Here is a 288358-nt window from a genome sequence, read left to right on the forward strand (position 1 = left end):
TTCTATTTTGGTAGCACTCCCATGTGCTGGTCATGCCAGGTATGTCTGCACATGATGCTTAGCTTTAGCTCCCCTTAGCATGGGCACCGTGCTCCCCTCTAGGTGTGGGACAGAGCTGTTGTTAAAATCTGGCTGGTGTTAGAGCCCTCTTTGCCTGAAGCCTGTCCTGAATATTTTTGTGGCCATACAGACTGAAAGGAATGTGGGGCAGAGATCAAGTAAAATGAGCTTTTGTATCAGGCAGTCTATAGTCAGACGGGTCTTCAATCCCATAAGATCAAAAGCATCAAATTTCATTCTGGATAAAGGACTTGGTGATCCTCTTTGGAAAAAAATCAGAAAAAATGGATTATAGTAGTACTCCTAGCTCTGCACATGGCCAATACGCAGAGATTGCTAAGAGCCATAAAGATCTGTAATTACATTTGTATGGATTAGACTAATCCATGAACTTGTAACCCATGGGACCTAGCTGTGTAGGGCTGGAGAAAAACAGCATTATCAGACACTGGTTTGTGATGCGCTAGTACATGTGTTGGGGCTTTTTTCTTAACCCCAGTAAGACTTCTCTAGCAAGGTACCGCTGCCTGCCAATAGCTCAGGTTCTGGTTGATATTGTGACTATTTTTCTCAGTCTTTTGGGGAGTGTAGCTTCAGTCATACATTTGGGAGGCAGGGAACCTCCACCACCTCTTAAACTTGCCTTAAGGGACAGCATAATCAGGGGTTTATTTAAAGGTAATCCAGGAAATTACTTATGTGCTGTTACTTTCTTACTGTGCTATTGATTATGAAAATGCAAGCAATCTTAAAATCACAGATCCAGATCACTGTTCACATTGTTCACCTTTGAGAATAAACTCAACTCATTTTCATCTGTTTGATTTCTGATATTTGTCTTTCTCTAGTGCTTAATGCTGCAATATCAGGGATCCAGTCGCTACAGGGGATGGCTCAGTTCAGGCTGCTCACTTGTATTTCACTGTTTGAATCCTAGGTCTCCCTCTTAGCTCTGGCAATTGCTCAGATGTCCCTGACATCACCCTTTAAAAAGTTTTATCTGGCATAGTTTGCTAATGCCTCTGCTGCAGCAGAGGAAACAGGGTTCCATACGCTTGTCCAAGCCTTTTAAGACCTAGGGAAGCCACTAAGGAATGTGACTACTCAAATATTCAGCTTCCAAAGGAGGTTGTGGCCAAGCTGGAAAACCCTATGCATCATTAAATAGGACTGAAAGATAAATATAAAAATTATCAAAATCAAGGGACCAAGGCATGGGTTAGAGTAACTGACCTCTTCCATTAAGCTATTGAGCATCCCCCATACCTACTGAAATGGGGGATTCTGGACTGGATTGCGATGTGAACATCTAACACCTGTAGTATTGAATGCTTTGTGTCTAACTGGGGAATAGCAGTGAGATTTCACCATTAGCTTGGTATTTCTCTGGACTAGGTTTTGTATTACAGAGTTTGCATCACTAATGTGTATTAAAGCCAACCTGGAGAGGTCACTTTCCTGTGGGTTTTGTGACCATAAAATGTTGGACTCTGGATCTGTTCAAAGTGCTTTCTTTAAAGATGTACAAAAATAGCATTTGTAGGAATCTAGGAGGAGGAAATGCATAAAACACATCTTCCAGCTACAGGGTACAGGGAAATAGCCATACAGTCGTGGAGGGGGACCAGGTCTCACAAAGGCCATTTGGGGACAGCAACAGCTGAAACTCTGAACTCCAGTGTCCCTAGGAATTGCTAACCTCATGCGAATCTGCTTCCTGGCACATAAAGCACATTAATGTAAAAAATGTTTCACCATGTGATGCTGCCATCTGCTATGGGGTGGAAGTATTTCCACAGTGGGTAACAAAGCAGTTTCAGCAAGCTTCCTGGGTTCCTCTGAAAACTTGGATGGGCCTTCAGTACCCTCACCGGGCTACTCAAAGGTCCTTTGTGAGGCCAAAAGGCACAGGCCAGCCCTTGAGATGCTGGGAAGCAAGCCTGGGAGGGCACTGGAGGGCACCCAGCTGCATGCCTGTGCCATCAGGTGGCCCTGCTGGGTGGAAAAGCCCGTTGTTTCTTCTCCAGCTTACTGCCAGTGCTGGGGAACCAGCTTCCCGTGGGGCTGCTGGGCCATGGGGGTGGTGTTCCCGCGTAATGGCAACTCTTCCTGGTTCTGAATATGTGGAATGCTGGGGGCTGGGTGGGTACCGGTCTGTCATTCCTGGCTTGCTCTAAGATAGTCGGGAGAGATATTAGCCTCCTTATCAACTCTTAGAGGTGCTTTCTCAAAATAAAACATTCCCTCAGTTTTAATCATGTAGTACAGTTGCATCACAGTTATATGGGATAGTGTCTGGTTTGAAGTCAATATTGTCCACCACTGACCAGAGAGTTATGAGGAAGTACTGAAACTTCATCAGGTCATCTGCAAGCTGGAAATAGAGAGGAGAAAATACGGCCTTGAGGCTGAGGATGGGGAGAAGGTAAGGAGAAATTTTATACTCATGCAGAACATTTGATATTTAAAACATTTTTAGCATTTAGCATTTGCATTTATAGCATTTGCATAGGCATTATAGCATTTGCAGAGTCAACTGATATCTGTGGTTCAAAATGGCATGGAAAATACTGCTTTGCCAGCACCCCTGGGAATGTGCATCCTGTTCCCTAGTTCAGTGGGGCTTGATAGAGCTGTTACTCATTCTCCACAGACCATTTGGTGCTGCCACCCATGATATGGCCACTGACTCAGAGCAGGCTCATAGGCCCTGTGACTCTTGCAGAATTACTTTAAAATTGGTTAAGCATCATGCAGTAAATATACTTACACAGATATGGACATGCCAGAATTTTCATAAAAAACATGTCAGAGGTGTTAAAGTGTGATCTGGTGAAACAGAATAATTCAGCCTAAGTGCTATGTGCTTGTCACACGAACGTCTCCTTAAGGCATGCAGTAGAGTTTGGAGGGAGGTTGGCAGAGGAGACAGCTCTCCCGGCTTGGCAGCTTGGGCCCCTCATGCCATGCGGGCTGCAGGAACACATGTCAAGTCTCTCGCGCACTCGGGAGCAAGCGAGGACATGAGAGCTAATGTGCCGCGCTCTGGCTACCCTCCGCCCAGCCCAGCAGAGGAACAACAAATTGCCTGCATAATGGAGAAGGCGCTGTGGAGACAGCTGCTTCTTATATCCCATCCTGCCTGCGGCTGTTGACTAAGCAGATGAGTACTTGCCAGTCCAAAGGGTATACTGAGATTCTGGAAAGATGCCAGTTTACTCCCATGTCTCTGTGTGACATGGTAGAGCAGGAGGGAAACGAGGCCTGGGATGTGCTAGTGGGATGATTTCTGAGGTGGATGTGGCCTTTCCTTTTTTGTCATGGAGGTGTGCAAAACAGGGCAAATTACAACGCATCAGGTAGTGCCATCGAGCGCTGTGCAGCCCCAGCTGCTGGATTCAGCCCAGTCTGCAGCTCCCTCAGCACAGGAATTGCAGGATTTACATTTTAAATAATGAAACATAGACCTACTTTTACTGACTAATTACTGTGTCAGAATTGGTTAATTAGCCCGTGTCACGATGAAAGCAAGGTCTTGTGTATGCAGATAGGAATGAGTAGTACCAAAGGGCTGACAGGTGGGGAAGGAGGAAAAGACCCAGCAGAATAATTGGGGACCCTGTGCTTTTCCAAAGCTCTCCTCTAGATAATCCCTGGCCTGATTCATGTGTAAAGCATGGTGTATCCATCTGTGAGCTGCTGTTACTGTCTCTTGGTATCTGTGGGCCTGGGGTGTGGATGTCCCTCTCTTCTCCTCCTAGTATGATGCTGGTGAGAGCTAGTGAGTGAGAGCCAGAGCCCTTCACTCATGCCCCTGGATAGGTGGCACAGAGTTTCTTTGCCACTTTGGTGTAGAGCATTGCTTGGCATCTGCATATTATTCACTCTATTGACCGGGTTGGAAGATATGCAAAGAGTGAGCAAGGCATCTCTACTGTGGGGTGCAGCATGGAAATTAGCAGGAGATGGAGGGGCCATTTGGACAGCAGCTCCCTAGGTCTGTGCAGAGTAGAAAAATGGAGTGGGACCCTTGTTTCTTTTGAATAGCTCCACATTTGGGCACAACTTTTTTTATGTCTTGTTCAATGAGCCTGAGCAAAGCAGGCCATCTGGCTATTTTGTACAGGATTTGCTAGGTCCCTTGAGCTGTGAGGGAGAAAAAAGTCAGTCTTCCTGGTTGTGCATAAGGCACAAGATTTGTTCCACACAAAATAATCTGGCATGGATAATATTACTGCTAACTCCAGGTGTGCTAGGAGATAATGGTCAGACTCCTGACCTCATCTCCTCTCTTCACCAGGAAGGCAGTTTTTATCCATGTTTTCATTAATCCAGACACACACAGCTGGGAACGGGGCATACACCACCTTCCTTATTGTCATGTTGTCATGTTGCTGATGTAGAGTATGTGCTTGTGACTTATGCTCTGGACTAATGTAGGCAGGCATAACTATGAATATGTGACCATCTCTCTCATGAGAGGGCTGCTGAGAAGATGGGTCTACATCCCCCTGTGGCTGCTAATATCTGGTGAGAATGATGGCTAAAGACAGATCCTGCTTAGGAAGGAAAAACACCCTGTTCTTCCCAAGTCAACTTCAGCATTTCATCCCCTCATTGTGGTTAAAAATCAGGACTAAATCTTTCATTTCCCTTTTTTTAAACAGTTATGCAGTATCATTAATCTAAAATAACTCCCATGTTCTCCACAAATGGGACTTTGTTTCAGCCAAGGGGAAAAAATGTTCACAAAATTTTTGGATGAGAGGTGATAAAGAAATCTAAGATATCATTTTCCTTAGCCAGGCAATGATGGTAGTGCTGTTACGTTAAAGGCATGATGGGGTCTGAGGTTTCACAGGCCCTTTGCATAAAGGGATCTGTGAAACAAGCTATACTAAACTGTTCTCTTTGAGGACACCTGCATAACATTTCCAGGCTCATCAGATGAAAAGTGTCAGGCTCATGGAGTAATTTGCAGAAATTCTGCAGTATCAGGGCCGAGTCTGAAAAGCTGTCTTCTATTTATTGTAAAAAGAGCAAGTTCCCATCACCCTCTGAAAGTTTCACATGTGTCTGAGCTGCAAGAGCCACGCTTGTGCTATACTTCTGTAATATCTATCTTCTTGAGCAAAATCTCAGTGACAAATGTTGTTATTCCTGTTTTTTAAAAAGCAAGAAACAGAGGAAGTAAGAGCAGACTTCACTGTTTTAGAGCAGTTTCCAAAGAGAGGGTGACACATGAGGAGCTCTGGCAGAGTTCAGACACTACAGAGATGCAGTGGACTGTGCTGACAGACATGAGAAATCTTTATCTGGTTGATAACCTTAGGTCAAGCTTTCCTTAAGCAGCTCAGCTGTGGCCTTTTGGGGCTGTAACCTGTTCCTTGTGCTTAAATCTCATGTTCTGGTCAGTCCTACTTGTAAAGACGCAATTGCAGAAATGAAATGCATTTACTGGTTAAAATCGCAAGAATCCTATGCGAGTATCTGTCTGATCTCAGCTTTTCCTAACATCTTAAGAGAGTTTGGGAGCCATATCAGTGGTCTGCCTCTTCCCTCAATTTTTGTACAGATATCACTTGTGACTGTCCCAGGAGAACTGTGCGTGATCCTGAACATTGTAGTGTTCCCTTCAGCAAAACCTCTTAAAGGATTACTTTGACTTGTGATTAAAGGTGGCAGGGAATATTTGGCAGATCTAAGACTTTCAACAAAGCAGTGCAATTTCCTTCCTAGGCTTTTTTCCCCCCTCTCTCCTTTTATTTGGTTATTTATGTTTGAAAGCTGTCTGAGTGTCTACCAGGCTTGGAAAGACAGGTTGGTTTTGGTTCAAGACTCAATGTTTATCCAAGGTGGGAGGAGATGTTTTTCCTTTGACTCTCACTGGTATAAATTCCTATAACACTTCACCTGCTAGAGAGTGTATATCTGCCAGGGGAAAAACTGAAGAAGGATGCAAGGTCTCAAGAGGGCATCAGCAGCTGGAAAGACTAGCTGAAAATCAATGCCAGGCCCTCAGCAAGCTGTGAGGCTGCAGGGAGTGGAACTGCCTGCTGGACTCACTGATGTGAGTGGCACTTGCCAAAATTCAATCCACTTCTCTCCCAGCTCAAAAAGTCCTCCAGGATGATGTTGTTCCTCCATGTGAACTGTAGTAAAACAAAGGTTGTCATATCCTTCTCCTTTTACCAAGGGTGGAGGACATTCTACCATCTCTTGGTGAGACTTGATGCTAGTGCAGTAACCTCCCAGCCAAAGGCCAGAGATTGAAGTACTGATGTTTAATATTATTCTTGAGGTTCCTGCTAGAAGAACTTTTGTTCTCTGAATGAAAATTAAGACATATGTAGAGATATACTGAGAGAGTTTTGCAAGAGCCCGTAGTTGAAATTTTGTCACCAAGTCATAAGGAAAGACTCGGCCTCTAACAGATGCTGAATTTTGCAGTTTGTGTAGTCACACAGAGCCTATACCCTTTCCTGTGTCATGTGCTTCATGAGGGATATCTTATGAGCTTCATTCATCTGGATTAGCCCAGTGTTACACAAATCCCTACCTAAATGCAGAAGACCATGATTTTTTTTACCTTGTACCTCAAGCCTCCTTGAAGCACTGTACGTATTTTCAAAATCAATCTAATGTCTCAAGTTAGAAGAGATGTACACCAAAAAAAAGGTTCCAAATGAATAGCCTGGAGCAGGTACCCAGTGCATCACTGCAGGGGGAGTACCCACAGACTGGCCAAGCTACCTGATTGCCAGCTGGTGAGTGTTGAGTTTGGCAGGAATAAAGAGGCACTTACATCTCCTTCCAGCATTAGTGTAGAGAGGCTGACCAGAACGATCAGTGTGGACAGTCTTGCCAACGTGCAATGTTTTTAGAGTAAGGGCATTAGTAAAATGCATCAGGGACTCTGTCTGATTCACTGATGTGCTTAAAAGCCCTGAGGACAGACGACTCTGCCCTTTCTCCTCCCTTCAGTCAGGATAGTGCTGGGCAGCACTATTAAATATTCAAGATACCTGATAGGCAATTCCAAGTTAGGAGAGGTTCGACTGTTTTTCTAAAGTCTTTCAAAAATAACAACTGAGATTAACAATAACTGTGCAAGACTGAGCTATGAATTCTAGCTAAGACTGGTAAAATGAGGTACAGAAAGCCTGTGATCATACAGATGAACTTTGGTAGAGTCAGAAAGAGAACCAGAATATCCTTGACTCTTGAATTTTTCTCTAATCTATCTCAAGGCAGGTGAGTTTGCTTTGCCCTTGCAAAGGTAGGAAAGAAGGTGTGTGAACATATTTTTATAGTGCCAAGCTTAAGCCAATATCCCCACTGAGAGGCTGAGTTCAGGAGCTTGGATCTGCACCATGCTGACAGGGTCACGCAGCTCTTCTTCCTCTCAGGGAGCTGCCAGAACAAGCTTGTGCCTGCCCAAGATGTACTTTCTGCCTCCAGCTTCAACTGGTGGAACTAAACTTTCTTGTCTATCTGGTAGTGTTTTGACAGCCTTTTTTGCAGTGGTAGGGCAGGATAAAGATCTGTAGAAGCTTTGGGCATGCAGTTAGAGTCAAATGGTCCCTCCAGTCCCCCCTCTGTGCCTGGCTGGCCTTGACTTCAATGTAAGGCAGATGTGTATGACACCGAGCTGAAAATAACTTTCTCTGAGCAGACCTCTGGGGACTGTTAATCCCTCATGGGCATGACTGTCTCCTCTGAGCATTGAGCTTGCAGGAGGCTTTGACCCAAAGAAATTGGAGTATGTCCTCTGGACTCTGTGTGTTCCTCCTGGACTGTGGACATGTGTGTGAGTGTGCATGTCTGTATAAGCACACGTGCAGAGCTCGGGGTGAGGACTGACACAGCCAGCCACATCTTGGAGTTGAGGTGCCAGCCCATTGCAGAGCAGAGGATGTTATGCAGAAAGATCAAAGAGGAGAACTGAACTTAAAAAAAAACTAGCAGCGTGAAAAATCCTTGAATTCCATTATGAAGTTTTCACCTTTCTTGCAAATCTGTACACCATTTAGGACATGCGTAAGCCATATGTTAAAGGTGTTAAAGGGATGAATGTGGAGCATACGTGTCTGTTTGGGCCTCTAACTGGGGGTGGCTTGATGGGAGGGAAGGATAAGTACTGTGGGAGCTTCTGAGCATGAGACATCAGGAGGCTTTCATTGAATACTGTCTGCATGCAAGAGTCATGACCATTTTCTTCTATTGATTTAATTCCTAGAGCTAAACCTCACCTCCCATAACAAATAGCCCAGTAACCATAAATAGCTGTACAGGCAAACCCTGATGTCTACCAACATTCTTTGCTAAAGACAAGCAGGCACTGTTACCAATTTATAGGGAAAATGAATAAAGAAATCCCTGATTGATCATCTCCCTGGCCTCAATATATCTTCTGGGAAGAACTTTCTAAAGACCAAGAACTAAGGCTGCAGAAGAGAAGACATTAACCAGGCCTGGTGATTCATTTGTCTTTCAGAAGACAATGTTGTTGCTTCATTTTCTTCCACTATATAAGTTCTTCTTAATTTTAATGGGATTATTAAGCACTGACATTCAAGCAGACCCAATCAATACTACATTTCCAATTCAAGATAATAAGAAACACATGGAAGAATGAAGGAAATAAACCTGGTGATGCCTTAGTGTTCCCATGCCCTAACTAGGGAGTATTAATGTGTTGGGAGAGCTGCTCTATGTAGCTGTCTACCACTCTCAGTGCTAGGGTGAAGTTTCAAGGAGAGTTAGGGGTTCAGTACAGCTGTAGCATGTATTCACTCAAAAAATTTGGGGCACTTGATAAGAAGGCAAAGAAGAAAAGTTTCTCATCAGGATTAATGGAGAGAGACTGGCTTCACTGGCAACAGTTCATTATAGAAAATTAGCACTGAGAAATCATGTATGGCTGTAAGAGACAGGTTGTTCTTTTCACCTTTTCCTTTGTTTAATGAAAACAGCTGGCAATAGATTGATCAAACACCAGCACTCTGAGCCAAGATACACCATGCCTGATTGGTACAGTGCTGGTTGGGTTTCTTTGGTCTCTCTTCCATTGCAGAGGCTGTTTCCACTGTACTGATGTGCAGTGCTGCAAATGGTATGACCGTGCTGCAGGCTGTGGTGTGGTGCAAGTGCTGCTGTGCTGCCTCAGCTCCTCAGCTATCAAATCCCACGTTGGCCTCGCCGTGTCCTGTTTGGCACTGCTCTGTGAAATGTGTCCACATCCCAGTTGAACCTGCCTTTCCCTGGGAGGGAAGAAATCTGGCTTGAAACACCACTGGCAACCACAGCCAGGCTCCCACATTGCTGTGCCTCATGTTTCTGTTTCTGCCCTCTGATCCAGCACTTCCCTGTGTGCATGGCAGTGGTGCAGGTCTGTGGTCACCTATCCCTGGCTCTGAAGTGCTGTCACGGTGGTGCAAACTGGACCCCACATGGCACTTCTTCCCTGCATGTCCAGAGGGCTCTGTTTCAGAGACACTTTCCTGGCCTTCTCCAGTGGGGCTGAATTGATTCAAGTGTCCTGAGTTGGTGATGTGGGGCAGTTTGGGTGGTGATATGAAGGGGGCTGGAGGGAAATGCAAAGGCAAGACAGTATTTTCAGCCTGCCCTTGAAGGCTGAGAAAGCAGTGTGACAGTGCATGGAGGGCTGGGGTACTCCTGCAGCCTGCTGGGGCAACGCAGGCTGGGGGTCTCCTTGCTGCTGTCTATGGGCCATGTGTGTCAGTCAGCATCTTTATATATGCTCCTGCCCACTCAGGCTTCTGAACCAATTTTTAACAGCTTCAATTGTGGCATATCAGGAAAGACTTACGATAAACCCTTCCTTAATGTTCATTTTCTCTTGCTTCTTTCACTTGCCCTTTCGAGTTTTGGTCAAAATCACAAAAGCAGGTAAATAGGCTTTTCTAATATGCAACCACCCAGATGTCCTATCTTCTAACTCTGCCTCTGCAGCTAAAGAACAGTTTACCAAAGCACTTCTGTGGCTTTTTGTTTGTTTTCTAGCCATTAAGGAAAATTCCTATATTTAAGGGTGAAAGCACTGCGACAATTCCCTGGTGACATGCATATAACGTAGGCTGTAAGAACCTGCATTGTGGTGGTTTCTGAATCAAGTGTGTAACATGTAGCATGCATGAAGGCTCATTTTCACACTTTGTGAAAAAAAAAGTCCAAGCTTGCTTTAACTTCAAGAGACTTTCTTGCTTGAATGGTCACTTATGCTCCCTACTAGAAATACGTTTTTTTTTTTTTTTTTTTTTCCCCTTAACATGAATATTTCCTGTTAGTCTTCATATAGTGCATCTCATCATGCAGCTTTCTGCTAGATGAAAGGGCCAGTAGGCAGCAGAAATCTTCCTCAAGTAAATACTTAAGGCCATGAGCAAGTCAGTTCTTGATCTGTAGGTGGCTAAGTTACTTGTATTGAGCTTTGCTGGTCTTTTGTTGTAAGGCATGTTTTTCCTAACCTCCAACCATTCTTGCAGCTCTCTTCCTAAAATCTTGTCCACTTTTACTTTGTGTGGACAGCAGAGTTGGCAGTGCTTGTAAGGTCTTGCTAGTGCTCTGTGCAGATAGTAATGCCATGTTCTTATTCTTGAACATAGGTAAGTGGGTGAAATAGCTTGGTCAACTATTTAGCAGCTGTTCCAGGAAGCCATGTTGAAGCTATTGTAAACACCTGAGTGATAAGAGAGTAAAGTAAGTTGTGATTCAAACTAATTGGATAATAGCTAAGAACAAGTAATTCATTGCTTGCTCTTACTGTATTTGTGGAGGAGAAAGGAAATAATCCCAGTCCTTTAAATTTCAGGTCTCGCCTCATGGAGTATGTATAGGAAGTGGCTTGAAAATACAATGTAAAGCAAAAGCCATAGGAAAAGAGAATTTTAAGTTTCTGGAAGAGTACAGAAACAGTAAGATGGACGGTTGTTTCCCCCCCCCCAGCTAAGAAGTGAAATAGATTGGCTCAGGTGTCGCTAAACCTATCAATGCAATACCGATGCCAAACATATTCCTGGAGAAACTCACATGCACAGATCTGTAACCAGCTCCAGGCGGCTGCTCATGAATCTTGCATTGTGGTTGCTAGCACAAGGAAGACTGCCAGCGGGCACAAAGCAGCTACCTATCTGCTGCATGTAACGGCTGATAAAGCTTCACAACAGTGCTTATGAGCTGAGGCACACGTGTGGAGCAGCAGATTGCAGACAGCCTTGGTTGGTTTTGCTTTCATCAGCTTTGCAATTCCAGCACTGGAAAGCTGGCATCAAACTCTAAGTTTTAGGAGTGGGCTGATACTCTTACAATTTTGTTCCTACTTAGCAAGATAAACCTGAGGGGCTCCTCTTTAGTGTTTCCGATTTTCATTGTCTGAAAAGGAATAACTGTGAGGTTGTTTTCTTCCCTTGGTAAACTGTATTGCCATTGTGCAAAGTTCTTTCAATTTTCCAGTTCTCCTATGTGATCTATCATGTGTCACCTAGCTAGCTATGAGCATGATTACTCTCCTATTAGCATTCTTTCTTGACTTGGTATTCCTGTATTGATACTTATTATCACTATAAACTTTGTTTAACTTTGCAGGCCATTATAGTGATGTATTGACCTTATCTGTGACAGTGCCCCCAACACACACACACACACACACACACACACACACACACACACACACACACACACACACACACACGTTCATACGTCCGTCTCCTTATAGGCGAGGAGCCAAGAAGAGAGTGACTGAATACCAAACATTAAAAACACATACATTTCCTTACCCATACAGCCCCAGATGCTCTTTTCCCAGGCTTCATATATAAGGCTTCATTAGAAATTTGAGAGAAATGCTTTACTGTGGCTGCTGGCTTGGCTGCTTTTTTCAGCATGTGAATGTGAATCTTCTGCATTCTTTTTTTTTTTTTTTTTAATATATCTCCAGAGACTTGTATTATCATCTATCTTCCCTAACAGTGCAGAAAAATATCCACATGTGCACAATATTTTAGAGCTTCTTTGTGGCATATGTTAATCTCTGAGACTAAAAAAAATCTCTTGGTCCCAGTCTCATTTTTAATAGGATAGTAAACTAAGAGGATACTTGAGGATTATTCTAATCCCACCCTGGAGCTCCCTTGAGCACTACCGCAGATCTGGTAGCCATTATATAACTGCCTTCTCCAGCTGCTCTATAAGACATGTGCTTATCTTGATTTAAAAAGTAATGATAGGAAAAGCAAAAGACTGAAATGCCAAAGCTTTAGAAAGACCAGATTAGCTAATTGATTGAGAACAGAAATATTAGACTAGAGCTAAGCACCCTTTGGGGTACTGTTCCCTCTTCGCTCCCTTCCTTGCTCTGGAGAGAGGGAGGGGAGAGAGAGAGGGAGTTTGTTTGTGTGTGTGTGTGTGTGTGTGTGTGTGTGTGTGTGTGTGTGTGTGTGTGTGTGCATGCATATGTGCATGCTTGTATGCATGGATGTGGGTGTGTATTAAATACAGCCAGCTATTCCTCCAGCAGATGCACAACGCTTTGCTTGATGTGAGCTGCTTCCTTGGTACTCTCACAGTTCTCCAATGTTGTTTCAGAAATATCTGTGCACAAAGCCTAGACACCTCTCTTTGCACTCAAACCCCTTGAGGGCTGGCATTTTACACAGGGAGAACACATGTGACATGCAGGAAAGGGGCTTTCTCTGGTGGGATTCATGTTTTTAGGTGGTAGGAGACCAGGCCACCTGAAAGTGACACAATCCTAGTGAGCAAGAGTGACCTTGGTCCTCAGGGCACCTCACAGCTACCTCCAAAAGGGGTGGAAGAGCCTTGTCATTTCATCATGGCACAGACTGGCAGAGGGTGTGCAAAAACATGACTTTACCTTAAACAGTTACTGTGGGCAGTACATAGTCCTACATACTACCCTTACGCTGACCCTTCTCCACAAGCTAGGGAAGAGCTATTCTCACTTAGGCGAGGAACTGCTGGAGGCAGGCAGGCTTCAGTCACACGGGAAGACTAGCTCAGCTGGGGCTTAAGCACAGGTTTTGCACATCTATATAGCTGACATTTCTCTCCCTTCCACACCAGAGATACCTACCTTTTGCTCCAGTTGCCCAAGCATCTTTTTACACTTTCCAGAAGGCATCACAGAACTTCCCAAACAGAGGAATCACTGCTGTCAAGAGCACACTAAGTCATGCATGTGTTTTCTCCCTTCCTTGCCTGCCTCCATTCCCCCTCCGCATCCCAGCATGGAATTTGTAAACTGTACAGAATGCAAAGACAGCTGTTTAGTTAAAAACATCATATTCTTTATTTGAAAGGGCTTTTACTACCGATTAAAAAAAAACAGCTGAGGTGTTATGTGGTATACCCTCTATTTTTTAAGTGTGCTTTTTATTCTGTCTGAGAAAAAGAATGATTATTGGCTCTAACTTCCCACAGCAAATAGTGAAGTTAATGGAATAATAAATTAAAGTAGTAGTAGTCCACAGCATGTACAAAATAAATGTTAATAGATACAAATATGACATAAATGAGGACAGATTCAGTTTCCCTCCTCTTCAGGAGTTCAGTGTCTTATTAAAGTGGTTGCATAAATTGAGTTTTATTAAAATGCATCGGTATTCTGAAGCTGGGAAACATGAAAGCCACACAGGTTTTTAATTGAACTGGAATGTCTTAAAAAAAATCTTGCTAGTGAGAATGAGGGTGCTATTTGCCTGACCTTATGAGGGTTACTATCCCCACTGCTGAATCCTAAGAGCTGCAAGGAGGAAGACTTCACAATTCAGCTGTGGCAGACCCTGGCTCTAAGAACCTACAGTGACCTCCAACTAGTCATCTTAAAGGCACTAGATAATCAAAGGACAAAACTCCATACACTCCTCAGCACATGGGAAGAGAGAGGCTGTGCAATGTTAGTGCACTGTTCATCTCTTTGAGATGTCCTCACGGTGGGCTTGTAGTCCTATAAACGCTCATTGCTGGAAATGCAGTATCTGGACCCTCTATGATGTTAATGCACAAGCAGCTTCCACTGGTCTGAAGGAAACAGCTGTAAGAGAGATCTATTTTGTCAGTGTTTTCTCTTTTTTGTTTATCTGAACTCATGCCAGTTTCTGTGAGCGCTTTGTGGCTGACAGTCATCCCCAGGCAGCTACGTTATATGAGCCCACCCAGGGTTTTCCAGGCTGGAGCTGGTCCTGTGCATGGGGCTGAAGGTCAGCCTGTCACAGAAAACTAGCAGGCTGCCACCTGCTCTCTGTAGCCTGTGACTAACGCTTTTGCTCATCTGTTTGTGGGAATTTTCAGAAAGTGCCAGATCAGCAGCAGGGAGGTAGGTAGCGAACAGGGATCCGTTCAGCAAAGCCTAGAGAAGGAGACCTGTCAAACAAAGAGGCTGCAGAACAGCAAGAGACCTCCATCTGAGACTGGCAATGCGAACCGAGTACTGCAGTCCGTGCAAGGTAATGATCCAAGACTCTTAACCACAACATGGATGCTGATCCATATATTATACAAAGATAAAAGTCACCCATGTTTTGAATTACAGGGTTGTAATTCCATCCTGAAGACCTGATGACTACAGCAACCACTTGAGCTCTGCTCCCTTTGTCTGACAACCATATACTCCTGGATGCAATTATAACTCTGTTGTATGTCTGTCTCAGCTGCCTGGCACTTATTTTCTCCCTATATACTTAACATTGAGGAAGAAGTTTCAACTAGTATTAAAACACACAAGGAAAACAAAAACAATCTTACAGGACTAGTAGCTCAATGAGCTTCCAAATTTGCAAAAACCTTCACAATGTGGCTGTGAAATGAGTAATTGAAGTAGCAGAAACAGTCATTCTAAACGTGTCAGGCAAAAGCAGTATTTAAAAAGTACAGTAAAGAGTTGCAAGTGATTTGCTTCATTTACTGGCTTAAAACAGATAATTAACCAGAGATATATATATTTTTTAATTCTTCTCTGCAACAAATGGCAGAAGCAGAATTTTGTGTGGTATCAGATATACTCTAGTATCCAAGTAAGAGTAGACTATGAATTCTTAATCATTAACTGTTTTGAACACTGATCTAGATGCAGGTTATTTATAGTAGTTGGTCTCAGTTGAACATTGGTTTTATCTCCTATTAAGAAATACATGTTTAAGTATGTGTATGTATACATACGTGTCTATTCCTTCTGACTTTTATAAAGAAGATCAAAGTAATATAATAGTATTAATAAATTTTACAAAGAGATTTAAATGACATTGTTCAAACAATACTTAAATATAAGGAGCACAAATCACCAACATTATTTTAATTTTTGTGTGCTTTATAACCCCTGTAATATCAAAGCAAGTTTATATTAATATCTAAATGAAAATAGTCAAACTACTGCTGTAGGGGCTGCTGTTAGTTACACCTCCACTGTACTCAATACCACTGAGTAATGAGGGCCAAACTTCTGTTAAAAGGACTTGGTTAGCTTGAATTTCATCCTATTGATTTAATTATTGGCAGGAATGTGAAAATATGTTGAGTGTAAGAAAGCTGTTAAAGCCAAAGAAAGAAAAATACTCATATTCTTACAGCTATTTTTCAAGAAATACTAGATGTACCAGCTTTAATGTTATGTTTTTAAATCAGAGAGAAAAATCCATGAGTAAGGAAGACAAATATTGTTTGAGTCTTCTAGGAGAACATTTCACTGACATTAAAAGCAGCTTTGCAGACTCACTTAAAATGTATCAATTTGTAATCTACACGTCTATAGGAGATGCTCTGCTCTGAAAGCTGTTTCTCAATCTGTGCCAAAACATGTGAGGCTGTGTAGAATACTTCTGATGATAGACCTCCAGGCTCTGTTTCTCCATAATTGATTTAGTTATTAGTTATGCAGGGAGAGAAGAGATCCCTGAGGCTTGGTAAAACAGTGTTCAGTTACTAAAAGCAGCCCTTTACGAATTAATGTCATCCTACCAGCTCTTTCTGCTCATTATTCCTTCAAGTCTTGTTTTCCTGGACACCAGCTGTCACAGAGGAAGTCTCCAGCCTTTTCTTCTCCTGCCTCCCTGCCTGGCTGAAGTTGCACCAGCACGGTCTGGAGCGTCTCCTTCACCACCTGGATCTCCCTTTGCAGAGACTGTGCAGGCTTTATTAAGGAATAAATCTATAGGTGATTGGCAGCCCCTTTTCTCTTTCCAACTTATTAAATAAATTGTTGTTCTGCTGCTCACAACAGATGGCCGTAGCTATCTAATCATAGCTTCAAGTTCTTCCAAACTGTTCGGATTAAATATTAATACATTTCTCACACTTGCTTTCAAAAAAAAAGAAAAAAAACAGGCAAATCAAAGTTCTCAAGTAGCATTATTTAGCACTTAAAAAAGGGGAGGGGATGAGGGATACTGCTTGCATACTGTTCTTGTGGGAAGGAGGGAGATGAAGACATTGTACCATGGAAGCAGTGGCACTAGCTGCTATTTCTCTGCTGGACGGAAAGCACACTTCTCCACTGGAGACTCAGGCCCGGGGGGTTCAGACCCCCAGTGCTCCTAGGTGATAGCAATTGGGCACTGGGAGCAGTCTAAGCCATAAGCAAAGTGACTGTATACTGTGAGAAAGCTAGGAAATGTGTGCTAGGAAAGGGGGGGAGGGGGAGAGTGTCTAAGTAAGTAGCAAAATTAGCTTATAATAGAGAAAGTATTTCTGATCTGCTTACCTCCAGAAGGCTTTAATCTTAGCTGAATTATCAGTGTAATTATAGTAGAGACAACAAAAATATAGCAGCAATATAAGGATACACAGTGAATGCTTTGAACAAAAAGCAAAGAGATTAGCAGTAGCAAGGTCTCACTGTTGTGTGCTAAAAGGACTAAGGCCACTTGGAGAACATCTCAAAATTCAGTAAAAACGCTTCATTTGGTTTAGATAGGAGAGTTTTCCACACTTTATTTGCTGTTGTCTAGTTCAGGTTTCCCACAAGGCACTAGGGAAGAAAATAATGGTGAATAGCTCTGCCTCTTAAGAGGTGCTCACCTGCCCCTCTCATCTCTCCCCAGCTCCAAAATGACAGAGGGAAGGTGGTGGCAGCCAGAACAGGAGAGTTGGACAGTGAGCAGACACCTGCAGATGAAGAAAGGACTAGAGATGCATGGAGGTAGTGGCCACTGTTGAGCCATGCACAAGTTTTTAAGTCACAGCTTTTTGTTCTGATGACTAGACCCTCCTGGGAATAAGCACAGTTTATACTACCAGTACATCAACCTTTCTGCTGATAACTTAATCTTACATCAGTGAGACTATCCATCATTGAATCCACGAGCAAGGACTGCATGTAGCTCAATGAGATAAGCAACTTCAGCTTCTCTTCCCTAGCTTACATGGAAAGCAGAGTGAGCCCGAGCTAAGTCAGAGGCTGCTGAGGCTCTAAAACACCTAAGTCTATGTGAAAAAACCCTTGGACCCACCCACAACCTCACTAAGGCCAATGCTCGCTCCAGTACAGGCAAGGCTAAAGGGAAAGGACCCCAAAAGGCAAACACAAACGGATCAAGGGAGAGAAATAAGTTCGTCTACAGCAGTAAGACATAAATAGGATCCAAAATGCATTTCTTCAAGGGAAATGATACAGGCTGAAGCTGAACCAACTCACTTTCAAAAATACAATACAGAGGAAGGATAACGCATGCGGACAGGCTTTCACCTTTATGAAAAGTTGTTTTACCCAGCCACAATGTCAATGCAATGTCAACAGAAAAAGACACCCTTAGGTCATGCAACTGTAAAAAGTGAGCTGCTGCTTTTGAAAAATGGTGACCAGACAAAGCGATGGGAAAGCTATACAACTCACGTCTATTTCAGGCAGTCACATTTACTCCTCTGAAAAGCCTTTAGGCTGCTTTTAATTCTGTTATCACTTCCTCAAGACTTCATCTTTATGTATTTTACATATATTTACTAAAATCTTTTACTCTTAACACTTTTTACCAGCAGTATTCATTCATACTTCTAACTTCTGGACAGCCCTATTAATCTAAAGGGATTCTGATTACTCATAATCAGTAATACTAGTACACACTAAACTTCTATTCTAGGATCTCAAAGCACTTTACAAGGACACATTAATTATGCCTTGCAGCTTCTCTGAAGTAAGAAACATTACTAGCCTCTGATAAGTGATCCTGGCCTGTCTACCACTCTGCAACTTAATCATGAGGTTCTGTTGAAAACCTAACTAGTAAGAGCAAAATATCCTTCAGTTTATGAATACCATGAAGCCTCTGATATTTAATTACATCTGATGTGCAGTCTGTGACTACATGCTGCTGTTTGTAATATCCCAAATGATTACAAAATTCTTTTTAGGTAGAGAGAAAAAGCAAAATTTAAATGTTTTCCTGACAGTGGGTAAGACACCTTGAAGGAAGGAGGAAAATGAAGGAGACAGGGAAGGCGACTCTTAACTGACAGAAAGATGGAGCAACATAAAAGATATCTGAAGAGTATATATACAAGTTTGAATAACCTCATGAATAATACAACAATCTGCTGTACACTAGTAACTTTCAAACTAGCCTTTATGGCTGAGCAAAATATATGGTATTAAGACTGTGCATGGAATCTCTATCCATATACAGAGGTTATGTCTGGATAAAGAGCTTCACCCATTTTAAAAATGAAAAAAATTTAGCTGACTTGCAATGGACACATGCAAATGTCTCCTTATGCTTAAATTCGCTATCCAGAGCTGCAAATGTTGAGCTAATACTGAAGGCAGGAGCCAAAACAAATTTCAACCAGGAACATTTCCTGGTTGTGTTCAGGTGAAAAACTGGTAAAAATCTCTCTTTTTTTGCATAAGCAGAAAAAAATAAAGTACTCTGAGACAGCTTCATACAAACCCGTATTCTGCAACAATGCTGCAGCTCTAATGTTGGCTTGATTTGAAGCTTTTCACATATCTGATTTTCTCACTCTTTAAAAAGAATATGAAGAAGATCTGCAAGCAGTTCATTGTGGAAGGATGTTTGATCCCACATCATGACAAAGCCTGAGATTTACAAAGGGATAAAAGCAGATCTAATGACTGCAGACTTGCTTAATCTTCAAAAAAAAAGGGGGCTATTGGCTCCTCAATCTATCTTCCCTTCTCTTAGCACAGATGTTCGGGGGAAAAAAAGACACAAGGTAGAAATTGCAAACCAGTTACCTTCCAAAAAGAAAGGTTAGAAACTAAGGGTATATTGTAGAACAAAAGGCTTTGGTAGGACAGCCAAGGGCTACCACAGGGCTGAGGTAAGGACCTACGGGATTTTGAAGAATAACAGCAATTTTGGGCACCTGAGGAGGAAATTAAGATTTGAGCAACATAAATTTTCAGAAAGAGTTTTTTTTACCTGGTTAACTATTCTGCTTCTTTTTAACAGCTGAGTATTACAGTGGTTTGACACAGAAGCTCAGCTAGATGTCCCAGTACACAATTGCATGTGAGCTATAATACCTATGTGCCAAAGGAACAGTGAAGAGGCAAAAGGTTTCAGTTTTCACTTGGAATGACCTAGGTTTGGGCTGTTTAGAAGTGTACTCTTGGGAGCAAAGGAAAGACACTGAGCCGGTGCCTACCTCTTTTAAGTAAGGCCTATCTACGTGGTCTCGGCGTGAGAGCACAAAATGGCCCTTTGGAAGTTTCTCTCTTCCTTCTCCTCGTAAAACGCAAGGGCGCCTGTAGGGATGAAGCTGGATTAAGAATCTTCTCTTCCCCCCCTGCTCCATTGCTGTCTCCTCCCTTCACAGCCACAAACATGTTTCTATAAAGTAACATAATTCCCCTCCTCCCAGCAGAAATCACCTCCCCACCAACTACCCAACCAAACCAATCAACCAAACAAAAACCCACCCACCATTTTGAAAAAGGAATCATTTCAGTCATCTGCATATAACAGCGGCCTCCAAAACATCTGTACCAGCACAAAACGGAAGGCAAAGAAACTGTAGTGCATGTGGGTGGAAATGTGTTGACCTACCTTCTTCATGGCAAGAATGCCAAAGGTGGAACCACATTCTCCTAACAGGACACATGCTCGAGGAGCCCACCCTCCTCTCATCCAAAATAAAGACGAAGAGGGCCCATTGCTGCCTATGGCTCTTGTGGGTTTCCAGAATTTCATACAGGTTCATGCAGGGTGAGATTTCTCAGTGAGGTACAGTCAGGGACTAAACTCTACCCTTCTGATTCTGGTGTAAACCTACACTGCTGGGACTTATATGAGAGCCTGCCCTTATGATAAAGGTGAGGGACCTGCAGTGCCTAGTGAATGTTTAGGCACAAAATTCTGTTTTCAGAATAACTGTTTAAAGGACAAGGAATGGAGATTCTGTATGCATTTAAAATAATAGTCCAGCCAGGTTTTCTTTCAACAAAAGCATTTTCACTAGAAGGAACTATTACACACATTCAAATTGTCTATCAAAATGTAACTGCTAATTAAGAACAAAAATGACTGTGAAATTGCAATACAGGCTCCATTTAATTTTATTGGGAAATCCAGGCCTTTACTGTCAGGAAAGTAACACCTCTCATCAGCTCTGCAGACACTAGCAATGAGTCACCTCTCCTCCTTTGGTTTTTCCACTTGATGATGTGGACTGTTTTCATACACTTGCCAATGATTAACCATAGTTGAATGTTTTGTGGGTTTATTTGGTTACACTACACAGAATTTAGCAAATCTGTCAGGGTGCTACAGATGAGCTTTTTTTCCCTGTTGTTTGATGCTTTTTATACAAAAGTACAGTTTAATGTTTGCTGTGGAAAGCTTCAATATTAAATGAGAATCCCAAGTGGGTCTGTGCAAATACTCAGGGCAAAGAAATATCACTACATTTCCCCTTTGTTCAGGTTGCACTGGCAATTATTACTAGCAGCATGGTTGATTCAAGTGTTCTTTGCCATCAAAATGTAGAATGAAAAACAATGACATCTGGGATTTTTCTTCTAATAAAAACTTAATTATTAATCATATCTATGAGACACACTGAACATTGGCAAAATGGCTTGAGAGCATGAGGAAATCATTCTTCTCAATGGGGCCTTTAAAAGCCTTTTAATAATAAGACAATAGGACTAATTATATCTGTGCAGCATCTTGTCAAATCTTTGACCTAATAACTTGTAATATTTCTACGTGGAAGGTAGTTTTGGGGGGTGAAGGGATGGGAAGGTGAGGAGAATGGACAAAAATAACTAGAGTTTGGAAACTTTATACTGCTTTCATTACCATTTCAGATCTTTAAGCCCTTACTCTCTGAGGGTTCTATAGATTTTTAATGAAGACTGCATAATTGCCTAGCATTTGAGATAAGAAATTATTTCATTTAAAACCAAATAAACTAGTGTGCAAATAATAAACCCAACTATTAATCATCGGTTCTTCTACTGAGGCTAAATCTTTGCACCAATCTCAATTCTGGTTCATGTAATATATGCAAGTTACCAGTGAGCCTAAGTTTATTTCGTAGGCACTGAGCAGTTTCTACTTAGAAAGCAATCTATAGGTCTAGAGCACTGTGGTAGCTGCTTTTTTCATTCCTTTTTGAAGTGTAGCACAGTGATTACATATACCAGATGGTAACTTCTTATGCATATTGATCTGGACTACCTTTGAAATAGCAACTGAATGTTAATGAGTGGTAGCTGAATTGCTGAACTGCTTCTCTATATGTCCCTATTTTTTAGATACGATTTCTTGCTTTGTAACTGATGGTCTTACCACGAGGACCGAGATATCAGTGTTGTATTTTGTATTTAGATAACAGGAGTTAAATTTTACTGATACTTTAAATCAGATCTAGACCAGACAACTGTGGCTTAGAATGATATTAATCTACAATTCTTCTCAAATTTCCAATGATTAGATATTTTTAACTAACTCTTGCAGCTTGAACACCTAGAAGGAAACATGCACGGCATATAGAAAATACAAATACTACTATTTTACATTCTTGTAGTGTAAGCACTTTTTCAGTTTATTGCATCTCAGATGGTAGCCAGTAACTATGATCAGATCTGTCATAGTAACTGCTGGGTCTGAATACGAGCTTAAGACCTCTGCAAAGATGGGAACAGAGCCCATAAATCCAACTCTCAGTGTCCTGCTATCCATTAGAGTCATTGACTAAAGTTCATTTGAGAGCAAACATATGTTAAGCGAGGAAGGAAGTAGATATCCTGCCCATACACAAGACATACATGCATATAGCCTGAAAAGCAGGTTTCCCCTGACAGTGTTTGTGAGCGTAACTGCAGGGGAGCATGTATACCGTAAAGAAAGTTCTCAGGACATTGCAAAGTAGTCTATGCTAAACAAGAAAATAATCTTTCTGTGCAATGAAGTTTATCATTCCTGTAAGTTCCAAGAGATCAGTTCTGAGAATAGAGACTTTGCAATACTTGGTAATAGATGCCCATTTAGATAAAACAAGGTCATATCACCACAAGTTCCATCTACTACCCTTTCTAGTTTTGCCTCAGCCCTCTCTAAACTCTCCCCTGCAAGACTATTTCAATCTCTGTTTCAATGTAGGAGGAATTGAATCCTCCTTAGCACAATGGTCACCCTCAACTCATCTTCTGGCATCTGTAAGGGTGATTTCATAATCTCTCCAAACCTGAATTTCTTTGTCTTTCTCCGTTATCCATTTGCCCAACACATCTTCTCCATGAAAGACTAAGCAACTAAGTACTCTCATCTTCCTCTGTCTCACTGGTTCTTAGGCTTTTTTCCCCTTTCTCAGAAAACCAAAATCTCTTTTGTGATAAATTTTTCTATGGAAGTTAGAAATGAAAAAATATTCTGCACTCCTAAATTTCGAAAAATTTCCACAGAGTAGGCCCAACAAATGCCTTTGTAAAGGTTAAGCAATCTTTAACCAGATGCTGAATGACAGATGAAGCACAGAAAGAGATAAGGATACTTTCTAAGACATCTCATCTGGTAATTTACACTGGAGTGTTGGAAGCAAATTAAATTGCAGAGGATGCCACATGATGCATCTGCTGGCCATTTTTTCAAAAGGAACAAAGGCCAAATTAAATGTGACAATATTCACAGTCGGAGTCAATGATGTATCATTTAATTTAGTTAAATCATGTTGGGAAATGGAGATTTATAGATGCTTGTTTCCACGTACTTTTTGGTGCACTAAGTATTTACTTATATGGGCATTACAAACAAAAGGATAGAACAGTAGAATAAAGGCATTTCAATGCCTAATCTCAATTTACAAGGAACCAACTTCTGTTTAAATCAATTAAAGCTGGATCAGGCCACAGTGAAAATGCACCACAGGAAAACTTGCTCTAACAAAAATGTCTACTTCAGCAAGACAATCGATTCTCTTTCTTAATATATTAAACCTACATTAAAAAATTAGTACTCTATGTGAATCTGAAAGGCAAATATTCCACATATATACATACACACATACATACATATATATATATCAAAAAGGATATGAATAACTCCATCATCAACTTTGCAGACTGAAGTTTGCAGTTGATCTTCCAGATGCACCAATTTCTCACTTATTGCTTCACATTTTTCTCCCAGCTCTGCTGCAAATATGAAGAACTCCTACAGGAAGTTGAAAAAGAAAAGAAAGCATGTTTGCTGCTGATTGCACTTTTATCCATGAAGCTTGCAGCAAATAAAGCAGAAAATAAAATATTGGTAAGGGGACATAATGCTTTGCAGTGCTAAAACATGGCCTGAAACCAAATTCCCGTTGAGGCAACCGAAAGCTGTTACTACATGATGATTTGGTGATTTATATGAAATGGAATGAGCTTGTGGTTGCAGTCTGCTTCCCAGCAGAAAAATGTCATGATGTCACCTTCAGCAAAGGATTAAAGGGGTGTGAAGACTGAACTGTTCTCCCTCTTCCATGTCGTCTCACCATAGCAGGGGAGGGAAATCTCATGCTGCCTAAGCCATTTAGGTTCCCAAAATGTCAAGTTGTTTTTTTGTAGATATGACTCACATCTTTAGGCCCTTTAGACACTTCAAGAAGCATCACTTTTGGCATTTCCTATAAACACAAAATGTATTTACTTTTCTGGGGAGAGATGGGGAATCTGGATAGAATAGTTAGAGATTTTGCTCAGCTAGTCAGAAAATAAAGCATCAGATTCTTAATACAAGACAAAACTCTACAATTTATTACTGTGTTGAGTCAAAACAAGTTTAAATTTTCAAAAATTTTTTTCTTAAAATTCAATTTTTTCTAATCCTCAAATTACAAGGGTAATCTGTATCTTGTACTGACTTCCTCTTTGAGAAATGACTCCCAAAAGCAACTAATCAGAGGGAAAAAGGATCAACCAACTTGTGCAGCACAGAGACAAGCCTTTCCTCTCACCGCAAAGCCTCATAGCTCTACCTACAGTGAAAGTTAGGGGATATCGATATGGAAAAGCTTATAGTGCCAGGATGAAGTTCTTTTGGAGCCATGTTGAAACAACGTGAGTCTTTCACCAGCAAGCCAATTCTGGATTTTCTGTAGACCTACTCATCTATATAGCCAGCTACACATGTGGTCATACACCATGTTCAGAAAATGTTTGCTCCTTTAAACAAGAACTTGGGGTCCTAGACCTGCTCTAAGGCTACTTTGCACTGATCTGTAGCTATAATAGCAAATATCAGTAGTTGTTTGAGAGAAATCCTGTATCTATCAAGCCTTTCAAAGACATGGTGCTAATTCTTGCTGGAATGCTGCCCATTGTGAAACAGTCCAATTTGGGTACACACATTGACTGGACTTCTCCATGCCATCCCTACACTTTCAGTTACACAGTGCGCACGAATCAAGTCAAATGTCAGAAGAGCTCTGCTAGCTGGCACATCCTGTTACAGCACGGAGCCTTGACTTTTCTGCCTTCCTCTCTTCTCCCAGCTTCAGTTATTCAGCAGCTCCCAAGGGTAGGCAACCAGCTGGAGCTCCAATCCTGGACTGCTGAGCTGGAGAGTCTGTGCTACAAATACTCGCAGCTTAGAGACAGGGAAAGACAACATGGGAACCAGCTGGTTGAGTCCCTGGCTCAGTGCATGAGACCTCAGTGGCCATCTCTATAGTCAGTATCAATTATCATAACCTAGAGCACAACTTCAGAGAATTTATGGAAGTAAAGTTGGTCCACTGTTTTGAAACATAAGAACAGGAGAGGAAAAGGTATACATTCTCCCTACTGTGACTAGGGATGTCCTTATCTCAAGACTGGGGGACAGAAGATAAAGAACAAGTCTTCCATCCAGCTGCTAAACTGTTATTCAATGCACCAGCAGGACTTCATGTGCTTTTAGGGGGTGGGATAACTGAGGCAATTCATACTAATAGAAAGCTCTTAGAGAATCGCACTGTGCCACACATGCAGAAACAGGTAACAGTAGTCTAAAAGTACTTAGGTCTCTTACTCTAGAAAGAGAAGAGTCAGTAGATCATTAAAACTTACTGCTCTGAAAGCATATATGAAACGATGACCACCTAGGGAAAGCTCCACCTCTGAACTCCGATTTGTCTATAGAAGTTTATTACTGATAAGAGAATTAGATCTTCACATAATCATCATCTCAAACAAGAAAAATAAGACCAAAAATACTTAGTACTATAGGATAGTCGAGCAGTTAATTTAGTAAGAACATTATTTAATTAATGCACAAATTCTTAACTGTAGATTTGCTTTGACAGACAAAAACTATAGATGAAGTTTTCAAATAAGAGTCTCGCTACAGATTATGTACTTAGGCAAAATGAATTAGTCCTGTACAGATCCTGAAGAACTGCTTTTTTATAGTGACACATAAAAGCAGACTCTAGCTCTTACAACATCAATATATTGAATACCAGTCACTGCTTTTATCAAGAACTATTAGCGTGTTAGATTTTGGATCAGATGTGTGCTGTCAAGAAGGATGACATTCCTAGTGTTGGTTTGAAATAATCAGTTATTATAGAGAGCAACTAAAAAACGTGCATGTTAAAGTACTCTCCTGAATACCTGTGTCATTAACTATATTTAAATATGAAAAGCATTATAAAGATAAACATTACAATAGGGCACCCCTTTCCTTTTTGGGATACTGTTGATGGTATGACAGTTCATCCAGATAATCAGTCATTGAAATAGCACTGTAAGGTTCTGCCATAAGAGAGGATCCATTTCCTCTATTTTAAAATTGCCTTCATGTTTCCTTTCTAGTATATGCAAACACAAGGAGTTTAGGCTATGTCTTCACTGAGCATCTAATCTAAGCAATAAGCCCACTGGCTGGATTTGTCTAGTCCTGTTGTGAACATCCACACCATGGATGGTGGAAAGTCTTTCCCCATTCACTGTGCCCTCATTAATGCTCTGTGTGAACTAGTAAGATGCCCAGAGGCAAATCCTTAGCCCTACAACAAACTGAGGAGTCTACAGTCCTTTTCCAAGGAACTGTGGGAGACCTTGTCCATCCTTCTACAAATCCAGGGAAAACTGTGGAAAGACACTGTAGAGAGGGCAAACAGACTGCTAATTATTCCTGTGACCCAGCTTTTATTTCTTCTAAAAGCTATGCTCTGCTTTTACTCTGTTAACATGCACATGCACAAAAAATAAAACCTCTCCAGAAGGCCTGAAACAATAATGCAGAAGTGAGATTTGTGCCTTTCATCATTAGCATGCCAATAACAACATTTTGAATATCAGTAAAACATACAAGGAAAGTAAATACCCTGGCAGAAAAGATTACACAATCTTTTTGGCACGATTATTCCCCTTGGTGAAGGTTTTAACGTCCTATCAGGACTAGAGTGCAACATAGCGGGTTCCTCTTTTTCAGAACAGGATTCTATACATCACCTTAGAAAAAGCTTCTGTTTTTCCACACTTGACAGTCTTGTCACAGCACCCTTCCAGACTTCAGCCTCTTTCCTAAACTTACAACAGACTCTCCACTAACATCCAGAGTTTTTCCCGTTTACAAGAACAAACTCCCTCCCTGCATATGCACATCCCATTTTAACAGCAATTCTCTTGTCTTGCTCCACCTGAATACTACATATCCTTTTCTCTTGATTGTCATTCCTTGGGCTTCCACTGTTCAGTGATCTGGAACCATCCACTGTCTTACAGGATTTCCAATATTTTCCATTTTATCCTAGGCTCAGCTTAAGACTTCCGACCCCTCCAGCCATTTCAATGGCAGAACTTTTCATTCATTTTTCCCACTAGGTTGGCAGTTCAAGCACTAAGTAAGCCTAATGGTATCATCCCCCTAACCCAACTGAACCTGGAAGCAGCTAGATAGATGATTGGTATGAGAAGGAAACTGTCAGCTGCTGCAAATACATGCAAACCACAACACAAGTTTTGGATAAAGTGTCAGTCCTGCAAAAGCCATTGCAATGAGCTGATCATACACCTCACTCTGCTAGCTAGAACAGCAGAGCTGCACAAACAGCACACACTTAAGAAACAACACCATGCTCCATCGATTCAGCAAACCTGCTGAGCTGCTGCTGTTGTGTCAAATTTAGGACATAGTTAAGCATGCACCTCAAATAGCAAGCTACCGACCAGCTGGGACCATCACTGGTTATGGCAAGTCAACCCTGTGACACGAGATAACCTTTTCAGTGCTACTTCAGGACAGAGAAATACGCGCAGAGCTAGAGCAGTACCACCTAGGAAAAGAATCTGCGAGCACTGCCTCTCCTGACCTGGGAATGTATTCAGAAATGATTAATCAAAGTGCCTAATTTGCTTGACAATGACCATAGGTTTTCCCATGAGTCCAAACCATGCAAAACTTAATATTGTACATGCTTTTGCAGTGACTACAAAAATATCCACGTTTTAATGTCTCTTTGCAGGGTATTATCAAGACCTTGTGACATGTGCACCTTTTATGGTAAGTCTCCTCTCAGGGACATGAAGTAAGTAGGTGAATATTACAGCAAGATCAGAACATACAATATATAATCATAAGTGAGAAATGGTTAAGTCATGTGATGAGTGCACTCAGCATTTGCATGTTCCCTTCGGATTCTGGACAAGTCACAGTCTCCTCCTTTGCTTCAGTTTTCCCCTCTTGAGCTAGGGATAATAAATTCTTCCTTTCTCTACATCTATTCCTCAGGAAAAGGTCTAGTTCTTTGTATGCAGACATGTATTGTCAAACACAATGTAGATCTTGGATAAAGCTTGTCAATGCACCATCATAAAATCATTTTTTGGTGACAAAGCTTAAAATTTGGCCATTCAAAAACAGTATAGGAATGGTGATCTACCTTCCTTTCCCTTGGCTTTGCCAAACTTGTTTCTCACTGGTTAGTGGCTTGCTGCAGACTATCAACGTGACACTGCTTGCAACATAAAAAAGCAAGCAAGCCTTTCCAAATAAATGGTTAGGTTTTTTTTTTTCAAGCAAACAAAGTGCGGAAGTTCCAAGATATATTTCACTTGTGTTTCTGGACGTGAGCTTGAAAGGAGTCCCAATCATCTGTAGCAGAAGCTTGTAGAAATTCTCTATTTGTTAACCTCTACAATTAATTCTTCAGTTCAGATTCTCCAGGTGCAGGGTTTGGAGGTTTCCCCTCCAGAAATAAAATATTTAAAAGACAAAAAAGGCCCCTTTGGACTTAGCCCCTCACTGAACTTCAGATGGGTTGGAAAAGCCTGAGAGCAAGAGGTAGCATTTAGATATGCTGGTGGTAAAAGAGACACCAAGTTGCGAGTGGCCTAATTCTAAGGTGCACAGATTCTGAAAACCCCAGATAAAATACAACTACAGCCCTGAAATTCACAGTAGCAGTGCAGCTGGATGACTGCCCTCAACAGTGTATGGCTACCTAATGATCTCATGTTTCACTTTTTTTTTTCCTTTTTAAATAAAATTTTACAGCCAAGTAAAGAAAGGGTCCAACTTAAAACAAAACAAAACAAAACAAACAAGACCTGGGACTTCAGACGAATGCTTGCTTTGTGGCAAAGGCATCTCGTGGTGCTTTGTATCAGTAATAACCTACATTTTGGTGTCCTAGGCATAGGTTCCACCGTGCTGCAGTTTCAGACAAGGACTTTACTGGTGGATTGGTCTTGAATTAAAAGTGCTTAGAAATAAGATTCTATAATTATTACTCATGGGCATCAATTCCATTGTCAATTGAGTATTTAGATTCTCACTTAAAACAAAATGTCCCTTCTACCATACATACAAAAAATATATAGAGTGCATTCTTCCCAAAGTATCACATTTTGAGCACATAATGGAATGTAACAGGAAAAAAAAGTTATAGAAATCCTATTTATTTTGGAAATTAAGATAAAGGAAAAATGAGTCTTAAGAAAAACTTTGCCCAATACAGATCTTTTACAACAATATAGAGAGGAAGGGAGATCTAAAGGAGTCTTCAAAAATCTGATCAAACTTGTCTGGGTCGTCAAACACTTGAAACTCATTTAATCATAACTGTATGGCTATAGCTGCACTGCAGAGTAACTAGACTATCTCTGTAAGGATTGGGGTTATATTCTATTAATCTTAAATACCTAATATGTATTCAGAAGCTTAATTCCTCATTAATACAATATTAATACTGTATGGATAAATTATCTTTGCATCTGCATGACACAGAGCTGCCTTTCTCATTTAAATGAAAAGTCCCTCCATAGTTTAGACAAGCGGTGCCTCTCAGGAACATACTCACATGTGTCATGTGAAAAATACAAGAGGGTCATCATACAGATTATGATTTTAAAGGAAGCATATTTATGCCTTTATGGATCAGAAAGATGGGCTGGTGCAGACAGCTCTAACTTTAGTTTAATATCAGGAACAGCTATATATGAGATTGCAAAAACATACACTGCTTTCAAAAGCATACAGGAAAATTCTGAATATTCAATGAATATACAGCTCCCGCCCCCAGCCCCAGCCCCCTTTCAAAAAACTAAGACAGCCCAGAGAAGTAGATAGGAAAAATTCCCCCTGATGTCTTTCATGCCTATTAACATTACTGGTAACATTTTTATTTGACATTTGTGTATGTAGGCAGAGAAAGCACTGGAAGTGACACACAGACTATTCAGAACAGCTCCTGGTTGGAAATTGGCATTTACACTGCACAACAAGAAGAAAACGGACTCTGCCTCCAGCTCAAAATATTAATAAAATACAACTCATACCATCTTGCAGGTTATGTCAGTGCTGCAAGCAACTTTAACTCTTATGGCAACTTAAGACTTGTTTGGTTATTTCTGCACTAACACCACTTTTAGGAAGCAGCTAGGAGAGACTGAAGTAGTCAGGAGAGCGCTGAGATGCAATATTGCTTTATTGATTTTTGTGTGAACAGGGGATGTAGCTGGCTGGGACTTTTTTTAAAAAAAAATCCTTAAGCAAGTGAAAAGAGATAAAAATAGATGTGATTTGTTATTTTTTAAGCTGGTAACTGAAGAAATTCCTCTGCCTTTTCATACAGAGTAGAAATTCTCATTCTCTCTGAGAGATGCAAGATTCTGATGTGAGAAACATGGAGAGCAGATGATGTGCCAGCTGCCGCACAGCAACAGCACAGCGAAACCAGAGGGGAGGGAAGGGTTTCCACTTTAGTCTTCTGCATTTCATTTTACTCTTTTATAAGTCATTTTAGTCACCTATGAGTGACAGCTCCACTGCAGCACTACTTACGGAAAGTGTTTGATCACTTTTTCCAGTGCAAACACCTTGCGTGCCCTCTTGAATCTAGTTCAGCAATTTTACAAAGAAGAATTAGTATTCTAGTAGCTAGATTAATCTAACTCGATTAGGGATAGTGTTCGGTCATTGTGCTGAGGAGCAGAATTCCCAGATACATCCTTAAAATTTGTTCTCCATACACAAGAACTTTGTAAAAATAAGTTGCCCTACTTCGAACCAGTGACATCATAACCCCAACAAAATGTGCAAAATTAAAGCCATAGAAGACCATCTGCAGAACATCAGAGAGAGATTTTTTCATCTGCACTAAATCCTCCTGCTCCTATAAGAATTAAAATCATTCTAAACAATATAAATAACAGCTACAAAAATTGCCCTTGCAGACAGATACTTCACAAGCACAAGGCCTAGAACAGTGACATGCCATTTGCAGAAGTGCTGAACGCAAACAGACCCCCACCCCTCACACAAGTGAATGGAAATTGTGAGTACCTGAAACTCCAGAAAGTCCAGCCAGGGTATCTTTTAAATCTTTTCTAGAAACAAAGTGCAAACATCCAAATGCTTCTCCTGCTTGAGCAGATGCTTAAGTCACACGCAGGCTGTTTTCACATGCCCTCAGTTAATGACCTACATAGCCACAAAGTGTCCAAAGTACACATGAAGAAAACATTTCTCTGTGCCCTGTGTGTCCCATGCCTAAAATCCCTATGCTGTGTGCAGTCATGGGCAGCTGAGGTGGATGAGGAGGGAAAAATGGCAACTGAAAACAGGCCTGGCATCTTATTCTCCAAAAAGTGTATTATTCATGACCACCACCATCCAGGCATGGCAAGACAGACCAGAAAGCAACCAGGGATCACCAAAGTCCCCTCTGTGACTTGCAATGAGATCAAACACTGCCCTCGACTGATGTCTGCCTACACAGCTCTGAAAAGGCTGTTGGCAGGGTAGCCTGTTCCAGGGCTAACCTGTCCTTGCAGGGAGTAAGCTTTCCTAATTCAAACTGCCCTTGCTGCCAAGAAAGCTGATTACGTTTCATTTTACCCTTACACAGCACACAATGATAACTGATCACTGCTCTCTTAATCGCTACTGATTGAAGACTTGTGATTGAGGACTTTGACTTTCAATCAGACCAAGATTCCTAAACCTTTGATTTCTACTTCCTCTCCTCCTTCACTAGGTCCCCATCTTCCACAGAGCGAGGTGCCTACACGAGAGCAGTACTCCTCTGGAGGCTCTGACATTCTCAGCTAAGCACAGTAACTACCTGTCTTACATTTGACATTCCCATTAATAAGGCTGTAAATGACATTTGCCCTTTTTTGCAACAGGATGAAGGTAATGAATCCCACTCTATTTGTAGCCCACTATAACCCTAGATTCTGCTTTTACAGTATTGTCATCTTAGCTTGCTATTCACCATCTGTATACATAAAACTGTTTTTTTTTTTCTCTAATGTAATTTGCACCTGTCTTTTAATGTATCACATCTTATTGATTTCAGGCTATTCTTTCAATCTACCAAGATCATTTGGAATTCTAATCCTAATTGAAATTATGTTGACTGGCACATATTCTCCTAGTTTATTCCCTTTTTAAAGGCAAATACCAAATCTGCCCTTTACCGATCCCCTGAGACTTCAACCTCCCTCTCGGAGTTCTCAAACAAGCTTGTTAATGGCTTGGAGATTGTTTTTCTTGGCTCTTATGCACTCTAGAATAAATTTCATCAGTCTATCCTGACTTCAGTGCATCTCACTTACCCTAGGATTCTTTGCCATGTTCTTCTCTTGCCACCTTGTAGTGAATATTAACAGCGTTTTATGTATGGACACAGTTTGTTATTATTTCAAAAGACCAAAGCAAAAAAAATACAGAAAAGAAGTATTTTGCACTGTGCTCCCATTTCATTATTTTCTCATTGACGCTCCTTGTTAGAAGACATACGAATGCTTTCTTTCACCTATCCCTTATGTTCAGCTTATCTGTGAACCCACCTGCTGGTTTGCATGTCTTTTGCTTACTGTATCTTAGTGTGCACTGTGGTCCTTCTGCTTTCATTCTTACACTGTGTGCTACTCTTTCAGGCTCACCTTTGGCAACATGTTTTTTTTTCTTTCCTTTTAAAAATTCTTTTGTCCATTAAAGAATCGCTGACACAGATACGTATTTTGTTACTGTGCTTGCTCTTTTCTGAGCCAAAAGAAGATAGTGCTGTACCTTAAACATGATTTCTTCTGGAGGGTGCCAAACATCATCTGCTACTTCCTTCCCCTACAGAGTTCCTCCCGCTATCTTCCTTTTCTCAAAAGCAGGATCAAGATTGTTTCCTGATTACTTTTGCCCTTATCACTTTCCACTTACAGATTGCTAGCTTGTTCTATCAGCCTGCTTATGTGTATCTAGGAGAATGCAGTGCTACAACACGCTCCTCAGCATCTCACATGCAACAATTGAGGCTTAAAGCTTTCCAGATAGCTCTTTGCAACTGTGAGTGACCTCCTCCCCACCGTCACACACTTTTCCCACATTCCCTTTGCTTACACGGATCCCCTTCCCTCTTCTGCACGGATACAACACCACATGGGAGTGTTAAATGACTCATCAAAATCACAGCCTGATGTTGGCAATCCTTCCCCTCATGTATGTTGCATTACAGTTATTGAGGAGTTTCCTTGGATCTATGAAGGAAGGGAGCCTTCCCTTACCTTGCAGCACTCGGGCATCCTGCTGTGCTGTGTGACAGCAGTCTTCCCCTTCTCATCTCTAGTAGACTGAAGATATTCCCTGAGTGCAGACTTCCTAAAATCAGTGTGGACTGCTGCATTGGCTCATTTAATTACACTGGGATAATTCCAGTTCCTGCTGTGGGAGGTTGATGTTATTTATTGACTTGCAAATAAAAATTCACAGTGGGTCCAGACTTGGAAAAGAAACAAAAGCATCAAATTGTTTGCTAGTGTCCAGTTCCTGATGTGCCCTGGAGTCAGCATGGCTGGGTATCATTTACAGGTGGTTCGTAGCATTGTTCATTCCTCTCTCTGGTCCTGAGTCACCCAGCTGCAGCCATCTGGAATGACTAACAGGGTGCTCTCCCGCAGGCAACAGGGAGACTGACAAGAGTGGATTAAGGGACCAGAGCATCAAAGGAACATTCAAGCAAAACCTTGCCATGCTACAGGATGCTGACAGTTTCCTGGAGCTTTTATAGAACTGTCTACAAGTCAGCATCAGTCTAGCTGTGGTAGTGTCATAGAGCTTGGCTTTCTAGCTAGTTTCCATTTCCCTTATTACATTGGCTCTCTCCATTCTCTTTATGCATTTGTTTTCTTGAAACTCCAGAAGGGCAAAGTTCAGTTTCACAGGCAGTGAGAACTCTAGAGATTAAGCTGTTAATGCCCTCAGTGTGGAAGCAGACTTCCGTAACTATCATACCCCTCTGCTTGTCTGCTCTGCTGGGCTTTGGCACCTTCATGAGCTCAGCACTCACATACTCTGGATGTATCCCCTGTTAAGCAAAGGAACAACTTCTTCAGCCAAGAGCTGGGCTCTACCATAGCTTTCAGTGCAGGTCACTGCTACACACAAGCCTGCAGTAGCTCTCTCATTTGCTTTGGTCCAGACCTTGTGAAATTTTTAGTTTCCAGCAGATTCTGCTGTCTTGGCAGCTATCTGTGGTCAGGGGCTTGACACTACCAACACACTCTCACTGTTTTCTCTTTCTGGCAGTAGGGCTTTTTCCTGTCTTTATCATGTGGGACTACCTACTCCTAGACCATGTCATCCTTGGGCACAATCAACTGCACAGTTCTGCTTTAATTCACAGCCAAGTCCATTGGCAAGAAAGGCCATTTGCATTTTCTGGTGACGTTTTTTTGCAAAGTTCACCTTCACTCTCAGGGCTTCCTGTTTTTATTTATGCTGAATTCCTGCACAGCTAAGCGTTCCATCCTAGGCAAGCGCTCATGTCACAGTCTACTGGGGTAGAAGGTCAACAGTCTGAGTTTGGTCTTGTGGTAGATTATCTTTCCTGGAGTGTTCCAGCTGCTCCACAACCTCTGAATTCATTGGTGGGAATCCAAAGAAACACCTCATCCAAATAGCTATCCCAAATTGCAGCACAGTTTTTTTTGTTTTTGTTTTTTTAATTTGCTTGGCTGAGCACTTGTCACTTGTACTTAACAGGCTGCACATATGCTATTATGGGAGGTGAACTGGAGGTTACTTACCCATGTAATTAATTTGCTTGCTGGACACAATGCACTGATCCTAAATTTTCTTAATGCGTAAGTTGCAGCCCAAGGCATACTGATGTAAGAATGGACCATAGTGAATCAGTACAACTCCTTGGTCTGGTACCAATGTACTTACATATATATTACCTAAACTCTCAGTTTGTATGTAGGCAGGAACAACCAGATGTCTCTCATCACTTATTTCATAGGCAACACATCTCAAACTACTCAGTTATCCTAGACTTTGGTCAAAACTTTTTATTTACAAAATTATTGTAAAATGGCAAACATTCAGTATTTTTATTCAGACGAAATTCCTACTGAAATATATTCTTCTGCTGTATGCTTTTATACTTCTCAAAATAAATAAATTCAATGGGATTCAGAAAGGTATTTTTACTGGTATACATGGACACAAGTAAAGCACCATTATGGTGCTACACTGAGGTTGGCTAACTATTACTGGTCCTACATTTCCCAGACATATCATCCTTTTGTTGATTTAGAAGCACTAGCACAGGATTTAACTATAAATTCTCTGAAATCAAAAGCAATTTTGTCATTATCCTCAATGGAAAAGGAGTGGCCCCATAGTTGTGCCTTTTTGTAGCTTTTCTAAATCTTGCACACTAACAGTTTTGCTCTCAATTTTTACCCAAGAGTAATACTACAGAAACAAGTGTCATTAGTTCTAATTCAACTCCAGAAAAGTTTCTACAATACCACCTACAAAACACTTACCTCAGATAAATGACCTTCTGCTCCAAATGAAATATCTTCCAAAACCTGTTAGAGATATGTTATTAAGTATATGGTAGATAAATGTTGTATAAAATTCAGATTTCAATGGACCTTATAAAATCAGTATAGCATATTAAAAAGTTATATAAGCTGAGCAATTACATCATTTTGCTGCACAATGCAACAACATTTCAATTGCCTTTATAATGGAGCAGTGGCAGCCACACAATATTTAAAGCTAAAATTGAAAGCATTTTATTACAAGTTTGACTTTTCGTTTCCTTGTTAAAACCCACAAGGAATAATCTCTCTAAAACTGAAAGACCTACTATGCATTGAGAAAAATTTTTCTACCAGGCTCTTTATGATCTGTATACTGTCCAACAGTCTACAGAAATTTTTTGGCACAAATCCTGCAAGTGATTTTGGGCAGGACAAGTGAAGGACCCCACCGATGTTTTGTACAGGTAACATGCTAACAACAGTCAGATCCTCTCTCAAAACTTGCCTCAGCTGTAAAGCATTTAAGAAATTAGCCAACATTTCACTGATTGGCTGAGAAGCAACCAAAGAAAATCGATGTTAACGTTAGTGGAAAATCATTAGTATTCACCACACTTATAACAATACAGATAATCTTTAAATAAACTTAGATAGGGATATTGCCTTGATAAGGCAATACTTTGTATCATAAGTATGTGTATATATAAAGTGTAAAATCATTATTCTGTCCTAAGATCATTATTACTGAATATTTCAGTAATCCACCAGAAAAGAGTAGATTTCTTTTTTCTTTCTTGGTTAGATTTCTTTTACCTGTAATATTCAATGCATGCTAAGGATTAAATTTACTGAGATCCTAAGATCTCTACGTAAAGATTTAGCATGTTTACCAATAGATGCAGCTAAGGGGCTTCTTAAGGCACGCCAGTAAGTGTGGCTGTACGACAGTGATCTGACCGTTGTATACAAGCCAGCTGCCTGTTGTCACAGGAACCCTTTGCCGCTTGCATTAAGAATACAGAAAACATTCAAACGCTGACTTTCAGTGATGCTTAATGTTGACATTTAAAATGAAGATTAAATTTAAAGTTTCCAAATTATTTTTGAAGCTCTACGAATACAACATTTAATTAAATCTCAAATGGAAGCACAGTTTATTTAGCTTCCTAAAGGCTTTGTCCTTCACACAATGCACATTTGCCTGCTGGATCACAATCTATTTCAATGCACAGTAATAAGTTACAGCCTGCTGACAGAGGCTTTCTTGGTGCCCGCTATCTCTAAATTCTGAAAAAAGTTGTGTCATAGGCTGTGATAACTTCTTTTTAATGACACACATCATATTAAAAAATTATTACTGTTATTCTTTTTCATGATCGTCCTCTTCAAAATCACTTAGAACACTTAAGATCTTTAATACAGTGAATCAAATGAATGCTTTGCAATTATAGAACACCGTTCCAACACCAAAGTGCTTTACAAAAGACTCCCAAACATCTTCCCCAGCTGGTAAAACTGAAGTATGCAGAGGTAAGGAAAAGACAGCAGCCCTTATTCTAACCCCTTCTCTCTGCTTCAGTTATGCGGAAGGAATGAGGAACAATCTACAAAGACTTCTGATGTGACAACTACCAAAAATGCTGACTTACAAAAGGTTACACTAGTGAATTTTCTTTTTTACCTTGTAACTTTAATCACCTCAATTTTCTTGAAATCTAGTAGGTGTTTCTTTCCTTCATAGGGATTAAGAGGGAACACTGCACAGCATGCCAGATAGCAGCAGGAGGAGAAAAAAGGACAGGTCAGAAACTCAAGCTGCAGGTGCACACATACTCATGTTCATTTTGCTACTTGGTGTTAGGGAGGTCCCAGCACACACACATCTCCATATTTATTAGTTATCATTGTTGCTCTTGGTGTTATAAAAAGGTTTTGCTTACACATACATTATCAACAAGCAAAGAATAAAGCAAGATTCCATAAGAAGTAGTGGAACAAGCAGGCGTTAATATCTGAAGAGAGATGAAATGTTACTATATATTTTAGAAATCACCCAGATACATACCTAACTGTAATAATGATCATAACTTCCATCTCACTGACATGTAGCCTGGACAAATTAATTTGGGGTCAATTTACAACCACAGAACATTTCTGGGACAAAAACTAGAACCTATCTTGAATTTCTCAGAGACTAGGGAGAAAGTCAAGCCCATTTAGCTAGCAAAGGACAAACTAGAACTGCACCCATGGGGCACCTTAATTTCAACAAGATAGCCATCACCTAGAAAGTTGAAGCATATATGAAAACCCCAGAATCTCTTACCTACATTAAACCACAAGCAGACTATGACGTGATTAAGGCTAGTAATACTATCTATAACAGTGCTTCAGCATTTTTTTAGATACTAATAAGTTATATGTCATCAAGAAGGGTATAGTTTAATTTTTAAATAATTCTGGTTGTTTCAGGATGATTTTTGCTGGCCTCATTTCATTTAGTTTTGACCAAAAAATTAGCAAGGATGATTCAGCAAGCTGAGCTGCCAAAGTATGCAACTGTCTTCCCACTTTAGATTTTACAAAGGAAACCCAATTTATGGGATTGTTCTGGGATGTCAGTCTACAGCATAAACAAACTGCAAAACAAAGAAAAATCTGTACTATTTTAGGAACTATAGTTATGAAGACTATAAAGTAACTGTTGACAGTTAATAAACCTGTACTCACATATGACAGGAAAATATCTGAACTTTCAAATAATTTATACCTGACATATTTCATGTCTGAGAGTACATTTTATGATCCAGTGAAGATATTTAATTACAACAAAAAACTTAGCTCTTTTGCAAAGTAGTATCTGAGGATCTAAGGATTCTTTCCATTACTCTATTCTGCTTTCTTTTATTCTTCTGTTGTTTCTTAATTTGTTTGTTTTCTAATGAAACCAGGATGGTAAAAGATATGCATGGGAAACTGTATTCATAATATACATCAACAAAACCAATATCCTGTCCACAATAATACTTTGCCAGATATAACGAGATAAATAACTGGAACACTTTATTTCACCATAAAGTAAATCAACTACCTGGCAATGAAAAGCACCTTGAAATCAAGGACATATGTGCACATGTGCTATTATTACCCTCTGCTATTTTGTTTGAAGCTAGTAATTCGATATTCTGTAGATACCGAGGGTGCCACTCTTTCCTCTTCTGCTGCAATGACTAACACCTCTCTCTTGAAATTCCATCATCTAGAACACAGGTAACACAGTCGAAGGGTATGGTCACTCTAGAAACGTGGTAAACATCAAGATATTCCTCTCGCAAGGACACTATAATCTTGTTAAATAATACCAAACCAAGAATTTTGACAAATGTGAGTTCTTCCATTTGGTATGCCTGCTTCCTGATAAATGGCTATAAAATAGTTCACTACAAATGGACATCAGTAAGTTACTTCATGAAAATCACACGAATAGCCAAGTTAGAGACTAAAGGCTGCACTACTGCTTTTTTTTGTTTCTCACAAACATAAAGCTATTTATAAATAAAAAATTACAATACCATATAATAGATCATTTAAATGCTGCAAATCTGGTTCATGCCTCTCACATAAGTCCCTTTACAAATCAAGACATTTTCTTTCTTGTACTACCTTCTCTTCAAAACAAAACAACAACAGGAAGTTCTGATGATTTGCAAGTCTGAAAAATGTCATGTGTTTGTTGTTTTTTTTTTAATATTCCGCCTTGTGATGAACAACAGGGAGACGCTATAGGGAGTGCTATGCTATAGCTCTCCTCTAACAGGTCACTCCGGCTGTCACTCCTACTGAGATCTACCAGTTTTACTAATGAAAGGTGCACTTTTCTGGGTAAAATTTCTACATCCTGACACAGGGGAAAGAACTCCCAAACTCTGCGAGTACAAAAACAAGCTGTCCAACTCTAAATCCAGAACCAGAACACAGTCTATATTTTTCTTTAAGGTTGTAATGGGTTGCAGTTGTCACTGATGCATAACTTAGCCTCAGTAGTCAAAGCTGCAGGCGTCACTGAGCAATTCAGCTGGCAGAAGAAGATTAGTTGAGTAAGTTGTGATAAAATAGAGCTATGTTGTTCAGCCCATTCTATAATTTGGAAAATGAATGAACATTGTTATGTTAAAAAGCTGCTTCTTTTTTTCTTTTAAGTTTGTCAGTCCTAGGAGCGATGTGAGAATAGATGTGAGAATATCTCCACAGGTCCTTCACCGATAGGCATTTTCACGTTCACATTTACACATCAGCTTCTAAATGGATTTTGGCATGTTCTCAAAATCGTGTTTATTCAAGATGCATAGGCCAGATTCTAGGCAAAGTCATTTCTACCACAAAGCCTAAACAAAGAGCTGAAATTAAGGGAATAGTCTCCCTAAGTTCTCCCTATGGAGAGACTGAGGGGAAATGATCAAAAAGGGAAGTTCAAAAGCAGGAGCTTAATAGGGGTGTTGCAAGCGCTGCAAATATGCCTTCCTCTTCCATTAAACCCATGGGGAACCTGGCCTTTGGGTTTCAGGACCTCTCTTCAGAGCCAAAAAGCCATCTCACTTCAGTTACCTAAATGTCATTCTAGGATAACAATGTTGATTTCCACAGAATTGATCCAGATTTGCAGTAGTGAAATGAATCATCTACTGGAGAAACCTCAGAGTGCTACAGAAACAGTCACATAACTCCAAACCCTCCAGTGCTTCTCAGCTGTACTTTTGACAAAGGAGCTCAGCTTTCCATAAGCAACAGAATTATTCATATTGCTTCAGTGGACTCACCAAGAATATCAGGAAAAGATGCCAGCCACAGCTGACTATTACAAATAAAAACACCCGCTATGTGAGTCAGTCTGTAAACTGTTTCTTCCAAGCAAAGGCTGCAAATACTACTGAAGTCCCATTTAAAAACAGAATTTTACTAATAAGAAGGGATTTTACAATAAGGTCAGGCCACTGCCTGCCTTCTGCTAAGTCTCAGTCAGTATAAATGCAAAATTAGGTATCAGTTTTCGATGTAATGCATGGTTCAATGGCTGTTAACACCATGTGCCATTAAGCACACTTTTAATTTTTGTCAACTGAATTCCAAGGTCATCAAACTGACAACTCCTGTTGGAGGGCATTTTTGTCACAATGGTGCTATTGGGTGATACAGCTTTTCAACAGCTTGTTTATCTTGACTGTGCAGTTAAAAGACTATTACGTAGTTGTAAATATTTAAGCAAAGAAGGCATTCCAGAGCAGAACACAAAAACTTAAATGAAATATGTCAAACCCTTTAAGCCTCATGACTTTCTCCTCCTTTTAATATTTGATATATGCTGGAAGGCTGCCAGCATCTGAGCAAGGAAGCCTTTGACCATTTCACTAGGGTAGGAAAACTTACTGTCTCCTCTGTTCAGCTACTATAGATCCAGGCTAACAAGTCAGCAGAACTAACTCAGAGTGAAATTGTTGACAGTGAGATGAGGACCATCTCATAATTTGTGTTAAATACTTAAATAATTGTAAGAGACCCGTTTTTCCTTTAAATCCAGATGTACTTTGTGTATTTATTGCCTGAGTAACTTCCACATTTTAAAAAGACCAGTGAAAGGAAGAAGGGTTGAAAATATTTCTGAGAAGCTAATAAGCTATTTTATTCATGTTCCATATTGGAGGCCGGATGTTAAGTTTATTCTTAACCTGCTCTGTTGACCCGTCACCCAGCTTTAACTCCTCCTCTCAAAATGGAGAACAGTATCACTTAAAATCCAGCTGTAGAGTATTTCAAATACCTCTTTTCGTTCACTGTGCTTGGGGCATGGAACAGTGCCCCACTCTGTGCTCTTTGGAAAATGACCTTCTTTTCCTCTTTCAGAATCAGAAGGGCCATCAGCAGTCATCTCCATCTCATCCATTTGGTTCTCCTCTTCCTCAAAAACACAGCAACTGGTTTCTTTCAGTTTAAACCCTCGGATCAACAGCTGACAGGCCTCCAAGTCAGCTTCCCACACTCTCTGGAGCAGCTGGCTCCCACAGCTGAAATAAAAGCCAAAAGAAAATAAATCTGCAGTTCAAGGAGAATAGTTGCTATTTCAAGTAACTTTTGGAGTGATTGCTTGTGATTAGATAGGAGAATGAAAACAAAAAAAATACACGAACAGCTCAAATATTTTCACAGAGACAACATAAGCTATTTCAAACTGACAACTAGTAAAATGATGGCATTATTACAAAGCAGATGTCATTCAGAAAATCTTTTTGGTAAGATGCTGTTTCCAACTGTACCCCATACACTGGCTACATATGACCTTCTCCTGCTTTAGCTGAAGTCAATGAGTTTTGCACGCAAAACCAGAACTTTCCTCTTTCTATCACATATATAGGTCTGTCATCTCAAAGTACTTTTCCTGAATTTCTTGCAGAAGACAGTGCATTAGCAATCAAACTATTTACTGCATTAAATCAGTCCTAGTTTTCAAAAAATAGATAATATGATTTCTAAATTCCTTGTTTGACTGAAATGTCCATGCTTCAACTCTCGTAAATCAAATTAAACTAGCAGTATTCTTCCTTTCCTTTAGTCTTCTACTTTTTATATATATTCTGAGTGTTTTCCTTATCTCTCTCTGAAGTGCTCTGTTCTTTCCACCTTATTATCCCACTGAGGAAAATCCAAAAGTATTGGGAAATTCAAAATACAAACTTCTTAGTGCTTTTAAGCCACTGATCATGTCTCAGAGATGTCTAAGTATGTTAAAAATATTAGTCCTGAAAACTGTCCACGTAGATATTTTCAGCTGAAGTAAATGAGAATTCTAGGCATAGACAGTTTTTCAGAATAAGACAGTGAATACTAACATCACACTGCTTTTAAGGGATATAGTCACATCTCCATTTAATGCATATTGTCTCTAAGGTACCAAAAGGTTAAGCTGCCTGCTAAGATACAACAGGTCAGTGGCAGAGCCTGGAGTAGCACTCAGAAGTGCTGATTCCCATGGCAATACCAACTTCTAGACAGATTTGCATACTAGTATCTAGTAACTGCAACAGTTTTTCTCTCTCTTCAGATTATATCATTTGCTACATAACAGGATGCAATTATAAGTGACTACAGGAAGGAAAATAACTATTTGATTTTAACTTTTCTGACTAAATTAATACTAGCTTATCTTTTATACTGAACACAAGATAAAGGAGCTGCATTGCTCACAATGCATTCATTAATGTAATAAAGGTACCTTTTTACTCTACAAACACAGGATGCTAAGCTATAAAATTCAGACAGCAATATTTTGAGATTGAGAGCAAAATTAAGCTCCAGAAGCTGAGCTACTTGATCTTAGTCAGCACCACTGCTTATTGAAGGTAAGGTGCAGCATGAGGTCCATAAATTGGACTCCCCCAAGGAGTTCAGAGTATTGCTAATTAGACAGGGAAAAAAAGTATTCACTCCATTAAAATTCTATGTTCCAGCTAGGCAGCACTTATCAAGCTATAAAAATTAAATAACCCCCGCTGTTTCTGTACTTTTCAGTCACATCATCGTGGTTACACAGCCAAAATACTTCCCTGCAGATACACATATGCCCATTTACTTGCTTTTTGCAAAGGTTTGTTTGCATCTATATACATACAGCACGTTAAAAATGCTCAGAAAACATGCTGTAGACCTAAATGATAATCTCCAGTGGATAGCCTGTTTTGGCTGTTCGACTTAATGAAAAGCTCTATGGACAAAACTAGGACAGAGTGATATATGTAGTATTCACAGTGGAGAAGATGAATAGCATATATAAAAGCATAGAGTAGTGCTGTCTGGGCTGCATTTATTCAGCCATGACTCCGCTCTTAGGTCAGTATGCTTTTGACTGTGTCGAAGTTTTACACCTGTTTTAGTAAATTGCAGTTACTGAATGTGCCTCTAATAACTTGCTTCTATTTTAAGGACATCTTCATTTTATCACCATATCAGTAAAACTCTACTACATCTTGAGATAAGATACTAAATATGCATGTTACAACACACTGTGCTGCTGAACTTTTCCACTGAAATCAGTAAATGTACATATACCTGGATATTCTTGGCCTACCTAAGCCCCAGGACTCTGTGTTTTTTAGCTTTAATTTTTAAGTTACTGAGTGCATAGAAACATTTTTGAACTATACTTTTTAAATGAAAATAATTTGAAAGCTGAAAATAACTGACACAGAAACACATACAACTGACACACACAACACATTATACAAATAATTATTAAAACTTTATGTTGTCCCCAATATGCAAAATCTTTACATTTTACATAAAATCAAGCTGAACTGAATTACAGAGTTTGCTTTGTACATGTTCAATCCACACTAAAAGTGCATTTGCAGTCTCTGTGAAGCCAGAAGTAGTATATGGATGCCTATGTTCAACATAGCGAGTTTTTCAGGTATGCACCTTTTCAAAATGATTGGTCAAGATTGGATCAGGTTTTATATTATTCCTAAATGTATATGTATTTTACAATGCATCCAATCTCTAGATTGCCTCTCAACAGATTACTAATAAAATCGTATATGTGGTTATATCTCTCTACACAGTACTAACAAAATGATATATTTGGTAAGCTCAACAAAGGTGCCAGGAGCAATCTGTTGCTCTCCACAACATATCACAAACCATTAACTATGTATTTAGACACAACAACAACAACAAGCATACCTAGCATACCTTAATCACCTAATGATTTCAAACTTCTTAGCACCAGAGTGCTCAAGAGTCCGAAGTTTTGTACAAACACCAACCAAACAAATCACAATGGTCCTTTTCTCAAAAGGACTTTTATTTATGCTTAAAAGAAGCAATGAAAGCTGGATACAGACAGAAATGTAAAAAGAAACACTGACACATCAGTGGACTGAACACAGCACATTAGTTACAGTACAACAGTTTAATTAGCTACATCAGTAATTAATTAGTCTAACCACTGTCAAGTTCACGGAGGTATCACAATGAATGAGAATTTTAAGGATTTGCAAGAGGCCAACAAAATGGTCTGTGGTTGTCTAAGAGCTCCATTCCTCCATACAGAAACCATGTAAGAAAGGCAAAAAATGCTAGTATAGAAATGTAATGAGCAAGTGATGAATACTAAGGTGGTGTTACATCTGGAGATGGAAATCAGCCTTTTGATATCAAAAAAATAAAGACTGAAGAGGTGGGAAAAGGTTGTGCACAGCTTTGGCATTGAGAACGGGTAGTTATGTTTGATGTTACAGAATAGAGGAAATCAATGGAGGAATGCAAAAAGAAAGGTGCAATGGTCAACAACACAAAATTAAAAAAAAAAAGAACGAACATTCATTGTAGTAGCAACAGCACTTTGAATGGATAAGGGCAGGGCAAGATTGCTTTTGTCAAGTCAAGGCCAAGGATGTTGAAGTAACTGAGATGCAAGACTGTCAGAAACTGAATAATTTTTTAGCCAGATGGATGGATAGGACAGGTCTTATCTCAAGGACGCTACACAGAAAGAATTTACAAGAGCAGGCCCAAGCTGACTTGAAGAATGGTTGAGACATCCAGAGCAGCAAAAAAGGAAGCAGCAGGGAGAATTTTGGATTAGGTCAACTTGATGATGATTAAAGAGCTGTCAGAGGAAGAGAATTGCTTATAGACAAGAGGAAATGAATGTGAAATAGAAAAGTATATCTTTAAGTACTCTTCATAAAGTGGCAGTTGAAATTGTATTTGCAGATGCTTTTACCAAATCTCAAGCAGGCAGTGGCAGCCAAGAATAGATTTCCAGGGAACTACACAGGACACCAGAGGTTATAGGAAACTAGAGGATATCTTCAGTCTACATGTAATCCTGGGTCAAATTCATGTGGAAAGTCATATCCAACAAGCATTCTCTCTGTCTTCCTTGCAGTCTAAAGGACGTTGCTCCTCAGGCTTTTCATAAGTTTCCCGGAGATATCAATGAGGGCTCTTTATGCGGCTCTCAGCAGAATAATCTCCACTATTTATAGTGCTAACTGGAACTCTGAGAACAGAACTTTCCTATTGTAGGCTCTGCAGACATACAAAAGGCACATTCAGTTCCTGAACACTACAGCCTAAATGAAAACATGCCCGTGTAAAAACAGCCAAAAGATTTTATATTAAACCTTACCAAACTCTTCCCCTCAAAGTCTCCCCAAAAGCAAACCAGAAGCAATACAAGGAGATGTCACTACTTGTAAATCTCATCATCTCTCATTCTCAGGAATGCGCTTTGGTGAGTGAACTGTTAAAACTGGTTTATTAACACCCTGGGGTCAACACACTGTGTGTTTGTAGAAGATATTGCTTATTTTAAGGACAGCAAAAGGAAATCCCTTTAAGAAGCCACTTCTTGAAAGCCAAGAGAGCAAGGCTGAAGCTAAAAGGCTACATAGTATATATACTATGCTATAAAGGTGCCTATTGGGAAACTACATAAGCAAAAGCTAACTTATGAGGGGAAGTTTAACCACCACCAAAAAGAAGTATCCTAGATAACTTCTTTCTAATAGGTGATCCACACCAAGGCACAGATTCGGGAAAACATGTACTTACCTTTTTCCAGTACCTGGGACATTTGTTCATACACTGCATTCACTGACACTAATGGCAGTTTTCTCCGACAAGAAAGCAACTGAAACACCACAAAAATGGTCTGGCAGAAACAACAGGGATTTTCATTATGACAGTTCAAATGATCAGACAGTTGCAAGGTTTATGGAAAATGGCAATGAGAATAAAAAGACTTTGATTCTCTATATCCCATCCTTTGCTGATGAAGTACAAGCTTTGTTGATCATAACTACAAGCTAAGGAAAGTTTCTCTGCAATTTAGTCACTCACTTCTATTTATAATTTGCTCTGCAGGGAAGTGACTTGCTCTTCTTGCTCTAAGTCTATGTTATATCTACAGCTATGCAGGCAAGGAGGCAACTGAAGGAAAGAAAGTATGGAGCAATACTTAATTGCAGGTGGACTAGAGATAGGAAGACAACCATATTACTTCACTGCTTATAGAAACTCACACCTCTGACTTGGTTTATCATATTAATTCAGTCATGCATTAATGGCTCTGCTTATATTTAACAATTATTTACAACTTCAGGAATAGATTTCCTTTCTCTTCTCTATACTGTAAGATTTCCAGACTGCTTTGTTCTTGATCCTTAATGTTTGTTCTGTCATTCTGGCCCTTTTTAAAGATGCCTATAACCAATCTGTTGAACAAACTAAAGACTTCAGGTTTCTATCTTGTCTATGGGTCACATGAGGATCTAAGGAGGAGGAAGCACATAACCCTGTTTTCCCTGTCTGGTGTTCAGACACAATACTGCTAAGGGAGAAGGTGCAGCTAGGGTTCATGAGATCACAAGTGTCAGCCGGTGAACATAAAAAAAGAGGAGGAAGGAAGGGGCAGGAAAAGGAAGAAAAAAAACTTGGACTCTGTCCAAATGGCAAGACTCTTTTTTCTCTGCCTGCACTCAAGAAAGTTGCCTTTTTAAAACATCTGAAATCAAAACTATGAGGTTTTTTCTTCCTGAAATTTTCTCTAATCCTGTATACCCCTTTTATACACACTAGTCATAGCATCTCAATTTCACAGTTCAATGCCTTGTATTATGTCTCTTCTCTCCATTCTCCTCAGCAGCTGGAAACCTCATGAATTCACTCCATATTGTTTTGATCAGGTGTTTCTCCCCCAGTGCACAAAAGACTTCTTTTTGCTACTGCCTTCTTTCAAAGCTCAGTGAAAGACTTGTTTGCTGTTCAGCACGGTTACTGCACTTCTCCATGTAAAAACAGGACTCACTCCCAGTGGGTTAGGAGACTCCATACTGCTGTCTCAGATAACAACCTGTTCTAACACCTGCCTTAAAGGCTACCTAGAACTCCAAGGCAAGGTGTGAAGTCATGATGTTTCTCTGGCATATGTGATTTTGCTTCTCTGACCTTGCTTTCACTCTTATAAAAGTATGACAGTATCAAACAGACTACCCAGTATAACTCTTCACTGAAAACACTTACCCATCCGTGCAGAAAACAACACATAGCTGACTCCCATTAACCATGATGTTTAATGAGCTACTGAAGAGCATTCTGGCCCAGAACCACCCAAGCCCAGGAAAGCGATCCTCAGAAGCCCCATCTAACTTCCAGACTCCTGCGCTTTTGCCACCAAAAATTTTGTTCTGCGATGCTTTTTCTAATATCTAAGCCTTATGACCCACAGAGGGGTTCTCTGCACCGCCCTATCCAAGAGGCAACTAGCACACCCATACAGGATATGATAGTGCAGCACACAGATATGGCCACTACATGCAACTGGAAGAAGAGGTGATAGCAGTGGCTCTGCTTTCTACAGCATCTCAGGAGCAGAGGCACATGTACAAAGAGGAACAGATTTGAGGAAAGAGGTAAACAGAGTCCCCAGACAAGATCAGCCCTCAGAGTGGTGATTATGGCACTCTGCTCTCCTCTGCTTAGGGACTTGGTAGAGCAGGGTACATGGAGATGTACTAGGCAGAGTACAGGGAGTCACATCTCCTGCACCCTTTTTCAGTGATCTAACCTCTATGCCTTTGCTAGGGAACACCAACACTGCATTCTTTTAAATCACGCTGGGGTTAGGAGCTATCTCTTGGTTTTGTAAGCAAAAAGAGCAGCAACAGTTTGATCCCTTCCTTTCCCACCTCCCCAGATTTCAGAAGGGTCTAAGTGGAGAACCTCAGATAGCAGCAGACACCAAAGCCTTGCACACTGAGGGAAAAGAGGAAGAACATAAACTTTTTAAGATACACTCCTGCCATAAACATTTCCTATTGGCCAGTTCAGTACCCCACTGATGGTACTATTAAATGTCTCAGAATGGGATTTTTTAACAGTGCAGCTACCCAAGGCCCAGTATAAAAACTCTCACAGAATGGAACTGATGGGTAACTACTTCACTTTGGAAGGAAAAATGCCACACTGGAACACACCTACTCAAATGATGCTCAAACTATTTCAGCCTGCTGCTGTCTGCTTCCCAGACCTTGCTTCTTTCAAATCCCTCCTTGCCCCTCTCTGAACTTCCACTCCTTGGAGAGCATTGCTTTCTGCAGGTCTGGCCAGCAGAAACAATCTCCACAAGTCACTACATATCTTCCAGATGAAAACATAACTTTTTCTTCCCTGCCTCTATTTTCTGCTTCTCTATGCTTTTATCTAGGAGTTAACATTGGCATTTTGTGATAACTGTATAAATATATATATGCTTTGAGATAAAGTTTCTATGAAAGAATGTGCACAAAATAAATGTATGTTGTATTATGGAACTAATTTGCTGATTACAGCTAAATTACACAACTTTCATTTATATCTATGATCTATTTGTAAACAATTTTAATTGAAATCTTATCGTCTTGAAAAGGGCTCTAAGATATCAATGTATGTGAAGATGTACATGTATAAAGAAAATAAGCCTTTTTAACTTGAATAAGTGCTTTCCTTTTAATATATTAGTAGTGATATTGAAGGCAAAAACAATATACCATGTCTGTTATATATTTCACAGTGCTACAAAATTAAGGACGGAATTTTTAAATGTGCAAATTGCCAAAGCAGGGTAAACAAAGGCGAGCTGTGAATGCTAGGCAGTTTCCCACTTTGTATTTGTAGCTGAATGACTTCTACCAGCAGCTGAGATACACACTAATGAAAATGCAAGCTTTAGTACCCAAAGCAAGAAGCACTGTGCATTAAGGGGGGAGGGCTGGAAGTGAACCACTGCACAGGATCAACTGCAAGTTGGACCAGTGTTTCTGATCTTCTTCCAGAATTCTACTTTTCTCTTCAGTTCTCTAGATTTTGACTTATGAGCATTATATTTATATTATGTTTTACAGCAATAATGCATTATATTTTACAGCAATAACTGTATGTTAAAAATTGATGAACAGACTTAAGTGGTACCCGCTCCCATAAATTCCACTCTCTCCACAAAAGAAAAACATTAAATATATTGTGTCAAGATATTTCTCCCATGAAGAGTAGTTACATTCCCACATTATTATTTTAAATAAGTCCTTGGCATTTTGCATATGTATATATAAAACATATATCTATAAAATGAGATAACACCATTTATTCTGTAAAATGTATAATCAAGAAAATATGGACAAACGCATTCTATGATGATGGACAGACCATTCTAAGATTCCAAAGGAATTTTCTCAGACCTTTCAGAAGCTAATAGCTTGAATTGACTTTATAAAACACTTCTTATAAATTTCCTTCCCAGTAATACATTCAGAATTTTGCATAAAAAGAGGCTAAAAAGAGTAATATTAATTTTAAAACATTTGACCCTCACAGTGATCTCAGTAAACAGAGAAACATAAATGTCAGACAGTATTTTCTGCCAAATGTTAAAAAAAAAAAATTAAGCCTATCAACTACAGTGATTATCCACACATTCTTCTACCCCGTATAAATATCACCTACTGCATCCATAATATTGAAGGGTTAGAATTTAAACTGAAATCTAAAAATAACCTGGGAAGAATCATGACCTCTCTCCCTCACCAACAGAAGGCGGCAAAACTGATATCAACATCTTAAGGGCAAAACTAAGGCCTTACATTTTATGTGAAATACACATATTTTATAACTGTTCTTTCTTCACTGAAAGGCCTGTTCAAAATGATGAGGAAAAGCAATTTTTCTAGTGCTTAAAACAAATAATGGACATTTGATTAGGGTTATTAAAAAACAAGATACCATACAATACTGAACAATATTTTTGCCGCTTTCTCTTCAATCTGCCAGCTATTTGTTTTATCTGGCACAAAACTTTAATCATGGCCTGTCATTTTGCTATCAATATTCTATGTCACTGTTTTATACTTAAATTATCTCCACGGGAAACACAAAATGACAGACTGCTGCAGTTGATGGTTTTCACTCTGATTCTTAATGCAAGGTGGATGCAGGAATGGAACTGACATGTCAAATGCAGGAAATTAACTGATTTACAAGGGAATAAGGAAGGCACCTTCTAGTAAGAATTTACTATTCAATTTAGTTCCTACATTTACTATACAGTTTATTTTTTACTATATTACCTAATCCGTAATGTAAAAATTTACTGCCTTCTTTCAGGACTATTTACCTCTCTTAAGAAAAGGAACAGAGTAATGGTCCTCTCCCTACTACCCCTACCTCCGATAAAACATCTATTGTAAATAATCTATTCTAAGAGCAAAAAGCTTAACTTTGATAGATGAGTAGAAAGCTACCAGGGGATTCCTCTTATTAAACAGTCCACATAAAGTCAGTTTCTCAACCATAGTTTATCATTCGCCTCATTCATAATCGGATAAAGGAACTCAGTCTGCCTCCTGCTCGCCTTTGGCTCCTGCAATAACAACAAAGCCCCCTAATGTCATTAAGCTGTTGGGTTTTTCTAACTGGATGGGATATGCTGGAATGAGATTTTTTCCATACTAATTAATATCAGATCTCAAATCAGATTTACAGGAGATGCATGGATTAGGCCCTGATTTTGGAAAGCATGCATTTCAGGATCTATACACTCATCAAAGCTCTGCTCAAATGCTTGACCCTCTCTGTAAGTCTAAATACTATCACAAGCTTGGACCTCATAATGGACTTAGCTTCTAGTGACTTCCACTGAAATTGAAGAAATTCAGCAACTTTCAAAGTCACTGCCAGTTCTAGTCCAAGAAAATACATTTGTTTCCACAGGTATGCTACAGGAAGACAACACGGCATTTGCATGGAGGCCACATTCTCAGCTGTCACAACTCAGCACTGTTGCAGTAACAGCTATGTCTATTTATACCAGCAGAAGAGTGTATTCTTATCACAAACCAATTAGGATAATGAGCCTGATCCCTCGTTGTTTATTACATTCTCTGAGCACAAGTGTTATGAAACATACATATGAAACTCCTATGGTGATCATTACGTTTTTTACTCACCTCTGTTCTCCAATATACAAACCCACAGCTTATAATACATTCTCTCTCCAAAAGGGCAACAGATTTAGAATACAAGTGGCAAGTGAATTTGGGAATGTGAATCATGTTGTCTACTGCTGTCTGAGCAGGAATTAAGCATATATAATAACAAAAAAAGAAAAAACAGGACAAAGAAATACCCTTTCAGAAGAGACACAATCAGGAGGAATAATACACTCTCACCATGTAGGAATGTACCTTAAAATCCAACCTTTGTAACCAGGAAGACACACCTAGAAAAAATGAGAAAGTTGGCCAAATACTGATGTCAATAGCAATGCGTTAACAGAAGTCCTCTGAAAAGTTCGAGGGCATGATTTGACCCACTGTACCTGCATGGTCAAAGAAGGTCAAGAGCCAAATCCTGTTTTGGCTTGAAATGAGCAAGAGAAAAAGAGCAGGGTCTACTGATCCTCCCTGATGGGACCCTGTTAGCTACAACAAACCCTGGCTACTCTGCACTGCTGATGACAGCACGCCTGTTAGCTTGCTGGGGGCCTGCATGGGTTCCCAGATTGGCAGAGCACCTTCCCAGCAGTAAGCACATTAAGTAATGAATACTTCCAAATGCTGGTGAGAAAGACTGCCCCAGTTGCATGCAAGATAGAACTATCCTACATCTTCATATGCAGGCTATGCAGGTGGTGATATTTTATTTATTTTCTACTTAATTTAATTTTCATGACACTTGCATCTAAAGGGCTGATCGGGACTTTGTGCAAAGTATTGTCCAAACACAGGATAGGATGATTTAGCAGTACTGCTGGACAGCAAGCAGATGATGTCAGACATCCATCCTCATCTTCCTTGATCTCTCTACGACCATTACTACTGTCGATGACAATTCTCCTTGAGAGAGATGACAAAGCTTATGAGAAATGCACAGACTGGTTTTAAGTCTTGCCTGGAGGCACGCACCCAAAAACAGTAGCAGTAGGAAAATACATTTCCACTTCTGTCTATTCACCTACATGCAGCCTCTGATGGACCTGGTAAGAGAGATTAAGCTTAACTCCATGGATACAGAGGTGACAAAAAGCTTTGTGCATCTCTCCCCTCACATAATCATATTGCCACAATTAAGACAGGGCAAGATTAGCATGAAATCAGCTCACAGAGATAAAGATACCTGGGCAGTACTGGGCAAGGCACAGAGGATGCTGGTGATGGGCAAAAAGAAGTACTTTGAAGTTTTTACAGCCGGCAAGCACTCACAGTTTTTTCAGTAAAAACACAAGACCGGAAGTCCCACAAAAGTCACAGAAACCAGCCTCCTGCTGAAGCAGGCAATTATTTCATACTGTTCTTTATACCAATTAAACTCAGTCCCTAATTTCTAGAGTGCCTACAAGCTGACAATACACTCTCACCTAAAAGCATCTGCAAGTAATGCTAGCACGTCCTGTTGTTCAAGAGTCTCTCATATGCTAGCAGGTGATATAACCTGGCATCAATTACACATATTTTTTCCATTATCTGGATAGGAAGAGGAAACCATTGTCCTTTAGCTTGACAGAACACCTAAAGGTAACTCCTCAGCAGCTATAGCACACAGCAAAAACATCCTGTATTTCCTAAATGAGCTTCCCAGAGATTGCAGAATAATCTCTAAGGTCTTGAACCTTAACATCATCTGAAATGTGGGGACGAAATCAGTGGCTGAACACACTCTTTTTGAAGCACAGTGGACTTCTCTTCCCCACAGCCAAAACATCTTTGCATAGGAAATAGAAGACTATTAAAAACAAATCACCAAGCTCATCACTTCAACTTTCCGTTCATTAACACAAACATACAACAGCATAGACATCTATAAGAAAAAATTCACATAATTCAATCAAATAGAAAGAGATGCGGAAACAGGTAAGAGAACAAGTGAGTGAAAAAATAAAACGGAAAATGTTAGGTCTGCTCCAAAATATGGAAATCTCAGTACATCAAAGCAGCAAAATAATGCAGAATTATTTGTTCTTGATGAGATCAGAGTTTGCGGCAGAAAGGACTATCATGACATTAATGAGTTTCAGCAGACTGTTGAACCGCAGTTTCACAAGCATGACTGAAGCACCAGAAGAATGCAGTGTGAGAAAAGGTATACTGAAAAAGAAAAGATCCTAACAAAATACACAATTACTAACCATCTAGAAAGGCTGTGAACTTTCAGCATGTTTTCTTTTTAAGCAAGAGGCAATACTTTCTGTTTTCAGAAGGGGAGACCCATCCTTGCCCTCTGATGATTTTTGCTATGCTAAGTATAAAATGAATGGAAGACAAAGAGCCTGGAGGGGAAAGAAAAAAAAAAAAAGCCTTTTTTATGAATAAGCAGCAAAATCCTTTGTTATCTAGTCTTTGGCAATGCTGCATTGTAAATCCATCTTAAGAGATGTTAGTTCAGTAACTTGGAAAAAGCCAGGATAAAATCTGAGTTAATATGGACAGAGAATTACTAAATGCTATGTGACTGTGTGCTTTACTTTTTCTAAAGTTTTAAAAGACATTGGCCCCAAATCTGACCTCCTTTTTTATTCTAAAAAGGTCTAGTCTCACAGCTGAGATTAGATTTCAAAAGAATAGAGCTTTCCCCTACTTCTCCTCATAAACCAATACTGTCGTGTACCACTGTTCCCCCACCTAGCACTTAAAAATAAAAAAAAAATAAAATAAAGTAAAAAAAGAGAAATCAATATCTGTGACCCAACATTGCTGAACTGGAAGAACTGCCAAAAAGAAAAAGCTAAATTTGCAATTCTTGTGCTTTTCTCTACTTTTTACTGTTTTCCATAGAAGTTGAACACTCATAAAAAAATGTTCTGAGCACAATATACACCAAATAAATATTGGTGTACTAATAACACTCCAACAGAGCTTAAAGGGGAAAAATAAAAGTGCTAGTGTGTCGCCTTCGCCCAGACAACTGCTGGCTGTGAAAGCCTCTCCCTCGTCCTGCACATTCAGAGAGACAGTTTTGGTTTCCACACTCTGTGGGCCGTAGCTACACTTTCCACATCCAGAAACAAAAAGAACAGCAATGGTTCTCCCCTTTCCTCCAGTCCTAGTTAATCCAGGCTAATCTGTTTTCATGAAGTAATACCATGAAATTTCTGGTGAGGCTATCTGAATATGTTTACTACGAATTTCTAAGGTACTATATGCTGGCAGGATATATTTTCAATATATTTTCAAATACATTGCAAGCGACTGTGAAGACAATAAGGGTGATTAATGAGAATCTGCACTGTGCTCATCCTGTCTGAGATACCTAGAAAAATAATCTGCTGTGTTTTAAGGGTGAGATTAGGTTTTCTGTGAATCAAGTACATTTTTACATTCCTACTATTCAGCATTTTTTCTCTTCAGTAGCACAGAGAGGATGTACACAGAAATCAGTTTGCTAAAGGAATAAATGGGGAAACAAGACAAAGAAGGTGAGAATAAAATTTTAAAAGCAGAAATTTTAAAAGTGGAATAAAAGGGGAGGGAGAAACCAAAATAAAAACAAGAAGGAGAATCAGATCTCTCTGGAAATGCTAACTTCAAGATAGAACGATAAAAAAGGCGGAACAGCAAACAAGAAAGCACATGCATGTTTAAAGCACAGAAGAAAAGAGTAAGAAAGGATACTTAATGTTTTATTCTCTGTTAATTGGATTCACTATCATTAAGTTTTCAAAACTATTCAAAAAAGAGGACACATCTCCTAAATAAGGTTGGGCCAATACAGCAACAGTTAACTATAATTTATTAACTAGCACGCTTATTAGTTTGCAGTTCATTATTCACAACTCCTTTTATTCAAGAATAATTTGCATGAGGGAACTTTCTCTCACTACAATATTATTAATACAAGAGATTACTGGGATAATTAAAAAGCTTCAATATAGTTTCTGAATAGTGAATGAAAGCAACTTCACAAATATGTGCTGGTTTTCCCAAATTTTCCCTCCCCTAAAGAAATTTATTCAAAATACTATTTTTGTTCATAAGTTCCTACATTCTGTGACCAGTAATGTAGCTGAAGTGATGATCCTTCAGTTCATGATATCATAATCTTTCCACAGCAAATAAGTGCAATCAGCTAAGTTTCTGTTTTCAGGATGGAAAAAAGTCTCAGGAAAACATGGGCCTTTAAGAAACAATAATCTTGTTTTCATGACAGTGTCTCTTAAGTAAATTGAAGAATAAGGCAACAGAAACAAAGAGAATGCATCGTTCAGAATGAAGAGAACTGATTCTCCAAAGAAAAGCACTCAATCATCCCCATGTGAGTTTGGTGACGCTGCAATGCTTTTTAAATGCTACTGAAGCCATATTAGTTTCTGCTGTTGTTGCTGTTTGGAGGTTCTGGGGGAACCCAGCAGTAGCATAACACTACACAACGTGTTCAAAACAGGCTGTTTTACTATAAAGAACAGGAAAATACGTTCGGCGCAGAATGCCTTCAGATGTCACAGAAGTGTGTGAATTCCTTTTGATTTTGCAAATCTATCCGATCAGTTATTAACCATATCCACTTTCAGTAGCATTGACTGCTAACCACATTCCAGATTTTCCAATATTTAAGATAGTCACAAAGGACCTAGTCCTGCAGCCCTTTGTTACAAGGGCAGGCAATGATTTTGCTTGAAGACCTGGGCAAAAAACTGCTGTGCGAAATGAAACATTTCTTCTATGTAGGCAATACTACTTAAAAAAAAAAAAAAAAAAAAAAAAAAGTAAAATACAGGTAGGAACAGTGAAAAAATTATAACCAGACAGGAAAGAGCTATCCAGGCACAAGCACACTCAGCCTTTTTAAGGTGCTCTAAGCTTCAAGACCATCAGCAGTATAAAACACTGTCACGTTAACAAGTCCCCTCAATGTGCCATGTTATTGAGAGTATTTATACCCAGCTCTGCTCCCCAAAAATATTTCTGAAACTCAGTATATTATAAAGGAGACGTGGGTACGTGGTATGTACACTAACAGGATGAAAAATGGATGAAGAGAATGACTGCTTTAAGACTGTCATGCAGCTTTATTTTCAAGTAAACTGGGATGTAATCTGGTGGCAATTAATCCTGACTGGTCCTGTTATAATATGGGACCCTCAGAACACTGGCAGTCTTGTCTGAAGGGATGGAGCTCAGTGAAGATGAGACCTTCAGATGTATTAAAAACTATCTGGGAGTACCACAGATTTCCTTTACACAATGCACGTTCCCTTCCCCAGATTTCTTCTGGGCTTCATCAGAGTAAGCAAGCACATGTATCCTTAGAAATAATTCTGCCATTAGCATACAGAATCCAGGACTTACTTTCCCATACTTGCAAAAGGTGAACTTGAAAGTGTGTGCCCTGTCTAACAGCCTGGAAGCAAGCAAGTTTCCCAGATAGTGTGAAACACCTCAGGTATTGTGGCATGACAAATCTCCCATTAACAGCCATTATTCCCACTGCCAGGCAGAGAGTATGAAAGGTAAAGTACCTCCAAGGATGGGGAAGCAAATATATGATCTAAAGAGAAAAGCATAAGAAACGTCCACACTCTTCCCTCACCTCCCACCCATCTATTTGCAACACGGGCAAGGCTGAATGTAATGGGTAGGAGGTAGAAGGAATCTCACTTTCCACACACATCAGTGCCATGAAACTCTTCTTGCTTTAATACAGTGAGTTCGCCATAAGTAAGCTCCAGGGAGCAGCTAGATGGGAGATGCCTGTCATGGTCTAAGAGCAGCAGGACTTCTTTGGCTATACCTGACCCATGGCCAGTTTCATTGCTTCCATATGGTGGTCGCGGCTCTGGGGCAGGCAGCACTCCCCTTATATCACGTTGTATTTTGGTATCTCACTCAGTAAATGCAAAGTTAGTTTCTTCTGACGAGCACAGATTCACTGAAAAAAGCCTAGGCCAGCCATGAAAGCAAACAACTCAGCTAACATACAGACAGGTCTATGAATCCTGGTCTCATGAAGCCATTAAGGCAAATCTGCTTTCTTTTGTTCAAGCTGGACAGTGATGCTAGCCTAGTTAGTTTGCTGGCTGTATCAATCTTTTCCTGCATCAGCAGAAAGCTACCATAAATGCCCCTTTCCAAGCATACAAGGGAGTACTTGCACTCGTTTCTCCATGAAATGATTTCAATGAATTATTTCATTTGTATTTCAGTAAGTAAATTTTCACAGGGGCAAAAAAGAGTTACACTGCAGAGCCAAAGTCTCTAACAACTTCTTAATGCCTCCTTTAACTTCCACAACCCTGCTTTTTTCCTCTGATTATTTTCTATGATAAATGAAATGATTAAGCACCAGCAATCTGAGGCTGCAACGGGGTTATAGTCACATTTGTTCTGAACTAGTAAAAAGTGACATTTGATTGAATACCTTAAAAAAAAAATCACTTACAGATATATGAGATCAGGTGAAATAAGTTTGGGGCTAAGCTTCTGCTTTTTCAGTAAATGCAAGTGCAAGCAAGTTGTCCTAAACACAAAAAATTCCCTTCCTGCTTCATTGCACGATGAGCTATACAAATGAGCACACCTTACATCAGAATAAGACTCTACTACATTTCCTATACTGAGCATCCATGAGGTGACAAAAGCCACCATTAAAATAAAAACAAACATTGTTCAATAGAAAATAAGCCAAGACAAATTGAAGACAGGAATCAATTAAAGAAGAAAAGTTTTGCATGCATTTGCGAAGTTACAACGTGCTGTATCATTAGAAGCTCAAAAATGGCAGAGCACAATCATTGCAATATTACATCTTACTAGCAGGCATATTTATTTCACTGTTTTTGCAGAATAGCACAGAAAATAGCTCAATAGAACAGCTTTGTGTAACTGTCAGCAGTTATTCTTAAAAAATATGATTGCCTCAAAATAATTTCATGATTCCTATCTAGGAATTAGAAAAAGCAACTTAAAAGCCCTGTTCTTGTGATGAATGGAAGTCACAGAATAATCTTTTGAGGCCTGGAGTACAGTACAATCACGCTAAATTCCCCCAGCTCGAGAAATATCATCTTTACATCAGCCAGTACAAAAAAACTGTTTCTGGCAGGAGGCAGTTGTAATAAGGGATTTAGAACCCCTCACCATGCGGGCTAGAAGATATAAAAGAATGCATCATCGCATATAAACTGTCTGCTGCTCACAGTTTTTGGAGCTAATGTTCTCACAGCGGTGTATGACTTGGACCAGCTGGGAAGAAGAAAAGGACTAAATGAGTCTCTAGAAGTACCTAGCATTTTGCCTAACCTGCACTGAACACTACTGCAGCAGAACTACTGGTAAGCAAAATAAAATCAGATCATTTTAAATCAACGGATGAGACTGCATGCTCTCTTAGATGCACAGTTGAAGTCACAGTTTTAGGGAAAGGTGGGCAAGGATGGCATTGCAGTCCAATCTGTGCACTACTGATATACTACCACCAGGTGAAACAGCCCTCAACTCAACTCAAGCAAGTCATGGGTTACACAAAAATTACTGCAGGCTGTATGCCACTCCCAAGCTTGTCTGCACTGCTGTACAAAGGAGGGGAGAAAGCTTTTCAAGGGCCTTACTCAGCAGCTTTAGCACAGCAATTCTCCTCTAGTGGACACTAGGCTTCCTATACAAAGATATACTGGACACTGACAGCTCAAGATGAAATTTTATCCTAACAGATAAGAGTCCGTAGACTGTCAGAGCAAGGCTTTGCATTAAAATGCTTGATAATTGCAAATTTATACCGATAGGCCTGGATACCAGACTGCTCTTCAAAGGCAGTGTCAGAGTTCAAATAGGGCTGTAAGCGGGTACAGGAGACTAAAAAGTTCCAGGTGGATGTAGGAACTTCACCTTACTGTAGGAAATCACAACAGCCTTAAGAAAAGTTTAAAAGCCTAATTATTAAACTAGTGAAGAATCCAGCTCCTTCTGAGGTTTCCGCTGACGCAGGGTTCAGTCTTCCATGACACATCTGGTTCCTACATCCTGAATGTGAGCAAAAGAGTAAGTGATGGTCCCAAGATCTTTGGGTTCTCCTCACATTTTATTTGCTCTGTGTCTCTTTCCCCCTCAAGATGTATTTTCTTTTGGGAAATATTCCTTCATTGCATATCTATCACATCTATAATTAATTATTCAGGCTATGGTTCAGTCATAACTTTCATGTTAATGTGCAACGCCACCCAAAAAATATTTGGTATACCATAAAACCCAGTTGTTAGATGGCAAATGTCATACGATTCAGAACACACAAATAAGAAGTCTTCACATGACACTCTCTTGGAACAATTCTGCCACATTTACTCCATCTGCTTAAGAGTGCAAACTTTCACAGATTATCAGTTTCTAATGAGTTTCACAAGGGCAATGCATTCCAAATATGTTTCTCCGGATACTTAGCAGATGGAAGCTTGAAATATAGAGCATTGTTATCTCACCCTAAATCTGATGAAGCTGATTTGCATCATCAATGATACTTAGTTGGCTTTGGTATAAAAACCTCTCTTCTGTGTTGAATAAAATGGCTTATTTCTCTGCAATACTGCAAGAACATTAGCAGTGTCTCCAAAGGTAAGACTGAACTGAAAGAACCAAATCCTTTTGCTGCATATTTTAGTGATGTAACTGAATTTGCACAGCACTTCATAAGACAACTGTATTTTCTGTGGAACGTTTACTAGCTCCTGCAAGAGCAATGTTCTGAATGAAAATTTTAAAATTCTACCTTGGTCCACACATTTCTTCGGGTTCCTCCAGTTATCAAATACAGTTCTCACACAGATCAATCTTTTTATGCATATGCATTCTCACAAACCCTGTGTGATGGAAGGGAAATAGACTGAAGGTAGGGCAGAGATTTAATGAGATACAGGGGGTATGTGAAAAGTGACAGACGTATTTGCTTACTTTGCATGGCTTTCATTGGTGAGATATGTAAGCTAGCAAATAACTCAGACAATGATGATTTTCATATAGAAATGCATATTTAAAGTTTCTTACCCATTTAAAAGGCAGGTGATTTTATGGATACCTTCAAAATCAGGACAGTATTTATAGACCCTAAGTCTAGACTTAGATTCCCATATTTAAATACCTAAACAAATGGGACTTGACACTCATTCTTCAACACCATTGATTTAAAAAGGTCTTCACAGGTACCCTGCATCTTGCGAAATCTGGCCACTTTTATTTAGGTGCTTAAGTACTGCTTTGGAAGATAACATTTAAGCATGAAATTTCAATCTAAATCTTCTCCTTTTATGGCTTTATAGCACACTTTCCTGTGCTCAGCTTATGACCTTCAACCATTTACAAATAGGCACATGACAAGATCACTTATGGCAGAAGTTGGTAGTTCTTCAAAGTGTTGGATTGTTAAAGCCCCCTTTAGCAATGGTGATGATAAAGGCCCACAGCAGAGTCTCCACATGGAGTGCAAAGAAGTGAGATCAAGAAACACATTTTCTGTGGAAGAACAAGGGTCCCACATGAAGATGCTCAGCTGACTTTCAGTGAGATAGACAGCTATAGTAAACTTCTTCTATGAAGTAATGTTTAAAACACTCAAGTGATGAGCTGAAGTTAGCTGTCTAAGATTCCTTACACTTGATACACTCATACAGACAGATACCTTCACTGAACACAGCTCCATAATCCTAACTCTGACCACTTGTGTATATAATTTGTTTACTAAGTGAGGGAAGCAATTTGCAGCGTTTACAGTGAAAGAGATGGTAGTGGTATTTATAACCTTGAAAAAAAAAAAACAGCTAGTGTTTTATTCTATAAACTCTATGAGTGGTTTAAAGTATATTGGTGAACTGAAATGAGACAGCATGCAGCATAATTAACCATGTTATCTACTTTTTTCCTCTTGATAGATACTGTCCTCAACAGATGTCAATCCATTTTATTTATCCATATATTTTAACAGGACGTTCATCAGTATATTTAATAGGTGGTTAACCCTCCTCTGGGTGAAAATGCTGCATAAAATAGATACTGAATAGATTTCCTTTCTTCTCAATGTATATTTTTCATTTTTCTTTCTTTGGGTGCAAGACTGTTAAAAGAATATAGTTCTTAACCCAAAAGATTAACATCGTGTTAAAGCTAGCTAAAAAAACCCCACATTTTGTAGACTGCAGTCAGAAGTGCTGTAATTGGTTAACAAAAAGGAGGGAGAGAGACGGACAGACATTGACTCCAGGGGATGAGATAGGGGATGGCAAGAGGAATTTATTCCAAATTACACTTTATTTAAGAAAATAAACAAAAAAGGGAGAGGGAGAGAATTTAAAAAACAGATAAAATAGATAAGATTTTTTATCTTTAATCCTCATTAAACCTGCTTTGGTCTGAGTTTTCTCCACTAATTCTTCTTTATGAAAAAGGTGTTAAAAAAACCCTACATTTCTAACACTTCTACCTTATGTTGAAACTATACCTTAAATTGAAGGGTTTTGAATCCATGTTGCTTCCACCTGAAATATTTCCTAGCAAAATGGCATGTTGCATCTAGAGAAAAGTTCCAGAAGTGTATCTGAATTCTTGTTGCTCAGACTTAATCATCCATTGGTTTCAAAGGCATCTATAAAGGTGCATCCATGAGCCAGATGCAAATTTTACCCCTCTCTACACACACACACCTGAACCTTGTTCTCTAAACTTTTCTTAGAGAGTCTTCCTTTAGCTTATGATACATAAGGAGTAAACTGAGCATCTATATGAAAACCAAATAAAAGATAAACTCTCTCTCTAATGTACTTCTCAAAGAGGAAAAAAATGGGCTTTTGCTTACTTTTTTGTGATTACACAAGCAGGTGGAGTTAATTATTTAAAGTCCAAAGGACCTTTAAAAAAACAAAGATTTATAACCACTTCATTCACATAAATATAAAAAGATTTTAAAGGTATCTTATCTTAGAGTGTCCTTCCTGGTAAAAACATTAGAGACTTTCTCTTCCCATTGATATCAAGAGAAATTCTTAGCTTCTAATTACTTGGGATAAACTATTTTTAGAATTGTGCCATTTGTACATATTGAAAAACTGTCATTGGTACTGGACTAAACCTTCCCCATCTGTCAGAGCCTGGCCAGTTCTTGTTTTTTGGGGTTCCCCCCCCCTTTTTTTTCCCCCCCCCCAATATTGCAACAATTTGGAGTGCTAGAATATCCAGACAGTTAGGGACAGAGAAGGTAATAGCAAGCTCAGAAGTTACATGCACTAATATGGCTGCAGCCATGTACACAAACAACTTGGACCACATGTATTTGTGTCCTCAGAAAACGCAGGGAGAACGCTAGCCTCTAAATAGTAAACTTTGAAGCCTGTAGGTCATCTGCAATAGAAAACCCAGACTGAAAAGGGTTGAGGTCTGTATGGCACTAAGAAATGCAACCCTTGCATACAAAAGAAACTGTATTCTAACACCTGATTATTCTTAAATCTGCTGAGGAAAGTTTGAAATGGTCAACTACTGTCTATAAAGAAATGTCTTAACTGCACTTGCTTCCAAAATATGAAATAGTGCCAAAAAGAGGGTTTAACTTTTAATTCGTTCCCAGAAATGATACTTTTCATGGAAGCAGGATGAATAGTAGCATGACGTTCAGCATGCAAATTTCTCTCACAAGTACTAAAACTACATGATGAGGGAAAAGAGCATGCTGCAAGCTCATTAACAACACCCATCAAGACACACAAAAATGTGTTACACTTTAAAATATTGATGCAGAAAAGAAAATTCCAGGTAGACAACCCAAACATTGTATCAAAAGGCATAAATAAATAAAAACAAACCACAACTGCAAATCTGTGCAGAAGAAAAAAAAAGTCTTTAGAGATTCTCCAAGTGTTCAACAGTTAAAGAGAAATTTACTTCATTCTGGGGGCCTGCTATGTCAATTAAACCCACACAACCTAGAAACATCAATACATGTTGCTATATCTTATATTTTAATTTTTAATAAAGTTTTTTTTTAAAAAGAGCAATCCAAAGAAAGCTCTTAATGCATGTCTCATGGATTTGAAACTTCTACAGCTAAGCTGACATAGACATAGAGTTCAAAAGTTATTAAAGGAGGGTGGGTAAGCAGTACTCAAATCTAAAAATCCAGAACCCTCTCTTTACAAACACAATGAAAAACAGTAATAACCAGGTTGTTAACAATACCTGCTGAGAAATAGAGAGTGGTATTGATGTGGGGGTTTAACCCTATCAATACACAAACTCCGATAACAGCCTATGAAAGCTTTTTCTAACATAACTCTTATTTTCTAACATAAATCTGCATATATCTTCTGCAAGCACAAGCCCCCTCTAGAGAAGGTTCTATGGCAACAGCAGAGCAGCATTTGGTAACGACTCTTGCAGGGGCAGCCTGAACCTTACAGACTGATCTAGAGCCCACTTCACACAGCAAGAGGAGTAAATACAAATCCTAGCATTTGTTCAAGAAAGAAATGTATAAAAATACATGTATTCTGCTTTAGGATTAACTTTGTAAAATATCTACATTGTTGCCTTGTTTTTTTATTTGGTGTCCAATCCCCTCAAATGGCATACTTCCAGAACTGTTAAATAGAGGGTCATTACTTGTTTAAGATGCCAAGGATTATGCTAAGAGATTCCTTGGCTCTGTTCTGTGTTGCCCTTTGTGTGGGAATGGAGGAGGGGTGTTTTTTGGTTTTTTTTGTTTTAACCAGCTGCAGCATCCCCAGCAGCTCAGGGCTTCTGGATGTTCAACAGTTCACCCCACAGACGACAGCACTGCAGCTACACGTGGAGCTGTGCACACCTACCACACACACGCTCCCTTCTCGCTGGCTGTCCCTGCAGCTCCCGAGCAGCACCATGCACTGGGGAATCTCCCCCAGCCACTCTTTCCTTCACCTGCACCTACTGGCGGGCTCATTGCAAAGCAGCTGCAATGTGGCCATGAGCAGAGGTCATAACAATAACAACCATGGCATTTCCAACTTTGGGTAGGTTTATGTTCTATAATGATTTTTTTTGTTACAGTAATAGCATATAACATAATAATAACACAGAACAAATCCTGTCACTTTGAACTATTTTTGCTATTATTTCAATTCAAGTTCCAGCACATTTTCTAACTCTCTTCTGCATGCCAATGCTGCATTAAGAAACATTTCTAAGCTTTCAAAGCCTTCCCACAATATGTCATCCTTACCTATGCAGTTTATCCTCCAGCATCTCCATGTATTTTACTGCATTTTCTTTTACACTGGTCACTGCAAGATAAAATTCAAAGTTAGGCAATGGTATAACTGTTTAAGTTTGTAATTTCTTTAAAATCATCTCATCTCTTACACATAGTTTTACAGATATCACTTGAAAATGAGAATTCTATTCTATTATAGAATAGGCATACAATTCTATTCAAATTATAGTGTGGATGTCAACTTTTTCTCTTGAAAGTCTATTGTGTGTGTATTACATTAATATATCTAGCAATCAATGTATCAGCAAATTAACCTCTCAGCTGTGCCAGAAAAATGGTGAGACTAACAAAGGCACAGCTTGTAGAAGTTTCCTCTTGACAAAGAAAGCACAGCAAGGTCCTCCGCTTTGCCTTCAGGAGAAGCTGCAGGTCTAATTTGTCAGTCTATGCACAAGAGCCCTTTAAAGCTTTAAGAAACTTGTACCACCAAAGTGATCAAACTACTTCTGATAGTACTGAAACACTGTGGAATTGGAAAAGTTACCACATAAGAATCTTAATTTTTTTTTTAAACTGCATTTGTAAGGATAGATATATGTCACTACAACTTCTTCGCTCAGAAGAAAATCTAATAGACCACCTATTCAATATAACACAAAATAACAAAGCTGTTCTTTCAGATGATCCTTGGTACTCCATCTTGGGCAAGAATGGAGGGAAAGGTAAGTTCCCTCTGGGAAAATGGAGGATTTAAATAATCATTTCACATTGTGACAAAAATATTTTTTAATTTCCCCTTCCAACAGCTGGTTTCCTACACTAAGTCCAGTAGGACTCTTTATCAGTCACTCCTTTTTACATTCCTGATAACTCATTGCACATCAATCCCATATATGGTTTACTTGAAGATACATTCTACAGAGAATTGCTGTTGCTGTGGGCAAAGCTCGCTGCATGGATCCGATGCCCTGCAAATCTACCCCCACTGTATTAATCTCCTCCCACTATATTCTCTACAATGATTTATCATCTTTTTGTGGAAGATAAGTCAATAAAGGGGCAAACATTTTAATCACCCCAGAAGATGTGCCCACTTGGGAGGAATAGCACTGGTATGTCGAGAGGTTTTAGTGATTGGCATTCACAGTTCTTCGATCCTGAGACAGTAATATACTTATGTAAAGCCTCTGGGTACAACTAACGCATATCAAACATTCCATGTGTACCTCACTTCACCCTTTCATTTCCCCCCCACACCTCCCCCAAAATATAGAACTTCACACACTAGAGCCTAACCTGAAATCCTGGCATTGACTGGATCAGCTGTTCTAAAGTTGCATGCACACTCACACATACATATATATACATATGTACATATGTGTGTGTACATATATATATGTATATGCGCAAGAATTCATTAACTGAAACTGCTTAGGTAATATCATTACCAGTAACCATCAGAGTCAACTTAACATCAACTCTCTGCAGAAGGAGGTGTTCACCTGGTCCCACAATATTCACACAGCTTTCTGAAGCAATTTGCATGCCAATAGCAAACATATGACACATTTTGCAAAGCTGATGAAGGATTACTTTCTTTGCTTGTTTGTTGTAAGAAATAGCTGTAGATTGGCTAAGCAAAAAGTATCTACCCTCATATTCTGGAAAACACTACAGTTTTGTCCACGACATCTTTAATCCAGATTCACTATCAAAACAGGGTTCTGCAACACAACAGCTAATCTCGAGCCAGGAGGATTAGGGAAGGTTTTACTGTGTTATAGACAGTTGCATTCATTTATACATTCACTGTTCCACCTCACTATTAGAAGAGTGCTGGTGAATGTTACACAAAAGGTTATACAAGGATTTTTGCAATGGCACTGGAGACTAAATAAGTTTCTTTAACCCATAGCAGAGTTTTATAACAACTACAAGGCTTAATAAAAGTTCCTGGCTTTATCACCACTCTTTATTCCCTACGCTTCCTGTGGAAATCCAGAGAGCTTGCAAGACTCTAAGTCTTCCTTTAATGACATACTATTGTGTTGTATAAACTAAAACAAGTTTTCCAAAATTCCCTTTCTGTGAACTGGCAACGCATTGACCTGAGGTTCAGCACATACTTTGATAACAAATTGCTTAAAGGTACATGGCTGCAGTACTTTCCATTCTCTTGCCATTGTCGTAATATCCTTGAACATGAGCTGTTACTACTCACAGGCTTATTCTTTCTGATAATAAAATCAGTAGATATTATTAATTTTTGGAGAGGGATGAGAAGAGGTGGAGAATCTGTTTCACACTCACTTTGTTTCTAACTGATATAGTGACTTCTTATGTTACATGAAAGATAAACCTTGCTTTCAATTTCTCCTGCTGTGCTTGTCACTTTTTAATTGGGTATGATCTGATAGAGTAATTCTCGCTTTCACAGTTCAGTCCTGCTCCTACAGGCAATTTTACAATACCCTTGAAACACACAGCTTAATAAATCAGCATTACTCAATGACAAAAAATAATGGACAAGAATACACCACTAGTCAAAAGTAGGTCATTTAAAAGCTAACACTCATTTGGAAATCACCTCACATCACTAAACTGTACTCTCTCCTGCCAAATGTTTTAACTAAATTAAAAGAAATGCGAACTTTGCTTCTAGAAGAGAAAGCTACCCAGCCTAGTTTTGTCTCCTTGCCTTCTTGTGCATGTAATTGAAAGAGCAGTGACCTGGAGATCTTCCTTGAAGGAAAACCCTGCTTAAAAATTCTATGGAGGTTACTTTCTTTGTAACAAATTGCAAACAACTTTGCAACAAGTACACAAATACTTTCAGCCTTTCAGATCATTTATTTGAAATAGAAGACAAGCAACAAATTAGCAGATTTTTGTTCTAATTTAATGAATCTATTCACCATCACTTCAAAGCAAGAACATGTAGACTGAAAGCTGTGCATGCCTTAAAACTAAAGAAGTACTAGAAGACAGACAAAAAATAGTAATAATAATTCATGAGATTTTCTTCTGCATAAACATGCCAAATGGTTTATTTTTATATTTAAGTGAATGGGATTGATTTTTCCATCAGTTCTCTGAGGATTTACATGCTTAGCTTATATTGGCCTTGAGGGGAGTTATTAAAATAAAAAAGTATAAATACTCATGGAAGATCAGACACCAGGGTGCTTGCTAAGATTAAAGATAGACTTTCCCTGTAATGTTTTAATTGAAGAAAAGTGATTCAGCATTTCTTTTATTTTATCATATAATCTTTTTCCTCCTTACTGCTCCAAACAAACCCCAGTCTTACAATCAGTCCTGGTCAGATGGAGCTGAGGATCACCTGTGAACTTCTGTGGTGGCCCTTTTACTTGTTACAGAGCATAAACCTTACATTTTAAAAGTTGCATAAATATCTTCCAATAATTAAACTAGATAGTGTTCTTTTAAAATACTATCTCTGAAAGCAGCCCATAGGTGTAATGCTATTCCTTTTACTTACAACTGTTATTTGAACATGAACATGAAGCTGTATCACCATTTTTATCCTCCAGTCTCAGCCCTCACAAACTGAGCTTTCAAAGGGCTAGACCACATCATATGCTATGCATTCTATGACCAATATTTTTAGAAACTTTGTAAGTCTGAGTATCTGACTTGATATCTGACCTTGAACCCAGTGTCCACAGGCAGCAGAAGCAGAAGCTCTAGATGTGGATGCTTGGCACCTCTGAAGAATAAGTCCTCAAAACAGAGTTAGGTGCCTCAAAAAACTGGCACCCAACATCACAGCCATTTTAAGTGATAGCCTACAGGTCTGTAGTACCCTGCCAGACAAGTGAATAGTCTGATACTTTGTGTCCCAGAGATACAAAGTCTAAAGTCAAATTTTGCCTTTCATTCTAGAAGCTTTTTTTTTTTTTTTTTGGTAAATGTTGATTTCAATTTCACACAGTAAAGAATGATCCATGGCCTAAAACCAAAGGGTGGAATAGCTGAAATGGCTGCTAGCAGATCTGGACCCAGCACAAGAGAATTGCCACTCATTACCTGCTTACAATGCAAGCCTCTAGCCTATACAATTAGTCTCTCTTTTCTGCAACCATTACATTCCTTTTCAAGTACTTAATTAGTTAAGTAAAACAAAACTCACACTAATTCAATGAAATTTTTGCCTGACTTAAGGAACTCAGGTGAGATTTGGCACTAAGACTGATGTAAAAATAATTGCAACTGCATGGACATGGATGGACCTACATGGGTTAACCACAGAAGGCGGAATTGGATGTGAACAAGCTTGACAGATTTCTGTTTTTTAAAAGTGTAAATGATTATTAATGCTAAAATAAAAAGAAAACACATCATTAGTTAAAAGTATCTGATCTTTTCTGTAGTGGAAGATGTGTTGTACTAAACGTGTGAAGTTATGGTCTGAAAAACTGTGGAAAGGCTTCGATATATTTAAAGGTTAACTTGAAAAGCCAGTTAAACTTCAGAGATGACATCTCAGCTCCTCAACTACATGCCAACAAGATTTATCAAAGCACAGTAACATTAACTAGATTTTGGATGACAGAGCAGTATGGAATTTTGCATATTCCAGATAGCAAGGGAAAAACCCAAAGAACAGACAGGAAAATACATGGTTCATGAAAGACATACAAATACTCCAAAAAAGCTGACATTCTGGGACAACTCAATCAACCAAATTCTTTTCTGGTTCACTGATTATCTTCCAATAATGAAGTAAATATTGAGACACATAGTTACAACCTGTCTCTTCCAGTGACTGTGCTTTCTTCTAAGGAATCCACTCATCCTTTAAGCATCATTATCAAGCAGCACAGAACTAGGCTCCAGAAACTGGCATCATCAGAGATGAGGAGGCCAAAATTTAGGAGGACTGTCAATGAGTTGGTTCTATTCCATGAATAGAAAGACTACGAAAAGGTGAATTGTAAAAAGAACATTGGTACCAAACATCTATGATATTAAAGTTCCACATTTCTTCTGCTGGGACTGTATCATGTGAATGCAGCACGGCTGCCCTGTGCAAGGGCTGCTAGGTAGCCTGAATCCCTTTGGATGGAAGAGAGTCTGCAGCAACTGCTGAGGTGGAACCGGGTGACTTGGCAATGTTGATTTTATCGTAGTTGCATCCCACAAGAGGACAGTGGGACTCTCAGGAATCTATTGTCACATGCCACTCTGCTGCTCTTGCAGCTCTCGGAGGGAGGCAGTATGTTGCATCTAGCCCATATGAAGATTTCTGCAGTCACTTTCAGGGTGCTTCTCCGGCCCTAGATGGACCACCCACTGTTCTGACACAGTGGGGCAAATCTTCTGATATGGGAAAACAAAAACAAAAACAAACAAACAAAAAAAAGGATCCAGCTTGAGCACCACTGACATACAATATTTTGCTCACTCTTACCCCAAAAACCTCATGCTACACTACCAGCTTACACTTCATACCCACAGGGGAAGTAGTAATAAAAATACATGAAAAGAAATAAAGAAATGCAAAACTGGCAGAGCACAAGACAGCACATCATTTTCCCCCTTATGCTGCACTGAAACAGGAAAAGGGGAAAAGTACAGAATATACAACTCATCTTCCTTAAGCAGTTCCTTCTGGGGCTGTAGATACAGTAGGGGTCTACTGTTACCTTTTCCTCAAACATGTGGGGACCTCCTGAACAGCAGGAAGAGTACAGTCTAACCTCTGGTCATGCTGGAAGTGGGCGGACACTGTAGTACCAAAGACAACTAGCCTTCTCTCATTAGCAGACCCCAGAAAGGCCACATACCAGCTCATGTGGAGAGATGGCACAGTTTCACACACAGCAGAAGCAGGTAATGAACGGTCTGATTTTTCAGGGAAGGAGCTCCACCTGCTTGTTTCTCTGCCCCCTCAGCTCCCATCTTATTTTCAGCTGGCTCAATTTGCAGGCTTTGCTGCAACTTAATGAATTTTGGGCTGACGCTGACATCCGCAATGAATCAAGTGATACCTTGACTTTGATGTGAAAGATTACAGCCAGACATACATGGATATAGAAACTACTGATTTCAACAGAGAGGCCAGGTCTTGACCTCAGGTTAGATGTTAAGGCAGATAAAAGATACAGGAAATTTCAGCATAAACAGAAGTTTGACAAAGAAATAAAAACCTGAAAAATAGATCTTACAAAGATATCTTACAAAGAGGTGCTTGCAGCTCTGCCTGTACCAACTTATATATCTGTCTTTCTGGGCACAGCATAAAAGGTTTGCAGAGCAGGAAAGAGGGGAGAAAAAAACCACTCTGCATAAAAAGGCACATTTGAAAAACTGACATTCCCAGAAATTACCTCCTGAACCTTCTGCATTGTATGTGGTACTTTTCATCCAAAGAGACAGGTGACCCTTCACATTCAGTGATGATTAAATTGCCTAAATTGAAGGAAATTACCATAGCTTCACATGGATTTTAAGCTTCTTTCAGATTTCTGTAAAATCTAGCAAGCCAGACACATGGTAGTTCTTCCTGTGCTACATGCGGGAGACAGCAGGGGAGAAAAGGCAAAGATATTTCCTAAATACTTTCAGTAAATAATCTGTCTTTAAAAAAGCCAGCTCAAATTTTAACAACTGTTTTATTGTTCAGTATCAAAACAAGTGTACTGCTGCTAAATTAAAGGGACTGTAGGTGAAATATTGGGACAACAGTGACCAGAGCACTAAAGTTACATGACAACAGACTTTCCTTGATATTTTAAGAGGCCATATAAAGTGTAGGGAGGGAGACCAAGGCACAGGGTTATAAAGTGATTAGTGGAAACCACCCACCCACCCAGCCACAGACCTGGGAGTAGCCTCCAGGCCTTCCAACTTAGCTCTGTTCTGCACATACCACCTCTCTGGAAATCACAGGCTTATCACATGTTTGGTTACTTTTTCCACCCCAACTCAAAAACTAGAGATGTTCCATTCAGGGTACACCAAACAGATCTTCAAATTTAATACAGACCTGGAAAAAAACCATTCAGGCCTCTCCATGTGTTTAGCACCAGAGGGCAACCTTCTCGTTTTTGGGAAACCTGAACTCAACTCCAAGTCCAAATTATTCTGCTGCTTTGCATTTCTAACATAAATAAGCCAACTTCTACCAGAAAGGTTTTCTCCATTGCAGACAGGTTTTAAATTGTTTCAAGTGAGTTAAGACATGAGATCGTGCATATTCTTCAGCTTCAGTGTGACTACACGGTGCCCCTTTTGGCATTACGCTGGAGACGGACGCTGAGCAGTATTCTCGAGCGACTGAGGCTTTTGAATTTTCCTACACATAATGTGAGGTTTGAGTTTTACTCTCCCTTCCCATCACAGGGATGGCACCCTCCTAACTGCTTTGCTAGTTTCTCTGTGGCCACTCAGGCCCCTGTTTACCTAGAACATTATATAACCATTTATCAGTGTACCTTAACATTAAAAGTGTCTTGTCCTTTCCAAAAAATATGAGGGAAGTTTCCTTTCATTTTCCCTTCCATTCTCCACTGAGCATTGGGAAGAGAAATGAAGTGAGGGGGACAATCTACCTATATTTTCTTCTCACTTTCTGCTACCTGATTTTTCTCTCTGCCTGAACGTAAGCTATTTCATTCCTTTGCTGACCATCTGTTCAGTCCCCCCGTAAAAACTTCTAAAAACCTCTTTATTTTCTCTCATTTCTCCTTGCAAAGCAGAGGCTGGGTATCCAGCAGAGCCATGTGTCCAGTTCGGCCTCTGTGGATTGTCAGCAGGCACTAGAGTTCATCTGGAAACCGTTACCCAAACTAACAAACAGACTCGACATGTGCACAGGCACCAAAAGAATTAAAACTTGCTACTCGTATTGCCACAGCTTTTTTCCTGAAAGCAAGATTTATTTTAACATTGTTAGATAAAACAAAAGTGCCCGGAATTAACTGTTGATATAACTACTCGAGACAAACAACAGAGAACAATTAGGCTATATTCAGAAGTAAGCTCCATGACAATAACTGAGAACACCTACATACCTAATACCTACATTATGAAAAGACAGAACAATTCAAAAAGTCTTTTTCTCAGGAGACAAAGTAAAAGACAAGTGAAATCTTGATTTAACTTCTGGCCCAACAGGCTACCTCATTGCTAATAGGGATGATCCAGCAGAACACAGGAGGTGTGTCACAGCAGTTAAACAATATCAAGGCTTCTAAAATACACTATAGCTGTTCTGAATTCTTCTCACGATGGCTGTCCTGCTGAACTTAAACATTCAGCATTATGCCTAACAATTTAGACCATGAATTGCAATAAAAAAATGACACTGAATGAGTAACCCACTTTGGCTTTTAAATTTCAGTCATGAAAGAAACATAGTCAGAGATTTTTCTAAATCATTCTAACCCCTCCAGAAATTATCCCCAAACAAGAGGACTTCACAGAATCTCCTGTTAGTCTTAATATTGCTGGTTATCATTTCTCCTGCTAGCTACGTATCAGCTCAACACGTTGGCTAGTAAGGCTATGCAATCTAATGAGAATCCAGGCACCCACACAGAAGCAGTCCACAACCACAGTATAAAATATGTTTTGTATTGCAACAAATATAATTAATCAATGAAAAAAGAATTCGTGTGTAAGACTTTATGGAACAGAATCTCAGCAGAGCAGCACAGCCAAAAACAAACAGGTGGAATTTTCTCCCAAATGCTGCCATGCTGCTACTAAAAGAGATGAAAGGGAGAGATGAGCACAAACTTAAGAGCTTTGAAAAGTGACAAAGAAGAAAAAGCGTGTTAAAAAAAAAGCCAATGTTAAAACTGACAAAGAAAAATGATAAACACTTATCTTCACTCCAGTAGAACAAATGGCTACTAAAACACCAATTCTTCAGATTATTTTAAAGAAAGAACGGTGGAGCTCAAAGGTACATACTGAACGTTAGAAGTAATACAAATTGCAATAGCTATGACAAAAAGGAATATTCAGCATTGCAAGCTATTTTTAACTACCTTGAAATGACATCAAATAAAGCAGTGACTTCCTATACCAACACTTACTTACAAAAGATAACTGTATATAGCACTAACTTGCATTTTTGTACTGCTATTCTTTCCAAGGATCTCAGATGGGTCTTCAAACTACGGAATACCCATGGAAAAGCAGCAATTTCTGTTTTTAAAAAATAGCTGACAATCAGTAGTGATGCAGAGAAAGGGAAAGTTTGTCCTACTTAGCCTGATGCACTGCAGTTTTCAGAAATTCTCTATAAACCACTTGGCCACTGCTGGCTATACTAGGCATGTTTCCTGCAACACAATTACAGAGCTCCTAACACAAAAAAACGTGAAGCAGCCCAGCACAAAGGCTGAGCAGAGCCTGTTCTATACTCATTCCAAGCACAAGGACTAAAGCAGACAGCCTTAATATATCACTTTGCTTAATCCATAATAACCTCCATCCTGACCTCCTTATTCTGGTTGTATGCAACCTGCACAGAACTGCTCATGAGTTTCATGAAGCTCATCAGTTACTATTCAGCTATACTTGACATATTACTGTAAACATAGTTCTTTTGACCATGAACACACTGTCATGCCTAAAAAGCATCTCGGCTACTAACATTTAAAGCTGGAATAGGGATTTACAAAATGCAATTGAGAAAATTACAGAAGTTAAGCAAAACAGATGTAGCTACAAGAATATGAGTACCAAGTGCCCATATCAATTCCAAGCGTCTAAAAAGGCAGAGTCACAGATACAAGTGCACACTGTTAAGTGGGCAGACATTTTTTGAACTGCTTTCAAGACAGGACCACTAATTTAATTGGCTGACTTAAAAATAATGCTTACAGTATAAAATCATTATTAGCTTTGTTATTAACTTCCCAGAGCAAAACTGTAATACACTAGAGCTCTTGAAAGAGACAGTTTTAATATCACTATGTTAAGGTGGTCCCAATGGAGGGATTTCTCATAAGATAAGTACATTTTATAAATGAGTTGTACATATTTTCAACTGCACAATAAACAAGGGATTCTAATGTCATTCCAATGGAAGATAAAACCTGCTACACTGCATTACATTACCATGTAATTTCCTCCTGTGTTAACCTACAAAGTATTCTGTATCTTTTTTCTTGACACCCTTTCCTGTCACTAGAGTCAGAGATAAATTTACACGTTCCTCTCATCAGGATAAACTATAAAATATTTGAGCTGGCTGGTAACCTTTTTGCCAAAAAAGATACTTAATTCATACATTGCTTAGAGAGATGTTGAATACAGCAGCCCTGCTACCAGCTCAACATCTCTTTCTAGATTGAAGCAGACAGTTTCTGCACCAATAGAAAATCTCTTATTTGAATTAAACCAAAGACCTCTGTATAAGAAATGTCCCTAAAACAAGAGAATTAAAGACCTTGCCTTTCACATGGTGTCTCAACATTGCTATATAAGTAGGATGATTGGATTCATTCTTCTAAACAGCATAATGCCTAATGCAGTGGTTTCATATTTTGCTTTTTGCACTGAAAATGCCCATTTCTGATGTAGTTGGCCCTTTTCTTGAATTTTCACCATGATTTTCTTTTTGATACATTTTGTTTGCCATGTTACAAGATCCCATACCCGAGCTGTCTCCCTCTCTGGCTCCTACGTCTACGGAGTCTCTCTCTCTTTCATTTTCTTCTTCTATTCTTCTATTTTTCTTTCCTCATCTGACTTTCAAATTCCTCTTTTCCAGTTCCTGTCAGCTTTCCTCCTTCACTTAACCTGTAAATTATTCATTATCACAGGGAGTTTTATTTCTGATTTTGCTCTTCATACTAAACCTGCAGTGTGTGAGTTCCTGTGAGGAATGAAAACTTCTAATAAAGTCTAATAAGGACTCCCAAGTTGGTAATTTGTGGACACTTTACTGGTCATTCCGGTGATTTTGAAACAACTTCCCAATGGCTGATGTAGACTGCTTCTACGGTAGTTTAATTTAACATGTTCTAATACCAAATGTTCTTTAGGTATAAATTCAGATGCTTGGTTGGTTCCCAAATTATTCAGGACCCAAATTATTTTTCAAGTGATACCTGGAAAGTTTTAACATCTTAAGTTTTAAAAAGATGAACTAGGGGTCCAACCCTGGTAAATTCAACATACTAAACTTCAGGATATCCCAAAACCCACAGTGGCAGCAATGGCAGAAGTCCAGGGCTGCATCAAAATGTAGACAATTAAGATTTTATGCTTCCTCTCTCACTTTTCTCACTAAGGTGTGAGAGCAACAGTAACTCCTGCTTCTCAGCTGGCTACTCTCAGGACAAAATAATTCGCTTTTCAGACAACATACACCTATTTCTCATCTACTCCTTCACGGAAAAGGTGGCAAGGCAGACAAAAGTGTCCCAGGCCACCAGCTGGACCACACCAGTCTTGCACGGTGAGGCCTAGGGAATGAAGTTTTCCACCAGTCCCACAGCCTGAACATGAAGAGCCTTGAGTTTCCTGCTCAGGTATCTAGTCTAGTTATTGGGCTGTTAATGGTATAGGAGAGGCAGTCTGCCCAGCAAGAGATTTTAGCAGTGCCAGAAAGGGAAGTGAATGGCCTCAAGTAGGAAAAAAGTCATAATGATGCGTAGGTTGAAAAGTGATTGCTGGAAGAAATGAGCCCAAGGGGAATTCTACTGCCCTTTGGTCTGAGTTGGTCTGCAACTGATGAGCACGTTGCAGCCCCCTTTCTAGATCACTCATTTCGGGTCTAAGTCCAGTCAAGTGCTACGGAGCACTAGTCTGCACAACACTTTTGCCATTGAGCCGCCTGGCTGCTTGGTTGGTTGGCTGATTGATTGTGATATGTCAATTAAATAGTTAGACTGGATTGCCTGTCCATTTTTTTTAATTGCATTTTAAAGGTTGCCAGAGTGCTTAGAGTTTAATAGAAGTGGACTTGTACCAGTCTCTATGTTTATGTTAACTTGAGGAATATGCAGCAGTTAAGCTGACCTTTAAGGTCTTGCATAGATTTTGCTGCTCGCACCTAAGCAAACTGTAGAAATAAGAAGTGCTCACACAGCAATGGTGCCACAGAGTTAGATTGCAAGAGGCATTTTCAAAGCTGTGTTTGTGCATTTTAGCCTGAAACTTCCCGTAATATCAGTAGGAGTCACACAGCTAAATCCCCAAGCAACACTTTTAGAAGATGACTTATATTTAAAGGGGGATTAGAAGAAAATACTTCTTACACCATTTTCCATGTAACATCATAAGCCTTAGATTCGGAGAAATACAGAATCATTTGGGGGAAATAAATGATTCACTGGGTATCAATTTTTCCATCCAATTAGGTTGGGCAGCTATGCTGAGTGTGTAACACGTACCGATGCTTCACCTCCCTTTCCACAGTGTATATATATTAAACACAAGTTAAGACTTCTGGGTTTTCGACTTTGTTGATTTTACATTCCTTTGGGGATTTAAAATACTATTTTGTTTAATTATTTTTCTCTACTCATCCACAATATTGAATGACAGTAATAATGAGCTCAGAATCATTGTACAAATCCCAGCAGGAACCATTCATAGTTTGTTAATAGGACATTATATTTGCATTACCAAGTTCAGTTCAAAGCACATTGTGTAAATTAGCTCTGAGGGCTACTATCACAAATCTAAAACCAGAATATCAGGTCAATCAGCACAGCTCTAAAGCATATTAGTTTGAGTGAAAACATAAAGGGTATGATTAAAATTCTAGGAAATCCTCTCCCTTTTTGGGCTAACAGCCTCCAGGAGAAGTCTGCTTTTGCCTCTGGGAGAGGCCAGAATATCTCAGCTGACACAGAGCAGCCTGATGCCACTAACCCTGATTGCTGCCAAGCAGTACTGGCCTGTTGTAAAGGGGGAGAAAAATTAACTTTCAGGAGGAGTGGAAATCCTCAGAACTCCATGGAAACACTTTCTTCCCCATCCAAATTAAAAGAACAGGTGCAGGAAAATTTGGAGGATCTGAGAGTTCAGTGCAGAGGATATTTTTTGCATGAAAATGCAATTAACACAGAAAAAGCTATGCAGTTTCTACCACAGAGATAAAACTAGCACAGCCAAGCCCACAGACACAGACCAAAAAATTCACAGTTCGGTAATGATGGAAGGAGACCAGTGACAAATTAGGGCAGGGTATTCCCAGTAATGGGCACACTATGTACTGTAGGATCACTTACCTTTTGGGCAAACAGCACATAAATATATATACACACGCACACATATATATGTGCGTATATATATATATTTATATATACACACACATACATATGTCCAAGAAAAAGAAAAGAATGGGCCAAAAGCGCCAACTAACTGGCCTGGTCAGTTGATCAGTATAAATCCTCTGGTCAACTCAAGTCACTTTTACCAAACCATCAAGTCAACACATTACATGGGCTATACCTGAACCCAGCCAAAGATGGTCTAAAGATTTCTTGGGCAGTTTTGTGGTTAGTTTCTGAAATTTCAGCTAGACCATGGCCATATACACTGCTTATTCTATAAATGCTAACCCATACTACATCTTTAATTCTCTGCAGAAATGTACTCAAAGTAACTGCAAAGAGGCTTGATGACTTAAAAAATTATGTAATCTTAAAAAAAAATTATGGGATGTGAGATTACACAAAAAAAAACGTTCAACAGATGAGTTTCATAGTCCACAGCATAAGAGTGGTCACTCCTTATACACTGAGATGGACATAGCTGTACACAGAGTAGGATTACATTACTAATGTTTATAATTCCTTCCTTTGTACCACATACACAACATTTGGCAACTGTGCAATAGATCTGTAGTTGCAGAACTCACTAACACTTCTGACAAGCCCTGGAAGAAGTGACTGTGATATATGCAGAACCAGCGAGGTAGAAAGGTGTTAAAAAAAGAGAGAGAGACAGAGAGAGAGACAGAGAGAGAGACAGAGAGAGAGACAGAGAGAGAGACAGAGAGAGAGACAGAGAGAGAGACAGAGAGAGAGACAGAGAGAGAGACAGAGAGAGAGACAGAGAGAGAGACAGAGAGAGAGACAGAGAGAGAGACAGAGAGAGAGACAGAGAGAGAGACAGAGAGAGAGACAGAGAGAGAGACAGAGAGAGAGACAGAGACACACCAAGTGTCTCTGTGAAATGCTTCTGGTTCCATGAACATGACCAGCTAAATAGCTGGAACTTCCATAGCTGAAGTGGTACAAAATGGAGGGATTTGTCTGCACGAGACACTCCGCAAGCTTTTGGGGAGAGAACAGCACATAAATACATAATAGACTCCACTCCACCTGCAATGCAAACGGATATGTGAAACAGAAAACAGGCTTTTGGTGAATTATAGATAGTAGGCAAGGATTTATGAATACTCAGCTTGGGAAAAGATATTTTATATGGAGGACAGTAACAAAAGAGAGATCAGAAATTACAGCTAAACTGCAAGAAAATGAATATATTGTCAGAAAACAAAAAAAAAGGCATGTATCAGAAAGTAATCACTATATGAGGCCTACTATCACATGAAACTCAACAATAAAAAAAACAGATAAGCAAGAATGCCCGGAAAAGGAAAAGTTATTTGGTATAATAAGTACTTCTGAACCCAGGTAGAGTTTCACAAATCATTAAACGGCTTATTACATCTGCCTATTCAGCAGCACAGGAAGGCGTAGATTAGCTTTAGAAGGATTAGATTACAAGCACAAATGAATTTGCAGAGGCAGAGAAGCAACATATTACTTCGAGATTCAATAGAAAATTCTGCCTTTAAAGGACCATTGAGCTGAATCTGAATTCTCCACATTTCCTAAGATCAACTCATGAGTTATTTTCTTTATTTCAATTACAGCTGTTTGTTTCAATTTCCTGCTCTTTTTCATCAGATTCTTGATGGCTGATACTTCTTTCATCTAGTTTTATATCCATTAAAGAGGTAGAGAAACCACCCAATATTCTATTCTGCAGAAATAAAAGACTTCGTTATTCTGCATTTCTGTATCCACACAGAAACATCCATTAGAACTTTCTGAATGACATTTACAGACACACAAATATACAGGAACTTGTGTCAGACTTTTCAAGATGTATCCACTGAGGGACAGGACAAAAACAGAGGGGAAAAAAGCTTCTCTCTTTGCTTTTTCTACGTTTCTCATCAGACTGCCAGTCTACTATTTCTTCCGTAATAAAATAGTGGTGTAACCATTATTCTTAATTCTGTATTATTCCAATTTTCACCATTTTTATGACTAAATTACCCAAAGAGAAAGGAGATGTCCAAAGGGGAACCATTCCCTAAGAAAATGCATTTAAGTAGCAGCAATTAAATACTGACATTCTAAAAGGTTGTGAGGCAGAACTGCTTAATAACGATTCATCTCAAATGATCCCAGAGAACCTAGGATTTTTTTAATTGCTTCAGTCTCTGGTCTTCCCGGCAGATATTTAAACAGGGTGCAACACAGCAGTCATCAGCAGGAAGTGAATACTGTTCACTAAAACTGAAAGTGGCATATGTCAGTAAAGAAAAACATAGCTGCCTAAATTTGATTTCTGCCATTACATCCTTGCTCAAAATGCATTCTTGCAGGAAGTTCTGTGACATTAGGACAGCTATGATTCTCTGAAAAACAGTAACAACTTGATATACTCATAATGTCTTTCTTTTAAATTCTGAACAATTGTTCTCCCAGGAAATGTTATGATCTGAAGGAATTACTGCAGCTGAACTGGTCAAATAGACAACAAGAGGCCAGGTATGGTCATTTGAGAAAACTCTGACACCTCAACTCTTACTGCATGGAGTTACCACCTCTTCCTCCTACGTCTCCTAATGATTTCTTAAAATTTACTCTCAACTTTTTGAGGAGCTCTCCTCAAAACATTTTCCATCCTGTCTTTGGCTCCTATCTTCACCTTCCATTTTCTGCTTGGAAAACAGGAATTTCTCGCTTGCGAACTTTAAGGATCAGGAGCCTGCTCAGTAAGGGACACCCCCAGATGCTGGTCACCAGCCTAGTGCTCCACCAGAACAACTTGGCAGGACTGAAGCCCTCCTGCAAGTGAACAGTGCCACCTTCTGATCTGCTCCCACCCGTTCCTGGGGCATGCCAGCCTTGTCCTGGAAGCCAGCCATGCATGTAATGACTTTGCCAGATTCAGATGGCAGGGTAGACCTGCCGAGTTTACACTGTGCAAGGAGTGGGGAGGCTCACAAAATGAGGTAGAATGGAAAGAATCCCTTAGGTTCTTAGGCTTCTGTTGCCCTGCCATAAAAATCACCTTGTATTCTAGTAAGAATTGTCTAGTAAGAATCATTTTTGATTAGCCTGCTCTCTTCTGGCCTCTGAAACTGGTGAACGGGAAAGACTAACCTAGGAAATCACCACAATAAAGATACACTATGAATCACGAATAAACTTGCTAGCCAACAAATTAGTGACCAAGACATTAAATGACATTGGATTTTTTGTATTTGATTCATATTGTTTTGAGATTTCATCAGTGCTGAATGTGTTAATGTAATCTGCTTCCCACCAGGGCGTAGGACATAAAACACTGATATACCTAACCTCATCTATAACAAAAATAAAAGTCATTATTTTACCACTGTCAACTATGTTAAGAACATTTGTTATTTTGACCTAAACTGATCAGGAAACAGACTGTGCAGTTTCAGTGTTTACCTGTAGTGCACCTTTTATTTGCAGTGATTTCCAGAAAAGAAATGCTGCTCTCAAGTACATTTTTATGATGGACTTCAGTTTTCCTTGAGGGCAATTTCATCCTCAGAAAGAGTACAATGATGCAAAGCTTCTTTAGACAGAGGAAAAATATACAGGCATCCTGATAGGCTATAAAACATTTCCACAAACTTCTGCTGGTTTTTTAAGACTCTTAAATTATCTCTGGTGTTGTGGATTGGATAATCATGGCATTCCAGATGTGGAAGAAGGGACCAGATGGACAACAGAAAAAAAAAAGACAAAACTCTTTCACTGTTCAAAAAAGTCTATTTCAGGAAAAATCTTACTAAAAGCATGGAAGTAGCAATGTACTTTGGCTACAACAATGGGAATTCTAGCTGGTGGGAACCACAGCTATTTCAGATCAAGGAGTTTCAGAGAAAAGGCACAGCTTGTATGTCTGGACCATATTCAAGCGTCTTGTAAACATGCTTTGTGCCAGTACAACTGCCGAAACAAAGTGAAGATTCCCATTTTCGTCTGAGACAGCAAGTGGACCAGATGTGTCTTCTGGGAGCAGACAGCAAACTCACTCTGGCTATCATGGCTAGCAGAAAAGCCCTTTGGGGTTATTCCCTGGCAAAAAATCAAACAGTTCTGGGGCTGCTCAACCACTACTCAGCAGCCCCCAGACAAAGGCCGTGTGTGATCTCCTCCACAGCCAGCCAAGGACTGCTTTAATGACCTGTGCAGCTTCCTGCCTTTTAAAGAGCACCTTTCACAGCTGGATCCCAAAAACTGAGGGATGTTCTTCAGGGAGACAGAGCAGTTGTTTCACCATTTTACAGTTACATAAATAAACCCTGAAAGGCCTAGGAAGTGTGTCAGTATTGGCCAAGAGATTTTGAGGCAGAGATGGGAACTGAATCCTAGAGTCCAGCTGCTCAATTCATTGCTTCAAACAGCACACTGCTTCAACATATCCACAACCTAAGCCTGTTAAGCACATTAACAAAATTAAGGCTATTTCTGGTGTTCCATTTCTAAGAGGTGAAACCACATCCCACCCCTCAGCTGTAAAAGACGACACCCTGCATCCTGCCAACATGCACTTCACCTCAGGTGGTTGGCCAAGCCATGGTGTAACTTGAAGCACCACAGTGACTTCAGAAGCTCTATGGGGATACTCTCAATGCCAGAAATGGTCAGTGTTTAGGAAGATTGCCTTCCGGCCTCCTCCATAGAAATATGCTACCTTCCACCAAAAGAGACGAGAGACATGACAACGGTTCCCACAGGGCAGGACACTTTAAGGGGCAAGTCTGCAGGCTGGTTATGCTCGACAAGGTCTGCCAAAGGGGCCTTCACACTCACCTCAAAGCAAGGGTGTAACTTGTAGAGGCCAAGGCGAATAGTTAATAGGCTGGTATATACCACACATACACACTCTCACTCCCTCTTATCCTCTCCGCAGGCCTCCGTCTCGGCCCTTTTTACTTCCATCCATCTTTCTTCAAGAGGCTGTTAAGAAAGGTGTCTCATCTATCTGCAGTTGCAGCCTCAGTATCTGCATGGACTAGCAAGTTCCCTACAGTGTTAGCGGTGGCATGTGCCTTAACCCAGAAACCACATACAGACCGTCTGCAGTGAAGATGGGCCAGCAGAGAAGCACACCTTTGGGGAAGGGGGCATGTCAAGGCAGATCATAGCACAGGGACTGCTGCAGAGAGAGGGGTTAGGAGATACCACAGTGGTTCATTTTGAATCTCAGACACAAAACTGTACAATTTTTGGAAGTGAGGGGGGAAGAGAGCGAGAGAGATCAGCAGATCACATAGCAAAAACAAACTTCCCTTTCTATTCTTCATGGACCCTAAGGTCTCTGCATCTTTGAAAGAATAGCTGATGTAAATAACCTTCAGCAAAATTCTTTTTTAGCTGCATTACTTAATGCCCTTCAAGCTCAACATTACTATCCCTTCACATACTTAAATGGCCCGCACATACAAAGGCCAATCTCAGTGTGAACAGCTGTTGCTGCATCAGCACAACACATCACAGGCAAGTTATTTTCCAGAGGGTATAAAAGGCAGCACCCAAGCCAAGCACAAGTCAAACATTACCTTAACTCAATGTTTTTGTTTAGATTTCTTTCTGCTGCTATCATTTTTCACATTTCCCTTATCATTTTAATGAAAATTGTTTTTTACATAATTGCCTTTGATAAATGTATAAGTTCTCATACTTACTAGAGTATCTAATCAAAAAACTAAAAGGAAACACTCACCCCCCCTTGAAAAACCTCTCTTTCGATCAGCTTTATTTCAGTTGAAATATTTATTGATTTACCATTGAAGCAAAGAGATAAAGAAAAAACAGAACAGCCTAAAGAATCAATGCAACAAAAAAACACAAAAGGGAGAGATCCACCTTAGCAAGCATCTCCACATCTGACTTAACTTTGTAGAAAAACAAAAAAACCCTCAACAAATCTTTTCAAGAACCCACAAACCAAGTTTGAAATTTAGGTTTCAAGCACTTCTACATCATCTAGGTGTGCCACTCCTCATCAAAACAGAAAGAATACCCCATCCTTCCAGAAAAGGCAGGCACACGCTTGGAGAAGCAAAGAATTGCTCCTCCAGAGCAATTAAAGATTACCCAATAACAATGGATTCCGAGTACAACAGCTTTCCAAAGCGCTTGGTGATGTCACTAAAGCTCTGCTTCAAAATACAGACACGTCACCATACTCCATAAAAATAATGTGAGGAACTAGGAGCAAAACTCTGAATTTCTAAGGAAACAAAACCTTTTCATTCCAGGATTTAACAGCACTATCTCATCTTTTCCATGAAGATTGCATCAGATTTGTCTGCAAGAACGTCGGAACAAATTACTGATGGGGTGAGGTATCGCAGATTAAATCAAAGAGTTCAAATAGATAGTGCTCACAGTACTGCCACCGGAGAAAGAAGCAGAAATCTCTTTGCCTCAATCACAGCTCCTTTGTCCACCTGCACAAAACTCCCAGACAGAGCCCGGAAGCCCACTGCTTCCGCTGCTGATGAGCATTCACCACTCACAGTAGGTGACAGACACAAGAAGATGTAACAAGGATGGAGCAAGGGGTCAGAGAGCTGAGCCCCCCTCACCAACAGCCAGACGGAAGGGGAAGCCAAATGCAAAGCGTCATGGTTCTGAGGCTTGACTGAAATGCTCAGAATTAGTTCAAATAAGATAGTAAAGCTGTGGAAATAGTCTTCATGTTTAATGCCCTTAACACTATACTCAAACTGCAAGTAATCGCAGATGGATTTATGATTATAATAATTTTAAGAAGTAGCAAGCCACAATTTTCTTTACTCAATAATACAGTTCTCTGATGAAACTTAAAAATGTATGAGTCTCAGTAGCACTAATCCATTTCTTTGAAAGAACGGCACTATATTATTAATATTACTTTTACTTCATATAGTTTTTTTTTAAATTAAGTAATAAAACACACAATTATTTGCTACATAAGCTCTAGCTACAAAACAAGATAAAATTATGCTAGTGCAGTTCAAGTATAAATTACTTTTCCCATTTAAATGCTTTAGAAACACCCAGGAAAAGCATAAAACAAAGAAAAACTTCCAGGTCAAGTGAGGATAACTTTCTCTCTCTTGTTAATAAACAAGCCTTTTCACATATTGCCTCAGAATATATTTTATCTAGTTAACACAAACAGCTTTGATATGGGAATTGGGACAAAAATCATTGCTAGCTAATCTCTTGATTGTTTTCAACTGAGATAAAATAAGAACTCTAATAGGCAGTTAAAAAAACTGCCTTTTTACTCATAGAAGATGTATCCATTTCTGCCTCAAAATATTCCTGAAGTTACACTTAAGCGAAGAGTATTTGACAAAGCTTGTTAGAGACCATACTAAAAGAAATATTTCTTTTTGCAATATACACTTCTGGCTTTGGAGTACAGGCAGTCACACAGTATCATAGTGGTGATTCAAAAGCAAGGTTACTTCAACTAAGCCTGATTATCCATCAAGGGAAAAAAAAAAAAAGAGTTATCTCTCAATTTTTTTTCTTCCTAATCAGGCCCTTCACTGTTTTGGACACTGTTAACAGACCATTCATCACAGCAGTAGAGGTGCATCAATCTGAATGCATTAAATGCATTCTCTGAGTTCAAATTACCTCCTCTGGATTTGTGCTGCTCCAGACTGGGAACACAGGAAAGAAGTTCCAAAAAGGGAATTTCATATTTCCAACAGGAATACTGCTTAGAATGCATCAGCTGCTGAACAGCAAGTGCTCAGTTCAACATGGATTTCAGTCTGAGAGATGGTACAGCCAGCACAGGCACATCCTACCTGTAATGCAGGAAATCTCCAACCCTCAGGCTTGCTCTAATACCATATGCCCATACAATGTCAGAAGAGTTAAATAGACTTTGGGTGTTAGGGTACAAATGTTAGGATTAGACCAGACAAGCTCCTGTCTGCAACTATGGCAATGGGTATCAAAGACGGCACCTAAGGAATTTCAATTTTCCCTCAGCAATTTTCCCTCATTGTCTGCCAACATCTCCCAGGAACCCACTGTCCCAGCACAGCACCTAACAACAAAAAAAAAAAACAGTGGTCAGAGCCAAACAACACTGACACACAAAGCGGTGCCTCATTCAGAGGGACAGAGAGCCAAACAGAGGAGGAGAGCGGAGAGGCATAAGCAGAGCAACATAGCTGTGGAGAGTTTGTGAGGGTTCACCAGTAGTGAGTGCAGGGGAAAAGCAGGGCAGAAAGGGATCTTGCCAGAAAGAGAACTGAGCTGGTGTGGGATGAGACCAAGCAGAATGATCCAACTACCTGACAGAGCAGAAAGAAAAAGAAAACCGAAGAATAACAGCAGCTTTATTTTTGTGGTCACCGTTGTGACTGCAAATGGCTAGGCCAGCACAGTGCTTTGAATCAGAAGCACAACACTGTGCGCCAAGTTTCTCCAGCCATACCTTTTGGAGATGAAATGGGCTTCATTTTAATGTTGCCCTTTAAAATCTTCAAGGAAATGCTACACTTACACCATGTAAAAAATGGGTGTTCCAGAAATCAAAGACAGAAAAGACTATGACAGGCAGTATCGAGATGAAGTCATCTGTTGTAAAGCATTGCTCCTTGTAAAACGGCACAACTTTATTTTAGAAATATAAATTCAAAGCAAGTATCACAAGAAAATCAAAGAGTTTCTAGTTTGTGGTTTTAGAATCCCCAGAATCCTCTAGTCCGAGACAGGAAACACCCAAATAATTCAGTTTTTTCTTGCTATGTTACAGAAAGTAACAGAAACGGCAATACAGTTTCAGACCATTCACTGTATATAATAAAAATCTAAGTAGAAAGGAAATAAAACAGAATAAAAAAATCCATCAGTGTTAGCATGCAACACCTCAGAGCTAAGCAAAGACCCTGCAATTGGTGATCATACTTGGTAAGAATTGTCTCAGCTCATGAGGGTATAAGGACGCTGGGGAGGTTTTTACCTACACTCTCTACATCTGTTACTCCATTCTTCTGTACCCTAATATTGGCTGAAGGAGTTCTATTTAGTATAAAGTTCAAACTTAATTCTTTATACTAATACAGCCTGTAAATTCTTATGCTTTCACTTTTTTTCCACTTTAAACAGGCAAGAGCAAAGCACTTCTTCCTTATAGTTCTTTCTCTTTAGTTTCTGTTGTGGTATTGCTATCCGAGCTACAAAAGCTGAATTTTCAATAAATTCTAAGGCAAATCTCATTTCTTCTGGAACAGAGCTCTACAGCTCTATAGTTTTAGCCCAGTTATAATAATTATTATGCAAATCTCTTGACTCTGCATGGCTACCCAGCTTAGAACTCATTACAGATTCATTATAAACACAGTTGCTTCATCTTCTCTTTCAGGTATTTTGAAATTTAATAATTACCATGAACCAGGGGACAGTGCTGCAGTATGAACATTATATTCATCACAAAGCTTTTCTGCTGGTGCACAGGATTCTTTCATGCTTAATTTGTTGTTAATCATACTTTAGACTACAGTCACTGCTGTATTTTTTTTTTTTTAAGGAACACTGAAGAAATCTCTTATTACAAAAAACTTGCCTCATCTTCCAAATAATTCCCACTCTGCTCACTCATTTTACCCAAGATACTAAAAAAGACGAGCAAAAATGAATTACTCTTCACAGAGACTAGAGTGTCAGACTATGCTGTTTTTACAGGACATGGAGAAGTTTGGAAGAGACCAACACTCTGAGCTCAAGAGGGATAGGGTGAGATGGCAGCCAGCTTAAAAGGTGGCAGCATTAGAAACTGTGGCAGTCATCTCTCTCATGTGCACAGATGCTGAGGAGAGGGAAGCAACCAATGAGCCAGGACACAGGAGTGACAGGATCAAAAGCAGTACTGCAGCATCGTGTCTCGGTTTATGGAGGTAATAAATGCATACTAAACTAAAGAAACAAGAAGTACCTCCAATGTATTTAAGTCCAAAAGTAAACTGCAAAGACATCTCAAAATTATAAAAAGTTACAGTTTAGGTGCTTTGTTGCTGTTTGAGCCTGGAGATGTTCCAAGTTTCATTAATTTTGAGGTTATTACTCACTAGTATTATTGCAGGCAGCGACAGTGAACTCTCAAAGGTAAATGGGCGTGGGTGATTCAAAGGAATGTTCACAGTAAAATTGGTAACTTGATACCATCTTTAAAAATGGAGGGGATTTTAATTAGGTAAAATTGACAGTGATGAACAACAAAGATGAAAAACAGGTTCCTGCTGTGGACATGAATTCTACTTAACTAATCAATGTAATCAAATACATAAAAAGTCTTCACGCTGGAGCCATTTCCCAGGAGAGGAGCAGAGAGCCTTCCTCTTAACATAAGGGAAACAGCAAAACTGAAAATAGAAAAAAGCATGTGTTACAATTCTTTACTTCATTGTCATTCTGGTAGGCAAAGCTGATGACCGGTTTCAGCTAATGCATGATCTGAACCCCCACAACAGCTTCATCTGTTACGATTCCTTTTGTTGTTCCAGATAAATGAAGAAGATATCACAAAAGGTACCTAAAACCATTCTCACAGCAAACTGGAGGAGAATAAAAGCAACCAAGGCAAGTTCACTGTAAAATGCTGACAGTACCCAAGCTTGGAAATTATATAATGAAATTCTGCAAAATTCCACTGCAAAGCTGTTTTTCTGGCAATACAAATATGCTGAAGACTGGGAAAAAAAAGGAAGGGGGAGGAAAGCAGGATGATTCATTCAGCACTTTTTGTGTGAAAGAAGTGGCCTGTACTTGTTCACATCTATGCCAAGCTGTGCAATGAGGGAGTGAAAGAAAAAAAAACTCTAGAACTCCTGCCTAAGAGCAGCAGAAATAAGGATGAAAATAAAGGATTCAAAAAGAAAAACAAAATACATAAATAAAATATATCAAACAAAATATATAAATACTTTTTCTTTTTTTAATGAAAAAAGGAGGGGATGGGAAGGCCTGCAAAAAATTTGCTTGATGCATGATCTATACATGCTGCAGCAATAAACAATCTAAGAGTACTTCTCTTAGTAACTTAGTGAAGCATGCTTTTGTGTTAACAATTCAATTCTAATCTCCTCCTCCTGCTCTAATTTCCCCAGAGAGATTTGATAACGTAACTTCATCAGGAATATGCAGTTTAGAACAAAAACTAAAAAGGTTACATTAAAAACAAGCTAAAATTTCCATGCGGAGTTGATGTCACTGCTAGATATAAAGCACGAGAAGATTATTGGTACACTTCATATGAAATGATGTAGTAACCTGCTTTTTAGAGTCACTTGATTGCCTGACCACTATAACTGTAAAATACTTACCAGATGTGGCCCACCATTTCATTGAGATCTCTCTGACATCCGAATATGCTTCTCTAAGATATATATTGAGTATTTAAAACTAGTGGCATAAGTCTTCAAGTTACAGTCAAAATAAAGTGTGAAAAAATTCAAGCATGAATTCATCTTCCATTAAATCTAATGCCATACTTCAAAGTTTAACAGGAAATTTGATCCATGTAGAAACAATCCTGCTACAGATTATAATTGCAGCTACTCTTATAAAAGATAATTTTGCAAGTCCTTATTTTTTTTTTCTGAACTAATGGTTTAACTAACTGCAATTAGTCATTTTCTTTCTGAAGCCACCATCCTTCACTTGTATTGACATTTCCACCACAACACTCTTCAGTATCACAGATGATGAGGAATTCAGCAAAGGAATAAGCAGTAGGGATCAGTGAACTTCAACAGAAACATAAGACTTATTTTGCTGCAAATCCCATTTAAGTTATCGAAAATACAGTGCATAGAGTACATTAGTTTTACTCTACCGCTAGAATTATCTCCATGAAGAGTATTTCAAACATTTTCCACGAGGATTCAACGGCTTAAAAAAGGCTGAAGTAGTAAATACAGTGGTTTTTTCCTTTAATAACCTGGTATAAAAAGAGCCAGCAGACCTGCACTGGAAAAATAAAATGCTGATCACAGCTTCCAGAAGGAAGCACTCGATGATACACATGGGAGAGGTCACATTTTAAAGGTGAGATATACTTGAAAGAACACCAGATAACATCATATGGTGAAAAAAGGCAAAAAAAGACCCCAAATAATTTCATTTTTACAAAGAAACACTGCCAGATTCTTTCCATTAAGCATCTTAAAATAAAAATTCTGTTTTTTCCTATGCCTTCTTAGGTGTCATTACTTCCTCAAATCTCTCATCTGAATTCCTTAAATGACAGTTACACACACAGTTTATGATCTTGTTGGGAAAAACTACCAAGGTGTTTCTAAATTCAGATCTATACAATCTTCATAAATTAGCCTAAAGTATTCAAGACATGACTGACCCATGCAAAAGACTTTGACACAATACTAACAACTCTTTCAGATTCAGAAAGCTTGTGGATGACAAGCTTTGTCATCCACAATTGTGTTAACAAGTGACATTTCAGAAGAATGATTTTATAACTATCCCAAGACTTCAAAAGTCCTCATTTCCTAACTACAAGAACATCCTGCTTGCCCAAAGAAATGAGAAAGGAGTGAGAGAATGGACTGATATTAGGAGAGAGGCTAGAAGTTATTCCAGAAAACATAGTGCTTAAAAAAAAAATAAAAAAATAAAAAAATAAAAAATAAAAAAAATCACGCAAAGGCACATGAGTCAAACATAGCAAACAAAGGAATGAAATCCAAGGTTAATATTTTCCACAGGAGGCCTTATTTTCATTTAAGTGATGTAGACACTAAAGAGCCTAACCTCCACTAACAGCCAAAGAGAAACCTGGAGGTGCCAAAATCATTCAGAATACATGACTTGGACTTCCAAATCATAGAGGACTTTTGGAAAGTCATGACCTCATCGCTCAGTCACTAAAGCATGGTTTTATAAGACACTGCATGCTTTTGCAAGACATCCCTAACTGGAACATAACTCTCTTCAGGATAGGAAATGTGGCTGTGGTTAAGATAAACCTCTATCTCTCCCCTTTTCTCTCTGTGATACCACCATCAGAGCTAAATTTTTTGCAGCGCCATTTAACTGGTGTTATTGAGAACATGGGCACTTTAATTACCAAGTGAGGTAAATTACCAAGAGAGGTATGTGCAGTATGTCCTGATATGAAAGTCGTGTGTGTCTTCTGTTAAAATTGTCCTCTTTACATGGGCTGTTTTTCCACATTATAATTTAAATTTTTTTCATGATTTCTGCAGTAATTTGTAGATAGGAGGCTAAAGTAGTCATATAAGAAATACAGTGCTATCTTAGCGAAAATGACAGACAGCACTGAGGTACAGTTGGAAAGAATGGAATAGATTCAAAAGTAATTTACTGGTCCTTTTAACTGTAGGTTTTGATGAAGTTTCAGTAGAGAATAATGGGCAAAGGTTTTGCTTTAAAAACAAACTTGAAAAATATTTTAAAGAAAAAGTTTAAGGGAAACTACTTTTTGTTTCTACTACCTGTCTGTTGTTCTAAAAACATCCAGCTGTTAAGCTGAAAATAATAAAGGGCTAACAAGACTGTAGCCTTGAAGCCTTCCAGCACGCCTTCTGTACAGATAAGTGCTTTGACACAATGCACTACGCTGCCAGGTTTTTCCAACCAAGAGGAGTCAGTTAATACCAAAATATAAAGGACCCAACTAAAACATTTTCATATCTACTAAGCAATAACTTATTCCACAAGGTCTCTGAGGACACAGAATACACCATCCTGATAATTCAGTGGTGGTCTAAACCACTCAACGTGCCTCTGCGTTCACCGACCTTTAAATTCCACAGGCACCTACACAAGTCTAGGTTTAGTATCCCTGTTTTGACAAGAGCATGCTGTTCAACATCTATCTCAGGCATTAGTGTACTCAAAATGTTCCACTGTTCATTAGAGAGGCAAAAAGAGACCAAGAGGAAACACGATTGTGTCATCCTCTTGGTTAGAGAACAAAGAGAACTGTCAGGACACCTGGGCTCCGGGTCCTACCCTGGCAGTCTGCGTACTCCTCAGAAAAGTGAAACCTCTGTCCCTCCAGGTGATAAGGGAAATGAAATTTGCCTATACTCTAAAGGAGAACCAGCCCTGCTTGGGTTTTTGGTGGCAGCGGGGGAAGGAAATCACTTTGTCTTATCTGCAGGAGAAGGCTGCTGGCTATGAATTCCAGATGGAAAGAAACATCTTCCTCGAGTTCTGAGCAACATACCCAAGTTCTAGAGACCTGAGGAGGAGGACACACCTCTGCCTTTAGCTGTCTTACCAGCTAGCTCTAAGCAGTTGCTGCAGATCCCTTTCCAAAGCACTAAATCTCCCTGAGCACTGTGTGGGAATCCCATAGGCTGGACCCAGTATGTCACATTACATGCTGGAGGTCTAGTATCTACAAGTTAGCAATCTGCACTGCAGAACTTAGTTCTTTTAGATCAAGTTCTCAACTACTCTTTAAAGAGCAGTAGGAAAAGCCACGTTAGGTTGTCAATGAGAGACACTAGGAGAGCTGTTGTCTGCCCCACACTATATAGAAAGTCAGACTAAATGATATAACAGTCTCTCCTGGCCTCAGCCCCATGTAGAAGAATCCTTACCTCAGAGAAGCTGAGAGACTAATTAATTTGTGCTTTAAAAAACCTTCAGAAACTTCAACGAATGATGCTACTCTACTTGCAAATCATTTACTCTTCTCTTTAATTTAATTCAGACTCTTTTTCCCTTAGCATATTCAGTGTGTCCCACAGTTGATATGCTGAATAAAGCACAGAAGTAGAACATGCTTTTCAATTCAAGACTGATGATCATGCAAATTCCTTCAACATGATGTTTTTGCATTCTGTATATGCTAGGCTGGCTGGAAAGCTGAAAAATAAACTAAAACTTTGGACTGCATTTTGAATAAAGAAGAGAATTCGGTTAAATGGCATTTGTTTTTGCCCTTTGTTCATTTCTGTTGTTCTCCACGTCCCAAAAGGTTTGCAATGATACCTTCCTAGCCATCTGTTGCAGAAACAAACAAACAGACAAACAAAAAAGGACAAAACTACATGCAACTGTAAGGCTTAATTTCCTTTGATACTAGCAGGAGATCCAAGCTGAAGGCAGAAAGTGTCTTCCTTTTTGACACGCTTCAATTCAGGAGAAAATAAAATGTCCAGATCCTCCTGGCACACATCCTGCTCAACAACGGGATCTGCCTCCAACTGGGCACTCAACCCTGAAGAACAACTACCCCAGGTCCCAGGAACAAGCTATCACAGAAAGGGCTGAACAGGACCACGGCTTACTCGTTTGGGGCCTGGTCAGACAATCTCCTCCAACACCTCTCTGCTGAAGTGAACAGTTCAAAGGCAATTTATCCTGGCAGTTACCCAAGATGACAGGCTTTGCACAGCAATGAAGAGGCCAAAGATACAAATGCCACTGCATTCAGGTTACAAGTGGAAAAGAACTAAAACTATCACGTTGTTCTCTGTGACAGCTTTAATCCAGGATTAAAACTAGAACAAAGCCTGACTTTAAAATCAGTCTTAATCTGCGCTTATATTTTTTTGCTAATTTTCAAAAGAATAAAGTGATTCCCTTTGACTAGCAATCATTAAAACAGGCTCATTGGCAATCAAATCATGCTGTATGTCAAAACATAAGCTGTATGTTCTGCGAGGGCATAACATACACTATTTAAACAACTACAACCTACCAGAGTCTTATTTTCATATTTATTTTATTGGAAAATGGTAAGACAAATTTTCACCATGATATTTTAAAATCTGATATTTATATCAAGCTCATTTGAATGAAAGTGAGTCCTTTTTAAAAGGCACAAAAGGACACTGGAAAACAGTATTGATTAGCTAAATTAATTACTTTTGGTGGGTTGTGTTCTCATGAAGAAAGGCAAATTTATCCAAAACTGTATTTAAAATTGATCAAGCAAAAGCAACATCGCCTCAACTAAGGGAGCAGACATAATCAGTTCTGGGCCTCAAATGCCACCCAAGCAGATCCTGTCTTTCCATATCCAGGTTTTATTTGCAGACTGGAAAAGGGAAAACAAGCTTCTTGCTAGTTTAACTCAATCAATTTCTCGGTGTTCAATAAAACAGCCACTGAACTGAATCAGTCAAATAAACTGAAACAGAAAATGATCTCCCTGCTCCTGTATGAGAGGCAAGAAAGATAAGGCATCGTCAAAAGTCAGGAGTTTCAAACAAACCCAGATCCCAGGTGCTTGGAGTCCAAACCCACCCTCCTGTCACCCTCCCCCCAATCAGCAGCTGCACTTTCCGGCTGAAGTTTTAACTAGACATAGTTCAGTCCTGTTCATGAGAAGTTAAATATGAAAAAAGTACTTAATATAACGAGCTTGGGCCTTCACAGCTACATAATATCAAACCCAATTTCAGATCGTTTCCTTTCCTTTCCAATTTTAAATGTACCCTGATTTATTTATTCCAGGTCTGTAGACGTGGGTCTGCTGCGAGCTCTCACGCTGTGCTGTGCTACAGGCAGCTGCCTGGGGCCTTGGTCCGCAGCACGCAGCGAGGGCTGTGCTTCGCTTCCCCTTCCTTATACCGCTCGCCTGGGATCGCCCAGCTACACAGAGGTGTCCCGTGGCAACAGGCGATTTCAGAGGCCACCCCACATCAAGGCCTAGCCACAGGGCTGCCCAGCTCTGCCATGGGCAACTACTCCAGCACAGAGCCACAGCCACGACTCCCTCAGCGCACCCCCAAAATAACAAGGGTTTTTTGTAGGAGTGCTCTTTCTTAACCCTTTCTCAGTGCCCCATCTCAGATCCAACCCCCCACCCTTTCTGGTGGGAGGATTTATTTATTTATAATCACAAGCAAATAAGGCACACCTACAGAGCACCAGGTCTTCTAGCTGCCACTTCCCCAGGGACACCTCCGCTGCCATTATATCCAATTCAGTGTTAATAAACCATAATGAGTCAGGAGAAATAACTGCTATCCCAACCCTTCCCCCCAGAGAGCGCCAGCAGATGTTAAAAGGAGAGATCAACAGCAGGGCACTGCCAATCACCTCAGTGTTATTTTAACATTAATTTTCTGTTCCGCTTTTAAATTTCACTGTTACAAAGAGGGGATAAAAGAAATAAATCGTCTCTGTGAATACAGTTCACTCATATGGAGGTAAAATCTAGATAATTCCATTCACACTTGCATGGAAAAACATACCTAATACTGCTCTATCACCTGAAATGATACAAAGCCAGTGTAATCTGAATCAACTGGCCTCCTGTTTGCTACACAATCTAGCACAATAAAGCTCAGGGGTTTTCGTCTGCATTTGCAGAAGCACCAGTTCCCAGAGCAGAGAGCTGAAAAAGCCCCTCTTTACTGAGCTCTGCTGCAGACACACACGAAATACTGCGTTCAGTTCTGGACACCTCATTACCAGAAAGATAACACACTAGAGAGAGTTACTAGAGAAGCAACAAAAATGCTAAGTGGTGATTGAAGAGACTGATTACATAAAGACATTAAAAGTTAACTACATAAAGGTCGGCTAAGGAACAACTTTCCTGGGGACACAATAACGGCCCGTAAATATTTGAATGATATACATGCCAGTGAGGAAAATGAATTATTGAGGATGACCCAAACTAGATATAATTAGGAATAACAAGATGAAATTAAGAAAGGTCTGAATCTTAAGAAATAAGCAAGCGTAATAGAAGCCAGGCTTTGAGAAGTCTATTGCCTGGATAACTTAATAGGTCTTTTGTATCTCTGCCTCCTGTAACTCTATGATAATAATGATGGAGCAAAAGAAAGGACTCAAAGTATGAAATCCAATTAATTCTTTGCCAGTAGGCAAACCATCTTATCAGATATTTTGGCTTAGCAATAAGCTTAAGCTTGGCATGATAGATCCTACCTGTCAGTTATTCAGATGTACCTTTTGTAAAGTCTTCAGGGAAGCCAAGAATATTTTTATACTTTCATTAAAACACAGACTACATCCATCTAAGGAGGAAGTTGTATTAAAAAGATCTGTGGCATTTTCAGACTAATCTGTGCATCTGACCAGTGCCACGTTTAGCATTATCTAATCTGTTTTGTGCATCTAACGTAGACTGCAAACCCTCTGGGGCAGAAATCCCATCCTCCTCTTTATATTATACGGTGCTGAGCGTGTTGTCAGTGCTCGACAAATAACAGCTGATTCCACAGAAACACAGAAGTGTATGTTACTACACACTGCGCAGGGCTATTTTCAAGGGATGAACTCTTACATTAGTAACAGATCTAGGAGGCTTCTTATACCTTCCAGTAGAAAAATAACGCCAACTTCTCTCAGGAAGAATTAAAAAAAAAAAAAAAAACCCACACACAAAAGAAAAAAAGCACACAGAAAACCCATCAGAATGCTTAAAGAAAACATCTTTTGTTTGGATACATAAGGAGACTGGCAGACAGCTGTGAGGAGGAGGTTAGAAACGATTCAGAAGAAGAAAATAGAAGAAAGAAGATATTGAGACTAAAATTTAGCACTCGTAAGTGAGAAAAAAAACCCTCATTGAAGATGCATACAGACAACGTGTATGTATCATGACACCATTTTTAAGTGCACATTCAGATATTACTTCTCAAATAATAGCATTAATCACTAGTGGTGCTTTTACAACAATCCACACCAGTGTACTTCCTTTACTTTCCAAGCAAACATTTCATCCAGAATTCACATTATTCATTGACACTAGTTTGGCTTGCATGAAACTCAAGGGTAGAAGCAGGTCCTATCTGAGGAGTCAACAAGTCTGCTCTCCATTTTGCTATCTGCCAAAGTTAGCTTCTGGAAGAGCATATAAGGACATACATAGTTACATACTGATATGTTGCCCTTTAAGGAGTTCTGAATTAAAACATAACAAGCCACAGGTTATTTATAAGATCAGCAGGAGCAAGTTATTGTCAGCAGCTTGCATGGCACACCTGGATACTCTTTCTCTGATAAACTCCTCCTTTTAATATTTAATATCTGAAATGCATATTAACATATTACAGGCTTGTCATGGCTATAAACTCCAGCTTGGAATCACATACCACTCTACACCTATCATCTTGAACATTTGCTTTTGGGCTGAGATGCTGAGGGACAGCACTGCCTGCACTGCTGTTAGATGAACTTTCTTCAGGGGGGCATTGCCAGTGCCAGATGAGATACCAGTGGCCACGGAAGGGACAGGTTTTCAAAGATGTTTTGTTTTTAAATGATTCTAGTTAAACATATGAAGCATCTGTTGTGTACTGCTTTGTGTATGCCAAACAAGGATATTCCAAAAGTAATTTACATTAAAGTAGCACAATGAGGGAGATAAACACTCCAGCCTCATTTACCACATACCTCAAACACTGTGCACATTTACAGAGCTGATAATTTCAGACACATTTTGCACTGTAGCTTCTCTTTCCAAAGATAACATTTGCAAGAGGAATTTAAAAGAAATATATTCAGAAAATTTCATTTCTCTAGCTCAATTCTAATCCTAAAACTTTAATCCTCAAAACTCGGTTAAGTGAAACCCAGGTTTTGATGGAAATCTTAGACTCTTCTGTTAATAGAAATTTATTTTTCCTTTCAAATTTTAATTTTATGTGAGAAGTACACATTCTTTTAAATATTGTAATATTTTACTGAAAAATATATTTTTACTCATTTTTAACTAAACAATTAGTGACCCAAGGTAAAAAAGAAATCTCCGTGTATAAAAAGGTATAGGAAATAATATATAGAAAATGTTCATCTCATTTTTATAATCACTTATGTCATTAAACAGCCTTAATTCCAGTATGAGTCAATGCGACTTTAGCATTTAGGATAAATTACTTCACTGGAAAAGCCAAGTGAAGGGAGACTCTACAGACATATTTATCCTAAGATAGCTGGCTGCCAGCTTCACCATCTAAGGTGTCAAGTAGCACTTCTAGGCACGTACGTTTTTTGAATTCATAAAAATCAGGGCCAAAGAAAACAACATAGAGATTTTGTAACACTGGCAAGGAACAAGTCCTAAATAAAGAAGGATAGCAGAATTTTTGCCATCTCAAGTGATTTTTAATACATGTTAACAGTGTTTGTCCAAAGTTAACTAGAAGACCAATCTACAGCAGTTATGTAGCTGTCAGACAAATCAGAAACCCAGTGGAAGATGAACAACTTCCAACCTTATATTCAGTTCTACTGAACCTAATCGAGTCTTTCATACTGCCATGCAACTGACTCAGGCATTTGGCATAACAACCACTCAGAAAGCAGTCTCAAAAGAAGCACATATCGGTGCTTATAATCAGATCCTTTAATACAATTTGCTTTGTCTCACCTAAGGACCGCAGAGTAGCTGAATAGCTAAATAATTCAGATTTAAAAAGACATCTAAAGCCAGACTTCCAACGTTATTTTAAATATTTACTTGGACTGGCTTTGGGGGATTTCTTTTGCTAACTTTTTTAAATACAAAAACAACAACAACAACAACAAAAAAAAGTGCCTTAAATATACACCAGTTGGGCTGAAGCCAAAACCTTTTAGCATGCCGCTACCACAGGGCTGAGTGAAGGGTGTAAATGCAAAGAATCCCATCAAACAGTATCTTAGATGGGAGCTTCGCTGGAAAGCCCAAACCTGCAAGAGCTCCAATCCAGTATCTTGTTCTCTTCCTTAGAACCCACCAATTCAAGCCCTAAAGATGAAGACCAGCAGCTGAAAGGACAGCATCATACTGGGTTGATTATCGGGGAAAGAAGAGGGGAAAAAAAGGGGGGAATGAGGGAAAAAGAGAGAAACAGAAGTGGTAGGAATTGCTTAAGCTGTTAGGCACCATGGCTGAAGATACAACCCTAAACCTTCTCTGTCTGAAAGCCAATATTATTTTGTTGCTTTCAATTTATGACCTTTTAGAATTAAGCAAAGAAAATGTGCATTGCTCAGGGCCTTCTGTTTTGAAGCTGAAAGGTAAGCATTGCTCCCACAACACTGTAACTGTCCGTGCAAACCAGTGTGCGGCAGCTGCACTTAACATAAACTCCATTTTATCCTGAGTCTAAACCAAACACTACTTGTGGCAGCAGGATGTAGTGACCAGCAGCATGAAGAAAAGAAATGTTGTTTAGCTGTCAAATCCACGTTTTTCCAAAACAGAAGACAATTCAGACAAAAACAGAATAAAACCAATGAGGCCTACGAGGCACCTACACAACTCCCACTAATGCTATCAATACGTCAGCCCCAGAGACCTTCTCCACATGATTTAGCCCTTCTGAGTCCTGAGATATCACCTTACCTTCATGATTAAAGTGACAAAAAGCCAAAAATTACTTAATATCTCAACAGAGTCCTCTGGGCACAACCAATGAATACTAATAAGGATTTTCCACAAGATCTTGCAGCCCTTCAAATTTATCGTGAAGATCAAATCATCTTTTTTAGCTTGAATATAACCTTACAGTTTACTGTCTTCCGTGTATATATTACATTACATGCTAACATAGTTTGTAAGATATATTATTTGTTGAGAATAAACACTGGCCCCTTCATAAACTCCTCCTAACAAGCACTTTTGTCATAAAATCTTTCATGAGGAGAAATCTAATTATATGCTGAATTCCAGAGATCTCTGTAAACAGTTTCACAGCTTTAATCTCATCCGTATCCGACAGCAAAGCAGTAACACAGCTCTTTGAATGACTTTTATAAATCTGAGCACCAAACTACCCCGTTGGTCAAACTACGAATCAGTGCTGTAGCTACGGCAGCTGCTGCTGCAACTGTGCTTTGCGTCACAGCGCTGCGGAATGAAGCACAGCTCAAACTAGGACTGTTACACACTGACCTCTTCACCACGAGTTTTCGCAAGAGACTATCAACTCACAATTTTATCACTTTCTAATGTTTACATGCCATTCATACCCAACTCCTTCACTTCATCCTAATGCTAGAAGTTCCCATCCTCTTCACACAAGTCCCAAAACAAGAGTTAGGGTGGTCACACAGTAACTGAGGGGTGATTTTTTTTCTAAACTTGACTTCCACAAGTCTTTTCAGTTGTGCTCACAAGGCAAAATTAAAAATTATTTGAGACACAGAGGTACAAATCCTGGTTTCTATGATGCTGGCAGAAATTCTGCTGTTTGTAATAGGCCCATTACTACACCCACCGTTTTTTTACTACTCACAGTCAAGTAGGTGGGCATGCTTTTTCCAGGACCCCCATATAATTACACAAATTTGGCTCCATATTTCTATTCCAGTCCAGTCCCACAGTGCATTGGACTTACTAGGCACACATGCATGGACTGCCCAGCAGCGAAGGCCTTGTGGACACACTAGATGAAGTGCATGTGCGCACACACGTCTAGTGAGCCCAAACAGTGCGACCTTTTACAGACAACATATTTCTTTGCACATATATAACCCTTCTGCCTGGAAAAAGCGGACAAGTCCCCACCGTACACAGAGAGCTCTACTCAAAACGAAACAGAAGAGACAAGAAATAGACTTGAGAAGTCCCTTATAAGGCAGAGACTTAAGTAACTCATGACCTATTAATAAATGCGCAGGAAGAGAAGTGAAATTGCCATCTGCAAGGCTTTGGGTTCAAAAGACACACAGGCTCCAGATCCTGCCCACCATTTTGAAATTCTCTTAAATGAAACTTGCAGGCATGATTAAGTGATGATGAATTAACCTAAAAGAACTATGCATATTCTTTTCTTAGTTGTCATTTTAACCATGTATAAAAGGGTGTTCAGAAACCCACACTGACTAAAACTGCCCGCATTTCATCTTATGCCAGGTGTTCTTCTCAGAAGAAAAACAAGAGGGAAGTCAAAAAAAGCAATGTAATGCCACTGCAGGACTAATAGCAGATTTTCCTTACTTCCATACAATAGAACTATTAAAGTGAACTCATAAAAATACAAGTTTTCAAATAAACAGGAAAAAACAACCTCTCAGTAGGGCTGACTAGGAAAGTCTCATCTTCCTCTTATTGCTAAACAAATGGCTCAACTACAGCACTGAAAGGAAAATGGCTATATAACTCAACATAACAAATCATATTCTGAAACAGTAACTTGTCTGCAACATTTGTATTGATTCTCACAGATAATAACATCTCCCCCTGAAAACATATTTCATGTCTTCTTCACTCCATTGATCAGGAGTGTTTTATAAATGTTTCGATCAGCCTGGTGAGGCTTTTAGCTACACATGTGTATCCTGCAATTTTGCTGATCTCCAAAAACATTCAGGTAGCATGTGTTAAGGAAGAAGAAGCCATACTTTCGTTACAGGCAGTTTCACACTTTCGCTAGCTCGCCTAGAACATGCTACACTGGGTTTATCAGCAACAGAGCCAGCTGTTTGCATTTTCTGCAAGAAAGTAACTGTATCAAAAAGAAAATGTTTTCCCAATATATATTTTATGTACGTTTGGCAAATTACTGATATTTTTAAACTCCCTGTTGATATATGCCACTGAGTTCTATGTTAGACTGATGGATAATATATTAAGTCTTACAGACATAGTAAGTCTGGCACTCTGCTAGCATGACATATTGCATACGTATATCAAGGTATCAGTGAGCAATAACATTCATGAAAACTGGAATTGTAAATATAACAGACCTTAAAAGTTTATATTTAAAACAACTAGTCAAAAGACACTTGGGCGCTATTAAAGTCATTAACAATGTATGTCATCTGAATGGACTACAAAGTTGTTAAATCTGACATTTTAAAGTCAAAATCTTCTATGTATGCACCAAGAAATAAGTATTAGTGCTCACAGTTAAAGCACACTCCCTTTTAATTTTACTACTCCAATGAACCTACATCCTGACTTTCAGGGAACAAGTCTAAGACATAATTCAAGTATCATGCTTATAATGCAATGCCAGTTCTCATGTGCTATTTCCATCAAGGTATAATACCATGACAGTTTCAGCCATTACAGTACCTTTTCCTACTCTTAGGAAAATGGACAGTGACCAACAATTCATTTTGTACAGACTTTCTACAATTCAGACATCTTGCCATGAGCGAATCCATCCTGAAGCAAAATGGAAATCAAGATACAGAAGGGCCTATCTTTCATTATCAATTACTTCAAGAATACCATTTTCCTTCTGAAACTAAGCATGGTTATTATTAACCAAATAAAGTCACTCGGCAAGCTCAAATCCCACAAGCAACAAAGGAAAATGGTGTTTCCACCAACCTATCTCAATTAGTAAAAATCATCATAGAGAACTGATTTTATGCACTCAGTGGTTACACAGAAACAAATCTATTAAATGTTCCAGCACTGTCAATGCAGCCCCTTGTTTCTTCCCTGTATTGACATTTGAAGAGATTCATCTTCTATGAAAAAGCACTTTAAGCAGCTCAATCACTCATTACCATACGGACATTTTAAAACTTGGCTTCGTTACATGTCACAACGTCACTGACACTGACCAGGGACAATATGCAGTTTCACATAAGCATTCTTGTATTTCGAAGTTAGTCCCAGTTCTCTCTTATAGTCCAGACAATGCTTAGACTTGCCTGGTCACTGTCTTAAGAAACACAATTCTCTCAAAACATCTGTTTTCAAGTAAAGACACAAGCAGGTGGATCTGGTCACCTCAGGAGGTCTGGTGCACAGGCAAGGAGTGCTGGAGGCTCAGCACCACCTCCCTGCTCCTCCACCACTTCAGGCTGGGAAGAGATCAGTATCCAAGACCAGATCAGTATCCAGATCAAGCCAAGCATGGACCTGTATATGGATATCCTATTTCCCAGACCACTGTCTTTACCATCTGTCCTGCATCCTTTGCCTGAGGAAAAAGCTCGTCAAAAATAAGAAGTCTCAGCAGAACATTTTGTGGGGCTCCAGTGAAACAAGAAACTTTGCAATGTTTTGCAGAAAGTCTTCTAACAAGTTCTACCTATCATATAGTCTGCAACATGGACTTTTCCACTCAAATCGGAGCATCTAAAAGAAAAAATGGCTCAAACTCATTAATACTCCATTTTGTTAACAAAGTAATAGAGGAAGCATAGACTGCCACTACCCCATTATGCAGCAGTAAAAGTAGCACAAAAAATAAGTATAGTATCCTCCCTCTGTGCTCTTATGTTAATTTTAAGAAAGTCTATTATTAGCATGATTAACAAGGTTCAGCTCAGTCATGTCACTTTAAGGGAAGTGAGCATCTTCAACAACACACATAAGGTTGTGAGCATACCTATTTGTGACATTTTTCCACTGAATTATGTAAATTGATCTTTTCCTATTTTGGAATTAACTCTCAGCCTGTAAATGGACTTGAATTAAATTTTGAGTTTGTAAGGCGTCCTCCTTCATCGAAAACAAATCCAGCTCTTTCATACTGCACTATTCCTTTAAAAATATACCAGCAAGAAAAGTGCCGACACAATATCCTCATTTTAAACATTATTTTTTCCTCTGTTAAATCCTCCAGTGTTTTGAGCACAGCACTAAGGTATAATAGAATGTGAATAAGTAATGAAAGATAAAGAAGTGGATTTAAATAAAATATCCCCTATTACCATTCTTAATTCTTATGTATTGTTAAGGCGACAACCATCTGGAATATTATGGCAAGGTGGGTATTCAAGAAGAACCCACACAGAACAAAAACGTAATTTAAAACCAAATAGTAATCTTAAATCAGGTTTTAAGAGGAGGCCTTGCTATCAAGAAAGAATGTAATTGTGTTGATTTATCTTATTTTATTCTGCATTTTGCTGGAATCAAGGCTGGGTGGTGATCTGAAGTTGATAAATAAGATTCTGCAATGACTCTTCTTTTGAAGTTCTCTCACCAGCCCTTCTTACAGTCCCGTAATAATTGTGCATCTTTTGTCTATTGCGGCAACATCGCCCTCTCGTGTTGCAAGGATGGCAAAAGATTTTCTTTTCTCCTGGAAGGCTATTATTACTTTTATTGCAGATTAATTACAGCCTTTCCCCAAGGTCAAAAGGAACATTCAGAGGCAGCATAAAGCATAGTATGTGGAAAACACATACTGTTAAAAGGTTTTTTTTTTTAATGTAAAAATTCGAGATTTTCAGCCTTAATGAGCACAGAGATTGCCACTCACAGTATAAAACCTTAGTTAGGTAAGGCAACCCATTTTTGCAGTAAAATAGTGACCCTTTAGTTCACATGCCAAACAAAATTCAGTAAATAAGAGACCTGTTTTTAATTAAATCATTCCTGAAAATATCTTCTATTGAAAATAATTCTTTCCCAAATGAGACTACTGGCCAATTACACTATGTTACCTGTAATTACATTTATGTGATATTTGTAAAAACATCAAACTTTTAAATGAATCCAATTCAGAAGTAATGGAAACAGCAGTGCAACGTGGCTGTTGAGTGCAAGCAATAAATCATATAAATTGCATAATTACAACTTCCCATGGCTCCAGAGGCAGTTTGCACTAAGAAAAGCAATGAATGACAAAGGGGGATGAGTTTTATAACACTGAGGAGCAGGAAGCTCTGATGTGGTAGTCAGGCCAGAGGGCTAAGGGCATGGTCCCTCCTCCAAAAGATGTTCAACTGCTTACACAGGGCTCAACAGTTCAGCAGCAGAAGGGCTCACAACCTGCCTTGCTCCCACCCTGTGAGTTAGGGGACCCAGAGAGGTGGATTCAAATCCTCACTAGACAAAGGAGAAACTGAACCCAGATCTTCCACACTGAGCTACTGCTCTAACCACTGGACCACTGAACTCCCACCTTTTGTTAATAATTAATAATAATAATAATAATAATAATTTTTACTTGGTTCTGGGGTTTGGTAGGTTTGGTGATTGGTTGGTTTGGGCAAGGAAGGAGATCAAAGCCTTGCTTTTAGCTGAAAGAAACATTTCATATATTCCTAAACCAAGAGCTTCTTCTAATCTACAATATCTTCTTCCAATTTTTATTTGTTTTTGGTGAGAATCGCCTCTCCTCCCCCTGTCCCAATATTAAGTTCTTCTACTGCAACTTATTTTTTTTGTTCTCTCAATTTTCCAGTTCATTAGACAAAATAAATTATTTGCAGGATCCAAATCACAGCCACCCTCTCAGAGCAACGGAGGAACACCCCCTTCCTTTTATCTTCTTCATTACAATTGATTTACCAGCAGTCAAACTGAGCCAAGCCCATACCAGACCCTGCCAGGACAGGGAATTGCTTTGTCCATGATCTCTGATAACCAGGGCCACTGCCTTGGGAAGCTGAGATCAAATTCTATTATTATGTGATGGGAAAGCCCAAGGTAAGCAGCAAAACAAAAAATGGCATAAAGCTTCTTCTGGTGCTTAGTTAAGCTGCCTTGCTCACGATACAGGCTCCAGTGAATGCTATGACAGTGCAACTTAATGTTACTTTCCCTCTGGTACCAAATTATACCTGTTTGCAACCAATTTATGTCCCACACACTTACTCTGGTGTTATACCTGTTTACAGTAAATCAGATTTTCCTGCGACTGTTGAAACAGTAACTCTGAGCAAAGAGGGCAACAAGAACATATTTCAATCTAATTAAATAAATGATGGTGGATTAAGCTCTATTTTAAAGTACACCTTACCAAACCTACAAAAAGGCTGTCATGTCATAAAGGTGAAGGGCAGTTGCCTAAGATGGGAAGAATTAACAAAGGGTTTGGTGTCACTGGCAGACAGCATGCTAAAATAACAAAAATAAGGTATGAAGAAAGCAAGAATCTACAGTAAGAATGGGAAACAAAAGCTAAATGAGTTTTGCCTGTACTAGTGACCTGTGACTGTTGGACACCCAGGTAACTTTCCCTACCTAACCTCTTACTATAGAGTTATTCTTGAACAGCAACTCTTCTATTACTACACTTTTTATCTATTTTATAACATGGAAAGGTCACAATGCTTAGACTCAGACTATTCTCTGATGAATACTCTAGGTATTCAGGCAGAATTCTTCATTAAATAATCATTTTAGGTGGGTTGTTTCCAAAAATGTATCTATTTGCCTTTTTAAAATTCACAGCTAATGTAATTTCCAGAAATATCTTGGGTATACAAGTTTATCACAAGTTCTACTGTTCGGTAGCAAAACACCAGAGAGTAAAGAAAGAATGAAATACTAATTCCAAAGCCAAGTCAACTTGGACTCCCCGATGTTTAACACAGCAGAAATACCCCTCCTATGGGATCACCACACATTGTCATGGGAGCTTAAAACATCATTGTGGGTCAACACGGTCCTTTTTCTACCATGGAATGAGAGAACAGATGGGATGAACTTGCGTAACTATGAGCTTTGGAAAACACAGCTGAATGAAATGTATTTGCAGTGTGGGATGATACAACTAAGTCAAGGTTACCCAGCCTTTAAGCACTACACTGAATAGAGATAATAACAGGCAAAGCAAGGAAAAGAACAGGTTCCTGATAAGAATACTGTACAGCAGCATATTTCCACCAGAAAGCTGCACAGAGAGTTATCTTTAGTCAAGTTATCATGAATGAGAGCAGATCACCTCAAACCAATGGAGAGCAGTATTTTGAGTTAAAGCACTTCATTATAGCATCCATCTATTCTGGTACAGCAAAAGGACCTAGCGATATAAAACACTGCTTACTTGCCTAGCACTCAGAGATGTGTTTCCCATCTCCTTTGACAACTTCAGTTACATTGCTGCTGAGAGGGGATGAGTGAAATATTGCAGTTTAGTCCCTGACAGGTTACACTGCCCAACCATTAAAATATAGCCTACAGACATTTCTTTGGATAGGGAGGAGATGGTACGTCCACAGGAGAAAGAAGCAGAAAGAAGCTTCCCACTTGGCTTATTCTCTTGCACAAAACTCCTAGGCTGGAAAAAATACTTGTCAACAAGCACTGGCCATTTTTAACACAAGCATCTGATTACCAAGTCCACAAATCATTCAACTAGGATGAAGAATCTTTCTGTAACTCAAGTTTGCAGCATGTGGATCACAACAAGGAACCAACCTGTTCTGTTTTTTAAAATAAACTAATGTTAAGCATCAAATGTAAAACGCTCAGGTGATCTGGGGAAAAATACAGGCAACAAAAATAATTAACAGAATAGCAAATGAAGTTAGCAGCAAAAGTCTGTCCATGCAGGTTACTTCAGGAACCATTTGCATCAAAAAAATTATTAGAAATGAAAGAACAGCATAACACATGAAATGAGGTTATTTTGCACAAACAGAAAGCTATATATAGAAAGATTACAGAAAACAAGAAAGGTTTGAACAGAAAAGAGAAAAGATAGAAGTAAAAGGTAAACAAGGGAAAAATACATGTGGATTGGACTTAGAAAAAGCAATGGCTTAAAATGAAAGCAAACACGTAACTAAGACAGGAAGAAAAATTAAGACCAGTTAAGGAAAAAAAATGAACAAGTTGTAAACAACCTAATGCCCGGATTTTAATGGTTAATCTTTTTCCTGCTACAACGATGCACACCATGTATTAAAGATGGAGAAGTAAATGCTGCACAGAAAGCCTAATGCTACAGAAAGGGTATAAAATAAACACAGAAATGCTGAGGAAGTCAGACTCTAGGGTTTCAGTCAGAACTTTTAAAACAACTGCCAAAACCCAAGAGTTTTAAAAGATACAGATTTTCTTAGTTCTTTATATTCCTTTGAAAGACCTAACAGGATTTCTGGTACCCTACTTAGGTGGATGTTACAGAGGCATAACTAATCCATGTACCCTGATGGTTCTCAGCTGCACTTCTGCATTTTAGAGGTGTGATCATGTATTCTAACACAGGGAAGGATCCTGGTGTCTTGGTACTTCAGTCTGCAAATCTGTGAATGTATCTTCCATTTAGACCAGTGAATATTGTTTTTAAAGGATGGGCAGACAGCTTGTAAAATGCTATACGCTTTTAGAGTGTTCTGTGTTTTCCTGCAGTCTCCATTTCCCAAGCCACTCCACTCATATGCTACATAAGTAACCTCAGCAGGGGTCACCAGCAGCAAAATACATGCAGCAAAAGAACGAGATACACCTACATACCCGTGCCTTTGAGGAATTAAACAAGTCAGAGTAGATCTGGACACCGCCACTTTTAAAAAATAAAGAAATCAGCAAGAGAGACAGACAGAGAGACAGACACTGATCTCGGTGAATTGTGCGCTGCCCTGGCAAAGGTGCGCAATTGCGTTCCACGCGAGTAGAAGTGCAAATGAACAGAACCTCAGACTTTTTTCAATAAACTATTGAAGTATAAGAAAACAATTTCATATAGCTTCAGTTGGACAAGAAAATAAATCATGCAAAGATTGAAAAAAGTATCGAGAGCTAGTAAATTGATAACGAAAGCAAAAATGGGGAGGGAAGAGAACTGGGGGGTTAGTGTAGAACACGGTGAATTCTAATAATAAAAATGTTAATAACATTCTGTATTAGGTGTCATTCATCTAGAAAAACACTAAAATAGGAAAAGCTTCTCTAGTTATCTTTATATTGAAAATACAGCTGTTCCAGAACGCAAGTCTAATAGAGGTGATTGCACCTATCCTGGCCATCTGCAAAACATAGACTATAACATTTCTCTGAATTAATTCCTGTTGGAACTAGACAAAAAAAATGAACAATTACTGGGAATTTACAATAACCTTTCCGAACTCTGGCAAAAGTTGATTGTTCTCTCAGTTAAAAGATGAATGATTCATTTCTAATCTAAAGTTGTCAAGCTTCAATTGCTAGCCATTAGAAATGATTATTTATACTTTTGTCTATCACCATAAAGATCTCTTTACTATCAAATTTTGGTCTCTTGAGCAGGCAGTTACAGACTGCCATCAAATGATCTCAGACTTGACTGTTTATTAAGCTGAGCAGAGCAAAACGCCCTGAGCCTTCTATCACCAGGCCTATCTCCCAGTCCTTTAATCTGTCTCATGAGTCCTCTCCAAACTCTTCAATTTTTGAAAGCACTAACTTCATTCCACCATTATAAATGATATTCAGAAAAATATAAGACAGCAAAAAATAAAAATTATCACAAGTGCCGTGTTTCGTCAGCATTAGGGAAATAGTTATTCCCTTACAAGGAAGAAAGGCTTTGCGATAAAAATGGGAAAGACTAGTTTAAATGACAATCTAAGATTTCATTAATCTTTTTCAACTGCTGTCCAAACTAATTTTGTAACCATTGTAACCATTTGTAACCATGTAAACCATCTGTAACCAGTGCAGATACAGTCACATTTCACTGAAATAAGACAAATTCCAGTCAACGGGGAATACTCTTAACTATTTGAACACCATTAACAAAGGTATAATGTTGTCTCCAACTGCCTGTGAGGGGAGAACACAGTTCATACTTGCAACTGGTTTTAACTTGCTTCACTAGCAAAAACTTTTTAGATACATGAGCTTTATTTTCAATTTCTTTTGAGCGATTACACGTACTCTGAATAGGTTGTAGGCAAAATTTTTTTGACTACTGGTAAATTTGATCATCAAACATCTTCAGGCTACAACATCCACATACAAACCACGCCTTTTTAGGCTGATGAAAGAGACTAAGCCAACTACTTATAGAAGCTGTCAGAAGTTCTGCTTGCCCTAGGCAAGCTGCAGAAATAGTTGCATCCCTATCTAGGATATTGTTATTTTTAAGTTTTTTCAAGTTTGTCATTACTTAGAAGGGAAGCAGAAAACACATGGAGGAAAAAGAAGCTAAAGCTACAAATATTTGAACTTGTGCCTTTATAATTCCATCTAACATGCTGAAATGGGCAATACAGAGTTTGGGGATTTCTGTCAGCATCCACAGCTCATTTAAAGGGCATCTTCCCCACTGCAATAATGTCCCCACATCTAAGAACGAGGCCGATCACTTCATAAGCTAATGAATGATGGTATGCTACACTGACATTTACACAACTTTTCTCACAGGTACTGGAAAGAAGGAATAAATTTCATATCAGGATTTAAATATTTTTCTGCTGGGACATGCAACTTTTCATTTTGATCACTAGATGAGAATTAACACCATTCATATACCCACAAGATTGTACATAGGAAACCTGAAAATAAAAGAGCCATACATTTCATTCAGATCATTCTTTTACTGCAATAACAAGAATAAATGTGATAGGTGATTTTGTTTGGAAATGCCACATTATGAATACCCTGACTTGCAAAGAAAATGATTCCTCTCCTAAGTACAGAGAAACAATGTCCTAAAATAAAAAAAACTCATCTTAGGAGTCATAGGGCTGTAAGTTCACTGATCTAAAACTAAATGAATGTTAGCTTTTTGCCTAAAAACTACAAGATAGATACCTCCTTTTTTCTTTCATAGGATAGGCTTGCCAACTGTGAAATGTGCATCATTTTGTGATAAAACAGGAGGATTTTCTAGTTATAAAAGAACTTCTCATCAAGTCATGCTCTTTATGATGTGGACAGCACTTCCACAAGAAGTAGGGCCTGCATCCAAGTAGCTCAGACCAAAAATGGCTTCTGTAGCTTCAATAGAGCAGAAGAGCAGAGGTGAAACCCTAAACTCCGATGAAACTGGAGGCAGACCTCTTAATGACATCAATGGGCCAGAATTTCAGCCTCTGTGCATTTTCAAATTTCTCTTTCAAATAAAACATTCAATATCAAGAATGCAAGATATCTGCAATTCCTGCTGTTTCCTGTAGGACTTAAAATTTTGCAAAGCTTCTGAAAGTCAAGCCCTCAAGTGATGGGGCTGATTGCTTATCTGCTTTTCTCTGGGATGGAGCACAGATGATTTCTTTTCTATACAATACTTTAAAATAAGGGGATTGGAAAGAAATTAATAGAAAAAAATGTTTCTATTACTTTCAATCTAGATATAGGATTGTTTATCTGCACAAAAATACGCATAGTTTCACCCTGCCATTTCCAACTCACATTGCTAATTATATTTCAATACACCCCACTAGGTAAGAGGTATAATCTAGCCAAAAGTGTATAAAGGTTGTAGTCGAAGTCATGCAATGTGTCTTCCAGCTGATAATTCCAACAGGTAATGAACTCTTTAATCTTATGCAGCTTGGTAAACACTCTTTGTTTATCTTTACCCAAGCCTTCAATAGGCACATCAAACCAAATGTATCTCCTGCAAATATGACTGAATCCTCTTTTCAGTTAGAATCATTTAGAGTTTTAATTGCATTCCGCATACTACAATACTTTAATGTAAAGAAATAAATCAGGATTTGAACAGAAGAGAAAAAAAAGATTAAACCCTTTCGAATATTCAATTAAATGTATTTCTTACATTAAAAACTATTTTCTGTGATCTTGGCCTATCAGTTGAAATCTGGCAGATAATCAAAAATAATACTAATCACTCTAGCACCTGCTGTGTATCGACCTCAAGTTCTGTACAATTATTGCTGACAAAATCCCTGATTTTATAGTATAGTCTGCTACCACAATCTCCTGTGTGAAGCAAAGTCCTCAGACCACAGACCTCACAACATAATCACAAAAGCAGCAATCATTATCTTCACTCTTCATATGAAGAAACTGTGGCACAAACCAATCATGAAACATGAACAAATTCTCACCGTTCCCACAGCATTGAGAACAGAAACCAAATTGAAGTATACACGGTTCCAGCTCCTTGCCCTAGACATTAGCAATTCCCTGTTTTTCTGCATTTTACCTCAGTTTATGTCTCCAAGGAGAGAGGGAGGAAGAAAACTCTTGGACGAGGACTTTGGATTCCCGAACATGAGATACAGAGCACTTAACCCCACCCTAGATAATAAGATTTCCTTTATGTCAGAGTCATCAGTTAGGACTTACGGGAAGTACAGAAAAAATAAAAAGCTTAGGGAAAATAAAAAGCAAGAAAGGTACAGCAATTTTCACTGGGGAATAATACAAAGAACAAATAACATTTCTCTTTTGCATTTAAAAAGCTCTACATTTCCGCTTTTGTATCTTAGTAAAAGGTGAGAATTGTGAGAGGTTTTATATTGTAAAGCCTCCTTCAGGATAATGCACGCAGCAGTAAAATAATTTGGTGGATAAAGAGCGGCTATCCTAGAGGGCATTATAATTTCAGAGTTTATCTTCTGTGTTTATCATCAAAATCGCAAGTCCCTCATCTTTGTGCAATATTCGATAAATTTTTTCTGTCACACTAGATCTGGTTATACTTCTGCGTACCTGTGGGTATAAGTCTGTGGCATGCCTGGAAGCCTGCATGATTCAAACAACACTTAAACTACACAGTAGGTAGTCATTTCATTCATTTTAAGTATGTAAGTATTAAGCGAAAAGAAACCATTTGAGGATGATAATGTCCCTATTTCAGAATATGGTAATTACAGAAACTTTCATTCAGCTTGTACCTTTACTATTGTATTTGTGATTACCTTAAAGAAAACCTTAAAACAATAGCAATAAGAAAGAATGAAGCAGAAAGATCAAACTATTCTGCCTCAGACAATCAACAGGAACCAAACCTGGAAAAAAACTGTATTTTATAAGAGTGACATCCTGAATTACATTTAAAAGGAATGCAAGGGGTTCTTTTGCTTAGATGTTCATAATCCTAGATACAGTAATAGAATATTACCATTCAACATCAAATCAAAGATTAAGTTTCATGTCTCCAAAAATTATCAAACTTTTCATTCTGTCGCTTAGGTGAATTTGTCTCAATGTACATAGGTCCAAATCTTTTGATTTAGGCACAAATTACATACATTTATGTCAGCATGGAATTAAGCTTGTATACTGTAACTTGAGAACACTGAGAAAGCTCTTGAATAAAAATTTTTGGGTGGAAATATATTAATGTGCTAAGATTTTGAATCAAAATACATTCTGAAAACACACCTGTAACTTAACTTTTAACTAAAAAGTTAAACAGTAGCTTTATGTTCCGGTTCTGTTTCAGGATAATCCTGTTCTAGCACATGGATGTTACATCAGTGATCAGAAATAATATTTTGTGGCTTGCAGAGTAAAAAAAAACCAAAAAAAAAAAAAACACAAAAAAAACCCCTGTAATGTACAACTGTACAATGCTGTACTATATTCATCTTCAATCTGCAAATATCCTGAACCTGTGGAAGAACAACTGCCTGAATGGCTCCATTGGAGTGATACTTGAAAATGCACTGATAATTCCTTAAATATCCTTATCCATTTCTATGCTTATCCTCAAAAGAAAGTGAATGAGGCAAAGCATCCTAAGAGCATTTGCACATCCATGTGAACTGAAACTACCAAATGATCTCCTCTGTTATCAGATACCATATCACGTTAAATAACAATACCAAAGATTCAAGAAGACAAAATGAAACCACACTGCATGACACTCAATTAAAACCCTAGTTGGGAAATGAACATAACCTAAATAAAGAAACCTGTGAAGGCCAGACCAACTGCTTATTCACTCTTTCAACGAAACTTCAGGTTTTTAATGGGCCAGATATTGCCTTCATACTTGCAATCAGTCAATGTTTCAATATTAAATTGTCAAAGAAATCAGGGCTCATGCTGCAATCCCATCCAGCAGCTCCTGACCAAACACATATGGGCAATATCTATATGAAATGACAAAAGGAAGAGAAATCACAAAACCAATTACCTGGGTGTCTCAGTTTCCTCATCTGTCAGACAGGGATAATAATGTTTACCTTTCTTTGAACATATAAATAATTAGATCCTATCTGTTAAGCAGAACTATGGACCTTGGCAGTTTTGTTGGCCCTCTTCTGAAGCCCCCACCTTCCTCGGGCACCTTCCACCTTTCTCAGTGCCTCTGAGCAGCTTCAGACAGCCACAATTCTATCATTCTGCCAAACGTGGAATTCACACAGTGGCAATACAGAAAAATGGATGCTCTACACCATGAAGAAAAAGAGAGTTTCACAATGAAATAAAACAGAATATATAGTAGCATGAAAGTACTATCCGGACAAACTCAAGAAGTAGCAGCAAACCTTTAAGACAGTTTCCTGGTTGGTAATCACCAGGGCTAATTTAGTGGTAAAGTAGTTTAGAATAGCATATGGGAACCCACTCTATCTGTCAGATGAACAGAAGGCATTTTCCTTTTTTTGTTTTTTTTCTTTCTTTCTTTTCAAATGCTAGCATTCTGGCATCCCAGCATCTCACTTCCTCCAAAACTAACCATACTCATCAAAAAAAACACTATGACAGTATCTCCTCAAAAGACACAACTGCAGAATTGGAATCTAATGCAGACTGATTAAAACTGGTGATATATACTTCCAAATTCATTGCTGTGTTGATTCATATTTATGCTGTTGCAACTCGATCATTTTAAACAGATTTACACAAAAAAGTGGAGTGATGCAGAAACCTAGAATGTAGATGGCAAACCAGGAATTATTTGACACTACACACACAACAAACGTTTAATACCTTCAGTATATAGCTGGCAATAGTATTTCAGAGGTAAAAGAAAAGGTTATGGCATGGTTTAAGAACTTCTTGTTTGTTTGTTTTTGTGCACAGTTGCACATTAAAGGGTGCATGTTGTATGGCAGGGTTGAAAGTTACTTACTGAATTTGGATATCCTCAACTTTCACTATAGCAGAAAGTCTTTCAGTAGCACTTCTCACCACCAGATTAACTGCCATGATTCCAACAGAGCCACTCTGTATTTCTCACAAACTTGCAAAACCTTGATATCTTCACTACTTTTCCTACTTAAAGAGAACATCACCATTTTTTCCTCAAAAGAGGCATCATAAAACTTCAGACCAAGTTCCATTTCTTACACCTGGCACACAACTACCTCTATGACTGCAGAATTAGTACCATGACATTTAAGGAGTTATTACTCTGTTGTGTAATCAGGTTCTACTGCTCTCTACAAAGAACAAGAGTATTGCAAAGGTATATAAAACATTTCAGGAAAGATCACGAACTGTCGGATCCCAGTAGAAAGAAATGGAAGAGAAGCTCACCTTTGAGCATCAGCACAGAAATGCCCTGATCAAAAGACTCCTATAGGTGTCTGTGGGCTTTGAACCAAGCTATTGTGTCAGTTCAAGTTGCATGAATGCTCATTTCATATTCTCTGCATTACAGATATTTGCATCTAATTATACAGAATCACCCAGTTAAATTTAATACTTCCACTGCTTTTATATAAAGTAAACCTCTATCCTTTAAAATGAAAAATCATTAAGTATTTTACATATTAAATGAAAAACACCAAACAGGATGACCTTTATAATCACCATTACGAGAAAGACAATTGTGAGTGACTCAAGACATATGGCAAACTTAATTATGCTAAAACAGATGAATTTCCAGTATTTTCAATTCTGACAAAATTAATTTCTAAAATAAAAATATACTAGACTTTTGGTTGTAGAAAAAGCTTAGCAGAACTTAACTCTTTATAGATTATTAAATTCTTACAGTTTATATTCATCAAAAAGACAACTCTAACACATAAAAAATAAAATACTGTAATAAAAATTATTTAACAGAGATCTTAATCAGAAAACCATTTTAACTTATTTTGTATAGATCTGGGGGGAGAACAGCATGGAATGAAAACCAGCAGTCCAAACCCAATTCTCAAAGCCTGATAACAATTTGAAATACAGGGAAAATCATTAATGAATTCCAAGACTAAAAGAAGTATATGGTTATACTTAACCTGAAATATCCCAAGTGTTACACAAATGCCCACAAAAACTGAGAATCATGCCGACAACCAATGAAACGCAGACAAACATGCAATGTGCGTAACAGCACAACTCAGAGCAAAAGCAGAAATACCAATTTTTCAAATGAACCAGCAAAGAGAGTTCCAGTGAGCAGAATGCAATTACTCATACTGTATTTGGCCAAGGCAATAGAAATGGAGCTCTGCAAGGATGTTTTTTCAGGGTTGTGTTTGGTGTGTGTGTGGGGGGGGGGGGATGCGTTTGTGTGTGTGTGTTTTTGTTGTTGTCGTTTTTTTAACAGGGACCTGGCTTTTACATACTGCTGAGTGCTACTTTGGAGCATCAGTTGAAGGTCAACTCAGAATAAAGACTGACCAGCTGCACTGCCAGTGCCGCTTCCTCCATCACCACCTAGCATTTTATACATTTTGTGAAGGCTAAATAGAGTAAAAGCTAGCTAAATCTGACATGAGCACTGTTAAAAGAGAGATGGTCACAGATGTAAGCAACACACCATTCCATTCCGCCTCTCATTTGAATGACAACCAGCATTTCAGATACTTCTGACATGTGGAACATAATGACCTTGCACAAATTAGAAGTGGACACACAGTGAGACCCAGGACAGCTTCCTCCTCATGGAAGCCCATCTGTTACACGCTGTGTGGTTTTCCTTTAATGATTTATTTAAACAGAAGCAATCAAAAGGTTCATCTTTTCAGTTTAAAATGAGATAATCACTCAGATGTGAGAACTGTGGAAAGAATATGGAAAGCCTATTTCATGCAGAGAAAGACAACATTGAAGAAACATTATAAACACAACCTGGAAATCAGTAAAGAAAAATGTGGAATAATTTTTTGCACAACACAGGCAGATGCTGAATGATATTTTTTGAAATAATTAAGAATGCTAGGGAGTTTTAATAGCTTTTAGACCTTTCCAAAAAGCATTACAAAAATCAAAGTTAGAAAGGAAGATAGTTGCTATATAAAAACTCTCCTATTAATAAAAACAAATATTTAAATTAAAAAAGAAAGGTTTCCCAGTGAGAAACACTTTGCACATACTTCTCTTATGAGACTTCCGATGCTGAATCTGTCAGAATAAAACCATGCCTTTAAAAGGGAATAAAAATACTTTAGAGTAAATGCTCATTAACAGTTAGGTAAATCACATCCTATATAATTGTGTAAGAAACAGAGAACCTGCTTTTCATAAATACTTTGGTACGCAAAGCCAGTATTATTTTAAGCAGCATCCCTAGCAGTTTCTGTTGTCCACATGAATGTTAAGTTTCAGAGAAATTAATTTTATCCTGCATAATGGCCAAATATAGAGCTTTCGAACAATGAGCATAAAAAGACTAGGAAAATTTTTGTTATTCTTCAAAGTGCATTCTGAACAAACTGTACCACACTTCAGTTTTAAGCCGCCAAGCATACTTTTCAAAAAATAAAAAAGTAAATAAAAAACAGACACGGATAGATTTCTCTTCAGGTACAGGACAAATAGCTATGAGATATTCTGTGCAAACATGCAGGGTATGTTCATTGAACAAGAATAAGAAAAACCAAATGTGAAAGCATGCTACATTCATTTCAGAAATGAAAATTCCAGCTTCCTAAGCTACCCCTCTGCTACATCCAATTCATTATTTAATAAATATATCTGTTCATCTCCAGGAAACCTCAGCCACTCTACAAGCAGGCTGGTTAAGAGCTTTAGGACCAACACAAGCAATTTCTAAGGCAATAAAGCTCTCAGTGATGTCAATGAGAGTTCAGCAGTAAAGACTGAAATATCAGCTTCCAAAAAATGGTTATAAAAAGGGTTAATAAGCTGCTTTGATGCACATGATAGCCTTTATTTTATATTTCCTCTAGAAAGTCTTTCAGTATAGAAATTCTACTTACAGTGACTTGGCAAGGTCAACCGAACAATTAGATCACGTAATAGGGCCCCCCTAGTTTTGTGCATACATATACATTACTTACCAGGAGATGTTTTCCCCAAAGCGTGTGTAATAGAGGCAGAAATTGGCTGAGTGCAGCCAGAAAGGGGACTTGGCAAACGAGGCAGACAAACCTGCCCTTCAATATTGGTAATGAGGAAACTGAGACAAGAGGGTAGTTTTCATTTCCAGCCCTAGGTTAGAAATGCCAATCAGTGCAAGCCAGGATTTTTAAGTGCAATCCAGCAGTTTGGCAGACAGGCAAGTAATTAAGTTTCACTTGTCTGGAACAAGGTTTTGGCTGTTCTAGGCTGCAAAGCAATTATCTTCCTCGCCATAACAGAGCCCTTTGACTTCATAAGGCAGGCCTGGTCAACAGCAAAACGCAAGATCTTCAGTGATTTTCTCAGAACCATTATGCCAAAGGCTATAGAAATTCCTGCAGTCTAGAAGAACGCAAAGCTCATCACAAAGTATCACTTAATTTCAAATGTGTTTATTTAAAGTGATTAATTCAACTTGCTAGAGCATCAATCAGGAAACCTGGCTTCACTACCATTTCAAATAAAATTACATGACCTCTCTGCGTCTCCCGTTTTTGTATGTGTGAAACAGCAGTAATAGTAGATCGCTTCTATAAGAGTGCTCTGACACCCTCAAAAGAAAGTTACTATATAGAAGGGCAAATTAGTACTATTCATCCTAAAATACTAATCAATAAGTTACTTTTTGATGCTTCTATTATCCAAAGGGAAAAAATATCTTTGAGCATCTCTAAAAATATGAAAGGATTTTTATCAAGTCTCCTTTGTAGAGAACACTGACAGCTCTCTGCACAGTAAGCCAAGCCTGATTTTTGCACTACATCTGCAATATCTTTTATACTTGGGCAGCTGGCACGAAGTGAGAAAATTCATTAACATGCTAATGATGCATCCTATTTAAAATTCCAGCTCTGATTATTGTGTGATTAAGTCTCTTCCCTTGACGTCTGCTTTCTTATATCGACATTACTGTGAGAAATCAACAATTATTAATGAAGAAAAACCAGGTGACCAATTTATACACAAGAGAGAGACAAACACATACACGCATTTTAGTGTTCCAATTTTTTTGGTTTTTTTTAAAAAAAGGGGGGGTATTTTCAGGCAAACTGGTATTATCTTCAGTTCAACAGCCATTTCAAAATAAGTTTTTTAAGAAGTTCACAGGCACAAGAGATGATGTAGAAATGGCTATGTGTAGAAATACCTACGCAGAAGGTTTTAAGGAGCTATAAGAGAAAATAGGGAGGGCTCCTGAGGTAGGAAAAGTAGAAGATTATTCCCTGGAAACAATATCAAAGCAAGAATGAAAGTGGACAACTGCTCATGGCGTCCAGTCGATCTGATTACCTCTCCAGGAGAAAAATGAAGCATCGCCTTCGTACAGTGAATAACATTTCAACCCACTAACTCATTTAAACTAGCATAAAGCTTCCAAGAAGAGAAGACTTAGGGACTGTTTTCTCTGCATCGCTTCCAGTAACCTTTGTTCAGTCTGTGGCAGACATTTATTTCATAAATAGTAGAGCCAGGTCAAAGTGTGGCAGAGCTCGCCCACAACTCTGCTCGGAGGAGGAATCGCAGGAACATTCCCAGCCCACTTTAGCACATAAATCAACCAGGCTAGCCCAGATCATTTGTGCTGTTTAAGTTAACCCATCTCATTTTGCCTGAAGTGCCCACGCACTCCCTTTTTAACTGTGAGCAGTTAATGGAGGACAGTAACACCCCCAGCTAGCACAGTTAGACGGAGGAAGGATTTCTCTCCCGGGTTGGTAGCTCGAGAGGGAGAAGTCAAACTGAACAATAAGAGTCTGCACAAAGCAATGGTATCCATCGCTCAGGCTAATTTTAGCCGTAGCACAGAGCAGCTGAGCCCTGGCTGCATTACCAGCTCGAGCAGCAGGAGCATTTCAGGAGCGGTCTTGCTGCCAGACCACACTCCTGCAAAATCACGCTGTCACCGAAAGCAGCAGGTCCACACACTCCCTGCCGCAAGCCGCGTGGCTGTGCCACCTCCAGGCAGCCTGGCGGGCGCTCGCGGCAGGCTCGCAAGCCCTGCCGGAGCCAGGCTTCGCACCAGCACAGAGCTGGTGGCTTGCAGGCACCACCGGGCACCGTCACCTTCCCTGAGGCAGAGGAAAAGGCAGACGTGCCCTTTGCAGCAGCAGCAGATTTTACTGGCTTTCACCAACAACAAAACTCAGGGCCTGGCTTCCCCCCTAAGTCCTGCAGTAAGTCAGCTAGCTCCAGCTTAAAAGTATGAGCAACTCCGGGATGCCTGCGTACAGCTTAGCACTAGCCTAGGAGCAAGGCTCTAATTACACTCGGAGCTACTGCCACAGTGAAAAAGAAAAGCCTGCCGAGACCTGAATTCAGAACTGCAAAAGGAAAAAGTAGGAAAAAAGTCCAAAAGTCACAAATAGATTTGTTGCAGATTCCTGGGGAACTGGTTCAACTCTTTGGGACATAGATACGCTAGTTACAATCTCGCTAATGCTGATAACACAAAGGGAAGAAACCTGCTGGGCTGGGCTGCTGCATTTGGACCACTACTGCCAGAGTTAGCCCTGCTACTCCAGCTCAGATCATACCTTTCACAGTGCAGACAAATCCAACACAATTATTTTTGGTTCCTTTAAACAACAGCAGCAGAAATACCTCAGCTCACAGCAGGTACAGCCTTCATATTATCCTTTATGCAAAGAGTCTGCATCATATTTCACTGCTCAACATTTGACAGCTCTCTTTTCACCCTAATATTTCCAGTTTAGGATAATGGCTTCATATACACTAAACTGGCAAAACCCAGCACTAGCGGAGAAAACAGCAGCCCTACTCTCCCTCTCACTGCTGCTGCAAGCCTCATGCTGGACATTCCCTTGAAGAGCACTAGTGTTTGTAGGACCATGTGGGGAACCCATTAGGGAACCGATCCTGATTACAACCAACCTAGGGAAGTACGAAGAGAAGGAAAGGGAGAAAAGGGAGAGAGACAAGAAAAGTGAGCATGAAATAACAGCTTTTAAAAAGCAAATTGGTAAGACAGGAATGTTCAGAGAAACTTATCAAAATGGAGGGAAGGGAGACAGTGGTGTTTGGGTGATACTTCCCATTCACCCAAATCCTCCTTCTTCCTCTTCAAAAATTCCTTTTAAAAAAGAACTTCTACCTTATTCACATGGAAGCTGGTTTTTCATTTTCTCTCTCTCTCTCTTTTTTTTTTTTTTTTTTTTTTTTTTACTGTAAATATATATTAGGATGAACATTAACATCTCGAAAACTCAATTCATTTAAGTTTTCAGTTGCTACAAGTTGCAAACTGCAACAATTGCCCTGGAAAAACAATACCCATTTCCAGTCAGCCCACCACAGACAACAGGGTGCAGCATCCAACAAAATAAAAGACAGCAACAGCTATAGCAAAAACTTCCTCGATCATATACTATCTGTGGCTTAAACTATCCGACAGTAACAAAATTTTATTCCCATTGTTTACGCTCTATTCTCCAAACATAAAAGTACTCTAAAAACAACAACTAGTTCATAAAAGTGGATGTCTCATTTAAGACACAATGTGTTTACTATTTTCCAGAGTGTAACAGAAGGCTTTTTTTTTTTAATTAAATGTGTTGGTGTCAATCTCATGCTAGTGTTCTCAAACCTAAAGGAGTTTCCATTCTTTAAAGAAGAAAATGGTGTAGATTACATGCAAGGAGGGCAGGGATGAGGACAAGGGAAGATCTCAGATTTCAATTTATATATCTCCGATGGGGATGTGCTTAATAGAGTTTTATTTTACACAAGCATAACATTTCTCTTCTAACTCCTACACAATCACAATAAATTTAAAGAACAATCCACTTGGTAAACATCCTGCATTTTGCAATTTATTGTCATAAACTGTAGGACAGTAGAGGTCAGAACAAGATGACACTTCATTGCAGCTACATAAATGCAAAGGAAAAAACAGTCTCTGAAGTGCTACCAGTTCTGTTGCTTCAGCAACAGTCTTATATAGGTTTTGTTTGAAACCCTGCTGAATAAAAATGCAAATGAGAAGTGTTTCCCCCAAAAAATCCAACAAAACTGTGTGTTACAGGATGTTTCACTGTCCTAGAAACAAGGTAGCAACAAAATGGACAGCTCAGGTCAGAGCTCTTTTCCACACCCTTGCAAATCCAAGCAACGAGGAAGCATCACACATTGCAGTTGTGGATCACATTACTTAGGTATTAACGCACATCTTTGAAGAAAATTGTTAAAATTTTTAACCATCTAGTTTCTAACAAAGCAAGTTCTTGTCTAGGAGTATACCTGTATTCTTCTACATATTTTAAAGGATATTATCACTTTAGACATGTTCAGATACCTACGAAACATTTTGTTTCTAAGATAACTCCGCCTATCTACTTGCCTATGAAGAGATTTCATATTCTTTTAAAACTGAGGCACTTTTCTGTCCTCAACCAAACTCTGGCCCACAAGATCACGGAAAAGCAAAGACATTCAAACCCCTAGAGCTTTAATGAATCTCTCAGATTTATACTTAGCTGTTTAGAGGTAACCATAGTAACTGTACATTTGTAATCAGTAAATTAAAAGGCTGAGTAACATTTAAATCAAGCAGCAAGGCCACTTTATCTGCATAACTTCAGGAGGGGGGACATTAGACAGAGAGGACCGGCCTAGTGGCTTTGCTACTTTGTTAATTTGTCTGTAGTCTTCCCCCTAATTGCAGGTCTCCAATTCCGCTATGACACTGCAAACCAAGTACACTGCTTATTGGTATACGCGAGCTGTATTTGTTAAGCTGTTTAAATCCTCCCAGTCATAAACTTAAAGAACCCTTGCCTTCAGAGCCATGCACCCCTTTTCACCTCACACATTTAGAGTTGTTGCATTCAACATCATCTTCTGCTTACACCTAAAAGATTATTTATGTGTATTTCACTGTATGTGAATATATGCAGGGCATCATCATTATTACAACATGGGGCTTAGAAAACCAAGTGTTTGAGAACTGGGCTAAGAGAGATCTCAAAACCAGCATTTTGCCAGGATACTCCTCCTCCTCCTCAGCTTCCCCCTTCCCTGCCAGTGACCAGACAAAGCTGAAGATCATGCACAGCATATTGCTTATCTAGGTCCTGGCCAAACTTTCCTCTGAAAAACGTTTTGTGAAATGCAAGGTGGCTCATCAAACCCAGCAGAATTCTAGATGCCCACAACTGAACAAAAGCTGTAATCACCTGTGAATTACTTACCAAAGGCGGTCTCTCCCTGCTCAAGTTCTTGTTTCAGTCTGCTGTAATCATCTTTAATTCTCTCCAATTTTCGGACATTTCTGGCACTCAACACCAACAGCTCATTGAGAAGTCCTTCCAGCCCCTCCTTCTCAGACGTTAATGATCTTATTTCTTCTGTCAGATCTTTAGCAGTCCCGAAATTACTTCCTGCATGTTCAGGCGGGGCAGGGGGAAGAGGGAGGAAGAGACAATGAAGCAGACATTCATCAGTATGTTCCATACAAAACAAGAGAAATTAAACAACTACACTCTCCAAAAGCAACTTAAAGACCAGATCAGGAAAAAAAGAGACCATTCTGCAGTAAGACTGAACAACTTGCAAGCATCCATTTTATTAACCTACTACAAAAAGACTCACAATTGTAGGAGATTCAAATTCATACATACAGAAATAGTCTTTTTTGTATTGCTACCTTTTACATTTTTTGAGAAAATCTTTTTCCAAGGCCTGCACTGCAGAAAATGTTATAGTGTAATTCATGGATCATTGCGCTGTAATCAGTCAGACCAGCTGCAGGTTTTGGAGGACACCTCAACTCACAGTGTTTTTGAAATAGATGCTATCAATCTGCTAGACTCTAAAATATTTCTCTTTGAACAAAGAAGCACCATGCAGTTCTTCATAACAAGCACCAGAAGGTTGTTCATAAATGACACATTGCATTTCTTAGGTGGCATGCACCCACTAAAAGGAATATCAGAAGAAAATTCTGAGCAAACATTTAAAAGTCACAGCTCTCCACATCTGGCTCTCCCTGAAGCGTGGGACATCAGAGACTGGCAGAATACCTAGGTATTGCCAGCTCACACTGCTCTGGAGTCTGTAAAAATGTTTAGCTCCTTTGGAGATGGAACCAGAGTCCAAAGTTCAATTCCCAACTGGTTTACACCATAGCATATAACATTAGCCACTTAATCTTTCTCGAACACAGTTTCATAAGAACAGAGACAGACATGCTTCCTTGCTTCATAGAGAAGTCTTAGGTATAAATATACTAAAGATGGTGAGGTGCTCAGCTACTAAATCATTTTTAAACAGTAGTAACTATTGTTATGCTACATTTATACAGCTGCACATGTGTCTTTTTTAATGATTCAACTACTTGTTTTAAAAAAAACAAAAATACTATCAACAGAGTACTTATACTGAGAAATCTTTTTCTTGTAGGCTTGTCCGACACAAAACAATATCTCTAGCACAAAAACACAGCTGTAGCATTGTCCTAACTTACGAAAAATTCAGCAGTTTGATCTAGTAAGTAAAAGCATTTAACATTTACAAATTTAGCCTTGATCCAAATATTGATGAGACATGCACCCAGTCACACATACGGGATGCCTCATCGCACTACAAAGTATATGCAATGATTTCAGACTCCTGAAATAACTTTATAATACCAGCATTATTCAGATATTATCTTTTTTTTTCCAAAAATATAGTAAGACGTTGCTTATAGACAACAGATAAATTCAAAAGTTTATTTTAGAAAATTAAGATACATTCCAAAACATCAGATCCACATCAGTTTCCTGAATTGCAGCATTACTTCCCTTTTGCCTGGTTGTCTCAAAAGTGTTGGCCACAAAGTCTTAAAGAGAAATGCCAGGCTGCTGTTCAGTTCCTCCAGGACAGGGGAGCAAGAACTGGATGCAAGTATTTACACTAGTCAGAAGACTGCAAACTGCCTTTAGTCACTGACAGCAGCTCCACTCCTCCACAGTGCAGCAGCAGACGGAAACACTCGGAGCCAATTTTTACTGTCATCCCAAAAGAAAGATGCTGCTGCCAACTCAACCGGGCCATATAGAGGCAAATGTGCCAAAAGGAGATTTCACTTTTCAAAATTTTAGAAAAGACTGTATAAAGTAAGTCAGGTTTAAATATAAAACATTGCTAAGTATGATGGCCTGTGTTTTTTTAATTTAGTCATAAGAGACAGGTGTACTGTCAAGCCAAGCCTTTTTCCTGCTTAAAGGAGCCAAATTCTTTTTCTGTTTTAAGAGTTAAAAACTTCTCTACTTCTCAGCTAAAACCCTATTTGCCAGTTGTAGCCTACAAAGATTAAACAATTGAATACTTACAAATATGCTCTACAAATAAGAGGATGTAATGGTTTTCAAACGCATTTACGTAGGCAAAACAGCGCAAATCTTATCATCTTTGTCATGTGTTTCCAAATGGGTAAAACATGGCAGAAAGATAAGGAAGACAAAAATCCCTGGAAAAATGGCAGATATTCAGATGTTTCTAAGGCAGCAAGACTTACAGTTAAACATTGCACCTTTACTGCACTTGAACTCATCCCAAGCATCAGTGCACAGAATCCTTAATAAAACGTAAGGACAAAACATTCTTCATCAGAAGCTGGAGCCTTCTCTAACACTTCAGAAATCAGCAAGGAGAAAGATATGGTATAATACATGAAAGTTTTATGCATATTGAAGGGATCTTAATTCCCAGAGCGGAAGTTTATATCAAAACTGAGCCTATGAGGAAATTGCATCCAATATATGCCCAAAAGCCAAACCTGCCTGATGTAGATTTCCCTGACAGTAGAAACGTCTGAAAGGCTGCAGTGAAAATTCAGAAGGGCATATACGGATTCATGCACCACCAACTGTCATCACTGAGCTTCCAACCTCAATCACGGCAACTAAAATAACTGTTTCTAAATGCTATAAGAAAGTTGATTTAAAAATTAATATATATAACCTCTAGCTGCTAACATGGCGTCATGTTCTGGGGAGTCTTGGGGGTTTCGTTTGTTTTTTTTGTTAAGAGCCAAAGTTCCTTTGGATACTGCAGAAACATTCTTCAGACATTTGCCAAAATATTTTACTCTGCTAATATTCTGAGACTGTTAAAACTCTTTTCTTTAATGCTAAAATAACGATTTTTTCTAAGTGAACACAGTAACAGGTACTTTATTGAACACTCAGAGATGCATTTTACACAGCTATACCACTAGAGAGAATTCTAGTTGGATGACATTAGATAAATACAATCAGTCCTTTTCTTCCCTAGAAAGTCTAAGTCACCGAAGCAAATAGGACTGGTCCCTTGGAAAATCTGTACAGACAACAATAAAATCAAGCGATAAATATTATAACTCAAAGCTGAGCTTCTGTCCATACCAAGACCTCAGAAAGGTAATAATGGCATTCTATGAAGGGGACAGAACAGTGAAATGTCACTCTTCCCATCCTTCCTCCTGCCTCATAGTGATACTACTGATACACAGTTTCAGCCAATGCATATATGTTCATATAAATAAACACACACAGACTGGTACACCAAATGGGGGAATCTACAACTTCAGAAAATTGTTTATAAGTGTCCATGCTAGAAATTGTTTATAAATGTCCATGCTAGAAGGCCCTACTGGTATCTCAAAGCTGTTCAGTTTAGACTTGAATAAATGCATGGAAATAACGGTCTTTGGAAGAAATAATCAACTCCACTGAGGAAAAAAAAAAGAATAATCATGTGAAATATACTTAGGATTATAATAAAATCTGAAAACACTCACATGAGCCAAACTCATTATATTACAAGTACTGCACTGAAGAGTCATATTGTCCCTTTGCAACTAATCCCAAGTATATGCTGCTCTGAATAGGGTGAATAACACTCTTAAAATACACTGTCTTAAGGAACTGAGTTCGTACACTTAACTTTGAGAGGTTCAACCTTACTGTTATCTCGGAAGACAGCAACAAAAACCCAGTTTAAACTTCAACCTTAATCTTGCCCTCTGGGGCCCTTTCCTCTCTCTCATCCTTAATCCTCCTCTCTCTCCATAGTGCCTGGCACTTCAGCAGCTTTCAGTAGGAGACCAAATGCCCTGTCACATGGACTGCCACAGCAACGTGCTGCAAGAACAAACACTGCCATTAGGGGAAAAAAAGCCTGAATTTGCAGGCAGTAGAATTCAGGATTTGACTTGAGGAGTAGCTAAAGTGTCAAATTCAAAAATTCTGCCTTCTAGGCACCTAAGCTACAAACTGCTGTTTCAACCGAAATTTCACAGCCAACCTGAAATTCTTCTATAAGCTTCACCTGGAGCATAACACATGTGCAGCTCTGGGGGGAAGTCTGCCAGTTGGGGATACACTCATTGAAGCATTTGACAAAACCACAATGGAAGAGAAGTCAGAGCTAGTCTATCTTGACTAAAAACCAGTCCACTTTGCCATTAAAAGGAAACTGCAAATACCAGAGCTCCTATATGGAATGAAATTTTAAAGAAACTAAAATAGCAACACCTAAGGTTTACAGAAAAATGTTAAAAGTATACATGAAGATCACTTAGAAATTCAAAAACTAAGAGGTAAGATTTTTTTCTGGCTTCATATGGATAGTGACATCAGGTAAACTGCAATGGCTTAAAGTGAATGCCAAAAATACCAGCCAAATCAAGCAAAATAAACCACATGGAGCTGAATAAGAAAAATTAACCCAACACACAAAGTAGCTATTTATTTGCTTTTATACAATCTAAAAATAAATAGTGTCTTCATACTAAGTTATTTTTCTCTCTTCCCAGAATTCTTCTAGTAAGGCTGTATACTACAGCTAAATAGTACTATGCACATAAAGTAAATGTTCTTTATATATGGTTACATTTTATTTAAACTCACGTCCATTATAACAGTTCATTGTCAGATTTGCCTGTATCAGGCAGATTGTTGCCCATTTTGTAGCCTCAGACTAACACATCATTGTTTTGATACCATTTGCCAACAACAAATTGACTAAAAATATAGTGTGGAGTCTGTCCCATGTTGTAAAACCCAGCAAATGTGCTATTATTTAAGCTTTGTCAAATATTCCTCTTTCAAAATACAAGACAAAGTCAATTGTCCACAATTTTTTAATGCTAGTTTTTCTCATATTTTTGCCACCAGTTATGTGCACTCCTACTTACCACTTACATTAGAAGCAGCGAGGCATGTCGCATCCCTGCAGAAGCGATGTCCACTATAGCTCAAACAAAGGAGCAATTTTTGCACAACAGTCAAATTTACATACTGGGTATTAGTTTGAATACAGGAATCCACAGAGTGCTTCTTATCTAACTTTATCTATAAACTAATTCTCGAAAGACAAACACTTACTTTAATAATACATAAAAGTGAAAATCTTAGAGGCATTTAAGCCTGGGGCATTGACCTTCATGGGATTTATCAACGGCACTGGAATTAAAGTTTGAAAATCTTCCAACCCATGATTAATGAGAATACAAATTCATTCCAACACCAAAAAAGAACTTGAAGAAAACAAATATAATTCAAACGCTCATACAGAAAAGAGAAAAGCTAAAAATATGACAGAAACACGAGATTTTGGAAGTAGCGCCAGTGTGTTTGCATCTCTGAAGAAACAAACAATAAATGAGGGATATATCTATCATCTCCTAAAATATTTCACAGAACTTCAGAACATTTGAATCAGAATTACTGCTCTTAAGCAACAACACTTGCCAGCACTTTTATGAAGCATAAGGCAACTGAAATGATTTATGTGATCCTGAAAAGGCGAAGTAAGAAGATCCATTTAAAAGAAGCTGAGAGACCCACAGAGACGCATTTGGAGGAGAAATTCTCTTGCACCAGGATTGAATAAGTAGGTACAGGGCAACCCTGGAATCCCCATTTGAGCAACTCAGAAAACAAAATCAATTAAGATAAGGCAGATGGAAAAGGTTCTTGCATGAGTCTTTCAGGAAAGCTTCCCATAGAAAAGCCCTCTAAATTCTGTTTCATGGTCCAAAAAGCAAATGGCTCGTTCTTCAGAAACGCACTTCCAAGCACAGGGTAAGAGTAATTATCAGAAGTATTAACCTGTATCCAGAAAGCAAAGGCATCATAGCACACACAAGGGAAGATTTCCTTTACTCGCTGCTGTTCTCCAAGTTCCAGCCAAGTTTGAACACACACAAATCTCTGAGGCTGGCAGAGGCAGGATCCTTGATCTGTACCCACAACCCATTAAACGCAGGAGAACAGGTGGAGAGCAAACCAGTCACATCTTCCTGACTTGCAAGCTGCAATGTGATGATGCCAGCCTCAACTTAATCCACAACAAACTTTTGGCCACTGTAATAATGTTAAGTCAAGGATCCAAATTCTGTAAACTGCCAGGGCAGCTCAGAAAGATCAGACTCTCTGAGTAGACTATATTTTAATACAAGGTGGTAAAATACCATACACAAATGTAACCTACAGACCAGTTTTGTGAGGTTCAGCTGCCTGTGGCCATAGGCCTAGCCTAGTGCAGGACAGCTGTGTGACTTTGGTTCAGCTTTACTGAAAAAAATTACTGTTGAGCTGTGGTGGAGTGCATAAACTAAAGCCATGCACCATTTAAAAAAAAAAAAAAAAAAAGCAGAAACAAATGCAAAAGCGAAACTGTTAAACCAGTAATAGTGACTCAAAGACTCAAGCAAAAATTGCCAGTGTGAAAAGGCAAAAAAAAACCCTGAAGAAAAAAAAAGGCAGAGAGGTGGAAGACAACAACTCAGCAAAACTGAGACTCAGCCTGTTCTAAAGAGCAATGGTGACTGACAACAGCGTGGCCACCAGAGACTCCTCAAGTGCCTGCACTGGGGGTGATGAGCACAGTAAAGATTAGCCCAGGAGCACATTAGTCCCAGTAATTTACTACATGCATTAGCCAGTAAGTGGTTGTTGCAAGCTGTGTAAAATCCTCCTTCCACATCTCTGCACATGATAAAGGATGCCCTGTGAAAAGTGACTCACAGACTGAAGGGTTACCCAGTTGCACAGATGTGTACACACAGGCTTCCCCGCATCATCATTTCTCCCTGCCTCATACTCCCTGCAGTCACCTTATGCCCTTCAGACTCTTGTTCTCTTATATCTCCTGTATTTCCTTCCTCTGCGTCCACACACTACCACTACCAATGGAAGGGACACAGTGAGGATAGGGTAACAGCACAGATCTGTGATCTTGATGGCTGCATGAAGTCATTACCCCCTTTTTAACAACCAAGAGAGGAAGGAAAGCCAAAGAGGCAACAGAAAGAGAAATAATCATGCCGCCTAGATGTAGGCACCAAAATTGCATGCACTAAAATTCAGAGGTTTGTCACCAAGCTTCCTGGACAGTCTATGGAAATCAGCCTAAAATTTTGAAAAGTGAAATTTCCTTTTGGCACATCAGCTTTGAATCAGCCACTGTGGTGCCTGCCCAAGTCCACAGACTGCACGAGGTGCTAGACCTTTTCTTATATCTCCTCAAGACATCAGGACAGCCTTTTCCACAGGGGAAGAGAGACTTGGAGTCTTTCACAGTTCTCTCCATCTAACATTTCTCCTCAGAGTACAAATCCCTGGAAAAGGAGCTGCCAAAGAGATTTTTCTACCCTGTCTCCCTCCAGGGATAGCAAGTTAGGTAAGCGGGGAGAAAAAGAGTAAGTTACTACATGAGTGAGTGACTGACATAACAGAAGCAATAATTTTCTGCTGTCTAGTCACATATCATGATGGAACTTCAGCTGAAACAAATTATCCTTGAAGCTCACTGAAAGCCAGTGACATCCAGTTACTGGCAGTCCCATTTGGGAATGGCATAAAAAGACAAATAGTATAGGTGTTTGAGGTCTGTGCGATTGTTTAGAACTTGGTTTTTTGTGCGGGAGGGAGGGAGGGCCCTCACAGGCATTAATTATTAAATGAGTTTATAGGTTTGCCAGAAAGTACATCACTTGTAACAATAGAGTGGCAAATTTCACTTCGCAGAGCATAAACTGATCATTGCAGCAACACACCCAGTACACAGCACTGTACGCTGGAGCAGAAAATTATGATATGGGCACAAAGATGAATTCATCTCAATAGCCTTTCAGACATCAGATCCAGACTGCTGCTGGAAGCAAGATCGTGAAGGTGCAGAACCAGTCGTGATATATGTGACAAGACATAGGTCTGCGTCCAATTCACCAACAAAACTAAGCCTTCCTTAGATGGTACACAGAGGCATTGGTATTCTTGCCTCTAAGATTAGCTAAGTTCTCCCCACTACCAAACAGCATTCTCAAAAATGGAAAAGTTACAAAACAGGAGCACCATCGCCTTCCAATGAAAGACAGATGAAAACAAACAGAAAAGCCGTATGTTGGTATCTCCTCCTGACATGCTACACCTTGTCGAGAACCTTATGACCATACCTAATTTGTATAAAACGACAGAACTCAGCAGTGTCATGAAAACAAGATGCCCACATCAGCAGAGCACATGGATGCGTGGCTGATGCATGGCATCAGCTCGTACCGGCATCTTCCAGCCCGACTGCTCTGCCCCCTCCTGAACATACTCATCCCCAACAAGACTACTCGGCACCAGAGCTGGAAGGCTGGTTTTTATGTTACTGTTGCTGTTTTGGGCAATCTAAATTTGCCTTAAATAAACATCAGAGACTAGGCAAAGAGGCAACAGTTCCAACATAAAGTTTTGTGAAAAGACGGTGTTTAATATTTATGCTATGCTATTTATAAACTACACTTCTATGCGGACATAAGAAAAAAAACCCTCCTTGTTGTAGTGCTGGAGATCATCCTTATCATAACATTCCCAAATAGCTCTCATTTGCAGGTACTATATGTATTTAATAAGATAGATATATTCCTAGCTAAAGGATGATGACACAAGATCTCTTACTGTTGTAGATGTTTTTAAGATGGGAAAAAAAATTTTAAACTGTTTATGAATCACCTCATCCTAACTTCTGTGTTTGAATCTAATTTGCATTTGCAAAACTGAATTTTTAAGAACCGCATAAGAAAAGTTAATGACACGCGTCTCTCCGATAACTATGTAATGAATTCTGCCTTTTCATTCGCGTCCGCTTAGCTCCTTGCTAGCCACTGTCTGGATATCTGGTCCTATGCTACTATCCGTTCCCAAGAGGGAAAAAAAAAATAATTCATATAGTTACAGCATACGAAGAAACTGCAAAATATATCCGATATAACCTCTTTTATTCAAATATAGGAAACAGACCAAACAGTGAGGAAAAACCCTTCCATTCCTAAATTATTTTCTCACTAAGCAAAAATGAGAAATGTGCCATTTCTCACAAAGTTATGATTTGGTTTCTTGCAAAATTACCAACAGTAGGTAAATAAATTTTGACAGTTAAATTCACACTTGCACATATATTATAGGCATAGGTAGTATAGAGAAAATATTTTTAATTTTGAAATTATTCTCAACAATTTGCATTTCCTGGCTGGTTGAAGACTATTTGATCTGTAACCTTATTTTTTCCCATAATCTGGTGCTAAATACCTAGGCTACGCTAACAGAAAGAATACAGTATCAGGTATTTTCATGTTCTTCCCATAACTGCCAGCAGAAGTTTTATAGACTTGTTAAGAATTACTGTAAGAAGCAATTGTTATAGTAGTCATACACGCTGGTTTCTAAGCCACCTTAGGGGCTGACCTTAAGGATTTGGGGGGGGTTTTAATAATAAAAAGGAAATTCTACTAGATGCTGACTCAAAAGATGTCATATATAAAAAATATTCATAAATGTGCATGTTAATTTTAACATCTCACACACTCAAGAATACTCTTGTTAGTTAGAATTATCTAGAGCTACTGACTTAAAAACCATAAACAATCTTCTAAGATGCTTCTAATTGCTTGGAGAAAAATTCTGGAGTAGCATCTGAAGAGTATTAACTGAGGTAAAGTTATCAACTGCAATAGGCAAATGCCAGTCTAAGGTAAGAGAGCAGCTGATACTGAGGATCTGAATTGTAACTGCTTAGAGAAGTGTCTCTTGAAGAACCAAGAGTGTGCTTCCCCCCACCCCCGAAACCTCACTAAATATAATTAGTTTACTGTATTTATTCCATCACCTTTGATAATCTGAAGATTCCCAAACCTTTTTTCCTTCTCTCACTTAAATCTTACACTCCTCCTTCCTAGAAAAAAAATGAGAGGAGAAACTTTCATATATGTGAAATGATCTCAAATGCCTTTACCGCATCTTTTATGATAGAGTCTTAAAATCCAACGTATCTTGTTGTTGTTTTATTCTAGATTGATATTCCTTGTATTCTCTTATAAAGTCCATTTCTTGTCCAAGTTAAAATGAACCCAATCCTAACTGGCAGGACTACTAGAATTGTTTAGATTGCATTTATTCGGGGCCTTTTCTCTCAAAAGAAAATTAGATATCTTCTTGCATTTCCTGGTGCAATTAGACCAATACTGTAAATCAGTGTGCATGGAATAGAAAGCACAGTTCAGGTAGAACATTAATGTTGTTTGAAGCTATCCAGGTGGCTATTAAAGGCTGAGGCATATCATGCTTTCCAAATTATCCTCACATGTAAGCTCTGAAAACTAACATATTACTTAAGAACAGTGTTCTTAAGTTTATCTAACTGAACATTTGAGATACATGAACCCAGATGAGTGAGACTCCATTCTAATGCCATTTTTGCTGGAACACTATTCCAGTATCACTTAACTCTTTAACTACTTTCTCAAGGGAAATGTGAGGTTACACAAAAACAATGTCACATACGTTTAGGGGAGAGCAGTTGTTTTAGGTATCCTCTAACAGTTTTTTTTTTCTTTTGATTAAATTATTGGAATGAATGATTCAACTGCTACAGTAAAAAGCAGAAATAACAGAAATTTATTCCTGCCTCATGCTTCCAGACTAAATGGAAACTTCTACTTACCTTTATTCTTCATGTACATTTATATATATGCACATCATTAATACTTATCTTTGAATTTCGTACCACTCCAAGGCTGTCCTTAAATAATTACATATTATCAGACTGAAGATTTCTTCACCTTCTAATGATCTAATACCCAGGCTCTTCATTAACCAAACAGGAGTGATACCTTCTGTTAGATGAATGCCAGTTCAGTGGGTAAATATATGCAATATTGTGCTTAAATCTTGGCTGGTGTTTTAAAAGTTGAAACATATTTCGTAACTATGCCTTATTTAAGAGACATCATTCACTTATGCCTAACACATTAATACACAAGATGCTGAATACGTTAGCCTTCTCTATCCTATTCATTGCTCACTTCGTTTTTCCCTTTTTAAATAACAAACTTATTTTTTTCTCCTTCTTCCTCTTTCCTCATCTGCATTTGCAAAATCTTTTATTCCTGACTTACTTGTTTCCTTGCTAGCTGCAAATCATTCTGCACCTTGGTCTTTCTGATTTTATCACTTCATGCTCTAAGCCTAAACTATTTCCATCTTTTGCAGAATTTCTTTTTGACTTCCAGGTCTTTAGAGTGCTAATTTCTGTGATTATTATATTTCCCTGCATCAAGATAGCTTACTACCCTGCATGTAGCATAAACAAATATCAGCACTGCTTTACTCTTTATGTTAACTAAAAATACTTATTTTTTTTATAACAGGGTAAAGAAAATTACCGTATCCACAATCACCAACTTACCTTTCATCCTCAGTTTTCAACTGTTTCCCTTCATCTACAAAAATCAGATCTAAAACACCTGCTCCCTTGTATATTTTTATATCTTCCCCGCAAATAAAAAAAGTTATTTTCAGCACCTTTCATGAACATGTTTAATGGTCTCCAATTCCCCCTTCCCATCCTGTGACTAGCTGTCTCTTAGAAACACTCATTATTATCAAGTCTTTGCCTTTGGTGCTACTATTAATTGACCCTAAAAGCCTCAAACACGTTCTGTTTCTGATACAGTAGTAAGAAGAGACTGGTCAGGTAATTTCTCTTCACACAAAGACAATAAATTGCACTGCTTCTCATCAGTGTCTGAGCTTCAGAAAAAACATATTTGCATTTTTAATACGCAATGCAATACCTTTTTCCCTGTTTACCCATCCTGAACATGCTGTAATTTTTTAGTAGTTAATGTTACATATCTCAGCTTCTTTCACCAAACTCCTGCAATAGCCATTCCGTTTTGGTTGCACACTAGAAGCACATCTTTTGCTGGTTAATTTCCCATAATACTCTTTATGCATACACATCTCAGACATGTAGCACCCCGCTTCATCATTCTCCTCTGCTTTGAGCTTATAGTCATTTCTACTTTCCCATCTCCAGATTTCAGTTTTTAACTTGCATTTCTTCCCACTATTTCCTCCTTCCTTTCCTCCTCAAAAAAAAAAAAAAAAAAAAAAAAAAAAAAAAAAAAAAACACTTTATTATAGGCTTAAAGTCACCAGCTTCCTTTAAGCTGTAGTTGAAAGTCCATACATTTCACAACACAAGAGAAACCCAGTAACTGCAACTATAATGTCTGTAAAATGTATTTCCTAGGGTACTAAATAGAAGCAAGCCAGACCTGGAGACATCAGTAAGTCTTCATAACCACATATAAAGTCATAAAGCCTTGCACAGTTTTAAACAGATCCTTACTGATGTCAATAGATATGATTTCAGATAGAGACTACATTGAACTTTTCTTATCATAGATGTGCCTTTGCAGTTTTACAGTCCAACATGGCTCAGACAAACTACTCTTTGCATGAGACCCCAGAGAAATATTTTCTTTATTAGCAGGCTCAAGAACAAAAACCAATTTCCCTGTGTTCTTCAGAAGTCCTCCACCTGTGACCTCACTTTAAGTAAATCATTCAAAGACAGAAAAACACTTGGATACCTACTTTCCTGAAGAAAGCAGTAACAGAAGTGAGGCAGTCTGTGAATGCTATCGGTGCTTTCCATCTTTCATTATATCAAGTTCACAATTAGGCTTAACACTTCTTTGGATTTATCTTTACTCACACTAAAAATCAAGGAAGAATTATACTGTGTGAAAGTACACATTAAAGGGACAGTGCTAAGAGCTTTTAACTTACTGCATCATATGTTACTTGAACACATATACAAACAATATCAATTTATAAAGTAAGAAACTGTAAATTTTATGTGGCCAAAATTCCCAGAAAAACAATACAGAATTTTGCCTTAGTAACAATTTAAGACTGCACCATCCAGTTACCAAAATTCCTGAAGTAAAAAAGTTTTCCAGAGTAAGAATAAAAACAGAAGTACCGCTTCTTATCAACACTAAGAAATAGTACTATTACTTCTTAAAAGGCATGCAGAGGCAATCATCCTCACAATACTGTGAAAACGGTTTATAGAAACACTGGCATTAAATTGCCTCTTGAATCCACTCCTGAAATGTAAGCAACATCTTTTAAAAGCTAACAACTATAAAGTATTGTTACGAATCTTTTTGAAACGGTCCTCATAGTTCTCATTTGCTCTCCTAAAGTGTTGGAATGAGGTACATCTTTTCTGGCCAACTGCTTCCTGCTGGCAGCATGAAGCAGTTGCACATCCAGTTTGTGGACTATTCTGCTCTCCAGAGAGTCATAAAATGGCCAGGGAAAACTTTGACCCTGGTTTCTAAAAGCCAAAAAACTACCTATATTCTAACAGCCTAAGGGCACAGGAGGGTGATTACTCAGCTTACCTTGCACCTGGACACAGAAAAATAAAACCATCAATAAAAGATCTGGTCAAATCCTTTAGGATTTTGCTCAAGTTTGACATTATGCATTTGTGGCAAACAAACCACACAACATTGCACAAGATTTCATTTTAAAATAACTCTGTGTGTACAGGTACTAGATTCCTATACCTAACTGAGAGAGTAAAAGGCCAAAACATAGCTGTATCACAGCCCTTTGGCACATACTAAAAAACTTCTGGACTTTCTTCTTTAAATTAGTGTAATGCTGGAAAATTCCTTGTACCCAAATCTACATTCCATCCTACTCAGCTTTCTCTCTGAGGCAGGTGTCTAGTAGAGAGACTAGTCTACTTGCACATCTGCAATTTGCTGAATTAGAAGAGCCACCTCTTCAAACTTAGAGACAAAACTGTGCTTTGCCTTTTTTTCTTAAATAAACAGCACAGTAATCCCAAATAAGTGGCATAGTAAAGCTGTTATGAATCAGACTGTAATCACATTTCAATGCTTTACTGGTTGTAAATAACATGCGCGAGTGCTCCAAGGACCAAATTGCTCTTCTGCTGCCAACATTAGTTGTTTAACGATCTGAATAGCAGAAGCTGCCAATTATTGTATTCCATTTTAAAGTGTCATTTAAAACCCATACAGGCAATTATTATACCTTTGTTGTTAATTTATTATGGCTCTTTTTAGCTGGAGAGCTCTAGGCATTTAACTTGTAAAGGCTAGGCAAGCTACTGACAGTTATGTATCAATTTTGCCTATCAAAAAATATTATGTCCTTTGTATGACTAATGCCTATCACTCGGCACTCTCTTGGACAATAGTTCCCCACCATGGAGAAGGGCCTGAAGTACATCACACAGGGCATCACACAGCCCAGGCTCGTCGGTTCTGCTGGACTCGCAATGGCTTCAAGGGCCCCAGACAAGTGCAGACTGAGCCATGACCATGTTCCCAAGAAGGCTCAGCTACAAAAAGGTCAAACTGCTCTGAAACACCACTCGTCATCAATTGCTACCCCTTACCATCATTTAAAACTTACCTGATACAGCCAGCATTTTGGCTTCAAGTAGAGCTGGTAGTTGAGTCTCAATATCACTCACTTTCCTCCTCAAAGTACTGCAGAGTTTCTGACTCGTGCAAACCTAGATTGAGGCAGACAGCCATGATATATAATTCATTCATGTAAAAATATAAGGTAATTTAAATGGGGCTTCAAATGTTCTTGGTTTATGAACATGACATATCCTACAGCAAGGTAACAAAGCTTAATAAAAAGTGATGTCTTTGCTGAAATATCCAACATGAATCAGAATTTCTGTGGCTTTTGCCACACATTCCATTATAAAAATAAAAAAATTATTAGTATCAACTACCTGCATAAGAGAGGATATGTTTCACTAATAGATACTGAGGCTGAATTTAGAAGAAAGGGCAGCTTATGAACTCTGTACAATTTCAGTGATGCCTGGAACCAGTGGAATTTAAGGAAACCCAGGTTTGGTGTTTAAGATTTCATAACACAAAATGCACTGGTTTTTTTTTATTATTATTATTATTAACCAAAGATACCACATCAGATGTCTTAACTTGAAAAAGGAAAAGCAACTGACATTCTCTGGAGAGGCAATAAATAAGGCTATACCATCTCAATATTGTACTTTGCTTCACAGTTAGGAGACACAGCTGGATCAGGTTCAGGTGTCTCTGTCTCTTTTTTAACTGGAAATCTATCAGCAACAAATCAGAACTGGTATTAGCATGGAGACAGACAGAAGAGGGACGAAAAGAAAGGAGCTTCACCTGTTTCTGTACTTTATATTTAAACACACATAACCACCTCAGAAAATCCTTACACATAGTACACAGTTCAAACAACTCTCACATATTCAAAAATGTTGTTCTTCCCCCATATCGCAGCACTTGCAAAGGAAAGCAAAACGAACAAACAGAAAAATCCCTCGTCTAGTTAAAGCCTATACCCAGGTGGTAGTAAATACCCTTGTTCTGAAGGCAGACATCAAGCAATTGCTTAAAATTGTAGCTGACATCTGAGAAAACATTACATTCATGGGAACCAAGGGTAAAGCAACAGTCAAGAGAGGCACAGGCCAGTTGTGAAGAGATGAGATTTGAAATGAAACCTCTAGAGGAAAGTTTCCCTGCGCTCCTCATATTTTTCCTCAAAAGCAAGTGGTGATCTAGTACACTATACGTATTAACAAAAGCACAACTATCACTTTGGTTTTTAAAAGCAAAAGCCCTACATCTCTAATGTATTACCTGTTTGTATAATTAAAGCATAATAATTCAGATATGACACTAATTGTAAATCTTATTAAATGGTTAATACCTTCTTGCTTTAGCTGAGAGCATCTGTTAACCATAAAAACATGTCTCATCACTTCTGCACCTAACACAATTTTTCACTTCCCAGATATTTCACTTTTAGTTCCTCCTTCTTTCTACCTTACCTACTAATTTACTTCAAATGGTAAAAAATAAATAAAAAATAAAAAACTACACCTTTCACAGGTGGATAAATATGCCCAAAGAACCCAAAGGCCATTTCTCTCTGTTATTTCCAAAATAAATCTTAAAGTTTCTAATGACTTCTTTCCAAGCAGTGTTCTCTCTTTAGGGGTACCGAGTTGCTCAGTGAACTGCAATTAGATCAGGAATCTTTCAGCTCTAGGAAAACTGCATGAATATATTCTATGCTCATAGTAACTTAAAGTCACTACCACTAGACAGCTGTTTGGCAATTATGCAAAACAAGCTGGGAGGTTTAATCAGTTACAAGCAAACACTGTCCACTTTGTAAGCACCTATACAGCAATGAGGCTTGTCGGCACTGTTTGTTAATGGACTAAGGAGAGGGACCAGAGGCTGAAAGGAAGTTCCTCCAACTCACAGAGATGGTTCTTCCGGAACATGAGTTAAGTAGGTGACTGAGCCTCTGCTGGCATCTGTGTCGTATGTATTATGGGGATAAACGAACTTTATTAATCTTCAGAGTTATCACATGGCATAGTTCAGCAAAACTAAATGAAAGACTCGGAGAGTCAAAATAATTTAACTCCTTCTAAACTAATAGCATTGCCTCTAAACTACATCAATTCTACTCTACAAGCCCCAGTTCTTTTTGTTTTTCTAAATATTTTATCTTCATAACAGCTACCATTATACATCACAGTAGCTTATTCAGTCACTGAGGAGAGTTTAATTCTCAACTAACGAAGATGATGAGCAAAACATTTTTTTAAAAATCCTCTTAAGAATGCAGTCCCACTGAAACCATTAGGAACTTGGTAGGCAAAGTTTGAGTATCCTTCTCATTTCTTTATAACAGTACCTCAGAAAAAGAGATGGAAATTCTCTCTACTTTACCTGATGCAAAGTGCAGTCCACCTGGATCTCCCATACAGTGCAGTAATCTTGTCATTAGCAAAAGCACATATTAATTTCTAAATGAAGCAGGTGAGTTAGGAAGATTGTTCCCTTCATTAACATGCTAATCTTAGCTTTTGTAGCCTCAGCTGAAAACAATATAGGTGAGGCAGGAAAGGCAGAAACAGCCATATAAATATTAAGAGGCACAGGAGAGATGGAAAGACCTTTGGCAATGCAGTGTCTTCCCCATACAATCAAAACTTTAAAAAGACTAGCTCTATTCAGTTTGAGAAGAAAATAGGATGAGATAATTTGAATAAATAAAATAATAAATGATTTGGAGGACTCTGTTTATGTGCTTCCTATTTATCTAATAAATAAAAAGCCATTACATAGGAATGCAAAGTAATATTTTATCTATTTAATATTCAAAGAAATGAACGGGCTGTGGAATTCTACCAGGAAGACTTCTCAACTGTCAACCAAAGTTTAAGCTCTTATGTAAATGTATCTAGATGCTCTTGTAAAATAAGCCTTCAAAATGGAATGCATATGTTTTCAGTGGGGAAGACGAAATCTGTAGCTTATGTTTGCAATTCAAACAATGAATCACTCTAAAGTATGAAATTACCCATTAATTTTAGTGGATTATATGTATGTCAATTACAATCTTTTACTTGATGCTTTATTCATAGTCCTTAAAAAACAAATGGGAGAGCGGAAGGATCATATTATGATGGACTATACTAACAATCCCAAGACATTTGCAAATAGAAAGGATAGAGAAGGATGAGCTCAAAATAAAGCAGGAGAGGAAGAAGAAGGGATATTCAGACACAGTCATTAAACAGTATTTTTATAGCACAGGCTAAAAGTGTTGGTTAAGAGAAGTACAAAGGATAGCATATAAAGGATAATATTTTCACTGATTTTGGAGAGTGCTGTTAAAGAAAGAACATGAAAAACTAGCAAACTTATTTCACAGTATAAAATGATTAACGATCAAAACCAGAAATGTTTTCCCTTCCCTGTTCCATATAGAGCTCTAAGAATTAGATACAATAGATGAACTTTTCTTCTAAAGCAATTCTGGAGCACAGATGCTCTACTTGTGGTTCACAGAGCTATTCTGATATAAAAAGAAAACTTTAGTAGTTTCTTTCTTGGAAGGAGGCCATGAGAAACAAGAAAATGAAAGGAAAAGTATTAATGTCTATGATTAGAAACCAAGGTATGCCAAATACATCACGCCACTTTTCTTCACATTTTTAGAGAATTGGATTACTAGCTTATTATTATTTAAAGGGAAGGGCAAAGTAACTCTCTTCAAGGGGAAAGAGGAACTTTATGTTTTTCCTTCACACCAAACCAGACATGTAGGAAGATAAGAGGCTCTGTATTAAGAGTGAAAAAATATTAAATTGTGACTACAGTGCATTTTCATTTCATGAAGCTAAGATATCCGTCTCTAAATTGAGGTCAGCAAGAAGACTGAACACTGGTAAATATGAGCCAAGAAGCAGAGTCCTCCACCTGCTTCCTTAAGCATAATCTCTGCATTTTGTCCAAATTTAAGTTTCTTTTTTTAGAGTGTATTTTTAAGCATATTTACATGTAAAATGTGTTCAGAAGAAATACCACAAAACCAACTTCCAAAATATGGACAATTTATTAAAAAGGTATTATCTGCTTCTCTAAATGTTCTGAAGAATGGATAACTGACACATACTTACTTTGGCAGTAGTTTCTTTAATGGACATGCTGAATGATTGTTCTCTTTCCTGAAGGCTAGAAGGGATTAAAATAAAATAAAATAATGTTGACTTTCTCTGCTCATCACGGTCTGCTACACAGTGCACACTTTTTTTCATATGGAAACACACAGGCTTTAAGATGACTCATACTAGCTCAAAGAACCAATACCAAGATAAAATCCTTGTATCTGGTTTCAGTGTTTATATTTGGTTTTCCTAGTGACTAACTAACATTTTCCACCCACTTCTGCCCACTTACTCCTATTTGTTTGCAAAATGCATTGTAGACTAGTTTTACACTTTTTAATTAATGAGGTATAAAAAAGCACATTTCATTCACCATTAAAAACACAATTATGATTATCTGTATAACTGTAGTATCTAGAAGTTCAAAACAGGGTTCAGCACTGTTTTTTGCTAGGCCATCACCAAGCATTTAACAAAAAAGAGAGCTTCTGTCCCAGAATATGCAGTTAACTATCCTCTTATAACCAGGTTTCCAGCTTTGCCAGGAAATATTCAAATGCAGTCATTCGTCTTCACGGTAATGAAATATCACTACTCATTTTGTTTACTTTAATAAAACCATACAAAATATTTGTACTACATTGATTCAACCAGGGGCTGAAATTTTGACGTATAATCCATGTTAGAGTAAACAAATTCAAGGTTTTTTTCCATATGCAAAACCAGGTAAGTTTAATAACTTGATATTATTGAACATAACGTAATCCTGTGAGTTTATTTACAAGCACCAAAGGCAAAAGTTACATTTTAACATAAAGATCAAAAATTCAAGCCAACTAGTCAAACATGAGAGAGAAACATGGAGATTATTTTTGCAACTTTCATTTAATACTTCCTTCCCTCCTGCTTTGTAGATACACATTTTTATACAGCGTTCAATTACATTATCACATGCTATTTTCTTTTCCGTAAGACACTTCATTCAGTGTACATGACAGCCAGCACTCCCCACCAGCAGCATTTCAGTACTTCCTTTTAGCCTCACTGTAAAGACTGTACTTATTTTACAACCTACCTGTGATGTTCTTCCTGAATAAGAACTATTAATTTATTTCTGAGCTTTTCTTTTGTGTTCTTTACTGAAGTATTCAAACATTTCAGAAACATCACTGGATGTATTTCAAGGATATTCTTAAAAGATAAGGCAGCACTGTACTCATTGTTTAGGTGAAAGAAACACAACCGCACTGTTATTCAGAATGCACATTAACACTGACTGCCAATTTTGACATGCACGCATAGTCCCTGCTGCCTACCTTTAAGCATTTCAGGTTTTCTTTTGAGAACTCGCTGCTTTGTATTTTCCAAGCACAGCACTTACTGAACTCCATTTCAAGACTCAGCACTTCTGCAAGTCTGAACCCCAAAGTACCTGAAGCTGGACTCACAGAAAATGAGGAACATACAGTTACTGACCACCTGTAGGAAGCCTGGCTTGACCATTTTGTCCAGCTTCACGTGGGAAGTGAGACAGACTCAGAAGCAGGATTCAGCTGTCCAGTGCATCAATTAATTGTGCTAACGATGAAACGATTTTACTTCTCGCCCTAACGCCCTGCTTCTTGGAGCGCCCACCTTTTCCATCAACAGAACGACAAGGCCAACCACCTCATTAACCCCTGGCATGCTGGCTCCCCTCCAGCTCCAGATGAGGCAGCCCCCTCAGAAGAAACAGCCCTTGACTATGTAGGCTGACACCGGTGTAAAACAACACACAGAAAAACAGCCAGCTAGCCATCACACAAAAGCAGTTTAATAACATTTCCCACACGCTCATTCTCAAACTTTTCCCTTACCAACCTTTGCTACAGTAATATATGGGCAAAAAACAAAATATTACATGCGAAATTATGCCATTATCAGTTTCCTGCCTGTCTCTGGGCATGCCAGAGGGAATGAACTATGTGGTCATTTCTTGTCTCGGACTCTGCGGAGCTCCCAGAGCCTTTAAGCATCTATCACAACCACCATATGACCTGGGGAGGTTACGTAAAAAAGAACTACGCTTTGTGTAGAGATGTCGACTGGGAACAGCAAGGCTGCAGTGCGCAATTGAATGAATAATGGGTGACCGGCCCAATTGTTCGGTAACTGGCTTATACAATTCCACTCTAAGGATCCAAGACAAAATAAAATGTAAAGTGCAGTTATAGCCAGAAGAATAACAGTATAAAGATGGCACCTCTTTCTTTAACAAATCTCTTCTGTGTGCGTTTCCTTCTATCTGTTTACTTTACTGACAAAAAGCCCCCACAGATTCACGTTGTGTTTTACTCTTCTGCAGAGGAAGCGAGATCAATTTTTACTTTTTTTTTTTTTTTAAACCATACATCCAAAAAAGCAAAAACAAACTAAGACCCAATTGCAGAATTCTTATTGCTAACAGTGATGCACAAACCCATGTCGACTTTCAGGTCCAGTGTTGAATGGGAAGAGAGAGTGGAGGGGGAAAAAAAAAACCAAGCCTCTTTTTATTTAGATTTCTTGTTATAAATATCTATCAAGTCACTGAAAAAAACACATGTGGAATCACACATTGCCAGTACATTGAGAGGAGAACTGTAATTTTAAGAGACAATTTTACATTAATCTGGAAAATATCAACAAAGACTATGAGTATCAGCTAATAATAGTATTGATCCACACTAGTGATAGCCACATTAACCACACAGACTGGAATCTACAGAACCCTTTTATTACAGTTACTATGTTTGTGCAGACTCTTATAACTGTATTTTGTATTATTTATGCTACAAATTTCACAGTGATACCTTGTTTTGCCTTTTATTAGCTTTTAGAGTGATACTGTTGGAATTCCTTATCCCTTTTAGAGATTAACCCACATGCTTCACATGCAGCAATCAAAACTACATGAACCAGTCAGTGTTACCAACTACAAATAGTCTTTTAACTCAGTTTATTCCCGCATCCTCTTCTGCCACAAAACACCAGCCCAGAGAAGCCTCTCACAAGCCTTCCAATTATCTGACAAGCTAACGCTCCAGCTGACCCACAACAGCAACCAGTCAGTCAATACTGATTCATTCGACTGACAAAAGGTTTTAATAGCCATGATCTGTTACAAGTGACTTGAACCAGAAATAGTATTTTCTTTTACCAGCACCCTGGAGCATCATATTTCATTTTAAGAGGGATGTTCTGTCTGCTTAGAAGTTGCTTTACTTACAACTACCAGGGAAAACAGCTTTAAAAAGAGCTCCTTGGAATAACACTCAATTTTCGCCTGGGAAGACAGCCATAGTTTTGACTCATTGCTATTCTTCTCTGGCAGAACAGCTAATCAGGGATTTGACTGCTTGCAGTCTCTGCTATCTATTCTAAGGACTATTTAGAAGTTACTTCTCAAATTCAATATAAGCTAAATCCATCACAGAGAATGCAAAGTTCTTGACCTTGTTGATGGAAGGACTAGAATAAGACAGGAATTCAATTAGCACAATTTTGACTGACTAAAGGCAGGAAAAGAAAGGTTTTTAACACTTGCAGAACTGACAGCAATCTATACATCATATGCAATTTCCTCATTCATGCAGATAGCCATGTAGGCCTACCATTTAAATTGCTTGCAATGGATTTACACACATTAGGATCTACAATGAGGAGAAAAGAAAAGAAAAGCAATGCAGACTTGCAAAGTGTATCTTAGGGCCTCATCGTTTACCCACTACACCAGACTAGAAAGGCAGGAGCTAAGGAATTACTCTTTCTAGAAGATGAATAATATAATACATTGGCAAAACATGGACTTCCACCAGAGAATTGCAGGAGGATGTGGGAAGGCTGCATATTTAGGGTCTGAGGCTGACATGGCATGTAATAACAGACTAAGGGAAAACTTTAAAGACCCAAATACTTCAAGCAAGCTGGTGCCTTGTAAGCATCTCATTTTGATGACCTAGAGAAAAACAGGTATTGAGTATGTTGATTTGTTAAAACATACTTGGAAACTGCTGAGACAACGATGTTCATAATTAGGAATAATCTGTGTGCAAAATAAAGACACACACAATTCAGTGCAGTAGGGGACAGAGAAGGAAGACTGGGAATGGAGTGGTCTGGTTCACACACTCCTCACTCTGTCACAAGCTTCCTACATGACCCCGGATACCAGTAAACATCCTAATACAACAGCTAGTGTTTTCAAAGCCTTTTAAAGAATATTCTGAGAAGCCACAACATACATGGAGGAATAGCAGACATTATGAAAGTGGCTTTGTTCAGAGGAAGGCTGAGTAGTACAATACTGGGAAGAAGGGCTTTCTACTAAAGGAAGGAACATTTCTGAATTTCTTTCCTTCCACTTTGCCAGTATACTTCCCTTCGCATCTTAGGCTATTGTGTATTTATGTTTTGCTTCCTAAGAAAAAAACTGAAAGAATGAAAATGGGCAAAAAGCAAGTCATGCTAATTTTTACATTCAAGATATACAAATATATATACTGCTTAAACAGAAACAGTTCCTGCATCAATTGCAAAATACACATACAAAATGACAAAAAATGTATGCGGAATACAGTCTTTGTAACTGCCCAAGAGAAAACACTACACGTGTTTTAAAAACTATGAAAAAGTACCAATGTAAAAGGATATATATCCTATAGTAGAAATTCTTATTTTCATACACAAAAATCAGAGATAATCTCTGATCTATGCCTGAAGAAAATGAAAGACAGAAGGGTGCCCTTTAACAGCAAATACTTTCTTACATTACTGCCACCTGTAAGATTATTCTAGGTCTCACTGTTTCATTCCCTAACAGCACAGCACATTGCAGCACTTAAGCAAAAAACACTTCCATTTCTTCAGACGTAAGCACAAGAACAATTTAAAATTACTCATATTTGAATCTCAAATTCAAGAGTTGCTGTCTAGAAACTTAGGCTCAGACTGTGCAAGTTTAGAATGTATGAGAAAACAGGATGGGCTGAGCCTCAATTCATATGAATATTTTCCTGATAGTTAAAATGATTTGTTAAAAGTATCTCCTTGGCTATCAGCAGATTTAAGCAGTTTAGAGTATGTTTGAATTTGATCGTAGAGTATTAAGACTTCTGCAGAGGATAACCTACCTGATTCTAACGGCCACAGCCTGCAAAGAGGATGACGTTTCCAACTCTAACTTCCCTAACATGATTCCTTTTCTGATCCTGAAGTAACAAAAAGTTCTACTCTCTCAGAAGATGAAAATATATAAACCAAGCCCTACACTTGTAGTCCTGCTTTTAACAGCAAACGGAAGCTGACTTTCCAAAAAGCTTTTGTCCAGTCTTTTGCAGAAGAAATCAGAAGTACTACTCAGGGAACTTTTGGCATGAACATCTGCTACAGTCTACATCAAGGCAAAAATTCAATAAAAATCAACTAGAAATCCAAAAAGTCTAGGGACCTTCCTGGGCCTTCAAGGAAGAATTCCACAATACAAAATCAAATCAAACAATCAATAACTTTCTTGTACTTTCACAGTTCCCTTGATGCGCATTTCTCACAATGCTTTGAAGACATGTAAAAAAAAAATGCTTTTGAACAAAGCTCTACTTAACAAGAGGCAGCTTTAGCCTAGATATGTGCAACTTTGACTAAAATAAAGTATAACAAAAGATTCCTGTACCTAAAATTTCGAACAAAATCAACAGATTCATGATTATAGATAAAATGTGCAGCTTCTTAGCAGAACACCTACAAGGGTGCTGCTGGTCCTACTATTCTGTCCAATTAAGAAATCTCAGAACTAAAGCATTAAATTTACTATCATGAAACAGCCCTTTTTTTTTTTTTTTCTTTTTTTTTTAATACTCCACCACAAAGAAGTCTACCTAATCAAACAAGTCTCTGGATGTCAAATTTATCTTCATTCTATGTGATCTGTTTGTAAGCCCTGCTGGGCTATACATCTGGCTATTATCATACCAGGAAAGCAGTTTTTCTGATAAGCACAGAAGTTCCTCTTCTTTATGCAATGATCTATGGGACTTTAACAGTAGATTTTTCACAGCAGCATAGCTTCAGGTTGGGAAAAAATAAAGTCATCTTTTAAATATGAGTCCAAGTTTTCCAAATAAACTCTGTTTTTTCCTTGGATAACACAGCTCACAGAAAACTTCTGTAAAAAGATAGAGCTACTTAAACATCGATAAAAAACACAAATTTCTGCTGAATTGATGTGGTGAAAATCCAATTTCTCTACCTAAATCTGTCAGTGCTCTTAAGGGGTGGACTTTGACACTAAATAGAAGGCGGAAAAAATTGTGTTTAATTCATACTGAAAATGAAATTTGTGGCAGTTACAAGGACTAGTCACCTGAATTAGAAGTAAAATACTAAGTGTTACCTTGGAAAGCTTCCAACTGCAAAAATTAATCTGATTTGAGACAAAAATTATCAGGAGATGTGCTTTAAGGTACAGGAGCACAGGACCTTCTGCACATTTTCAATATGCACACATCTTCAAGGAATACAAATGAGAATCCAAAATTACGCACCTAGCTCTGAAACAGCAGAAAGTTGATTTTCTCCTAGCAATTTCCTCCTCTTCTGGCTACTGTTTGCTGAGCAGTATTTTTTTGTTTTATGTCAAGGATTGCTTCAATACTTATGTTCCCTCACTCAGCATTTGTCAGGAGGCAAATCTAAAAGTACACTTCCCCAATGCCTCTGCATAACCTCAGCTTATCAATAAGCTTTCCCACTGAATCGGAGAGTGCTGTGTAATTGCACTTGTCCATATCTAGTCTCAAAGACTACACCTTGTTTATATCTATGAGAAATGGACTGTAATAACTCACCATCCTGCCTAGAAGAAGCTCTTACAAGAATTCTAAATTGAGAAGATCCTTACTTGCTATTAGGCCTAACTATACAAGGCGTGCAGAAAAATCTGGGCATTAGAAGATACTTTGTGGGTTTCTTGCAAGAAGGAATTAAAAAGTTGTTTTTTTTTTTTAATGCCTTCAAGAGGAATACTGAAGCAGCACTTCTGTGAAAAGTCTGCTTAGTATGGTAGCTGTTTTTTCAGATAAAATCTCTCCATCAAAAACAGCAAGTTCACAGACACTAGAAGATGGTACAGGCATCTTTAGTAAAGATTCCAAGCTGAATTTCACTGTCATTTATTAAGAAATCTTCTAGCCTTACAAAACAGCATACAGACAGCTGAACAGGCAATCTGTTAACTCACTATTTATTTCAGCCAACCATTTGCACACAGCTTTACTTCCCATCAGTCTTCTGTCACCTGCTGCAACTGAGAGGTTGGGGCAGTTGCGGCCCCAGCTCATACCTGGACCAGGAGCAACAGATTAAAAACAAAGGCACAATGAAATGGCTCTCTGCAGGGGCAGGTCATGACATCTGAACACTTTCCTCAGGTTTTCTGGTGTGCCAAGAGATCCCCATCCTTCTACTATATCTTTCTGGAGTGCATGAGGAAACCTGTATACAAATAGCTTACCAAGTGTAGCTGCAATTATCCTTCTAAGAATAAAAATTACTATACTACACTGCCTGAAAGGGTCTATCCTTGGGTATTGTTGTTAGCCATTTCTCTATGTTACATACACCAGTATTCAGTACCATACCCTGACTGAGACAGCTGGTCATTTTTCCCTAAAGAGAAATAAAGCATGCACACGCAGAGGAATTAGCCCGTCTGTGGCCTGGACTTTATAGGCTGCTCCACCCCACAGGAAGCTGTTAGGGCAAGCAGGGGGCTGCAGCTGGGCTGAGGAAACCAGATTACTCACTACACTGCACATGTGGGTACACAAGAGGATGGTAGTCATCTTTCTGCTGGGACTTTCTCATTCAATAATCCTGCTTTAGAAGGAGGAAAAACTGCTTCCAACAGTGCTTCAAAATAGTTCAGTTTGCTAGCCTCTGTTCTCAGAGCTGGAATATTTATTCTCAAGAGACAATCTGAACTGTGGAGCCACGGCATGAAGGATTTGGCTCACACACAGCGCCAGGCCACCAGGGATGTGACAAAGAAGTCCCTTGCCACAGTTTCTGGCTCTGGCAGCTCCTGCCTGATGCCTTTTGCTGGTGACCTCGCAGGAGGCAAATTGACTTCACGTTTGGAAGCATATTAGCATGCTGGGATTTTGGGAGAAAGTTTCTCCTAGAGTTCCTCCCACAAATGAGGAAGAAAAAAAAAAAACCAAAAAACAAAAAACAAAGCTACTTGCCCAGGGAGCCCTTCCTTCAATCAGAGAAAAAGCGGATGATTATTACCAGAAAGGAAAACTGCTGACTATCTACAAAAAGAAAGATGAGCTTCCTAACCACCCAGGTCACAAGGCAAGAGAGAGGAATGTTATTTTGCCTATGACTCATCTCAGCCTCTCACAAAAGGTTGCAGCAAACTTCTTCAAGGAAGCTAAACCAACAACCTCCTCAAAACACAGACCCAGCCCTGCGACACAGCTGAAAATTAGACAATCACACCATCACAGCTCAGGCTGGGGGCTGAAATTCCACACAAAATTTGGAATTTCCCTCAAAAAGCCCCATCAGGGCAGAGGCAGTTGGCTGGGCGGCCAGTCACTGAGTGGGCCAGAAGCCCAGAGAATTGCCCCGGGCACAGGCACTGCCCAGGGGCTGGGGAAGGCCCGCTGCGTTCACTTCCTTGTCTGTGAGCAAGCTGCTGCAGATCTTTGTGAAGCTCTCCAAAGTTCAGCATAAAGAAGAAAATGGATTAACAGATCATTAAACAAAAGAACTACAATAAAAATAAACAGGACAGTGTCATCTTCATTGTACCTAGCTATAGTAGCGGCACTTATCAGCAGTGTTGTATTTTAAGAACCTCATAATTGTATTTTGGTTCATCTCACACAGCGTAGATAGAGACACATGTCCCATCATAGAGAACAGTTTCACAATTCTAAATTAAGCTTAAAAAAAAAAAAAAGAAAGAAATCAAAGTGGCATGAAAGGGCCCGAAGTCAAGGCAACAAGACGAATACTCGAAGTGACCTGTGCATCATCCTCATGTCACAGAAGATGATTCACCACTGATCCAAATTAAATCAGCACAAGCATGCCTGTGGGGGGAGCAAAGCTGTTAGCAGCCTTGAAGCCTCCCATGTCCAAAGCTTATGACTGGGACACAAGCTAACAACAGGCAGAGCTGTGACGGGCGCTGTGCAGCACTTTTTCACTTGGTGCATTTCACATGCAAACACTGTCACTCAACTCCTGCAGGCTGGAGGTACTGAAGTAATCGAACTGCTGAGGTGACCAAGGGTGGCCACTGAGCAAGGTACCTGCTTTGTCTGTGCATCTGATGCAGCTCAAACCTCCTCATTTAAGCGCGTGTATGTTTGTAAGAGAGACAGTAAAGGAAAAAAGCCCTCTTCTCAGCTTTTTTACTCACTTGCATCCCTTTTAAATACTATCCTTTCCCTGGATTTTCAGTATTTTACAGCAGTACCACATAGACAGATACTGGCATGGGTGTGAGTGAGAGAGAGACAGACAGACACTGATTTTTGAGAAGAGATAACGAAGAAAGTTTGATGTACAAAACAAGAAACAGTAAAGAGGAAGGAGACCAGAAAACTTAATTCTCTTGTACAGCACAGGGGCAAGAATGCTAGGTTCAAACACATATGCATATACACACCAAAACACATGCTTCAACCATCATCAGTAAAATATAACTATTTATGGGAAGTCAGGTGGCAGTTAGGCAGTGACGACTGTTGGCAGGAGGGGGAAAGTCTGGTGAGAAGGGCAGCAAGCTCTTCTGCCAAGGGAGTACCATGCAATTACTGACATCTGCAAAGGGCAGCCATGACAATACCTCATGCGAAAAATCATCCACCAAGTGAAAGACAAGTAAAAAAAGTTGCATGAGAAGGTTAAAGCAACAGCACTTTACTGAAGACAGCTCCATGTGTTTCCATTCCCAGGACCAGCTAAGACCTTCCCAGCACCAAAATAGGCCATAAGAAGGTTCATAATGATGCAGTGCGCTTAAAGGCCTACTAATCCATCGGGACTTCACGGTGTGATTCATAACATGGCATAGGATTCTCTCTTGAAAACATTCAGGAAAAACTTAAAAAACAAATTAATTATTCTGCCTCTGTCTAAACCTACCAACATCACTTTCTATGTGCCATCAAGGTCCACTGGGGTTCTGAAATCAGGAAAAAGTGCAGACAGAAAAATCCCCAAACAACCAGAAAGCCAAAAAACTCCCCAAAGTAAAGACACTAAGAGTATCAGGCATTAAAAGTACAATTCACTTCTTTGCTGTCCTTCACATAGGCCCATCATCAGTCAGGAACGCTGGCACTCTGCGCTCTCTGGTAGAAACTTTCTGATACTATAAAAACATTTCATCCCCCTTGCTCTTTGTATTTGCACTACCCTTCTATTTCCAAAGGATATTTTCAATATGTGTACGTTTTCACAGAAATAGCCAATGAAAACCTCAAACTCTACACTTAAAAAGGACTTTCCTAGACAGACAGCATATTATCTAGCAAACAACAGGTATCTTTTTGAAAAGACAAGATGCAATTTGTTCTGCTTACTCTAATTACTATTCATTAAAGCTGAGATTTTTATTTAAGGGCTGATGCAAACAAACATAGCTGCATTCAGAATTCTTCAGCAGTTGAAGGTAGCTTGCTAACCACTAAGTGAACTAGGAATATCATGTGGAGATGTACTTTGAAGAGCAACAAACATGTGCAGAACAGACTCTCCTAATGACAGTAGCCCATTCTGAATGACAACTCTACTCTTCCAAAGTGAATGTGTGAAATGGCATTTAAATCTACCCCCCTCCACCCACTTTTCATGAGTAAATCAACTTCTCAAAACCACCCTTTCTTGGCTCATTCAGGCTTCGGCCTCAACTGAAGTTGCTGAATGGTTCACGTATATTCCAACTAACAAGGTTTTCAACCCTTGAGCACTTGTATTTCACTTCGAATTAATCTTTGTTAGATGAGCTCCAGGCATCACTAAAGCAGACTGAACTGGTTGCATAAAACTTCAAGTTCAGTTCCTTGCGCCACTGGCCATGACAGTATTGTAATAACTAATACGTAAAATTGAAAATTTCCATATCTTCAGAACATCCCACATACACTCCGTGGAACAAATTCCTACTAATTAAAGATAGTTCCATGGGAAGAGTGGAAAAAGAGGTGGTGTATTCAAATATTTTGAAAGATATTTAATTGAATTTCTTTTTTTCAACCACCATTCAGTGGCCAGAAAATAGTTCGTATGCAACCGTGCAATCTATTCCAAGGATGACATGCTGTACAGTCACATACATAGTATCATCCACAGATATGGGTAAAATCGAAAGACAAAATGCTAAATGAAACTAAATATGAACAGAAATGGAATAGACTTCCCTAGTTTTCATTGTGAAATGGAAAGAAACGCAAGAAAGGAAAAAGGCAGCATTGAAGAGATTAAATCAAACATTTAACATTGTCTTATTTAGTAAGATTCAAGTTACACAGTGGAAAAAAATGCATTTCTGAAACTTTGTCCTCTGCAGTAGAGGACACTGAAACGATACATTTTGTTACTTTTGCAATCTCCAGGAGAGAGTACTCTTAACACTTAAAACACTCAGATGCATTTTTCTCTGATTCCAGTATGTCATTTTTAGTAAAAACACACACGTGTCGTGGCATGTGATGCCAGCTGCTCCCACATTTTAAAGACGGCTTTGGCACACAACCCCATGCAAGCGAACTGAGTTTTTGTAGTTCAATTTCCTCATTTTATAATAATTATTACTGCCTTTAGATTACCGAGAGCAATTATGCCTGTCTTCATGAGCAAGATGACCACAGTTTGTGGTCTCAGCTTTACGAGAATGCTGTCAAAATGCAAGCTAACATATTTGATTGCACATGAACTGGCCATCTTTTAACCTAGGCGTCCAACAGCCCTGAAGACAGGGCCCAAGGTAATGCTTGTAACAGTTCTTAATTCTTCAAACTCAAAGCATGTTACAGTTACTGACAAAAGCTTTTTGTTTTCAAAATGTCCACCATATACAAAAGATAAACAAGAAAAAACAAGAGTATTAATCTCCCTGAAAATAACAATGCTTGACAAGAAAAGTTTGGAACAACACTCACCTAATGTTACATTGTTTTACACTCTTGCTTCTGCACAAATCTATCTGGGCAGTTATTCTTCATTTAAGATGTTTATTCATGTTCCGAAAAGTTCGCTTAACAAGTTGCTATTGTATATTTAATAACATTTGGACCAAGAAAAGCAAATTATCTGTATTTTACAGTGAGCTGCAAGCTACTCAATATGATTCATTATACCACGGATTGTTTTAAGAGATGCTCCACATCAGCCCTATGCTATTCCAGTGCGGAATGGAGTTCCCGTACCCAACAAATGATTACACAAAAGCACATTATAGCAGTACTTTACTGACTAGCACAATGCAGGTCGAATAGGAACACAGCATCTTGCAACCAGTAGCCAGAAGTTTGGCCTGTACAGCCCATCAGTATTGAATGAGGGCCTATGTAAGCACTGATCTTTAGTGTATGTGCATGGGTAAAACTTTATTGCCAGCACAGTCTCCTAACATTAAAAGACTTTTTTTTTCCCCCCCTCTATAATGATTCATAAAATGTACATTTCCAGTAAAATCTCATTCACATTAAATACCACACGTGTTAGGAGTTAAAAACTTAACAGCATCTAATAAGCTCAAGTGGTTTTGCATACTGTTTAACCTCTTACCTAACATACAATTGTCTTTCACAGGAAGTACTGATTTAGGAGCCAACACCAGTTGCAACAAGGGAAATTCTGGCTAAATATGGGGCAATAAAAAAAAACTTCACAGTGAGAGTGGTCAGACATAGCACGCCCAGGGAGACTGCAAAATCTCCATCCTTGGAGATAGGCAAAACTCAGTCAGACAGGGCCCTGAGCAACCTGATCTAACTTTGAAATTGGATTTAACTTTGAGGTTGGCCCAGCTTTAAGCAGGGATTTGACCAGATACGCTCCTAAATTATTCCTTAATTCTATGACAACATAGATGACTTCCATAGGCACACAGAAACTACATCCACACAATATACCTTATTCTCTGTTTGCTGCTTTTCATATTACATAAAAAGAAAATAGAGCATGACTGGGTGCAGACACATAAGATCACTATACCTGAGGTAAGATGGACTGCACAGTTATAAAAGGAAGGCACCCATCATTTTGTTCAGTTTAACAGCAAGTCTGACTCTCACCACTGATAGACTTGTAGCAGCCTATTTCCCCCATCAGCCCTTCTAGACATACAGCATGCCCAAAAAGCAGCAAGTAGCAGAGAAACCTGCACTTGCTGAACATGATGCCGCACAGCTCTGGAAGGCTTTCAGTTACCTAAGGTAGCAAGTAGTTTAGGGGAAGAGACCCAAGAACCAAAGGCAGATCAAGGCAAAGAAGTGGCCACATGACAAATTCAAGTGGTTGGGTCACACGGCTGGACTGGAGTTTTCAGTCCTTGCTCCCAAGACAGCTTGTGCATTTTTCAGTAGAGCACCAGGCACAGCAAACACAACCCTTGGGCAGATTTTGAATAGGTCGTAGCAGACCAAGGAGCCACATCATGTTGAAAAAACCATCTACAAGAAACAGTAGCTCCCACTAAGTTTTGAATTCAGAGGGAAGCACCATCTCCTGCAGGGGCAAGAACCTAAGGAACAGAGAGTGAGTGACACCTTGCTTCTCTGAGAGGCTGCATCAACCAGGCTATGACATGTTCCTACCAGCTGATTTCACCTCTACTTTGGAAAAGAAAAATACATCTAGCACCTCACTGATGTTGAGGGAGTTGGCAACTTTCCAGCTATGACCACCAGGTCTCTTTCCCGCCTCAGCTGAGTGCTATAACCATTAGTCCTCTCCAGCCCCACTCCCCCAGAGTAAGACCTCCTCTTTACCATTCTCCTTCTGGCCTTTTGCCACATTTTGACATCTTGCATCACTGGATACAACACAGTCCAGCTTAAGAGTTACGATGTAGCATGCTTCTTCTCATGACACTGAAATCCTTGGCAGATAAGAGCCAGTTCCAAGGCCATGGGAGTCACAGGTTCAAATCCATTCAGGCCAAGGAGGGCCTAGACTCAGAGCTTCCACTTCCTGAACCAAGGGTGCTAGCCACCAGGTTGCTGTGCCACAGGTGGGCATCTGCCTCGTTGCCGTTAGTTCAGATCAGAAAAGGCTTTCGAGTTTGACAAGAGCAGGCAACTACATCCTGAGGAAGGAGATTTAAACTGTTCCCGAAGGCTGTCAAAGATTCCCACCTAAGTGTGTTTCCTTGTGCATCCCAATTCAGCATTTGTCTGTCTCCACATGCAACAAGAAAACTCCGGCTATTGTAAAGAGAACAGCAGCACCTAACTGATTATTGGCACTGGTGACACAAAGTTTGATCAACAAACAAAACTAAACCAAAAATGTAGCATTCAAGGCACTATTCAAAAATGAACAGACAGGGAGGAAAGTAGTTATACGTCTCCTCCATTAAAGTTCTGAACCCACTGCCAACAACAAACCCATGCTTTCCCTCAAGTGATTGTGTTATTCATGGTGCCGGTGACAGAAAAATCCAGAGCAAGACTCTCTCCCTGAAACAGTACTAATTTAAGGCATTTTTTGGAAGAACTTTCCAAACAAAATGTGAAGTGCAACTCAATGTTGCATCAGCAGTGCGGGAGGAAAAAAAATCTGAATATTCTCTTGCAAGCAAATCCAAAACGAAGGGAAAACTCAAACTGCAACAAAAGTTTTCACACAGACTGCTTGAGACCTTTTATTCCTCAGTCTCAGAAACAGGGGTATAAATGACTATTAGAAATATTAGAGATAATTTAAAATTTCAAACAGACCTCAAAAGAGAAGAATAAATCCTCTCTGGGATGTACTGCTGACTTAAAAAAAAAATCTGTATAAATTAGAACACATGAGCAGCAATTTCTCATGAATGTTAATATAATGAAACTAAATCCAACAAACATGAAGGGAGAAAAACACTGTAAGCAACATACATATTGCTTACCTAGAAGGAATGGAAGTTAGGACAAAGAGGAGTTTAATTTTGTCCTGGTGACACAGACATAGCAGTATTAACGTTTTCAGAGTTTCACCACCAACATCCCACTGACCCTTCAGTATGATTTAGGCCCTGAAGCACTTCTACTCCTTTTGTAAATAAAGATGATGTAATTCTGAAAAGGTTACCAAGTGTAGCTACTTCCTTATTTAGAGGAACCATATGCTGTGCATTTAACTGTAGGTGTCCTCAAAATCTTAGTGCTGTATCCTTTCTCCCACTGCCTCGAGTCCATTGTCTGAGCCCCTCTCTCATCACAACTGGCTCTATTACGATTAGAAGTCCACTGAAGCAAGAAGCATCAGTAATATTTGGATGGTATCTAGTACACATTTTCAGGCTGTGAGAAACATGTTGTAATTACCGCATTACAAATCTGGGGAAAAAAAAAAAACATCAGTTAACAAGAAATAGCTTAAATTGATGATGGCTATTAATAGGTGATGGATTCGAATGCTTTCTGTAGGTGGCTCTTTACTATAAAAAATAAGAAGTGCAAGACCTTCAAATAACTACAAGATCTTCTTTCCTAAGGAAACATTAATATTAGAACACTGACATCTGCTCTTAGAAAATTTTAATGTGTCTGAATCCAGCTAATTAGTTGGCACAATTACCACGAAAACAACTGACAGACTGTCCAATAACACACTGGGAAGATACGAGACTCAGTGAATCACTGACAACATTCTGAAAATTAAATACCTCTTTATTGTCCCCGGAAGATCCAAACTGAGTGAAATTTGATAGGACGATGCTAACGTGTCATCCACAGCCTTGCTTATTTCCTGCAGCTCTCTCAAAGAAGCACAGCCAAGCAAAGCAGTCAGTTCACAGTTATGAGACTGAATAAGCCTGTCTTGCTCTTCAATTTCTCTTCTTAATTGTTGATCTTTTGCTTCTAATACGGCCAGCCTTGCTCGGAGGTCTTCAATTTCTTTCTGCACAGAATGGAAATCTAAGTTTATTGATTAACCCCATTAAAGAAAAAGCTTTGTCCCTAGAAAAATAGAGTACAAGTCTCAAAGGTAGCATGAATTAAGGTTGTCCAGCACACTTCAATACTAATATTGTTTCTGGCAGTTTATAATTCTACTAAACTTTAACAGAAATTGTTAATACTTGAAGATAGTTTGCTGAATTTTCTCAGAAAATTTAGGCAAAAACATGGTTCTTTTCAGTGCAATTTGGCTCTTTTTAGCACAATGTTAAAGAAAAAGAAATTCTTTTGCTGCCATACAAAAATTCTTACATCTGTTGTATTTAGAAACTCTAGCACTTCCATAACCTGAGTCTCCCCACTTACATTTCAACACCAAATTTCAAGTTCCTGCTCCGACATAAACTGCTACAGGCACCTTTTGCCTTTAAAAATATGCCAAGTATTTCCTAAGTTACAAACTTTAAAAAAAAAAAAAAATCTGATTCTCAGTTGACACATAATAATAGAATCTTGTTACAGACTGGCAGCTAAAGTGCTCCTAAAGTGAAGTCTACCAGTCCTGTTGCAAAAATATCCCTGCAATAGTTCCTCTAGGCTTCTAATGCAACATCAGGCACAGGATGCAAGTGCTGAGTAACTGTCTGTCATTGAAAATATTTGTAAAATTACCCCCTTAACTTAAAAAGACCAACACTTCAACCTCAAGTGCACTCATTTAGGCAGAAGTACAAACCCCATGCATTACAATACAGATATTTGTTACAAGAGCACATCCTGATTTTTCCTTGGAAACCCAAAAGATAGATTGCACCCAGTAAAGAGCACTTACAGAAAGAGTCTGGGTTGCTGAGTTAATACAGTTACTTACTATATGGCCTTTGGCTCATTTGTCCCAGAATTTGAAAGCTGAGGAAAAAAATAAAGAAGGGAACTAGAGAAAAGCCTTGCTATCTAAGTAGTTGAATGCCATACTGGAGAATTCAATTCTACTCTTACACTTCTTACGATCTCTGTGAAACTTTGCAAGCAACTTAAACTATTATCTCCACACATAGCCACAAACTGAATGTTCACCATTTTCCATATAACCAACAAGAGGGATCTCTTAAGTGCTATCTAAATACTCTCAATTCTATGCTCTGACCATATTCAGTCCAGTAAAAGAGAAAAAAAAATTTGAGGTAAATGATTAGGCATTTCAAAATGAACATTATCATGTGGGTTCTGACACCAATTCACTTCATTCTCTATCTGTAAAACAGCAATAAAAATATCCCTTTACCCCAAAGCAATGTTGCATAGAGAAAATTTATTGGTTTTGAATCACTCGGATGCCATGTTGCTTAATACTGTAAAGAGAGCCCATTCGCAAACGTATAAATCTGTATCCAAAAGAAGGTTTAAGTGGCATACAGAGAAAAGGTTCTGGGGCTGAATACTGAACAACAAAGATAAAATGGTACTCTGGTATCCAAACAAGCACTTTCCATCTTCAGCGATGTATGAGACGGGGATCCAGGGGAAAAAAACATGGCATATATAATATATCATATAATTAAAGACTTTTATAACACACACATACTATGCGGAGATAACTTCTTTTGCTTTGTGAGTGCTTCACTTTGAAACCTTAACATTCTCTTAATGCTTTAAATGTAATCTAAGTGAAGTTTACTTTGCTAATGCTCACTTTTTAAACAAATGTATTTACAGGTTTGCAGCACTGTAACCAGCTCCCCAACTCTCCATTAGTATTACTTAAAACAAGAAGAAACAGTCCTTGCACCTTTGAGCCCTGGCTCAGAGAATTCAACGTACATTAGTGCTGTCCACTAGATGCATCAATTATTTTCTTCCTTTTTTTCTTTTAGATTTAGCTACAAGAGAACAGAGTGGCCCATGTTTCAAATCACAGGCATTTGTCAAGGAGATAAAGGTCAGCAGGCCAAAAACATCAGTTTTGTTTCTTTCAGTCTCACATCAGGCTTTTAGTGTGCACAAAGGACATTTCTGTCTCTGTATTGCTGGTTTGGGAATACTGCCAAGATCTTAATAGGTCCTACTTAATACAAAGACCTTCATATTCTTTGAAAATGTTGTAACTGTAATCACTGCAGTTAGCAGCCTGCACAGGAACAGAAAGGAAGATGAACAGACTTTGATTTTACAACACACTTTTCATACTGAAATGTTTTTACAACATAAGTAGATACCAGAAGCACAGAACTTTTATGCACAAAGAGAAGGCTACTCTGTTTGAGAATACTTCACATGCACTCTTGGGGGAATAAAAATTGTAGTCAGTAAACTGAAATTCTCTTCCAGAAATGCCAAGAAGCCTTTAATGTCAGGCTCCAGAGACAGATAAAACGGACTTAAAGTCCCAGCATGGAGCAACAGATGGTATTTAGCTCACTAACCATAAGCTGGAATTTTACTATGTGGATTCAAGCTTAAACTGAGATTTCTAACATGACAGCTAATCACTACTGATTGTAAACCTCTAACTTCAGCAATGGGCTAGTGCTGTCTACAAAGCAGAGACTGCAGTAGAAACACTGATATGCAAATTTTAGGTACTGTCACAGGCTTTCTCCAGTCACTGAAGGCAAACATAGAACTGAGAGGAGAGAAGGGCACTGAGAGGAAGAAAGGGAAAGTAAGGGAGAAAAAAAAAATTTGCCAATCACATGAGATTTTGGGGCAGGAGCAATCCTTATGGCATGCTGGGAGTCCATCGCAAATCAGCCTTCTCCAGAATCTAGAGTTCATGGTCGTTTTGATCATGCCATGCTCATATATGGCATTCATGTACAATGGTGTGGATAATTTGTCTCTAGTATCACTATTCAGAAATAAAAATTCACCTGGAGTAAGTACAGAAATATTAGCTGGCATAGGACTTTAAGTACAGCAGTTTTCATTGGAATAACTTAACATCGTTGCCTGGATGTCTACATCACCAGAAATAGTTGATAACTGACATTGTTAAGGTTAAACTAGATAATGTCTGCTCTTACATACTGATGAAATAAATCCAAACAATGCAAAGGTGATAAATAGGATGGAAAGACATTTCTTGATCTAAGTAAGACTTTAAATCCATCATCTAAGATGATCTTTACCATTTCTTTCTTTATATACATATATATCCATAGATATAGATACGTATATGTATGCAGGTATGTACACACACACACAGATCACTATACTGGCAGATCAACTAAAGGAAGAAAAGTATAAAAATAACGAGATTTCAAGAAAAGACCACAGGAATAAAGAAAACCAGACCTTACCACCAGCTCTCTAAGATGTCACATTGCCAAGTGTGATCACTAAGGTTAAAATTGAGGTAGAGGTAAGACTTGTACCAGAAAATAAACTGAGATTTTTGAAGGACAGTTAAAAGAAAGAGTTAAATTATGCTTAAAAGACTTGCAGATTTTAATTGGGACAGAAGCCATTTTAAAAACATTACATTTGCCAGCCATTACCACTTTGTGACATCATGTGTCAGTGTAAAGTTATTGCTGGCAAATGCTGACTTTTCCCACGATGACTGCTGCATCCTCATGAAAGGTAAAGACCATCTTTCATAAACAGAAGCTGGTAAGTCCCATATCGGTAATCAAATCTATTCAGAACTGGATGGGAGATTGCTTCCTTCAAAACACTTTTTGTCTTCAAATAAAAACTTCTGAAGACCAGTGAAATTAAAAATGGCAACTTAGAACAGAAAGAGCACACTTAAAAACCTAACAAGGAAAGTTTAAGCATGCACAAAAGCCACTGAGCCTTCCAGTTCTGCTTTTCTGTAATGAGATTAAGACAACTCCTGCGGCTGTCATCTCCAATCATCACTTAGATTATCAGCTGGACTACAGCCAAGGCTCTAATTGCTACACAGAGGCAAAGTCACTATTACAATAAGTTTATTCGATTCTGTCTGACAGATTACAAGCTTTTCCCCATGAAGCACTGGTTCTTAGAGACAACTTTGCAGTCCTGTTACCTGTAACCATTTCTTTTCTTGAAAAAGCTGGCTTCGTTTTGTGGCTGAAACCTGAATCCTCTCTTGGTAGGTAGATCTCAAAAGTTTATGTTCATTTTCTTGCCAGAGCTGGGTTTCTTCATTTCTAACCCTTTGAAAAATGACAAAAACTAGAAATTAGTGTTATTACTGGGCACCTACTTCTCAAAGATTAAAGGGAAAAGAATGCTATATGCTACCTTCAGAGTCATAATAGCCCACCATCAGAGCAACAATCACATCTTAAATAGATGCACAGCTAGAGAACAAGAGATTTTTCCTTGGCATATCTTCCTTTATTATATCAAACATTTACACTGTTTTTACAACATGCTCAAGAAAGAAAAAGGAAAACTTGTATAGCTTCAGGCTTCCCCCAGCTACTTCATTTTTCAGAAATTTATCCATCACTGCCTTGAAAGAGGCAAAACTACGGAGTGTAATTTCTATCAATATAGAGAAAAATCTCTTTTAGACAGAAGTTTAAAAACTTGCCAAAGCCATTTTTGCAGCTTCTGTCAGTTTTTCGAGCTCACACTAGAGATCATCTGGAGTGTTTGCTCCATGATGCCAAATTTTACTTTACTTTTGCACAGTGAGTTCTTTCAAAATTAAATCTCACAGTGGTCGGTACAGCCCTCAGCTGTAAATCTTTACATGATTGGACCCCCAAGGTAACCAGTCCATTACATTAAGTGTCAAGTTTCTAATCGACCTCTCAAAACACACCTGCAAACAATGCAAACATTTTTTCTCATGCACATTTCTGCATGAGGGCATGTGCAATTGCACAGATAATTGCATTTCTGTGTCCATATCTACAGGCACGTACACATATTTCCACATAAAGGGTAAAGATGTATTTCAATATCTCATTTAAAAAAAAGGAAAAAAAAGCTTTCTCTCAAAGGAAGGACATTTTTGAAGCATGGTTTCCCACTGCAATCTTCCAAAATAAACACATTCATGCCACGTACAAAACATGCATCACAAGTTTGGTTTTAACAAGACTAATCACACAATTATGATCTCCATGCACAAATGTTTATCAAGTGCATAGAACAAGAAATTCATGTCTTTTCTGCAGGATACATGCATGTTTTACTTCCTCCCTATGGACTGAAGAGCACACTAAAAAAAAAAAAAAAAAAAAAGCAACAAAAAACCCCCAAGTTCTAACATAAATGGCATTAACACTTAAACAAAATGGATGCGATGACTATGTATGCATGTGCCCTACAGTCAGTGCAGATCATTACAACTCCAACCAATCGCAATTCCCAGAAGCTCTGAAGCCTTCCTGTGTTAGTAAGAGCTGCACCTTTTGGAGAGCTACGTGCAATAGAAATATCTGACTAGCAGATGAAAAATTGAGGAATGTTCCATGATAAACAAAGGTTATTCTCAGGAGCTCCTTGAAAATCAAATGTACCTCTATCTACTTGGCAGTTAGGAAAAAACAGAAACGAGATCTCTCTGATCTCACCAAACCCATATGCCCATGCTAATAAACATTGCTTGCATCAGCTGCCCACGATATCCCATGTTGACATTTAATGAGTCCACCTAAAATCTCATCTTATAATAGTGCAAAACAAAAGCAGGACAAGATTTGAGTCTTGTGTATTAAACAAATAACCCACCATACACACTTTTCATTGAAAAAGTTCTTCAGTGTTAAGACTGGCCTGACTACAGCAAAATTGCAACGCTCTAGCCTTCTGGGGCAAGTCTGATTCATCTTTTTCATTTTCTAGGGGAAAAAAGATCTCAGATATCTTGGTTTTGTTCTGATTCAGAATGAAAGCAAAGACAGAAACCAGAAATTCTCCATGAAGAAGTAGCCCTGCTTTCTATTCTGTCCTGCTTACAAATACTGCTGGAATAGAAACATTTTACACACCCCATCAAAGAGAAAGAGTATGCTCACTCCATCAACAAAAGGGTCAAAAGTAGTGTCAAACACAGGATCTCTAATGATATTTCTCTAATGAGAAAAAGAAGGGGTGACACGATAACAACAATAGTCAAAGTCTAGCTCAAAGACAGGAGTGCAGGCAAGGCAGAAAGGTGAAGAGTAAGAAGATAATCATCTGACCCTGAAGAATGGCACTGCTCTTAGACCTGTGCAAAGAAAAGAATTACAGATACAATCATCAGAGGAATAGGAACAGTTTCATGAATATTATATAAATAAATATTTTAAGCAGGCTGCATATTTTAAGGATGCTTAGTGAATCGATTTCTATGACATTAAAAAAAACACTGCCTCTAAAGCCAAAAACATTATTACAAATTAATGCATAGAGGGAACACATCTTAATAGCAAAACACAGAATGTTGTACCCTAATCTTTACAGAATCATAAAACAGTTTCTTAGGGGCTCAGAAGGTAGAAGGAAATAGTTCTGAGGGAGCGCAGTCAGTTTTAAACATGTCCCATTACTAAGTACTATAAGCAGAGGCTAAAAAAAGGCTTAAAAAAAAAATCAACCAATAACTTCTCAATAAAATCAATAAAATTATCTCTATTGATTTTACCTGCTTCTCACATACATCAAAAAAATACACCCAAATTTACTGACTAGCACACTGCAGACTTTATAAATGCTAGCTGCCAGGAAAAAAAAAAAAAAAAGAGTTCTTTTTTTTTTCTTCATTTGTGCTATAGCATTAAAGAAGAACTTCTAATGCTTATCTAGAATCCTATTACTTTTAACAAATTTAACCAGTAGTGTAGCTGAAGAAAGACCCAGAAATACAGATGACTCTCTCTTCCTAAGCTAACTACCTCCCTTGGGTCATCCAATGCATCTTACATTCCCTCCACCTTTGTAGTTGATATCCCTTCAAGGAAAGACTGAGATTTTATTTCTGTGACTTTGTACAGTGCTGAGTACATTACTGTCACTTAACAAACGATACATAAAAGGAGGCTCCCAAAGATCTACGCATCTCAAAGAAGAATCTATTTTTACTTAATGTTTAAATGTCCATCCATTGCCTAAAAATGAGCATCAGAATTAACTCCATGGGGAACCACTGCTCAGGCTGCCTTGTTGTTGTACATTTAAACTGCTGTATCAGGATTCAATCCCATTCTCACTCAACATCAGTGAGAAAGGTTGCATTTAATTCACCAGTTCATCACAACCAGTCTTTTTTAGGGCAATTCTGAAATGGTCGAGTTTCAGGAAAAAAACAAAATGGGACAAATTTTCATAAACGTGCCCCATATTGATATGCTAGAAAGTCTTTAAAATTCTTTATTAATTTTTTCATAAATTGTATTCAACATTTCAAGAAAAACAGAAGTGTTGTTTTATACAATAAGGAATTAACAAACTTACCGATCTGTGGCCCAGTGCAATGCTGCTTGAACTTGGGTAACAAATCTGTCCAAAAAACTACTAATTGAAGGATGTCTTGAAGGAAGCTGAAATTTTAAAGAATTTTTCTCTTTCTCCAGTTCTTCCAGTTTTCGTCTAAATTTATCAGCTAGACATTAAATTACAAAAAAGGTAATGTTACTTAACAGTGACAAAAAATGTTCTGTTTTACCTGAAGAAGAAAAAAGACTGATCAACAAAAAGTAAAATCCACCTCCCAGATAGTGCTTTCCCTTTTGATAAAATATTTCAGTCTATTTTCCTCTAGGCTGAAATTACTAAGGCTACAATGGACAACATCAGATAACCAGAGTGCTATACCACTTTGTTCTCTGCTAATGACAAAACTGCAGGCTTCTTACCACTTTCACAGAGTTTTAACGTGGTAAGGCTCCAAAGATTTTGCTTGAAGTTATCATCCATGCTCTTTTCTTAGAGTAACAGCTCTGAATTGAATTCCAAGAAAATTCCTACTCTTCACTGCTCCAGTTCTAAACGAATCGTAGATGGCACTTACACGTCTAAAACTGACCTTTTAAAAAATAGCATTATTATTAAATCAAGAACTACAGAACCAGCTATGATATCTTAGCAACACATTCCAGCAGAAAATGCACGTGCATTTATAGGAATTTTAACAATTGTCTCATTCTAGGCTCTCCTGAATTATGCCTAGTTTGTCATCCAGCAAAAGGATTTACTTTGAACTTCAAGGAAAAATAACTGTAGTTCCAAAAGAGGGCTTTGATTCTACCATAGCTCTACTAGTTTCTTAGAGTAAATGCTTCTCTGTACAAATCAGTCCTTACTTTGTCTTCTTGCCCTACATATAAAACAAATGAATATAGTTCCAAGTACAGAAGATTATTTCTGGTATGTTTAATTTCTATTCCTACAGTGGAAGTATATTAGCAGAATCATATGCATGATAGATAACAAGCCTTGTTGATCGAAGCCAGAACACCTTTGATGACACATTAATCAAACTGAGAGTTTTGAGCTGGTCTGCAAATGGAAAACCTTTACAATTCAGTACTTTTCTTGTGACATTGCTGTCTGCAATTTTGTGTGATTAGCCTTCCTTCTCTTCTAACATTTTCACTACAACACGTTACTATCAGACTAAGATCCATCTGTGCATGCTCTTTACTGACTATTTTCTCTCTTTATCCTCAAAAGAGAGGTTGTTTACCTTTGCTCATTTTAGTGAAATGATCCATTTTTACAATAATCTATCATTAGTATTGATCTCTCTTCTGCTTCTGTGCAGATGAGTGGAATAAAGACAACTAGCATGTACTAATGAGACTGCCTGAACATTAAGGGATAGATCTTTTCCCTAGGCCAGCAGACTGTTCCAGTGTAATTAAACTGATGTTGTTATTTCTTATCTTTTGTCATAAAATGAGGCCAAAAGGCTCTCACTGAAATCAGCACCATACAGCTTACTGCAGGGAACAGGCTTTGCCTCAACAGCCTTAGTGTACACATGCGTGTATGTACAATTGGCACTGATTAAGCCCACTCTGTCCACTGCAGCATTAATACAATCCCGACCACATGAGATGTCTCCGCCGATAGCCCCAGCTGTGTTTGTGCTTTACAGTCTGGATGCAGATTACTGCAGCAGTGTAGTTTTGCTGGCAGCTCCGATCTGTCCTCCTCGATACTTCAGCTAGCCTTAAAGTTGCTGCCCTGAGCTTTGTTCAGTGTTAACTGACAGTACTTAACTGTCAGACTGAATGGCAGATGGAGGAAAGCAGAACTGCTGTGTCCGTTTGATTGTCTTAGAGTTTCCTGAGCTCTTGTTTTGGACTGTAGCATCTGCCCACCACTTGATGTGGTGCACATGGAGGGACCGTATTCTCAAGGAAGCAATAGGTGCAGCAGGAACAGTGGTGGTTCATCAGCGTTTTTGGGGTACTCATCTATTACCTATTTAAACCTCCAAGAGAACGAATAGATGATTGTGGCATTCCTGCCCTTTACACCTATGGCTGAGTGTACCAGGAGGTGTTTGCACAGTCTAACACAGTGTTTTTAAACAGGGAGAGAAAAAAACAATTTTGCACATGCCAAATATGTACCTAAAATGATATCCACGCTGGCATGAAATGTCTTGAAGTATCATCATTGTCAGATATGTAACTCCGTTTTCTCAGAGTGGTCATGCATAACTGTAGCTGGTCCCAGATTCTCTCACTGAGAATCTAGACCTAGATGATGTTTTTCTAGCCCATCTCATGTTCCCACCCTATAGAGTCCATCCATCCCTGCTGCTTGTTTTTCAAAAAATAGACTTTATGGGAGGAGAAAGATGAACATAAAATTTCTTCACCATAAAATACAAAAAAGAACCAACTCAGAAATACATTTTCAACTGTGCAGGTGAACCATATTCGTGGTGCATTTCCCAGGGACCACAGCTGAACAGATTCCCCTGTCCCTGCCATCACAAGGAAACTGCACAACAAACTACCATAACACAGCAGATGTGAAGATGGTGGAAAAAATAACATTCAGAATCTATGAAGAAATTGGCAGCAAGTGGGGACTGAAGGAGGGATACAAACATTCCTGGCATTTACTGCCTTATTAGGGAGCACAAGGCATATGTATGCATAGTCTTTTGGACATAAGTATTTAACACAAAACCTCACATACACCACATCAAGAGGATACAGTGACAGACTTGCAGAAGAAACCGACTCTCTTGAACCATTCTGCCATTAGACTATTAGATTGTTCAAGTATGGGTTTTTCTTGATCCTAACCAGGAACTTCGACAGCAAAAAACATGAGGGAATTGCCACCCACCAGCTCCTGCACACGTCAGCTACAGTTCAGTAAGTAGGACTTCTGCTGCTGCCAGAGGCAAGACAAGTGTAGTACCTTGTTCCCTTGACATTAGTGGAGACGCATGTAGGCAAAAGAAAAACAGAACTGAGATCTGAACAAGGCCCAAAGGAAGGCAAGGTGCTATGCATGCATTTTGACATAGAAATGTTCTGTATGCCCTGAACCTGACCACATGATATGAATCAGAAATTAGGGCAACAGCATCTCCTGACTCTTGTAGGAAAGTCTTGAGTTAATTTTCTTTACCTAAGGCTCTCTGTCATAGCAGATGCAGCAGACAATTGACAGCGGACAACAGCGGACAATGGTTATCATCAGCAGGGGAAAGGAGTTTTGGGCAAGGATACACAAGCTATCTTTTACAGACAAAAAAGGGCAGTAAGGAAATCCTCAAGAGCCAAACCCAAATCAGAAAGTCTACACAGAGCAGCATCACACAGACTTGTTGGCTTCAGGTCAGAAGCAATGTACAGCCATAGCCTCTCCAAATGTGTGCAAATGCACTGTATATACACCTAGCAGCCAACTCTGGAAAGAAACGCTAGGTCATCTTGGATGACAAAAAGTAGGCAGGACTTTCCCTCTTAGAACAACTCTGAAACCCCTATCTGTCAATAACTCCACAGGATGTGAGGGTCCAGATGAGACTCCCAAGCCAATACTTTGAAAAGAAAAAAAAAGATCAGCATTTACATTTTATGTGGAATTTTAAACACAGTCATCAAAAAAACTGCTATTACAAACAGAAGAGGAAGGACTGATTGTGACCAATGGCCTCAGAATGCCAAAACACACAGGAATACCTCCCTTTACTCAAACCTCTCACTATTGGGCTCCTAGCACTACCTGAGCTGGAGCTGTGGTGACCCTCTGCAGCTGTTCAGACAGAGGCTGGACACATGGAAGGACAGGCTTTTCCCTTCCCAGGGGGCACAACAGCAGGAATTACTGTTGTAAATCTTCCGAAGTACTCCCTTATAATAGAGCATCACCAATTAGAGTCTTCAAGGAAGATTTTTAAGACCAAACTGCAAAGCAAGCTACAAACAATGGCTTGGGGAGAAGGGAGAAACTGGCTTATGTTTGAGCTGACATTTTACATAATGCATGAAAATATGGGACCATTCTGAGATTCATGTGACAGGATTCAGAGGCACTACTGTGACTGAAAAAATGAGGAGTTAACAATACAGGTTTACACAAGTATTCCACACTATAAAATCCAGCTACTCCAGGAGAAGGCACGCTGGTCTTCTCCTCCATACCCAAAGCAAGCAGTTGGAAAACTTGCACTGAAAAAGAAGATGATCAATAAAATCCATCTTATGATACTTTAACTCTTTCTTCAACATAATGATGCTAATCCTGTGCTTGTGTCCAGCTGTTTCATCACTCTACCCTTAAGCATCCTAGGCCTAGAAACTGAGGCTATTTTTGGAAGGAAAACAGATGAGTGAATCCACATGCCAATTCATTCTCTCTCTCTCATTAATTCTTGGCTGCATCCTGCTTTATATAGTCCAGTCTACGTGGAATTCAATTAGTTTCTACTAACAGACGTTTCTAAATAATTTGTTCCAATGATATTTTAATAAGCTTCACTGCTGGCCATATCCACTTGTTATCTCTCAAAACTAAATGATTGTTTATCCTTTCAGCATTGTCATTGGGGGTTATGCTCAAAGAGCATCACCAAGTTGAACATTACATTGCAGCACCCAGTTTTTACGATCCTCTCCTGGAAGAGAGACCCCTCTGTTTGACCTCACTGATGCTTTTAGTGCATGGAGAGATAAAGGCACCTCAGAGTGCCAGCTGCTGAGCAGGGAGCCATGCAAATAGGACTCATCTCAGTCCAATTTTCCATGCTGCAGCAGTTTAAGAGAGATCTGGACCAGGCAGAAGTAATGGAAATGATCATAAGTCTAGCAAACATGATCTGTGAAAAAGGATGTAATAAACAGGATTCCTTAATCTAGTGGAGATGAACACCGAGGGGAATAACTTTCAATACTAGTACATATTAGGAAGCTGCAAAGAGAGAGGTAACAAAACATTCTTCATGTCTAAGGAGAACTTGAGTCCTCGGTAACAAACCTGAGCTACAAAAAAAGAGATCACGAAAAATATTACAGATGGTAAAGCGCTAAAACTAACTGCTTGGGAGAGCCAGGGAAACTCCACCAGTGGGGGTTTTCAGGTCAGGCAAACATCTGTCAGGAATAGCTTAGGCATAGTTTTTAAGGTTGAGATCAACAAGATCAACTGAACATGCACTCTTGTTGAGATCCCAACAAGAACACGTCCTCCTGAGATCCTTTTCCACCATACTTTCTAGAATTTCTTAGCCAAGAAGCAGCCACAGGGAGGCCTTTGCTATTCATAAGCCATCAGACTTAAAGACATCACTTTCTTTCACCTTCATTTTAGTCTTTTAAGCATGTTATTCCAACACAGAAAAGACCTTCAGAGAAACCCAGAGCTCACTGATGAATTGAGATACTGAAGGAAACCACATACACTTAAAAATATACATCACAAACAAGTGACAGGTGTAATACTTTGTTCTCTATCCCATATTTGACCTCAAAGTAATAGTCATTTAAAATACAGTTTACTTGAAAAAAGCAATTTCCCAATTTGATGAAGTAACATGATAGACATGGCATTTGTTTACTGTTCTTAAATGAAGGAACTTTGATGTATTCAATATGTACTGCATTATGGAGAAGTGTTTTGAAATAAAGCATAATTCTCTTCATCAGCCTTTTATTTCACTGTATTCTGTTGCTGACTTTTATCGCTGCAGCATTCCTATGGATACCTCAGCTGAAGCACACTACCTCTGTGCAAACTGCAAAAGACAATCTTTAAATTACTCTTCATCCCAATTAGTTACTGTCTTGTCTACTTCAAACATTCCTTTCAATTTTAAAGCTAACCAAGGGTACAGACCCGGAAGAGACTGACTAACTGCTGTTCTCAATTAAACAGACAGCGGTTGAAGAAAATTTTGTCTCTTAGGATCATGTTTTGTAATAGCTTTGAGCAAAGGAAACAATTTCCATAACTTTTAATTGACCATATGAGAACATCTGGCTATCTCTCTGCTTTTTACATATTTCAAGTTTTTTTTTTTCCAGTTCCCATGAACAGCAATTTTACTTTATGAGAAATATTTATCATCATTTAAAAACATTTAAGAAGATCATCACAGTTAGGGTAAAACCTTATTTGCTACATACTACATATATTTATGGTTATTTATCTCTGCTCTTTATTGATAAGTGAGAAGATGCTTAATCATACTGTTCTACAAACTGCTGGACAGTTATATCAAGAAAGTGTCTCTTTAGCTAGTTCAGCTAGAAAAGATCATTTGATCCTGCCCCATCACCTTGCAAACAACCCCTTCCCTCTTTCTCTCACTCCACAAAAAATGTGAAGGATCTAAAACAGGATTTATACAGAATTTAGATGTGTAAAACCAGAACTGCAGTCCCGAAAGCTTTCTTTTATCTGCCTGATACTTCCAGAGCCAGCTAACCTTCCCAGTATTCATTTTCTTAAAACCTTAAAGCTTCCATGATGACTGAAGTGTTTCTGTATACTCAGTCTCAAAGGTATTTTACTTAGCTACCTAATTTGTAAGAACTAAATATTCTCAGAATCAGACCCAAAGATCCATCTAGCATCTTGTCTCCAGCTGCACACTGCAGCAGGCCTGTAGAGAGAAGACTAAGAAAGAGGGCACAAAGTGATCGCTCACCTTGGGACTGGTTCCCACAGCCTCTAATGTGTATCAGATGAAAGACTCCCTGAGCAAGATACTACTCCTAGATCACTGCTTTAAAAAAAAAAAAAAAAATTAAGAAAAAAAAAAAGATATATCTCTATCTCACCAGTGGGTAGACTTCCACCCACAAGAAATTTCTCTGTTCTCTTTTCTGAGGCTATCTATGCTTTTGGTTTCAAAAATATCCTATGAAAGAGAATTTCAAAATGAAATTATGAGTTATATAAGCACATAATCCCTCTATTAATTTTATACCTAAAGTCTGATAACCTTGCCCATTGTTCCCTAATTTTGTACTGTGAATATAACAATGCATTCCTTCTTCACTTTCCCTGTCCATTAATAATTTAGACATCTTCGTGTTCAACCTGCACCACTCGTTTTCCAAGACAGAGACTTCTATCAGCTAAAGCAATGCTAAAAGGGCTGGGAAGCGTGGATTCTAATGGGGAGCTTGAGTACTTGACTGAAATACAGCTGGATAACAGACTAGTAAGCAGGAAGTCTACAGCCCAAGGACTAGCACTGGTCTCTTGCAAAACAGTTTACAGATGAACATGCAGACCAATCAATGTCTAAATATGACATGTAATGACATATACTGCCAACAGAACTCAAGGCACTACAAGCAACAGGAGTACACATGTGTTTTTAATTTAAGGATAAAATAATTAAGAAATTAACAGGACTAAACAGATGCATTGTAGAAGATATTAAATTCCTTGCAAGTCCTAACACTCCAGATAAACACATAAGGAAACTTCAGGTTACAAACGGATTGTTGGACAGCTAGCCCTCACCATGTGCTGTCTGTTCTCAGCAAAACCCTTGATACCTTCCGCTCCTCCCTGCACCTGGAAACCAGCAAAATAAACCCAGTGTGGAGTCAAGCTGTCCACTCAGGCAGGGCTAGCTCCAAAAAGGAACAGGGCTGGGGACAAACACTGGAGGAGCCCATTGGAGCTACAGCTGTATGCTGGAGCTGTGCAGGCCCTGCTGACTATGTGGTCTAATAGGAGCACATCTGCAGAGTGAAACCATTGGTACTGAGGACCCACCATCCACACTTCAGAGGGTCTTACTTCACAGTAGATATAGCGTAGTGCTGCAGACTGAAGGGCGCTTAATAGTTGGAGTGTTTCAGGTGCACCCCTGGTGCACAACTTCAGACTTTGTTTCATCTGAAAGGAAACCAGTTCTTGCACTCCAAGCCTGCTCTACAATTCCAGGCAAAGCACAGTAAATAGCATAATTGGGAGATTCCTTTCAAAACACACACCTATTCTGAACTAAAAAGCTATTTGGGCCAAGGTCCCTGGAATGCATCTAGCAGTCAGTGAGAAAAGTAGCTCCTGGAGAGGACAGAAAACAGAGGCTGTGGTTTTCCAGACAGAGCTATATCTCTTTGTTACCACAGACAAATGCTTTTCCTATTTTGTGTTCAGATGACAAAAGGCAGACAATGGCTGCTAGAGCATAATGCAAACGAAAATATCCTGTTCGCCCACCACATAATTTTCCCATTCCAACCAAAACACCAAGTTTGTGAAATTCAGCACTACAGTCAGGTGCCCCTGAACTCTGAAGACTGCCTCGAAGAACAGCTGAGCAAGCTGAAATCCTGGCTTGCAAACATCCTTTGGAGTCTGAAGCAACCGCTCCAGAACTCACCTTAAACCCAAAGGGTCAAAATCTTTATAAAAAGTGCTAACCACATTCTGTAATTCTTTGTTTTGTGCATACTTCTCATCATTGTTTGGTATTCTTACTCCAGGCAATAAATCCTTCTAATTCCCACTTTACTCTATTAAGATGCTAGATGGGTGTTTGCCTCTGATTCTGATCCTATTTAAAGTTAAAAGAATAATAATCTGAAGGGTATAAGAGAATAATAAATTGAATGTGATGACAGAATGAATCTTAGAATAATCAAGAAGAAAGCTTTAGGCCTTTGGCATTTCATATAAACTGCCAACAAAGTCCTGTCTATATCGATTCAAATATTCCAGACCTAAACCTTGATCACAGTCAAGAAGTAGACAGAAATGGAGTTCTCAGACTATCTTCTAGAAATAAACTGTTAGCTCAACTTTAAAAGTTGCATCAGAAAAGAACACTAGCATAAACAAGTTTAAAGAGAGTTGCAACAGATGCATCATTTGATGACTCTGGAAAGCAATTTCCCCATTTTCTTTTTCACCCTGGTCAATGCTCACTCTGCCCACTGCAGATAGACAAAGAAAGAAATGTTGGAGGACTCTCTGTGGTGATAGAGCAGCTAAGCGGATCATTCCCAAAGAACCTCTAGTATTATAAATCAGGAACGCAAGTCCCCTCTTTCTCATGTATAAGGCTATTACTGCTCCTTTATTGAACACTGAAGAAGAACATGAACTGTACCCATTAGCCGCTGAACTTTAAGGGCCTCACTAATATACTGAGCATGAAGCAGCTACAAACATTACAGATAGCAGGTGTTTTTTAGAAAAACAAACTTTGAAACTAATGCTTGAAAAGAAATTCAATATATATAATCAAAACACTAAACAATGATTAAGATTGTACTAGCCTGTTCACATTAAACCAAGTCAGCTTTCCTAAGTGTTTGTCCTACAAAGTTGGTACCAGGGAAAAATGTAGGAGGATCACAAGAGGCTTTGCCTTCTTCCATTCCAACAGGAATTCTCGATACCTCTCCTCCTTCCACCACCCAAGAGAGAAGAGAGGGCCTCAAAGTCACAGGTGGTCTTTGCTCAGGCTAACCTCTTTGGCTATTCTTTTTAAATGTTTTTAGCCAGCTGTAAGCACTCTTCTCATCACCATGACTAAATACAGGGCAGTACCCTTTTCCCACAGCAGTTTTATCTCACTGAATCCCCAGGAGGTAGGAAATACTACCTCTTCTTTGGAGAAGGGGAGCTGAAATACAGGGTGTATTAAATGACAAGATACACATGAAATTTGTGCCCAAACTCTTATTTCAGCCAGACAAACCCAACGCATTAGAGTATCCGAACACCACAGCAATGACTTGAGGTCACATTTGATGTTGCAAGCTTCCCCTGCTGCACATGACATTTGCTGCGTACCATCTCTTTCCTTCCAGAAAGAGACCGGTACACATAAAATGGAGGTGGGGGGGAGAGGGAAGGGGGAGAGGGAAGGGGGAGAGGGAAGGGGGAGAGGGAAGGGGGAGAGGGAAGGGGGAGAGGGAAGGGGGAGAGGGAAGGGGGAGAGGGAAGGGGGAGAGGGAAGGGGGAGAGGGAAGGGGGAGAGGGAAGGGGGAGAGGGAAGGGGGAGAGGGAAGGGGGAGAGGGAAGGGGGAGAGGGAAGGGGGAGAGGGAAGGGGGAGAGGGAAGGGGGAGAGGGAAGGGGGAGAGGGAAGGGGGAGAGGGAAGGGGGAGAGGGAAGGGGGAGAGGGAAGGGGGAGAGGGAAGGGGGAGAGGGAAGGGGGAGAGGGAAGGGGGAGAGGGAAGGGGGAGAGGGAAGGGGGAGAGGGAAGGGGGAGAGGGAAGGGGGAGAGGGAAGGGGGAGAGGGAAGGGGGAGAGGGAAGGGGGAGAGGGAAGGGGGAGAGGGAAGGGGGAGAGGGAAGGGGGAGAGGGAAGGGGGAGAGGGAAGGGGGAGAGGGAAGGGGGAGAGGGAAGGGGGAGAGGGAAGGGGGAGAGGGAAGGGGGAGAGGGAAGGGGGAGAGGGAAGGGGGAGAGGGAAGGGGGAGAGGGAAGGGGGAGAGGGAAGGGGGAGAGGGAAGGGGGAGAGGGAAGGGGGAGAGGGAAGGGGGAGAGGGAAGGGGGAGAGGGAAGGGGGAGAGGGAAGGGGGAGAGGGAAGGGGGAGAGGGAAGGGGGAGAGGGAAGGGGGAGAGGGAAGGGGGAGAGGGAAGGGGGAGAGGGAAGGGGGAGAGGGAAGGGGGAGAGGGAAGGGGGAGAGGGAAGGGGGAGAGGGAAGGGGGAGAGGGAAGGGGGAGAGGGAAGGGGGAGAGGGAAGGGGGAGAGGGAAGGGGGAGAGGGAAGGGGGAGAGGGAAGGGGGAGAGGGAAGGGGGAGAGGGAAGGGGGAGAGGGAAGGGGGAGAGGGAAGGGGGAGAGGGAAGGGGGAGAGGGAAGGGGGAGAGGGAAGGGGGAGAGGGAAGGGGGAGAGGGAAGGGGGAGAGGGAAGGGGGAGAGGGAAGGGGGAGAGGGAAGGGGGAGAGGGAAGGGGGGGGCGGGGGCAAGAAGCAGAGGAAAGAAACCTGGTTTTCCAAATAGCACCGACTAGAAAAGCCATGGAGAGCAGTGTCTGAATAGTTTCTCACAAGGACTCCGCAAGCAGATTCTGTGTCTCCCCAAGAACTCTGTATTTTTCCTCATCAGTCTACATCAATTACAACCCAGAAAATTGCTGCATCCTTAATAAATACATAACTTTTCAGATTTTAATGTACAGACTGTTAGTGCCGTAGCAGAGTTAGGAGCCTGAAAGCTTTTAAAATACAAATACAGATATATCTCTGCTGTTATAAATCTCATAAAAAGAAACCTGACACATGGGCAGATAGTGACTTTTCCCCTTTAATTCACACTGAATTTGAAAGTATTCATTTAGGCTTTGAACAAAAAGTGAAATTCTCAGAAGTTTCAGAGAGGCCTCCCCAAACCACAACACCAAGCTTCCTACCTACAGTTTACATTTCCACACTGAAAAGTCTATGCTGTAGGTGAAACTTCTTGCCTGAAGGGCACCAGTGCAAGCCTAGCGCAGGCTCACAGCATTAATTTTGAGCAGCATCCCTATTTTGTAGAACATCCACAGCAGCTCCATCACTAACACATTGCCACAGAGATCTGTAACGTGCTCTTAGTAATATTAATTAAACTGAGTGGCAATTTATGGGCAGAAGCTATAGGGCTTGGTGGGATTCGTGAGGATGCAGGCACAGCTACTTCAAGCTTCAGCAGGAAGATCAGTAAGAAGGAAGGCAGAAAGTTCCTGCCAGCAGGCCCACGGCAAGGCAATGGGTGAGCGTCCAGTGGGAGGTGTCAGGAGACTCAAATGCTTGATTCATCTCATAAGTGACTTGGTCAGTGTTAGAAAAACATTGCTTTCCCATGTTTCTTTCTCATTATCACCTGACAGCTGATGTAGGCTGCATTACCCTCCCAGCTGTTCTTTCTAGGCTGAGCTGAAGGCACATCAGGACTATCCAGATAAACCTACATCGCAATTTCCTGTAACATCACTGTCCTGCAAGCAAAGTAATTATTATTTGCTACTATCATCTCACAGAGGAGCCTCAGTCCTAGGTCAAAACCCAATCACAGTAGATGTACACAAAAAAAAGTAATTCCTTCCCCAGTAAGCTTACAATCTAAACAAATAACAGTGGAAAGATAAATGGAGAAGACAAAGCAGCAGACACACAGTAGAGGTCAAAATGACAAACAATATTTTCAGTATACCAGCAACTTAATCACCACTGCTCTTAATCTGACACCTTCTGAAAACATTAAATTTTAACAATATTTTAATAGCAACATCTTTAATAGTAAGAGCTTTTTGTAAGTATTTTATATTGCAATATAAACTAGCTACTTCCATAATTTCCTAAACGCTGTACACACAGCATTTTAAAATTTTAAAAAACTATAACATGCATAATAGTTGCTGAAATAATAAACAATTTGCAGTATATGACAAACCTCTCACTCATCTCTAACTGCATTAAAATAATGGCACAATTCTATACAGTGTCCACTCCATATAGACATTATCTTCAGATTTACTCAATCTGTAAATTGTTTCAAATGCTGTAAGGGTTTTAATGCATCAGGCATTTTTTGGAGACATCACTTCTGTTTTAATCAATTCACAGTACAAAATAAACAACGCCTGGCTGACTGCTTGCTTTTCATATTCTGTTGTAGGCATCAAATTTCCAATGAAACCACTGAGACGTCTGCATTTCCAATATGACTTAACAGTAAAAATAATTTAAAATAACATCAAAAGATACATTAGAAGAAAAAAAAAGTTGATTGCTGCTGCACTTTATTTGATATCAACATTATTTTGCAAGCAGTGCTGACAGTACTGTCACTACACACGAAATTGTTCGGAAATAAAGAAAAACATGTCCTGCTGATTCCAGGCTGAATCCGCATTAAAAGATATATACAGATATACAGCACAATGACAATCTCTATTCTGAATTAAATTCTGCTCATAAAAAGATCATTCAAAAAAAGGGAAGCTAAAAGAAATCAACACAAAGCTCATTGGCTTGCAAAACAGCTCTTTCTTTTACTGGAGATGAGTGAGGAAGAATTTTGGGAGAGGTTTCCAATCAGTACAGTTCACATACATGAACAACTCTCAGCAATATATTAATTTCAACTGAGAAGGAATCAGTCTCAACCCACTACATCCCTTTTATTGCTCCAAAAATCTCTAAGCCAATGTCTACCTTCCTTCACTGTCTCCAAACAAATTCAGCTGGTCAGTTAGAAGATGGGCCAGTCAATTAAAAGAGAAAAAAATGCAATACTCTACAGTGAATTGCATTATACTGCATGATACCAGTCATTTTTATAAAGCAAGTTTTACACACTCAACAAGGAATAAAAACATCTGATGGATGATGCCTGGGCTTTTACATCAAAGATTTTATAACTAAAAGGATCGGCAGGTTATGTTGGCTTTTTTTTTTTTTTACTAGCCTCTATTCAAGCACTTATTATGGATCTAAAGTTCTGTGTCTCAGCTGTCAGACAAAGAACAGGCTTCTTTGTTATCTCCTACTCTGAATATACAGAGAATATCATCCTAAAACACAGTCTGAAACAAATTTATTTTTTGCAGTCCAAAACTATAACAGATAATATAAAGAATGTTCTACACAGGTTTCTACAAAGGTTTCTTCAGTATTTAAAGAAAACATGTTGTAAAAATGGACAACAAAGCAGCATAAATTGAAGGCTAAGAAACACCAGTGAGTAGGTGTAGAGTTGCTTTAAGATGAAGTTTGAAAGAAAGTAGCACAGATTTTTTAATATGGAGTGTATTAAATTGTGCAGCGTCCCCATGAACAATTCTATGTAAAGAAATAAGCTTGCAGTTAAGTCACCAGCTAGAGATCAGCATAACCAAAACCAAAATGCAATTACTCAACATTATCTTTCCTCTGCAGCACAGCATACTGATAAAAATACATCAAACATTCTTTTTTACAGAATGAATACAGAGAGCTATAAAGAAAATATAAATACATAAACAACCCCAAACTGATTCCCCTGAAAACTTCAGTGGGAAACTCTACAAGGAAACTTAAAGCTTTGCTCTAGAAACAAAAAGGGAGAAAGTAGATAAAGGAAGTCTTTGTGGTAACTGAGCTGAGAACAGTGCATCCATTCATTATGGATAAGGACTGGGATGCCAGAATATGCTTTTAGTTAAAAAAAATCTTTTTTCGCTCCCTAGGTTTCCCTTCACGAGTTCCCACAACAGTGTTCAATGTTTTATCACATTCCAGGTCCCCACTCTCACATTTAATATCTCAAATAAACACATCTACTAATTTCCTCTTTCCCTGTTCTCCCCTTTCTGTTCCTTCCTTATCTCTGAAACCCTGCAGATATTAGAACTTCACCTTTGAATTAATTTGATGCCCTTTCCCAGCACTCTGGATAAGTAAGATGCAAAACCAAAAAGGGTTTAAAATCTATTAAAGATGCTAGCTTAGTTCAGTCTAGACACCTTTCCAATTTCCATCATCCATCACTGCTCTAGCTCCTAGAAGTTATTGTTATACTTCGCCCAGAAGAGATCATATTCCTAGAAAGAAAACAATGAGAGAGAACGGTTTACAACATTTGAGATTTGTTCTCAGCCTATTTTGCCTCCCCATAAATCAGGATCAATTCACAGATTTCTAAATTTAGTCAGATCCAATAATTTCACCAGTTCAAGGAACCAGAATTCAATGACAAAAGACACCATACCATTCAAACACAGCATAATTGCTGACTGTTAATAAATGGTGTCTTAAGTCCCTTCCCTTTGAACTGGGCCTTACAACCCAATTCCTTCTCCTCAGCATCTTCCAGGCGCCCTTACCGCAGTTTCTCCCTCCTCTCTTTCTCTGCCCTTTAATCCTATTCCCATCACACACACAATCTCAGCTAGTTTAGTCTACTTTCTTTCTGGAAAGCAATTTGGGTTCCTCTTGAATTTCTGATGGATTTACAGTTATGCTCACAGATTTAGACAGAGATTATACTGCCAGATTTAGACAGACCTCAACCAATACTCCCTTCTCCCCCCACTGCACTCCAGGCTGTGATCAAAGGTTAGAATAAAGTTAACTTTTGGTGGGGCACAGAGAGAGACAGTAAAACAGAGGAAATAAAGCTTTTTAGCTACTTGATCTACAACATACACAGTTCATTAGGGTTGTAAATACCAAGCTTTTGACTGTTTCCTAAACACTACCCTCAACATTCCTTCCTCAGGACAGCTTTTGGTGCCAATGCATTACATGGGGTAAACATGAAATAACTGAAATCATTTGGGGCAGAGTGACAACTGCAGTTTGATACCACAATTGTATTTTGATCTCACAGCTCTGGGAGGTGAAAAAAAGGATAGGCTGTCAAGTAAGAGCTTGTAACTTTTTTTTTTCCCTCCAGGAAGCCATATCCCAAGCACTTAGTTCAAGTGATCCCAAATTTCAAAACATTAAATGTTTCCTGACATATCCACAAGGAATATCAAATTTGGTAAAAATTTTGTAAGTTTATGGGTTTCAAAATACTGTGAAAAGTAAACTTTATAGAAATGGGTTTTCAAGCTGAACCATAACGAAGATCTGTCTCACTACAATAACCAGAGATGAGACACCTCCTCCGCTACATCAAGTTGTACTTCATGTCAGCAGCTTTACAGTTGTGTTATGTATTGCATTGCAAGTCGCTGCCTTCTGCCATAACACTGCTCTGAAACAAAGACTTTTTCCATTCCCTGGGCACACGTTACAACCTTCTCAGTGTCTATTCACAGTCCTGAATTGTTCCACTGTGTCAAAGCTAGAAGCACCTTCCCTTAGCTGGAAGAGAAACCCAAGTGAGACAAACTACTCCCAGCAGCCTTTAAATATTTTCCAAGTCTTCCAAAAAGTATTCTTATTCATTTGGTTGCTGAGTGATTATGTTTCCACAATTAGCACATGCCAGCTGCTTCACAGCAAACAAAGGGCCCAGGCATCCCTCTAACATAATGGAAGTAATATACTCCCATGAACTGCCATTCATTTAGACCCATCTTAAAACTGAAAAAATTCAGCTCAGCAAGTTTTTATTCTAAAAATTACTTTGGTTTGCCTTTTGTGGCCTGTAAGCCTCTATTATGAAAGATAAACAGATCTAACATGTTTCCCTTGAAATGGTAGTTGTGTGCTCTACCACACGAGGAAAATAAACTTGAAAAACTGAGAGGTCCACCACAATATACTTTTATATATATAAATGATCCAGTCTATACGCCAGGACAATAGAGTGCAGCAAGCAGAGTTGGCAGTTCAGGGGCACTGCCTTTCTGATACAGATCTATACCAGTGCACATGGCGGTGGCAGAGACAGTGCACCCACCACGTTCAACCTGTTATGGAGGCTTCTAGCCACAATGAAGGCAGCAATTTTGACAAGTTTACGCTTGGAACTGCCCAAATTCTACCACCAGAAGAAACATACAGAACTAAACAGGAAGCAGGCAACCACACACACAGTATGTGGAGTATGGTCAGGAACAGAGGAAAAGCTTAGATGACTCAAAGTCCAACACCCTACAAACAAAATGTTCCAAGAGTGCCTGGAAACTGTCAATTTTTCGTTCACCTATCCATCAGAATTTTTATAGAATTTATTGTGGAAATACCAACAGCTCAAATGTCTTTTAGAAGGAAAATAACAATGAAGGTCCCCTATAGGGACCTCACAAAACAACCTATCAGTCTGCTCTGCATTGGAAAGGCTGAAATGAACGAAAGAAAGAAATGAGCACACACAGGCCTCACCATCATAGGTACTGGTGGTTCTCATAAGTCTCTCAAAACACTGAAATGCTTTCAGTGTTTCAAGACATCCTAGAACCCTCCAATTCTTAAGCATAACATTTGACAAAGGAAAAAAAAAAACAAAAAACAAAAGACAGGAATGTATAGAGGAATAATCAAGAAAGCCCACCTAGAAAGAGAAACTCTTCTTAGTCCACGAGGGTTTTTTTATGCACCTATATGTATCTACATTTTCAGGTGAAAACAACATCAGGATATACAACATTGTTTCAAGGAAAAAGAGTTCTGCCTAGGGCTATGCTAGATGGCCTGAAGTCACAAACTTTGTACTCACTTAGGAGCACCAATTCTACAGTACTGTTACATGAGCTCAGACAAATAACCCAATTTCCTTCTGCTTCTAGGTCCTCTGTCTGTAAAATGTGGATTGTAATAACTACTCCATAGGGGCCTCATTAGGCTTAATTAACACCTGTGTGAGATCTTTGGATAAAAGCATTGCTATAATTACACAACATTACCTGCTTTTTGCACAAGAATCTTTGTATTGTCCCTTTCCTAATTTGACCTTTTCTTAGAAGTTAGTGCCCTTTTATTCTTTCACAGGACTCTCTTCCCTGTAAAAGACTGTACCTCTTCGAGTCACCTCTTAATCTTCTCATTTCATATGATAAAGCCCAGTCTCTTTTTCCTATTAGAACAAAAGGGATCTTGCAGTCTTCCTTTTTTTAAAAAAATCACTTTTACCCCCATCTTCCTCCCTTTTACACACATCTTTTTCATATTTATGATATTCTTTTCATCCTGGCTCTGCAGCTGTCCCTACTGCCCCAATCCCAGCACTGAAGTTGTCCAAGCACTTTGGGCACAAGAATTATCCCCTCTGAAAACACAAACCACCTGGCATGGCTGCACAGAAGGATGTTGGCACAGGTCAGCACAGAAAAGACCAAAGGGCTTTCATGCAAGTTCCACAGTCCTAAAACTCCACTCGGGTCTCAATTCAGCAAAGCAGTTAAGCATGAGACAATGCCCCATTAACCTCTAAGCATAGTTAGATGTCCTACTGGATTGAGTTTCCATAGGAACGTCAGACACCATTCAATGGCAGCAGCTGCACAGAAGCTGAACTTCCCTCTGCTTTCTCCTACTGCAGCAGTACACAGGTCCACAGGAAAGCATCTTGCATGTCCAACCTCAGTCTGATACAACAGTGTCAAGGCAACTTTGCTAGTCTCTGTGCTTAGCACAGCTAAATTTTAACACATACAGGCTCACTGCCTTCTTCCAGCAAATACTGGCACCCACGCAGCAGCCTGAGCCTACGATGTCTCACTGCCTCCAGCAACCTCTCCACCTGCTCATCAGAGCTTCCTCTGGCTGGAAATTAAAGCTGCCAGATCATTATATCTGTTGACTGAGAGCCAGGTGAGAATCAGAGCCGAGAGGGAAGGGGAAAGAGGAGCAAAGTTTGATGGAACTTGAGCTGCAGAGACAAGAAGGGAAGCACCAGCTGGAAATATGGCCCTGGGAGACAGAGGTTCAGCCTTTGTCACGCACTCCTGATTGGCTTCCGAAAAGCAGGTGCTCCAGAAAGGACATGGGATTTGCCATTTCAGTATGAACCCACATACAGAAAACAGCATGTCTTTCAAGTGTAATCCTATGGTAGGTCCCAGAACTGCTACTTAGAAGACCCGGGTTCTACTTCCAGCCCTGAGGTGAGCTTTCCACCAATCTCCTGCAAGTACTAAAATAAATGCATTAATGCCTACTCTTTTCCATAGTATGTGTTAACTACAAAATAAAAGACCGTTAAAAATGTTTTTACCAGCATACAGTTTCACACTAACTAATGCATACTTTTTACGTGAGTTACAATTAAATAGTATTGCTACAGTAGTGAATTTTGCTGTGAATTTCACACTATGACAGTACACCTGTAACACCTCAATAATTTTATACACACGCTAAAAAGGTGTTCTAGGATAACAACATAAACATTGCTGTCCAGCATCCCACCTTGATTCTGTCCAGCAGCACCCTCTGCTATTAAAACTTTTTTTTTTTAAGCTTTCCATCAGACAGCTTGAGGAGAACTATGGTAAAATATGTAGATCAGACAGATGGTATTTGCTGCTCTTTTATCATTCCTGCTGCTCAGTGGTTTTTAAAAATCATGGTAATTCATTACTTGAATACTCTCAGATATATTCTGTATTCCACTAAAAATTTGTCTTATCCACGTATTTTATAAGTGGAATTACTTCTACTTACAGAAGGTACCAGAATCTTCAAACCAGGGCAGAAACAAATACTAGAATTAAAACAAGAAACCTGAAATAACTGACTGGCATTCTTTGCTTTTAAATTTCTCCTCAAAAAGGTGCAATCCATTTCCTGCTTTATTTCAAAAGCGCTGAGTACACTCTGCCCTCTACACTTCACAGCTGGAGCAGTAGAGCAGGGACAGTTTCATCCTTCTTACAGCTCTCTTCATAATATCTATCCTTACCCTAATCATTGTCTTAATGCTTCTTTCAAGCTGTTTTTTCCTTCCCACCCCCAGTGTTTCTCTCTTTCCAGAATTATATCTGAAGAATATTTCTTTAATATATGAACAAATAACTAAAGAAATTACTCAAGAGATACTATCCTCTTGGATGACACGTATTGCTCATCAGGTACTGAAATCTGTTCATCTGACTTGCATTCTTCTTCTTTTTAGGGACAGAGGTGCTAAGACAAGAAGCAAAGTTAAAATCTAGGAAAAAAGTCATTAGTTGGTTACAGAATAATGAAGAAAGGAGAAAGATTTAAAACACGGATTTGACTCTGAGATATCATTATTTCATATCTGTTTTGCTAGAAACTGAGTTAATCAGTGTTCAAACTGCAATTTAGACAGTGGCCATTTCTAAGCCAGACATTCCTTAGTGGTAGATGATATGCAAAAATTATCATGTTATTTACTACAGGCTTCACATTTCAACACGTATCTTCTTCCAAACAATAAGCTCCTGTCAAGTTAGCTTTCCATCAGATGTGTCAATTGCAACTCATTTTGTGCTACAGGACAAGCTGACACATTGTGTAAAGGTCAACTGGAAAAATGTCCCTTCCATTACATCAATGTCATAAATTGGTAAAGGTCACTCCACACAGTAATTCCTAGTACAGAAAATAACTTTATTGCAATCTACATGCTATTAAAAAATAATAATAATAATAATAAAAAGCTTTTCATATCACGATGAATCAGGACAAGATGAATTAATATTACTGTCATTTTCTTGCAGCCTGTACAATCTAATTAGAACAGCCTAACCTATAGGCTCTGTAGCTTTCACTTAAGTACAGCATTATAATATGTAAATTACATGAGGACAACTTTTCTGCAAAATATGAAAATTAAAATCTCAGTATTTATTAGTAATAATACCTTACAATCCTGAAGTTCCAACCGTAGGAAGCTCAAAGGGTTTTACAGTCTTTAATTACAACTCTGAAAACCATTGTATGGTAAGTGATTATATACCCATTTTACAGATGGCTCTTCCGAAGCAGAGAGTGAAGAAGCTTGCCTACAGTTCAAAGAGTGAATAGCAGACGTGATCACATATACCAATATACAAAAAGAAAATCCATTGTGGGGGTTTTTTTGCTTTTTTTTTTTGGGGGGGGGGGAAGGGTTTTTTTTTTTTAAAAAAAAAAAAGTTCCCTGTTCCTCCATAAGAATTCATTCTTTCATCACATCAAGATTTCTAGGTGATTCTCCAAAAATACCACTTTGTTGTTTGGAATATCAGAGTAAGTCATAAAATGTGAAATTGATCTGTACAAATACAGAAGTCAGAATTACATCAATTTAATACTTGAGAAGCAATCATAAGGCTACGCAAGCAACAACCTGATTTATGTAGATGCACACATGACTCTCATCACCATCAGAAGCTTGAACTGTGTTATGCAGTAAGGGAAGAGAATGGAAAGAAAAATTTTTAATTTCACCTAGTCTCACTACAGCAATCCAAAAGAGGCTCATACACTATTCAGTATACTCTCAGTTCACAAACATTAATGAAAGATTAAAATTGAATACAATTGAAACTGTGCATAGGGTTCACATCTAGCATTATCAAGACAAGTTCAGAAGAAGTTCTCCAGCTTCAGGGAATAGCGGTAGAAAGATTTTACACAGTGGACTCTCAAAGCACAAAACCCAACGACTTTTCTCACAATATTATGCAATCAATGGTCTCATTATAAGCACCGGGATTCTGGATTTCTTGCAAAGTTGCTTAGGTCTTACAAGATCTCCCAGATGCCAGCTAAATATAACCAAAAGCTGTGTGTACCCTGGGCAGGCTCATTTAGATCAAACTAAGGACAAACAACTTATGAAAGAAAGGAATGAAAAGTAAACAAGATGACTGTAACTCTGTCTGTATGGTTCAGACCACACATCAGCCACCTGAATGCCTCCAGAAGGAGGCCAATGGAAGCTTTAACACTATCACCACTAATAGCAGAATGAGGCTATCCTGTGGGTAATTACTGTAAGACAGACAGTACAGGTATTCTGAAGCCACAAACCTTTCTTTCACGGCATTATTGCTTCATTAAAACAAAATAATCTGGCATAGCATGCCAACATATAGCTGCTTTCATAGGTTTTCACTTCTGTGGCGAAGTGCCGCCTGGAAGCAGGCCAAGGGTCAGGGTGGTGTTCTTCACAGATCTCTTCACTGCCACTTCAGCTGCCGCATTGAAGAATGGGAGTGATGTTTGTTTTACCCTCTGGCATGTTTCCTAAGTGTGTCAAATTCAACTAGTTATTCAAAGATACTCAATAACAACACTATCAAGACCTTAGAAAGCCATAATGGAATTGTAGGTTTCTTCTGCAACAAGTATTACGAACGATGGCAGCACTGTAACATCAGGTTGCAAGTGACTGCAGTAAAGCACATCCAGAAGTCATATTAAAGCCTCAGTGATTTTTGTTTTCTAGCTATTCAGTAAAGAAGGACAGAAAATAAGCTAAAAGTCAGAGACTTAAAATTTGTAACAAAGAACTGTGCTTGCAGAATTTCCCTTGAGCTGTGGATGCTTTATTATAACTGCATTATGACAATATAATATATCCTCCCATTCTGGAGCTGTTGTTTACATTTACTTGGAAAATTCATCAAATAAACATATTACTGTGTAAAGAAAATTCACCTTTGGCCAGCCTTCTCCTTGGTGCCTAGATGAAGGCTTAAAAATCCATATTTAATAATGTAAATATAAAGAATCTGAAGTCCTCTGAAGTCAGTGGCATCCCCAGATGCACACCCTATTTGCAGACCAGAGTGGTTGTAAAAGCCTAACTCTGGGAAGAAAAATGTTTGGTTTTTTTTTTATTTGTTTGTTTTTAAAAAGGAATGGAAAGAAAAGTTTACAGACTACATCTTACACCTTCCCAAGTACAATCCAGCAGTGCACGAATGCGTACAACAAACACAACATGTGCATATTACACCAGCAGAAGAATTAAAAATAACAGTTTTAAACTGACAAGAATTGCCAGACTAGATCAGGCATCTAGCATAGGTTCCCACCTGCAGCAGTGATGAGTGGATGTTTCAGAATTTCAAAGAATGGATAGAAAGGTCTCTAAGGGCAACCAGCCGATTTCTGGAATGCCACACACAGTTCTAGTGCCAGGAAATCCTTTGGATCTTGTCAGTTGGCTGCAGGAACATGAGGTTGTAACTTTTTACATTTAATGCAATTATGCTGTAACGAGCATTAGAAAATAAACACGCAAAATTCCGCTGTGCTAAGTTTTCAAAATCTCTTTCATAAATACATTTTTTAAATTGATTTGAGCAGAAACTGCAATCACAGCAGAATACCAAATGTGTTAAATACATAAAAGAGTACAACAAAAAAGTACTTGAAAATGGATTTTCAGTGTTATGTACCTGTTCCCTAGGAACTGAAATGCAAAAAAGTATATGCATAAACTTTCAAAGAAAGTATGAATGTCACCCTTTCAGAAAATTTCTGTAAAATACAATGCTGTACAACTACATTGTCTCCTACCAAATTATATCTCTGTTATTGACTTTCATAGATGATCAAAAGCATTTGGGGGGGGGGGGGGGGAGATATACAAGTTTCCCTAGAACCTTATTGTATTACATTCAACAGGACTTCTCCTTGATGCTGCTAAAGTTGCACTGCTATCACTCTGATTTATACTCACTTTCCTTCTCCACTTCACTGTCATTAAACAAGAGAATTAGCATAAAACTCCCAAGAAGTAAGAGAGAAAAATCTTTTCTAAGTAGCAGTCTCTTCTCCAATTCAGACATTCCTCGTAACTTCATCCAGTCTCACAAATCTTTCTCTGGAATTCAAACAAATCAACACTTCTACTTCTACTTAACTTGAATCTTTAAATTACTTCTTTTCTAAGGAAAAGATTAAGATATTTAAATATTAAGATATGCTCTAATACTAAGGCTTCTTGTCTTTTCCTAGCTTGGCTTTATTTTCCTCCATATATAAATGAGGCTTTAGCATATTTATCTAAATTCATTAAAGATGAGCCCTAGCTGTAAAACTAGGGTCAAGATTTCCTCAGATTCTGGGGAAGAAGGTTGGAATGGGGTTAAAATCTTGTTTTTTCTCTATGGCAGCTGGCTGTGAGGCTCTCACTGGGCCAACGACTTCCAATTACATCGCCTAAATTATGTGAAGGAAAAAGGGATCTAAAACACTAACCCCCATGCAGTGGATACTGACAAACTGCATCAGCACTGGGTTAAGCTCACTCAACACTGTTACAGCAAGGTGCAACTCCAGCTGAATCCTAGACTTGCAAGCTACTGCATGTCTGCTGCCACATCAGGACTAAAGAAGAGAGCACTCAGGATACTAGCAGTTTTAGCTCCAGGCAGCAATTTGGAAAGAAAGAAATAGAGACCTTGGCACGAGCTTTTGAAACCAGGTAAGGTGAGATGTGTGTCTACGGCTCAATGTGGCTGCTCCATCTCCAGTCTCAGGGCAGCCTGGGAATTTCCTAGAGATACTAGAGGCAGGAAGAGAGGCTGCACTGGGTTAGTTGAAACAGGGAAGGTAAAGGAGGAAATAAGGGAACAGTGGTGCAAATAATTAAAAAGATGAAAAGGCTGCCAGCTGTAGCAGAAGGTATGGCACAAAGCACAAAAGAAGGAAGACTCACTGCAGTGAGGAGAGAGCTTTCAATGAATGTGTCCTTAGGAAAGATGTTAGGCTAAAAGGAGACAGGACGAAAGCTAGGAGTAGAGTATTTGAGGCCAGGCATTTAATGCATCCTCTGAAATCTCTTAAGACAAAAAGCAAAAAACACATAGTTGAACATAAGTGTTGTTTGTTCATTCAAACAAACAAACAAACTGTTCTCCAAAATGGGAAGCTCTGACAAGAAGGATAAAACAAATAGACAAAGAGCAACCCAGAACTACACAACACAAGATAGCAAAGGGTAGCTTTAACCTAGCCTCTTCATGTTATACCTTCCTGCTAAAATTCTTGCTCTGCAATCACACATAAAGGCCTGAAACTTCAGGAACGGATGGGGGACTTCACTAGATGCTGAGGATAGCACACAAAATCAGGACCAAAGTATTCATAAGCAGCAGAAAATCATTGTGCAGGTACACACATAGCCATCTCCCAAATCCATTCAGTAGTTTCCAGAGGGCACTGATCCAACCGTGAGTATTTCATTTTGATGCAAGCAGGTGCAGCGCATGAGGCTCCCTCCCATATTAAAGAGCACCGTGGCCTGACTTCCAGCTCCTTTCACACACACGCTATTGTTCCTCAGGCTGCTGGTGTGCTTCTGCAAATACAGGAATACAAGGAAACACCACCTGATAAGAAAAGGTCACAAGCTTTCCAGTCTGGTGAAAATTAACTTATTGAGAGAAGGAGAGCAGGAAGACGCACCTTGTCATCATACCCCCATCTTGATTTCAGATTACAGGGAGGTAACAGAGCGACTATTTGGCACCAGCTCTGAGCCTGCAGAGCAGAGGACAATTACAACCCCAAACGTGCAGCAGCACAGCAGCAGGCTGATAATATCCACCACCTCCCCCATGGGACCACAACAGATGATGAGCAAATTCAAGTGCTGCTCACTAGCTGACAGACAGAAACAGCAGCAGTACAGGCTAACCACACTTGCTGGCTGAATGAATGCATAACAAGTGCATGGGAGGAGAAACAGCTGGCGCTAAGGGGAGGAGACAAAACTCACTTGCCAAGCACGTTCCTAAAACACAGAGCGGAGGAAAGGAAAGATGCTGGGAGATACCCTAACATTGTAAGATGAGGGCATAGGAACAGCCAATGTAAGAGTGGGAAACATGGGAGAGCAATGGTTGCCTGCCATACAGTCACTGCTATGCATGCAGCAGGAACTCTTGGTGCATGATCCTCATGCCTGAAGGATTAGAAATCTCCAGTTTTAAAACAGCATCTGCTGTGGCTGATTTGCATAGTAGGAGCTCCCCACCATCAAAGTTAAGGTAGTAAAGAATTAACCACCTGTTATTTCTTTAACCAGAAAGAAACCCCAAGCAGCATATTTCTGAATGAACAAGTGCAAAACCACCAAGGACAGAATTCACCCATGGATAGCACTTTTCAGAGATTCACATTTTCCATTGGGGTTACCCTAGTAATTAGCACTTCCTTTCTGATTATGGTCATTCACACCAATTCACTAGCAAGTAACCACCTATTCTTGGAAGTAGCCAAGCGATAAGGCGGGAAGCAGTGACCTAAAAATGGACTGAAAACCAGGTTTGGCAAGAGCATCATCTAATCTTGAGGTCTGCACAAAGACCATGCACAGGCAGTAAGGGACTGAATACGTCATACTACTGCTAGATTCGGAATATGTCTACAACATGCTTTTCAAACAGGTACTGAAGGCCAAACTGGCCTGAATCAGTGTATCCTCACTGACAGGAAATAGACAGAGTGATCATGAACTTTGCAAGAGCTGCCAGCGATGAAATAGCGTAAGGTCGAAAAGCTTAGTGAGTGAGTTCCCAAGAAGATTCTCTGACTAAACATTGCCAGAGCTGCATCCCAATATTCAAAAGGATCTGTGGTAGCTAGCTAATCTTACCTGAGGAGAGTATTAACAGCAGCAAAGATCCAATCTCTCTGGATTTCTCTTCTGCAAGATGGTTTGGGTTGTTGCTTTAAACCGCTTTGCCTAAAAGCGGCAATTGGTATTGTTTGTGCCCTTTACCTGGCACGGGTCTCTTCTGTCTACTTACTTGGAAGCTGAGATGATAGGTTTGTGTGTGGTCTACATCACTTTAAAAAGGACCTCCAACTGTCAGAGTCAATTGGCTTGCAGATGAAAATTGAACAAATCTAGTAATTCACACTGTTCTCTTGATTTTTCCAAAGGTTATGGCATAGGTAGCCTTTCTAGTTGCCAACCATGGCTGCAGAAATGCTTTTTTTGCTTTTCAAAGCAGGAAACTCTACACCACAAATAATATTTAGAGGTATTTCTTTGAACTAGCTATATGAGATATCTGGAACAATGCGCACTGTTGGATTACATGACTGGCAAATATTTAACATTAAAGATGGCCTTTGGTGATTTTAGGTTGACATACAAAGAAGGTTATCCTTGTAACGAGTGGAGGAAAAAGAAATAAGATCTTAGAAAAGTTTTAAAAGGAAAGGGCTTTTTTTCCTTCCTTTTCCTGAGAGAAGTAATAGTAATGAAATAGCTTTACTGTAAGGCTGCCCCTCCAGAAAAACCCACACTCCATAGGTCAGTCAGCAGAACACCTATATGTAAGCACTGCCTAAATATTTTGAAAGGGGGAGGAGGGAAGAGAGAAACAACTCATATATAATAACAGACAGGTTCAACCAACATGCCGAGTTGCCCATATGTCACATTACAAGGAGAGAATGTGTTAGTAGCAAATATACCAAAGAAACCATGCAGCAGCATCAACCCTGTCCTCTTAATTGTAAAAGAAAAAGATCCAACAATTTTGATAACAGCACAAACGCAGTGCATGGCACGAAGAATGAAGACGAGTTGTTCTTTTGTCGATTTTATCCTTCTAATTTGCAACTGCATGATTTGTTCTTAAAGTGTCCAAAAGAAGAAATGTAGAAATTATATCAATAAAATAACAGCATCCCACTGGATCCTGTCTATACCTTGTTACAGCTTCTGGGAGCTACAGCAAAAAAAAAAAAAACAGCTAAGACAGAAAGTAAACTGCACAAAACTCAGAAGGCCCACCTACAGTTGCACATGAGCAGACTTGTGAAGGCAGAATATTTAATACCAGAAAGCTATTCTTGTAACAGTGCCTCTGCAGCCACACTGCTCTGCAACAGAATTGGTTTCAATTCTTGAAGAATTCTACTTTGGAATTTTTTCAAATATTTCTTATTCTTTCTCCTTCTCAGCATCTTCAGCCTTTCTTTCCCTAGAAGATCTTGTCATTTTACAAAACACTGAAAAATTTAAAAACTCATTTTTCAAACGCTCACGCACCCTAACCCTCCTCCTCCTAGGTCCTGACAGGCAGATGACTTAGTGTGATTGGAACTTCCTTCCTCAAAACTCCTCACTCTTTTCTTTCTTTTCGGTGCTTAGACAGCAACAGAATAACCAGCTCTTGAAGCCTGCCTTTGACTGGGGTGATTTCAGCTCTTACTCACAACTGCTTTCTCCAGCAACCTTAATGTCTTAATTAAAATATTTCAAACTGGTACCTCTGCACTTTGATATAAAATTGGGTGCTGTGCTAAGGGGGGTTCTTTCATTTTGATTTTAATTAGTGATGTGTGCTTAAAAGAAGACTGAGCTTTTTTTGATTTATTCATTTTGTTTGTTTTTTAAAGGACAGGACACAGCAGATTTTCTGTGAACTTGGGTAACAAAGCATGATATTTGGTTTATGAATACAGAATGGAAGTTACTGCCTGTAACCACTTGGAGAAGGTCAGGCTCAGTGAAGCACAACTTTTTTGATTCCCTACAGACCACCTTCACCCCTTCCCTTCTTGATGCCTTCCTAAAACATCTTCTTATACTTCAGACCTCAATTGGAGGTGGAATTAAGTTGCCACATCCATCCAGCACTGAACTACACAGAGCTTCACTTGACCCGTAGACTTAAACATAGTACGAAATCATGCCTCCCTATTCCCACTATACTAAGGGGTGCTCCCCCCATTACATTAATTCTTATGAGAAACATTTTTTTTGCTATCTTCATTATACCATTAAATGTCACACTTTTGGGGACATCCTCAGTAGACAACATGGTATGCCTGTATTTATTTAGAGGGTTGCCTTGCATTCTTCCTGAAAAATTAACTCAAGTATTCACAAAATCCTTAAGTCTCGGTAAGAAATGGTACAATAGAATAAATAAAAGAGAACCAGCTGAGAAGCTTCATTTGTGAAATATGAAAATAGTATACCACATTTCTTTTAATATTTCCTTTATAAAAATTACATGACAACATTTCACATGCATTCGACAAGATGAGGAAAAATTCACTTAGATGTTGTTTTATTTTTTAACATACACTTTTCTTTAGAAGTATGCAATTTCTTGGGACTAAAAGAAAATGTTACTCCAACAACAGATAAAATAGAATTAAGTTCAAGAACCAGACAAATATTCACATTCCTATTCCCATCCTTTTTTCTGATGCCATGACTCATTTCAAAATGTGTACAGTTCTACAAGCGACAGACTGTTGGTGGGACTGCATGGCTGATCTTCCCCTCCATTAAGAAAACAAAAAATGAAAATTACACACCACAGAGTGCTACCTTCTCTTCCTTCAGTGCCTTCAGATGAAATCCAGTAGCTTAACTGACATACTCCCCATCTACAGGTGTTTCAATTTTAGTTTTTCAAAGTTAAATGCTATTACTTCTGAAGAATTACTTTATCATAAAAAATGTTTTCCAAGATACCTAACTGAAAACAAAACCAAAAGAATAGCTACACCTGAGAACTTTGGGTATGACTTCAAAACAAACAGTATTTTAATAAAAAAAACTATCAATAAGTCTATAGGAAATTATTTTAAGTCCAGCTTTTATTACTACTGGAATACATGATGGAAAACTCCAAACCACTTGCCCTTTAACTTCCAAATTTCTAATACTTGATATGAATTTCTTTTTCATAAAAGAACATATTCTTAGTTGATTATTTTAGTTATCTACATGTTCTTTTGGGTATGCAGGTACAATGAAATGGATAAAACTTTTAACTTGCATGATATCATGAAAGAAAGAGGCTAGTGCGTATGATACTTCCCCAGCTTCTGATTTTTTCCAGTTCAAGGAATTTCCTAAGCCTGCTACGTTTTTTCTGCTTAGACACATGTCCAGCCTCTCCTTGAAACCTCAGTGGTTTTGCGTCCACAACGTCCTTCGACAAAGAGCTCCTCATGCAGCAGAGAGCAGGTATGTGTGACCATTGCCTTTGGTCTGTGTGGAACCTGGCTCACCTTATGCCCCATAGTTCTCATATCAGAAGGGAGCGCACATAGTCCAACTCTATCTGTGCTTAACTGCCCTTGCAAATTCCCAGCCCACTCAACCACTCCTTACACAGAAGCTGTTCTGTAACTTTGAATGTCTTTGCTGTTCTCTTCTGGGTCTTTTACAGATGACTATATCCTTTTTGAGATGAAGGGACCAGGACTATATACACAAGTACATCACGGATTTAAACAGGGGCACAACGAGTTTTCAGTATTGTCCCCTGTTCCACTCCTAGCACAACTATCTTCTGCAACTCCTGCAAAGCACCAACTAGATATTTTTACAGAAAATTTTAGAGGAGCAACTGTCACAAGTCCCTTTCAAGTTGCACTGCTCAGAGTCTACCATGTTGTAACGTGAAGCTAGAACTGTTTTTCCCCCACTTGCATCACATTACCCTATCATACACAACATTGCTTATCACTGATTTTACCATGACACTGAGAAATGGGTAGAACAAGGCTTCCCCAGCCAACTGGTCAACTAGGGCAACTAGTAAAGTTGGAACAATAAGACAAACATCCAGGTACACAAGCCCGTCCTCAAGCTGGTGTGTCCAAAAGCTTGCCTGATTTTAGCTAGACTGCTAAACACATTTCCCCTAGTGACAAACCCTGTCCAGATATTGTAACGGTGCAGCAAAATACTACTCGAGCAATCAACACATTTAACTCAAGAAAGTTAACACCTGTGCCTACCATCCTGGACTAATCTTACCTGTCTCATTACACAGCAGGAAGAAAATGAAGAAAAAAATCCCACATCATATTTTGCTTGACTTAAATCGTAGATCTAGGCAAAATTATTATAAAAACATTTACTCAAGAGTGCTTATTACATATTAATATTGTTCTGAACATCAAGTTCAATCCTTGGTGCTTCACTTAACACACTTCACATACACAAGCTTTTCTGGAAACAATAGTTAGTACCTCCTTGCAACATGCCTTTTAGAAGTTTTTTCATGAAGGGATAAAAACTTGAAACACAGGATTGTCTGCAATTTAGATATCGTAATTCTAGTACTTAAGTCAGCTGCATCTATTCCAAGGCTAGGGTGGGACACTATGATGGTACAGAAACAGTTCAGGTACAGCACATGATGACAAAAAATAAACCTTACAGAGCTCCATCCATTTATAAACAGGACTTTTTGTTGAGATCATTTTCCCCAGGTACTCTGTTCCACATTATCCATGACACTTCGGTGCAATGCAACAGATGCTTTGTATGCTCGCAAAGCACATAAAAAGAAAGTCTGTTTGTACCACCTCTGATACCATTCCTCGAGAAGGTGGATAAACTCTGGACAGCTTCTAGCAATCCAAACATTAAAGCTTTTTCCCAAGAAACTATTTCTCCAGTGAGCTGCCGCTAGCAGGGAAATGTCCAGAGACACTAGGAAATGCCAGAGGGGTGCATGAATTAACATCAGTTTCGATGCTGCTGCTGTAAAAGCCTTGCCTTCAGCCCCAGCAACTACTTCTTCGAAGCATGTTATTGTGTAAGAGCACTAGGAATTTGATGGCCCTACTCCCCACCATTTTGATTAATGGTCATTTCTGCAACCTTTACACTGCCCTATGATGTAAGATGTCCATAAACCAGTGCTTTTTGCTACTTTTCCTATCACTATCCTTCCACCAGCTACAAATATGAAAGAGACGGCCAAAGGCTTGCATATGCTGAAGGCAGCACAAGCAAGCAACAGAGAGGGCATATACAAATATGAAAATGTGACTACATCTGAGTATGCGCAGTTGGGTCTGGGCACACAGAGGGAAAGGACACCAGGAAAACCTCAGGAGAAGGGAGAAGTTAATTGACTTGAGGTTATCGCACTTTGCAGATGAGTGTGACAAGTGATGGAAGGCCTGAGGCGGTCTCCAATAAAAGCATCCTTATTAAGGAATTCAACCAGACACCCAGCAATCAGCAAGGAGTGTGATCAGGTTCCCACAGAGGACTCAGACCATAAGTCTTTTGTGTTTGCATTCAGATAGTAGACAGAGTCATTCGGCATCTTTTTAATCCCCAGTTACATAGAAGTTATGTTACCATGCCACCTACAAGTTTCTGTCCATGCGTAGTCATCTATTAAGCAGTCAGTAATTAAAAAGAGCAGGTGCTCCCCCCACTCCCTTAAAAAGTTTATATCTTAAGTTTAAGACAAGGGCAGCAAAATCAATTTCTAGCTGTTGGTTCAATTAACAGTCACACTGCCTCCAGGGGTCACACTGCAAACAGGAGACAATTCTCTTTTATTTGGAGTTAATATTTCTAAAGAGCAAGAGAAAGAGAAAGATAAGTCTGCCTAGAACATAAAATTGGGTTGAGTGCTTTTGCAAGTGACAGTTAAGCAGATGGGCTGGGTAGCAGAAGAACCATGTCATTCACTCAGTACTGTCCAGTTAGGATATCAACACTTCTCATAAGTTACACCCATCAGAACTTTATACTTCAGAACTACAATTCAGCAAGTAGGCTATTAAATTATGCATAATTGCTTATTTTGTTCCTGTTTTTTGTTGCTTGTTTGTTTGTAAAAGACTAGCCAGGCTGTCTAGGAACAGCTTGGCTGCATCATGGATGAAGAAATAGAGTCCTACTATCAGAGGAGGGGTAGCCTGTGGTGTCAGTTTTAGACAGCAGATGGCTGGCAGAAGAGAAAGCTTCCAAATGTATGGTATGCCAAAACTTCAGCAATTTTCTTTTTATCAAGCTGCTTCCAGAAACACAAAATGTAGCTGAGCATCTTCATGCTGGCCAAGATTAAAATAAGAGAGCATAGTATAATCCCACAAAATACTACTGCTTCCTAAAAATATTTAGGCTGCACAATCTCAGCAAGATACTGAATGACTAACGCAGCTCCCTCTTCAATATTGGCTAAGGAATTAAAGATACAGAAAACACAACTGCATTTTCAACACATGGGCATAAACAGACCAACAGCAAGATCCTGTTCGACCTCAAAGACACAGCCTGACATGATGGAAACTGAATAAAAAGGCCAAGATAGGGGTTCAGCTAAGAAACACTGCAGATAATAAATACCTCAAAAGTGTTTTGCTGAAGATGCATGTACTCTAGCATGTGCTCCATATATGTAACAGGTGCACACGATCAGGTGGAATACTCAGAAATGTATACCAGATCGCTTCTTTTAAACATTGGCCATAACCATATACTTTTAGGACTAAAATAAAAACAGGTCTGTCAGGTAGACCGCTGAAGAACTGACAGTGGGATAAGGAGTTTCAGACCTTTAAATTATGACTGGCTCAACTCCTGTTCCAATTTTGTGATAAAAATCAATACCACCTGGATAAGCCTGACACAGACTACATAAAAAGAAATGGTGATCTCATTAGTGTTGCTACTAGACAGAAGCCAAGTCCAAGCATCTGAACTGTGGTATCTTAGTCTGCAGTCTCAACTGGCACCAAGCACCAACTGGTTACAGATGAAAAAGTTTCATCTTTTCATTTCAGACTGGTCTCTTAAACAGAGAAGCCCAGACAAGGTGGAAAAGTTGCAAGGCTTGAGCTGTTTCTGTTTCGTTACAAGAAAAATACAGTCTAATTTATACTTCAGGTATGCATTCACTTTCCTTAACCACCCAAAACGTTTTCTGAAGGCTATTTGAGCTGCCGGAGAAAGATAGTATAAACAAGATCCATGCAAAGAAAATTTTTATGAGAATTTGCACAAGCCCTTTTCTCCCCCTCTCCCCAAATGTGTACTGGCAAGCTATAAAAATAATGAAACCCCAAAAGTAAAGGCTTACCTGCAGATCACAGAAAGTCTCTACAAGTTTATGACAGGATAAGGCTCTAAAAGTATCACCAGAAAGCCCTATTTGTCCCATCAACCCCAAGCCCAGTTTCAACTCAATGGCCTGTAATTGCAAGTTACAAGCTCCCAATAGTATCTGTCTCTTTTAACACAGGTCTACCCCTCCAGTGTCCACTGCCTTTTATTTTATCAGTAGCCTCACTGATTTTATGCCTTGCTAAACATACAGCTATATTTAAGCATTTTACACCCACAGATACATCGCATCCTGAAGGAAGTACCATCCCAAGTAACTTGCTCTTTGCTCTCAAAGAGAGCAAGAATAGATAAAGCCTCTAGATATAGCCTCTCAAATTCACTGTCCTTCCTCAGAAAGAAAATAACTTGCCTTCATTTCTGTGTCGTATTATAACAACCATCTGTCAAGCAAGCATTTCAGTTCAAAATAATACAAGTACAGTTAAGCAGGGATTCTAGCCAACCCTTATCTACAAATAACACTGCCAGAAAAAAAGAAAAAAAAAAACATCAGATCATGTGCTTAAAAGATCAAATTGGTTCAAATGTTTTAAGAGCTACAACGAGAAATAGCACTTAACCAAGCAAGTATTTTTCAGTTTAAACTGCAAAGAGAATTTTGGAAAGACCAAACAACTATACAAGTAGTGGTCTGGCCAGCAGTTTGGGGTTAATGCCTAATTCAGCTCTTGAAAGAAGTGCCGTAAGTAGTAAATGGTCCAAGACTTCCCTCTAAATATCATTTAACAAATGATATTTTCAGTACAGTCATTCCTTAGCACTATACTCTGGTATTTTTCCCCTCTGCAGCTGCTTAAAACAAATAGTGGCTCAGGTAAGAAACAGCACTTCTTTTAGTGTAAATTTAAGGAAGGCTAACTGCTAAAAAGTCATTTCTTGCAATTTCCCTTAATCACAAGGCTAGAAAGGGAAAGGAGAGATTCTTCAACCCCTACAGAGCATGTTCTGTACCTTAGGCAGAGGCAAAGGGTGTCCTGCAGATCCTGAGACAAGGAAAGGACACACGGTAGGATGAGATCTCAAAGAAAATGAACAAAAAGGGGGGAAAAAACAAAACATAAAGACTTTCTGGAGAGTACTCAGTGCACAAGCCCATGAGAGCTCACCAACTCATATGTATTCCTCAAGGCCTGCAGCCTAAACTAAAATAACTGGAAGCCCATACCACTTTAAAAGGTAACTACAGTACCAGTTCTCCTTGCTGAAATGAGACAGGTTTTGCCACGGCAAGCATTGATGTTTCTGTACTCAGCCTGGCATGTTGGTTGGGCTGATGAGGAGTTGTCCTGATCTACTTGATCAGCTTCACTGGAGAATTCTAATTTTGAATGTAATCTGCTTGCACAAGGAAGTTAATATTCTCTACCACATGTGTTATGCAGTGAATGCATATGTTCACATCCCTGCATGCGAGAAATTAAAAAAAAAAAAAAAACTGTAATTTTGTAAGAAACTTATTTTTGAAGAAACAACAGAGCATGCAAGCCATTAGGGGAGTTCAGCCGCAAGGCTCAGTCCTGACCCTTTTTTACTAATCCATCTGTCCCTCACATTAGGTGAGCTTACGGAGTTCAAGAACCAAGGGAAAGAACAGGAAAAGGATAATAAAATATTTGCGCATGAGATTTGTACTTGCAAAATATACAGCTATATTGCTTCCACTGCAAGCCCAAGTTCCAGGCACAAAAATATGCTGCTTTTTTTCTTTTTTTTCCCCCCTGTATTCTGCAGCATGTTTAACCTTGGAGCTGTCAAGCTCCATCATGAATAATGAGCCATGACAACATTCCAAGTGATCCTTGGAGAACAGACCAATTTTTACTATATGCTACGCAAGGCAAAAGGCTGTTATCGTATTCCCATGGTATTGTATCTGCTTTGAAAATATACAGTAATGTGGCCATCAAGAGGAGACTGCAAGTAAATACAGAAACAAATAGGCCACTTCATTGCATTTCATCATCTAGACCTGCAGAATGAACAATAAAACATGTAAAATCCTAATGTTTCACATTTAAACAGGGACCAAGGAGGAGATTTGTCTCACTGCATACACATTTGACACAAACACTTCACAGCAGAGAAACACCTGTGTTTGAAACAACACATAGCCACTACAGTATGAAAACAGGCTCGATAGCAAGCATCCTGCACGTCTCCCAGCACCGCGCTCTCTCTGTGATCTCATACCAGATGAGCAGGAACCTGGTGCAGGAAGGCAGCCCCTGTCCCAACCTGCTTACTCTCTCAGACTGCAAATGCATACTGCATACAAATGGCAGTGCTGAAAGGTACAGGAAGAAACTACAGTCATTCGAATAACTGTTCGAAGTTCCCGTACACCAACACCCTAACCATGCCAAGGCAAGCCTTAAAGAAGGCACACAACAGGTAAACAAGCGACAGCAAAAGCAACTTCTGCTGTGCTCCTCCCAAGCTCGAGGGGAGCAGAAAGATGGAGCAAATAGATTCCAAAAAACCCAAAACCAAACCAAAACAAAAACAAAACAAAAAAAGCTGAGGCTTTTTGAAGATTTAAATAAGCATTCAGATGTGAACAACAGACATCCCTTAAAAAAAAAAAATCAATATAAATTTCATTATCTGTTCAGGAAATAAGCACTAATTCATTAACATTCATCTGAAAATACATATATTCTCTAACAGTTCCAAGCAGCAAGCATCTATTTTGGGTTTCTGCAAACTGGAAAGTAAGTGTATCCTTATTCCTGACCTGTTTGCAACAGGTTATTTGTTCACGGCTTTGTAGCAGGAAAAGCTTGCCTTTATTTCTGAGGCATTTCTGAGTCTTGTTACAATAACTGAAAACACAGTACAGCATTTTCTCCTCTCTGTAAGGGTGCCATTTTACATACATTTCCATTTCAAAATTTACTAGAAATTATGGCAACTTTCAAAAAGCTCTGGAGAGCAGGAAAGCATTGATGTCACTCAACGTATGCTTACCTTTCTTCCAAGTTGCTAAAAAATTTGCAGTGGCAGACAGCAGAAACCAGTCCTGAGCACTTAAAGCTCCTCAAAGTATAACAGATCTCTTTCCCACCAAACTGCTGTAAAAAAAGACACACACGTGCAACCCTTCCTTGCAAGACTGGATGACATTTGAAGAGCCAAAGTCTGAAAAATTCACTGAATTATTGTCCATTGCTAAAGTTGGAAGAAGTCCACTACTTCTGAATTAATAACACAGTTACACATGATACTGTCTTTACCTATATTTCAGTTCTCTCTTTGCAGGTATGATTATCACCTGTACCCTTTGCAGATATTACATCACCTGTGCCCCTCTTACCTGCTATCCTTCCCTGTATTCACCCCTTCACATACATGACATTTCCCAGCTAGTCAGTCACACCACATTAGAGCTCCCCTTCCTTTGAAACATTCCCAAATCAGCAGAACCCATGCTACTACCACATGCTGTTCAAAACAGTTCTTCTCTTAATAGAGGACTCACTCTATATTCAAAGAAAACCCCCAAATTACAAGGACAGTAATTTTCTTTTTATTATTAGCTAACATGTCCTCAGACCTCTGCCTATACTGCCAGTTTCTCCCACTCACTGATAATATACTTCCATTTATATACCACATCATGGCTTTGCACATTTAGCAATTCCATTCCCTGATAGCAATATTTGGCAATAAGATCCCTTTAAAAGAGACTAATTACAGATTTCAGTTCAACACAGAAATTGGTATTGGGCCAATCTGTAGGCTCTTTACTAAGCTTTTAGATTTAACTGCACACCAGACAGGACTTCGTATTCTACTGAGAGCAGCAATGTAGTTGTAACAGCAAAGGTAAAAAGCACACTACCACAAGGGGAGGAAGGAGGGTCACAGTTCTAATTCTTCTTGCGGTTCCATATCTTCTCAATCTGAGCTTTTCCCTGGAGATAAACAGCCTACATTACACAGAAAAAAACCTCAGGAAGTCAGTTCAGATGTCAGGAAAATAATGAAAAGCAGTCACACACACACACACAAAAAAGGTCAATGGTTGCATTAGATGAGGAACAAGGACCAGTAAGACCAAAAATAGGTAAAGGACTCAAAAATTAGGAAGTGATAAAATTAAGAATACATGGCCACATACTGCAAAGGAACGTGGCATTTTCTGAGGATGCTTGCATTATGCTGGAGTTCCGCTTTCAGAAGCAATGCAGGAGGCCATGGCAAAATCTTTCAAGGGCCTCAGTAGCTAACCTCTTATCAGGACAAATGCTTCCTGTGCACATGAGCCAGACCGAACACAGAAAACAGAAATTATGTCTGTGGATGCTCCCTCCTCACCTTTGCACTGCTCCCTGTCTTGCTCATGTAAACTTTGCCTAAAACCTCCTGTGAGATTAGTTTTCAGCCAAAACCAACTCCTGATCCAGCTCACTGAGTGATCAATACCAAAGCCTTTACCAAGGCAAGCTTATTTCAGTGGTGGTAAAGGCTTCGAAAGTATCCCTTAAACTGAAACCTTGACAATTCAGGGTGGTGGGAACACTCATGTTTTTGAAAGTCCTAACTAACTGTTCAATATACAGATCACATGCTATTGCCCCTCTCCCCCCCTCCCTTACCCCAAAAGAGACTTTTCCTCCTTTAGTACAAGGGGTATTCATGCAAGACTGCCTCCTCTGCTGCCTATCTGATAACAAGGGTAGAAACTGAGAAATGTAATTGATAAACTGAGGGTCAACAGAAAGATGGGCCCGTCTTGAAAATCCCAGACTAACACCCAGGAAAACTGCACAAGAGCTTTCTGTGTGAGATTAGACAAATCACGATTTTCCAGTGTGATCAATGACTACACAGCATCACATGCAGATGTCAAACCTGGCGTACTCCAAGTATTGCTATCAACATGGGTGACTACTCAAAAAATTCCAGCTGAAATCTGTGGGAACCACATGTACTTACTAAACATGTGTCAGGAAGTCTCCAACTGGGAACTCAATCAACAGACACTTAAATATATATAGTGTGTTATACATGTAAAACATACACATCAATTATGTCTGCTTCACAGAGATGAAACCCATGAATACCTACAACATGCTCAGCTTTTAACACACAAATTCACCGCTTTGGGAAATGTCACGCTAAAAGAATGACTTGGATAGTAGCAGACTTATCTTCTATACAGTTCAACCTTTAAGGGACCAACAGAACCACTTCTCCAGGAGGGCCACACATCTACTCCCTAGACTGTGTTAAAACACATTTTAGCCCTTTTTAATTTTTCTTTTGGTGAGGTGAGGTGGAGAGGTAACAGAGCCATGGTACAAACATGCAGCTTTGCACATTAATTTTGAAAGGCGAGCTGGAAGTCTGAAAATCAGACCTGACCACTTTCCAAGCCCCAAAAGCTGGGAAAAAAAGAATGGAGGGAGAGGAGCTATTTTTCTCCAGCCTCATTCTCAGATGTGCCCATGCAGATTTTATTGAAATGTTTGCAGTACTTGCCTACTGAGGACAAATCTAGCAGGAAGAATTTCATCCAGAACTTCAAGACTGTCAAAATATGAGTATCTGAACATGGGCTACTATAAAGGGAAACATCAAGAAACCTCAGATACATGTTAACAAATGCCCTAGTTATTAGCACATGCATGCACCTATGCAGCTTATCAGAAGTGCCAATGCTTTTGAGAGGAAAAGTAAATACAGATATTTGCCAGCAGCTGTATCCCCATATTCTGTAGTTGGTTTTGATTCAATTCAGTGGACATCAAGTTAATCCTACAGGACAGTATCATTCACTTTTATAATAGCTACTGACCTCATTTCTGTGCTTGAGCTCTGCTGTAGTGCTATAACTAAATGTGGAAAGCAACACATCACACACTGTCAGCAAGCAGTGCCTGTCCTTTCCCCATTCAAGGCTTTCATTCATTTCTGTACTTTTAAAAGTCATGCTGTTTCAAAACAGCTGATCCAGATGGTGGATACTCACATTTCAACCTTCCCACATGGTAATGGAGCTCAAGAAAATAAAAACTGTTGCTACCTGCTGCTGACCTACTTCTTTCTTTGTTTCCTGCCACACTACAGAATAAACAATAGAGTTCATTGAACTCTTACCTTCAGTACCTAACCGCAGCTGTGTAACAAATATAAAACAAAGTTAATAGAGGAACAGCATGATCCAATGGGGATTGTGGGGGAATAAGAAATGTCTCACCTCTGTCATAATCATCTTCCTCTACTGCTTTTTCCTGAAGCCTTTGAAGCCGTAAGATCAAGGATTTTATCTATATAAAGAGAAAAGAGTTAATTGTGAAGAAGTTCCATTTAAAATCATTATTAACCTCTACAAGATACAAATATACAGGACTGTTACATCACTAGAGAGGCCTGAGTTTGCGAGTCAAGCTCAACACACATTAAGTGGATGTTAAAGAACAGCGAACTGAAACTGTCTAGAGGTAGCCACTTAGCGCACCTTATATAAAACTTGCTTAGCATGAGTAGCTAAATTTGCTGAAGCCTTAGGCCGCACTTAGATAAAATAATGAACTTTTACTTAGTCCAGTAAGAAAAGGGCCTCAGAGCTGGTTCAAGCTAGGAAGATAAGGAAGTCACAAGCAGTCTGCATTCCTGCGTCTCACACTCCAATAGGGAGGGTGTCAAGGCTTTGAAATAAGACCAGTGCAGGGCATTAGGACCTTGAGGGACAAAGCCTTAGCTCAAGCTGGGGCACTGTTAATTGTTATGATTTAGAATCGCCTCGTCCTCAGGACCTTAAGACACAACAGTAAGAACCAACAAAAACAGAGGTACAACCGTCATCAGAGACCGCAAAAAACAAAAATAAGGAGAAAAACAGCTTACCTCAGAATGACGATGAGACCCAGTGAGGAGCAGGAGACCCCAGACCAAAAGATTACTATTGGTCTAACTACCACATGAGGGGTGGGAAATGTAAGTTGAAAAAACTATAATTGCCCAGGATTTGTTTATGCTAGGGTCCCTCTTCGGAGGCACCCAGCTCGAGCTGTAATTACCGCACGCGCGTCATTAAAATTTATTTATTTAATTTGCTTTGATTTGGCTCTGAAATTTTCTGCAGGAACCTAGGGTCGGGCCCTGTTATGGTGGCCGACAAGCCTAATTTCCGTAACAGTGGACACACCTATTTCAAAATGGCTGAGCTGTAACTACTTGAGCCAAGCATGGCCTTAGTCCAAACATCTACAAAGATTAACAATATTTCTTGAAAAGCAAAAGAAATTGTGTGATTGCAGGATATTTTTCAGCCTTTTAATTATTCAAAGTAAAGCTCATTATAGGATACTCTTATAACATTGCATCCACTTTTGATCATATTTACTCGGTTCTCACATTCTAGTCAATATTCTTTTCTGAGCTCATTCTATCAATTTTCTGTGTATATCAGTTTTGCACAGAACAAATCCAGAAACTTGCATATGCAAACTGCATTTTCTTCTGCAAGTGAAAAGAGAAATACAGCATGAATATTTTGGGATGAGCATACTTGGCACAGAAAATTGTTTTTACATGCAGACAAAGAAGTTTCCTTAAAATATAGTTTAGGCTCATCTACAAAACCTTAACATCTGCATTTTCACTGCAACATTTGCATTCACACTGCAAATGTTAGATGGGGAGGAACACACTCAAAAAAGCTATACCACAGAGGAAGTACGCTTTCACACCCAAAAGAACTCCTATTAGGATAAAGTCTTATTACAAAAGTTACTGCTTCTCTTCGTTACTTGACAGTTCCTGACCAAAACTCTAAAGTCTCATCTTTTACTGAAAAATCAGAAGGCCAGATCCATATTCAAAGGCTGTTACAAATTTAACAGAGAAATTTCGTTAAAAGGTACGCAGTTCTCTCCTCATTGCCATACCAGCCACAGCCTAGCATAGTATAGCTAGAGTTATAAAAATGTTTTCCTCTTATTAAATTTGTACATGACCTATACCAATGAGTTGTTATCAGCACCGAGAAAAGTAAGCTGGAAAAAGAAAGAGCATATTTATTGTCATAGCCCAAAGCCTGAAAGCGCTTGGAAAAGCGTTTTTCCAATGCAAGAAAATCCATACTTGAGACATTCTGCTTCCACAAGACTTCCTTCCCCCCAAACTCCTTACTTCACAGTTTAACCTCTACTTTTAAATTTCTAGACTTCATACCAAAAAATAGCTACAGCCAATCAGCAACTTAATAGAAATACTCAATTATCTTGACTACACAATCGACACACAAATAAGGCAAGGCATTTAAATTTATGGTATCCCTACTAAATAAGCTAAGTGAAAGTAAACTAGTCAGAAAAGAACTATAAAAGCCAAAGCCAGGAAAGAATCAAAAATAGTTGATTAATAATATGCTATAGGATCTTCTAAATGTAATACTACATAAGCAAAAAAAAACCCCACAAAACTATAGCATATACACCCTTTCCCTCCAAGCTTTTTTTTTTTTTTTTTCCTCCTTTTTTTAATTTGTTTTTCACATCCAGAAACACCAATCTTTGGTCACTGAGGCTGGTGAGGAACGCATAACCTAGTGAAGAGAGGAGCTCTGAATCCTCACCATAAATTATTTCCTGTATTTTATGCCACACTTCTGACAGAGTTCTAAAGAAGCTTGCCGTGGGAATGGTTCGAATGACACTTTTCTCATATATATGATATATTACAACCATTATACCCAGAGTACAGCATTGCTGCTTTTTGCACTGTTTACCCCATCATGCATTCACAATGGCAGGTCATTTAAAATCAGCTGGGGTATTGCAGCACACACATGCCCATGGCTATCTGACTGATACGGCCGCAATAAGGTGCTTTCTCTTCGCAGGCTATTAAGATGTTTAGAGTTCAGTCACTTCAGAGTGGCATGACTTATATCTGTACCATGTGATCATCACTTTTTTAAATAAGAAAAAGCTTACTTTTAAACAACTTCAGTAAAGTATTGTCTCCTTTTGTGGACTACAGTTTCTTTTGTTCCTTTCTGCAAAGTTTGAGAACTCTCTCATTATCATTACAATAGGAAGATGATTCAAATTAAACATACACAACTGGCTAACCAACAGCAAAGACATCTAAGGGCACAAATCCCCAATTCTCTATTCAATGAATTAATGAATAAAGAAATTAAAGATAGAAGTGTTTCCTTTGTCTGTCAAAAAAGCATACTAAAAAGAGGGAAAACCACTTGTATTTTGGTTATGTTATATATTCCCAAATTTGCAGAGAATTACTTTCCCCAAAAATCCAAGATTTTGAGCACGCTGTCATTCCACACATGAAGTCAAAGAAACTGCCCCATGTCAACGCATATGAAGTTTGCAAAAGTACATACGAGAACCTAATTTGAGTCTTGTAGGCAACCTCTATGAAAAATAAATACTAGAGATGGTTATAAGCCCAGGTCAGATGATAGATACAGGACAGTAAGAGCAATGTTTCTTGACCAAAATGTTTCTCGACCTCTGTCTCCCCTAAACAGAAGGGCTGTGCAGTCTCCCCACAGGCTGACCCAGAGCAGGTTGTTTCACCAGGCAGGTACAGCTGAGCTAAGTCACAAGAACCTGGATTTCTGCAGCGCTGCCCATGCTGGTTTAGCACAATTACCGTAGGCAGAGCTAGTTCAGCTGTGTGTGCCTTTACACCTGCAGTGTACAGACATCCTAGACATTGCTCCAGAACACCTAGGGCACTAAGAGACTCCTAAAAATACACACCACCCAATTCATGAAATCTATCCTCTCCACACTCATCTCTGCATTACTGCTTTCTATATGCACAACAGAGTCAGTATTTGGCTCCTTATCATAGGTAGGCTCAGAATAGTTTCCCTCTGATGCCCCCCTACACTCCCCAAAATACCTGAGATGAAAAAAATAAGAACACCACCATATTTTACGATGGAACATAACTGAGCCTTTCCAAGGCTTCCCTCCACCCAAGAATTCAATGAATGAGGCTGCATGTCTATATGTTGGTATGTATACATGCAAGAATGCAGACTTCTAACCCAACAGTACAGTACTCCTCTGAGGTGGAAGAAAGGAAGGCCCAGTTCCTAGTGTGAATTAGAGCAGGGACTTGGACTCCATTTTTCCATGCTGGGAGAACACTTATCTACATACCGATTAGTGGCTATTCTCACGTGTCCCTCACTCAAAGAGATCTCTGGCTAAACTCACGCATTTCCCATCACAAATTTCAGTGTTATTAAATCATGATGCATCCAGCAAATAGCTCTTCCCGCTCCCAAATTTCCTGGTACATATACTCCAAACTGCAGACAAAACAGCCCCTCTGAAAGGAAGTAGCACTTCTTGAATTCAAAAACTGATGTATGACATATTAGAAGCGAGGATCATAATTTCAGCAGAACATAGGAACTGACTACTGCAACAATATCACTTTTTTAAACAACCAAAAAGGAAAGGAAACAGGGTTTTCTCACTTTTAGCATGCTTCTTTTAACATGCTGCATACTAACACATTACTGCAAATCTCTGAACAAATGCCACAAAAGCCATTAATATCCTGCCTCCTGCATCAACTTCAACACTGGCACTATAAATATGAAGGTTTGGAGAAATGGGGCAGGGGGAGAGGGAGAGAAATAAAAGATGAAGAAGATTACAAACCTTCAATGTACTGCGGTTGCCAAGCAGGCAGTCCAGTAGTACTGGTTCATACTTTTTCATCAAAGTATCCCAGTTATGGTCACTAACAGTAAAGCTACTTTCATAGCCTGAGGTGACAGAAGAACCAGCAGATGCTGCATCTGAGGAGTCTGTAGAACATGAAAACGTTGCATCTGTATCTGAGAGAGACACAGTCTCACAATCCTGTAGTTTATCATTCACTGTGCTCTCATTTTCATACTTCAAATCCTCACCGGGCCTAGCGAAGCAATGCAAAGCTCCTGAGTGCTCATGAGTTATTTCCCTCTCTTCTAGTTTCTGTAGCTTTCCCGCAGTGCTGGGATGCAGAACATACTCTGTTTCCTTGGCAGTTGACGTGCCTTCAGCATCACTTACTCCAGAGGCTGAGTTCAGGGAGAGCTGTATGAAGCTGAAGCTTGAACTAAAGTTATCGTGTGGACGAACGGAATGAGAAGTAACTTCTTTTCTTTGATATTCACAGTTGTTATTTGCTTCTGTCTGATCCAAAACACACATCTTTTGGGGTTCAGTTACTTTAGCACTATGGGTTGTCTGCCATGCATTTGAACAGCATACAGTAGAAATGTTTCCTTTGCTTGTGGCTGTGGCAGCATAAACTGGTGTAATTATGTTTTCTGCCTGCGGACTCTTGTAACCTGAAGGATTTCTGCAGCTTCCTGGCATATTTCCAGCAGTGGCCAATGTTGTTACCACATCAGTGGGAACTACGGCACTATTTGCAACTGAACAACAGCATAAGAATTCAAAGTTATTTTTGCATTGTCTGCATAGAGAGCAGTTTTCAAAGTCTTCACAATGCTTTCTGCCATGTTTGAGCTCTTCTGGGCTGAATGACTTGCAGGCACTCAGGGACTGAAACTCTATCTGTTGCTGAGCTTCTGGCCTCATGTAACCAGGTCTTTTTGCCAGTTTCTTTTTACGAAGAGAGCCTGTAGGTATTAAGTGCTCCAGAGCATCTGGAAAGGAAAAAAAAAAAAAAAAGTCATTAAAGTGTTTCTGCAATTTTCTAGGCTTAAAATATTGTAGCACCTGAAAGTAATTATGCCAGGAATTTCAGACGATACATCAGCTTCCTTTTCAGCAAAACAAAGACACTGACCATGCTGTGCAAAAGGGAGAAAAGCTGTTACTGGAGAACTCTGTGCATACTCATTCACTTTCTAAAGAATTTGCACTTGCTTTTGTGTGAATTCACTAATATAATTATGTCCATCAGGACACAAAGATGTGCAAGACGAATCACATCATCTTCCCTCCTCATAGTAGTTCTCTGTGATTCTCCATTCTCAACTCACTTAGCAGCATGATAAAGCACAGCACTTTAGTGTCTCTGATCCAGAATGATTTTCAGACATACAAGCACATCTAGTATAGCACTGAACCTGCATTAAAAAGAGAACCACACTTCCAGAGAAATTTTGCATGCATCTTTTGTTGCTTCTGTCCAGTTTTGTGTTCATATTCATGTTTTATTAACAGAAGCAAGGTGTTTTAGATCCTGCTTCCAGAAGAGAACTGAATCTGTAGTGGAATGATGGATGTACGGCCACAGACTAAAAAGATATTTTATAATTTTTCATTTAGATTTACTGCACTACTTGTTGTCCAAAATGTAGGAATTAACAACAAAAGTTTTGCATCGGGACCATCAGTCCTCAAAAACTATTATCACCACATATTTAATATTATTATTGCAATATTAATGCTATTAAGAAAAGGTTCTCAATTCAGTAGCTCAATTTCCTCCCACACACTTTGCATACATAGATGGAAAGATAGATTCGCAGCTTTCAGAGCAGAATACAAAGATCTGAAATAAAGAAAACCATTAAAAATGGAGGATTAAAATTTAGTAACTTGACTTTGTTTTCTGTATATTGCTGTACAAAATATATGAACAATTTGAAAAAATGTCACATATGCCAAGAGTTAAAAAATAAAAGATAACATGGTGAATACTTTCAGTTTCTTATGGATTTACTGCTAGTAAAAAGGTATTCCACTGTTCTGTCCTGCAAACAATCAATGGGAATACAAGCTCTGCACCATCATCCATTTCGTATCACAAAAACACATTGACCTGGCCAGAATCACCCTTCAAAGGGATCTAGTGACTATGTGAATTATGCCCTTGACCAGCCACCTTCTATGCAATGAAAGAAAATCAACTGCCAGGACATCAGGCATTAGAATAATCCTGATCACCGACACAGAGGCATTTCAAAAAAGCAAGTTTCTCCTCCGCCCTACGCAATACAGAACAATCCACATTAACGCATATTAAATACTCACTTCTAATTACAACCCTTTGTCAACTTTTACACCGATACATTTGCACATAATATAAACATCTCAACAACTCCCAAGAGAAGTCTCAAAACAAACCTCATCTGAATGACATGATATACAAATCACTTAGGCACAATAGCTGAAACTTCCCAGTGGACATTTCCCAACATTCACTATATCTTCTCAAAACAACCTTCAACGAAAGCAATTTAAACGTTTTCCACATACTACAATATTGTCATCTTACCATGGGACTGTGGTTAAGTTTCTGTATTTTGCTACCTATCACCATAAATTAGAATACCCCAGCTGTCTCTTATGTTATCTCTTATTTGTCAGAGGAAAAAGCATCACAGAAATTAGAAATAAAAAAGGTTATGAAGTCCTATCAGCCTGTCTAGTATAAAAAGACAGTGAAATGCTCTACTGGGAGTAATTTAATAGAAATCATAACAAATAGAAGCTGTCCCTGAAGCAAGGGAATTAAACTCAAACAAAATGTTCTTCAGAATTTAATTCTTATAGTTTTTATATAAAACAACAGTCAAAACTTGAGAACAAATCAGCAGAACTCAGGAAAAACTCAGTCCTTCTAAGACTGGATACACTTTGGCACAGTCTGCAAAGGCTAGCTACAGGCCTTGCCTCTAAAAAGGAAAAGGTTCCCTGGTTTAGTTAAAATCAGCTTAAAAATCAGCCTCACTAAATCCCCATGGATCGCTAGAGCTGACAGATGGCTACTGTTCAAGCACTCCTGCTCAGCCCCACATGCCCCAGGCCAGGGGAGGGAGGGGATGGCCACGGCCAGGCCTGCTCTTCAGCAAGGCAGCAACAGCAGTGCCCTCCACCATCACCAAATCCAGGCAAAAGCCATCACCAAATCCGGGCAAACAGGTATCCCTGGGGCTCTACACCTACCCTTCAAGGGCATGGTTATCATTTCGCCATATCCCCGTCCTGAAGTTTAGAATCGTTTTTGCTGCTCATGATCGTATATCTGAAATCTGCTTTCGTAGACTTTGTTCTTCTGCACAGCCTTCCGCTTATAGCTTTCTACATCTTAGGTATGCAAAAAGAAACCAAACTGAACCAAATTCAGCTGGCTTGTTCAAAAAAAAAAAAAAAAAAAAAAAAAGGCAGGTCTCACATTTTTCTTATAATTCCCTCATGGTTTTGTTTTAAGCACATCAAGTAACTGCCAAGCTCCTGGCAATTAACCCCAAGACTACGGAAAATGGAACAGGGTGAAAGCAATTGGAGGGAACTCAGAAAAACTGCATTGTAGTGTGTAATGCATCACGCTACTGAGGGGGAAAGATGAAGAGAGAAAGAGAAATCACAAATGGAAGAAGGGTCTTTCAACTGTAACATCACAAAGCAACTTTTAAAACCATGACATAAGTTAAGATCCTAGAAGAAGATGCAGAGAGATTTATTCTAATGCCAGATCACGTGCAAATTGTTTCAAATCCAAATTATGAAAGCCAAAAAAGAGCTTAATTTATTATAACAGTTCTTTCACCGTAACAAACTTTCCTGATGGCTAACGCTTCACAGAGACTAACAGTGCAGAACAAAGGAACAGACTAAGCCGGGAGCAGTGCCTGGTGGCCAGCCCTGCTGCTGCTGCCCCAGCTGCACTAGCAAGATGCAACAGGCAAGGTGAAGCCACCGAGCATTTGCCACCAGCAGAAAAAGCACATTCTCTCGTACTCAACGCAACGCTGAAGGACAGCAGAAGGTTCACCTCATTTATTTCAGAGAATCAGTCTTCATTTTCAGCCACAAAAGTGGCAGTTAAGTTTTCTGACCAAATGTTCTAATAGCATCTGTAAGATTTACCTTAAGCACCTCACATTTTTATAAAGTCCACCAGGATTTTATAGATCAAAATAGAAACTCAGAAGTGATTAATTCCTTCCTCCCCCCCAGCTTTAAACACGTAATGCAGAATGCTTACAAGCTCATTAATTTTTCCCTGGAAGTGACTGAGAAATTACATATGCAGTTTTAAAAAAAGCTTGGCTATCTCAATACATTTACGTTACACACTGTTGATTTTTGTCAGAATAATAAATTCATCTTCAGAGCATCTGTGGGTGGGTAACTGTGGTGTCTAAGGAGAAGATATTTGGTCATATCCAAAGCCAATTATCCAAGGATTGCTCCAAGCAATTTCTGTAGTGCTGCTTCTATTAAGGAAGTCTTAAAAACATGCATTAAACTATGCATGAAGTTAGCGAGATGATAATATTTATTATTTACAAACATGAAGACACACAAGTTTAACGTATCAGTAAGAAAATTCACCATTCTCAGATAGAGATCAATCTGATATGACAACAACAATTATTGTTCAGTTCCTATGTTATAAAATATGTAAAACATAACTGCAGGTTTCTAATTAATTATATTTTGACTCATCTGCTGAATTTCAACTTATTTTGAATATTTTGTGATATTTTTGGCACTGATCTGAATACAGGCTATTTGAAAATAAACCACTACAGTCTCTTTATTCAAATATGCTTTCAAAGGAAGTTACCTTTGAATATAGATTTTTAAAACCCTTGAAACATTAAGATCTCATTCAGCTTTTTCATTTTAATTACTGAATGTTAGCTATACTTTATCTACCATTTTATAAAGTGTATTTACAGATGACAAGAAAGGGTCGAGTTGCATTATATTTGTCCCCATTTAAGAATAATTATCTCACCAATGGTTCCTTCGATTTCTAAGATTACCTGCTGAGTTCAGTTATTCAACTGCTAAATTTCCAAGATGTCATGAACAAAATATTTGCCAAAATAATTCAGTGCTTGTTAGTTTTTACTCTTCACTATATAACACTTAAGAGTTGTGCATTTTAGATGTCAGACTGGGCTTCCTTAGGCACCATTTAAATAAGTGTATTTTTATTGACACACTCTCATAATTTAACAAACTCAATAACACACATATTTGAGCCTCTTACCTCCCTAATGCAACAATCCTTTTTAAACCACTTGTGAAATTGCAGCACATCTCTCTAGATTAAGAATCACATTAGCTGATACCAGTTTCAATGTGCCCATCAATTCTTTTCCTCAAAGAGAAAAAAAATCTGTTCTAAACCTGTTTTTGCTTTGTTAACATTAAGAAAAAAATAGCATCTATTAAAAACTGAGCTAGTAAATATGAAAACAATTCCAACACCAGTAACAAATACCTATTTAATCAGGGGGAATAAAAAACATCTCTTTTCTTAACTATGTATTATAATTGTGTTCTGTATTGCTAATACTTAAAACACAAACACATCTATCAGTCCATCACTATTCAGCAGTGCATTGACTACTCATACAACCATGTTTTTTCTCAAGCCAGTGCCCTGCTGAACCCAGGCCTAAGTGTCTTGATGAACCACACACACACACAAAAAAATAGGCATTTTTACATTTAAAAATATAATCACAAAAAGAATACAACTACCTAGCCTGTGAAAGCATGCAGTTGCACTGTGAAGGTCTATTTGACAACTAACCATCACCCTATGGCTAGCAACATGAGATCCAAGACTTGGCCGTTATAGAAAACTGCATTACTCCAAGCTGAATTTAAATTACACTGTCTTCAAAAGGAATCCTTACTGGAAAAAAAATGTTTAGATTGCTGTAGCTGAGGCCTCACTCCAGGTTTTACTACACAACATGTTCATAAATACTTTGCACTAGTAAAACCTGTGTCATCTGACAATCTCAAGTCAGTTTATAGAAAAACAAGATGAAACTGAAAAGGTATTTTGCAGTTGTGATGAAAAAAATGGAGACCCAAATGTTTTTCAAGGAGTTACATTGGGATAAAAATTTACGAAGGTATACAAATGCCTACATTTCAGGAAATATGCAGAACACTAGCCACAGAGCTCAGGAAAGCTTCTTTGATGTCTGTATCATTGTGTCATCATACATACACTGAAGAACAGCCATCATATAGGATATTGGACAAACCGAGATCACAGGTCTGTTACAGCACAGTCAGCTCTAATTTTCAGCACTGCAGCGTTACAGGGAAACTTATTCTGGTGGCCAATAAAACAAGCGGCCAAATTCACTCTAGAACATACAGGTGACTCCTTGCTGCCTCACTAAAAGAGGACCATGTAGATAGCATGCTGCTGTGGAAAAATGACATTTCTGCTTTTTTCATTTTTGTTTTCATACTGTCAGCCACTGTTACAGAAGTCCCAAGCAAAAAAAAGTCAGAGAAGCCTCAGACCTTCACAGTAAGCTTCAGAATAATCTTGTTACAGAAATTCCTCACACATCTCATGTTCTAAATTCATCTTTGGTTGAAGAGGCTCAGCCCAATCTCATCATCAGTCTCCAAACCTCCTTAGAGACAGCTTACTTGTATGGATTTCATCCAATCCACTGCCATCAACCTAAACTACCTAGAACAACCAAGCTCACATCATCAACTGCATAAAATAGTAAAGGCCTTTAAAATCTCCCACAGTCAACACTTACCTTTCATCAAGCTTTGTGATATTTACAATGGACCATCTAACAGATAACCAAACACTCTAGCTGAGAATATAAGCAACTCTGTAAAAAAAAAATCAGGCCCGCACCAGCACATTCACAGAATCACAAAATGGTTGAGGTTGGAAGGGACCTTTAGAGATCGTCTAGTCCAACTCCTCTGCTCAGATAGGGTCACCTACAGCACGTTGCCCAGGACTGTGTCCAGACAGCTTTTGAATATCTCCAGGGAAGGAGACTCCACAACCTCTGGGCAACCTGTTCCAGTGCTCTGTTACCCTCACAGTGAAGTTCTTCCTCATGTTCAGACAGAACTTCTTGTTCCAGTTTCTGCCTATTGCCTTTCATCCTATCACTGGGCACCGCTAAGAAGTCCGGCCCCATCCTCTTTACACCCTCCCTTCAGATACTTATATGCATTGATAAGATCCCCCCTCAGCCTGAACAGTCCCAGCTCTCACAGTCTTTCCTCATATGAGAGGTGCTCCAGGCCCTTAATCATCTTAGTAGGCCTTCGCTGGACTCACTCCAGTAGCTCCATGTCTCTCTTATATTGGGGAGTCCAGAACTGGAGTCAGCACTGCAGTTGTGGCCTCACCAGGGCTAAGTAGAGGGGAGGATCATCTCCCTCGACTTGCTGTTAATGCTCTTCTTAATGCAACCCAGGATACCATTGGCCTTCTTGGCCACAAAGGCACACTGCTGGCTCATGGTCAACTTGTTGTCCACCAGGACTCCCAGGTCCTTCTCCGCAGAGCTGCTTTCAAGCAGATCAGCCCCCTTTAGCACAGTCAATAACAGAAGATACTTACCTTCCCCACAAATATCCATCTTCAATCTGTTTAAGGCTCTCTCAGTATTATTCTTTTCACTTGCAGTTAAATAATTGAGAACTGGTTATCCACCTTCCAAAAGGCAGAAGGACACAGCTGCAAGCACGCAGAGAAACACTTGCAATAGAGGAGTGACACATTTCAGTAGTTTTGATGTTTGAAGAAGGTTTTTATGCTATTTTTCTTCCCAGGATAAACTCTTATTCCCAGCTCCAGTGGAAAAGTCTGTGGAGGCAGTCCCTGCAAGCGTTTCAAGTTGAGGAAATGCTCTGGGTCTTTCAGTCAAGAAATGAAAAACATTCTTAAATATTATATAAAAATAGGGCAGGGAGGATTTTGCATGATGCTCATAAGAAGAAACTGCAAAGTTTGGTTAAGTTTAAATTAATTGGTAAACAATACTTAATGGGTTGGCAGTCATATGCCATAAGAGTCTTTCACCTAATATGTATGTAATTATGCAGTTAGTACACAGCAGTCCTTTTCAAGAATGGTCTATTTAACACACCACACTTTTCTTTCATCACTCTGTCTACTGAGTGACAGAGTGGATTCCCACTACTTCTGCTCAGTCAGATCATCTGCAGCAGACTTTAAAACTCATCATAGGAAAAAAAATAGTGAAGTGTGAGAGCACATTGACAGCAGTCAATTTCTAATTCAAGCACAGTTTGAGTGCTCCAGCTTGGAGATTTGAATTTTTAATTTCGCCAAGAGAGTGGGTTCCAAATTAAGCATCTGATGCACACTCAGTCTGAAACCAGAATTGAGTTTACTGAAATAGAAAGTAATTTTCTCTTAACAGCTCAGTAGCGATCACATATAAGGAAAATAAAACAACACGGCAGTTTCTATATTGCCAAGAGTGCGGAGTCAGTAAGTTTTTAACTATACAATTTGATATCAAAGTCCCAGGACAAATTTTCCTCCTCTGCCTCCCACAGGAAGTTTACCTTGCGGCCCCAGTCAGGATGTCATGATGCGATGTCAACGCTGTCTAGACAACAATGGAGATGGAATGAAGTTTCAGACATAGGAAAGCTGAGCAGTATCACAGAAAACACAGTGCCTTAGGACGCAGATTACATATGAGATGCTGCAGAAATCAGCTGTGTACACAAACCCACCAGTATGGCACTGAATGGAAACACAGAAGTCCACTTGCAGCAAGATGCACAAAAACAAGCGGCGTTGTTTATTCGTCTCCGCTCCCCCAGAAAGAAAGGCTCAGGGCTTTGCACGAGCCCCTGCCACTCTTCATGCTCCCATAAAGTTTCTATACTCAGTATTCTGTCTTCCCTGCAGTAGCGGTTGTGGGGGTTCTGCGTTCGCTGTCTGACAAGAAATAGCTCCTCTGAGCAGCGAGGTGAAGAATCTCAGCTGAATCTACTAGGTACGCACTGTAACACTGCTCTCCTATCCTCACTAGCCACACGGACAACTTAGTTTACTGCACAGTCCTTGCTAAAGGCCAGCCCGTTATTCCATATCATCAGTTTGCAGATGTCAGAAGCAAGCCTTGGTGCTCAGAGAGAATGTGGAGGCCCATTAGAGATGTACGTGGGTAAGCAAGAAAGATGCAGGCATTACCACTTTTGAGAATTTCAGTGAGGATATCACTCATCCTTTACAACCATCACCTGAGGTTGAAGACAGACAAAACAGGAGTTTGAAGTTTTCTTTATTCGGTCCGAGAACACAAAAGTGAAGACACTGGCTATATCTTTTTCCTCCAGCACTGAGGAAAAGAGTAGATAGCTAAGGTGAAATTGAGATCATTTGATGAACAAGCTTTGGGAGAAGTTGCACTATAGGCTATATGATACTGCAGCAGAACACTCAAATCGCAAGCATATAACGTTGCCCGTGTCTTCTAGTTGTTGTGATTTGTAAGAGGTTCGCCTCCTAAATAACATGGGACAGAAGTCACTCTGCCTGGAGCATGTCATGTATCACAAAACAAAACAAAAACAAAAAAGAAAAGACACACACATCCCCAACACACACACACAAAACAGACTAACATCTCCAGAAAGAGTTTCTATCTAGAAGGTAACTGCAACAGCCTTTGAATATAGTTTGAATGTATGTCCCCTGAACTACAGAAAAATTGATGCCTTCTCTCCCACTCCAACTATGCTGCACTGTTTCTGTGGCATCAACTGCAATTTGCATCCAAAGAAAAGAATTGCAATAGAGAGAAAAGCAGGGGGGAGAAGTATAACACTACAAAAAGGCCACAGCACAACTGTTCAACAGATCCTGAATCACTAAAGCCACCAAAGCTTCATATAGACAAGTACAACATTCAGACAACAAGACTGCTTATTATAAAGCACCTGTTTCAGTTAAGCTAATATATTCTAACAGGCATTTTCTACCTCCAAGCCTGGATTTCCTGGATGGGTAGAGAACAACCTTTGCTCAGTGGTACCTGACAGACATGCCACAAAGTCATGACTGACTCTGGATGTAGATGTTTTTCACAGTTGCTATGAAATGATGCACCAGCACAGAGATATGATGGTGATCTATACAGAGGATCAGGAGATCTCAAAAAAGGGCAGAGGATGCATCCACGCCAAGAAGGCATCCACCAGTATTAGACAGCTAGCACTCCATATCTCCCAAGTAAGAGTTCTGCCATTTGAGACCAATCTTGGTACCCCATGCATACATCACTAGGGATTCTTATTCCAATAGAGGAACATTGCCTCTCTGACAGGACTTCTGCAATAACACCACATATACGATCTCAATGACAACTGACTCAGGAAAGAGTGAGCTCCGCGCAGAAGCTGTGAGAGTTACCCTGTGTGAGTCACACCAGGCCCAGAGACTAAAGAGTCTCAACAAAACAAAAATCCTGTCTTCACCCCCATTCGAAAGCCATGCCCTCTGGAAGTGGGTGAGGATCAGGGGATACAAGCAAGCTGCATTTAGAGAGACCCCATGCTGAGGGAAGACATAACTGACACTGACAGATCTACTTTGATTATCTTGCACTCATTTTGTCTCATCAGTTCACCCTACTCTGTTGATACCAATATGTTGTATGCACTTTCCACTGCTCCCACCAAAACTTCTTGTCCACCAACTTCCATTGCATTTCTTCTCTTGGTTCCCAGTTAGTTCTCACAAGCCAACTGTTTATTTCTCTCATATAAAATGAACAAGATAGTTGAACGAGAGAGCACTAACCAGCTGCTGCTCCGGGTCTTTGACCTAACCATGGATAGGTCACATTTAACGCTATATTGTGCGGGACGATAATCATCCACGAAGCTCACAAACAACGTTCAAAGACACACAGGAATACTCGCTCCTCCAACGTCACTCCTCAGCACCACCTCTTTGCTCCTTTTCAGCAGAATCCCAGTACACACAAGGCTGCCCCAGCCCCTAACAGCGTCCCCCACACAGAAGCAAGCAAGCATCTCAGCTTATTGCCAAAAACCCTCCCAGCCTGAGCTTCAGGCCCTCCAGCTCCCCCAGAGCACCCCATCCCTCCCCAGCTGAAGGACCTTCCTGCTCCACACTGCCCCTCAGCAGGGCTAGGAAGTTTCTAGGCTTCTTCAGGTCCATTTAAAAGGATCTCAACTCTACTTCAGCTGTGTCCACTGATTTCACTGCTTGCTTCCAGGTGGACTTCAGCCAGTCCTTAGCGCTCCGGTTAACACTTTGACAGCACACACTAAGTCTGTATGAGCATATAAACCCCACTCTAAAAGCACAGTGGCTCCATTCAGCCCTTTTGAGATTATCTCAATGAAAACACTCTTGTAAGAGCTTCTTTCTCAAGACTGTAAATCATGCTATTCAGGTCTAGGAAATCAAGACAATTAAGACAATTACCTGCCACAATTTACTCTGACAGTCTCCCTGGGTTAAGATGTAATAGCCGATAATACAGGTTCCACTTATTAAAATATACTACTGATGTTCAACAAAAGCACAGATTTTTTTGCTAGTGTTTTTTTAATTTATTTCTGTCACGTTATTTCTATTTCACCTAAGTATTTCTATCTAAGTACAAGGCCATAGGATCTGCCATCTTTCACTGAATCCTGTCTGCTCCTATTATCTAAGTAAGATAAGGAACAGTATTAATCTTCAAGTAAATTTTGGCCTTTCGTGAAATAGTTTGCAGATGCTTCACTGGTGCCAAGAGCTCTGTGTGATATTGTATTGAAACAAAGTTTTAAAACAAAATACTTTGGGCTAAAATAATGAGAAGTTAAAAGGAAAAAAAAAAAAAAAAGACTGACTTTTCAAAAATATTCTCTCTATAAAAACAGATTGCCTTGAAAAAGCCAACGAATCAGGTTTTCATATTAACAGATTCTAGATTAACCATAATATTTTAAAGGGATGAAAGGTGCCGATTGTACCATATGGTGGTGACTATGCAACCTGAAAAGATCTTAGGTATCAAAAAGATTAGTGGATGACAACTTCAAACATCATTCAAATAATTTTCCAGAATGAATATAGATCATGCAATTCTTTATTTCAAATAGTTTATTTTTAATTTATTGTGTGCTTTAGAGAACCTGAATTCAAGATCTAGTCCTCTGTAAGGTAACTCATAGTGGCCAATTCCTCTCAGTTTTGAGAGACAGTCCCATGACTAGCACTAGTGTAGTAAAAGTGGGGGTTTCTTCTCCTGCTGTTTTCAGCTTTAGGCATAGTACTCTTGAAAAATATTACTGTTATTAAAAAGTAGCAAACAAAACTGCTGTAACCTCCTTACAGGGAAAGTAAAGTATTTAAAGAAACATTTGATCTCATCAGTCCTGAGGTACAAGAGTAATCTGAGGCACCTGTTTGTGCTTAAAACAGGCCATCTGAGAAATTACATGACTTACCCAGGTCACAAAGCATGCCCAAGACAGCATTAATAACTTACACAGGACTTCTGAAAGACCACTAGGGAGAAAAAAAAAGTCTCACTAGAAAAAACTCCTAAGATTTTGTACCTTTAGAATATCCGCCTTTATTGAAAAGATGGGGATCTAGAAAGCAGCATTTAGGCAGAATTTTATCTTACTATTCTCAAAATTAGAAATTTCAAAACTATCGAAAGCCTGGAATCAAGGTGTTGATAGCAATAATATACTTCCTATTCAAGTTATAGGTCCCCCAAAGCAGATGCTGCTAATAACACCATTTTATGTGGGATTCCGTACAATGAAGTTATCACTTCAGTCTTAACTCAAATTTTCACCAGAAATTTAAGACAAACATCATATTTATATGACTCCTTAACTTAGCTGTAACATGATATGAGTCTGCTGCATTTCTGTACTCCAAATCAAAACACATCTATACTAATCCTCAGATCTGATACAGGAAGGGAGATTTATGCAATATCTACATCAAGGCTCTCTAGAGAGGTGGGCCACTGATAGAAGAGGTTCACTGACTGGCTCCTTTAGTTCCTGTGCAGTGAAACAGAACCACCTTTAAGTTGGAAGCCTTTTAAATCCTCTACTGATCAGGAGAAAGACAACTCAAAGGATTCTGAAGTGACCTGCAAAAACTGCACAACTTAAAAAAAAACACTCCCTCCACCCTCAGTGAGAAGGAATATCTCACATGAATAGCCTTACAAAAAGGTGCCAAAAAAGCTGTCAGAAATACTGAGAAGATGCATGGATCTTCATTTCTGTACAATAAGAGTATCACAGTGCTTTACTGAACAAAAAAAAACAAATGAAGAGTCTTAAACTAAAATTACCTTAAAGTCTCAGTCATAAGCAAGGACTTCTATATCAGAGAAAGTCATGAAGCCAGAACTAAGGACATCTTTAAGGTTAGAATGCCCTCTTTGGGTATAAAGATATATTTGCAGCAACATTAAATTTCAGCAAATACAGCTTCTATTTTATGCCATAGGAAGGAAAGTAAATAAAAGAATGCGAAGTGTGCTACACTAAAACTTTTAAAGAGATTATAAATGACAACCTATTACCCTCTACTAGCAACAACATTACCAACATACTATACACTAATAGTGAAGACAAAAGAAATCCATACACAGCAGTACACAGTGGGAGAACAAGAAAAAATGGGTGTAAGTTGAAACAAGACAGGTTAAAACTGGATACAAGCAAATTTTTTAACCCTGAGGACAGTCAAGCAGTAGAGCAGGTTGCTCTGAGAGGCTGTGCAAACTCCATCCTTGGAGGTTTTCAAGACCCAAACAGATAAAGCCCAGAGCAAGCTGGTCTGACCTCACAGCTGACTCTGTTTTGAGCAGGGGGCTGGACTAGAGACCTCCTGAGGTCTCCTCCAGCCTGAATTATCCTATGATACCTCTAAGCTTTAAGTTTCAGGATTTGCAGTATTCCGCTAGTTACCTGTACTTCTTCAGAATACACATGACAAAAGTTCAAGCACATCATCTGTGAAGATATATCCAACTTCGCAAGAAAAAAAGATCTGATTTAATTCCACAAAAGAGGCGCAAGAAAATTAGTAAAAAATATTTTTGTACATCCTGGAACCTGGAAACAGCTAACTTTCTATGAACAAAATCAAGAATAAAGTTCGGTATTTGAAATTGATACGGCCTCAACCAGCTTTTAAGCATCCAGTATCCACACAGAGAAATCACAAGCTTCAATGATAGTCAGTGCCGTAAGCTAGGCAAACACAATAAGGCTGCTAATAACAATAACATAAAAACTCCTATTGTTCCACAGCAGCAGACCTTTAGTCACCAGCTGGTGATTAAATGATGCTCATGAGCATCACTTAAATGCCACTTTGACCTACTGCAGTTATTTCACAAAATGTTTATTACCAACTTTTTTTTATTGGTTGTACAAATATTTGAAAGCATTCCTCTCAAGACATTATTCAGCTTGCTATATTAAAAATTGTTTTGATACCTTTTCTCAGGCTGATTTCTGAGTGGAGGACAAGAGGGGGTCATATGCCAGACTGTCTGGAGACACTTGCCTTTCAAAAACATAATCCCTTCCATGGTGCCAAGGGCAAAAAAGCATCTAACGTCACCTCTGAGGAGCTGCAACAAAGCCTGCCTCTTGCACAAACTTCCTAGCAAGAGAAGGAGGAAGACCATCTCTGCCTGGAAACATCACCTCTACCTTACCCAGTTCCCAAGGTCTAATCATAATATGGGCACAGAAGAAGGCAAATCTGACTACTCTGCCACACAACTGCACCAGGCAGCCATAACTACACCATAAACATATATTGTCTGTATAACTGTGTGCACAAATGCAGTTATTTCTATATTGCCTTTTCTTTTTCTTGGTTTTATTCTGTATTTGAGAGATTCCTAGGGACTTCTCTTCCTTCTTCTGCTATTTCACAACAGCGGTGTTTAAAACACATACATAGTCTGTGGCACAAAATTGCCAATAGCCTTAAAGACACTGCAGAGGACAGCTTATCTGGTCTGTTTAGGGTTTTTTATTATTATTATCACTCCCTACATAGCTCCCTGCGTTTTAATCCCCTTTTTACCCTTTTAAAAATTTCTCTGACATGTTAAAACACTATTTTCAAATCATTAGAGACTACTTGTAGACAGCTAATATGTACAACTGTTTCTAAGCAGAGATCTGGAAGGAAGACTGCAACTCCACGTACTTCTCAAATGGCTTACACTGAAAACAGCCATGCTGCCCTTTATATTAAAGCCATGGCCACCATAAATTAAGTATGGTCACAGACACAAGCTACTGCCTCAATGCCTAGGCAAAGCACACACAGAGTTCCCTTAAAACTTGGCAGTGCAGAAAGTAGTAACATAAGAAATGAGTATGTTAGGATCTAGTAGAAAGGTCTGGACCCTCATCAAGAAATTCTGTACTACACAAAGCTCACATGAAACATAGAAGTGTTGTCGTACACAAGGCTACTATCACTTGATATGTCACAGATAAATTATTTAAAAAGAATATGAAATTCATTCAGAAAATTAGTGGCATCAATATACACATGCTATATAACTCAACGAAGATGAAAAACCTTACCAGCAAAAAGCTCTGAACAAGAACAGGGCAAGCCAGTACCTTTCACAAAGGGTGATCAGAAATCCTATAGATTTTTCTTCCCAAAATGCTAACACTACTTATTCATTCACAGGTCTACATCATACAGGAAAACAAAATAAGAAAGATACTTCTAAAAAACTAAACAGCACAGCTACACCAAAGCCAAAGCAGAGAACACCTCTTTGTGCCCAATCTGCTAAAAGAAAAAATATCCAACTACTCCTCACTGTATACGAAGAAAGAAATGGGAGCTGGCCTTCTTTTACCTTACAGCAAGGTAAGAGAGACCACCTGACAAGCAAGATTTTTTTTCCCTACCTGTCTTCAACCTCACAGAAAGTGAAGAGCCTGTATACACTGCTCAGAAGAAACCATTAACAGGGGCCGCCCTGCTCATGGCCAAATCTATGCAAGAATCTAGGTGACCACGAACACGTAAATACTACAACAACAGTCTTGCAACAACCATACTCAGGTTTCTCAGGGAAAGGGGAAATGCAGTACCTTTTGATTATTAACTAGTCTGACATTAAGGAACAAAACCACACTGAGGACAGCTGCACTAGTACTGCACTCCGAGCAACAGCAGCCAGGCCTTTCTCACACAATTTCAACACGAGTCTCTCAAGATTTTCACTGCTCCAAGTATATAAAAACGTATTGCTCCTCTAACCAAGGTCTCTGGCAGCACTGGAGCAAAGTTTCAGCATGGTGCCCTGCCAAAACAGCGCTGGCACACAGCAGAAGCAGCACAATCTGGGTCTGTCCAGGGTGTCCAGAAGCATCTCACACCCTCGACGTCCCACAGCATTACTGATGCACAAATGAGCATCCCATTCCTTGTCATGCCCACTGAAGCTGGGAGTGACAGCAGAGCAAAGATGTTAAATTTGAGGAAATCTAGCTGCAGCCATGTAAAATGCTACCAAAATCAGGTACTGTCTGTCACTCTGTCTTCTGTGGGAAGAGCAGAGAACACAGCGTGTCCACAGCTCAGCTCCCACTGCTCACAGCCCCAGGCAGTGGTACAAACACCGACAGGTTAATACATTGCTCTAGAGATCGGAACAGCTGGGCCACAGCCCTGGCAAACAGCAGCTCTGCCCACACCACCTGGTCTCCACCAGCCTTCAGCAACCAGACTCTAAGTCCAGTGCATGAAATTCAGTTAGCTAAAACCATACCAGAAATAGGAAAGCTCTTGTCCCTAAAGCCTTGCTCTCCACCCACAGGAGGAAACAAGCCATGATATGATCAGCTTAGCCCTGACAACAAAAACTCAGATACTCTACAGAGCTGAGACTGTTGACATTTATCACACAATATAACCAGTGATAAAGCTTACTTGGAATCTAGGGATGTTTTGGTGATGTAAAATATTGGGGGTGAGGGGGACAACCACAGCATAAGAATTACACAACAGCAACGTAAGAAAAAAGCCTGCAGCTATAACCATTTATGGTTTCCACCATCACCATTCCTGGTGCCTCTGTTATCTACAGTAGAGATAATCCATAAAACCAAGCTGACACACCAGTGGGAAGGATACTTATGATCATATCCTTAATAATGGGTAGCAAAATAATTTTAATACCCCCACTAAATCAGCAAGGAAGCAACTTACTAGCAGGACAGCTCCCCTTCCCAAGCTCTCTGGAGACTTCATGGTTTGCCAAAAACAAAACAAAACAGAACAGAAAACCATAAGAACAGGTTCCTTGAAAGCTTAAAACACAACCCAGACCCAACCGACTGACTGCCAGTCTAAATTCAAAGTGGGGCCAGGTGGATGAGCTGAGCCAAGGACTACTCTGCTCACCCCAACAGTCAGCAAAGTCCTGAATCCACAGAGAAGCTTCATTGTCTACAGGCATCACTATCATTTGACTTTATTCTTCCATTATTATTATTATCATCATTGAGGAATTTACCAAGCTGTTGAAAAGCTACACCAATCTGGAGACTTGCAAAACAATTCAGAAACAACTGACAGTCTGATTACACCAACTCCCAGTCCCTTTTTCACCCACAGATACTAACCTTTTCGTTCATGCTCACTTTTGCAATACTCAACCATCAACCTCTTGGCTTTCCACTCCACAGGTTGCCTCAAAGTTGCTCTTCTAAGAGATTTTCTCTGTAATGGTTTCCTACTCTGCTGACCTCTCACCCCAGCAAAAGAAACCTTTCAACCAGAGCCCACTAAATCCCTCCAAGGAAACAACTCTTCTCCCATTGCAGAGAAGTTGGAGAGGTGGGGGGAAAAGTTCACATACAGCACATTCCTTCTGCTTGTAGTTTCATACAGCCATGTTTCCCAAGAAAGTCTTTTACTGATTTTATCTGAGTCTACATAAATCTCATTTAGCAAATTATTGTTGCATTTGCAATTCTGACTTCAGTGCTGTTTGGTCTGATCAACAAATACAGGTAACGTACCTTCTAAAGGAAAAGAGCTAGCTAAGCACTACTAAGAAAATGTTTTTCCCCCTTTTCATCTCTAATTTCAATCACATCGCTGTTTAGGTAGTATTTCAAATGTAAAATCTATGTGTTCTTACACTCGGTGTTGTTACAAATAAACATACCGAGAGAAGGCAAGAAAAGCAGAGCAACTAGACAATTTACTTTGATGTCATGGTCATACAACAACCTATTTGTAAGACAGCAGGAGAGGAAGGAAGAGGGAAAGAATGGAAAGTACCGTCAATTATATTCATTAGCCAACAGAATCCCTGTTAAGACTTTACCATATAGAGAGATAATAAAAGATGCACGTGCTGGAAGGAAGCACAGCTATACAATGAAGGAGGGTCTGAAATAGAGACGGCAGTATCGTACAGCATGCAGATGTTGTGCGCCACACAAAGGGGAAGCAAAACCCAAGTTCTGCGTTCCCCAAAGGCATGGCACTGAACAAAGACACCGTACTTCAGGCAGGCACATTATCTCATCACTCTGTCTGCAGACTTCAGATTAGCCATTAAGTCACTTTACATTCTCAGCATCAATAAATAGGGAAGTAACTCCATGTCCATAGCCAATTCAATTTTCATACAGCAAACCAACATCTAACAAAGCATGTCAATAGCTGATCTCAGCTTTCATGGCATCAATAACTAGGAGGAGGTACAATAAAAAATGTTTCTCCTCAAAAGCGTTTTTCAGGTGACAAGTTAATGGAATCTGTGTCTATATGTTAAAGTAAAAACGTATTTTTTAAAATGGGCTGCTAAATAAAAAACATTACAGAGAATTAAGTAAACACCTCCGAATAAGGATACTACAGTACTTAACACAGGCACAGTAGCCTTTGTTCAGTGCCAGAGGGCTAAGTTTTTCCTCGTGTGACTGCCGATTTACAAAGGACACATTCATCCCTCATACATAAGGGTTTTGCAGCAGTCTTCCTTCAAGAATATTTAATAGTGTTACAACACACCCTGGGCTCAATCCTAATCTAAGTGACACAGCATGAAAGGGCTGGTCTCTGGAAAAAGACACAACATGCTAAGGATGAACTTAGAAATCGCTATGGCAACTCCACAGGTTCCTTTCTGTTTACCTTTGCGTCTGATAATCCACAAGAGGCAAAAAAAAAAACCAGTTTTGCTCGAGTTGTTAATATGTATTATGTCCAAAATTAGAAGTGGCTGCAGATTGTCTACCAAATGCTAAAATGAAGAAATCGTAACTCCTGATGAGTACTCATGAAGTGTTACACACTCCAGCAAATCTCATTAGAAAGGTCAGGTGGTTCAGTAGCTGTAGGGGGCCCAAGTTATGGTGAGCAGAAAAAACCTAACCAAGTGTGCCTAATTTCTGAACAAAGCCAGAATTAACCTTTAGGGTTTTTTACTTTTGTAAGTACAAAACATTGTTGGCCATGCTTTCTGTCTTTCTGTTCTTTACAATTAATTTAAACTGGTGCTAATAAATCCTCTTTTCTTACATGACCCCACTACAATTCCAGAAGCAGTAGCTTAGGCCCAAACTTTTGACTTCATTTTACTGAAGAGAACAAAGGCTGATTTATCTAAAGAGGGAGGAAGTCAGGGGCAACATAATACTTGCATATGACCACTTTCTAAAGATAAATCAGTAGCTCAGTGAATGAGAATAGGTTATTTTCACTGCCCAAAGAACTATACAGAAAACTGATACATTTGATGGTGTAAGCTCTGAAAAACAAGAAAAGACACATAGTTGGACATGGCCTTAATCTCAAACATACAAAACACCATTTATACACATTTGGGCCTTTGTTTACATTCCCCTAACCCACCATCACAATATTTTGTGTAACCACAAACCTCTAAACTCAGCTTTTTTCTTTTAAACCAAATATTTATTTTAAACATCCCTTCTTTTCAATTTCATAAATGCCAAAAAGCCTTATCGATAGGAAAAATCTACTATAACTCCAACTAGAGAGCCACTGTCAGTGTCTTTCTAGGAAACACAACAGCTTGAACTTCAGCAATGAGATGGGGGAATACAGATATACCATAATTAAAGGCATTTAGTATTTAAACAACAAGAAAAGTTTATTAAAGTAGAACTTCTCCAATTTGCATTAATTATTGTAAGGCAAATTGCAAATTAGCAAGTAATTGAGCAAATACAAATGGACAAAAACAGAGATAATGCATCGCAGCGTACTTTATTCATTTCTTTGAAAACTGTAGTTTACTTTTAATTACCAGTAGAACTTGCTGGTATATTTTCTGTAGTGTATTTTGTAAAAGCCTTTATAATAAAAGCACTTCACAGAGGAGCTCTTAAATCACTGCTCAGAAGCATAGCAAAAAGTTACTCAACCGCTCGTGCACAGAGATTAGCGTGGATTAGCAAAAGATGAATGAGCTGTTTTCTGTTGAAATGTTGGCAAGGACAGCAGAAGGGTCTGCATAAAGTTTTGCTAGATTAAGGAAAGTTAAGGAGAGAACTGCATCTCCAAAGGAGCAAAATGATAGCTGATACACACGGTTAGCGATTACGCCTTGCTTCGTTAAGTCTTCTGATGGAGGTGAAGTATTTTTTCCCCCAAATTTCCCCACCACTCAGCACTTCAGCAGCCCCAGTGTCAGCAAGGCAGAAAGCCCCAGCTCTGAGTAACAGTGAGGGTGGTTCATCTACACCAGAGATCACAGTCTCTTCACACCCAGGTACTAATAGAAGTATATAGAGAGAAATCTGGCTTCTCTGTTAAGATGGCAGTTTCTTTTTTCTTCCTTTAAACTGAATTTGCACATATTATTTTGATAACTGGTGACTTAGAAGAACACAGTTACTTCCCTCTTTACATTTGGTTAAAAAAAAATGGTTTATACATCTTTGTACCAACATAACTGCTTCCACACAGATGAAGGTAAAGAAAAAAAAGAGAGTAAGAGCTAACAACATTGACACGATTTCCTAGACTACGTCTACTGCGCTAACCCTCCTTGTGAATTAAAGGCCAATCTCATCAGGCACTTAAAAAAAAACACAAACAAAACAAACAAACAAACTTTCCAACTGCGAAGTGAGAGATCCATATTTTACCCAGCGGTCCGGAGTTTTTCCGTACTCAGCTTTCTGTACGCACTTTGAGAGGATTTCAAGCCCCTGGCGCCCGCCCCCCGGGCCTACGCTAGCGACCGGCCGAGGGCCGGGCCGGGACCCCGAGGCGGCGGCCACTCCGCCCACGCCGCTGACCGTTAACGCTCTGCCCCCGCCCCAGGCACCCGCCGTCCGCGCGCGCTTCCCGCTCCCGATGGCGCTAGGAGCAGGCGCCCGCTGCCCCTCCCGGCGCGCCGCTGTTTCAGTGCTGAGCTCTCCCCTCACGGGGCGGCCGAGGGCTAACGGGTTCCGCGGCAGGCCCGCCCGCCTGCCCGCCGCCGCCGCCGCCGCTCGCGGAGGCCGGCGCCCCCGCCGGGGTGGATGTGCAAAGGGGAAGGAGGAGAGCAAACGCCCCAGCCAAGAAGCACTGGCGGCGGGGGAGCGCGGAGCCGCCAGCACGGGGCTCTCGCAGGAAGGCGGGCGACGCGCCCCGCTCCCGCCCGCGCTGCGCGCCGCCTCACCGGCGAGGCCCGGGGCGCCGCTGCCACCTGCGGCGGGCGGGCGCGCACGCAGCCGCCCCCTCCCCAGCGCCCTCCCGGGCAGCGCTAGCCCGATCCCGGCGGGGCCCGCGGGTCGCCACCCCCGCTCACCTGGGCTCGCCACCTCCCTCCCGCCGCCGCGGCGTCGCCTTTCAGTGCCGCCCGGCTGCGGCTGGGGCTGCGGCCGCCACATGCCGGCAGCCCAGGCCGCGGCGGGGCGGCTCCCCCGGCCCGGCGGGCAGGCGCCTAGCGGGGCGGAAAGCCGAGGCGGCCGCTGCCCCTCCCCCGGCGGGGAGACACGGCGCGCTGCCCGCCCCGCCGCCGGCGGCCCTCGCTCTTCGCCGGCACCCCCCGCCCCTCCTTCGGCCTGGCCGCTGGGCGGGGGCCGCGCGCGCCCTTCGCCGCCGGGGCGGCGGCCGGCAGGGGAGGGAGAGGGTTGTGGGGGGCGGGCGCGCACAGGAGCGGCGTGGGCAAAGGAGCTGCCGCGGGGAGGGAAAGGCGCCTCGACTGCTCTGGAAACCCGCTCCGCGGGCCGAAATGGGGCCGAGGCGGCGGGCGCGGCGTGCCTGGGTTGCGGACGCCACACGCGCCCTGATGAGCTCTGTGAGGAAAGCGGCTATAAAGGGTTTTTGCTGCACACACCCATGTAGGGAGCGATGGAGAGACCTAGAAGGCAGGTACCACTGCCAAGCCATTGTGGGTCCCTGCCCACATAGTGGTCCGAGGTTATCCTGCCTTGGTTCCCCCAGGTCTGCAAAATGTTGTCGTAAACTAAGGGAGAAGATGAGGAGACTATGGCCCGACTCCTCTTTCTTATCAGCCTGAAGAGAGGGACCAGGGCACAGAAGGAGCTGCTCTTGCTGCACAGAGGGAGGCATACAGCCCTCTCCCTGCCTTTCCTGGAGGACTGCCCTCCCTTGCACTGCCCCATCTTTGAGGATATAGCTACATAAGGTAATTGAAGCCCCAATTCTATACCACTAGGAAATGGTTTGCTTTCAAATTTAGCCATACTGTACATTGCTTTGGCCTTACAGTCACCACATGACTGTTCAGGATCCCTAACCTGCATCTGCATTCTGTGCCTGATGCTCACTGAATTCAGCAAGGTATGCGTGCAACTATATAATATGATATTCATTGGCTTTCTGTAGCTTAAGCTTGGTAATCCTCCCTACACCATATCTGTTTTCATTACCTTCATAAGATGATGATCTTTTTTGATGTCAAATGTAGAGCTGTTTCATTTGTTTGCTATTATTTATATATAAAAAATCATTTCAACCAGTTTTCATTGAGTTTTGGAATCCAACTAGTCTGAACTGCTAACATTGTGGATTTGAATGTCAAAACTGTGAAGTTAATTCAGGTGTGTTCTGATAAATGTTTCCCACAGGTGTGATGAGTCTCAGGAATTTGGTATTAGATCAAATTTGCCATAGGGGCAAAAAAGTCCTTTTTCTACTAAGATCACAGTGACTTTCCTGATGCTGTCTTGTTGAGCTTTCGTATCATTGCAACAACATACGTTTTTGCTAAAACTCCCTCCCCTATTTTGTACTGTAGATAGATAGTTTTCAGTCCTCCATCATTTACTGTCTTCACAGGAGATGCTAAGGGATTTTTGACCTCATGTTCTAGTCTGTGCCCTTCCTGACTTTTGAGAGAAGATAGTGAGCAGTGGTGCCTCACGTGCCAAAAATAGCTAACACATCATTCGGGAAGGAATTCCTCCTCCTCCTTTCTTCAGACTTGCTGCAGTCAATCTGATTCTGATGATGTCCGCTTACATCAGTGCTAGTTCCCATCCCTCAGAGATAAACGTGTTATAAAAGAACAGCTGTACTGACTGGTTCAGACAAAGGGCCCATCTAGCACTGTCTTGCCTCCAGCAGTGGTTGTACGCAGTTGCCTAGAGAAAAGTAGGAACAAGGTAAACATATATACAATACTTCCCTTTTATACTTGCCCAGCCTCTGACCAGTGTCAAATCAGGGAGTTTCCTGAGCTCGATTTGGTTTGTCTGATCAGTAACTTGGAATGGATCTCACCCTCTCCTAAATGCTTGTCCCGCCTCCCTTTGAACCCACTTCAGCTTTTAGCATACACAACATCCTTTGGTGAGGAGTTGCACGGGGCCTATACCCACTGCATGAGGAACCAGCTCCTTTTGTTTGTTTTGAGCCTGGCTATGACTAGTTTTCTTTGATAGCTGCAAGGTTGTTATGCTTAAAGAAATGGTGATCATTGCCCACCCTGTCCAAACCTCTCATGGCTTTAGTATCTGTTGTTATCACATCATATGATTCCATTTCCAAATTGCACAGTGTGGGTTACCCCAGACTTCACCACTTTGGCTTCAAGTGACTTGGTCTTGCCTCGTGTGTACTCATATCAATGTGTTTATTTAAACAAAAAAATACTAAAGGACTGTAAGCATGCCTAGAGAAAAAGTACAGGAAGCAGATAGACTTTTGAAGCAAATGCTAGTAGGTGAAAATAGTCTTCTGGTTTTTAATGTTGTGCGTGAACTGAGCCCTCCATAGGAAGGCTGATCCAGGTGACTGTGTGTGATGTCTTGAGCTTACAAAGGCATCTCTACCAGCCAGCATTTAGCCCTTCTGCGCTTCTAGAAGATAGTCAGGTGTTTAAAGTGGGATGAGGGGTATAAGAACTTATGCCGAAGAGCATACACAGCAGTGGATGCTATATGGTTATCTTCTAGATTAGGCAGGGGGGAGCTGGAGTGCTTTGCTATTCCTTAATTTCAAGGTTTCATTAAGCTGGTATAGACTGGCACAGCTGCCCAAAAAATTGTCCTGCTTGTCCCCCCTGCTGCTACTCCTCCGTTTGTGCTTTCCTTCCCTCCCCCATGCTACTGTCTGCTTTTGTGCTAGCGAGAGCATTTGTCTGGTTCTACGGTAAACTGGGAACAGATGTGGATTTAAACTTTCTTTTTTCCTCACCAAAAGCCTTTCTCGAGTTGAAAGTGACTGTGAAACTACAGCATTTCATGCTGCGTCAGAAATCCTGGCAAATTTTAACAATCACTCCTCTGTGCTGAATGCAGCGTCCTGCCTCTTTCCTTCTGAAACTACTTCCTGAGCCCTCGTGCCAGTTCAAAATTGCTTTCTCTCTTCCCGTCCTTGTCTCTGCCTCTCTGTTTCTTATTGTCTGCACATGTCTTCTACTTTGTGTGGTACCTTCACAGCAAATCGACATCAGTGTATGAGAACTCATCCCTGCACTTGCTGCCCTCATAAAGAGATTTTCTGTAGCTCTGTCCCTTGCAACCTCTGTTTCATCTCACAGCTCAGCTGCAAACTCTGCTTTTTGTCTTTTTGCATACACTTGTGGTTTTTACTGTTTACCGTAGACCTTTTGGGTTTTTAGTGGTAAACAACCTATTCACTAAAACATGCCACTGAAGGGAAGCCAGCTCTATTTGCAAACTCAAATTCAGAAAAAAAGGTTTTACCTTGCATAAAAATGAAGAAAGCCAGAAATGTTAGACCTGTTTATTTTGATCTTTCCAGAATGAAGACATCTTGATTTTTTTTTAAGCTAGATCCATATGCGACACTTAGCATCTGTCACAGAGCAGAAGAGTAGCTAACTATCATGTTCATTGTCCTTATGCTCTAATGCAGAGGGTCTCAAGCTATTTTTTGTCCTCATATCTCTTTCGTAGCTCAAAAACCATTTACATGGCAGTTTTTGAACAATGGCTCCACTGTGCACTAGGGAAGCTGCAAGGAGGAGGGAGGCCAGGAGCAAGTGGCTAGGGCAGAGACGGGGCTGGTGCAGAGCAGCAGCTTGGAGTGGCACCGACCAGAACGAGAAGGAAACCAGGCCTGTGAGGACATAGGGCACCCAAGAGCTGTCACATCTCACCAAATGCCCAGGACAAGAGATGATGATAACAGCAAGTGGCCAGGAGGATGGGAGATGGCAGTTTTGCTCAGGGACACACGGTGGCTGTGGGCTCCCACTCCCCACGCTGCTGCCCTCTGCACAAACCAGAACCTCCCCAGCACTTCCCCACTGCTTGGCCCTATTGGAGCCACCACCTCTGAGCCATTCGCTTTCCACCTGCGTACGCTCCCACCTCAGCTCAGCAGCTATTCTTTCCCCTTGGCAACACTCTCTGCAGGGATGGCTAACACTTTCTTCCGTGTTTGCTTTGTAAGAGATTAAAATGTCCAAAACCATAAGCACTCATTTCATTTTCAGTGGTGCAGTTCATACACAAAGGATATTTTTCTGTCAAAAAACAGTAATAGTAAGCACAGTTTGGGTTAACCTCAAAGGAACCTTTAAGTACACACATTTTTAGCTCATCTGTTGAACTGAAGCAATTTTTTGTACAGTTTTAATCAGTGCTTAGATATCATATTATCATGCCCTGTACAAAACAAGCTGTATGAAAGTTGATTGTGCATTAGTTAACTCTGCCAATACTTACAGTAACTCTGGAACATGCCTGGTGATGTAATTTGTATAAAGGTGATCTTCATAATAAATCAGAGTATCTGGTGCAAAAGATAAAAGTCCCAGTCCCAAGTATTAAACTTCAGCACTCCTACTGACTTCAGCGGAGCCAGGATTTTGTTAAAAAAAGGTTTAAACAATTTTTTAAACAAAATAAGAAGAATCAGAAAGAACTGACTTTAATGTCAGTGTTGTGACAGGAGAATACATTTCATTTTCCAGATTCATCTTTTTCATTGTTCATCTCCAGCTGTGAGGGAACAGCTGGCTTACTTTACTGGCATCATTTTCTAATCCTGTTCCAAACACAATGACTCAACTGTATGTTTTTCTGGTGTCAGGGAAGACTTCAGAACAAGAGTAAAGCTGATAGCTCATTACAACTCTGTTCAAAATATTTATAGGATTAAGAATAATATATTATAGATAACTCAGAAAATATTCGAAGTCCTAATCCAAATGGATATACAAATCAAAAGAGTTAAGACTTTGGATATTTATTTTGACTGAATGCCTTCCTGTAAACTTAAATTAGTGCAAGTAAAGAATTAGTTTCCCTAGAGACACCTGATCGCTAGCAAATAAGCTGAGCATTCATATTGCTGTTCTCAAGGTTTTAAAAATGGATTTTAGGCCCCTTTCACTCATAGCAGTATGGGCCAGCAATAATTCTAAGTCAATAGATCAACTAAAAACAAAACTGGAGGAAATGAAAGCAGAATCACTGAGGCTTTAAAAAACAGAATAAACATATTTTTCTCAGCAGCTATCCTTTCACTGTACTAAATTCCCCAAATCCCAAATTACTCAAAGTTATTTCTAAGTCTTACACTCTTCAGTATCTGTCCTTTACCAGAAACTGGCATTTTTACATCACAGTACAGCGACGAAGTCAACAACCTTCCTGAATTTATCTATTTACATCAATTATTTTCTGTCTAAATGCCATTATTATGCTTTTTTTCACAGAAAATGCATATCTGATTTGAGTTTATCATTATCTCTGTCTGCAGCATTCAATTTAATAGATGTTTTCTGTTTAAGATGTCACTGTATAAATAAGAGCAAGACAGTTGTATACAGCCTCCTTTAAATAGCTCCATCAACCTGCTAGCTCCTTGCTCGATCACTAAGTCGTGGAGGGACAACCACCTAGACTGGCTGCTGGTGCGTGTTGCATGGTGAGGAATTTCTCTGTGCAGATTGACGGGATCACATAGTGGGGCACACCGGGGGTTACTGGCAGTGACTCCGGCACAGAGTCACTCGCAGACACCCACCGCAGCCCTTCATGGAGCTGTGGGAATAGCTTGCCCCATCCTGCAGCTGTGGGACATGGAAAGTGAGAGAAACCATAGCAGTGCACAGCAGGTTGGTGGTGCTGGCTTTCTCGTGTTCCCCTCAGTCTCTGGCTAACTGCACCATCAGTGCTATCAAATGACCTGCTGATGCTGAGACACTGTGGGAATTGCTGGCTCAGAAATGAGACTGTGACTTGGCCACAGCTGCTCAACGTGACTGTTGTGCCTGAAAGAACAGCGGAGAGGCAGGCGCTGAGACGGTGAGTGTCCTGGGTTGTACTGGGCCCCTCAGAGGTGTTCATGTACCTGGCCACGAAGAGCACACAAACATTAGCTATGAAGGGTATCATTTGACTGCTTTGCTAGCCACAGGCGCCCAAAAAACGAGGGTTATGGAAACCCAGCATGGGATACACTAACAAAGGGAGTGGCGTCAGGATACCTAGGAGAGCTGTAATATTTATCTGCTTAGACAAAGACCGTATTCCTTTCCCAATAACAAGGCTAGAACAGTGTTTCCTCTGTCTATTGATATTGGACTGGAATCTCTGTACTTGCTGCTGCCATAGCTTGTGGGACTGCATTTCAATATTCCAGGCTGAAGGTTTAATCACACAGCTGGCGGCTGCAGGATGGCAGTGGAATGCTTGCTTTGGAGGCTGACAGTAGGATGATTTGGCCTTAAAAACTGCTTGCATACCAAGTGCTAAAGCCATCCATGTTGCTGTGGCCACCCATGACCTACACAGGTGACCACTGTTACTAGCTGTGGCAGCAAAGGCACTGATGCTTTACAGGCATGGCATATGCAAACGAAAAAATGCACGTATCATCTTTAGGTACCTTTAAGGAGAGGAAAGAAGGGGTGTCTCACAGTGTGAGCTTACTGGGGAAATAAGACCCTGTGATAGGGGAATAGGATGCTCCTTGCTGCTGGTAGTGTTCATATGAAGCTATATTGCTGTTATGTTGTAAGAGAATTTGTTAATTGACCAGAAGCTTTGGAAATAAGTGAATAAGTTCTTGCCTCCTTTGTTTTTCTCAAACATTTACCTGCCAATATACTGTATGCGTGTAGGAACATTAAAATGATGTATTAAGCACAAATACAAGATATTACAAGGGCAAACATGTAAGGCAACTCAGGACACGTTCCCATGGTTCAGGGAACTGCATGCCAGAAATCCAAAGAGGTACTAGTGCAGGACTTGTGAAAGGGCTTGCAGGACTCGCAGTCAGGGGATTGAAAGCCTGGCACACTGCGTCTCCAGCTGCAGGAGGGGGTCTGGCTTCAAGTTCTGTGTGTTCAACCTGAAGTTCCTAATCTCTGTCTGTCTATACTGAGACTGTCCTTAGAGTCCACACCAGGAACTGCAGGTTAACCTTTGATTGCAAGTGATTATGTTAGCAGTAAGTGCAGGGTTTTTTGTTTTTGTTTTGCTGCTCCGTTAAAACAACTGTTGTTACTCGCAGAGCCTTTTGAGCAGTTTGGGGAATTCATGGACAGATGAAGGACTGAAAGGCTCAGTACAGGGAGCACACACAGTGCCTAAATTTGAGCTTGTGGTATATGCAGAGGACTCCTGGACACAGGATTGGACAGGGCCTTGAGAGGTTAATTAATCCCTCCCTCTGCCCAAAGGAGTCACACTTCTGGCAGGTGACATGGAGTAGAGTAGTCAAGTTTAGGCAGTTGAATCCTACTGTTGTTTTACCCAGTGTAACTATACCCTGGGCAATGGAGACTGATATCTTGATCTTTCTTTGAATAAACTAAATTAACTCTACAGCTGCTAACGAAAGGCCTTTTTTTCCAGTTCTTGAAGCATTTCTGTAGCTTTCTGATATACTGGCTGAAAATTCTTCAGTGCCCTTTTTAAAAGGGAACACTCCAGCACATACATATTACAGCAACAGTTTCACAAGGCTTTTGATCCCTACGTGCTTCTTACCAATTGCACATCCAAAGACAGTTAACACCTTTTCTCCCACCATCTCGCTGGGTCTCCTACCAAGTTGCTCCTCTATTCTGACCTTTTGAAAACATTTTCAGAGTCACTGCTTGCCAGAAAGTCCCTCCTAAACTCACCTTCTGTAAGTACGGCCTGTATCTCTTCTCCTTAGATATCTAATTTAGCTAGATATCTTAGGACTGTGCTGAGACATCACTTGTCCGGAAGAGCTCAGTACTGAACAATTGCAGCCACTCTATGTGATTCTTGTTCACATTATTTGCCACCCAGTCAATGCATTATCCAATTTCTTATTAGCAATTTTATGTTTACTCTCAGATAGTGATACAAATATTGAATAGCAATGAGTTTGAGCTCCTTGCAGGCTTCTCTACAGCCACTCCCATCCCTTAACAGTTCCCCTTGAACAGCTATTTCTTTTCAGTCTGCCAGGTTTCACACCACTGAATGTATTGGTATTATGCAGTGCTACCTTTTCTTTTTTAAAATCAGGCTGTTGCATGATACCTGGTCAAGTGCCTATCAGAAATTTCTTATGTATATGATGATCCTTGTCCACCAAAGTGGTACTCTCATCAAAGATGACCACCGAACTGAACTCAAGCCTGGCGAGGCCTGTTTTCATTAAAGCCAATGCACCAACTGCATCAGCATCTTCAACTCACTGTTCTTTGCATTCTTTACCAGTAATTAAACTATTTTTAGTGACTTTGCTTGGGGCAGAGGTTAAGCTGACCTGCCTAGAGTTCCCCAAGTCAGGCTAATCTCCCTTTTGGAGTAGAAGCAGGGCATTAGCAGAGTCTAACCTTCTGGGGGTGTGCCAGGACCCAACATTCATATAAAGCAAATGTCATCAGGCCAGCGATCTCCTTGGCCAAGTCCTGTGACTGAGGAGGGAGCAGGTAACCCAGGCCTGCCATTTTCCTAATATTCATGACATCCTCGTGAGTTATGGAAGAACTGGAAAGCACCTTAGATACCTTCATGCAGCCCAAGTACCCTCTTCTCCTGCTTTCTCTTTCTTTGTCATCGCTGCCCAATGGAACAGCTACATTGACTAATGAGCCTGTCCCATCACCAAGATTTGTCTCTGCCTAAGATTTCTAAAACATACTGCAATTAGTCTTTCTAATTGCTGACTTCACGTCATCACTAATGTAGCATTTACTTGAGGACATGCATACTGAGCTCATGGGTAATATAGCAGGCATCTAGATATTTCTGAGGTAACAGGAAAAAACACATTCTCTTCTGTGACCTTCACAAGCCTTGCTTGTTCATAGGTATTTTTCTGACTGTACTAAACCAAGAGCTGGGGTCCTACTAGCAGTACTGTTGTTTTTGCGTGATTAGATTTATGAAGGCAATATTAATCTGGTTGGTGATACAAACCACGCTGAACAATTCTGGGAAACCAGGTTGTCTGAAACAGATTTTTACTTTTTAAGAAATAAACTGTATGAATTAAAAATCCTCCTCATTTTATTCTCAAACTCAGGAAATGCCATGAGATGACACAGGCTGTCATTTGTTAATGCTTGGAAATAGGAAAGCTGGTTCCATGTCAGACACCATCAGATAATACCTTTGCCAGAGGATGTTATTACAGTTTTAGGCCTAATGTGTAATATAAATAACCTGTCTTGTGCAGTACAAAAATGTCTACTGGCTGGGAGCAATCATCGTGACATAATACATGGAAGTGTGCCAGCTGGACTTCTTAGGTCTTTTATCTCCACATTTATAATATACATTAGTGCATACCACATTATCTCCCAGTACAACTAAGGTCTAGTTCTTTCGCCCTGTATGTGAACCTACTTTATATATCAGTGGTAAAATAATAGGGCTAAAGTAAACAGTGCAGTGAACTAATCTGAACCAAATCCTTACAAGATATTCATCTCCATTCAGGAAATACACAACACCTTTAAATGGATAACATTTCATGTGAGTGAATTATTATTCCAATTATTCGGCCAGCTTTATAACTTGCCCGTGGCTTAATGCCAGGATTTGACTTAACAAGCTAATAAAAAATTGATTATCAAAGCCACCAGGTCAGCTGCACACAGAATGGCAATCAAGGGGGCAAAGAGAGAGGGCTGTAGCAGCCACCACCAAAACAGCCACCTTGGTTAGACACAAGGCCAAGCAACTAAACTTTTCTGTTACATCATTTCCTGCAGTCAGTGATAAAATTAACCAGAAATACACCCAGGAGTTTTCTGGGCCAAAGAACACGTGGACACGTTCCCACTCTTCCCTCCACCAGTGAGCCACTGAGAAGGGATATGGCTGCCTGGCAAAGCAGCGTGGGAGAGAGTGCGCAGCTGAGTCCTCTTCTGGGAGCCTGTCCCAGGGACGAGGGGCCTTCAGGCTGCAGGAGGGGTCAGGGAGGATAGCTGTCCCTCCTGTGCCCACAGGTACTTCACCATTTTTAAAAGGGAAGGAAGGGTGCAGATTCAAAGAGAAGGACCAGAAAAAGCACTTCCAACAAGTTTGTTGCATTACTGAACCAGCAGGCAATAGAAGTCATGATCCAGGTTCAGGATGAAATTCTAGGAAAGCCACTGACAAAATCTCCTAGACAGACAGTGGGACCAGAGTTCTACCCATAGCTACTAAAATAGTATAAAAAGGACCTTTAGCATATAGCAGCTTGTCAGCAGCTTCAGGTTACCACAGAATGTCCCTACTCAGAAACTCTAGAGGATTGTTATAAAGTATCACGTATTTTCTTTGTCTGATCACAGAGAACTGAAAAATCTCTTTGGGAATGAATGTCTGGATGGTGATAAGGTTACATTTGCAATTCACAGTTCCTGTGTGATTTGCTGTTGAAAAGACTAAACATGGATCCATTCAAAATGTTTAAGTTAGCCCATGGGAAACATTCTCCTAACAAAATGAAAGCAGCTAGAACTATGCAGATGACTGCCTTTAAAGTAACCAGCTAAGAATGAAAGTTCTGCTTCCCATTTCACTTTTAGTTCCTTATTCCTTACATTATATTTATTTTTAGAGTGAAGAATGAACAAGAGTGAAAATGTCCTCTTGGTTTATGAAAGAGGGCTGAACGACTTGTCTGTAGCATGGAAACAGGGCTCCTGCATGTAGAGAAGTTGTTACAGGGCTCTGTCAGCAAGTCAGCTGCTGTTCTGAAGGTGCAGCTTGGACTTACCATCAAACTGCACGCAGAAGTCTGTGAACTTGTGAGAAGTGGGTGGGCAACTTTGGTTAGAGGGAAAATACTCTTCCTCAGCCAGGAGACTACTGATAGACCATGCCGAGAGAGCAGTGCCTTCACAGGTTCTTTCAACACCCTTGAAAAACAGAGTCACCTTCTGGAGGCTCCCATCTTTCCCCCTTGAGAGGGAGCCAAAGAAGATCATGTCCCTGGGCTACGTGCCCAAAGTTGGGGCACATGGGTCTAGGCCATAGAAATGGCTGTGCAAACAGAGCTGCTATGGTTGAGCACCCGTGAAAATGATCTGAAAGGGAGAAGGTGGCATGCATGGCTAGGCAGAAAGCAAGAGGGAAAAAAAAAAGAGAAATAGGGAAGTCCAAAAAGGAACAGGAGGAGAAATGGAATTAAATGAAATTGAGTAGTAAGAAAAACCAATAGGGAAAGGGAGAAAAGCAAAGAGACTAAGGGGGGGAAAGTGCCCAAGAGAAAGGATCAAAGCAGAGGGAAGTCAAAAGCAGACAAGTGAGAAACATGGTGGTCACATGGAGAAACCCTTGCTCCCAAAACCTTACAAAGGAGTCGCTGGCTCAGCCACCCCTGGAGAGCTGGGGGGAGCCCTCCATGAAGGACGGTGCAGCTAGCTCCCTCCTGCGCCATCTGGGTGACTCCTGCAATGGCCCTTTCTGCTATTTGTGTTAACAGCAGGGATTTAGCACTCAGGAGTCAGCAGCAAGAGAATGAAATAACTGTCATGGCAAACTTACAGCACTGCTTGATGGACAGATGGCGAAGTTTCGGACTCAGTGGCGTGGTAGTAGCAGGAAGTTTCATGTTTTCCTTCCCTTTTAGATCTTAAATGTTGGCAAATTATTGAGAATTTTTTTCCTTGCTCAGCTGCCAAAACTCATGGCATGACCAAGGCAAGTTAAGCACAGAGAAGCCTCCAAACAGTCTGTGGATACCAGGAATCTCTAGAACCCACTTCTATTTTAACTGTTAAATGTCTTTTATATGCATCATATACTTGGAAAGTTATGCAAATGTAAAGAATCTCTGATTAAAAATCACTTACTAGTCCGTAACAGTAAATTTGCTGCTGACTGACAAAGTTATATATGGTTATTAGACAAGAATGTGGGAGACATTAGCTAATGTAATTGCTTTAATAGAGTCTATTATCTTTAATGGAGTCTTACAAATAATGCACACGCACACACGTGCACATACACAGAAGATACAAACTTAGAAATGAAACTCTACTAGAGCCAAGCCACAATGTAACTATTAAGAAAATTGATAAAGTACTGTACTTACAGCTGGATTACACAGTACTGTAAAATGTAATGAAATGCATTCTCTCTATGACAAACTTTCCTGATCACATTTTAATACTGTGAAGAAAGCTTGCCCGAATGGTGAGCCAGCACATCTGGGATGCAAACATCCACACTAATCATATGGAGCTGCAGTATTATGTACCACAGAATTACAAAAAGGGTTGAGAGAGCGAGAGAGGAAATTGTCACAACTGCCTATTTCCCTGCACTGCATTAAGCGATTGAGTGATCACAAACCACAACTGAATTACCAGCGTGAGTCATGGAGTTCAAAACAAGAGCATCCACTAATTGTTTCAGGGAAGAGGTTCAGGGAAGTATAAGGATTTTGTAGGATATTCTTTTACTTGCTGTGAGCTTTGTATTCTTTTGTAGCAAAGATGGCCATTTTGATTTAAGAGTTTACTTTATGATTCATTGCCCAGGGAAGACTGTGTTACAGGGCAGGACTCCCACATGGACAATGTTTTCTGGTGTGAGCCTGGAATAGCTTTGAAGCTGTCAAGGAGCTCCCAGACACCAAAGCTGTCAAGGAGCTCCCAGACACCACCTGATGGCAAAACAGAGGACAGGATAAATGGCCTTATGCACAACTTATTTGTCTCATCATCGCTGTGTAAATTTTTTGGTCAGTTTGGTTAAGATTCATTCACCTACATTTCAGGTGTTCAGGATCAGGAAATGATACTGTAATTGTTATGTGACAAATATCCCCAATATCCCTAGACCTAATGGGCTGAGGATAAGAAGTGCCCATGATGAGACCCTGAGCCTTGCTTAGTGAGTCTGTGGAGCCGGGCAAACAATGGGGAGGAGCTCCTGGCTTGCGGTGGAGATTCACTTTATGGGGCCTGCATGCTGTTTACAGCCTGCATAGGAGAGTGATGAGCTGGAATGAACAGGAGTCTGGGAGAGACCTAGATCCAATATCCTGCTCTGCCACAACCTTCCTGTATCCTTAGCCAAAGTGTTTAAATCCACTATGTGCCAGCTCCCTGGCTGGAAAGGGGTGGAAGAAAACTTCCCTCCCAGTCCTGCAGAGGAGAAGGGCAAGATGTCAATGATGGTGAGATGCCGATGTACTTTGGTCATGGGTGCCAAGGATGTACATGAGAGGGACGTGCGCACTTGCAGACCCAGGGGCTGCACAAATGGCTGAGGACACCCTGCAAGTTAGAAGGGACAAAAGGGTAATCGTCCACTGGAAGCTCTCTCTGGTGAGGATGTTAATGAAGAAAGGGAGGGCTTCCACAGTGCTTCTTACTGCTGGCTTATAAGCAGACAGTCAGTTTATTGTTGGAGGATTTTCTCAGATTAAAGCTGTTGTTTCTCTTCCCCTCAATTAACTTTTATATTCAGACTTGGTACTGGGAGGGGTAGCACTGCCTGCCGCAACTGCCTGGGAAAGGAGCTCACACTCCCCTCCCTCCAGAGATCATTCAAAGCGGTTCACATCACAGGAGCCTGGAGGAGGGCCGAGCTGCCTGGCTAACAACTAACTTCACTGGTATCACTTGTCTACTGGCAATGCTTTCACACTTCCCTTCCTCTTACAGACTATCATCTCCAGTAAGCTGATGCATTTAGGTTACACTCTGAACCCAATTGCTTTTAAGCTGCTGATTCACTTGATGTCTTTGGCCTATTTCTTAGGCACAGAAATCAGTTTGTTACTCCTTGCTGGTAATCCAGCTCCTCCAGAAATGCCCTAACCCCAGTACCTTATCTGTGTAATGCACCTTTCCCACAGCTTCAGCTTTATGTGTGCTCCAGGTATTGGGATCCTGTTCCCCCAAGAACAGTCCAGGGTCCAAGAGACTCTAGCTGTATAGACACCTCCTTGTCAAAGACTTATCTTAGGGCATATGGGGTTACCATGTACTTGTTTCTCTAGGGAATTCAGATTCTTGGTCTCCAGTCACAGGCCTGTAGGTATCACTGAGCTCTCCCTTCCTCCTTTTCTCTCTCTCCTCTGAGACATAGAGTTTCCTGTCATTCCTGCTCCAGCTTTCTGCTTCTTGTTTCATAAAACTCTCTGCCTGAAACAGGGGCTCGCAGCCAACCTGCTGGACATTTTTTTCCGAGCTAAGCCTCAGTATCTCAGTAGGCTTCCTTGCAAACAGAGGATAACCAGTGTTCAAAAACTCGTAAGTCTGGAGCCATGTTCTCTTCAAACAGTTCTCTTTTGTCCCAACCTGGGGAACAAAAAAAAAAGAAAAATCAGAGAAAAAGGATGAATCACCATTGCAAAATGGAATTGCAATTTGAGAGATAAAAGACCTACAAAGGCTGATTTACTTGGCAGTAGCTCAGGTAGCTGGATCAGAAGCAGATATGAAAGACATTATGCAAATACAGTGGTTTCCTCCCATTGAGATGAAGTGGGGTTGAAGGACTTAATCAGCAAGGATAAATCTCACCCTTCCTCTTTTCTGAATGAAGAAATTAAATAGGTGAAATTATGAATGAAGAAATTAAACAGGCTGCTTCTGGAGTTATTCTCAGGCCTTTGTTGTGGAAAGAGGTCCCTGGTGTCAGCAAGAGTTGGGCCCATTCACATTTTTCTTCAAAATATCTAGATTTTTATAAACAATGAAACAAACTTCTGTTTTCCATTGCCAAAAAATGTGAGAAATTTAGCAGGCCAGGAAAGTGAAGAAAAAATTTGAAGATTTTGCCAAAAAAATGAAATTTTCCATGTAAAAATATTTGGATTAAAAGTACCTATGAAATTCTTATCAGAAAAGTGAGAGTTAGCAAACTCTTTTTTTATACTAAAAAAAATCAGCTTGGTCTCAGCTGTCTAAAAGGAACTCATCATGTTACTGCCAAGACATTAGCCTACAAAGCTCCAGGCCCTGTCCACACACAATGCAGCCATCACTTTAACTAAAATCACTATTTAATCCATTTAGAGCAATCAGCACAATCCTTTTTGGTAACCAAATTAACTTAAATCAATGCAAGCCTGTTACAAACAATTTACAGACATCCACACCAAAACCTGCATTAGCTCAAGTGGTGCAAATTTTGCGGCTAGACAAGACATCAGGTAAAGCCTGGGGGATGCTGCCATGGTCTCATTTGCATTATAGGGTTGTGCCTAAAGCATGCCAAGGAGTAACTTTGTGCTCAGGTGGCCCTGCACACAAAGATGGGCTTTCCTGTGCATTGCTGTATGTCAGCTCTGAATCCCCCACTGCTTCCAGGGCCGAGCTGCAGCATGTTAGCAGCTGTGGTGACCCTCACCCTGTCCTCCTCCCCTAACCTGTGCCCAGCCATGAGAAACCTAATTTTTTTGCTGGGGGAGCTTGATGTGAAAGGCATAAGACAAAGTTGTCTCTGATAGAAATGGGTTGGCTTTGATAAGCCAGGAAACCCTCTTATGCTCTATATTCCTGTGCTGAAACACATAAGAGCATAAGAATGGCCACAGTGGTTTAGAGCAAGCACCCTGCTACCCTCATATTTGTGGCTGCCTCTGTACAAACGTGCCTCTCAAAAGACCTCCTGCATCCCCCTCCTGGGAAAAAGATGGGAACACACCTGGCTCAGATTGCGAACTGCTTTTCCACAGATGTGAAACATCTCAGTTGCTATCAAACCGTAACTGTGGAATTGCCCATGTAAGGGAGAAGAGGCAAAGCTCACAGATGGGCATCCTTCCAGCCGAAAGCAGCGCTTACCTGAACAAGGGCCCAAAAGGGGCAGGATGACCTTCCTGCACATGTGGCTGCGGGTATGAGTGATGGGACCTGAGCACTGGGCCAGGTAACTGGAACGCTGCACGTAGACATCCCTGGAACAGAGAGACAACATGATGTTCATACTGTCCCTTCAGCCTCACCCAGCTTCTGGCAATACAATTTGGACAAGAATGAACAAATACATAAATAAATAAATAAGCAGAAAACCCAGGAGCTGTCCAGGAAGGAGCAGGAACAAGGCAAGCATATACAATCCCTCCCCTTTATACCCTGCCAGACTCTTGCCCACTTCAGCTTAGGAGATATCTTGTCCTTGACTTGGTTTGTCTAGTCAGTAACTTGCAATGGATCTTGGTCTGGTTGTCCAGCTTCCCTTTTGATATCCACAGCATAAATGAAAAGGAGTTCTTCAGGTCTATGCCCACTGCATGGGGAACCAGCTCCTACCGTTTTTTCTGAGCCTCTACAACTACCCTCAGCTGATGGCCTCTAATTCTTCTATTGGCAGAGACAGTGAATAGTTGCTCCATATCCGCCTTCCTTATGGCACACACAATTCCATACACTTCTGTTATACCCTCCCTTGAGTCATTTATTTGCAGGCTAAAGGATTCCAGCCCACTGGAATTTCATAGTTGTTTTTCATAGAAAAACTGTTCCTTACCTTTGGTCATCCTTGTTGCCTTTCTCTGAACCTTTTGCAGTTCTGCTATATCCTTTCTGAGATGAAGGGATCAGAACTGGATTCAAGACCAGGTGAAGCATGGATTCATATGCTGGCATTTTTACATTACAGCCTCTTTTTATTCCCCAGCCCTTTCCTAATAATTTCTAACATTTGATTGGCTTTTTTGCTTGCTGCCAAGCATTGAGCTGGTATTTTCATGGAACTAGTCACAACATTTTGATCTTGAAGGAGGGCGCTGCGTTTTTTTTCCTCGTGTATACCACTTCATATTTATCTATACTCAATCCATTTCCCCATACTGCATACTATCATACTGCAGTCTTGTAATGGTCTTCTGCATTTCTTCAATCAGCTGTCATGCTTACTACAGTGGATATCTCAGTATGATTAGTAAACTTTCTTACCTCTCAACTCACCTGCTTTCCCATATCTTTATGAATACATTAAGTGTGTGTGCAGGAGCAGGAGTTGTTTGCACAGGCAGTAATGCATAAATATAGGTGTATATACTAATACACCAGTTGTTCTATTTTAAGATGCTGCATCCACAAACCACTGTAGCAACACTCTACAACAACATGCAATTCTCCAAAGTAAAAGAGACCAGAATCAGAAAAGAAGCAGGGCCACAGACAGGCCAAGGAAAGGCTGCCTAGGTGCGCAGCCACCTTTATGGCTGCCTACCTCCAGGTTTGCCTGCTGCGCAGAAGGAGCATAAAGTTCAATGAGAGCTTCACAGCTCCTGACGATTTCAGGGAGAGCTTTGACCTGAGCCAGAGCTATTGGATATAGCTGAACTTCAGCTGGTGAGTGATGTTCCTAACTCCCATACCAGAGCTACGGATGTCAAAGTATCTATGCAGAAAACACCAGCAAAATTTCACCTGAGCTTATCCAAAACACTTACGGGGACTCCAGTTCTCCCCATGTTTTATACACAGTGGGAGTTGAGTCCCATAAATTCAGAGGTTCATACAAAATCTCAGTCTTTATTAAGCCATGGTGGAAAAAGTCAGAAATCCTTCTAACCTGGGATCTTCCGAAGGCAAAGGAACTGTTCTGAAACAAACTATTATCTCCTTCTTCCTGTGGCAGCAATACAGAAAGCAGTTGGCATTAATGGGGTATCTGGCCCCCAGCTAAACTACAAAAAGCCAAAGATGCTCAGATATGACTGTGAAAATATAATATAAACCAGGACTAATTTTGTATTCTAGAGTGTGCCCAGGTAGCAATAGATGTCTATAGCCATGTGCTCAGACACACACATCTTGAGTGATAGTTTCCAGTATGCTAGCCCACTACTTTGAAGGTGGTAAAAACATGTGGGTGTAGAAAAAGCAGAAACTTTTAATATAAGAACAGGAGATCCATGTATTGCTAAGCTGTTTTCAGTCCCAGGCATCCTGTAGAAGGTACTCAGTAATGAATGGGCCCTATAGGACAAGGCCTTAAATAATACTTGAATGACCTTTAGAAGAATAATCAAGTTTTCACCGTGACAGTGACAACACTTCTCAAGTCTACTTATTCAGTTTTAGAAGTAATTGGTATCACTGCCTTTCCACTGGGGCAATCCAGGCAACAACTCAGGTTGTATCACGTGCTTTAAAAGCACACTGAAGTCTTTTACAACGCCCTCAGCTTTGATGCCTGCTGCAACCTGCTGGTGGAGCGTGGGGAGCACCCTTGCGCGGCACAGGCTGAGGGAGAACCAACGGCTGTGCCGGGACAGCAGGAAGGACCTGCACGGCCCCAAGCAGGGCAGCTGGTGATGCTGCAGCAGGGGAGGCCAAAAAGCCTCGCGGCAGGAAGGCAGCTTGCCCCAGCCCTGCCCCTGCTGTCCCTTCGTGACAGACCACAGCCAGTTACGGCACTTGCTGATCATCCAGCAGTGACTCTGGGTGACACAGGACAGGTACGCACTCACAGGGCACACGCTGGGGGAGAACAGGAAGCCCTCGGTGGTAGTTTGCAGCACATGTGAAGCATCCAGCCAGCTGCAGGGAGATGGCAAGTTTGCAACATACCAAAGGTGGGACCTGCAGGCTGGGAGCGACTAGGCTGGTTTCCAGATCCACGCAGAAGGGGAAGAAGTGACATAAAGCAGTTCTTAGTCCTGCAGGCTGAACCCCTCTACCCTGGGCCCCTTCGTGAGCTGTCCCAAAGCCCTCGTGGGGCTCCCTGGTAGTAGGCATGGCGCCAAACCATGTCTCAGGACTCGTTGTGAATATGGTCCTGCCCTCAGAGCGTGAAACTTCAAGTCTGAAAGTAACATTCAATTAACATTCAGTTTCACTCTTCTGCTTGACTGTTGTTGGGAAACCAGAGTGAAGTGGGATGAAGTCAACTTACTGTGTCCTTTGTGTTTACAGAGGTAATACAGGGTAAAGCGAAGTGCAGCAGCCACCCTGGTGGTACCCGCTCAATGTGGAGACTTGCTGGCATTTAGGAAGAAGTCCATCCCTCCCATGAACGCGGCAGAGGCATTGCCATGCAACCCCAAGGCATCCCAGGCAGCTTCTCCCTCACATTCATTCTTCCTTTAGAGGAACCAAAGAAACACCATGACACTGGAACATTTGAACTTGCCTCTAGAGATAGGATAACAAGTTTAAAGGTATGTCCTTTTTCCATAAGGAAGTGATTTGGAGTCACTGAAAGTATTCAGTGCCTTACAAATAAAGTCTTTCCAGGATGAAAGCATCACCAATGGAGTAGCAGTTTGAATATAACCAAAGGGAACACAGATCTGAAGTTTAACATCGACTGGGAAACATCCCAGGGCTTGAATAACCAACCCCAGTCCCATTCTGTTTACACAGAACATAGCATACCAACTTCTTTTATACCATAGACATAAAGTCTCGTGGTTTTGAAGCCACCTGTGCTTTCTACCTGAAGGTTGTGCATGGCAACCACAATCACAGTAGTTAAGAATGTGTACAGACACATTCACAGATGCAGAAGCATTTGATTTTATAACTGAACTTCAACAGGTAAAAAAGGCTTGCATTTCCTCATACAGGAAGCATACCTATAATACAAATTAAGGAATTTAGGAGTCAAGTCAATGAATCCTTATATGCCCAAATACTCTTTAAATATATTAGTTCAAATGAGAGTATTTGTATAACTCAAAAGTCTGCAAGCATGTGTCTAGTCTGAGTTGCTCAGAGCTGCTCATGTTTCCCATGACCTTGTCTTCAAAGCTTATCTATGATGAGATATAGAATAAACATGTTGCTACCTGTTATTTACAAAATTTTGAAATAACAGGAAAGCATTAACTGAGTTATAATTCTTTTTTGCTATTAGAGACCTAAGTCAAAAAAGTAGCATACACTGCACCATTAATTTTGTTTAAAAGAATTTATAGAGAGAACAACCAGCAGCTTTTAACACCAAAAACAAGCTTGTTTTGAGTATTTCTAGAGCTGGACGCTAGGTGGTGTAGAGAACCGGTACTAAATGCGGTTTTGTCTTGACATTGCCGCCGCACCGCCACTTCCCGTCATTGAACATCCCACAGCTTAGAGGTAAACAACCTCATGCGCCTGCGCAGGGACAAAAGGCGCGAAAAGGGCAGAAGAAGGCTTCTAGGGGGACGGCACATCTGGCACGAACCGCACGTGCACATTTGCGATCTGCGCATGAGCGGGAGACCCCTATAAAAAAAAAGGAAGCATGCGCTCCCTGACGTGCGCCTCTCCTGGACCCCGGCCCTGATGAAGCATGCGATGATTGGAGATCTCGAATGGAGTCACCGGAACAGCATCGGACTTGGAGTGGTGGGAGCTAGTTTCGTCTCTTCTTTTCCAACTTTCTCTGTCTTTTCCCCTTACCCTTTTTCCCCTCTCCCCTTTGCCTTCCCCCACTTTGTTGAAAATAAAGTTGAAATGTTGTACGATATTTGACCGGTTTTAGCGTTTCAATCTCGTCCTTGGGATCGTGATGAAACCCTCCCGATATTGGATCGGGACATCTAATTGGTGTCACAGACAGGATCCCTTGAGACGAGAGCGTTGTACAACCTTATGGTGTGCTAAGCGATTGTGTGTGTGAATGAGATGTACAGACACGTACGAAGTGAGTGCGGAGTTGCGATCAGCGGTTCTGCTCTCCCGCGAGGGAAGCGGCCGGAGATGAACGAAGCATAAGAAAGGAGTGAATGTTGAGATCTCTTTATTAAATACTACTATACTAGTTTGTGGTTTGGTCTCCTGAGAGTGTATACGGGAAACTTGGATTTTAAGGTGTGACCCCTTAGGACGACATGCCCTTTGTAGGATATGACTGCCCAGAAGGCAGGCCATTTTTGTGAGGAAATTGAGAAATTGTATGACCTTTTGGAAGTACACTGTCTCGTCCCTTGCCCCCGGAACGAGATTGGGCATGGGATCATTGGTTCCAATTGCAAAGTGTAGTGGACCGAATAGCGGTCTTGCAAAAAGAAGCTAAAGCAAAGAGAGAAAAGGGAAAAGCTATTGTTTGCGCCATGCTAGAAGTGTGCCTAGCAGCTGCGGTGGAGGACAGGAAGCGGGCACCTTGTCAGGCGGAGGCTGTGGTTGCCTCGCCGCAAGCAGCGGTAATGCCGCTGCAAGAACAATTACGGGAAACCAAGTGGGCACTGGAGGAGGAGAAGCGCCAAAATCTGATACTGAAAGAGGAGCTAAGAAACCAGCTCCTGAGGGAGGCAGACACCCTCGTCAAAACTGAGGTGCTGCTTGAGGAAAAAGGGGTATGCCAAATTTACCCCCAAAGGGACCTAAAACGACTAAAGGAGGCCGTAGACGGCCCCCCCCCATATGTGCCCACTAGTCAAAATGGAATATATATACGAGGATGACAGCGACAACTGCCCCCAGGTTGTTACCAAAGAAATCCCTTTCACAGCTACCAAATTGGCCAGGCTGCGAAAAGATTTTGCTAGAACAGCTAGGGAATCCAAAACCAAATACGTGTGGATGGTATCCCTGTCGGGGGGGACGGAATCCTGCTATCGGAAATGGAGGCAGAGGGATATTGGGGCCCAGGCGTGTTCCTGACGACGGACGATTGCCGAGCCCCATGGTCCCTGACTCAGAGGGCCGCATATTGGGCAGGGGGCTGAACCCTTTAGAAAGGGGGGGATCCCCTAGCTATAACAGGTTCCATTGATCAATTGCTGGAAAGTGTACAAAAGGCAGCTTGTCTGCAAATGATGTACGATCGGGAACTCAAGCCGAACCTGAGCTCTCCGATGTTATTGCCGGTAGATCCCAAGTGGATGATGCCCCTAATATGGGGACTTCCTGATTCCCTGAAACCTATTGGGATCCAGTTGCAGGGGAGAATCCAAAATGTGCCCTGTGAGGAAAGAATCGCGGCTGCCCTGGAGGGGATGGTAACCCCCGAGCATCGGTGGCTGGGGAAAAAGGTGTGGACCTGGGGGGAAATAGCCCAGGAATTGATCAATTATGGGAGGAAATACAGGCCAGTCGGCTGGACTTACCAAAAAGTGGAAACTAGGGCCGTGCGGGCAGCAGAGCCAGCAAACAAGCCGCTGGCATTGTCTGGGAGGAGCCCAGACTTAGCCAAAAGAGAAAGATCCCTGACCCGGCAGGGACTATGGCAATTGGGGCTGCAAAAAGCGTGCCCCGAGACTTGATGGACAGGCTCCCGACCAAAAAACTAGAGCTCCTGGTATGGAGGTGGTCCAGACAGGGACCCCTGCCCAGACCAAACCCACCTTCCGCGCCAGTGTTAAATGTTGGGGGGAAGTTCGAGGGGGACGAAAGGGCATCGAGAAACTAGAACCTCAGGGTGAGGGGGGAGGTGGAGGGTGGATGTTTATAAGACAACTCACCTGCAATAACAAAGGAGACTTATTAATCACCTTAGTGGTGGGGCTGAAGAAAAGGCCCATAATCTTTTTAATCGATACAGGGGCCCAAATTACAGCGCTGGAACGGTGTGGCATCTCGGTCCCATCCAAACACTTAATAGTTTTAAATGCTCTGGGGAAAACCCAGACTGTGCCCATGACCCTGGTAACATTGTGGTTACCCGGGGAAGAGAGTCCCGTGGACACCATGGTGGCTGTGGGGCCTTTTCAAATGAACCTCTTAGGTATAGACGTCCTGAAGGGGAAACAGTGGCGGGATACCCAGGGGAATTCGTGGTCTTTCGGTGTTCCTCAGGTCAGAAGACTAACCGGAGATTTCGGTGTGGCAGTGCGCTTGCTGCAAGCGGCACCTCCCCTCCCCCCTTCCCGGCTGACTAATGTAAAACCCTATCCGTTACCTTTGGGAGCCAGAGAGGGAATTACCCCAGTATTGAAGGACCTGAAAAAACAGGGAGCTGTAATCCCAGCACAGTCCCCCTTCAATTCCCCTGTATGGCCAGTTCGAAAACCAAATGGTAAGTGGAGACTAACCGTAGACTATCGGTGACTAAATAGCAATACAGGCCCACTGACGGCCGCTGTGCCAAATACTGCTGAATTAATAGTGACTATCCAGGAACAATCCCACCCTGTGATGGCAACGATCGATGTCAAAGACGTGTTTTTTATGGTCCCTTTGCAGCCTGAGGACCAAGAATGTTTTGCCTTCACGTGGGAGGGACAGCAATACACGTTCACCCGACTACCTCAGGGGTATAAGCATTCCCCTGTGCTAGCCCATCATGCGCTAGCACAAGAGCTCGAAACTGTCCCCATACAGGCGGGAGTCAAAATTTATCAATACATAGACAACATACTCGCGGGAGGGAGCCAGGTAGAGGACGTTGAGAAAATGCAGCATGACATTATTGCTCACCTAGAGCAGATAGGGCTGACAATTCCGCCCGAAAAGATCCAGCGAAGTAAAATTTTTGGGAATCTGGTGGAGGGGGGGGATGACCTGCATTCCCCCGGATACCCTGTCCTCGTTGGACTCAATTAAAATGCCGGAGTCCAAAAAGGACTTGCAACACATTCTAGGGCTGCTCGTATTTTGGAGGAAGCACATTCCCAACTTTTCAATTGTTGCCAGGCCATTATACGACTTACTATGGAAAAGGGCTCACTGGGAGTGGACCTTGGTCCACGATGAGGCGTTGCAGCTGCTGGTTTTTGAGGCGAACGCCTGCCAAGCTTTGGGGCCGATCCACCCCACCGATCTTATCCAGATTGAATGGGGGTTTGCCCGAACCGAGCTTTCCATCCACCTGTGGCAGAAGGGGCCAGAGGGACCTACATGGCCCATTGGGCTTTATTCACACAGCTTCAAAGATGCTGAGAAAGCGGTACACTGCATGGGAGAAGGGGCTGTTTGTAGTCAGCCTTGCTCTAAGGGAGGCTGAACGAACTATTCAAAAGCAACCCATAGTTCTCCAAGGTCCGTTTAAGGTGACCAAAGCAGTCCTGGCAGGGACCTCGCCCCTGACGGGGTGGCTCAGAGAGCCTCTGTATGAAAAAGGTATGCACAAATAGAGCACTATTGTGGAATTTTTTCCGTAATGGAAGGAGCCGCTGAGGTATTAAATATACTTGGAGAGCAAAAGATGCTAGTGGGAAAACCCACAAGATTCACAAGAAATGGATTATTCCCTCCTTCTGACCCGAGGAGCAAGTTTGTTCTTATTTCTGTTCTCAAGGGTGGTGATCTGACCAAGATGCACCTACTGCTCTGGACCATCCTGATTCAAGGATGCATCCACAAAGGTGATGAACGACCACTCCCTCTACCTTCCGCCAACCCATTTAATCCCTTCAAAAACAACGAGTTCGTGTTGCTGGCGGAAGCGGTAAGCCAAACTTTCAATTTAAGCCACTGCTGGGTTTGCGGAGGACCACTAGGGTTATCAAGCTGGCCGTGGACATCCACGCCCCTCACCCCAGACCAGATCGTAAGCAATTATAGCGAAACCGCGGACAACACGTGGGACGACAGTGGGACCTGGCCAATTCAGTTTCCAGCCATGGGGCAATATTGTTTAAACAGTACCTGGGAGGGAGGGATCAAAGTGGGGGAAAGTAAATGTTGATGGACACTCACTCGTAAACCACTCGATAAAGACGGAAATCTCCACCTATGGACGTGGCTCAATGAAACGGGGCGCAATCAGGGATTTGAGGGATACTGGTCAAACAAAAACGAAACTTTAACTCTCCAACGATCCAATTATCCCCCTTACAAGCAAACCTGCAAATGGAAAGGCACTTCTGGGGCTTGGTATTGTGTTGGCTGAATAGGTGATGGGGCAACCACATTTTTCAGCCCTCTGAGCAACAGAGACACAACTTACTTTCAATTCCCAACAGGGATAAACGGGCCATTTGCTCAGGGCATCGGAGCTAAGAAGGGGCATTATTAGATCTGCGGACACACAACATATAAATTTTTACCCGCGGGATGGTTGTGAATTTGTTATATAGGGATTATCAGACCTTTGTTTTTCCTTTTACCAGAAACAGGTGGACCTCGGTTAGGCATAAAGGTATATGATAACCTCGGAGACAGAAGTGTTGCCCATAAGATGTGATCCATTAAGGTAAATTTGGGTGGGACGCAAAAATGGAGAAATAATGAGTGGCCTCCTGAACGAATAATTCAACATTACGGGCTTGCAACCTGGAATCCTAATGAACCAATATGGGGGGCGAGAGAACCAATTTATAACCTAAATTGAATAATTAGACTACAAGTGGCCCTAGAAATTATTACCAACAAAACCACTGATGCAATAGATCTTTTAACTCGGCAATCCCAACAGATGCGCATGGCAATCCTTCAGCACCGCATGGTGTTAGACTATCTGTTAGCTGAAGAGGGAGGGGTGTGTGGAAAATTAAATATTTCCAACTGTTGTTTAGAGATAGATGATGTAGGCGAAGTAGTTCTCCAGTTAACCAAAGATATCAGAAAGATAGCCCACGTCCCCGTCCAAACCTGGAACGGCTGGAGTGGCGATTTGTGGTCCTGGATACCAGGGGCGCCATGGGTGAAACAGTTAATACTGTATTTGTTATGTGTAGGTGCCGCTTTAATGTTCTTACCTTGTATAATTCCTTGCCTTGTTCAATTAATCCGATATGTTGTGTCAAATATGCAATTTGTTCCTACCACCCCACCCAACGGCACAAAGAAAATCCGTGCCATCCATCGGCCACAGCCAACCACAGTACCCATCATTTAAGCCCATTCCCACTTTATCCTGAAGGAGGAAATTGCATATTGACATCCATGTCGCATTTGCCAGCTGTGTTATACCTGTTGTAGCAATCACTTACCTTGTTAACTCAGTTTTGATGTTTGTTCTGTGAAGTTAAATGTTGTTAAAGAATGAGCTTGCATTGAGCAACACAGTTTAATCACTGTTAAGCACCTTTTTACCCAAACCCATATTGTTCCTTTTACTCTTCCTGCGACTTCCCCCTGCCCCTAATTCTCTCTCCCCTCCTTGCTTTCTTTCTTTCTCTCTTTCTCTCTCTCTCTCCTGCCACCAAGCTGCAATGTTGAGCCACGGGGTGGTGTAGAGAACTGGTACTAAATGCGGTTTTGTCTCGACATTGCCGCCGCACCGCCACTTCCCGTCATTGAACATCCCACAGCTTAGAGGTAAACAACCTCATGCGCCTGCGCAGGGACAAAAGGCGCGAAAAGGGCAGAAGAAGGCTTCTAGGGGGACGGCACATCTGGCACGAACCGCACGTGCACATTTGCGATCTGCGCATGAGCGGGAGACCCCTATAAAAAAAAAGGAAGCATGCGCTCCCTGACGTGCGCCTCTCCTGGACCCCGGCCCTGATGAAGCATGCGATGATTGGAGATCTCGAATGGAGTCACCGGAACAGCATCGGACTTGGAGTGGTGGGAGCTAGTTTCGTCTCTTCTTTTCCAACTTTCTCTGTCTTTTCCCCTTACCCTTTTTCCCCTCTCCCCTTTGCCTTCCCCCACCTCTTCCCCCACTTTGTTGAAAATAAAGTTGAAATGTTGTACGATATTTGACCGGTTTTAGCGTTTCAATCTCGTCCTTGGGATCGTGATGAAACCCTCCCGATACTGGATCGGGACAGGTGGCAAAATAAATATATTTTTTCCAATAATTCACTACTCTGCATCTTGTTAGTAAGCACACACAAAAAAGCAATAGCTAAAATACAGTGTATACTTAAAATGAATTGAAGGCTTATAGCTTTATAGGTTTTCTACTTTTCCTGATCAGTTCCTGCAGAATACAGAGCCTGCTGAGACTAGGTTTAAACCTGTTATCTTCTTTACCATGAGTGTTACCTGCTATTTAGCAATTTAGTCACAAGTACCCAGCACAAGTACCTGTGGCCCCCCTTTCCCCATACAACACATTTTTAAAGTAGGATCCAGGCAAACTCTACTCCAACTTTTAATAGAGAATAAAAGTCTTCATATGCAGATGAAAATCCCAGACATGCTCAAGTGATTTAGGAACATCAGTCTACCTGCAAATCAATAGGACACAGCCTCCAAAGTCACCTGCTGGCTTCCCAGATTTCCTGCCTAAAAATAAAAAATAGAGATAAAAATATGGTACAGTCACATAATTTAAGAAATAAATGCTAAAATATTTGCTAGTTATTTCTCTCTGCTCCTGTAAAACAACAGTTCTTAAAGAGGAAGCATGCCTATTTAAACAGCATATGAACTGAGGACCACCATGGATAAACTGGGGGCAGGAGGGAGGGAAGTCCTTTGCACCACGAGATGTCAGCATCCACCCAGCCAGCTGCCTGCTCCAGCCAGCAGTCCGTGCCCTCCACTATTCCCATGCCCAGGGTTTATCTGCTTCTGCCCTGTACTCCTGTCTCCCCTCCAGAGCATCTCTCCTTGCCTTGTTAGAAGGAGGAGATCACATATTGACCTCCGTTAAGGGTTTCTGGCACATGTATTCATTTAAGTGCAAATACAGATACAGCTTAATAAACAAGGAAATGATTAGAAAAACAGGTTACATTAAGAAAATAACACAAAACAGAATTTTATTAAAGTTGGCATGAAGTTCATCAGTGTTTCTAACATTATTATCTGCCTACTGGATGTTGCACACACACATTTCACATGATAGAAACACATGTATAAGTGACCTTCATGTTTTAGTCCTATAAAAGGATCAGAGCAGCTTTTTGTGTTGGCTGGCTCTGAAGTGTAGAAAGAACTCAGATTATAAGCAACATAGGCCAGGCTGGAAGCTGAAAGACTAGAGTCTAATTCCTAGCTCTGCAACTGATCTGCTATTTGATCTTGCACCACTTTCTTACTCATTTTCCCTCACAGCTTTGACATCTGTTTGTCATCTTCACTTTCAGGTGTGAGGGGGCAAAACATACCTGCCAATGGTCCTCACTGCAAGGAGAGAAACAACTCTCTTTCTAAAACACTGTGGGCACTTGACAACATTACTGAGACATCAAAAAAACCAGCACTGTCCATACAAGTGTGTCCTTCACCTGTCTGGTTCCTGCCCCAAAACGCTCAAAGTTTGATTTCAAGAAAACTTGGGCTACTTCTAGATGCATAGTCAATTCTGCCAGCAATTCTTGGTGGAGTCATGAGAGGAGAGGGTCTTGAGGAAGAGTTAAACAGAAATGGTGGGACCCTCCTGGATTAATTGGGAATTGCAAGCCCGCAGGAAAGCATAGAGCTGTGGGAAAAGGGCCCAAAGATAGATGGTATCGTGCAAAACCTGCACTGCACCAATAGTCAAGAAACAGTATTTGATGATGGGCTCAAGACGTCATCTGGCCTGTTACAGCAACAGAGCCTACACAACAGCAGCCTCTTTCTTTGGGAGGAGTGAGCTTGCAAATGAAAGAGACAATAGTACGGAGGGGTGAAGGAGGGAGAAAAAAAGAAAAAAAAAAGATGAACCCACATGTCACTGGTCTCAGATATCCAACAGAAGCAGCTCAGTGTTCAGCCCCAAGAAGGCAGGAGGAGGGCAGCAGCAGGAACACCACAGTCAGCCTGCCCTGCCTATGGGAGGAGCTGAGAAAGGAGCCATCACATCACATTTGGCCAGTGTTCAGGGAGGCACAAACTGGCTCCAGAAGAAGTCATAGGCAGGTCTCCTCTGCTGAAGTCTGCAAATAGCCCTTTCAAAGGATAATGAGTCAGGTAATAAGAGGTAGAATTGGTGGGAAATAATATTCCTCAAAGACAACCTTCCTCAGACTGGAGAAGAAACTTCTTTCATGTTTGTAGACAGTTCACCTAGGCTTGATGACTGCAAACCTCAGAATAACCAAGGTTTCCTTACCTGCATGAGCAACATCAGCTCTGTCCACCCATCCATCCTGACACATGATGCCATGGCTGTCGTAGGCCACATGCACCAGGCCTTCTGAATGCAGGAATACCAGACTTCTCTCCTCACAGCCAGAGCACTATTTCAAAATTTGGAGGAGCAATTAAACAAACCTATCCTAAGAAACCAACAGATTCCTCTTCCTGCATGGAGGCGTTTTACCCCAGGATGCCAACTAGACAAGCAAAGGACTGAAGCATGGGATGGTCACAAGCAATGGCTCAAAAAATGGTACAGCCTAATGAAAGGATAAGTAAAGAAAGGGAAGAAACAGAAATGGGGTAGAAGCAGCAATGACAGCGAAATGGACATGTAAACAGCACAAAAGGAAAACAGTGATCACCGTAAGCATTCTTTATATTAAAGAATATATCTAACGATGTTTCTAATGTCTGCAAATGCTGGTGGTTCACACATCAAGGATTGTGGCTACCAATATGGGAGTAAAGGGATCACGCATGGAAAATTGGGTGGTATGGGACCAAAGAGCTGGTGGTTTGGGAATGAAGAACTGCTGGTTCTTTTGTGACAGCATGGCTGGAACCCTGCACGCCCTGCTTAATGCAGGACCTGCAAGTTCTCAGCAGCTCAGAAAATCAAGTTCCCCTTATTTATGATGCAATGACGGATACATGCTTTGGAGACCTTGTCTTTTTAAATTCAGCAGTTGCAGTCAACTCCAAGTTTCTCTTTTAGCTGAGTCACCTGGGTTTTAAGTGTTGTTTCCAACTTCTTGCAGGTTGGTCTTCCTGTCCCTTGCATCCTTCCCAGTCCCACCTCACTGACGTGTGCAGCCCCTGTCCTGCAGCTCACCCAGCTCTTCCTCAGTGCTGCCCCACTCCTTGCCACTCTTCCCCCCTTTGTCTGTCTCCACCTCACTTCCTTCCATTTTGCCTCTTACTGCCTTTTCCCTTCCCAGCTAACCCTTTACTGTCACACTTCAAAACTTTCCAGAGTTTAGAAAGGTTTCCTTTCCAAAATGAGAAGTGGTAAACCAAACTATCACACAGTCTAGTAAAAATACTGTCTTCCCTCTCTACCATCTCCTTTATGGTTATGATGATTACTGTTTTGTCTAATCTTAAATTATGAGCACTTTGGGACAGTGCCAGAATCTGGTCCACAGAATTCCATACAGTACCCAATATGCTATATATTACAGAAGATCCTAGTTTAAATCCTACATGTTTGATTTTTGATAAACTCTATTAAAATCCAAATAAGCAGGACTATAAGCAGACAGACATATGCCTCCTGTCAACAGGAAGTTTCTCTTGCATAACTTCTCTGGCACTTGTGGAAAGCTAAATGTGGCTGGGTTTATTTTCCTCACTGCAAATTAATAGTCAGTACAAAAGTGAACACAAAGAAAAACCGTTTCTGAGAAAAGGGATTTTAGAAAAGCAGATGATTTTTAGCACGCAAAGCTGCCCTCATGAAACATCTGCTATGACGTCGTCCTGTTCTGGCTATAGACCAAGCACATCAATGGCTCCACAGAGTAATGGGATAAGAGATGGGAAAACTGCCATTGCTTGTTTAGCAGCTTGTTTTGCTGATAAATGTCTGTCACTTTTCAAATAGCTACAGTGTAATTGTTTTGGGGGGGAAATATTTCCTTGAGCAGGAGGTTTGCAGGCCATTAGCTATTTCCCATCTGTGCTGGTGTTTTAATACACCACACATACACTTTGCTCTCTATTAGAAAATATTCACAGCTTTGATTTGAGACCAGTGGCCTGAAGAAGTTTAGAAATCATGTCTATCATTAAAAAGTTTTCTCTAGCCTTAAAGAAAATATTTAAATTGCAAAATGTTGGAGGTAATAAGTATTTTTGGAAAGAATCTTTGCTTATAAAGATTGCTAGAAAAAAGTGCTCTTTCATACATCTGTAATTTAAAAACGAGTGACTGTACAAAAGCAATGGCTGTTTGACTAAAGTGATGGCCACTGTGTGCTCATCCAAGGCTAATGCCACATAGGCAGGCTCTAGAATGTCACTCTGCTAAGCACTGTTGGCTTGCCAGAGTTGATCTTCTCTCTTTCTAAATCGTGCCATGAAAATTTTAACTTTCACCTGATAGCTGCTAGAATAGACAAGAGAGACCTCTGTTCAATATCACAAAAAACCTCTAATAACTATCTACTTTTGCTTCACACATGTACACCTCACATGCAGTTACTTGCAGTAAATTAAGCTATGCCAAAAGGCATAGCACTATACTCTTACCTGATTCAACTGAGGCTCTAGATGCACTCATTCCTGAAAATTAAAGCATCCATTATTAATAGGCATCCTCTTCCTTTCTTTCCCCTCCTCCCATCAGAAAAAAAGCAGAGAAAAAACAAGGAGAGATTTTAAAATGTGGGTACCGTTGCAGATTTATTGCAGCGATAAACTTGTTTTGTTATCTGAATCCTTCGCATTTTTTGAATTCAAGGGGATCACATGTAGTCTGAATCCTAGCTAGTTTTCAAGCTTCACAGAATAAAACTAGTGAGAAAGAAAAGAGATTCAGGATCAGAAGGTGCCCCTTCAAGCATGATCATAGGAATGGTGTGAAACTCCCAAATCAAGTCCTGCACTTAAGAGGGAAACTTGTTTCCTTATTTGCCATTAGGACCAACAGACAAAAGAACCAACATACATGTAGTGTTTGCTTTTCAGAATTTATTGTAAAAAAAGTATTAAACATTTGGAAAAAACACACTTTTTCAACTCACCACATATTGCTTTACATGGAAACAATGGACAAACATGAAAGGAATGTATTTGCCCATTCTTGTCCATATATCAGATGATCTAAGCTACTTATGACACGCTCATGGGAAAAATATTGGCAGTATCACAGCATATGGAAGTGGAAATAAAAAACATGCAGTATTTTCATTTGCAGTTGGGAGGCCTACTTCCTGGAGTCTAAAGATCATGTTATTTTATCTGTTTTCCTTTAGCATAACGTACACTATCAGACTTTCATAACTTCAGACACCAGCAGAAAATTCTGATTTTTTGCCAACAGTGACATACCCACCTCAAAGATAAATGTGGAAGTCAGAATGTCTGCCTTGTTTCTGTTTGCAATTTCCTTTCCATAGGAACATGCACATGATACAGCTCTTGCTAACAGGTATTTCAAGCTAGCCCTCTTTCACTTATACCAGTTCGATCCCACTGGAGGTCCTCTCAGGACAACACAAACACAGAGGACAGCAGAGTTCCAATACCACAGCACATTTATTTTGGACAAAAACAGCTTGCCCTAATGCTGAATTATCCATGTTAAGCATATTTGGCAGGTCTTCTGCTTTTGTCTAAAAACAGAAAGATGGCAGATTCTGCATTAAAACATGTTACAAAAAAACCTGTAAACCAATACTTTTTTTTTCTTTTTTTACACAGAGTTTTCTAGCTGATGTCAAAACTGTAAAGCACCAGTGTAACTTACAGAGCTCAATTTGAACTGAGTGCTAAAATGATGAGCACTCAGTATTATTTATCTGGTGTATGTAGCTTTACTGTCAATTCGTGAAAGCTGACTTAGCTTCAGTTTCATGCCAAAAGCATTAATCAGACAAAAATTACGTTACATTGCACCTTTGACACCGCCTCAGTTTCAAGCCAGGGTATGAACTTATACATACATAGGTGCATTATTTTAGCTCTGACATGAATACAGAAACCAAGTACTCCAAAAACAGGGCTCAGCATAAACCTGTGGATAATGCTGAATCACAGTACCTAATCATTTTCGCACTGCTGTGCTGGCTGAAAACTGATAATAGCAACCACAACAGTTCGAGGTGACTCACACAATCAACAATCACTGGTGTAGAGCACAGTGGAACATTTGGCCATTCTGAAAGAAGATACAATGGAGCAATACAGGAAATTCCACGCTGAGAGGACAAAGTCAAACATTTGTTCTCTTGCACATCATAAAAAGTATTTTTGGTTACAAATTACCATTGCAAACAACCTTTTCGTAGACAAAACTAAGAACATCTCTACCTAAAAAGCTTTGAGAAGGGTCAAACACAAACCCTAACAAGCTTTCTCCTCTATAAGTCCACTTCCCTTCCAGGTTGCAACAGTCTCCTTATTTAGGAAAGACCTTCCTCTTGGTCAATCAGTTCTGTTTTGGTGGAGAACACATCAGCCAGCATGTGCTTTGGGATTTCAGATCCCCGTACTTTTAATGTGTAGCAGGCATTCTCTACTTTGGCCAGACTCTGTTTCAAGGTGTACAGCTTCTTAGACACTTCATAAGGTCCAGTGTTGCCAATGAAAGTAAAACCATCATAAATCTGACGTAAAAACTGGCTCAGTTCAAAAGGCGTGTCTATGTCACCATTTCCAACACTGCTGATGCACAGCCGCATCAGCTCTCCGGTTAGATCAGCCACTCCCAGCAGGTAATCTACAGGTGTTACCTTCAGGCTCCAAGTGTGTGGCTGTTTATCCTGGGAATTGGAAGTCTGAAGACAGAACAGAACAAAGTTCAGTACAGAAAATTAGGAAAAAGTAGTCCATGGCAGTTCAGATACATATGACATTATCTAACATAATTGTAAAACAATGGTAATTAAAAACATTCTGGAAAAAAAAATTCCATGGCACTTCCACAGAGTTTGATTTTCAGAAGTACTAGTTGCTAATCTCTCCCTCCAGCACTCTGTAAATTATGAAAGCATCATTTCCACTTGAGATGTGATTTCCATTTTGGCAAGCATAATGAACATGCCCCAAGTCTACCATCTCTATTTGCAAACAGAATTTCTACAGGATGCTGGATAGAATAGATGTAGTTTTCTCAGACTTGTTTTATATCAACTCAATTTATTAAATAGCTAAACAAACACTTCTTGAAGAAAACTTGTCACGAACTGACAAAAGCTCCTATATCGTAATTTCCCATATTTTTATTTCCAAAATATTGGCCATTAGGAGACAACACAAGTTTGTTTCTGTTCCCTTGTTCCCACAATGTGCTTCCACCTAAATTCACAAATCTAGTTGGGGTTGTGGGGGAGTGGTTTAACAACTTCACAATCAGTGAAAACAAGTGTGTCGCAATGGCTTTGCTTCTGGTACGAATAAGTGAACTTAAGCTGAAAACTTGGTTTTGCTTGCAAATATCTTACTAAGAGAATGAAAAAAAATGCTTTGCAACAGAAGCTCTTCAACAGCAGCACTGTCTAGAGTTCATCTAAAGCAGTAATGCTGTGCTCCTCTGTAGAATCCCCTCTTCCCCCCCGTCAATCAAACTGGATCCAGTTAACTGCGATCGGGGTAGTAGTTTGTCCCCATACAAAATGTTTTATTTAGGGCAGGGCAGAAGCATAGGCAGGTCAAGAAACAGCAGATACAGGATTAATGAGGTGGTACACAACTTGTCCTCTGACAGGAAGCTTCAGGATCAACTCCAGGGAAGATTCAAAAGACTGAGCTAAGACATGGACAACACATTTTAATAGCAGCTGTGTGCAGTTTGCTCTTTGCTAGTGTCTCCTGTGATTAGTTCATTACTGAGCAATAAGATTTTTACAGAGTTTGCTCTGTCTCTTGGATTCATTTGTCTCCTCCAACCTTTGCTACGCCACTACTCGCCAGCAGACTTACAGACACAATAGCAGCCATAAAAAACCCTCTCCTCTACATTTGTTTGCTAGTATTTTACTATCCTGGATCTTTCCGCCTACCAGAAGGGGCTCAGTTTGTCCTGAACAAAGAGGATGTGGAAAGATTAAAACTTCTCTCCCACAGATTTAGGTTACTACTTGTCAGAATAAAAAGCATGTTTTGAACAAGTGAGTCAAAGTCCACACGTACATCTAACCCCATGCCTCTAACTGAATTTATTTAATGATATGCCAAAAAGATGCGACTAAGCCAGTGACTGCAAAGACTTGTGTGAGTCTTCTCTCATATGAAAAAAGAAAAACTTTTACCGTGTTTGTTATTTCTTCTCTGTCTTCCGCTGTAAATATTAGTTGTTTGTTGATCTCTTCAACACTAACTAAAGATCGTGTTTTGATAAAATATTGAAATGAGACTGCCTCAACATACTCTTGAAGCCCTATGGAAACAACAGAAGAATTAAAATACTGATTCAAACTTTCCAGTAATGATCCATGCTTAAAATTATTTTAGAAATTATTTTAGAAATTTTAAATGAGGTTATTTTAAGGTTATTAGTAAAAGGTGAAAACTAAGATAATCTAGAAATAACATGAAAAGCTAATTTAACACAACACTCATCTGAAATACAAAAACCAAACCAAAAGCACAGCAGATAAAGATTTTTACTTCAACGTCATTTTTCATCCAAAAATGAAGTTCCCTTCATTTCTTCTCATTAGTGACAGTAGATAACTGTTTAAACCTGAATTTCCCACTTCTGTTTTGTAGAAAGTAGTGAACAGAGTCCTTAAAACATATAGGTTAGGTGAAATTCATGCCCAGGACAAAGCACCTGTTGTTACAAATCACTCACATTAAGACAAAAAAAAAATTTCAACTAGACAGTGCTGTGATGTCCAACAAGAGGATCGTACTGAATGACAGCTCTGTCCCACAGAACTTACTCTCTAAAAAACAAGGCATACGGGGCAACAAAAGAAGTTAGTGTGCTGGCAAGCAAATAAAAACTGGGATAACAAATAAATATAGCTTGTATGAGATTTGTATGCCATCTTCAGCCACCTGTCACAATTACCTCCCACAACCTAATAAGCAGGTGGCGATTTTCTGTATTGATCATAGCAAAGGTGAGATCTAAATAAGAACGTGAATGTTCAGACAGTGATTTCATAAATTCTGACATTTTCTTATGTGCAGAGATCAGATTTGGGGAAAGCATGTAGAAAAAGCTCATAAGCAGACAACTGAAGTTGGTACTGTTGGTGGAAAAAAGCAGAAATGAACCTGGAGCAAACAGGCATGGTAGGACTAAACTAAAGAGTTTTGAAGACAAAAACAATACATTTGTATCTGACCTATGGACAGAGAGCAAGCCAAAGGAAGAAGTTAGAACAGACTGTAACATGACACAGATCACCTTCACAGAGGACTTTTGAAAAACTTTAAGAGAATGATTTCACATTAAGAAGAACAAAGGAGATGATACTATTATATCAAGCTGCAACTGGGACAGGATTAGACAGTAGTTTTGCCAGTATGTAAAATGAGAAAACTTGGAGGTACATGAGGGTACCGGATGTAGAATCCTGGCTCCATTAGGATATTCTTAAGATCCCCAACTGACCTCCATAGGGCCAAGATCTTGGCCTATGGAGATTATGCAGGAGGCAGCAAAAAATTTTAGATTTCATCTGGATCAAAGCAAAAGTCCAAACCAAAAAGAACAGAACATAGATTTGAACAATAAAGGAGGGTGGAAACATCCCAGAAAAACTGGAGGAGACCTGAAGGGGAGGGGCAATTGTAGGCAGCCTTTCACATTACAATCACAAAGGTCTCATGAGTGACCTGAATTTTTTCATGTGTGCGTGCATGCGTGCGTGCATGTGTGTATATGTGTGTGTGTGTGTATATATGTGTATATATATATGTATATATATATTTGCAAGTTCAGTGGAGGCAATTCAGAAGGCCAATTCAGTTCGCACCCTTTATGCTTCTGTTAGATAGTAGAGGGAAAAGCAGAACAAACATCCAGCAGCCAAAGCCACTGAGCACTGCTTTTCCGCAAGTGAGAACATGCAACCCTTTCTTGCACAAACACAAGGAGCTGGAAGGCCAACTAAATACAACAGTTTATCTACTGAATTTAGGTAAAGCATTTGGGGCATAAGTAATGGAAGAATACTAGAGGAAAGCTAATCAGGATCCTCTAAGATTAATAACTTCAGAAGTTGCAGAGGTGGATTTCATCACCTGTTCTTTTCCTGCTAACGCAGTTGTTATATGACTAGTGATTTATTATAACATTTTGGCTATTTCTGTGTATAAGTTTTAAGCTACCAGATGCAGCAGCACTTAACATGACAACATCTGTGAGAACATCTCTCTGCTGTCTGCGGACAAGACTATCAGACATGAAGAATCAATTTGGCATTTACCCAGCTACTCAAAGAGATCAAATCAGTTCTAAAACTTTCAACTCACTCCACAGTTCAGTCCTTCCCTACACACATTTCGTCATTCTCCAGGACAAATGTATGGCTCCTTCTTTTATTTATATATATATATATATGTGTGTGTGTATATATATATAGATAGATATATACACACACACACATATATATATAAAACCTCTTTGCTTCCCATTGTAGCTGACACGTTCCACTGTCCTCCTTACTGCTTCCATTTAACGCCACCAGGTGAAAGCCACACACACGATCTACTCTGTCACCTACTTTCACCTCCTCTTCAGAATTAGAAGACCTACCTCCCACTTTTTACAAGTAAGCCTTACAAAACCTTATTTGAAACTGATAGACAAATAGACTGAAAACAACTCCTTTGCAGAAATACTCATATATCACTTTTTCAAGTCCTTCTTCTAGAAGTAGCTAAAATATGACATTTCAATGACCCAAGACCTTGAAATAAGGTGTTTTCATATGCAGGTAAAAGGATGTTTAAACATGTTATGTTTTAGCTTAATGGAAGGACATCCGCTATTTTCAGCAAATAATCCCCAAGGTGAAAAACCCCATCCCATTTCACTACTCCATCCAACAATACCTTTCCCCTTATGCTCTTGTTTTGGATTTAGTCCAAAGTTGGATTATTTACGGATTGAGCTGCCAGTAATGGAATAGCTTGTAAGACTGCCTTTTATGTGATTCATTTTGTTTTTTTAGTACACGCACCAGAAATCCCAATTAAAAGCATTTGATTATTTCTACTAAGATTCCTTAAAAATACAGATGTAAGGTTACAGAATGCTTAAGTACTTTGATATTTTATTACATTTACTCTGTATAAATAGCTTGTACTTGTGACAAGTTACAGTGATCCAGTATAATAGTTTTCATCTATATTTTTAAAATAAATTTTCTATGTAAGAATGGGAAAGTTGCACTGAGGTATCCTCTGAGCACATATTTCCAATAAAGAAGGAGATTTTGTGCCTGAAAGTTTGTGCTATTTTTTCCAACTGTATCAGCTGATAGTAAAGATTTTTGCCTTTCTTTACATATACAAACGCTCTGAGAAGCAACTGTTAATGAGCTTCTCTAAGAAACCTTATACCGTACCAGCAAGAAATCAGGTTTCTTCAAAAACCCAAGTCATTGGAGCACGCAATCCAAAAGTCAAATGAATGGATAAGAGGTAGGAAAAGACAGATATATCTAAAAAGAAATAGGTAAAGAATAGCAGTTTATTAATTGTAGGAGTAGGGTTAGGATAAATAGAATTTAATCCCACCTAAGTAGAAGTTGACTCATGCATTGAAGTTTTCATTTAGAATGATGGCTCAAACAAGGTGAAAGTTTCCTCCTAAAATTTATTTAGTTTCTCCTTTCTAGGTAAGTTCAAGAGTTAAAGATGAGGCTAAAATGGATTTTATAGCTCTGAGTTCTTAAGGTTAGCAATGCCAACACTACGTGCAAACTTCCAGAACAACCTTTGGCTCTCCCTATTTCTTCTCAGACTTATTTTCCTTCTCTCCCTTCATCTTCTTTCCTTCCTCTTTCTGTGTATCTTTTTCCTCCCCACTCACAGCATGGTCTCTGCTGACAGTTAGGAAACGAGTACATGACAGCCTGTGTTATGCCCCTTCCCAGTCCCTCCCTCTAAACCACGCAGCAGGAATCATGGGCCTACAGTAGCCACTCAAAAGATGGTAGGAAAAATATACAGAGTTAATTTCAGCAATTGCCTTCTAGCATCACTGTAGGACAGATGGGCTGCGTTATTTATGGGGTGAGTTAAGTGAAACTACCCATTTGTGAACCCATTGTGAAATCAAGCACAGCTATAGCTCTGTCCTATCATGATGTTTAGGCTGCCAAGTTACGCTCTTTAAAAAAAAAAAATGGAAGTCTTACTCTTCTGGAAATCCTGAACAGAGACAAAAACAAGTTAAACTAGAAAGCTCTTATTCCTAAACTCTGCAGAATATGGGGAGGGCAGTAGATTCAAAGAACCCACTTTTACAAGCTTGTTGGTCAATGAGAGGGAGAATTAGCGAAATGAGGAAATAATTAACTAAATACATCAGCTGAAAGAAGTACAAGCAATAAATTCAGAAGTATGAATACACATAGTAAATCATTATCCTTTAGAGTCAGCATTCTATGAAGATGAAACTCACAATCCACACCTCAGTCATTTCAATCTAGAGTTGTCTGCAAAGTTTGCAACACCACCTTCCCTACATTCAGAGTTCTCTTTCTAGGCATAAGCAGTAAAAACTTAAGTAATTAAATTAAAACTGAGACAGTGAAACAATCTAACAGCTGCTTAGTTGGTTGTGAGTGTGAAGTCAAAGGTTAATTTTATAACAGCATACAGAAAAAGTATAGAGCCAGCTATCCTGAGAGAGACTTATGATCTGGACATCCTGTTGTGAAAAAAGTTTAAAAGAATTATAATTCCAAAGAATGGATTTTATACAATAGAATAACTAAAAAAAAAAGAAAGAAAGCACTAGAACAAATATTCATAAAAACTTTTAAATTTGAAAAGTGCTTTTTCTTACATTTCTATTCACTGAGTAATGCTTCAGATACTGAGTCATTATGCCAAGTAGAACCATACAAAGTTTTTGAATTTTCAAGGGAACTGGGAAGAAAAAAATGCAGCTCAGTCCACATCCACATAAACAAGATGGTCCAGTTTATCAATTCATTTTGAAAAACAGTTTAGTAATCAGTATAAACCTGAATGTGAATGTTTGTTACAGTCAGAGAAGCTCATATTTAATTAGCCTGAACTGATTACTAATGGAATATGACTACAATAAAAATGCGTATCATGTCTAGCAGTGATTTGTCTAAACTGGTTTAATATTACTTCAATAGTTAAACTGATGCACATTTCTCATATCGAGCCCTGAATGGTTTGTCAAATGCTATTCGATATGTCCATAACCACTACGAAGTTCTGTTCAGTTCTAGCTCTATGTGTTGAAGTGGTGCATTTCAGGTATTGAAGTGTTAACATTGCTTACACTTTGTTTGATTAAAGTTTAGGCCACCAAACCACACACCAAAGCTGGGGAAGAAGTAATCCAAAGGTTAGTCTGTTTTCCCAATAACTAAAGAAACAAATATAGGATCCCTATTTAATAAGCATAGGTGCCTGCAAGAGTGAAATTAATTTCCCAAAGAGGCATAAAAACCTTGTAGAAAATCGCAGAGAATAGCTTAATCTTGCATTGCAGAGAATAGTTTAATCAAGCCTTTTTTATTATTATTAGAAACATAAGTACCTATCACAAATGTTTTTCTGCAGATGGCTCATCCTGGATGAGAAATTCACAAGTTTGTACTTTGCTCCTACCTAGTTAGCTAGTATGTATTACTGTGAACAAGTAGGTTTTCCTGCTCTCTTGAGTATCTTCTATTGCTCTGTGCTGAGAATTGAAATACAGATTTAAAAATCATTCAGGTAGATGGCAAATTTTTCACTACTAATAGCCTTGAGGGCAAGCGTTCAAGATACCAAAGAAAGGAAGCTCCAAGTCAGTTTAAGTTTCAACAGGTCACGAGGAGCAACAGTGCTAGTGTGGCCAATCAGCAGAGAAGGAAGAGCACCGAAGGCAACACAGCTTCTCCGGACATCTCAAAGCCCAGTGAAAGCTCTCTAAAATGATGCTGTTTCTGCATAAAGGCCCCAACTCACCAGGTCTGAAGCACCAATGATGGCCATTTAGCCTCATAAATATAGTTTGGGGGAGGTAATTAAAAAAAAAGAAAAAGGACACTACCATTCACCAAAACATGTTTCTTGCCAAATGACTGTAAAATAAAAATCTAATCATGCTGTGTAGTTTTCCTTTCTGGAATGGAGTTCCTCTGTGACACATTCTTCTATCTGATTTAAAGAAAAACAATACAAAAAAGCTTCATAGGTATTTCTTGGTCCTCTCTCATTTTCCTCCTACAATTGGTTGCTGCAAAGGCTACAGAGCTCTGGTGAATGACTGACGTATACAGCTGCCAGGTCTAAAAACACCCCTGAGTCACAGCACAAGGATTCCTCCATTCACTAGCTATGAAACTGAATTTACAAATGATACATTAAATTCTTCATAATTTCAGGTTTTCAAATAAACAGCTGCAGTATTTGCCATAATAATATTGCAAAACTTCAGATAAGAAAGGACAATCTTTGCTTGGCCCAACCCACCATACACATCTTCAGAAGACTGAATGTAGCTTCTCTTAGAGTCTTATGCTGCCCAGCTCAATGGCTCCTTCAGGGATCAGCTGATAATCACATAGAATACGTCCTGCTTGGCCATGGCTGAATTCATATTCTTATTCCCAGGTTTGTTTTTAATTTCTTGTGTATGGACACAAAAATACTACAGCAGAAAGTAAAGACTAAGAGGCTTTACAGTTGCTGACATTCTACTTTCCCCTGAAGAACATGGAAAAAAGGCATGAATCACAGATAATCAGAGGTCAGTAAGATGCAAGAACCTAAGGTATCAAGTTTCAAAAAAGCAATTTACAAGGCAAGGAAAATCAGTTGAACTAAGTTTTTTTTTTTTAAACATACTTGGTGATTAAACAGAAAAATTAACAAAATTAAGTCTGATAAACATTAGCTTATTCACTGCAAATTCCATTAATTTTTCAGTATCATCAGGAAACTTTGTTTCCATTTCTGGCATCTTACCTCTCACCCACAACTGCAAGGAGATGAACTTTAATTCTTCAGCTACATCCTGTTCCTGTGTTATTATGCTCTCCCACTATCTTTCAGAAATCTGACTGCTTCCTTCATGGATATCTTTCCTTTTAAGTTTTAGGTGTATTTAAGTCTCTTCCTGGGTGAGACATTTACAATGATTCATTATACCTTCCTCATGCAGTAAACTGCTTTTCCTTTATATCTGAACATACAATTAAATACATCATCCATTTTTATTACCGTTTTTAAACTTTAAGAAGAAAAAAATTTTTCTAGTTCTACTGTTTCTGGTGTGTAGAATTGTTCTTAACTGATTTTATTTTAGAAATACATATATATGGAGACCTATCTAGCATACATTGAGTATGAGATGTTCATTACATAAGATGAGGGGAAAAGGTTAAGAACAAAGTAGAAATTACAGAAGACGTTATGTGGTAGTTTTAGTTTGTGTTCCAACCAGAACCCCGCATATGATACACCCCCCCCCCCCCAAATTACTTAAGCAAGTAATTAATAACCTACATCTGTCTTACTTGGACAGACCTCACCCATCCCTATAGCGTTTCTAACGGCACCATGTTGGGTGGTCCTAGATACTGAAGTTAAAATACAGTACTCTAGCACAATCAAAATATTTCCTTGTCAATCACAGAGACTTCATTGACTTCATCCAGCTCAGCAACACAATTTGTTCTCATGCTTTATCCAGTATGATTAGACCCCTAAAGTGACTCTAAATGGGATAAGGCAGGAGAAAGGAATAAGTTACATCGCATCTACTGCTCACAACACAAATAGCACCTGCACAAGATATATGTGCTAGACTGCGTCAATGCTGAACTTTTACACAGAATTTCCCACATCATCATCAGCAAAAGCAGTCACGGAGCAATAGTTTTGACAAGGTGCTGACATTTTACAGCCTCATCATCTAATCCTATTCAGAGCAAGTGCAGACATGACAAAGAGCTAATGAGCTTCTATGTGCAAACTGCTCCATTCACCACTACTGCTAGCACAGGCACACAGCAACAGAAAGGTCAGCCAACGACATTCTGGTTACATCTATTATCATCACTCTACACTATCCTAGCGAGGAGGCCCCCAAAGAAACATGGGCTTAAATTCTATGTTTTGTCTCATGTACAGCTATCAGCTATAAAGATAACACCACATCTACACTTGCTCCTAGCAGAATCTGATGGCCTAGTTGTAAAAATATCAACGTGTAGCTTGAACGATCACTTCTAAGAGCGCTTTCACTCTAGTTGCCCTATAGAAAATACTTGTCACTTCAGAAGTCTTACAGTTCTCTCACACACCCGCCAATCCCTCATCATTAGCAGACAAAAAGATTGAGTAAGGCTTCAAATAGCTGGAGATTTGATTTAACAAATCATGTTAAAAAGGTATTCCATTCATTTCCATGCAATGCCCACCTATGGTGCAACCCTATCTTAATTTACTTCTTTTACTCACACCTCTGCATTACACAAGTGTTACGTGCATATGCAGTGTTGTTACATGTACACAGAGCGAATTTAGATGATACTCAGAATATTTCTACAAATTCTAATACTTACACGTCTTTGCTGTTTACTATATTTTACCATAGTATTTTATTAGAGTTAAATATACATATAATATAAATAGAAAATCCTGAAAAGTTTCTTCCCTCTGCTTCATTAATTCACACAATCTTTTGCAGCCCTTTTCTTCTATGGTGTCACACAAGAATTTTAAAGAAACAGTACACATTTCCTCACAGGATATATAAGGTATACACTGTGAAGGGGGGCAAAGGCGCAGGAATTCTATATTACAAATAGTAAAGCTTTAAAAATACCAACAAAGCAGAACATTCTAACATAACAAATGAAGAGCCCTACATTAAAAAAAGACTTCATTATTTCAGTATCTCTTTGTTTGCTTGTTTAACCATCCCCTGGGACAATCTGTACTGTTAAGAAACGCGTAGAAAACAGTCATCAGTTTTTGTTGTTGTTCAATTAGTGCTATACTCAGTGTTTGAGCTCATGCAAGTGTCCTTTGGGGAAACGTCCTGCGTGCCATTAGCACTATTCTTAATGAGGGAAAGCATGAAACTCCTTTAGTGCTCTGCCAGAATTGTTTTATCTTCAAGTCAAAAGAACAACTGTTTGGAGTAACCCCAAAAAAAGCATTTAACAATTACAAGCGGCAAACAATATTCCCAAGCATTATACTCATAGCACTGTTCTATTTATAGACTAACAGTTATTATACTGAATAAAATATGTATTAGGCAGCTTTATTATGCAGACACAGTCATGATTCCTCAATTTAGTCTGCTAAGATAGTTTCCATTATAAGCCCAGTTTTGATCCCTTTTATTCTTTCTGGGAGAGGTAGGGTGGGGAACAGGAGGATGTCTCATGTTTGGTTTCAAGACAAAAGAGAATATTTTTAGGAAGTTTGAGGCTGATTGGACATGCTGCTTTTGAGATATGGGACATAGGCATCTCTTTAGTATTTTTTTAAAAAAGTACTCAACCTTTCTAAAACTTGTTCTCCAGAATTTTTTTAAAATACAAAATCAGAATTGAGAACTAGGTTAACAGGAGGTCAAGACTTACAACTCTGGGAAACATATAAAGGAAAAAGATCTAGCATTTTTCCCAGCTACACTAATTTTCAAAAACACATGCAAGCTATTTCACTGTGAAAAAGCAAAGCCACAATTAAAAGCTCCAGACTTAAAAACACAAACCCAAAAACAACATTTTAAACCCTGTCATGATTTTTTTCCTCCCAATTAAAAGTCTTCATAGATAGTTTTGGTGAGAAAAAAAAGTTCTTTATCTAACTGCCCCTTCATTCTTTATGCCTCCAGGTTTTCTATCTCAGCTTCATAATCCTGACAACAAGAATCTTTACATCTCTGCCACCTCCTTTAGCCCAGCTTCAGCATGGTCAAGACCTGCAAGTCTCGAAGCCTGCATGTCCCTTTTCGTCATCCCTAAGACTAACTGGAAAGTGGAAGATTCAGTGAACAAGGTAAGAGTAAAGTTTAGGAAAAAATCTCTGTTTTGTACTTAACCATGCACATGAGCTCATTTAGAGCAGGTTTGAAAGTATTGCCCGTCTTCTCAGTAATAAATGCATATATTCGAACGCACTCCCTTACAGAACATGCATGATGGACACTAACTGGCACATACTCCCCTCAGAGGCGCATCGTGTAGAAGAGGCAGAACTAAAGCAGACACTGTGGATGGCCTACAGAAATGGAACAAAGGCCACTGTATTTCAGCTGGACTTTATATCCAGTCTTCTTATTGAGGCAAGAGTTACCTAATTACAGAAACAACTGGGAGATCTCAGGGCCAGGCAGTATGTTGCAACTGAGAAGACTACACAGACTTGCCACTGACTCCTGAGAAAGTAAGGGAAAAAAGGTAAAAAGCACAGCCATTTCCCATTTGTTACTCCAAGAAATCCCACTCCAATCAAAGCAACTTGCAGTCGCTCCAGAAACGCAACTGGGGTTGCATATTTCTGTCTTTTTTATCAGTCCACAAAATTGCAGCATTCAAGCATTTGTTTGAGTGGCTGCACACCTGATCAACAGGAAAGGTGGGGAATCTACTTCTGCTCCCCCTTATGATTTAGTGCACTGAACCTCTTTGCCTTCCTTTCTTTTTGCCTAGAGAAGTCAGTAAGATTCATTCTCTTAAGAAAACTCTAATTCTGTGACGATCTCCCTCTGCTCCAAATCACATTCAAGTGGTGGGGATGTGCCTTGCAGCTGTGGAGGCACTGAGTCATCATCCACAGGCAGCAGGCCTCTAACTTCCTCTAACAGAAGTCTATAGTAATTTGGCCTGCTTTACAATAGACAAATTTATCTTAATCATTTTATGAGACAGGTTTAAAACACTGGGGAAGTTTTAGAAATGTTGAGTCTTTTCTGAAAGTGTATTTTCAGTTGCTTTGTAAACAGTTTATTCAGCTCCATTCTGATATTTATAAGGATCTTTATGCAAATCAGAAATTGATTATAAAAAGAATCAGTGTAGCTGTGTATTAACATTTACCAAGTAAACAAAGCAAACCTCAACAGAGAAATTTTTTCCCATTAGTTTCTTTAGTTACAGGTTGCTACTGCTAACTTAAGTTTACATACGTTTTATATAAAAGCCTGACTTTTCAAGTTGGCAAGGATGTATTTTTTAAAAACTAAAACTAGTAATTTATTTACTAAGAGGAGAGAATCTGGAGGTAGTATCGAGTTTGCTCATTTACTTTATAGGACGTAGATACATACGGAAGTTATCACGGGATTCAGTTTCCATATGTCTGCTATGTACACTGTTACACATGAGATAAATGCAAGCTAATTCAAGGCAACCTCCCCTTCAATGAAACAGAGGTAGCTACACCACTTTGAATTTACCCACAGCGAACCACATACTAAGAAGAGACAGGCAGACAATTCTTGCAAAGCAGCTGATGCATGGTAGCTCATTACCCAGCAACAATTTTACTCAGGTGTCAAGGCCAACAGCTACAGGCCACAAGGTCTCACAAAGACCCATGAACTTCTACTACACCTCTAAAGCTGCTGTTATATAGATAACAAAGAATGTTATGTGGAGCCACAGGGGACTGTGGGCTTCATAAATTATTTGGACAAGGTTTACAAGTCTCAGCAAAGCTTTTAAATTTTGCTCATAGTGGTTATCAGTTCAAACACCAAGAAACTGAATGAAAGGAGTCTCAGCTTTTATAAGCAGTACTTAACAGGAAAATCCAAACAGATTTTCAGCAAGAACAAGATATATTTGGACCAGCATCATTCACAATCTGAGGGCATTTACCTTGCAATAGCATCAGTTTCAAACTGTCTTGTTCTACTTTTCCTTGCCTCATTACAGTACTGAGCTAAAATGGCAGCAAGATGCAACTGATTCTAACTGGCTTTTCTGAGAGTAAATATTCATATGTAATTTGAATAAACAAATACATCACAGCTAAAAGGACTGTGTAACTGAATTAGCCATTGAAGACTGCAGCATGGCAAGCTCCTTCCAGTTCAGAAGCGTCAAACTTAGCTTTCACTTAAGAACTGTTACTCTTACACAAGCTTAAGTTAACAGACGTAAGTACACGTTAACCTGTGCACTGTATGTTTTGTAAGTAACATCTCTTCATAGATATATCTGCTGCTAGTTTGCAAAAACAATCCTAAGGATATTTTTAAACAATTCAGTCATTCAGAGCAAATCTTCAGCTCTCCTCAACTGAAGAGAAGTCTTGCCTGAACAGGGAAAGACATACAGAATTTCAATACATTTAAAACAAGATTTGATAAATGTGAGACACACACTTTGACCAAGATGCTAAAGAAGCAGATGCAGATTTTACTCAAATGTTGCCACAAACAAGGCCTAACATAGAAGATGATGTAGTTGAAACAGATATACACTGTGATTTAATGCTTGAACACTATGGGAGAGAGGCACATTGCGAGTCTTTAGAAGAAAGAGAACACTGATCTAAGGATTTTAATTTTGAAACTTAAACAATTCACAACAGGATAATTTCACAATTTAATCACTCCCACTCTCCTCACAGAAATTATAACCCTTCAGCTGGGGTAAACAGATATCTTGCAATACCCCTCCCAGTCAGAGATGACTGACTAGCACATTTGTGAAAACAACTACCGATTTCAGTTTAGGTCAGGGTCCAAACTGCCCCAGGTGCAAGATCCCATTCAAATCCCTGTCTAGCTGCAATGCTGAAAAGACTGTGGAGCAATAATCTCTCCTGTACCAGTGCTGACTTTGACAGCAAAGATGAATCTAAGTCCTGATTTAGCTGTAGACATGTGCAAAACTCAGACCTGCTGCATGAAGATGAACCACTACTAGGTAAAGAAACATATTTTAGTCCAAAATATCATACTTTTCCTATTTTGACATAATTTACCTGGAGATATAGCTCTGTGGAACTGATACATGTCTTCTCCAATCAGTTCTTGTGCAATCTGCTTAATCTTCCGTCTGACAGCATCTAACTTGGCTTCAGATTCATTTAATATTTCTTCACCATTGGGAGCACTGCAATCATAAAACAGAAATTGAAATAGCTGCCTTCAGAATATGAGCAAACAGTTAAAAGATACTACACATCTTCTCTTTTACTAACCAATACATATTCAATTACATCAGGAAAAAATTAAGAACATACTGGAATAAGAAAGTTTGATTAGCTTTCATTGATACCTGCTGTAGATTCTGAAGCTCTTCCCTCTTGCTATGAAGATAATCAACCAACCACACAGTTTTGACAGCATGGTTCTTTCTCCAGACTGTAATTTTAACTGTTACTTATGTAAGAGCAATTAGAAACACAAGCAAAGGCTTCAAAAAAGTATTCTAGAAAACTAGCAGTATTTGCAGAAGTCTTTAACTTCTAAAAAAATTTAGGATTTTGCAATACATTATAGAGCACACACGATCTACTTCACATGTGATTTTTTTTTTTTTTTTAGAAAATAACTGCAGACTGTACAGGAAGGAACAGCTGAAATATCTCATCCATATCCACAATATATACTTGGCATTTAAACTTTAGTTTATCTAATATCCTTTTAACTCCCCTCTCCTGAATAATGTGCTGGCCATATTAGGTTTACAGTATATTTCGGAACTGCTCATAAACTGGTCTTGAAAAAGCACTTAAAAGCAAAGAGATTTCTGAAAGTAAAGCCACAACAGTGGCTGAAAGGAGAGGAGAGCGAAGTAGGAACACAGCATAGAAAACTTCCACTCTCAGGAAAATGGGAATTTTCTTACAAAACAGGAATCTCAAAAATCAGAGTAAAGGGTGTTTTTTTGCTGCTGCTCTTTCCTCTACCAGTTCTCAGCATATCCAGCCCCTGTAGAGGGAGCAGCTATTCACAATCAAGGCTGCAGTGGTTACTAGAATTACCACAATACCTCTTTTTATAACAAAACAAAGTTAAAAAGAGGACAATTTCCTAACCCCTATTTATAAATGTATTCATATAGCTATTCATGTAGCAGAACTGCATGGGTAGGTAGCAAATGTAATTGGGAGGGGGTACAGGGGGAGTTTTTACAGCTGTTACATGTAAGACTAGTATCTGAAATATAAAGCAAACATTTTGTACAAAAGCCTCTGGAAAGCTTCAAGTTTTCCTGTTATTCTTCCATTTCATATGCCACTTCTGATGATTTCTTGAAAGCTCATGAGGGGACAGAACATACGGAAACTTTGCACAAAAGCCTCTTAGGTTTTGTGCAGAGCCCAGGCTCCCCTCCCTTTTGCATTGATGAGCTAGGGTGGGACTACAAAAAACAAAATGGGGAAGCAACTGCAGAAGCAACTAACCTGAAGGAAGGGTGTATGTTCATCTCTCCCAGCTCTTCTCTTCTAGTGTGCTGGAAGCTGGAAAGCTCTCTTCTCCTGTTACATTCTCCTACTCTGAACCTCTTTGATACTTCAATAAAGACAACTAACAAACTTCAGCTGGCATTTTTTAATTCTCTAACTAGAGTGTGCATTCATTAGCTCACAACCACCCTAAAGTATGCTTATGGAAAGTTAATCGAGTCTCTTTTAACAGAACATGGCAGCTGTTCTTCACAAATACAGAGAACACTGCAAGGCAGCTTCTAGATGAGCATGAAACTCTTCATAAACAGCGTGACTTACCTGGTAAACCTGTGGAGCAGAAATATCGTTCTTTTGCTTTCAATAGTTATATCACGACTGAGCTTCACAAGCCGTTCATATTTATCGTGTCTGGTGTCAAGCTCCAGTTGAAACGCTGCAGAGTCAGTGAGAGCAGTAACAGGCATGGTTATCATGTGCATACAGTGCAGGGGAAGAGCAGAGCGCCTGTATTACAGTAGCTGCTGCTGGCCCTAGCCCCACTGGCCTTTCCCTTGGGGTGCCTTTTTCCCAGTGGGTGAGGCAGTTTCTCCCACATGGGGCACAGTTTTCAAGGTCGCCACCACCCACCATCTGCTGGCACTGCCGAGCGCCACAGCCCATGCTCTAAGCACATTTCACACTCAGCAAAGATGCAAAATCATCTCTGAACGGAGCACGATGAGCCATACAGCGCAGCTATGTGCCAAACAGAGCACTCAGAAGCACACAGGCACCTTTATGTGATTTCAGCTCTTTGAATACAATTTGCTCAAGGACCACTGAAAAACTGTACAACACACCAACGTCCATCTTTAGGCAACTATGCATCTTTGAATTGTCAGTCCTGAACAGCAAACAAGCTGTTAATTTATCAAGTGCATTTATTACTACTTTTGCTTAATAAATCAGGTTTAAATACACATCAACCCTGACAAAGTTTTAAGGCAGCCTAAACACTCATAGACTAAAACATTTGTTTTAACTAATAAAACCACTTCTGCAATACTGTTGTTCACAAAGCTAACTTCAATTTTCACACAAATACAGGAAGAAATAAATCCACATATAAAACTCTGCAATTATTAGTAAAGAAGATTAACCATTCTCTAAAAATAAAAAAAACAATAACAAGAAAAAGAAGCATTTGACTAAGGCAAGCACATTTGCTGTTGAAAATACAACTATTCTTTTTACTATTCTGTGTATTTCATAAAAGCTAGGCTTGATCAAAAGTCAAGTGATTTTAATACTCCATAAGAACTAAGAGTACAAAAGCAAAATGAGACCAATTATTTGAAAGAACACTTCCAGCTTAGTGATGTAAGTTCTCTCTGCCTAACTAAAATGAACAAATAGAAAAGTGAGGAAGTATAATTGGTTATCACAGTGAAAATACTGTGAACGCTTCAGATAACAATAACATTTTTAGATCATTATTCCTCTAAATAAACTGTTAAAAATTGTAATATATGTCCTGCATATCAGTCCTCTGAAGTACAAAAGTGTATGTGCCCAAATAGTTTCAAATTTCTTATCAGAAAAAAGTGGTTTATCCCATCACTAAATACATCATTCCTAGCAAATTCTATACTGCACATTTTTATAATGTGTTTTTTCAAATTCTTACTTACTTTTAAAAGACATCATCAAAGCTGATGATGGATTAACATTCTCTTTTTCCTCTCTTCTTTGGCCATGTGGAAAATTGTCATGCTTTCGTTTTCTGAACCCACCCGATCCTAGTAATAAAACAAAATAAAAAAAATAAAAATACACACACAAAAAAGGGTATGTAAAATCTAACCAATTTTGCCACAGCATGAGCAGCATTGCAAGGTTCTCTTCAGAGCATTTCTGATTCTATCCATATTTTACAGGGTACAATAAGATAACTGGATGAACTTAACTGTAAAGGTTACTGTATGAGACATTACTAACTGACATCTTCTCATTAGCGTGGTACCCATTCCCCCACTTTCCCAGTGAAAGTTAGAAAAACCCCTACTGATCCCAGTGGATGAGTATGGTAGGATCCCATGCCCTTTTTCTTAAGGCCTTCATACATCCTTAAGTTTCCTTTCTGTAAGGGAATGGTTGAACTCCGCTGGGGGGACTTGTGGTCAAGGCATCATGGAACTTCTTGTGCAGGCAAAGGCCTATAAGATTAGTCCATGGCTTTTCTTAGAAATTATTTTGTATGTTCAGCATGACAGGAGTCATATTAATATAAAAGTTTTGAAAGCTTTTCATTACTGTGATTACTTATGTCATGGGGCTTCAGTAATCAGAAAAGAACTGAAGGGATAATTTAAGTAGCCTATGAGTAAAAACTATTCAAGTTAATCTCCTGCGGTTTGGCATCTCTAGGTCCTTACACTCTGTCCTTTCTTTGGTTTCTTCTCTTCCCACTTCGACAAAGCTGTTCTCTACAACTGGGCTTATGTGTCTCTTCCTTAGTCTCCATTTTCAAACCCTTATAAAAAAAAAAAATCTCTCTTTTGGATTGTGTTTTACTACTAACTTATACTTTGTGCTGTTTCCTCCTTTTGTCCTTCCTTCATCTAAGACCGACTCATTCAGTCATTCATATTTCAACTGTTCCTCCCTCTCACTACCTCCCTTTTGTGACAGCTTTAAGTTTTGTGTTCCTAGCAGTGGCCAAAATTTACTGAACTCTTACATATGAGCATACCTTTTTCAATACAGGGAGTTCTATTAATTTCCTTAGAAGAAAAAGGAAAGGAAGCCACTTAAAAGTTACAGAAGAACACTGGATTTTAAGATGCTTCCATTTAATTGTTTATTATTATCAAACTGAAACCAGAAGTGGGTGTAGTTACTTTCTAAAAGAGGAAAATGAAAATCATTTTTTCTTTCTCTTCTGTTAGGACACAAGTTCAGGGTTTTATTTTTCTTGTAGCAGTTGAAAACATTACAAACAGAACTTCTGAAATACTACGGAGAATTAAACTCTCTGCAGTTTTCCAAATGTTGGATTCATCATAGTGAACTACAGGAAAAGAAACATACAAACAAACAAAAAACAGGCCCACTGGGGGTGGAGGGAGGGAGAAAAAGAGAGAGAAAGATGGAGGAACAGAGAGGAAAAAAAAAAAGATGTTCTACTACATAACTGACAACCTGACTATCAGAAAACCACAGACTATAATAATACTAACTTAATTTAAAAAGAGAGTATCCTAACCAAAGAGACTGTTTCCCAGCTAAAAGGGAGGTCTGTGAGATTGCCTGGACCAACATGTCACACAGGCAGCAAAATGAGTTTGGTCAGCTACTGCTACAAGCCCTTTAAAGGCCTAATAACTCTTTTTTTTGCTGTAACAACTGCTTTTTATCAGCAAGGATGAAAATTTTTCTACACTATATCCACAGACACATCTGCAACACCCAAGCACACAGACACCACCACGTGCAAAAAAAGACCTGTTTCAGTACAAAAATATGATCTGATAACGCAGCTGAAGGGCCCACTAGTGCACTGCCGGAGGCGCACACCTCCGCCCCGCTGCGGGCGGCTCCAGCTCCTCACAGCGCTTGTTTCCCGCGGGCTCAGGGAGGAGGACCGGCCCTGCCCAAACCAGAGCGGGCCACAGCGGCACCGCGGCTGCCGGGCCGGAGCCGACCGCGGGCCGCAGCCACGGGCGCGGAGGGCCGGGCCGGGGGCGCAGGGAGGGGAGGCGCAGGCCGCCGCCGCCGGCGGTACCTTCTTTGCCGCTCATGTCGGTGCCGCCGCCGAGCCAGGCCGCGTCCCCCCGGCAACCCGCTTTCGCCCCCCGCGCCGCCAGGACCCCGCCGTGCCGCCCGCCCCCCCCCCGCTGCCCCGTCCTGCAGCGCCACGGCCCGGCGCCCCGCACGGGTGCCTGACAGCAAGGCACCATCTCATAGACTCTCGCCGGCACTAAGGCCGCAGAGAGGGAGGCGCGGTGCAGAGCTGTGGCGGCGCGGAGGGTGATATCGGCCCTTGCTCCCCGCGAGATTGGAGAAGCGCCCGGAGCTGGGCAGCCTTTGCGAGCAGGCGCCTCTTGGCACAGCTACGCCGCGGCTCGGCCGTGGGGCCTCGCGCCCCCGTGGCATGCTGGGAAATGTAGTCCTGCGGGCGGGGCCGCCACGTGGGAGCAGGAGGCGCGGCCCTGCCCCCCTGCCGGCTCCCCCCGCTCGGCGCCTCCGTGGGGGCCCCCCCCCCACGGCGTCATGGTGCTCCAGGGCCCGCAGAAAGGCAGAATTCGCTATTTTGCACCATAAATCGCTGGCGCAGCTCCTCTGCGCGGTGGCCTTAGGGGGCTGCAGGCGTGGCCGACCAGATTTCGCTTTGCAAAGACAGCAAACCCCAAATCTAGGAGTTTTTGCATCACGTTGTCAGAGGCTTGAACCCGGCAGCGAAGAGCTGTGGCCGCGGCGCCTCCCCCTGAGCCATGTTGCTGCCCTGCCTGGGGGAGCTGCCGCATGGCACCTCGTTTTGCCTGCCCGAACGTTACAGCGCTGCTGCACTTGGAGCGCTTGGTTGAAGCAAGCGCCGGGAGTGCCTGCCCTGCAGCAGGTCAGGGCCCAGCAGGCCTCGCCGGGCCCACCGCCCTGCAGACCAGCCTCCAGGCCCCTGCGCCCGAGCAGCTCCCTCCCAGGCCCCCGCGCGGAGGAGGAAGGGTCATGTTGGGCCGAGCACTTCCCACGGCAAAAGCCTGAGGAAATGCAGGCGAGCCGAGCTGAAGCACTGAGGGCTGCATTGCTCTGCTTACCCCCAGCTGGGGGAGGGCTCTGTAGATCAGGTGAAGGAGGCTTGGGTGGAGGGTGACTGACAGTGAGACAGGAGCTGGAAACCGGAGACATTCACTGTACAATGAAAGATGTGATAGCACAGCCACCCGAGATGTGGGAAAGAAATCTGAGATGCAGCAGATGTAGCTGCTGACACAGGGGAAGCAATGGCCACAGCAGAATAGAGGTCCAGGGCTTGAAGGCCAGGAGAAGACAGTGTGGGGGGACTGTGAGACTCTTGGCTGTATCTCGTGGTCACTGAACTGTCCCTAAGGGGTGACACCAAAATTGTTGTTCTGATCTTACTTGATACAAGTCCCTGTGCCTGGATTATTTGCAGCCTATATTTTGCCAGACTCTGTAAAAACAGTGTTTCCTCTGCTAGGGAACTAGTGTGAGTGTTCGTGGGAGACATACAGGATTGAGCCTGTGGCACGGGATGCACATGGTAAATGTCCCCCTGCTCAGAGGGTAGTAGATGACACTTCAGTTCTTACAGTGATAGGCTACAGAAAGTCTGCTTGCACCACTGAATTATTCCTGTCTGGCTTTCCTACACATGCATCCTGATGCATCCTATACCAAGTTTAAGGAAGGGATGCGTGTTGCAAATCCCCAAACTAAAAGGTTAAATTAGTGTGTTGCTTGCGAGTCATCTGCCTTGTTGCTTTTTTAGTTAGATTTCATTTCTTGTTCACAGCAGTTGCCTGTTTTAGTATCTGGATTCTCAAGGAAACGAAGCCCATATGAGCACAAAGGCGGAGTGCTCACTGCCTTTGTGTGTGGGTGTGCGTGTGTGTGTCTGTCCTTCCTCCCCACCCTTAATAATTTTTTAATCTGTTGGTCAGTTGGTCAATCTGATTTGACAGAGGGAAGGAGCCTCCAGGAGTGATTATAAACATCCTGACTATGGGAAAAGTTTTGGATGGAACTTGCACCTTATTAGAAACCAGAGAATCCCACCCACGAGATGCAAATGCTGCAGAGTCCAACCTTCGGCAGAGCTCAACTTTCAGGAGCTCTCACAAAGTAGGGAAACCAACCCTGGCTCAGGCCTTTATGTTTAACAAATAAAAAATGAAGCTATTAGCAAACTTGAATACCATGTGAATCTGTCAACAGATTCAGCAGGACGACAAATTACAACATCAGACGGACAGTAAGTTACGTAATCCAGACAGTATGAGAGAAAAGCTTTGACATAACACTTTAAACAGTCTATAGGCAGCAAAGCAGGAGTAGCCAAAACCTAATGTTTTCAAATATCTAGAACAAATGATTGTCATGTAGTGTCCAAAATTATTCAGAAACATAGTATAAAACTCTCTCCAATTTCCTAATCTAAGAAAACAGATGTTAATCACATTCAAAAAACAGTACAAAGAGGATCCCGGCAGAACTTCCTCGGGCCTGATCTACATATTGAGTTATGCAACAGTTTTGATTGCTGCGCTACCAGCTGCAAAGGAGCTTTCTGCATTCTACATAGCAACAACGAGAACGTGAAATAATTCGTTTCCGTGTTATCACTGCATTTGTTTAAGCATGACTTTTGTTTTGGGAGATATACAAAGCTGCTTTCTGGAAACGAATACTTTCTCCCCCCCCCCCCTTTTTTTTTTACCGTGATATTTCCCTGTTCTCTTCAGCTATTCAGACAGAAAACAGAATGGTTTTGGCTATGTTGACGTCGTGGGAGAGTGAAAGAACGCCGGCATTCAAATGTTTCCCGGCAGTGGAGAATTTTCAGCCGGACATGGACAGTGGAGGTTTGATCTTCCACTGATCTCTGTCAGACTCAGTGACGCTCTGTATGTGCGCAGAGATACCTGACAGGTTGCTTGACATCACTGAGATGTTTTCATGAATAAGAAATGCTTTCCTGAGACAATACCTTTAAAGACAGTAGTGTTACTCCACTTTGGCAACAGGTTTATTTTTGCAGTATCATCTCCCTTCTTCTCTCTGGTATTTGTACCATGCCCCCTCCCTTTCTAGTTCTGTTTCCTTTATGCCTGAAGAGAATGACATCTACACATACCACTAGATGTGAAGGAAGAATAGCAATATTTGCGGGGAATAAATGGTAACAGAAAGGAGGTGCAAGGGTTTAGGGTCGGGCAAAAAAACCCCGAACAAACCAACAACAAACAAACAGGGTTTTCTCAGAGACTTAAGGTCACCTTGAGATACTGCATATGGGTTGCATATGGCTGTGCTCCAGAACCTAGGACAAGGTCAGTAACTTGGCTTTCATATGGAAAAGAATGTTTTTTAACGCTCATAGTTGTGAGAAAGGAGCATGAGTAGGTGGACCAAATATCATCTGTGCCTTTCCGAGTGGGCAAACCAACTGAGAAAAACAACTGTAGGAGGCAGGAACTTCTTCATTCGTTTTATTCCCGAGCTCTGCTGCTCTGGGCAAGGACCTCCATTAGTAACACATGCAAAGTTTGTAAGTGAGGCCTTTGCTCTGATGTGGTAGTGTCAGAAGAGACCACCTTGCAATGATGCTCAGGGAAGTGGAGAACGAATCTTTCCTTCTCTGGAAAAGCCTGAATCTGATAGCAACTCAGCTAGATGCTGTGTAAGAGCAGACACAGCCAGATAGGAGTGGTGACAGGTCCAACACAAGGACCACACTCATGAAGCTACTTCAACACCTAGAGCTTCAAGTAAGGGAGCTATACAGAGGTAGGGCCTAAGTGCTCTGGCAGAGCTATGAAACCACCCTGTCTGTGCCCTCAGTCTTTTTAATGTAGCTCTTTGGAAGATGTTTAAAATCCAGTGTTCCAGGTTTACCTGCAGAGGTCACGATCCTCTCTTTATGGACACTGTATGGCTCTATAGCTTTAGTAAGAAATGCTATCTTTGTGATGCCCTCCTGTGTTTAAATAACCAGCCTGGGAATGTCTGTTAACATCACTGTGAAAGCAATAACACTATGGATAATTACAGATGGAAGTATCTCTGCGTATCCTTTTGTTTTCTTTTTATCTTATGGCACAGCGTACTCTTAGAGCAAGGTTGTGAGGTTGCCTTGGAGATGGAGGGCTTAAGCATACGGCTCTGTCATACTGAAATGTTCACATTAAGCAATATAACTGAATGCTTTCAACAAACAACTGAGTGAAGTGACAAAAAGCTTACGAAACTGTCACAGGGGAGTTGCATAAACTGGGGTCA

General features: G+C 40.0%; 2 protein-coding genes across 3 annotated transcripts; both read right to left on the bottom strand.

Moving 5' to 3' along the window:
* Nucleotides 1-13366: 13366 nt before the first annotated feature.
* Nucleotides 13367-231550, bottom strand: DISC1 (DISC1 scaffold protein). The gene is given in 15 exon segments (XM_064509255.1): nucleotides 13367-16119; nucleotides 16121-16225; nucleotides 23598-23708; nucleotides 35798-35842; nucleotides 41616-41859; nucleotides 65051-65111; nucleotides 123307-123495; nucleotides 137878-137980; nucleotides 141962-142016; nucleotides 157860-158095; nucleotides 162110-162239; nucleotides 165478-165625; nucleotides 204857-204926; nucleotides 209313-210310; nucleotides 231227-231550. Coding segments are annotated over 15 exon segments (2619 nt in total). The 5' UTR covers nucleotides 231309-231550; the 3' UTR covers nucleotides 13367-16077.
* A 31213-nt stretch (nucleotides 231551-262763) lies between these two features.
* On the bottom strand, nucleotides 262764-284274 carry TSNAX (translin associated factor X). Of its 2 annotated transcripts, XM_064509256.1 has the most exons (7): nucleotides 284124-284245; nucleotides 282775-282872; nucleotides 282031-282138; nucleotides 280679-280793; nucleotides 278927-279057; nucleotides 266065-266192; nucleotides 262764-264591 (listed from the first exon to the last, which is right to left on the bottom strand). In XM_064509256.1, the coding sequence occupies exons 3-7, from the start codon at nucleotides 282044-282046 to the stop codon at nucleotides 264217-264219; spliced, it is 765 nt and encodes a 254-aa protein (XP_064365326.1). In that variant the 5' UTR covers nucleotides 282047-282138; nucleotides 282775-282872; nucleotides 284124-284245; the 3' UTR covers nucleotides 262764-264216. The 2 variants fall into 2 exon arrangements, with proteins under 2 accessions (XP_064365326.1, XP_025973091.1); XM_026117306.2 differs by lacking the exon at nucleotides 282775-282872 and having other exon boundaries at nucleotides 284124-284274.
* Between the last annotated feature and the right edge of the window lie 4084 nt (nucleotides 284275-288358).

The sequence above is a fragment of the Dromaius novaehollandiae genome, chromosome 3, assembly GCF_036370855.1.
Source record: "Dromaius novaehollandiae isolate bDroNov1 chromosome 3, bDroNov1.hap1, whole genome shotgun sequence".
Lineage (NCBI taxonomy): Eukaryota > Metazoa > Chordata > Aves > Casuariiformes > Dromaiidae > Dromaius > Dromaius novaehollandiae.

Coding starts and splice junctions, on each gene's coding strand:
- TSNAX (XM_026117306.2), bottom strand. Junction 266,193..278,926: donor CCACAGAGCTATATCTCCAG/GTAAATTATGTC, acceptor TTGTTTCCATAG/GGCTTCAAGAGTATGTTGAG. Junction 264,592..266,064: donor GAGAAGAAATAACAAACACG/GTAAAAGTTTTT, acceptor TTCTGTCTTCAG/ACTTCCAATTCCCAGGATAA.